Here is a 288,358-nt window from a genome sequence, read left to right on the forward strand (position 1 = left end):
AATCGAATTACCATACGGATAATATTGCCTGATATTTAAAGCAAATGTACATTTTAATTTGTTAAATTTTTTACGGCACATAGAAGCTTTGATTTTTCGTTTTTACGCTAGATAGGAAAACGTCATAAAAACCTGGTAACGTTCGCCTAGTTTATGGTATACGATTATATAGGTATTACACGCGGAGGGAAGCCCGGGACGCAGAAATATAATGATTTCGCGAGCAGCATGGAGAATCGTTGGTTTCGTGACTGCAGCTTTTCGTTCGTGACTCGTTCGTAACCGGGATTGGAACCTGACCTCGCCGAGTTAACCATTGCGTTAACGTTCGAACGGTAGCCTGCAGCAAGCGCGAGAAGAAAGCAAGGAGAGAACGTTCTCTTCGAAACGCAGTTTTGAAAAAACGCAATTTCCTCGATCATCGGTTGCTTCTATGTAGACTATCCAGACAATTACTCACTTTCCCAGAGTCTGTTCACGTTTCACGTTCTTCCGTTCTTTTCTTCCAAAAACTGTATCGTCGGAACTGTATCAAGAGCGGAGTTAAAACGCGATTGAACTTAGCGTCGGTTCGACCGTCCCAATTTAGTCGCTCGCGCTTATTGACAGCTTACCGAATTTTTTAGAGTACGTGTACGAACGGCAAATGCAGGCTCGAATTAAAGTAACTAGGAAGACACAGTGGCAAGAAATCGGAGAAATGTTTACGAACTTTGGTAACTTCGGCGAAAGTTCGCTCGTTGAACTTGGATAAATTTCCGACGATCGCTGGTTGAACGACGCGTTTTAAATAGCCGGTTACGAGTTAAAGTATCGCGATCGACGTTATTCGAAGATGGTTGACGAGTTAATTCACGGTTGATTCGATAGAATCCTTTCACCGTTGAGATATCGGGTCACGCGTATTCGTTATACGCTATTTCCTTATTACGATATACGTAGGCGTAATAACATAAAAAGTTCTACGATGCTTTATAAAAAATTGAATTTTCTGTGCGTCTTCCCAGGAACACCAAACACATTCCAATTCCTTCCACGTTCTCTCACGTTCTTCCCTTTCTTTTATCTTTCCTTCCGACTTTACGCTCGCGTACATCGCGTACTATCGATTCTTTCTCTCGACGTTTCGTTAGCTCGTAAAGACAAGAGAACGTAAAATTTGTTTAGCCTGATTTAAAGTGTCGCTTAACCCGCCCCTTATCCTTTCTAAACGGCCGTACGAAGATTTGTTGCTTAGCAGCCACTCTGTTAACTGCGAGCTCCTGCGACAACGACGAAGTCGCATAAGCAATAACGGGAACACGGGTATCGCGCAGTCAATTTGGCCTGTGTACTACGTTTAAGAAAGACTTTTATGCTGCCTGGGACGATATCGGGAAATTTATTCGCACCGAGAATTGCTTGCATCGTGCGTCGATCGATGTGCACGCGTTTCTGCCTCCTATTCGTCGCTCTTTTGCCTTCCAATTTTACGTCAGATCCCGCCGACCGCTCGTTAGATCATCGAACCACGAGGACTACGCGTACAAATTTTATTTAAAATACTTGTGACAAATGATTTTCTATCGAATTGATTTTCTATGAAATTCTAAAAGAAAAGAAATGGCCACATTGATAAAATTTAACTATCGATCGACAACGAATCTAATCGGCAACGCGATATCGACCACGACCACGTTGAACTTTAACGTGCAAGCTTTAAAAGACGTTTTGTACTTTGTACGAGACAAGCCTCGACTTTTTATGCTTATCAGGTTCTATTAGACGACCAGCGTAGTCGTGAAGGAGCACGATGAAGCTAATCCCTTGGGCTCTTGTCGAACTCTCAGACGTCGGGCAATCAAGTGCGTGCAAACTTCCGGCTAATCTCGGTTAGGTACTTACTTATCTACTTTAAACGCGTCCTGCGAACACACGAGAACGAGCCCTCTCTGCGATCCCGCGCGTGTCACCGTATAATTAAATATTTGTAAACAGAAGAAAGGGATTCCTCGACACGAGTTGGCCCAAGTTGCCGGTTAATTAGGGAGACAATGAACTTAATCGCATTGCACGAGGTTCGTCGCAACCTGTGTTCGACCAGGGTGTAAAGACTGAAGGGCCGACGGCAAATAGAGAGAGAGGGAGAGAGAGATAGAGAGAGATTCTTCGCTTTGGCATTTCCAAGTCGTGACGCCCTGATCTTTCGAGAAAAGTGCAGCATGTTTTTGACAACGTTTAATCGACGCTTCAAACGTTGCTTGATTTCGTCGTTTCGTTTACATCGAAACCGTTGATCAACAAAATTAGAAGAGATATAATTTTTAAAATTTCACTTGACAGATAATTTCAAGAAATACTTGTTCGAATAAAGTATATTTCGCTAAAATAAAATGTCTCGAACAAACAATGCACAGGTCCGATCTGTAGCGATACCTTTATTAGTAATGACCATGTATGGACGAAGTTAAACAACCGGGTAGAAAATTCGACCAACTTCGGAACCCTTTTCCCATCTCCTACTATCGAAAACGCGATAAAAGTGGCGCGAGCCGAAGGGGGTGTGATCGCAGCTAGAGACCGAACGATACGATCGGATTCAATGTGTTCGTTAATCCGTTCCGCTTAATGCAACGACGAGGGAATGCAGGATCCTGGTACACCGAACCAGAAGGGGGTTGAAGCCTCGCTTTCCCGTCGACGCTGACCGCTGGGGGTAATTACCGTGCCCGATGAAAAGCTCTCACGCTCAAACCCTTTCGAACGACCGGAATGCGATCGCCAGACGTCCATCTCCACCCTTAAGGTAACCCGTATGTATGAAGCCGAGTGTTCAGCGTCAATAACCGGTCATTTTTCTACAACGATTTCGACGCGTAGCTTCCAACTTCGTTTCCTTCCCTCTTCGTTTGGTCCAGCGGTGCTTCGTTGCAAGACGCACGACAGTAAACTGGGTTCCTTTAATAACGATCCGTAATACTGGTCTCGTTCGAATCATGGAACGAGGTCGAGCGAGGCAACCGCTACGAAACAATATACGGATGCATCAATTTTTTCGATAAACCGTTCTTTCCGTTTCTAATCTTTCTGACGAGTATCCTTATCCTACTTTGTCTTTCCTATACGCTAATTAATATTGCCCGGTTTATTGGAACAAAGTACTATTCGTTTACACGTTAAGGAATGCAACGAACATTTGATATACATTTAATACATTTATCGGTAGTGTTGTTGGATTATTTCGTTCGTTGGCGCTCCAGCTTTTTCGAAACAGGCCGATAAAAATTCTATGTAAGGATAAAAAAGATACCGCTGGAAACAGCTGTGACGTAGAGTGTAAAGATCTAAGACAGGGTCTAATTAGAGCGTGGAAGCCAGTGACGATGTTTAAAATTCATGAGCCCATTGACCCTAGAGTAGGTTCAAAGAGCGGAACCTACGTAGTACAGTGATTACTTGTGTCAAGAGCTGTCACGAAGACAATGTATAATATAAGGCGGGCATACGCAATAGCTAGAGGCGCATGGCTCGGCATAATCAAACCTAATCACGTCCACGCCTTAATAATTTTAATAAGTTTCGTTATAATTTGCTTTCGACTATTCATCTCGTTGTTCGACCAACCGAAACGTAATCGATCCCTCTGTAGCGATCCTGCTATAACAAGTGCACGCTACGTTAACCGTTACTCGTATATGCGAAGTTTGAAATAATTTAATAACGAAAGTATGTAGCAAATTAAATGTTCTTCGTATAAATTTCAAAGAGTTGCGAGAAAATATTTAACACGGTACACGCAGCTTCTAATCGCTAAGCATCCAGAATCTAGAATCTAGAAGCTATTATTAATAGCATTTAGTACTAACAACAATCGCTACTAATGTTGTAATCTTATTATTCTATAGCGAATCGGTAACGTTGGAAGCGATACTCCAATGGTAAGAAAGTTCGCTCTCCTAAGATACGTATTGGCATTAGCATTATATTAATTTCAATTCTAGCCACTAGTAATGCTAAGATCTTATTCAATGCTAAATCGGTAATATCGCAAATGACATGAAAATGATAAACGGGACTAGACCGGAAACAACGTACGACAATAAGAATTTCATCTTATATTTCGTTTAACGTTATGTCAATAAATTTTGTTTTTCTTTCTGTCTGCGATACGTTTTCTTGTTAGCCTAATAAATATTTCAGAAAATTATGACAACGCGATAAAAACTATGCAAATCAGAAATGAAACACGTTTCCAATAGTACGTCTAAGAAATTAATATAAAGAACATGTTCTACATACGCAAATTCTAATCAATCGTGGAAATTGAATTAAAAAACAACAAATAAAATACAACTGCGTAGAGTTCACATCTTTTTAAATTATTAACGATTAAAAATTTGTTGTAACATTATTGCAATATTATCGTAGGAACTTATTAAACCGTTAAACATTTAATTTCCAGACGAATCTTCGAACATCGATAAGTGATAAATTGCTGTTTGTATTCGTATAAATAAAACTTGGTATAATTAAATTATGCACATGTAAAAATACATAAAACAATTTATACAATATTTTCATAGTAAACACAAATACATACGGGCTATAATGTTGATATCGGCCGTATCGATCGTGTGACTTCCTAGCGTTTATTTATTACGATTTCGAATCTTGTTCATATTTGTCATGGTAGAAACTGTTTCATGTCCACTTTTTTATTATGATTATCTTTAGCTGGAAATATATAAAGATTACATATTAGATGATAACGTAATAGTTCGTAAAGAAAAAGAAAGTAAGGTCGAAGACGTTTCTTATTTCGTGTCGAGTTACTCGATCCACTTAAAACCTACTTACTTCCGTACATTGGACATAGGGCTGAGATGAATGAAAAAATATAGACGTGAAATCTGCGTTCGTCGCACAATTTTATTGCCGGAGCGAACTCGTCTTTATCCACTCGAGCGTACATAGTTCGTGTTTTCGTTTTATTTATCTATTTACTTCTTTTTTTTTCTTTTTCTTTTTTTTTTTTTGTTCGTTATTACAGGTTTTCTCGATCGACTACCGACAATGTACACAAACTGTATCGAGTTCTTCCTTCGTTTGTCTCTTGTTTCCTTCAACGCAATAAATAAACGAATTCGCGCGCGTGCGTTACCGTTTACGTAACGACAATATAAAATCGTCCTGCATTAGTAAATAAATTAAGTAAACGAGCGGTATAGAAGTATAATCGGGATTCAGGGTGTATTTCGTATTTGATATAACAATAATACACTACCGGTTGCATTTTCGTGTTCTTTATGTGTTCATGTGTACGTGTATGCGTGCATGTATGTCTCTCGTGTGGATTCTCTGCGTGAGCGCGCGCGCTCGCGTGGGTGTCGATGGGCATTGTTCAGTCGCTAGTTCCTATGCCACATTGCACATACAGCTAACGTACAAATATAACGACGCGACGATTCGTACGACACTACTTCCTATAGTCTCTATACAGCGCGACGCTACCCGCCGTTCAAGGGAAGGTTTTTTCTTTGGGGCTGTTTCGAGACTTAGATAGTACTGGTTTCGAGTTCCGAGCTCCGAGTTCCGGGTTCCGGGTTCCGGCTTTCGGGTTCCGGGTCGCCGGTTACATTGGAAGAATCGCATCCCAGTTACCCGGTCGATTCACTCGTTGCACATTCTTCTAGGTGTCTCGTCTCTCTGCGTTGATTATCAGTATAAAAAAAGTTGCTGCTGCTGGGGGGCAGTGGGACTGGAGTATGATGACGGCGTGCACGTTTTAGCAATGGGCTAGTTGCCGTTCGTCGAGCGCTGCATTGCCGGAATCACCGCGTCTCGTTCAGTCCCGTAAATCTTACCAGCTTTCTTTGCCATGCTACCCAGCATCTCCATCGAGCATTTGTGCGCGGATCTCAGTGACAATGCCCATTCTTTCAAACTGATTTCATCCTGAAAATGAAATTTCTTATTTACGGCGACGCAACTATTGTTTTTATACATCGTTGGCTAATATAACGGTACTCTAATAATAATCATTTTTTAGATACGCCATAAAAATATACTTACGGGATTCGTAAGTACTATTTTTGCGTCTCTCATACGGACGACGATACACTGTTCTCCTTTCACGTGCTGAAGATCCGCACTAACTTCCTCGACCTAACAGTTTATTAATAGATATTAACAGATCGCAGCTTTTACAAATACCAACTAATAAAAAGAAAAAAGAAGAAGTGGGATAGTTACTATTCTCAATTTTCTAAGATTTAAATCGTCGGTGATATTATACGACGATGATATACCTGTTGGTGCACTACGCGAAAGTAAACGCTATCTATAATGCATGTATATCTCAGATTTTATTAGCAAAATATTAAGACATTTAAAAGTCATAAGGATATTAACGAGTAAATTGCAAAAGTGTAGTTGAATAACAAGAAGGATATTAGAGGGGATTGTAACAAGATTATATTTACGTTTCAAACCCTTTTGCCTCTGATTAAAAAACCAACTTTCCAATACTACAGTATTTATATAAATAACGTTTTTAAAGGCTATATTTTCGAATCGTACAATAATTTCAGTTAACGAATCCAGTTTACTCGCAATCGTACTCTTAGCCTCGCCTCGCTTATTTCAATCTTATGTCACTCGTTTGGTCACGAGATTTAATTAGCATGTTCATCAAGCATCGCTATTAAATTTATTCATCCGTTTACCTGATCAAGAAAAACCAGTTCAGGCTTCGTCGTCGACTCAGGGTACAATTCTAATCTATTAGGATAAAGTTTTGCATAACGTGTTTGCCACGCACTGGCGAAAGGACCGCCTAATTTCTTGATATAACCGTGTAAAATGCAATCAGATCCTGTAACAAATACCTTTCGATATGATGATCATCCTTATTTGAAACATTATCGAACGAATAAACTACACCAATGTTTGTACCTTTCTCATCCGTGTCGAACCGTTGCTTCTGCTTAGCTTTCTTCTTATTTTCCAACTACGAGAAACGAACAGATGGTTTAGAAAAAGAAAGGCGAAGGAAAAAATTGAAGGATAAAAAGAAATTACCGAACGAGTGAACGATTCGTACCTTGTCTGCTTCGTTATTGATTGTCTCGAATACAGTCTCGGCTACTTCGGCCTGCCATCTCTCTGAGATGGTTAGAGGGAAATTTTTGTACAGCTCTTGATCCGCGTCCGTAAGTTTGATACCCTTGGTGTCCTCCTCGTCAAAGGAGCCGATATCAAAGGCGTCTGCGGCGTTTACCTCGCCGCGCGGTGGTATAAGTGGCGGCGTGTATTTCTGGAGATAAACTTGTTGCCAATCGATACCACTGAAAAACGCGTGTTCTTTTAACTCGTCCGCACCTTCGCCAAGGCAGCCGAGTCTGTTATTTACGTCTCGTTGTAGCAGACCTTCCAGCAACGAGCGCAAATCTCGCGAGAACGTTTCCGGCAGCTCGACGTTCTAAAATAATTTTTATCAGTTCTTTAACCTTTTCGTTAGAATGGTAGAATATGAACCGCGATGTGGCGATTAGAAATTGATCGATCAGCGATCAAAGTACGGATAGTCAGGTAAATGTAGGACGAGAGTAACAAACCTTAGTTAGCGTCATTTGATCTATCTCGTGTTTGTCTTTCATTTTATGTTGCCTGAATGGACTGTGCCCCTTTAACAATTTATGCAACACACAGCCAAGCGAAAACCAATCGGCACTGGAATCGTAGGTTACTCCCTTCGAGAGGACTTCCGGCGCCATATATCCGTGTGTTCCTCTGCAACGGAATATTTTTCATTATATGCGACGAGAATATTAGTCGTCTGAGATCGTAACGCAAATGTGCACAGTTACTTACACACTGGCGTGCGGTTTCTTTTTGGAAAAATCGCAAGCTAGCCCCAGATCCGATATTCTGACGTGACCGTGTTCGTCCAAGAGAATGTTCGCCGGCTTCAAGTCCCTGTAAACGATGTACCTACGATGCATGTGCTCTAATCCCAATATCACTTCCGCCGCGTAGAACTTCATCTCCCGTTCGTTAAACACCCCATGCTGGCTAAGGTGATAATGAAGATCGCCGCCGTTCATCAAATCCAGGATGAAACAAAGCTTGTCCGGCGTTTGGAAGGCGTACGTCATGCACACTATAAATGGACAATCCACCTGAAAAGTAATCGTTATCGTTTAGAGTATCTAGACTGTACGCGAGTAATTTATTTTATACGTCGTTTTTAGAAACGATTTAAAGATTTATGGATAAAATATGAGATATTGCTTTCAACGATAATCGACGATTTTCTCTATCCGAGTATTTCTTGCTTTTTCTTTTTTTTCTTTCTCTTTCTTTTTTTGTCTTCTAAAAATTGCGCTTTTCTCTTTCGTGAATTATATTTATACTGTTCGTACGTAGCTGATTTGTTAAAGCGCGTGGTACATTTGTACATTGTCTCTATGTATCGTGGATTTAAGGAAAAAGTGATAGAAGAGAAATCTTTTGGTATCGATCTCTGAAATTAGAACTATCGTTAATTTTACGACTTGTTTTACGCCTATGGCGGATGCAATAAACGATGCGAGTTTGACATCTCTGTGCGCTCTTGCGAATCTCTATATACGTGTCGTTCTTAACACGCTAGGTGATTAAAAACTTGGCAAGATGGAGCGAAGGGTTACCATACTACTACGCGCTACGGTTTACAGTCTACCATATTTTTAGGATATTACATCCTTGAGTAGAGCTTACTCCGGTACTGACTGCCGAAAGCATTATCCTTTCGTTGAGCGCTAAAGTTTCGCCTTGCTTCATTTTTATTCGCTTCTTGTCGAGGCACTTCATCGCGTACATTTTCCCTGTGTCTGCCTTCCGGCACCCGTAAACCTCCCCGAAACCGCCTCTTCCTATTATTCGATGCACGCTAAAGTCGTTCATTGTTAACTGAAACAATAGTTTGTTCAACGATATAAATATAAATTAAAATTCTACGATTAACCACTATTAAATTGCAATTTTAATTCCGTCGTAATTACAGCACGATCACGAGCTTCCTCGCTTACCTGCATGTTCAGTTCTAGATTTTTCCACTGACAGAAACGAGTATACTTCTCGCTGAAAATAAGAAAACAGAACTTCTTAAAAATTTTCCAACCAGTTGTTTCTCTTTCGCTAGTTGGCCGACATACCTCTCTAGAAACTGTTTGAACGGCTCTCCCCTTAAGTGATTAAAAATCTCTTCTATGTACGGCTGGAAGGATTCAATTTCTAATTTGAATAAAATTTCGATAATATACGTTACTAAATGCGGCGGGGGCTCACACGCGAAATGTCCGTTTTTTTTTGGTCAAAATAAACGTGCTGTTGTCGTCTATCGTAAGAATAAGATTACTCCTCTTTTTTTTTTTTTTATACAGAGATACGCACAGTATCCCTGATGCTGTTATCGAAAAATACGTTATCCGTGTATAACATAAATAAACTAGCATCTGTGAGAAATAATTACAGGAAAATTGAATGGCAAACGTACTACCCCACCGTAGTATTCTAAGATTAATTCTGTTTTTATTTAGTTATCATTACACCGTTGTATTGGTAGCAAATAATTATTTTCTCGTGAAATAGAAATAGAAATAGAAATAGTCTAATTACAATCTCAAATATTTACAATCGCAAGGCAATAAAACGTTAAAAGGAACCAACCTCGAATAAATTAACGGGAACCTCGTTTTTCATAAGGTATTTGTGAACGTGGGACACCGCTTCCGCGGAGTATTCCTGAAACCAAAATTACCGTACTATTAGAATGATAAACTGATTTTCTCCTTTATCTATAGTGCCTTTAAAAAGGATAGCCCGTTTACAGGCGAAATATTATGAACGTAGAAATATTTTTGTCGATTCTTTCGTAAGCGTTTTATCGTATTGCGCTTTTGCTTTTACGTACACAACGAGACTACTGTCCATTTCATCAGGAATACTTCGTATAACGAAACATTTGTGAAAAGATACGCCTGGTCTGGAAATATATACGAGTTTCAAGTAGAATTTTGCTTTCGTTTGATTCTAACAAGTAAAATTAAGAAAACGAAGCTACTTAAATCGATGTTTCTATGTCGGCAATAACAATTTTCCGCCGCATTAATTACCGTCAGACGAGAGATTCTGAGAAGTCGGTATACGTACTAGACATACCACCTCGCATCCTACACTACGGCCTATGTATAGATATTAAACATCTTACGCGACCAATTTGATAGTCATTTATAGAGGAAATTCTTGGAAGTATGTCAATAACGATAACTTTTGTAATATATTCACAGGTTTTTCACGCAGTTTATTCATCGATACGTCGAACGATTTCCTCCAAATGTTGTAACTCGAAGACATTTCAAGATTTACATAGAAATTTTCATTCGTAGAAATGTGATATCCTCTTACATAGACCTTTAGTTGTTACAATATGAAATTTAGTAAAATAAGTTATAACGCGTTTTTTTTTCTTTTCTATTTTTATTGATTTAATTTTGTCTTTCAAGACAGTACCACGATTTCCTTTACTTAATATGCAATGATGATAAATTTTAAACGACGTTTCGAAACCTCTTCTATTCCGTTAGTTGTTCTCATAGAAACATATCTAGTGGTAACTTACAAGTTATAATTTATAAATGCGGATCGTATAACTCGAGTTTCTATGACGAGACTACACTGATTCTTTCTATCACGCCTTATTAAAATATGGATAATAGGAACGGAACTCGTATCTAAGCGGATCCAATAAATAATTCGGTTTCAATAAATGCAGTTCTATCGCGTATTTTATTCGTCCCAATGACACGTAACGATAGTTCGGATAATCGAAAAACAAGCGTTTTGCATTTTACGCGATCGCTGTGCTTTTAACGACGAACAACTAAACGCCACGCTTGAAAATAACCACGTAGAAGCGATTGAACACGATTATTTCGATTATTTTTCAAAATAAATGTTTTACACAGAACTCTGTATATCGACCGTTACAAATTTCGTTCGCTTTAGCATGGACAGAAACTTGTGCCAGCGAAGAAGATTCCGTAATGTGTCGAAGGGGAAAATTGTGAGCACATAGCGATCAAAGTCGAGGCTAAAATTAGGGGCAAACTAACCGGGGGAAAAGTCGCGTGAAAAAGCCACGGAAATAGTTCCTCTTGCGAAGACATCGAGGGCCAGAGATTAGGAGCCCTCGTCCGCCGCGAAGAGACCTATTTCGGATCCTTCCGGATTCAAACATTCATGCAGGGCCTGAAGAATCAGAGGAGCGGTTCAATCTTTTACGCGGTTTTCTTTTTCATCGTTTCGAGAAAGCGATTTTCGCCCGCTTTCTCGCCAGTTCACGGATAAAAAGCGTATATTTCTCGTGTTTACCTTTCTCTTCTTTTTTCTTTTTAAATCAACATCTTAAACACACACGTTCGAGGTAATCGCGGGCGTTTCAAGGAGATATTCCGCTTAGGAAAGTAAAAGAAAATCGATCTTTGAGCTTCTGGATAAGTTAAGCAACGTTTAAGATTTTTAAATCAGGTTTCAAAAGTACTTTGGAGAAATGCGAAAACAGACTGGATTACGTTGTCTGTCAAAGTACTAAGATCATATTTATCGGTTTTCTGGATTACGTTTTTAAGAATCGAAGCGAACGCCGTCGAAGCTGTTCTTTCGGGAACCGACGCGCAGGTGGAAACGTTTTTCCGACTCCTCGAAGCAACGCTGAAAATGTTCATTTAGAGATGAAATCAATTTCGATACGAATACCTACGAACCGAAATCTTTTAATTTACCCTATTTTTCTTTAAGCCTACACTCATAGCGTAATCTCCATAGAAGCGGAAAATGAAAACGAATAAATAGAAGTAGAGAAAGAGAGAGAGAGGCTCTAGTGCAAATTGTAGCTTTATTCAAAGACTCGCGATTTCAATATGCATCAACGTCTGTTCGGTTTAAAAGTTTCGAGCTTCCAATCTTCGGATCTCGGGCGCTGGAACTCGCAACTCGCCAACATAAAAGAATATAATCATCGGGATGGTGGATAAACGCGCAACGTGGTAAACTTTCGGACACAATAGCGAACACAATGGAGTCGGGAGAGGAAGCTTTTAGAATATCGGCAAATTTTTTCGCCCGCCACTGTCCTTACGTCCTTACGTCCTTACGCGAGCAACGACAACTTTTATCAGGCAAAATGGTGACGACGCGTAGAACGAAATTGGAAAAGTTTGTCTAGATCTAGAGTCGAGATGATCGTACTTGCGAGATAAAAGAAATTAACGGATATACGACCGCGTAAATATGTGAAACCGTAGTAGCTAGGTGATCCAGGAAATTTCAACGAAAGACCCGTCCTCGTGGATCAGGGTTCGAACTGGAAATAAAATTATTCTCGGATATTAACGTACGATCTCAAGTAGGCACACGCGGCCCAACATCTACGATGCATTACGTTTGTGGACGATTTCGTTTACACCGTTGCTATCTATATCGTCGCTCCTGACTAACGTAAAAGCTACATTCGATGAATGAGATGTTACTCACGTGGGAGTGTGCCAGCAGCTCCTTCATGATGAAATTATCGTAGATCTCTTTGGCAAGTATCCTCCTTTCTTCCGGGCATTCCAGCTTCTCGTACACCTTGATCTACAATGCATAAATGAGAAATTCCTTATGGAGTTGGAGATGACGATGCGTGCCACCACGCTACTGCGACTTAAATAGTTTTGTGTGCGAGCTAAAACGAACCTCTTCGTAAAAGCTAAGTTGCGGAATCGGCTCCTCCGCCACATTCTCGCAGTAGTCTTTGAATAAGAGGTAACCTGCAATCACAAGGTAACGGGGGAAAAAACAATGCATGCTTCGATCGATCGATTCTTCGCGTCTTTCCAAAAAATTCACTTTCCATCGGTCCAATTAATTTTACCTGTCGGCTCTATCTACGAAAGTACGTTCTACGTGTTAATTTTCTTTGCGTTTAAGCAAGATTTGTACAAAAGCGTGAACGACAGCGTTGAAAAATCGCGAAACAAAATTACCTACGACGGAAGTTAATTAGCAGTGATAATATCGACGATCGGTCAGCCAATCGATTTCTTAGTTTATCCAGCTGTACTCTTTACCAAGTACGAAGCAGTTGTTTAAGGCGTCGAGTTCGATAAAAAAGTTAATTTCATTAACGGTACAGCTCACCGACAACGACTAAGCTAAACTAAGCTAGAACTATGTAAAATATGTAATTTAACTCGAATCTAAACTACCTTTAATATCTACCTTTGTCAAGTATAATTATACGTCAGTCGTATGTCAAGTCGTATATTATAGTCGAGTATAAGTAACGATTCGAAATTATTCGAGACGAATGGTCTCAGGGATCGATTGTGCGATAGAGCGGTTTTCGCGTATACACAGATTTGACATTAATCAACGGATGTATTTCATTAAGGGCTCGAAACGGCATTGTCCCGAACAAGCTTAATCGGCATGTATGTAATCATTGCCCTATTTTAATATACACGATATATAATATATAATATAGTATATAGAACGTGAAAGTCACGTTATTTTCTCAGTCGCTCTCTTTCAATTTTATTCTATTCTCATTTACAGGCACTCGTTCTATAAATCGACAAGAAAGGATTCTGCAAATTCACGTTTCAATTTGTTCGATATACCGTGCACGTATTTATACGCGATGCTTTAGATTAGCTCATTCAGCAAGACTCTCAGCAAGATAAATAATATACTACGCGTAATGCTTATACATAGGTTTAACTCAAACGTATTACGCAGCGTTTTATCGCTACTTGTTTATAATAGTGAAATTTTTACTACGATGTAGCTGTTCTCGAATGCGATTCGATGAAGCTTTGTACACGTGCGCGTCATCTTGGCATTTTTCAATGAGAGAATCGTACTTTTTAAAAGCTCGACAAAAATCAAAGAAAAAAAAAAAAAAAGGAAAAAAAATACAAAACATAATATCCGATTGATAATTTAATGAATTTTTTCTCTTAGCTCCCGATCACATCGCGTATCGATTTGGCATGTTGCGGTGAATGTAAAAGAAGCTACACGCTCTCTACTTCGCCTTAGCTGCTTTGACTAAAACGTATACATATACATGTGTAAATAATTAATTGATTTTTATTGACGCATTATTAACTTTTAAGGATGATCGTTTGCTACACTTGGTAAACTTATGACGTGCGCTTAACTTTGTTTTATTTTTGATACTGAAAAACACGTAGGGACTAGTTTTACGAATTAACTTGCCACTTGTGTGATCGTTTGGGAATTATTTCACACATACACACACACACACACACACACACTTCCTGTTGCGTGCATTGTGTACTTATCTGATTTTCTCGCGGCAAACACAGATTACGGAGAGAGATCATTATCGTTTGTAACATGTAAAAAGTACAGAATTTGTTTAAAAATAATTGGAAATTGGAATTACTTGTTAAAATTGTTGATTTTAGGAATCATTCGTCGAAGGAAATTTTAATTGGCTCTCGGGTAATTTATATAGACCATTAACGTTAAAACGAATACATAATCGTAAAAAGAAAAATAATACTTTAATTAGTTGTGCTTGTAAAATTAGAGTGGTTACGTTAACCCATGTATAAACTATTCACTTGTTATTCGGTTATTTGCTATCTGTTAGTTATCTAGCTATCTCGTTAGCGACTGTACCCTTTAACATATTATTGACCAGCTGCCTTGCGTAGCGATAAAATAAAAACTAACGCTTTAAAGCACGCCACCGGCTAGTTCCACGTTCGAATAAAACAAATTGGATAAATTTCAATATCTTAATCGAGTCGAAACGCGTAATACGTGTAATTTGAAACAGATATTATCCAACACAAGGAACAATATAACAATATCACAATATAACGACAATTTAAGCAATTTCATATTTTAATAGTCGCGCAAATCGATCTACGAGCAAACACGAGTACAGTGGTGACTGGCCAATAAAGCGTTATTTCATTAATCGTCCTCCTCGATATATTTCCTCGAAATATTTCAAATATTACCGTACCACATAGCGGTATGCCTAAAAATTTACATTTGAAAGACACCGATATTAGACACTGTTCGCGTGAGAAACTTTGTTTTCTAATTAGGACAGAAAACTGTGAAGAAGTCTAACAGTCATCCACAGGCACTTTAAGAAGAAAAACAAAATGTAATTAAGAAGCAAGACGTCATTCGATCTACATATGTATGCAGTTCTTTTTTTCTTTTTGACGCTTTCGCGACTCCAACATGCGTCCAACCTTTAAACGTAATACGTTTGGAACCTTGTAAACCTTCGTACGTGACACGAGCGAAGAAATTTACATTGAACGGTTATTTTTCAACATTTTGGTATTAAGTAAAGTTAATTCGCGTAAAGAAGCAATTACGTACAAGCTGACAAAGTTCAAACTGTTTTATCCATCTACGGTTTTGATATTTCGTACAATTTAGGTAATAATCTAATAGGCTACTAAAACAATTTTCGAATCGAGACATTCTATATCTTTCTTATTAACTAGCACAACCTTATTATATAAAATAATAACTTATCTTAGAAACTATTCCACTTTTAAAGTTGCATTTTGCAGGCAAATTGTCGATTTCTCCGAAGATTGCCAAAATGTGTCAATTTTGTGCGACAGAAATCCAATGATGCGTAGATACAAAATAAATAGAAGCAGCACGATGGTTCAACCAACGTGATCTTTGCGATCGTATTAGCAAATTTTTTTCATTAAACCTTTTTATTTCGAATTAAACCAAAAGCCTCGCAACGTAGGCTCAACGAGATTCTTAACTTTGCTGACGCAAAAAACTATTTTTATTCGTGCGTATTTAACATTATAGGAAAAAGAAAAAGAAAAAGTGTAAATAGAAATACGTAGACTTTTTCTTAAAATACGTATATTGATAGAAATTACATTTTTCTTTTTTTTTTATTAAATGTTATATTTAGGTGAATCTTATTTTAAACCACTGTCAGATCGATAACGTTGCAGCCTTTTGCAATGAAAATCGAAGCGTTTTAAATTGCAACGAAAGGAGTAATCCCAACGAAGACGCTAGACTGCACATTATACAAAACTACCGCTCTCTGATTTTGCCTCGTTTACACGCAACGTATCACTTCTGTTTTAGATGTCTTTTAAGAATTTCGACGAAGGATTATTTATTTAGTCGTCCACTTCGTAAATACGTATTTACGAGCTAACACGTATACATTTACATTCGCTGAATAATCCTTTCGTAAAATAATACTTTTTTTAATACGATCGTAGCTTAAATAATGTAGGGAGGTTTAAAGATATAAAGGTCTAAAATTTTAACGGCTTATAATAGTCATTAACGGATTAAGAACTGCTTCAAAATCAGCTCCATCCAACAATGTTGTTGGAGAAACAAACAAACGTTAAAAACAAACTATAATTTGGCAAGAAAGTGATTTTTCGAAAGCAACGGTTCTTGTAAGGTAAGAATTCTTATCGTCTCTACGTTTCAACGGAAACTTAATCGATAGCTCGATCACTGGAACTTACTATCTGAATAAATGGAAAGAAATACGTTTTGTCGGTCAATCAGCGTACAGTTCAATGAGCGTTGTAAAATTGATTTTCAATTCTCTTTGCGGGATGACTATCGTTGCGAGGCTATAATTACGCGTTAAAAGCGGAGATATTTGCAGACCAACTATACTTAGAGGAACAAGAAATGATCTGTACGATGAAAAGAAAAAAAAAAAGAAAAAAAAAACGAAAAATTCACCGCAAATATTGATTTTCCTCTCTTTTTCCGCCGATTCGAACGCAAATCCAGTACTCGTATCGTGTCGTCTCGTGTTGCAAATCGAATATTCCTATTCCTTCCACTGTGAAAACCCACGTAACTGACATTCTGATCGCACGAACTAGCGATTAATTCCATACAACGTACTTATATCAGAAAAATTTTATTAAACCGATGAATAGTAAACTTGAAGCTGCTCCAAATTTTCCAAGGAAATTTCGTAGCGATTGTAACGAAAGACGCGTCGTTTGCATATAGAACATAAAAATCTGATGGGAAATTTAACGCTCCTAACCTACAGCTCGAATGACTTTTCCTTCTAAGCACGGCGTAGTTAAAGCTTTAATTAGGAGAGTCTGACTGCTCTCTTATCTCGTCGTCCTTGTTAACTCTGGATCTGATAATTCCAACAAAGGTACTTTGGTAAAGGAAAAAAAAGAGAAGAAAAGAAAAAAAGAAACGAAACGCGAGTCGACCTAGATTAAAGGATCTCGCAAAGTTTTTACTATCTATTCTGTTATTAATTTGGATCTTCTGTACGAACACGTTTTACTGTTTCTATCGGTAGTTACATGGCATTCCATTAATTCCAAATACCATGTCCACTCTTGTGATTTGTTGGCTAGAGCCGTTTTTTTCTTTTTCTTTCTTTTTTTTTTTTTTTTTTTTTTTTTAAATAGCTGCGTTAATACACTTTCTACGTCAAGTTATCGACGATCGTTATTTCGACGTAAATTGACACTAAATGGAACCACACGATTACGTTAACACCACGATAACAACTTGAATGTACTTGATATACTTGAAAGTTGCTCACCAAACATTTGATTGAATATCTTATCGAAGTTAACTTCCCTCTTCTTTTCCAGATACTTGTGCATCACGCTTCTCACACTGCAACAGAAAAAAGTAGGCGGGTGTAACGATTAAATTCGGACAATTGTTATTTCCTAATTGTATATATTATAAACTAGACTAATTGTATAAATTATAAAAGAAGTATCTATAGGATGACGGTGAAATTCCTTTTGGTTAACATTTTTGATGTAAAGTTATCTCGCGCTTATAACCACAGACCGCCTCTTATCCGGCTCCGCTTTAAACGGTCTCCGTTTTAAGGTTGTCGATCGCTTAACGCGTTTCGCTCACATTCCAGATCGTGTATTAAAATCGTGTATTATTAAATAGAATATCGAAAAACGCGAACTGCCAGATACAAGAAATCGCAAACGGTTGAACAAAAGTTCGTTTCGTAACACGAGTCGTGTATTATGTAAAAGCTTTGTACAATTGCAACTGTAACGTACCTACGATTCAACGTAACATGTACGATTCGATGCAAGATTCAACTTTCCCTATTTCTCGATCGATCGATCGGTTTCTTCGTCTTTGCCCTCTCCTTTGCTTTCCAAAGATAAACGCTACTTTTTACCGTACTAAATTTCTTTGCGACTTTAGCGTCGAGAGCGTGAAACTTCGTTATTAGCTTGTAACGCAACAAATGGCCATTTATTGGATATCTATAACGACTGGATACTATATATCGTAGGTGTAATAGAGTTTCTCGTTCAGGCGTACTTAACATGTTTAGTCTACGTTTCTATTGGACTGAATGATCGATTACCACCGTGATGAAAGACGATACCTTTGCACTTTACCAAGTATGGATCGTTATTTGATAAAACCGCTTAATCATTACGATTCTTCGCTGTATCGATGTAAGCGCTTGAAAGGGATAAGCAGCGAGTATCTTGAAAAATATACGTTCCTTCCGATAAATTAAACGAGAAAACAAATGATAAAAGAAGAGATAAATCTTAAACGAATGAAAATTAATCGGATCGTTCCGACTCTAATCGCCGTGAGCAGAAATCGTTTAGCTGTTCCACTGGTATATGTTCACGCGCGGCCAACAATCAAAACAATTCTCTCGACTAGTCCAAACGTTGCCAAACGAAAACGAAAACCAGTATCGGTTCTACTCGCTGGAACCGCTTCTGACGTTCGCTAAATATTTAAATTTCCCCCTAAATAAGTGCGATTTCGTAAGCACGTGCCGACCCGAAGGTTCCGAATAAAAAAGAAACGCCATAAATTTAGATCGGGACTTGTAAATATTCCGAAACCTGCCGCTCTACTTCTCCGTAGCGATACTTGCCTCGATATTCTACGATTTAGTCTACGTTAATGCGCGAGCTGTATTCAGCCTGCTCGAGTTTACGCCGAATAACGTTTCCGACTCTTCGTTCTCCGTAAAATATACAGGATTTAATCCTGCTGCGTTTTTTTCCTTCTTTTTTTCATTGTCTGTATTTCTTCGATCAATACAGTTATACTATTTTATCGTTCAAAGTTAAATCGATAGAAACGCATCGATCGCATTTATCGCACATACACATCGAATGCTTTTGTTCGATCCGTTTGATCGAACGTTCAACAACGTGCTAGTTCTGCGCATCTGCCTCGCGCAGATACACATGCACACATACATACGTCATATATAGATAGACGACGATAGGGGAAGGGGTAGTGGTTGATTGGAGGGGAGCGTTGTCTTGCTTCGTCACATTGTTGCGAACCAGTCCGAGGTTTAACACAACCAGGTGGAATGTACGATTTATCAGAGATCCGAGCCATTCTTATTCGCCTGATTCTTTAATGGTACCAATCTCCATTTCTTAGAACAGCGGGCTTCCAATTTTCCAGTAACTACACGCGCTTTCCTCGTTTGTCGCGTAAAGCTCCAATCGTCGAACGACTTCAACGTACGTCGGTTCGATGTAGCGAAATTGTAACTAACTGTAAGCGAATTACGCGTAATAGCAGAGGCTGGAATTTTCGAACCACCGACTGTAAAGTTTAAGAACCTTATCGGTGGTGCTACTATACTTGGTCGCTATATCGTTATATATCGTTGCGCAGCTATACCAAGTAATTACGTTTATTGTTTCAAATTGTGATTTTTTACTTTTATTTCACATAGAATTTATCTGTTTCTGTGAATGTGCGTTATCCTCGAGATACTTCCAAACTATGGCTACGTTTGTCATTGGTTGAGAAAGTTGGGAAAGAAATACCGTTTAGGTTTAGTTACCGAAATAATCCTATTCAACTTGTACCGCGAGAAATACGGCTGACTTCTCCGAGTACAAACAACGTACGTAAAAATTTGGACCGCTTTACGAAAGCATGGCAAATTATTACCGCATTCGAATTTCGAGGAATTTGTTTCTCTCGCTTTATGAACTACGATACGACTCGATTTCCCGTTTTACTTTGACACAGTCGACCAGACCGAATATATTTAATTATAACCTATACAATGCTGTATTTTTAAACGAAACTCTCATCGTTTGAAAATTTTCAGTACGAAGGGTATGGCATAGTTTCTTCCTCTCTTCGTTCGATCGTTTGCAATTTGTAAAACACACCGGGATAGTAAGCGTGGATAAATATCGACAGTTTTCGATGTTTCATTCTTTGGTATTTTTATATTTGTACGACTTTCGGTAGTTTAGTTTATCTTATACGATAAAAATGAAAATAACTTCTGCGTACTCTGCGCGTTAGTCTTCGAGACGTACTTCGATAACGTGCCTCTACCTTTGTTCGCGACAATTCTATGAATTGAATTACTTTACGAAAAGTAAAGAGTAAGAAAACATATTCTATATCTTTAAAGAGCGAATGGATCTTCGATATTTGAACATACCTGCTTCGGATACGAATCTCAAACACGTTTTGAATGTGACAGGACGGCAACGTTTAAAAATTCGTAGCGAGTGAGAACAAGTGCCTAAGGTTTTGCAAATATCGTGCCTTTTTCTATCGAAATAAGATTAAAAAAGAAAAAAGAAAAAAAAAAGAAAGAAAAATGTAAACGTGTAAAAAATTCATAGACAGTGACTGGCTTGTCGATATAATATAAGTGCGATATAAATATGTATAAAATAGATGTAAAAGCTGTTAAAGGATTCTTGGTACGTTTCATAGGTCGATTTGCCTTATCCAGGCTCGTTCAGGCTCACGAGATCTTGGTATAGACGCTGGCAAACTGCCAGCAAAGAGGAAGCCTGCTATCGAATCGACTTATATTCACGGCGTACCTTCGTAACGTCCGTGTTTTACGGATCGAAAATAACATCGGCAGTGTAAACATTGGCACATTATAATCGATGTGGAGTATCGATCGAGGTTTGTACCGGAAGCCGTTACACTCCCTTTGACATTCGCGGAACGATAATACGATTAGCGCGAGACAATCGAATTCAACGCGTGTTATATCATCCTTGGATGGATCGCGTGGACATTTACCTATCGTTACCCTTTCCAAACGATGGATCTGATTTCCGAAGAATTCATTTTGTCGAAAGGTTTGGAAGATCGTGTATTCCCAAAGTAAGCCCCCATGAAGGGGAAAGCAAAGTTATTCTAATCCATGCAATGTCTATTTTCTTTCAGCTTAAAAGTATACCCATACGATATATTGGAATTTCTGTATGATTCTATTCGAAAGTTACATTTACTTTTTTACTTTTTGGAACTTGGAAATCTTGAACTTGGAATCCTTCCGTAAAGTAAATAAATTATATGTTTATTTTATACAATGCAGTTAAGCGTATACACAGAGATGAAGATGTACGTTTGATACATATGATCGAATTAGCGTGCTATCGATTTAACGAATTCGTATCTAGGATAAAATATAAACATCACATAAAATCACTGCTACGTTTACACGTTACATACGTAAAGTCAAATTGTTCTCATAGATTCCCTCTACCCGAACGAAAGTTTGTTCATTTGCAACGCGTAAGAACTTGCAACGCACTTGATCCAATAATCGACTTTGCCTCGCCAGCCAAAAAACGCAAGGTAACGTTTAAACGTTTCAACCCATGGAGAAAGAAACGCTTTATACCAGCAATAAATTTATCCGTGCACGTAAACATTGCAGTCACTTTATCCGTTACAACCCTGCAGAAACGCTTAAAATCGAAAAGGAAATAAAAAATTAACGACTCTCTCTCTCTCTCTCTCTCTCTCTCTCCTGTCTCTCGGGTTTTTAAATTCTCATAATCCACCAAGTAAAAATAAATGGAATAAAAAGGCGTACAAATAGGAATTTTTAACGAGTGATTTGCAAAAATTTGTATTCTTTTACGATGGTCGATCGTTCTTTGGATTAAATGTTGGCACGGATTCGCAAAGCGAACGAACACCATAAAGAAGCCATCAACTACGCCTTTCTAAGGTCCTTGGCCTTGCCGACATTCAAAGGCCTTCTTAATACTCACCTGGGAAAACCAAGCAACGAACATAAACGAACAGAGGCAAAAAATGGCATTCAATGAATCATAGTAGCGACGGGGATAACTTCTGAATATGTAAGTACACGAGTCTGAATTAATTCGACGTTAGGTTGAGCGACCAAGTTCCGCCGCTTTTGAGATTTTATTTACATCTGGTGGTTTCACAAATTCTGTTATTTTCTGTTATCGATTTCCAACGAAATTGGAATTATTCTCTCTAACTGTTAAAACCGCGATATTTCTTAGTTGTCCATTTTCTTAATTAATATTTTTTTTCTTTGAACAGATACAGATTTCGAGAACATCGAAAAAGCGACGAGAAAATATTAACCGAAGGATCGAATCAAGAGCATTAAGGACAATTTATGTAAATTACTTTAAAAATATCAAAGTTAGTCGTAAACGATATACCTATCGTTACCGCTCAAGGCAAAGAATTTAAAAATATCAGGCAACGTTATATTCGTCCATAATTTTAACGTTACTTCCATTTTAAAAACTATTTATCTCAATTATGATTTGTTCGTTGTAAGAAATATAATTTCTGAATATTTTTCGATTATTCAAATTGAACTGAAATACTGAAATACCGAAACATCGTAGCACGTATTTACGTTATTTGCAACGGTTTCCACTTCACTTTTAAATTAATGGTGAAATATTTTATCGAATGCACGTCACATTCATCGAATACGCAGAATTTGCAATAAAATCCAATTTTACGATAAAATTTGGTCTTTTTAACGCAGCTATAAATCAAGAAACAGCAGCTCTCCTCTCTTTCTCTGTAAAGTTGAGTTTGGACGAATATTAAAGTAACGTTATGAATTTAATTATGACGCGTTTTCGATATTTCCTCGTAATCAGCTGATTTTATATCGTATTTTCTTAGAAACACATCGATCGTCACCACACGTGTTCCATGAACTTATAAAGAACTGTTACTCAATCTTCTATCGTTTAAAATTACATATTGACTTGCACATTTTATATCTTCAAACAAACACTTTACTCCGTTAATCATATTTCTTACCTTTCTTCGTTCAATTTATATAATTTGATTCTCTTCCCCGACATTGCGATTACGAAAAGGAACTTCAAGGACCGACTTCGTATCCTTCTTCGTATGTTTCTTTCCAATAGAAGCTTTACAGCTTTATCGAAGTTTCAAATATTGAAATAATTATAGCATTATAATAACTAAACTGCTGTACATTCATCGCGTCGTTACGTTTAATATCGAAAGAAAAAAGGAAACGATACTTGTCTTCGAAACTTCGATCAACGCACAAGTATTACTACTAGGCGTTTAAAACATTCTATAAAAATTTTCCTTCGTGTGACAAACGGTGAATTGTTAAGGAATTACCGAGGAATTATAGAGGAAAGATTTTTTAAATATGTGCGTACTTTTAAATTTCGAAAGTATAGTATAAACGAAGATAAAAAAATGTCAGAGAAAAGTTACATGCAGCACCTTTTTATATCGATGATTTGTGCAATTACTTATTAATTAATAATCAATTGGTAAAACGATGTAGTAAAAAATTGTATTCCTTGTATAGAACACTCGACGATACTTGACGCAATCATAGATAAAAATAGGAACATCAAAGTCGGAATACGTCTTTACTATTAGACTGTAATATTGCCGAATCGTTGATATCTAACTGTTATTGGACGTAACCAAACCTTAAACATCGCGGATAATGCTAATAATACGAAATATCGAAGCTTAGTTGCTCGTTGCTTAGTACACGATTTAAAGCGATTTAAAGCGATTTAAAACGATTTAAAACGATTTAAAACGATTTAAAACGATTTAAAACGACTTAAAATCATTCATTTTGTAAATACATCGAGATCTAGAACTTTTGACTCGTTACTCGAAGTAAGTTATCCATAGATATTATCTAAAAGTCTGATTGACGATTAAGGCGAAAAAATGGGAATTCCGAGAGCTAGAATACCCTTTGGCCAACCTCTCATAAACGGTTTTCATTCGGTTAGACAGACACGTTTTTGACTACATCCTCAACCAATTTTACATCGCGCCAATGACTCAGATGATAAAAGGCCTTGTCAACTTCTCCTTGTCACACACGAGAAACTTCTTTCCTGTTTGAAATGCTTTATACCCTACTAAATCTTGCTTCGCAATAAATTACGCTATTACCGGACCGAGGGCTTGTACCAACGATTTCGGCGGACATACTACTCTTCCACCAACAAGAACAAAAGCAGCGACGATATTTTTTCTTTAGAGCTTCTTCAGAACGATAAGGTTCCCACCTGCAACTTTCTCCAATATAACTAGCCACTTCCACCGTTTTCCTTAGTTGGGAAAAAAACTGTTTATGCCCAATGGCGGTCTCAGAAGGACTGCCGTTATGTCGATTGACGATTTTGCGATATATTCGACGAAAAAAATACGATACGATACGATAATTCTTAATCAAAATCCTCAAATTTCCTTTCAAGACCTGCTCACAAGGCCAGATCGTAATTTCAAGAATTAGGATAGGTCGCACAAAATTAATCTCCTCGTATATTTCGAAGAAATACGATGCTCCATTCGTGACGTTCGACGTGGAATTCCTGGTAATATACAGTTCGAACGATATACGAGAAAGATTTTCTTATCTTTTGCTGAGACTAACCAAACAAGGCGCTAGGGTAAACCGCAACCCTCGAGAAACATCCCACGACTACCGAGCCAGACAATTTCTAGAATTGATCATCCTGTATCGAAATATTTTCTTCTTTTATCAAGCAAAATATCGTTCCTTCTAAGGAAATCAACCAGCAAAACGTCCATAAAATGGTTCTATGTATTTCTGTTGGTTGTCAATGTTCCGGGAAAAAATAACAAAACATCGTAGGAACATATATGTGTATATACATGGGAATTCTAATTACAATTATTAATCTCTAGCATCTCCAATTATCTTAGAAACCCAGTATCTGTGTAACAGTAGTGTGTAATATGTTTGCCTACAATGGCAATAAATGATTAGGCAATAATAAAAAGTACATGAACGTACACATATACGCCTAAATTAAAGTTCATGGAAATTAATGATATCATTGGTAGGTTATATCTAAATTTAGGAAATAGCCACGCGAACGAATTCATATCGAAATTACGAATCGGATAAAATATCGTCTAGCGTTTGGATTATTCGTTGCTCGCGTAGAATTTGCACGTTTCTGTTATTCGTTTTTGTCACTGTCTTTATAGTCTCATCGCTGTGCATACATTTACCGACTAAATTGACTTTTATCAAAATTTTAAGAGTAAATACGATAATAGGTCAAACACGTAGCTTCTTAAAGACCATATTCTAATTAATAGTACCAAGCGATGCGATTTTAAATTAAAATAGAAAGACGGAGCTGTGCTGTTAATCAATGAAATTCTCCGTCGTTCGATTAGAAAAACAATATTTCGATCATCTTTAGTCGTTACTTCCGTCACTTCCGATCGACACAGCCCACTGTTTGTAAACATATTTCTGGAATGGCGCGCCGCTGAAGCGAACGAAGCCAAAGAACCGAGGCATCGCGTCGCTACGTATGCGCAAAGAAACGAAGAGAAACCGAGACGTTGGGCTTGTACCAGACAAGGAAGTGCTCGAAGAAGAAGAAGGGAGGGACAGGAAACGTGGTGAGACGTAGCGATGGGTGTAACTCGATTATCATTTCTGAATGTGCATCAGCCTCTACACCGTTGACTATCATTTGCGAATCCATCGCAAACAGATTTTCCATTTGAAAGTATTTATCTAATGTATATAACGTATATATATCTATCGATATATCACACGAAATATCGGACCGATTACCAACAATGAATTGGAATATCAACGATTTAACAAATGAATGACGTAAAGGTACATACCCGTGAAATGATGGGGACGACGGAGGTCGGTTAACGAGGCTCTTTTTTCTTTTTTTTTTTTTTTTTTTTTTTTTTTTGTTTTGTTTATTTTATATACGCGATGCTAGAGGCTCGCTTCATCGGTTTCAAGAACTGATGATATGGAGGGAATAACACTGACCGGTTAAGGAAACAAAATTTCGGTCAGTTAACGCGGCACTACAGTAGAACTCTGTTTATTCATAGGAATTTTATGACTGTTTAACTGTGTGTTTTGGGTAAGTTGAATAATTTTTGTTTAAATACATACACAGCCTTTCACGATAGCTTACGTACACCTGTCGAACTTTGTGTATCCGGCTTACCGAACAAAACAAAAATGTACTTTGTTACAAAATTATTTACACTTGGATATCGATTATTAACGTAATTCTAAAAGGAATCACAAAAACTGAAACTTTTAACTCACAAAAATATTGGGATAAGATCACATCAGAAAATTTTAAAGCCCTTGATTCTTTAGAATAAGATAAGAATATATAAGATAATAATGGTAAAACGTTATTGTTATTCTATGAAAAATACTAATATAATATTAAGTTTATTATTTTTATAATTTCACGAATATACAACACGTGTATATAATTTTTCTAAGACCGTATTCTACATTTCTGTTCCTCTCTTAACAAAGGTGAATACGAATAAATCGTGTTACATTTATCAAAGGATTCGTACAGCTAACGTTCTTAATATAATCTTTTATATCTAAAAGGCGTGTAACGTGTATATAGACTTTTACGACCGATCGTAGATAAAAGCTTGTTTTTCTTATGTCATATAGAGTCGTTCGTCATAGATATATCATTCGCGTTTTATACATTAGTCGTCCGTAATCGAATGTTAACAAACTACACAGGCGTGCTCGATTTCGATTTTCTATGTATCATTCCTTATTATCTAAACTAAGAAGGAGGTAGCTAGTGAATTTGTATCGCGGAAACCTCTACCATATCTAAACTGTTCTATCTCCACGTTTGGATAAACGCGAGTCTACCGTATATACACGTAGTACTTGAAGCACCGCTCACGAGTAGGTCGTTCCCATCGCTACAATCGAGACTACGAGACGGTGGTCGTACGGGCAAAACGCGACGGTAGATCGACAACTATTGCGAGATATACCTAGGATCGGGCAAGATGATCTTTTTGCTCGCACGAGCAGCCGGTGTGCTCTTGCTCTTCTCCATAGCCATCAAGTAGCTGACGTCGGCCAGCACCGCCTCGAGGTCCGCCATTTTCCTCGGTGGTCTCTAAATCTCTCGATGTTGGACACGGTTCACCCTGGAGCTGTTTTCTCGACGACACTCGGTTCACTGTCGCGTACGTGTTCTTCTCACTGTCGCGACGCCGGGAACGCTACCGACGCCGACATTCTGATCGAACGACCGACGTGCAACGAACTTCGCGAGACTGACAGCTCCGTCGGGTATCTACGCGCGATTTCTACCGAGGGAACCACTAATTCGACGAGCTCTCTCCGCTCGAGGTTAACGACACTCCCTTCGAACACAACACAGTCACCCGCGCAACTTGTTTACCATTCACGCGGGCGAGACAGAGTCGATCTTCCAACTGCTCATTGTGAGTGCTTTTTAGTTGACGAAAATGATCGGGGAACGTGCAACCGAGACGCGGTTTTATACACGGTCATTCACAACGATGGGCATGGACAAAGTCGTAGGGAAGCTACTGCTTACCGACTGACAGCTAGAGAGCTACGAAGCCTCGAGCCCGCGCGCATTTGTCTGCTGATTGGTGGATCGCTCTGTGTTTCGTTCGTCTCTCTTTTTCACAAGCTTGCTAGCGACGCCTATCATAGGGATTACGAACTAATTTGATTTGGCTAACAGTTCCCTTATCATAGCTTTTCTTCGGCTTTTCTCTACTTTTATTAGACCATGTCCATTATTCTTTCGAAAGGATTATGCCAAGTTAATGTTATTATCTTAAACTCCGAATTTTTATAGATATTCATACTTTTACGACTATAATTAAATCGAAGAAGCGCGACTTGGAGATTCGTTTAACTCACTAAATATACATACATACTTGTCGAGTACGTTATTTTGAATATTTTATATATATGTATATTTATTTATTTATTTATTTATTTATTTATTTATTTATTTATTTATTTATGTACAGAATATGATATATATATATATATATATACACACCAATACTTTTAACACCAATGCAAAACCGTTATTCGTATTCGTTATATTCGATTTAAACTCAGTTAAACACCAACGATAGTTTGACCTATTCGATCGAACAAATATTTGCAAATGATCAAACGTGGTAAATATTTGTATTCCAAGGTAGTAAATTTATATGCGTGTGTTATGAATGAGTGAGTGTCAAATTCAATCTTCGGTCAGAGAAAAATGTAACGGAGATTATATTGTTACGAATGCATATTAAAATTTGAAATTTATTTTCGATGACGTGAAACGTTACGTGACGTTACCATCGTAACTAATCATAGGAAAAATTACTAGAAACGTTAGTCCTCTGACGAGAGTCGATTAGTCAATGAAATTACATACGTACCAGTGACTAATTAGTAATTGTAAGTCGGTGATATGTACCAACGTACGCACTGGGAAACTTTTTTATCCAATATCGATAAGAAAGGTGACTACTACCTATTGTTTTTAGATTAAGTACGTATACGATCGTTGTATATTTTCGAAAACCTTTTCTTTGAAGAATCCAAGAATTAGAATAATAACGGAATGACAAAAGGTTGTATGAAATAAGAAATGTGATATTTTATGAATAGCACGAATAGCTGCGTTTTATACGATTCGGAACGACTGTAAATATAACGTATCGGATTTATAGAATCGACGGATGAACAATTCTGAAACACGCGGTTGAAGTTTTCCAAAACTGATCGTCACTTTGAATATGGGGAAATTATAGCCTCAAATTCGTTAAATGGCAATAAAAGATGAGTGTAAAACTAATATACGTAATCGATGTAATAGCATGAATACCTTGCCACCGAATAGAATGGTACGTTTATTTCACTTTAACAACAGGATCCATCTCCATAAATCATATTCAACGGCATGTTGCATATTATTATACAGTACATCGTTTATTTAAAATTCTAAATATCGTTTTGTACATTTTATTATCCTGTTTCATTCATGTTCGCTATTTACTTACCTAAGCAATATATAATAGTGCAATTTATTATATTTTGTGGTAATTTGTTTCCTCTATGTTATTAATAATGTCGATGAAGTTGAGCCAGCCTTGCCGAAAGCAATAATAATCATAATGGATCAAGAACGAATATATATGGATGACAACGTAACTGTCATTAGACAAATGTATGCAAAATTTCCTTTAAACAAAAATAAAAGAGACGCAGTAAGTTGTTTGAAACTAATTGCGCTTATTTGCGATTTAAGAGAACATTTTTGGGATCGTACTATAATAAATGAAATTAATTAATTAAACGGAAATTCTTCAAAATTTAGTGGTTAAAGATTCATTTGTTTTCGTATAAACTATCGTCGATTATAGAATCATTTGTTGACAAGCATTTCGCCACTCTTAAGAAATTACAAGTAACGCGTTGAGTAATTAATGAATAATTGCCTTAATAACGATTAATAAAAATTGCCTTCTGCCAATGTTTTCAGGATTAACGAAAATTAAGCGATGCAAAGTTTATTTTGTCGATTTTCGAATTTCGATCGATAAAACTTTAGCCGATAAAAGGATATTGTTTTAGAGAGGTCGAGCAAGATATTCTTTGCATTTGTTACACGGAGACCTATGACTTTTTGGCGGCTGGCCTGATGGACGGTTCGGTAAAATTGTACAAAACCAGATCGGACGAAGTGTTGACGCTGCGTGACACTGAAACGATGCAGAAACCAAGTCCGACGACCGCGATTAAGCACAGACCTATCCACAAATCTCATCCAATCTCGCGTACCGTCCTTGCAACCTGTTAGTACTCATTGTCAGTTTATTCTTTATATTGCTGCGAAGCGACAAAGGATTAATTTTTCGCTCGATTCTTTCTTCTTTTACCATATTTCGTTGGTCCAGATGCTAGTGGCTGCGTCAAATGCTGGCATTATCCAACTTCACAGTGTCTTTACACGATACGGGAAAAGAGGCAGGTGCTGGGTTTAGCTTGCCATTTTCGTCTGCCAAAGTTCCTAACTTTAGGCGACGATGCGAAGCTTATTCTTTACGACGAAGAAACCAAGATGCAGGAAAGAGTATTTCACGCAAGGTTTCCTATCATTACTGAAATATATTTCATCATTATTGTCTTGGTTGCGATGGAAAATCAAAATGTAAAAACAGTATTTTAAGGTTTACGTTGTTTTTAATATATCTTTCAATCGTATAATTTAGATCTGACAACGAATCAAATCAAGCAGTTCTATATACGATCAATGGTGCTATAGAGCTGCGTATATTTGTTGACCATTGGTTACGACAATCTCTGTAGAGACGATTCAAATGTTTTAGATCAAAATCAATTTGTTTCAACGGATGTACGTCTTGTAACAACGTCCTAGAGAATGGAAGACTTCAAAGTCACCTTGATCTCGTTAAACGTGATTGTAGCTCGTTCCTGATCAAGACTAACTGCTCAGGGTCGCTTCGAATCAAATAAACTCGCACCAGGTGTCCACCGACAGTAGATTTCCTAGTTAAACAGATAGATTGATTGCTCTGCTACGACACATTTAACTTGATATAAAATTCATTTCTTCGTCGCTCGTATTGCGAGTGGTCCACGACTTCCAAAGACACTTAACGAAAAATACGAAACTACTTAACTAGTTAAAGTACAGTAGTACTAACAGAGTACTAAGAAACAGTACTAACAGAGGATCGGTAAAAAAGAACTAAAATCTTGCATATCGTTATTGATATTCTTATCGCGGTATAAAATAATCGTTATAAGGAAAAGTAAATACGTTTTCGCACGTACAACACACAACGCGCGTAAGATAATATACGTAGGTAATGTTTCTTACGACGCTTCTATTCGCCTTCTCTTCAGTTACGTTTCATTTACAAACGGAACGATTCAGCGACGATCTTAAACGCAATTACCCGCCACACGGACAATAGCCAACGTTCGTTCCTATTTACAAACCGTAGTTTCGCTAATAGCCATTTAGAATGATTCCAGTTTACAGTCGTTTCAATTTGTACAACTTTATCCAACGATAGAAAAATATCACTGACTACAAGTCGTACACACTTTTTTCGATCTGTGTAGAGAAAAACAAGCTTTTTAGCGGTCTTCGGCGTTCACAGTTGGCTAAAATTTGATTAGCTACAACTTGCTTCTCACCCTCTTTCTATTTACAGTATCTCTTCGAATCCCGATAAAAGTTCAACGTACGAATATTTCCTTCTTTGTACGTTCTCTTCTCTTATTTTTATTTATTTCCTGCTTCTTATTACATTCTAGCGAGTCATTGGAAGCCATGGACGGTCATAAATCTAGAGTGTTCAGCGCGTGTTTCAACCCCAGATCGGCGCATGAGCTGATAAGCGGTGGTTGGGACAATACTATTCAATTTTGGGACACTAGGCAACCATACGCACTGAGGAGAATATCGGGTGTGCATATGTGCGGCGATGGACTCGATATCAGTAGGAATGGAAGAGAGGTACACATATTTATATCCAGAATTCAAAGTCCAACTATATCCACCTTAACACCTTCTTATTCACACGACAAGTATATAAAAATTGTAAGAGTTCGTTTCTCGAAACCAAATTCTGGTCCTCGAACGACGCATCCGCTCTCTTGATACGCTTTTCGTCGCGTTGAATTTTTCAACAAATCGGAAATCATTCGCGATATCGGATAATTTATATTTTACAATTGTCAATTCTCGTACGGTAAACGGTGGGTCAGTTTGATTTAATATCACTTGACATAGAAAAGATGATTCTATAGTTCTTTTTCAGCCAAGATGAGAGTAGAAAAACATTAAAAGAGGGCAGTATATACATATTTGCAAAATTTCCATGTATTGTAAATATCGCATCTTTTCTTCGAACAGTAATATTGTACTTTTCTCGAATATAATCGAATATAGACGTTTCTCATTGTTTTGCATACAAAAATACGCGGTACTGTAATTTCTTGTTCGATTTATTCGTCAGCGATCACATTTTAACAATAGTTTTACGTACAGATCAACGAGAAAAATTGATTTATCGCACCAAAATCCACAGTGTTTTACATAACAAAGAGTGCAATTATGTTTGGCAGTAACATAGCATCGAAAAAGCAGCTATAGTCTTTCTCCGATTTACAAAATCATACATCGCAATTCTGTCAAAGTGCGGATACAAAAATTCGAAATTTTATCCATAAATTATTTGAATATTGCTCCAGCAACGCAAGAAATCAAAAATGCATTAATACTGTTTAGAGAGATAGCTAAATTAGAAATAGATAATTTGTATAAAAACATAAAAGGAACACATCTTTCAAATTAGCAAAAGAATCGCCAAATTTTTCAACGTGTAACGTTAAATTTCTATATACATACTGGAAAAAAAAAAAAAAAAAATGAGCCAAATTGACCAAATTGACTCACCCTACCGGGATTAAGCCATCATCATGCAACAATCTCTCGCTTGTAATTCTTAACCTCTTGGTTTACCACCTAAATGAAAGGTGTTCGAATGAAAACTAAAACGTAACGTGTAAGAAGAATCTTTACAAATTATTAAAAGAATACGCTACACATGCTAATCTTTCGCTTAGGAATCAGACGTTGCGGGTGTTCTCGTCAGTTTTTCTTTTTTATTAACAAACAACTATATTACGAACAGATTTTGTCGTGCGCGTGGCAAAGAGAGAATCCCATACAATTGTGGGACTACGGTAGCGGAAAGTTGCTTGCTTCCTTGGAACCCGACAGCTATCCTTCCCTGCTCTACTGTGGCAAATACGTGTCGAACATGTTCATCGCTTGCGGTGGCACGGATACCAATCTCTTCAGAGTGATCGACTTGCGATCTCACGCCGTAAATACAGATTTCTCATACGGATTTCGTTCGCTCGCAGTGCACAGTCGGTAGAAACGATATAGTCAAGTCGTAAATTAAAATATTAATCTGCGTCTAAATTCAGAACCACAGCGATGCATTCTGAATATACACATATGTATGTGTATGTACACGCGGCATAAAATCGGAACACTTCGAACATGCTTCGATTCTTAAGGCTGTTGAGTCTTCGAAGTTTAATCATAAGTTCCGAAAGAATCGGAAGTTTTCAAAGTATCGAAAGCCTCCTGTCGATATTCCATATTTTCTAGTATACAGCAATAAATAAGACGTAGCATACAATAGTATATATAAAACGTTAAACGTACATCAAGATTTCAGACTTTTGCAATCCGGCACTTTCATATATTACACGCTTCGTTCACACGTCTATGTAACATGTAACGAAAAAAAGATAACAGGTATAAATTTGAAAATAGTTTTGGTCGCATGAAATCTAAAATTATGTCTAAAAATTATCACTTTGCCAAAATTTAACTAAAATCAAAGTGCCAGCATTCTATACATCTGATATTTTAGAAATAGATTTTGATTAATCCTGACCTGAAATTCAAACCTATAGAATTACATAATAATTTGCAGAAAAAGGAAAAAGGTGACAATTAGTAAGTCAAACAGGATATGATCGACGCATCATGAAACCTTCGCATACTCGTACGGATAACAAGACGTCGTATTTTTAAATAACCTGACTATATCCTTTCCGTCGAGTATACTCGTTACGCAGATGATGACGACGACGACGATTATTTTTTCGACAGACGTTGGCGATGATCAGAAATTTAAGAGGTGGTACGTACAGCTTGGACATTGGCCCGATAAACCCAAAGCACGCGAAGAAAACGAGGACCATCTCCGTCGTACCACAACTTGCGTTCTGCGCTGGCAAGCGGATATTCGAGATAGACGCGCAACCAAGTTGATCTCGTCGATCTTTCTTCAGTCGCTCTTATACCTTGTCCGTGAAAATTAAACTCTGTCACGAAAGCCAATCGATGTTTTCTTTTTCTAGTTTGTAATTACAACACTAGACATTACAACGCCAGATATGCACTTAGGAAATAGTATAATTCGAATAGCGTAGATTTTCTTTATTTCTTTCATCGCGAAGATAATTTATGAAGAGAAATTTTTGGTTCGTTCCGTATCGGAATTGTATAAATTATATAAATTAATTTAGCACATTAACGCTAGCAATACCAGAGCTTCCTTTTCTTGACATTTCTCTGAAATATACTCGTTACTCTTATTTTGACGTCTTGAGGGATATCTGTCCCTGAAGACGTTCGACAGTTATCTTATTCTTTAGGAGTGAATAATTCGTGTTAGCGAAAATAATAATTTTTAAGTCGACTGGTACGTTCTAGCTGTATAACGTCACGCAGAACACCGATATTCGATAAAAATTTTCGAAAATGACGATACGAACCACCGATGGTACACGCAGCTCGAGAATAATATCACCGTGAAGCCACAAAGAAAAAGGAAACGATCTAACGAATAATCAGTTTCGTGCTCAATATCAGTCGTAAAGCACAGCATTAGCAATGTAACATTTTTATTCTAACTTAATGTGTTACAGTTTTTCAGTAGCATTCGGTCTCAGGATCGTTTCACACCCCGGATCTGTTTCGTCCGAGGAAAAACGAACAAAGGTTAGAACAAACGTATGAGAAAGTTATCCGCAAAATTATCTCAGTAATAAAATATATTTCTACGCACACAGTGGTCGCGGTGCATCTTATCAAAAAATGAGCCTCGCATTCATCATCATCACCACCACCACCACTGTCGTCATCATCATCATCATTATCATCATCATCACCATCATCATAACCACCATCATCATCACAACCACCATCATCATCATTATCACCATCATCATTATCGTCGTCATCATCATAATCATTATCATCATCATCATAATCATCATCATCATCATCATCATCATCAACCACCTTCATCTTCATCATCATGATCACCATCATCAATATTAGGACAGTAGTATAAAATTGGTCGACATGGCTTTGCGAATGGAAATAAGAATGAACGGTCCGATGATATGTCTAAGAACGACGAACGTTGATATCGAGCCGCGTTTCTCATTGTACTTTCTCAAGTTGCAATTACGGTAAAATCTTCGATAAACGATTATCGTCACTGGTCAATGAAGAAAAAAGGGAGAAGGAGCAAAGAGCACAAAGAGGGAAAGTGGGAACAGAAAGAGAAGAATAGAAGAAGAAACAAGACAGGACGATCGAACTGAAAAGCGAAAATGAAATATAAAAGAAAAAAATTGAATTGGCGCGACGATGCTTTATACACGATATACAAACTGACGTGAGTATAAAGAGAGTAGAAGAACCGATCGAATCGTTCAAACGATTCGAAACAGCTCCCCTCGGGATAAAGGGGAGTGGAGGGCGGAGGGAGGGGGCGTTGCTACTTTCGTCTCTCCTCGCATACTGTGCACCATTCTAATCACATCGTTCACTCTAAAATACTAAATAGTACAGCTTAAACGTTACACGTCGTCGTTCCGAGGTGTGTCTCTTTATATGTATAGAATCTGTATCTTGCATACGCCTCGGCGATCACAACGTAGACAACAGAAGGCGGAGTCAGAGCGATATTTTAGTACATAACGCGAGGCCCGGACCTTTCGTTCACAGCCTGACCGGAGCCGACGCTATCTTGTGTCACGATTCAAGAACACGCTGGCTCCAACTTCTGCGCAACATCCCCGCATACACAACACATCACGTTTGATTCCAAGCCCATATTAGGTCTATTAGGTGACGACACGTCGTAGGAATAACAGTGTTTTCCGCGTCCTCCGAGAATTGTTGCATTTCCAGCTTAAAAAATAATTGAACTAATTAAGAGCAGGCCAAGGACACGTCTGACGAAGAAGGAACATAAAACGTTGAAGGACCTTGAACGTGCCTTTTTACAATTATATGTATACAGTCGTTGACGGTAGGACAAGGCACTTGTATCTTTTCGATATCCCTTGAAATCTATACCAACGTAGAAACTGGTCGTTTCTCTTTTGTCTTTCTTCCTTTTTCATTTTCACTTCGCTTATCAACTATATGTATCTGCTTATCAAACTGCTTATTAAATATTCCACGCGAACATACTCTGCTGGACGAATACATAATATGTAGCGTTTAAATAGGATGGCGGTGATAAATACAATTAATTTCTAATTCACATTAATTTCTACCTAAAAATTTGGACAAAACGTAGTTTTTCAGAAGCTATTATTCGGGCTGTTCTTCGACATCGCAAATAATACTTGCTCGTACAGGAATTAAAGAATGCAAACCGTGTAAATTTTGCTCCAACAATAACACTAAAGCTAACGAACACAAAAACATCGCAAATGATTTTGCTCTCTCTCTCTCTCTCTCTCTCTATCTCTCTCTCTCTCTCTCTTTCTCTCTCTCTCTCTCTCTCTCTCTCTCTCTATCTCTTTCTCTCTCTCACACACACACACACATAAAAAGCATGGCTTTGCCAGGTAGATACGAGAAGCTTGTACACCGTGTCCGTTTGAAGAAGCATCGAAAAAATACGGGTGCTCTGTCGTATCGTCGCACAGCATAGTATAGGACGTTCTCGCAAAGATTAGAATTGTACATCGAAGAGATGGTGGGAAACGAATCTATAGAAAAATCCTGTGTCCCCGTCGATTTAGTCGTCGAGCTCGAAGAGAAACGATCCTCGACTCGTTGGCATCAAATAGAGATCACACAGTTTCACATCGTGGCCACGACAACGCAACATACCCATGCATTCAGGTACGAGCGCTTAGATTCGACTCAATGGGAGAGAGAAACAACCAAACGCGTAAACGTTTCCCCTTTTTTCCTTTCTTACATGGTGTTGTAAACCGGACTGCTGTGCCTAGGCCTGACCTGCAGCCTGGCAAGAGGATGCGTCCTGCCGTGCTGTTGCTGCTTCTTACTAGCTGCCACAACACCAGCCGATGGGACTGGTGGCCTGCCAGGTGCTTCCGGCGCTTCATTGAACAGAGGAGCAGATGAATGATTGTTAATCATGATCGGTGCAGACCTCCTACTATATTCTACGCCAATCTTCGACTTGTTGCTGTGTTGCGAGTCCATCGACTCCCAATCCTTGTCTTTGTGCACACGCAGCTGGATCTCCGAGGACTTCCTGGACTCGGGCTTCACCTCGTACTTACCAACCAAAACTCTCACCGACCTGTCTTCCAAGTTGTCCTGAGTAGCCGTCATCGAGTCGACGCTCGATTTCTCTTTCTCTTTGATCTCGGACGGGGCCTGAATCTTCGATTCGTTGTGGGGAATCACCGGCGAGGAGGGCAAACTTCTGATCTTCACGTCCCTTTTCGGTCGACAGACCGTAATCGGCGAGTCGTTCTCGAAGCTGTTCTCCGGACTCTTTTCCGACTTCGTCGACTTCGCCTCGAATTCCTTCTTGAGATTCTTTACGATACCGGAGGTACTTCGTGGACACTCGGTGTCTGGCGAGTCGTCTACCGACAGACAACGTTTGTTAAATATAGATTTGTTACTTAGGTTCTCCAAGACCATCTTGTGTTGCTTCACCGAAAGACACTGAGTAGTGTTGACCACGCACGGGCTTGACGTTTCGCTCTCTGACCTGCAGGATCTCAAGGATAGGGGTAAGTCCGAGTCCGTAGAGAGAGAAGATGGCGCCGGAGCGCTCGTCGATAGTCTTCCAACTTGACGAATCGACGCTGGTGAGATGTCTATTCCTCTGACAGGACTTGGAGAATTTCTAGCAGGATCTACCTTCAAACCGTGTTCCTGGCTAGGCGAGGAATCCCTCCTTCGTGGCGTCGGCGACGCGGTATGCTGAAGAAGTACCGGATTGTACGATTCTTCCTCAACTGGTAATCTGTCTTTCTCTTCCGTGTCGGAATTTTGCGTGCACACGCGTTTCACCGTCCCTGAGCTGGTGTTCTCCTCGAGCTTTTGCTTGGTACGTTTCACTGTGCCTGGGTGCCAAGGTATCTCCTCCTTGTCGTAAGGGAAGAGACCACTGGATCCGAGCAGATCCGAAGGCCGCATGTCGTACGAACCCCAAGAACTGTTCCTCGATGGTAACGTGGCCCAGGAGCTGTGCACCGAATTGTTGTCGAGGACTACGGCACTGTCGTAACTGCTCCAAGAGCTCTGCCGGCTCGGAGAGTCTCTCGTAACCGGCTCGCCTTGCCTCTCTTCACGATCGAACACTCGGTCAACGTGCGTACTAAACGGATCTCCGTCCTTCTTGGTCTTTCGCGTTAACGTACCAGGATACACTGTCGTCGTTGTCGTTGTCGTGGTCGTCGCGATACACTCACTCTCCGCACTCACTTCTCTGTTAGTCTTAGCGTTACTACACGAATTGGTACATGTTGCATCGGACGATGATGCAGTCCAGACTAGACATTCACTATTACTATCGACTTGCGTTCTCTTGCTTTGCTTCTCGCCGGGATCCCACACGCTTTGCTTCACTGCCACCGTAGACGAAGCTTCCGACGAAGGCTTCCGACCGAGTCCATTCTCGTTCAGTTCGGAGATCGGACTCTGTGGCAACGGTTTCCCGCCGTCTGAATCAGAACTCGGAGAAGATGGCTTGCTGCTGACTGCTTCGAATTGATTCGTCAGGTTCAGCACCAATCCTTTCCTCCTTTGGCCCTGCTGCGTTTCTAATTTGCTAATTCGGTTCTTCACGGTCGGAGTGTCCGGCGAGGGACCTGGTAGGTGGACGATTTTGTTTTGAGATACGCTGTAAGATTGTCCGTTGCCGCATGGCATCAAAACGTTTCGAGCTTCTTGCGACATACTGGTCTTCCGGTTGTTGGAACGTAACAGATCTTCTCTGGTCACTTCCGTGCTTCCTGTCTTATCGATGCTTTCGAGGGACTGCGAAAGAGGAACTAAAAGGGAACGAAAACGGGTCGAGTTCGAGATTACAATATAAACATAACTATAAAAATAACATGCCAAATTTAATAAAATGGTATTAAACGAATAGTAAACGTACCAGACGGCAACATGGTTTCGCTAATTTTCACATTCGGCGACCAACTTTTCGGCCTCTGGCTGGTCTTTTTTAATTCAAAGCCCGATACAGCTTGCAAATCATTGTCCACGTTGCCAGACTTTTCCTCTTTCTTCGACTGATCTTTCGTCGACGTAGGAGACTTTAAGTTCGTATCCGACTTGGACCTCTGAAGCTTCTCTTTGTTTTTCATCGCGTCCAGTATACCCTGATAGGTCTCCAGTTGCAGCAAAAAGCTGTTGTTAGGTTTGATGCAGTTCCGTTTCTCTTTTACGTGCTTCCAGGCTTGAGAGAAGTCCCAGTTATACGCTTTCATCGCGTACGCGATCACTACCGAGGCAGATCTTGACACACCCATTTTACAGTGCACCAGCACTTTCGAACCTTCTTTCTTTGCCTTCGTGATGTATTTGAACGTATCGTCCCAGTGCTTCAGCAGATCGGTCTTCTCGTCGTCATACACGCGTACGTTCAAATACGTGAACATCCCGGGGAAGAAGTTGTCGATCTCTCGAGTTACGTTCAGGATATGCCTGACACTGGATATTAAAGAATTTTTAGTACAGGAAAGATTATTCATAGATAATTGTGAATTATTATCAATCTGTACGTAACCAAACTTGTTATTGAAGGTTCGATAACAATGGAACGAATATTTGAACGAGATAAATCGTTATTACGATATATATTCGAATTTAACGTTACTCTACTATAATTGGGAAAATAAGATCGTTCTCGAGTAAACAGCTCAATCTTAAACGGACAGAATGGTCAACTGCGAATCGGATAAAGCTAAAAGGACGGAAGGATCTCGAGTAACAGGAAGAAAGGGACTCACCCATTCTTCTGGAGCTCCTCCAAGTTGCTTGCGTTCCACTCGCTTCCTAGATAAACGTGGTCAAATATTTCAGTCGGCGCGTCCATCTGACCCAGAATGGTGAGCATCTCCTGATCGATGAATGGCTTAAACTCCCCGAGATCCATGTCGAGGTCTTCCTCGAGACGACCTCGAATGTACTTCGAGGTTACCTCGTCGAGGTCCACGGACATCATGATCTCCTTCAACGTCGATCGGATCACGCGCTCAGTCTCGTCCCTTTCTCTGGGTCTGTCGCCAACGAATACATATTTAGAAACGAAAAAGGCCAGAATGTCCGGAATAAAATACACGTTACGATATTTCAGGGATGAAAGAAATCTTTACTCGGGGATATCGCTTTTTTAATCGAGTCGCGAAAAAAGTATGAGTTTACTTTAACATAAGCAGTATGGCGTAAATAAATAATCCTATAAAGTAACCAGAGATGGTAATTAACGGACTTACTTGGTGCGTACGCTGTCCGGCGACGGTGGTCTTCGAGATTCCAGGTTGTCCATAGTATGCCACTCGTTAAGACACGAGCGATCGCTCTCGATTCGTTGCTCATAGTAACTGACCCAGTCGTGTGACAGCCCACCCAGGAAGTAGTTTTGTTCGCGTGCCTTACTCGACACTTTGTGCAACGTCTGCAAGGCCGACCTGTACAAAAGTTGCATGAAAATTTCAAATTATCGTAATCGCTTGCTATCCTGCGAGTTTGAGCATTTTAAAGATGGCCTCCTTATTTAGGAAAACTTTGATCACCATCGTGAAACCATTTACCACGATACGCTGCAAGAAAGTCAGAAAACTCGATGGAACGTTTCACATCGCGGTAAGATCGAGGGATTCTCGCGTCTCGTATCGTTGACCGAAAATAACATTCCGGCACGGTAATCGAGAAAGGTTTATACACGCATTCCGTCAAAGAGGTGAGAGAGAAGTCATCGTAAAATTTTCGGTGACGAAGCAAAGCTTAGACCGAATGGTCAAAGAGAATTACTTATCTCGAACGCAAACCGCTTCCGCTTCCAGGCAACAGCAAATACATACTTGGTTATCTTTCCTTTCTCAGTGGTTCGGGATCGTTATATTCGGCATAAAAGAAATTAGTTCTTCGTATCGCGACTCGTATGATTTTACTTCGATCAGCGCCATTTACTTTCGCGCCAGCTTCGATCTATAACTGGATTCCATCTATGCACTTTTACACTTTCTACGCTCTAACTTTTAAATTACGATTTTTACATTTTTAAGCAATAGGCCATACAGAAGATCGTGTTTTAACGATTAAATATATCATTCAGAGCTCTGTACGTTTGTATCGGCGATTGCATTCCCGTTTCACGGACATCGCTGGAAAATATCGACGCTTTAAACGGATAGAACGTAATCGTTTCGCGATTAAGATAGTAACCGATAAAATTACAATAGTGTATTCCTATCAAGTCATTAATACGGAAACCGTATCAACCAGATGATATATAAAAGCTTCGTAGTATCTAAGATATGCGCTATAAAGTTACTCGGTGCACAAAGTTTCAGATGAAACAAAGGAACATTGTTCGATAAGAACAGCAATTATATCAGCTGTTTCGTAATATTTGTTATCGATGTTGATTTGGCCCCGGCAGAGTAAAGCTAACAGGTATCTTCCTTTTCCATCTCTTTTTATCTTTCCCTTCTCCTTCTTTCCCGCCTTTATTCTTTTTCTCCATCTTCGGCACAATTCCAGATTAATAGTCTCGTGCGACTGATCATCGATATTTTCTCGCAAATATCGCAAAAGATCCTTTCGTTTCTCCTTTGAACGATGAATCGGAGACGAAATTGGCGGTGTGTCGTTGGATGACGGTATCTAGTCAAAGAGAGATCTATCTGTGAACATTTCTACTCGAACAGCAGTCCGGTTTTTGCTTTGAAAACGTAACAACGCGCGAATGACAAATGTTCGCAACGATGTCTGGCTACCTTGATAAATGACAAAATTTTGTGATCACTCATCGCGATCGTTCGACCGTAGGACGAAGAGAGAACGTTTCTTCTTCTTGCCTCTTACACGATTCCAGTTGATCGTTTAATTTTCGCTTAAAGTTCGAAGGTTGTCGTTTGACTCGCGTTTTTTCCTATTGATCTTTTTCCGATGTAATCGCGTGTAAACTTTCGACGAGTTTCGATCAAGTCAGTAGCGATCAAAGTTGACATATTAATGACCGCTGATATTAGATGCATATTTTCTTTTTCTTTTTAATAATAGAAAGCTTATACTTTAAGGTTTGCGCAAAATGTCGAGAAATGCCAACGTTTGATGGATTTTTCAATAGTCGATCGCAGAATGAAATCCTTACGCATCTTACAAGATAAATAAATAAATATATACATAATTGAATCGCATCGTAAATTCACATCGCGAGTCCTAACTACATATCTATTTGTCTTCAAGAATCGCGACGATCCACATAACTTAACAAATCTCTCGACATAAGTTTTCATCGAGTCTTCTTAACCTAAGATACAAGGCAAATGTTAAATCTGTATTTGTGACACAGCCTGGAATAAATACGAATGTGGCGAGTTTAGCGAAAGCAATGTTTATTAAAAGAGAAGCAACGTATAAATATTCACGCGCTTAGGCAGTAAGAAAACTTCGATCTATCGAATCTACTAAACGCGAAAGACACTTCACTTTCAAGTAACAGTATTATGCATCGCGCAAGACCATCGTCATTGACCATCAAGCTCCAAATCTTTCGTTATAAAACTTCATCGCGAATAAAATTCTTTGAACCGATGCTAAGTCGATCCTTTACGACTGCGGCTGAACTTTACCAGAGCCAGAATGCGATTTGTTTCTCACGTCCATCAATGCAACGACGAAAGGAAAAACCGGCTGGTCGGAAATTCCCGTGAAAATCCAAGTCATAACGTTCCGAGGATCTAGGAAGAGCGCACGCACCGTACCCAAGAAGATCGTATTGTGACGCGATTGGTAGGAGAATTTACGAACCACGCTCCTTAGGAAACCTAGGGAACCGCTAACGACAGATTAGCCGCGATAAACGGCACAAGACGAACGGTCGCATCGTTTCTCTACGATAAAGATAACCAGTTGGCTGTGGTTAAGCGTCCAACGATTCGATTTGTTTGCACCTGACGGCCTATGCATGCGTATGTTTTCTCCTTCTATCTAATTTATTTCGAGCTAGAGTAACTGCTTCGTAACTGCTTTTGCGTCCTCGTTCGTTCGTTATCTACCAACTTCTATTTACTCGAACAATGTACGTAACATTCTCTGAGTTTCATATACGCGAACGAACAACATGCTTCTATAATTAATTGGAGAAAAAATCACCTTTATCCGATCACCTTACCTTTCGCCCAAAATTACTTTGTCTCGAAGCGCTCTCATCTTATTTTCGATCATTTCCAAAAGCGTAGTACGTATAGCGTTTATGTAATAATCAGAGGAAAGTCGGAGAAATGTATCAAAGCGAATCTGAGGTAATAAGGAAACCGAAGCTGAAGAAATCCTCTCACGATTCACAAGCCCGGAACGAATGTTGCAAGATATTTAAGAAACGTGACGTAACTTGGTGATCTGTTATTCGGTATAAACTAACTTCTTAGGCAACTGTGAGGTAACTTTTCGAACAATCAGCAGTTTTTTGACGAACGAAACGATCGCCTCAAGCGGCATGGTTTATGCCTAATCAACAGATCTTTCAACGATCGAAGCTTGCTTGTAAAATGTTGGAAATCCCGCGCTCCCTAAATATCCAACAGCGAGATTGCGTAAAATTATCGCTCTATGTTACAACGAGGAAATATCGTACGTAGATTTATAATATTTACCAATGCGATAGTTGGGTATAAAGGTAATAATAGCTCTTATTAACTTCTTTATTTGAAAAATACTTAATACTTTCTTGCGTCATTATGTTAAGTATCGTTCTAACGGTGAAAGCGATCGATAACGCAAAAAATCCGCGGTACCTACGTTCGGTAGACGTTTTCGCTTGTACAGCCCCAAGGGAACGTGGCCTTAAAAATCTTGGTATCGAGCGTTTCGTAACCGTTACGACGTTGAGTGCGAACCGAGATTGTAGGGTCTGCGAAGCAGATGAATCAACGGATCAACGGATCAACGGATCAACTTCAAGTTAGAATATCATCCAGAAAAACGCGAGTTTCGTGCCTCGTTATACGTAGAATTAAATTTAGACAGCGCGAGGTACGCTTAAGAGGCAGTTTATTTTTATCGGTATCTAGAGATAGCATACGATACACTTGGATCGTCGAGTAAGTGTAGACCTTTCCCTTCCACTTCTTGCACAGTGATTAGATAAAACCGTTTCCGGCTTTTTTATGCTTCCGACGCGAACCATGCCAAGACCGTCAGAGGTCTGGTCGATTTAACTCGTTCCTCGCCCTGTCGATCGAGAACAAGCCTTCGCGTGGTTTTGCGTAACTGACAACAGTGACAACGATCCTCAACGACGAGGACGGTAAACGTATTTATAATTAAACATTTTACGTAACGCGTTCACATTTAACCGGTACCGATTCTGTCGATAGCCTGGTTCAGCTTGGCCGATGCCAATTGCGGCTTTCGAGAACAGAATCTTTCTTCTGCATAGAAATTCTGCGCGCCTTACGCTTGTGTGCGAAGATAAAGATGGAACGTCGGACACTGATAGATCGTCGTATTAATGCGACAGAAATAGAGAAAAGCTATTTATACGGAGATATTTCTATCGCGAAGTAACACGAATTTAGGCTCGTGGCTTATGATCGAAACGATAAAGTATGACAAAACATATTTACGTTCACCGATAGTGCAATTAAGAATCCTCGAGTCATCGAATTTTCTATTCGCCGATACCGATCAAACTTACGAATGCTTTACACGTTGATATCGTTCGACGTCCACGTGTTCACGTTCAGGTAAACGTAGCGTAAAAAGCACGACGAATCACGGACGATCGATTAATTGCAAGTGGACGTTCTGTCGGTTTGCGCAACAAGCGAGGACGATAGCACGGTAGGGACTGAGACTCGAGGCGTAGCATCGTAATTATAATGTGTCGCGTCATCGGGTGATCCTAAATGGAACGGCCGATGAAGCAAGCAATGACGATTCGATTGCTCGACCACGAATCCAACTCGATGTCGTCGCCGTCCATCCGTTATGCGGTTAATTGATCGGGGACGGCGAGAATCGACAAGAGGCGACGAGAATTCAACTTACTACGAACCTGTTAACGCTGACTAAGGAAATGCGTTTGAACATATTTATAGAACCGTCTTTCAATCCCTTTTCACATTTCCACAGATAGCTTGATCAAATTCTTAGAGAATCGTTTTGGCGAACCTAGTGCTCTCGCACGGTTTGACAAGTTTATTCCAAGTACCGACAACTGAATGCTACTATTTGCATAATTATAAAGCTAGTTGTAACTAAGAACAGGTGAAAGCGTTTTAGAAGCAACGCTGTTTTATCGTAGAAGAATTGTTTCCACGGCAAAGCGGACCGTTAGATGGGCAATTAGTTGGAGCAGGATATCTTCGTTGCGGATAAGCGAGAGTGTTTTATCGTATCGGGTAGATGCATTCTGTTTTCACAATTAAAGCTTTAATCGCGCATAATTTCTTGGATATATCTAATGTTAAATAAGAATAATCTCTACACGATATATTCCGTGCACTTTTCCCAACGATCAATTTTTTCATACCACATCTGCAACGTAATCGTTACTGCTGTAATTTAAAAATTACTCGAACGTTGCTTTTACAGTTTCGTAATATTATTCCCTTGGTATCTATGATAATTTAATATTATTATTCTTCGTAATTTTATCTCGTTCGAAACCCACTGATACCTTTGTCTAATTTATCGTACGTTCGATACGTCTGCGTTTCACGTATCGACGTTATTTTATTAAAAAAAAAAAAAAAAAAAAAAAAAAAAAAAAAAAAAAATTCGAGACAGAAGGCGATAATCGCAAAAAGATCAGTGCACCGAGCCCGAGAAGAACGTCTTGTTACACGCGCATATTTTCCTGGGCGAATTCCCGGCTGGCCAGCTGCCAGAGCAACGGAGAGGAAAGAGAAAGAGCAGCCATAAAACGGATCGGTGTACGAAAGGACAAAGAATATCGGAGCAACGGCACATGCTGAATCGCGTTCACGCTGAAATACCTGAGACATAATAGTCCAGTGGAATAAAAATAATAAATCAGAGCGGGTCACGCGTTGCCTGAAATTTCTTATTTAGAAAGGCACTCGAGACTTATGCGATGCAATTGCGGTTACCCTTCCGAGCTTCCTACATTCGGATATTTACGGCATTCCGCTCGAATTAACGCTTTATAACACCGTGTGTTCGTATACGCAAAGGAAGAAAAAAACTATTCGACCGTTGCATGCTTGTGTGCACGCGGTATCGTTCCTTAGCAAATTACCAATTACGCGATAAATACGCTTATTTACGGTAAAGACTGGTTCGTGCCAATTTTCATTTCTACCGTTAATACCTAATAGAAGAAGTATTCGTTTCAAGGGTAAGAAGAATTCGACTCCGAAGAGATTAAAAATTAACCGATCTTATCTCGATACGCTTGTTATAATATAGCTACCTACGATCCACCGAAACCGGTACTATCGTGCTACTCGAGTTAAACAACACGTCGCATGCCACATTCGTTGCTATCGATCGTACACGTTGTACGTTCATTACAGAAACATCGTTCATCCGCCACATCTCGCTAACGCATCACCGATGCGTGTTCCCTGGCTACATTCCTTCGCGGAAATCCAACAATGACAGGAAACCCGACAGAGTTCCGCAAGAGCTCTTACCTAGCGGCTTCCAGGATGTCAGCGAGGATCTTGCTTCTTCTGTGGTTTCCAAAGACCCAAAGGATCAAAGGCAAAACAAAGAGAACCGCCGCGTAAACGGAACCACGCGTCACCATGTTTCCTCTCAGGCTGATGTCCGGCCTTGTGAGTTATTCTCGTCAAGGTCATCGGACCGCCCCGGTTAAAGAGTCCATTGCCCCTTTTCAGACTAGTTCCAACGGCTTTGTTCCAACGTTGATTAGCTCGATTCCAGGTAAATCCAAGCTACCCGTTCCGATGCTGAATTCGCATCAGTTTTCCACGTATCCTTTTTCGTAACGCGGATGACCAACTAACAGTCGGCATTAAGAACTAAAGAGCGATCCTCTCTCTTCTTATCGACCCGTCTCTTCCTCGAACTCGGTCGAATCAACCAACTTCCGGCTCCAGCGTCTTACTCGCTCTTCGAATCAACTATAATCTTGAGTCGAACTAATTCTAGATAAAAACTAGAAGCCTTCGCAGCCGGTTTTTACGCTTAGAACTATCCCAAGCTACCGATCATAAAATCGTGTCCAGCGCAAATTACGTCGCCTACTATGTCGTCTATCGTCGATCTCACGTGTATACGTAATACAAACTGATTTTCCGTCGCGCATAAATGAAGCTCGTAATATCTGTTCAAAGAGTATTCCATGGTTGAAAATAGAAGAAATGCTTGTCAAAACATAGCCGGGAAACTTCCGAATATCCGGTGTTTGTTGGGAAGACCACGAGCAGTCAGAGAAACCAGACGTCTATAGCTCGAGGATCAACAGACGCTGAGAGTCTAAATTTCGACGAGTTTTTCTTAGCACGGCCACGTTCCGTCGACTGGCGGAACAAGCTCCGATCGAATCGTAGGATCTGGCAAATCAGAATAGTATGCGTAGGACAGGCTTTGCCGAGTGGTGGGGTCGTGACAAACGACCGACTCCAGCCATATTTAGAGTGTAGATGTGTCGGCGGTTTTTTTCGCCTGTTCGAAAGAGACCAGTCTCATCAACAACGGGCAACAACGTCAGTACCGGAAACCGGAGAAAGGAGCATAATCTCTCGTCGCGGAAAAGAAAGTGGATCTTGACCTGGGCGAAGTTTTACAAGTCCACTGGTTGGAGACTTTAGACGCGTGGGTCGCAGTCTTTTACAATTGGAGGAATTGTCGCACAGATCGTCGTTCTTGTTGTCGACGTTTATTAAGAAATCGGCGTTTCTTGACAGTCTATACGTCACGGGGCTGTTAGATCCGTATCTTTGTTTTACCTGTTTCCCACGTTTATTTCTATCGCTCGAATAACCATTTTTCGAACGTTACGTTCGAACAGTGGCCAAGAATTCGCTTCATCTCCAACGTCTGCTATTTCATATCTATCGGATAATTCGATCGAGCAACAATAATCTCCGATAAATCATTCGCTATGGTCGAAGAAACAATGCAAGTCTGTTTGACGAGGCAGATGCACCTCACGATGCACCAGAGGACGCACCTGCGACTATGCTTTTCGTTTGTGCAATCTTCGAAGCGAAGGTGAGTCATTTTAGAAGCACGCATACGGTATATGGACTTATTCAACCTGTGACCACCAGTGCTGATACTAACAATGGCTGAATTATGAGAAACGCGCTGAATCTACCATCTTCTCTTCGATTTAATCTACGACGGACGTCTGAGAAGCATTCCAACATTTTATTATCGTTCGTAATTTAATTATCGTTCCTTGAAAAGGAAAGTTTTGCCCGTCGATGCATATCGCGTAAGTGTGTTAATTTTGATTTGTTCGTGGTTTGACCTTGCACTAGTTCTTTTTGGATGTGTTTTATCGGTCAGTGGATCTAGGAACAGCGATGTTGAACAACGAACAAAAATCTTGGTCGATTTGAATACTCGTGGTGAAAGAATTAATCCATCGCCTTTCATCTTCCTACGCGATCGTTTCTAGTTTGAGAGAGGCCCATGTAGCTCTACTCTTATTTAATTTAGTACTTTTAAGAACAGTAACTAATCGAAATTCCTAACTAAGGAGTTCATACCGTACAGGTTAGCCGTCTATAAGTTGTAGGTTCCAGGTTTTACGTTTACGATCTAAGACTGTTTTAGGTTTAAGGCAATCGATTGTATCCAAAAACTACAATCGGTGTAGGTATCAATGGAGACGTAAATAAATAAATAAATAAATAAATAAATGTAGAGAAAACAAAGAGTTAATAGGCGAGACTGGTGGGTTGTTAAATTTTTGCTCAGAGTCGTTTATGAAATTCATAATTTACGAGTAAGCTAGGTTGATAATTTTTTGTAATGCTTTTTAGAAATCTGTACATGCATAATGCCCGGACAACGAACAATCATCAGGTGCGATCATAAAATACGTGGAACGAGGAAAATCATAAAGCACGTTTCTTCGTGCTCCGATCGTCGAAGAAAATTCGTCGTAGCATCGTAAGGAAGCTATAGAGTAATTCGACCGAGTTTCAAAGCGTTGCCGGACTCGTTCTTCGTGTTTCGCAGCGCGAGAAGTTTACGGGCGCGTCGCAAAAGTGGAACAATCCCGACCAGAAATAATCGTGCCGGCCTGTTGCTAAAAGAATCGTGAAAGTCGCCAGCGATCGGCTTCTCCGCTGTTGCCGATCGTCACTTTACAATGGGTAACGGGTCGCTGAGCTTTCGCGTGTCGTGATAACGAGAGACGATCGAGCGTGGTTATCGAAAGTGAAGCCGCGCGTTCGGAATATGTACATATGCGTAATTACGTTGTTTCGAATCGTCTCGAATCGCTCACAATGGTGGAAAGCTTCGAAACCACTTAACTCGGAAGCGATGGAACTTTTTTCCAATATCGTCATACTTTTCCTTTGTTTCAGATCTAAACCGAATGTATCAGATTCTTAGTCACCGATAGCTATTTAAAAAAAAACCTCGACCATCTCAAATTAAGACCCAAAAGCTAAGTTAGGCGGCACGACCAGTGCACTACAGAAATCGTAAAATAAAATTAGATAACTTGTAACTATTCTCCTGAAAAAATAGACGTATTTAGTACGTCTATTATATTGCGTCTTAAATGAACATGCAACGTGTACTGGCGCAATTCTATACTTTTAGGACTGATAGTTGCTATCTTAATCGCATATACTTTATAGTTATAAAAGATCAAATAGCCGAGTAAAGCGTCCATCGAAGAAGGTCCATCGGCAGCGACGAAACACACCGTCCGATAGCCTCGGCATGGCACGGCTATTCTCCCGGATCATCCGATGTAATGATCCGCGAACGAATCTAGATCATGACAACGCGGCTTACGAGCGGTTATTCCGCGAAGCAGAACGAGCTGCGTGCACGATTCCTCGTGTTATAACCCTCCAACCTGTTCTATGTCGTAGTCACAACAGTGAAAGGAGTAGAAGCGATTATAGCGTGACATGCGCGTTATTGCACACGGGGACGCGGCGAGAACAGCCGGTGACATCAACAATGCCTGTAGTCGCTGCATTAACTACCGTCGATAACGATCTACCCCGAGTCTCTTTACTGTCGAGGCAAACGCTGTACACTTTTCTCACCAGTCGTAACAAACCTGAGGATCGTCCGCTAGTGATTTAAAATTTAATCACTCGGTTACTCCATTCACGCTTCTATAGCGATACCGATGACATCGAGATCATTGCCTGCGCCGATTTTATCGGGAACGAAGGAAGCCTACCGTACGAATAAATTTACCAACGTTTATTGCTTCTTTCTTCTCGAAACGAAACCCTCGATCGTTAAAAAGTATTTCCTGCGTCAACGAACCTGTGATAGATTTGCGTTTTTAACGAATAGAACACGAACATTTATCCGACAAGGATCTGTACAATAGGTTATTGTTAAACACAACGACACGATCAATCGTCCGCACAGCTAGACTATACAATCGATATTTCAATTGAAACGCGGCAAACAATGAAACGGAAGTAATCATAACAGGATGATACTTTAGCAACGCATCGGACGCGGCGGAAGAAAAACGTCACGATCGTTCGTCGTCATAGTTCAGTCACATACATGGCGATTGATACTCGTACAGGCAAAAGAATCCTCTCAATCGACAGAGTTCGCGTGGAAAAGCAAAATGCATACGGGCACGTATATCCTAAGATTTATAAGATATCGTATTGTACAGAGAGTATTTGATATATTAAATTCGCAAGATTAATCGATCGTTAAATATCCTACCGTACACGATATTTGGTATTTAATCCTAAATAACTAAGCTACTTGCGAGTAACGTTATTACTAATGTCGCGACCGTCATTTTTACGAAACGTTAGTTAGATATTATCCAGGGTTAAATATATAACGCTCGTATATACGAGCATGTGCATATTTTTCGCGTATATCTGCATAGATATTTTAAGTGTAGAAACATCGTGTGTTCCTTGCGTATTTAACTTGCATAAACATCCACAGTCTATTAATCAGAGCTGGTATACGCATATAGAGTAGGTACGACACGCGTATACCTATGTGCGTAGTAGACATAGACCACTATAGCGTTCACAGGAGGATGGATGAGCGCGAGTTGGCCGTGGTTGGCAGAGCCAGCCGATGGGCGTCGATCAACGACGATCCATTGTGCCGATCCGTTTTCATCAGCTGTCATTATCACTGGCTCGGTTCTGTATTATTCTGATAATACGACGTACAGCAACCTGTTGTTATCCATTGACGTCCGCCGCTTTGATAGGCGGAACCAGTTTCGAAAGCTGTTGCCGATTCACGCCCACCGAACGGTCTCCGATAAAAATCGTTCCTCTCGGTATCGCGCCTGATCGTGACACTGTCGTTTCACCGAGTCGACAAAAATGCTCGTTCGGCTTATTTTTTACTTCTGAATGGTTCTAACAGAGAATCCGGTTAACAGGCTGATCAAACTGCACTTGTACGATTCAAAGTTCGTTCGCGCAATTTCTAATTGTAGGAAAACATCTGTGCAGATCAACGCGACATCCGCAACAAACAAATTACGACAGCAGTATCCCGGATGAAATTAGTTTTCATATTTTTTCCATGAGCGGGAAAGTGGCGTGCCGCCCACAGGTATTCGGTACGTGGCGCGTACGGTGGCGCGTACGGTGGCGTACAGTGGCGTACAGTGGCGTACAGGGACAGCAGACACCGCGATTTCTCTGACAAAAAGTGAAAACGGCCAGCAGAGATCGGTGAACGCCACGCAGTACGAACGAGTCTCTCGCGATGACGTAAAAAGGAGACTCTGACGAAAGTTGCGTCTCGCGCGATATCACGCTGGTCGTCGAACCTATAATCGAGTCGGCAAAGAAGCAGCAACGATAGGCTCGGCCGAAGCTCAGGTCCGATCAGACCATCGAGAATATCTAGCGGATGGAATATCGGTGGATCTTATTAGCGATGGAATCAAGCATGCATACGTACATGCATTGCAAGTAGCCTCGTGTTTATCTAGAAAGTTTCGAATAACTTACGAATAGTTTGAAAAGAAGAAACAATGACTTCAAAGCAGACTCGAACCTGCTTCGGATAAGAGAATTCTTTCCGAGTATCGCGAAGGAAAATATTTGTATCGCAACTGACTCGCATTAATAACTATCCATCTATATCGAAGTTGATCCCATCACTGGCTCTTATCGTGCAACCAGGTGTCATTTCGTCGTAACGTCATCCGGCTGAAAACCGGTTCGAGACTCGCCAAGGTTCATTGATTCTTCGCTAATCCGAGAAGCTCTTCCTGCTCTGATTAAAAAGAGGATTCGGAAAGGGAAAGAAGAAAGTGGAGAAATAGTCGCGTTAATAAGTCGAGATACGGTATAAAGGAGTCGAAGGATAAGAGCCGTAATCGAAATCGACGCTTATGGTTAATGAGAATCGAAGGTGGAACGTTTTGCATGCCCGAGAAAGAGGAACACACTTATCTCTGGACAGTCACCACGCCCAAACCTGTTAGTGGCGACCTGGAAACCGGCAAACTCGACATCTTTTATGCGCTGGCAGAATAAAAACCGGACTAAGGGCAAGCCTTCTCGGAGAAGTGGCTACCTGGATGCTGAACGATGAATAACGTTGCAGGAAACGCGCGAGATTTTCACGGCAATTTATGTACTCGATTTGCCAACCGTCTGTTACACTGTTACACTGATATTTATTAATTGCCACATAGTTTGCCAGCCTGTTAATTCGAATTAGTCGAGAATGAGAAATACTGCGAGATTAAGAAGAAGATTAAGAAAGACTTGGATCTATAGCTCTATAGCTCTATAGTTCTATAGCTCTATAGCTCTATAGCTCTAGCTATAGAATATTTCACCGGGCTCTTGTCACTTGATCGCGTCATCTTAACTTCGTCGAATACATTACTCTGGTAATCGCGTGTAAAATATCGTAAACAGTATCGCGAGTTTAATACAATGAAACTACATTCCACAGCTACATCGTTATATTTATCTCAAAGGTTAAAATTAGCAGACGTTAGGCTATGCCTAAACAGATTCTTTTCTTTTACCGTTTCCTCTTCGATGCCAATAAAAACGAGGAAACTAACTTGTTCTAATTACCATGCTTATCCTGTATAATAAGCAACAGGATCATTAAAAGTATCTAATAAAATTTCATGCCATGTTTGCAGTTTGTTTAACGATCCAAGTAATTAGCCAACAATTTTCTACTCGTTTAGAACCATTGCTCTATTTGCAGCCGCCATCGATCGTCGATAGAATTAAACAAAATATTTGATAGGAAATTAGACATTATCGTAAAATCGTAAAATCGTAAAATTAAGCAAAAGCGAACTGGCTATCCTGCGGATAACTGTTAAAAGAAACCAGGCCGTCGTATTGGCGATCGTTTTGAAAGATACTCCACAGAATGTAAAATATATATTCATCGTAGTACGTAATAAAAGTAAGTAATCGATCCATGGTGAATATAATAAAACGATATTTATGAACTAGAGATTAAATTTATGAAATAACATACATTCGTTTACTGGATAAAGAATACTTAAGTTGATCGAATGCTTAAATAATGCTTAAATAAATTGATAAAAAAAACAACTAGCATTAATCCTCTGTATCTAAACTAAACCACAATTTCTATCACGAGGAATATTGCAAAATAGATAAAGCGCAGTTCTTACGATCTTTCTTTCTCCCTTTATTCTATAGTAAACGGTATTCCTTTCGCAGACGAATAATTATATTTAATAATCTAGAGATCCAGAAGATCTAAAGCGCCGATAAAGCTTGAATTACATTTAATGCAAACTGAAATTTAATTAACCGCGATAAAAATATAATTGAGGTCTACTTCGTGTTCGTTGAGAATTTTTACCAACGCTTGGGATTTGTGTATGAATTGAATCTCAAGTAGAGTTAATTCAAATTTGTTCTGTTGGTTCGATGAACTTGCTCGTGACAGAAACGACACAAATTAACGCGTTGTACATTGATTCGTTGAAATTTCAGAAATTTCTTGGAAAGAATCTTAAGAATTCGAATTATCTTGTAATTTCAAGCTATATTTCCTCTATTAAAACGTGCTTTCGAAAACTGTCGAGAAATATACCAAACAATGTCAGACTAGTGTATAACAACAATGACGATCCGAACAACTTTTCCCTTGTTCCTTCTTTACTTTCCTGCTCCGAACAATCTCTTTCTCCGTCGATAATCTCGCGTTTGATTCGCGATACATTCGAAGCTGGAAATTCCTCGACGAAGCAACACTTTCTTTCTGTGCTGTCGCTCCGTTTATTCATCGATTATCTAACGTACCGATACATACTATGCAGTATTGCGAATCAACGTGCAGCAGCGATAGTACAGTGAAAGTAGACGGGCTAAGAAAACCATAAGTCACCTGCCTTCGAGTTTGACAAGTCTCCTCCTTCACGATCCTTAATTACTTATGTAAATAACATCGCAAGGTGCGATAATTATTTATCCCTCGTTGATGTTGAACACGCCTCTCGATTCAACGTGTCTCCTTCTTACGAAACGATCTAACGATATAATTTATGAAAATTTTAGGCGTAAAGAACATCGAGTCTCGATTCTACCTTTTCCTCTTCACCGACAAGATTATGCAGTGTTATGCGCATTAATTAATATTCTTCGCCTATTATTGTCTATTATTGGACCGCTTAGCAGCTGGTTCGTGATTTCTGTGTCAAGCCGTAGCGCCATGCCAAAGAAAATCGATGAGAACGTCTTGGAAAGAGATCGATGCGTCCTATCGGGCGGCTGCCCGTTTTTATCTGTCAGACAAGCTAGCTTTTCAAACCAGCTTGATAAGTAATCGATCGCGGTATATCCTTGGTAAATCGCAAGATATCTCTTGCCGTTATTCGGATATGAATTTGAATAGAACTATGACGTTTCGACCATAAACCGTGCTCACCACGATAACTCGATAGAATACAGAATGGGAACGGAGGACGTATGCGACCGATATACGTGGACGGATAACCGGGTTATTAAATCTTCTTTCGACCGATCTATCCATCGATTCCTTGCGATTCCTTTCTTAAAAATAGCTCTAAACGTGGCAAATTATAGCGTATTCCACATATTTCGTTATATTCCATATATTTCAGTATGTTTACAAATCCGATAAAGATTTAATTTATAACAGCGGTATATACCGCGACTGATCAGTTAAAAATTGAAATGCGCGATATGTCAATGAAAACTCACTGCAAATAACCGAACAGAGATTAAGTGGTTTGCCAACTTTCGTTTATCTTGTTTATGCAGACGATGTAACGATCGTCAATTTGTTTGATCGCATGGTTTTTCGATTATCTGTTCGAGCAAGATTGACTTGTTGCTAGAACTCGTTAAATATATTGACTCTTTAAATCTGTGTGGCGAAGAACTTCTCGGAGAAGCATGACCCGTGGGAGAAAGTGTTAGAATTTGTCAGGCAAGTGTCTCATCGGCAGAGAACTTTCCTCATGAGTGAGTGGAAATTATTGTCCCAGGATGAAACTACTTTTACGATCCAATACGTATCTCCGATACGTACTTTTTTCGTTACAATTCAACAATTTTCTCATTCGTTTATTTCATTTTTTAATCCTAACAAAAACTGATAAATTTTCATTCGTTGTTAAAATTCTATCGAAAACGTTCGATCGAACGAGTTGCTACTGCTGATAATAACGTTACGCTCGATAAAACAGAGTCGAAAGTTAAAGCAGAGCGTAATGTCCGTAGTAATCGGGGTGACAAGAACGCGAGTAATCTCGGGGTTGCAAAGTAGAATTATACAAAGTGACCACGCGACGCAGCGCGCCCATAAATGGCGCGGCCGGTGGTCCATGGTCGCGAGCAACCCCACCACGATGATGGTCGGGTCCAACGAGGCTTCTCCAAAAATAGGACGACGACAACATCAACGACGATAGACCGACGGAGCTCCCGTTGCCGTGACGAACTTCGCACCGTCTATTTCCCGACGATAGATGCCACGAAGGTTGTTGCAACTTGTCAATGACACTTTATCGTGTCCACGCGAAGCCAACTGATTTTTCGAATCAACATGTTCTATAGCAGCGAAAACTAAAAGCCTTTACACTTAAAACGGTTCGTCGTTCTAAAGTTTGCGGTATCAACTTTAATATCGTTTACTTTGTCACACTGTCGCATAGCGATATAGCTTAAAACTCAAAGACTATCACTTGGAAACAAAGTAAAAGAAAAAGAATTCGTTCATCGGTAAATGATCGAATTATGGGTAATTTTCCGCCTCGAACTTTCATTTCCTGAAAATTTATTTTTCCCGGTCATTGTTTATAGCGAAACAATCGCAAGAAGAGAATTCACGTGGGCAGAGCAAGCGTGTTTTCACCCGCGCTGAAAAATCCGCGAACGGAAGAGGTTGGGCAGGTAAGAAAGTTCCTCTTCGTCCAGTCCTGCATAAAACAATTGCGATACCGACCAATTAAGCCACGGCCCACGCTTCATTTTTCTTTCCATTCAGTTTGATCCTCTTCCGCGACGATAGCATCTCGGTTGCGCTTCGATTCTTCTTTTCCAGCCTCCTGTCTCCGTTGACAAACGATTTTTCTTCGCCCAGATTCTGCGATCTATTCTAACAATAGGCATTTAACCGTTAGCGTAAGCTTCGCAAACATTTTACACTATTTTTTCTGCTTTCTTTTTTCAATGATGGATTGTACCATCAGAAATATCGTTGGAGTAATTTTATATAGAATTTTTATCAAACTGGCATTATCATTTCTGTTTAGTCGTAAAAGCATCCATAATCGAGTTGCCAAGTCTATAAGGTATTTCTTTTCCAGACCACTAAAGCAACTTGGATCGAATCTTAATTTCTTTACTAAATTCCTAGTAACCTATTGCCTGATATTAATTTAGGCGATATAATCTTCGTGGTAACTCTGGTAGTTTAACTTTGATCTTGAATCAAATCCACAAGGCTACAGTATAAAAGTATCAACAGTTCGGCACAATTATTATTCTGTATGTACGTATTATCATATAAATTCGAGGCTTCGTCGGAAAAATTTATCTTCGTACGACAGTGAATAGTGGGAGTACAGTAGGAATACAGTAGGAATACAGTAAGAATACAGTAGGAATACACCGGGAATACAAAAGAAATAGAACAGGAATACGGCAGGAATACGGCAAAAATACAGCAGGAACACAGTAGGAATATCGAAAAGTACTAAAAAAACAAAAGCGTACGTTCTATAGCTTGCCTGATAGTTATGGATCGCACAATCTTTGTTGTAGCCTGTAGCTGTACAACGATTGACTAAAATTACGATAAGATATAAAGCGCACAAAAAAAGATCTGGTTGACAAAAATAGAATATTCGTCGGAACGATCGAACAATTTTCTCAACGCTCGCAGCTTAATTTACAGTTCCGTGAAAACGTTTACTCTCTTCTTGAATGCGAATCGTGTCAATAGGAATGGGTTCGTTGGCGAGAAAAAAGCGAAAGAAACGCAGCACGTCTGCATGTGCGACAGAACTGCGCTTATTATTAGTTTCATTTAGAAAAGATCGATCGCAGCCCGTGCCTACGTGGGTCGAACCCTTTCATACGTTCTATCGACTGACCCTATATGTCTTCCGTGGGTGTCGTGTCGTGTCGTGTCGTGTCGTGTCGTGTCTCGGACCATCCCGTTGTAATTATACGAGGTTATTTATTAGTCACGGCTATTAGGTATACCGCGATGAGACCATTCCTCTTCATCCGAATCGTTTATTTTCGAAACGGCGCGTGCAACTTTTCGATCGAATTAAACATTCTTACGATTACAATGAGAAAATCTCGAAGCTATTCGTAACCACGACGAAACGGTCATTGCCAACGTGGTAAGATATAACTGCTAATAATAATAACGATCGTCCAACTCCAAGATGAAGGAATCGTTTCGTTATTTCGCTATTTTAAAAAAGCCACGTTTAAGGCCACGCTTTTCTAATCACGGGGTATGAGCTGTAAAATATCGAAAAACTCGACTCACCACATCGCCTGTACCGATACTGGCTTGAAGATGTGCTGGGAACCGCAGACGCTGACGCTGAAGCCTCTGTAACGGAAAAAGAGAAAAAGAATCAGAACGCGTGCCTTCGGGAAGCATCGAGGGTCACACCATTCACCTTATACAGGATGGTCAGCCGATCGTATCGACGAGCTATTTTATTGCCAGTCGAAGCGGGCCAACTTCTCCGTTCTACGAAACTCGCTGGTTATTTTCGAGCAAGCTCGCTTGGTTACAGGTAACCCTCGTGCTTTGGAAACACGGTTTTCGTAAAGTAAGAAACTTTGGGCAAAATTGATAAGAAAATCTTCCAAGTCCTATGTTTAATCCTGTTTAGTCCTGTAAAATTGTCGACGAAGATGTATTACTCTTCTTTATTAGGCGAAAAAAATCGGAACATTTTCTGCATTACGCGATACGCAATAGTTCATACGTTTCGTACCGAGACTTCCTTCGAACCTTTCAGAGACGTTCTACTTACTGAAGCAGGGATCGTTTTCATATGATTCAGGTATCGTCCAGAAACGTAAAAGCCAAAAGTTATCCCTCGCGTTGTGGTAAAGCCATTGAGAATAAAATGTATTCTATTCATAGTACGATAAGATGGAAATATTTCGCAACAGAACGAAAACTATTAAGACAAGAAAATTCGTAATATCAATAAAGAAAAAAAAAAAGAAAAAAAAAAAAGAAAAAAAAGAAAGAAAGAAGTGGAAAGGTTAGCATCTTAATAAATTCAGACGTCAATTATCTTTCTGCGCTAGAGGATTAAATATCGTTAGAATTTCAAATATAAAATTTGCAATTACACAATTATATATAATATCTTTCTTTCTACTAATAAATTTATTCGTTAAACCTGCGAAATGTAACTGTACGCAGCCTTGGTTTCAATTATTAGCTGTCTGCTATTAATTGCCACTAATTATTAGCTTTATAAAGTACAATTCATAACCAATTCGATTCATATACGATCGTTCATAAAATCGTACACTGCAAAAACGAGTTTTCCAGTTTGGTAAATCACAACATTCAGAGCGCGATAGAAGCCAAATCACACGTTCGAATACTTTCAAGGAGTGGTAACACAGACAAAGAACGTTTTTAGAGTGAAAGGGCTTCTAAAGTTAGCCGTAGGTTGCTGCATGAGTATCCTAAAGCGGCGTACAATTTGCTCGTTACGTAGCTCCCAATGATTATGAAAGATTAACAAAGAGTCAGATATAATTCCGAGGTCACGTATCGTAGATCGAAGCGAGCGTGGAGTATTAAAGAGCGCACAACGGAACGGATCTCTGTCGCGTAAAAATAACTTTCGCATTAAACTCGGTGCCATTTCCGGGGAATATCGCGTATCTATTTCTAAAAACGAACCAATGCAACCAACTAAGAATGCGTTGCTTTTCAGATATGCCCGTACTACGTACAAACTAGACCTTTATCTCGCAGAGAAACGGACGACATGCTACAAGATAGAGCGATAAATCAGTTAACTCGTTTTCGGATTAAAACCGAGCACGATACGTCGCACAAAGAGATCACCTCTCACTCTCCAAACATAACAACGCACGCTTTTTCACTCGCTTGTATCGTCTACTGCTTCCAATATTGTTTATCGCTACCTTAAAATGATTTCCGTCACGACAGCTCCGAGTCTCGATTTCCAAGTTGTAATCGTGGTCACGCGGTCGAGCAAATTCTCGACTCGAAATTACAACGGTAACGCAATTCCCCTCTTGCATCGCGTTACAACTCGCGTTACGACACGCGTTACACGCATCAAACATAACCGTTAATTACGCATTATGTAAAGAGCGGAGAGATCCGTGCAAAATCGGTGACCACGTGAACGTCACGCCGCCGCGTCGCTTTATTCCGACCAGAGGCACAAGTTCTCGACCGACGTTTCCGGGAAATCCATGTCGATTCCGCGATCAGCTTTCCCCGAGGAAACGGTACTGGTTCGTCGTTACGGCCACGCACGTCGTTAAAAACGATACACCGAATTAACTTTACGGCTCGACGGGACATTCGTTTTTGATTCGTTTTGACCGCTTTGACCACTTTCACCACTTGGTGAATGTCAATAGTAAAAAAATTATCGGCCGAAAATCTATCGATAGAAAGACATACCGTCTATGCAATATTAAAGGATATTTGACAACTAACGATAAGTGACATTTCAACCTAAGCGAATTTTCTTAATATTATAGCCAATATTACCAAATATCGCAGCCATCAACGCCGTATATCTTTACGAGACCTTTGCTTACCTTACTTTTGCCGTTTCTTAACTTGTACGATATCTGTTGCGATCGACGTTTTTAAAAAAATCTTTCACAATTACGTTTGAAACTTCGCGCACGATACAAGATAATTACTTAAATTCTTCGTCCTACGACTGTTGCCTCGACTAGAAATTAATGGAAAAGGGATTTATCGAATCACGTGCGATTAAAGGAAGAAAAAGACTGCCGCGACGGCGGAGCGTTTATAGAAAAGGGGGGGGGGGGAGAACGAACGGAGAAAAAGATGATACAAAAATGATCCACGACGCAGGAACGCGAGCTGACCAGTACTTGTGCTCATTTTCTTTTCGTTCTCGATCCTTTTCTGGCGAACGGCCGCCTCTTTATCGCTAATTTGCCGCGAATTGCTCGCGTGATTCACTGTCTCAAACCGTTTAGATTCGTTCTTGTGTAGGCGAACCGACTATATAGCATACTCGAGCAAAAGAAACAGGGAGCAAACGAGAAGAAATTTGTCATCGTTAGTGGCTTTTGTTTCACCGAATGAACATGCTACGACGATGGTAAATTCCAAACTCCGTACACTTTGATCGCGAACATTTACTTTTACTCGATTAGTTTTCCAGCGAGTTAATCATTCTGGCTATAATTACATACGTACATAACGATATATATGGCAATAGTAAAATTATATAATCGTAATCATTAATCGCGATGGGCATTCTTGCGATCGAAAATTAGTCACGTCCTTTCGGTTTGTTAGTTAGTAGTTAAGTAGAGTGAGAGTGAAAGATACAAAATCGGAACGATATAAAGATGATCTCGTGTAATTGAAATTCGTTCAAACGTAATTGCGTTTGATATGATTTTCGGCAAGAGCATCGTGGGCACTTTCAACATCACGAAACCAACGAACTCTGAAAAATGGCTTGGCGATCGTGGAGCACGACCTTCCATCGTGACCTTGGTGCTCACCTGTCAAGCACCTTGCTGCTCTAACACGGCTTACGGTAACGCGCTCCATTTCCCTACAGCCGACGTACCTACGTATGAGTCTCGTGCAAAAGAGAGCGGTGCTGACCTTCGCGTTCACCTTTCCGCTCCGCGGTAGCTCGAGCGGTGCGTTCGTTTCTCGATCCACGGCCCGATGTACCGTTTCGAGCCGCGGTTTATTCGCCTAATTACCGAGAGTTCGCATACGGCCGCATGCCACGCTAATGACTCACTGCCTGAGCTGAAAGGAACCGGACACTCGTACACGTATCTATACAGTGTACCACGCAAAAGTCTTCGATCGTTTAATAAAACGATACGTTTTGTATTTTTACGAGTAAATAAAAAAATATCTGTACGTCGGTATTATTGCGTTAACTTAATTGCCAAGTTGAAAGGGCAAACGATATCGTTACTACGTGACAGAGACGAAAATTAGTAATGGAAAGAACGCGGTTCCTGTAAGGTTTCCTAAAAGAATGATCGGTTTCCTCGCCAGATGGCTATCGCGCATGGCCTAAGACTTTTGTACTATACTGCATAAACGGGTACGCACACAAATGCATGAACACGCGTGAGACGAGCGGAGTACGACCGGTTAGAAAGTGGTCGGCTCACCGATCGGATACCTTATTGGCAGATTTTAGCGAGATCGAAAATCTCCGTTACGCATGGCAAGGCAAGCTTTTAATTGCGGGTTAAGCTGGCGCGGCGCGGCGCGGCGCGGCGACGAGTGATTTGTCCGCGCGCGGCTACGTCGCGTTTTTATTCGACGCGGAATAGGGGAATATCGAGCTGGAAGAGAAAGTACGGAACTATCTGCCGGCTGGAGCAAAAATCTGATAACCTGTAAAATCCGGCGTACTTTCGCCGTGCCTCCAACGAATCGGGAATGAGGGAAACCTACACAAAACCGTGTAAAACGGGCTATACACATACAAAACAGGATAAAATCATATACCGCATGTACTTACTTCTATAACTAATTGAAAACATTCAGTAGCAATTTCTTTCCGTCATATCGACGTGCCTGCCAATCAACTATCAGATTTATTTCATTCCCAAGAGTTTATTTTCTTCGTTTCCGATCGTCTAGTTGTCTTACGCATTTCTATCATGCAGATATGTAATGCGTTTTCAAACTTCGGTCTGTTAAATATCGATGCGATTAAAATATCGTCGAAAAAGCCCGGTCATTTTGAACTTTGATCGAATAAATTTATTTAAATTTCACCTTGTAATTTATCGTGTAACTTGTGTGTGTGTGTGTGTGTGTGTGTGTGTGTGTGTGTGTGTGTGTGTGTGTGTGTGTGTGTGTGTGTGTGTGTGTGTGTGTGTGTGTGTGTGTGTGTGTGTGTGTGTGTGATTCGTTTAAACGAAAGCTAGGTAGAAGGAACGTATCGCGATGATTGGACGATAAAGTAGCAAGCAATGGACAGGAAGATAGCAAGAGATACAGGGATCGGTTAAATTCGAAAATAGTCAACATACCCGTCGCCGTCGAGAGTAATGGCAGTGTCGGCCAGAACCCGAAGTACAAGACCAACGGTCGCCCTAGCGTGACAATCGATACCAAGAAGGCAGCTCTCCTCCGCATCCTGCCTCCCAGTGCAGGATACTACGACCAGGTATCTCGTCCTTCCTGGATGCACTGACTCCAGTTTCACCGCCTGAAATCAGAATGAACGGTTTCCCGTTACGAACGCCCGATTAAACTTCCGGTCAAACAAACTCCCAACTGAAAACAACGATTGAATTTTGTCTTTTTATCGTCGATTCTCAAAAATATTTGATAAAATTTTGTTTCGTATATAATTCTTTGATAGCGAAATTAAATCGGCAAAAAAAAAAAAGAAAAAAACAGCAGTAATTTCTATCACCGATAGATATGCGCGAGTAAGTGTTACGTCGACATTCGTTTTTAGTCAAGAAAGATATACTATTTAGATTCATAATTTAACTTGTTTTCCATCTGATAGAGCATGGTAGAGTATGGACATGAAACGACACAAACTATAGACAGTATTTTTGCAACATTTAGGCCCAACGAAGAGTAAAGGGGAAACAGAAATAAAAATGTCGAGGGATTCCGATCGGACCTCGTACACTTGACCGGAGATCGCAATCGCAAAGTGACGTTTCGCGAAACAAAAGTTTCCCGCAGGTTAATGACATCGCCAAGTGCGGTTGCACAACCGTAACGTTCCCAACCGTTTCCGCTTCGCCACTGTTTCCTGCTTCTATCGATATCGATATTAAACCCGACGTCTATTACCACTCTCTCTTTCTTTGTACGAGCTACGACTGATAGCGACTATAATTTCGTTGCAACAAGAGAAGAGAAACGGAAAAGTAATAACTGCGTGTCGAGATTTCTAAGAAATTCCTTGGGAACGTGGTATTAGTTACGACGGATCAAATATTATACAGAATATCACGCGTTTGGTGTCTCGATGTTTCTGTTGGGTTAATAAATTAATTTGTCATAAACTATACGTACTTGAGTCGATAAGTACAGACGGAATAAATTATAAATCGTAATAATCTTACATCGTATATTGCGATAAATATTACTCTAGGCGGAAGCTTAATTTGTATTTAAAATGGGTAGAAAAATTGAATTATAATATTTTAAATCGATAGCTTTGGATATTAAGTAAACTGTTACTTATTGAGATATTAAGCAAACGCTTACTTAATATCCGAATAAATTTACCGAGTTAAATCCAAAGACCGAACACAGGAAAACACATGGAATTAACGAATATTTTACTCGGCTCGTTGTTTGAATGGAAATCAAGATCCGAACGAAGAGGAGGCGTTGAAATCTTTTTTCGCTTAATAAAACGCATCAGTAAGTATTCATGAATGGTAAAGTGCATGCATCGCGAACATAATACTGATTTGTCGGTCGATGTTAGCTCTGCACATCCATTATAATCATTCCTATTTAAAAAATTATATCAAATTTACAAACGATATTTCAATTTTTTGAATTGCGTTCCCTACAGCTCTCCTTTTCTTTGTCTTTTTTTCAAATAACGCGCAATCTAGGTTACATAATGTGTAAGACCTTTTGGGTCAGTCCATTAATTCGTTCTAATTAAACTAAACGAAGCGACGAAACGTAAAGAATCTCCGGGTACGGTACAACAACCAACAGTCCGTAGCACTCTTTTTCTCATGAGCGTATAAATTTCTCGCTCTACGAGCGTTACAGTAATTTGTTTTTATTTCTCCTTCGAACAAGTTCAGCTTGCAATTCGCCAATACGACAGGTGTGTTTACAGTGATAAAATAAAATATTTCATTCCTATAGTTACTATAACCGTAACCAAATGTCTCGATCCTATCGCGAAGTTATTAAATTCAGAATTTAGTGGATAAGCGGGCTGATAAATATTGATTGTACGTCGACAGTTTCGCCCGATACTAGGCCCACAAACCTTTTTTACTTTATTCTATCATTTTTATTTTACCACGCTTCGACCAACGTTTCGATAATAATTAGACACACAAGATCAGAGATATACCACGCGTAGATAGCAATTTTTAGCAAAAAGAAAGGGAATTATAATCGCCAAATTTGTAATGCAGTTGATTCGACTTGCTATTTGAAAGAAAACAATACGAGATAGGATTTTGTCGTGTAACAATATAAAATGAACGGTATCGTTAAAAAAATTCGACGTTCCATTGCTGTGCAGGCTGCATCTAGAAGTATGGAAAAAGTTAAGTCACTTTCGAGCAAAGCCGAGACAGGTAAGAAACCAGTACAGCGTCAGGAAATTACGGTAAGAACATCCTGGTAGGATGTTTTGCTTTTTCGTTTTCCTTTTGTTATTCAAGTTACTACGAACCGTAACTGTTTCTGAGAAGCCACGAAACAGTCACTTTTCCTAGTCTTTAGGAAGTTTAATAGTCTACATTCCATTATATTATTTCGCAACTTCGACAAAAGTTATAATTACCATACACCATAAAACAAACTAGATAAAATAAATAGAAACAAAGTAAGTAAGGATTTACGATTCGGCGCAATTTACCCGTGTAAATTTGAGAAATGCCTTTTTTCACGAAATTGAGCTTAAAGTGCCGAGAACGTAGGTATACTCATATTCCTAGTGAAACTACAACAATTAACTGCTTGAAATCTCTAATATCTAATTATGCAGATATCCCGGTATATGTACTTTGTTGCATCGTTATATCGTTATATTGCACGAAACGCTATTCTACAAGCAACAGAAAATAATTAAAGTAAAACAACCCGACCGATGTTGCTTCTTTATAACAATGTCCAGCAAACTGTATCCGATAAGCATCTAACCAGATGATTTTGCACGAGAAAGCGAGTAAAGCATAAAAATAAACAAATTGCTCGTTATCGGTAAAATTTTCAAGGAAATATAACTCGCGATGCGAAGCTGACTTGACTGTACATTTCGTGTGGTGGCGCGTTCAATTGCTGGGACATTGCACTTCCGGGCCCAGTAATTATCCACACTTAACCTTGTTAAACGGTTAATTAGGCAGGCCGCGTCTCCTTATGGGACAACACCAGCAACCATGCCTATTTCCTTCCGCCATGCGTTTAGCTGCCAAAGTTTTGTAACGCTTGTTTAGCGAATAAAATCGCTCGATAAAGGTCTTTCGTTCCAGCCGCTACATCACGGCATCCGAAAATTAACATCGAACGACGATCATACGAGAGTTCGAGTCTAGAAACGTTATCTAGAATTAGATACTCCCGATTTCATCTGCTATATTTTTATCCAGTCGAACGAATTAATCCGTGTGGAAGTTTGTTTCCTTTTCTTCGAATCATGTATAGAAAAATATAAAAAAACGATAGAGACAAATCAGCTGTACAATTTTGTCAAGTTACAGATCCGAAACTATAAGTACACAGTTTTCCGTTATACAATTTCTCCGCCATGTATTCGACGGAGATCGTGTGGCAACAAGGTGGCATCCAAATCCAGGTAACGCATTCTCGGTGGAAAATATTTTACGGAAGGCGATGGAACGGTCCGTTGGCGCCGGAAGAGGTAATGGCCGAGTGTTTCGCAAACACGCGCGAGCCCTTTTGTCGCGCGTACCTGAGAGCAAGATATGGAAAAAGGCCAGAACGCGTTCGAGTGGCTGGTAAACGCGACCTTGGATAACTCGTCCCGCGTTCATCTCGACTCGCCCTCTTCAAGGACGTACGCGTGACGAAGAACCGAAGATATTCAGTAGGCAGGAGACGCGAGCAGTGGCCGGCACGCAGCGTGCTTTCGAGTGTCGTCTGAGAGCTCGGTAGAAACGTCTGGAGATGTTATCGTTCTCGTATAACTGCAACTCGTGCTCTGCCCGTATCAAACTCTCCCTCTCGATGTACGACTGCGCGTCTCTCGCTTTCGACGCTGACCAAGCTTTAACGCAACCATCGTCTCTTCCTACTCGCTGCTATACCTTTTCCTTCTTTACCTGTTCGGGGTCTCGCCAGTTATTACAATTAAATGACTGCAACTTGCTATGGTTCGGGTTTCTACTCGAATATTTTCCTCATTTTCTTACCGAAAGTGTGCTCAAGTTCGAAATTGACCGAAATTTATGCTTCCTTTAAATCTGCTATACTATACGTTACAGCCAGACGCGTTCTTAATAAAAATCAGCGAGATATCATCGTTGCAGCGTTTAAACTAAACAAAACGTCTAATTGTTGGGCAGCTTCGATCGTTTTATCGGCACATTGTTGGCCGATGAACCGTGACAGTCCGTACGAGCGGGTCTCTCGCAATCTCACATCTAGTATCGCAACGTAGACACGCGTCGTATCCGCTCGGTCTGAGAATTTGCGTTTCAGCTCGCACAGGATAGCAAACTGGCTCGTTCGTTGTACCTATGTCATACGATTATGCGCGTGACGAGAAGAAACGCAATCGCGTAGCTAGTTCGAGATATCGGTCGCGAAAAGAAACACGAGCCAATGCCCAAAGAGCACGCAAATCGCCATCGAAGCTGATTTCTGCAAAATCGATTCCGAGAATACATCGATCTTCGTTTGGCTAGATAACGGTAGTCGATAAATTACCGAATATACCGATTGATACCATTGGTTCGCAAATTTCCGTTGCGCTATATTTTCGTTACATACTTCGTTGTACGTACACACGTGTACGCTTGATCGTTTGAAATTTCTTCGCGCAATTTTATTTTTTAATTTAAACAAAGAATAATTGGTAAATATTATCCTAGATCGCAAAAATGCTGCGCTAAATACATAGTAGGAACAATTGTAGGAACACCCTGTATAAAAGAAACAGCGTCGTCTAGGATCTGTAATCGAAATATCGTACGCCTTGCTACTAAACACAATTTCACTTTCAATTTCAAGCGCGTCAAGGATTTTGTGCGTCAACTTGAGCAATCCCACCACGCCGTACCTGCCGCTATCTGTGTCTCGCGATCGAAAGAAGGATCTGTTCGAGCTCGACATGATTCGATTCGACGAAGCCACGAGGATCCCACGAGAAGGAATCGCGAAAGGCCACCGTGAAAGTGTTTCGCGATCGACGATGCCTGTGCTTCGTGAGCGTGCCGCGCCGCCGCGGCGCAGCTGCAGCGTCGTGAAACGAAAGCGAATCGTTGAGAGACATCGCGCGTCGTTTCGGATCATCGAACGGGACCCCGCAGCCACAAGTCAGGACTAAAAGGTTCCCGATCCACTGCTTCCCCTCACCGCAGTCGCTCCTTTTTCCCTTTCTATTCGCGATCCATGATAAATTCACACGGTCGCTTCGTTCCAATCTGCGAACGAGTCTTACCATCACCGAACGCTATACACAACCAACTCTCTTTCTCTTTCTCTCGTTGTGTGAGCGAAATAATACATCGAGAAATAGCCGTACGAGCGAACGAGCTGATACAGTACCGGCCAAAAGCTTGAAAACGATCCATGACTCCGATCTCGTTCGTACGATGATGAGCAATCTCGTACATATCCGGTATCTATTATTCTATTATTTTCATCTTCATCGTATAATAAATCATGGTCAATACCTTCGATGCTAGACACTCGCATATTCCTCTTTGAGAAATGTATACGCTATAGCGTCGATATCGTATCGCAAACAGCATTATTGGTTGATACGGTACAGGTGGACGTGGCTCGGTTCGGTAAACAGCTCGTGTTGTTAAGCGGCCGGTAGAAATAATTGGTCGAAAAAGCCACGATCGCGTTTCGATGTCGACGTCTTTGGTTAGCGACGTGGTTCTCGCGAAAGCTACCACCAGTTTCTGGGAAACGAAGATCGCGGTTGGACGGTGGGTGGCAACATGAGAAATCAGTTTTGTCATAAGTCACCATCGACCCCGATGATGCTCGTCCGTTGATCGTTTCGAGACTTGGCTCGCAGGTGTGCTAACGCCGTTGTATGTACCGAGAGCGATTCTTGTTGTAACATCGTCGCGGTGAAAGGGTTAGACGTGCCAAAAGCAGTGCGTTGTGCTAAAACGTACGACAAAATGCATATATTCTTCTATAGAAACGCAGTAATTTAGTTAGCGATACTAGCGATGCTACAAGCATAACGACGAATACATCGAGTAATATGGAGAATAATGTAACCACTAAAAATGGACGTATCGAATTAATACGTCGCTATAACGGGTAATGCACGTTAGATGGCTCGTCTACGATGACGCATACTTTACACATGACCTTAAGATAGTGCTACTTTTAATCATCATCCTACGGTTTGTTTTATCGAGAAACAAAATAAGCTGAAGCATATTCTATCCGTAAATCTCGCGCAGGCGGGATGAACACACGCCAAGAAATATCAAGAGTTTAAACTCATTCACGCGAAATAACTCAAGCCAAAATGCGTATCTACGTTCGATACGAGCAACGAAACGATTTCTTACCCTCTTAGTGGGTAGGAAAAGTATGCTGACTGGGTCAAAAGGCGGCTCCATTTGGTCGAAGCGAGAAACTGTGACCGATTCGAACACGAGCTCCGAAAGTCAGTGAACTTTCTCAGGACGATCCAATTACTTGCGACACGAGAACGAGGCATTCGCGAGTATTGGCTCACCGCAGACATCCGTCGGTTTTCGATCGGAGAACAAGAGTAATCGACGCACGCTTCGATCACAAATTTATGCATTCATAATATAGCGACGTTGACTTTATTTCGTTGGATCGTATCGTATTATTCAACGCGTCTATTACCTGTAACTAAATGTTAGTCACGTTACCGTTCGTAACAAGTGTCTGACAATTGTCAGATCAAGTTTAAATTACTTGCTAACAAATGTAGTAATAATATATTTAATTATCTACCATATATACTTGTAATTCTGTAATTGAAGTACAGCATTTTAAAAACCTTTGAAAATCCCTAGTCGTCAATAGAAAGAAGAAAAATGAGAACGGCCAAGAGCGATACATTCGAGATCTATTGTTATTCTTTTGTGTGTGTGTGTGTGCGCGCGCGTGTGTGCGTGCGTGCGTGCGCGTGCGTGTGCGTGCGTGCGTGTGTGTGTGTGTGTGTGTGTGTGTGTGTGTGTGTGTGTGTGTGTGTGTGTGTGTGTGTGTGTGTGTGTGTGTGTGTGTGTGTGTGTGAGCGAGCGCCCGCGCATAATAAAAGGTGTAGCGAGTTAACTCGTGCCGAACCAGTTTCACGGGTGCAAAACGTCGTGTCGGCCCTTTCGAAAGTGGAGCAAGTTTATCGGATGTCGTGATGGCAGGTTAACCGTAGTTGTTCTGCGTCACGTTGTCTTTTAACCCAATGTCGCCGTGCTTAATTACGGTTAATTCGTTTTCCACTGGACGACAGGAGGTCTATCCTAACGATGTCTTAATGTTCATTACTGTGGTTATTTTCTAAAAAGAAAACAAAAAAAAACACTCTCTCTAGCGATGAAAGTGACTTACTTTTTATTATTTGGCACACGCTTTCTACGACATAACCTTTGAAAACAAGTTAAATTATAATTTCAATTCCAGGTTCGATTGTACTTGAAACTATCGATATATATAACTATCGATATATTATCTTTTGAAATATTCACACTGATAAGACATTTACGAAGAGTTCGAACAAAACGTATCGATCTTCTTTCCAAAGTGCTCGTGAAGTATTCAAAGTTTTCTAGCCAGATCCGAAGCTACTTAAAATATACTTGGTCCAATGGGTAATTTCTTGGTCAGAAGAGGGCCGTGACAGACGAGGTGATTTCTTGCACACCACAACTTTGTCCACATCTTGTACGACCAAGAGACATCGAGGTCAACGGATCGGATGCGTCTTTCTCGTCCATAACGTCGCGTCGACTCGGTTACGACAATATCTCTGTACTGTCTGTTAACCTCGATAGAAAGTCGTCGGCCAGAAAATCGTACGTAAAAAGGACAAACTTTCTGGAAAAATCACTCCATTTACTCAATTACATGTTTTCTGGTATTATTTACGAGCTTGTCCCACTTTTCCACCGTATTTGCTAACACCGTTCTTCGTCAAGCTATTTACGTTCAACTCATGGCTATTAAACGTTTCTCATTTCTTTCTCCCCCATCCTTTTTCATTTAATTGCGTGCTTCAAATCAATAATAATATTTGGCGAAGGTATAGAGATAATAAGCATTTAACCAGAATATTTAGATTTCTTTCGTCCGTTTCTTTCATCGATTAATCTTAATTTTCTAGTATAAAATGAATTGTTTCAATGGTCTGATTGCCAATAGTATCCTATCTTTGAATCACTTTGTTTTTCCTAGCCTATTACGGATTTTTTCATTACGATATTCTCGAGAGGTACGATATTTGTTACTGTCAGAGATTTCACTTCTACGAGATCAATACCTTTTTCACGCTTTGTGTTGTGCAATAGGTATTTCATGTCGATGCTCGTCACGTAACGAAAATAGCGAATACATTACGTGAAAATGATGAAAAATGGTTCTGTCGTCAACCAAATTTCTTTCATTTAGCTTGCGGCATTTGTGAATGCTCCGTTTTAAAATTATATATTTTATATTTTAAAACTAAATTTGTAATGATACTAAGTTTAATTCTCCTCAAAATCCATTATAGATTTAATCATTTTATTGCAAATCACGGATGATTCTACTTGAACATTTATCGCAAAACTGCAATTCCTAATACATAACAATCGTAATAAATATTCGTACTACATATATAATATCTAAAACGTGTTAAGCTAAATTGCATGGTATTTGAAAACTCGGAGTAATATATTATCGCTCATAAAGTTCAAAGTAACGTAACTAATAAAATGCTAAACTTTCTTCTCCTATTGTATATAATGTGATGATTGCCATTCTTTTATATATCGATATTCATTGAAAATAATTCCTCGCTGAACTTAAAAAAAGAAAAAAAAAAAGAAAAAAACTAGGTTCCATTTTAACTGATATACGATGTTTCGTACATGACTCACAATTTTTTGCTCTGCTCTCTCATTGCGGAAGAAAAAGTTGTTTCGTTACTTACGTAATTACGATGCATTTTACTCGTGTCAGTGATATCGTTTCCTACTCTCTTCCTTGTTTGATTTTATAATGTCTGGTCGTATAACGCGAGTATAACAATTCGTTAAACATTAAATTTAATTTATTTATTTCTTTATAAGCGATATCCTGAAATCGAAGCATTTAACGATAGATAAAACTTTCTGCGTGTATAGGAAGATAACCTTGTCTGTAAATATACGTAACATATATTCATGAGCGTAGTGATCTGATATTCATAGTCAGTAAGTATGCGTGAAAATTAAGACTTGTCTGATGCTGGCTGATCGCAGTTTATTTCACAAACGCCTCGTGTCTACATCTTGCAAGCGAAGATGATTTAAACTATCACTTTTTCTGTTCGTTAGAGATTTTGTTATTAGGCTAGTGACACGATTAGCGCTAAATCCGTCAAAAATTAGGCGGTTTATCGCGAAGAAGTTTGTCGGAAATGTCCTGCAGAGAATTTGTCGAATCTAGCATCCATTAGAGATACGACTATGGGCATATAGATAAAAGCATTTTAGAAAAAGACAGAAGAATGCTCTTGTTATCATTATTATTACTGACCGTTATGTTATACTTTAGTGTACAATTTGGTTACAAGTCGATCGTTGCTGACAATGTTCTTTAATATCTGTAATATCTGAAGGAGGATCGTGAAGAGAAAAAGTCTATACATAAAAGAGTGGAGCACGGTGGCGATCTGGTGCATCAGGAAGTTACAGTGAAGCGAACCATTTTCTTGAAGCTATATAAGCAAAGCTGTTGCCGTGTTTCATTGACCTCCGATTACGCGTATGATTTTCTTGATTATGAGAAAAATCGGGTTCATTGTATCGTAGCTATGAAAGCGTATTTGACGATAAATAGCGTTTCCCAGGCTGCTCGTCAAACAAGTAACGGTATTGTGTAACGACTTGCACGTGAGTCGACTGGCAAACGCAAATCATGGTCCGACATGACGGATTAGTTATTCTAAAATTCGTGCACAGTCCGAAAAATACCAAACCATTAGCGTAACAAAAAGCGACAACGAGAATCGGAAGATACACTTAATAGCTGGAACTATTGAAATTGAATAATCGAAAGAGAATGTTCGGAATTTCGATAGAACCTATCGTTCGAGTTAAGATTTGCGATTAAGCTTCATCCAAGAATTGACCAGATTTCCAACAGCAGATTAATTTTGAAAATCATCGTTACCTTCGGTATATTTAATTTTCATCCTAACAAAATGTTACGAAAAACCATCGCAAATATTACCACGCTGAAACAATATTACAAATTTTATCGTGCTAGTATATATTATTTTAAAGAAAATAAAACAACGACCGAACCAAACGCGATACATATCCGGTGAAAAGGAAACAAACAGACACGGATAAGTGTTATTTCACCGCTAACTGAACGCGCAACCCGTTCTAAAGTAGACTTCTATCCCGAGCTTTACGTACACACGCGTAAACTCGACGGGCTACGACTCGACTAACGAGTTTTTATCAAGCTAATAAGCAGATCGGTGAAACGAACGCCAGTTCTGTGAGATGCGGTCCAGACTGTCCGAGAATGTACGTTCCAGTTGCACAGGTGTCCTCCGAGATTCTGCGCTGCGTAAAAACCCGAGTAATTATAAGTCGACGAGATACGAGCAGTGTCGCTCGACGACAACGAATGCTTCTACTGGTGGTACGTGGCTTCCATCGGTCAGAGTTTTAACATTTCATCTTAGTTGCGTCGCAACTTTTCGATCCAACTCGTTCTTTCAATTTTTGACTTTGCGCCGTTGAACGCTTCCTGGATGCCTAGAGGAAAGTGAATCGTTGAAACTGAATCACGATTGAAAGAACGAGAGTAGATAGAGAATTTTAGCGAAATTTTAAAAGAGACGTTCCACCCATTAGTCAGATACGGTGGAATATTATTTACAACTTTGAATAAATTATTTAACCTCCTGTATTATCTTCGTTCAATCAGAAATACGATAAAATAATATATAAATAATAGAATTAATCAACGATAAGGTTTTCATTTGAAATTAATTTTCAATTAGCTATACGTTAACAGATACGTTGATACTTTATAAATCAACATATTTATCATCGACACCTTATCTCGCATCTGCTCATCAATTATTTTCTACGATTTACCAATTTATCTCTATAGCCATAAAACCGTTATCAACCCCGAAAGCTCTGTACTCTCTCTTTCACGATTACCGAAGAAACATAAGGCTTTCGTCGAAATTGCTGCGTGGATCACCGATTACGCAACGAGACCGTATTTTTTCTCACGTTAGGCAAGCGCGATTATATCAAGAGCACCGCGTGCACATTTTGACACGGCTCTGTTGCAAAACCGTGGCTTTTGTCAGCGAATGGAATCGCTCAAGTCCGCGGACCAGTTGCTTCGTCGCGAACCGTGACGAACGGGTATCTGCGATACCATCGTTTATTTATGTAATCTCGCCGTTTGCGAATTTTCTTCCCTGCTTCGAACCTTTGTCATCGTCGCTAACCAACGACATTCCGCTTTCGTGCAACAATTTCGTGTCGCAGAAATCCTTCTAAATCGGTATCCATACGGTGAAATATATCGAATGTGTTGTTCAACGCATTTAGAGATTTTAAATGACATTCGCCAATCGCTCCACGTTTCATCTTTGTTCTGCCTTTGAATGTTTCTCAAGAAAGTGTACAAATCTCGTTAACGATACCTAAGCTCGTATCTGCCAAAGTACCATAATTTAAAACCTAGCATAGAATCGATTTCACGCGTTTCGCGCTCGTATACATTCTTCTCTGGAAACTTATCTTCTCTGGAAACAATGCGAAAACGAGAAACCACCACCAAAGAGTACCGTAAATCTTGGAAGTGGTCGGAAACATGGGTCTTATCATCGCGTCCAAGTGGGTACTCGCAGGATCGCCCCGACAGGCCAATTACACCTGCGTTTTCAAATTCACGGCATCCTGTTGGAGCGAAGGTAAACAGGTACCAAAGACACTGAGACCAACAGCTTGTGTGTATATCGTGGCCCGAATGCGTGCGTTCACTTCACGGGACATACCCGGACGTAAAGATCAGAAAAACTACTTAAAAGTTACGGTATCGCGTAATAGGCGGACTGGGCTTAATGGCCATTGGCTGGTGTCCAGGCGAAAAGATTCGAAGAAATTCGTTTCGCGGGATTTATGTCGGAATAAAACGGCCAACGGTATTGAGACAGGCTGCCGTATTTTACCGACATTTTACGTCACTGATTTCCTGGGCAAGCTATTCATTCGGTAGCTACTTTTCGTAGGAACGCGAAAAGAAAAATCGCGTATAAATCTAGAAAATAAAAAAGATTTAAGCTTTTCATCGGACTGATCAAAGGCGCTCTCCAAACGTTATCCTATCGTCGATGATCAATCGCATTAAAGAAGAAAGAAATTAAAGAAGAGATTTGCTACGAGTCAGGTATATTCTATATTAAGAAACTGTATAATAAGTATATCGCGAATCGTCAGAATATTCGTACGACAATCTTACGTAAATTTAAATTTGCCAAAAGTGACAGGGAAGTAGATCCTTTTTTTTTTTTAACGATCCTTTATCCCATCTATGAGATATTTTTGATGCGTGCGATTGAGCGGACTGCGTTATGCGTTAGGCAATCTCGACGCATCTGACGGTGAAAGAAGGGCGAGAAAAGAGAATTTTCACGAGGCCAGTGCCTTGAAATTGAACAGGGCGCGGCAAGAAGAATCGAACGAGAAGCAAAAAGAAGCAAGAAAGGTGGTGGCCAGAAGCCGGTCGTAAAACCCGTTTTAGCAGAGCTCGAGTGGCGAGATAGCCCAGTTTTGTTCAGAGAGTGTTCGAACATTGAAATTAGACTTGTTGACTTCCGACGAGATGCTTCATCGTGAATAGAAATCCTGTTTGACGAACGAATATAAAATCCGTTTAAAAGAAATACGTTTCCAATCGGTCAAATAAATAAAAGTATCGTGAATCACGTTTTTATAGCTGATTAGCTATATGGTGATTTTCATCGTAACGTAAATATAAATTATACGATTTGTTCTGATTCTCCGATAACGTTCGATAGGTGTTCCTTTATGGTTCGAAGTAGAATTTTATCGATATTTACTCGTGTCGTTTAATTTTATTTTGTACATTTTATGCCACGTCTACCATTCAAGAGAATTCCATCTATAGCTCTCCTATGAAAGACTGTCGTAATTTCGAATTAAATATTACATTTTCAAAAACATAGATGATTACGGATACAAAATTTTCCACTGATGAACAAAAATCCGGAAAATTGGCTTCCTTTCTAACTGCCGCATTATATTATAATCTTCCTCGGTTCCTATCAACTCCTATGGTAACTTGGCGTTTGAGACACGATTCGCGAAACGTGAAACGACGCGATACGACGCGGCGTCCAATTTCGTTCAACTCTGTCGCGGTACATGGCTGATACAGTAGCAAAGAACAAGTTCAGCCGGATCTAAAACACGCTTCTGCGGCTATAAATCGCTCTCCCGTTCGGTGGACGGAACTATCGCGATAAATTATCGTCGCCCACGCGACACTGTGCTTTTCCGCGGTTTCGTAAGGTCAGCGTTACCGATAAAACCACGTTGACGTCGATATTCCGGACGATCATCTCAGCTCCAGACGAACGCTCCAACGTTGCGTAGGTTCGATCAATTTATCCTGCCACTACGTCCACTAATGTTACGCGATAAGTATTACGCGAGTACTGTTTGGTCCGTGACTGCCACGTGGTTTATCACCGCAACTATCAAACTCGACGAAACGACTCGTTTCAGTCTATTTTTCCTACCCCCCTCTCCTCCTTTTTTTAAATTACCATCGACAGTTACAAAATTTTGGTAAAATTAACGTTAACTTTCGATCGATGTTGGCTTATCAAGATTGAAATATGATTACACGTATATACCTGTATCGTTCTTATCGTACAACTTTAACGTCTGTCTATTGTTACGTCCGGTGACTCACTAGCTAGCTGTGCAAATATAATTAATCGGACCGCAATAATCCTAAGGAACTGTCGTAAAACTAAGCACATATATTCTATCGTTAGGGTCCTTAATTGTCATAAAATACATTCAAGTCGAGACATTCTTTATGGTTATTGTTCAATCAGATAAGAAATGGAAAGCTTTTCCCATGCTCAACGGTCATTTCCACCCGCAAGCGACCGGTGGTGGGGCGACCAACCCCCTGCAACAGTTTTCCTCTGCGACAGCATCGTCACCGAACTTGACTGGTTTGTCGGCCTTAGAGTCAACATCTCTCGACTGGTTTCTCATCCGTTGACCAGTCAATGTCTTGACTGGTTTTTCGTTCATTGATCAGTCATCGGTATTAACTTACTATTTATACGTCTCTGAGAATAGGTCTGTACGCAAGTCGTCTAACTATTTATACCTACAAAGCTGTTGGAATAAAGTATATATTATAACCCGTTACTTCAGTGTTATAATCGGTCAACCACCTCTATTATCCTAAACGAAATAGAGGATCGACCAATTCGTGGCGTGGATTGTCGAATCGTAACGAAAATTTACGACTCTCGTTGACGCGATCTACCGCGAACGCGTCTCTCCGCAAACGGTCCAACATCTACCTGTATCCCGTATGAATGCATAATTTATAATTCTCTCTTTATGTCATTACCTTGCAAAAACAAGTATACTATAAATGATATCAAATCGATCGATCACGACATAGGGAACATTATCGCCTTATCGGGAAGAAATTCGTTGTCAAAAGTCAAACGCAACATTCATGAAACGAGCATTGTTTATCGCGAATCCCTGTGACACGTTGAAATCATTGCTGACGATATTCACCATTAACTAGACAACCTAAAGCAATCTCATCGCCATTCATCCGCGTTTAATTAATTATAGGCAACTCATTCTGCTCGATCTACGTACTACATAATTACGTTACTGCGCGGCTAACGTATATCGATCGAATATGGATAGTTTACATCATCGTGTATATTCACCTGATGTAACCGCGTTGTATTACCATTCAATTACACTAATATAGACCAATAAAAGCATTTCATTTCTCGAAATATACAAGAGAAAATTTATATATATACAGCATATATGTATGTATGTACCGTTTTCCTCAGATATCGATACCTATCTTAGTTAGTTGATCCAATGTCACTCAACTAGTACGCTATTTCCCCTGTAAAAGCGGAGAACTACCTCCGATATTTAGAAGTTTCCTTCGCTAACAAAACGAAACACGATCGATCGAAGCGCGCGTCACGGAGAAAAATCCCGATTCCAGCGAATAAACGAAAACCAAAAGCGTAGCACAATGCACCGGAAGTGGACAAGCGAATAGGTTAATGGTCGGCCAGGTCACTGACACTTTCCGCATAAAAGGTTCGACTCGAGGGCAAGTTGCATGCGTGCGTTTAACCGCGAGCGTAAAAAGTAACGGGCCCTGCTGAAAAGCAGTGGACGAAACGACCTGTGGCGAATCATACGTTCCCCTTACCTCGTTGTCCTTGTAGGGACCAGTTTCTCGTCCCGCAACCGCTCACAGAGGAATCCCGACAGCTTTAACAAGCGTGAATGCGTGTTCTGTCCAGAATTCTAATACCATATTTCGCTCGTACCCAACGCGTACATTCTGTTCCTATTGCTTGTTTCGTGGCTCGTACGTCGATAACTTGGCCAGCTATAGAGAATATCAAGATCAAATGGTCCTGAATTCTATGCAGTTGAATGGCTACGACCGATCAGCTGATTGTCACGTGGATGTGCTTCTCCGATAGCGGTCGATCTTTTCTTCGATTAGTACTTAGCCAGATAAATAACAACTCGAAATAACGTATTATTTCAACTAATTTGTCACATTTTCGTTTCTTATTTTTCTTTCTTTCTTTTTTTTTCTAATAACATGGAACACAACCTATACAAGAGAAATTCAAAATCCTAGTTGAAACTCTGATCTATTTAGGTTAGAACTTCGTTGATCATTACACTAGTCGTACGAGTAAATAATCTAATTTGCGATTGAGTACGACGATGTAAGACGATAGTATACTTCTTTAAATGTTTGTAAATCAAAAATTTGAAGCAAACAGCGAAGAGACGTTTACTGACTTTCTTGAAAAAGTAGCCGAATATATTATATTCCAATTCGTTGGATCAAAAGGTTAAGCTTGAACGTAAATTACTCAATTTGTATAATTCCAAAAAGTGAAGAATTGTGCATACCTATGGAGCGCATCGATATTCGATATTTCAGATTTCGTAAAATATTTGAATTTCAACATCATCTAGCGGCTAACACCATCTAGTCAGTAACGACCGAACCGTTTCTTATTTCAATTTCATTCCGTAGAAGCATCGTGGACCATCGTTATGCAGATCGGAGGTTATTATCGAAACACAACAGACGATCCGCAGAAGTCGCTATTCCGCTCCTCGTCGGCGATGTAACAAGTTTGAACTGGGTCGAGGTTCGTCGAAGCTTATTTTTCTAGAGGCCAGTTTGCATCCCTGCCGAAGTAGACCCGTGTCAAGGACGACGTGAAATTCGTGTTTCTGCATTCGATACAAGCCTTTTCGTTTCTTTTTTTTTTTTTTTTTAGTCGCATAGTGCTATTGTATTAAAAATACGTAATCTCGTCTGAACAAAGGGAACCGATGATCGCTCAATGCACCATGCTCGATCATTTCTTTTAGCTTTTATTTAGAATTCAAGACAGTTTAAACGGTGAAATCGAATTTTTCTTAAAGTGATTACAAAAATACAAAAAATAGGAGGCGGAGGGGGGAGTTAAGAGAATCGAACGAAATAGAATCTCGAATCTAATTCGACATATGATCAGACATAGGGTCAACGGCATTGAGAGTTGTCGCTCTAATTCAAAAAGTACTGTCACCGTCGCATCCAACACGCGACACACGCGTGACGACCTGGAATCTTCCACGTGGGATCGGTACGAGTCGCTGGTGTCGTTGGAACTATCGCAAAGTGGGCTAAAGGCGACCCACATGCGCGGGTCGTCGGCGAACGCGACACATTGAGGTCGCGGCCGATGAGAAACGACCGCTTCCGCTCGGCAAACGACTCGAGACGTGTTCGTCGTTTCAAAAGACTTACGCGACCAGTTTCTTATCATCGAGCCAGACTTCCTCGTGCGCGCGCTTCACGAACTGATATCGACGTTAAAGTCTGTTAAAGTTTCATCGATCTTTAGTGGCGAATGCTTATGTACGTTCAATACGAAAAATGTCACCTTTCTCGTTCTACGTTCCTTGCTTTAATTCATATAATTAAGGACGAAAGAAAAAGATATCGATACTTGGTTGCCGTAAAAGCGAAAATTTGCACATTCGTGGTTTTCGCGTAAAAGGCGCGAAATGGTTACTTATATCGTTTACATCGCTTCCAATTCCGATGAACGTACGTTTATTCGTATTCCAAAACTAACATAAACCGAAATCGTGTAACGGTCGACATCGGTCGGTCTTTAACTTTCCAATCGCACCGAGGCAGCTACGTTTTTCCGAAACAACAGTGACCACTTTTCATTCCGAACGTAGAAAGCTACGCGTTGGTCAGAGATTTCGCAATCACCGATCGTTGGTTTGCTCTCGTTAGGATTGGCTGACGTCACGGTGCTATTACCTGTCGGTTGTTCACATAGGTTCTGGACTTTCTGCAGTGGCAACGTAAACGACATAGTGAAACATGATAATTTTAGACGAGACTCAACTATTAGCTCATCTTTGACGAGAAAAACGCTTTTCGTATATTATAAGCAAAAATAGATAAATAATTCGAAAGAAAGCAAGGTGAAGAGAAATTTCGGAAAAATAATATCGAAATTACCGCAAGATGACGTTAACGTGTATGCACGCGGTTCGTAATAGACGGTGGAATTTTATGCATTTTTTGCTACATCTAATGAAAAGAAAATTTTGCAAATATGCCTATATAAAATACTCAAAATAGAGTGTATTCGTTACAATAATATTTGGTAGATGAAACAAATTTCTATGTAAATTCCCTTTCTTCAGCTATATCCATAAAGATGTAGGAATGCGTACAAATGCGCAGTCTAGTCATTAAATTGGAGATAAATGTCAATCGTGAAAATATCTTGCGTCTGTTGACAAGAAACATGGTTGAAACCGCGCGCCAGAACATCTAAACAAACCTCTGCCGTTAATTTCAAGATCCCGGAATTGGCAGACAATTCGCGGTCTCGAGATATCGATTGCAACGCACGTTTCAAATAAAATAGATTCTATCCTTGAGCTTTTGTCCGCGGGAAATGTCATGGCCGGTGCTCGATCGATCGTATGCACATAATCGATGCACGCAAGCCCGTTTTTATCTTTGTTTTTACGTTGTAGCGATTTTTTCATCGTACCGTTGCAAGGAGAACGCCAAAGAATTTCCAATAACGTTTCGAGCAAAAGATACGCGAAACAACTTTCAACGTTACATAAACCGCTGCAGACAAACTATATACATACGTATACGTTTATTCGCGTAATCTACAATCTACATTACGAATCGTAAGTGTTCGAACGAACGTTACAACCAGATATATATGCTTTGTTCTTAGTAAATTAAAAAACCATCTCTCGCTGTAAAGAAAACTTTCTTCGCAACTAAACACGATTGTATCTCGTAACTCACCATTTTGAGGGTTTCCTCCGGTCTGAGCAGATAAAACATAGATTGCAGGTGTTGTTGAATGTCGCATCCTGCTGCGGAAACCTTTCTCGAGGGTCTGGCCCTTTCGTTCGGAGGTAAAACCAAGGCCGCGCCCTTGCCAGCGAAGTAACATTCGCTCAGGCTGCAACAGAAACAAGAAAAAGTCTATTAACATAGAGTGGAAAGTTATGGGCGATGCCTGTGCCACGTAAATGTTTAAGATTTAAAGGACAACTCACGTATTTTAACGTGTTTCGATGCCAATTATTCAAGATATACCGCTTCAATTTGTCTTGGCACTGCAGTTAATTAAAAAGAATTACGCTAAGAATTTACGCTCTTTTTACGCCTAAAAGCTTTCACCTTTCTTCTTTTACTTCTTTCTATAATCACAATATCGTTTAAAAGGAACAGAATCCCAATGTTTACTTTTTACGATACATACATATATATATATGTATTAGCTACGTATAAAATGATAAATAGAAAAATCAATTTTAATAGTAAAATGCGAGATTTGCCGAATTATTTGCCGAAATAATGCTTGATAACGGAACTAGGTTGAAAAATATTTCTGGTAAAAAAAGATAGTATCACCGTTAGTCGTAAGCAGTACGAAATTTCTATAGCAGGGAAAGCGTTAAAGTTAGCTGGTGCTCGAACATCTGCCAAATCTGTCGCGGGGAACTACACTCTCGTTGTAAGGAGCATCGTGCGCTCGTCGGACGCACATGGTGTTTCACGCATCGAACTATAATACGTAGTAGATAGTAGGTAGTAAGTAGTAAGTAGTAAGTAGTAAGTAGTAAGTAGTAAGTAGTAAGTAGGAAGTAGTAAGTACACGCGTAAGCTTCCGGTAGCGCACGCGCGTTTACGCTCGTGCCATACAATGGGAAGAGTTTCTCTTTCACGAGGGGTAGCGATTACACGCGTGTAAGTAACCGTAGAAAAGAGAAACCTGAGAATCTATCTTCGGCAATGCGCTCTTCCACGATCTTCGTTATCGAGAGCTGTGACGATTACTTTCACACGATAAGGGACCAGCTGCCGTGACGGAAAGCAATTAGCGACGGCGGCCTTATTAGCAAAACTGGAGCGACTTGATTTCTCTGTAGTGATTTTCGCGCCCCTGATCCTCCCACTCCTGCTGCCACCGCACCGCGCCGCGAATTCCCACTTTTCCCCACTTTTCCCCACTCTACACCACTTCTCGATTATTAACCCTCCGCGAGATTTTCACGGAACTGAGATTTATCTCGGTGTGAACGCCGAGATCGTGCACCACGCTGGATTTCTAGGTGGAACGTGATAGATGAGAATTTCATGGAAACGACACAGAACGAAACGGACGACGAGAAACCATAATTTACTTCGCGAACGTTAGATTTTTTGAACAGTCATTAACGAACATGGTCTTTTTGGTTCAAGTGTGAGCAACGTTGGCAACCAGCCTGTCAGGGGAAGATTTATCGCGCGGAATGCGCAACTAATTTTGAAATCAATTATTTTTATGAATCGTCCAACCTCGTCTCTCGAACGGACTGATCGATGCCCCAGGAGGAAAAAGTTACAAGTCGCTTTAACGTTTTAGACTTTCACGGTCATCGCTTTTCTTATACTTTACATTTTCAGAAACGAGAGAAGAAAATACCCACAAGTCGTAGTCGATCGTGAAAAGCAATAGCAGTGTTTACTTGATAATCCGATATTATAGTCGATACAGATCAGCTACAAAGCGAACGCAAAGAAATGCATTTTCGTACCCGTTTACGTAAATGCTCGTTGGTAGCCCTGCCTTTTCTTTCGCAGGGGTGTCCTTTCCCGACTTCTCCGTATTGGTGCGCTCTCGAGCAACTTTCACGAACGATAGTCAATAGCACAATAACCGCCTCGACAAACTATAGAAACATCACCATCGATCGAAATTCACCAGTTCCAAGGGGAACGAATATACCTCAACTTTTCGCAAACGACGAACTGTACATTGAAAAAATCTATTAAAAATGTTAATATCATCGAACGATTTCTATTCATAAATATAACAATAATTCCTTTTTAACAAATCGAAAAATAAGAAAGATAGATGATCAATTTGATCGTCGACCACGCCAACTGCGAAACGCTTTTCCAGTGTGAAAACGCGAACGGAATGGAACTCGGACGCGCGATTAGGGCGAAGAACGATGAGATACTAAAATCATCTCGAGATTCGAACTAGAAACTGCGACGCGTGGGCGCGTCTTCGCCAAGCAGACTTTTGCAGCTCGTATTATTAGCCTCCGAGGAGATTGCACGCTGCCTGTCGCGCGTTTTCGCGCTCGCAAAACCAAAGAATTCATGGAAAAGAGCTTGTACAAGCAGAATCTTTTCTCGTTGTCCCTCGACCAATCTCATCTTCTATATAGGTTCTTTATAAAACGCTATCAAATCGAACGCATCTTATCCCTCTCGTATGATCGATAACACGTTCCTTGGTAACGTTACATTACCTTTGAAAGCTTGTAAGAAGCATGTAGCCGGGAGGCAACCGAATTGAAATTGGCTAAACAGAGTGTTCGACTTGTAACAGACATCGCCTATTATCGAATCGAATTATTCGAAGCTCGTTAAAACAAGCATTCCAACAAAATTTACGCGTGAATTACGTGTATAACGTGTTCCTACGTTAGAAAAATCTACAAGTTCGTAGCACGCGTACAGTTTATTTCCGTTGCATAGTACGATATTTTTGCACCTTTGCTGACGCTCAAAATAACAAGTGAAACGGTACGTACACACACACACACACACACACACACACACACACACACACACACACACACACACACACACACACACACACACACACACACACACACACACACACACACACACACACACACACACACACACAAAACTACCACCGTGACTGGATATCGCTGAAGCTCGATAACTTTGCGTGAACTCGCGACACCCTGTTGAAGTCTAATTATTAGTGCGAATTGAAAGCTCTCTACTTTTGCACAGAACTTGAGGAATATCGAGAAATATCGCAAAACATAGCATAACGATTATGTATCAAGCATTTCATGTTCGAAATTTACCGACATGGAAAAAATGATATCAAGCTCCGTTGAAGCATTGGTACGATATCTGCGTTAAAACTTTCTCTCCATTTGTCTGGCCTTTGTTTCATTTGCATGCAACATTGTTGGCAGAAATAAATGTTCCAGAGAAAGTACCACTTCGTGTATATATCAACGATATGTATTGATCCGTGAGACGTTGAATTAGAAGTTTCAACAAGATTTCAAAACGGACAAATAAAAAACAGATGCATGCGGAATACTTATTAATTAATACTTTTAACCGTTAAACGCGTTACAATGGCATTCGACGATATAACACGAGTATAACGACGATTTTCATGACAAATAATACATTCTTCGACTTTATCCAGTCTATCCTACGCCTTAACAGATATGTAGATACAAATGGAGGCAACAGCGATGATGTCATTTGACACGAGTAGCACGACTTTAGGTCGAGCGAAACGTCTCGACAACGCGCCGGTGAATGTGCATCAGAGATCGCATCTGCAATTGTCATCGGTGTGCGACGGGGACCTTTCGAGCAAAATGCAATTCGCATAACCCCGTTAAAGTGTGTCACGTACCGGTACACGTCGCTCAAACATCGGCAAGCCTGATTTTACGCTTGGTTACCGCCACATATGAGAACCTTCCGATGACTCTCCGTTCTCAAAGATTCGTCCAATTGATCTTTTCCCGCGTGTTACATCGATTAAACGAATTACAATTTCCAGACCCTGATCTAGCTTCTTTTCCATTGGATCGAACGACAAGTTCAACAGCCGATATTTCTACATCGTTTCGTTGTTTTATTCTTATTCTTACCGATTGTTAATCAAATATCGTTCACCACGATATACGAGCGTCGGCTCGTTAACCTGACAAGCTATATATCGTTTCTCACCTGTTAAAGCGCAAACAACACTTTAATCGCAAAAGAATTTCAAACGCAAGCACGACACTTTTCCTTTGATCGTTATAGGTATTATTATTTTCTTGTTTTCCTTTCTATGCGAGAGTAACTCGTTCTAAACGAGTAAAATCATGTGTAAGAAAAGAATCGACCACGGAAACAGTTCTGTTTTCTTATCAATATACCACAGCTTTTGACGAGCCACATCCACCGTGATGCGTGTGTAATCGACGCCAACTTCCGGTAAATCGGTTAACGTGCAGGCCGGAAACGACGGGCCGCACCGTCGCGTCGCGTCGCTATTAGAACAAGGTCATTAATGACGTTCGTCACACGTTTTTAAAACATTTGCTAACAAAGAATAGAATTTCCAGGATGAAATATCTTAATGTAAAATTTGTACAGCTCGATAGGTATACCCAAGTAGAATCTATTTCTGACAGAAATACGTACATAGATGCTACCGCGTTACAAAATGGCAAATCCATAAATAAAGAAATTGCACCATCCAAGAAATAGGAAATCTGAACCAAGACTCGTTCGTCCCGATTAACTGGTTAAATCGCTTATTTCTTCCTATCCTTTTACTTAGTCCACTTTGAACATCAAAAGAGACTAAAGAAATCTTTTCAAAACCGGTCTTGCAACAAAGTTCAATGGTTCGAGCACCTTGGATTCGCTGCATTCAACGACGCAATTATAACGAGAAAGATACAAATCGGCAACGTAATTCCGTTGGATTGCACGCGGTTTCCCGATGAACCTGACCATACTTTCCGGCCATTGAAGCAATCAGTTCCAGTGACTCGATACGCATGCAGATGCAATTGCGTCCACGCGTCTTGCTTCCCGGTAGAGATTAGAAAAATTGCCGCGGAAACACCATGTATGCTGGCACAGATTACAGAATATGGAAAGTTGCTTTGATAGTTCCGACGAAAATTAGTTATCTATCCCTATCTTCGACGATTCCTTATTAAATAAAGAAAATTCCTTCTTCCTTACGCGGCTCCGAACCAACAATTTCCTATTAAATATATCGTTGCGATCGTTGTATTTCTGCGAGTCAAGGCAAACCGAGTCACTTATTTATGGATACTTATATGCATTAAAGAAATTAAGAAACAAATTTTAACAAAAAGTAGAGTCGATCAATTTGTCTTCAGAGAGATTCACGGTTTAAAATTATGAACTCTGGTCGAGATCGAACAACGATCTCTGCTGGAAGTTCGAATCGGTCCGCGCGAGCATCGGTGCACTTCCACGCGCATCAAGAGTCAATCGAACGATCGCTTTCACCGCGGCCGTGATCCCCGGTGACGCAACTCGGCGAGCGATGAACGGAAAAAGCGACGTTTAACATGGAGAAAATTGCGTCCCGCGTCGAGAAGAAAGAATACGTCCAACGAACCACTGGAACTCGGCCAACTAGAGCGGAAACGATGAACACGACGACCACCGGCGAACGGACGATCGCGGCAACCTTTCAAAGCCTTTCGATTCTCCGCATCGAAATGGAGAAAAGCGCGCAGCTACCGGGAGGCTGGGGGGGGGGCGATGCGCCAGATAATAAGGGATAATACAAACATTGGCCTGGCTGGCGATCCTGGGCCAGTTTATTCTTGAGAACACGTGTTCGATCCAACTTTAATCTCGCGCGAAACGACTGAACAACGAAACGATTCCTTCTTTCAATCGTATAGTTGCTGCGAGAGATACAGCGGAATTGTTAAAAATCGATCGTCATCGATGAACTGAAATTTATAAGTTCCGAGAATTGAAACAAATAATTTGACATACGTACGAGTAATTGTTTCTTTCTTCGTAGAATATTTTCAGAAAATGTGTATATTATACATTCTAGAGATGCGCAATTTGCTGTCGTTTACGTAATGCACAAACGTCATAAAGAAATCTGACATAATTATTAAATAATAAAAAATAACAATTCACGATAAATTCCATATAGTTCTAAACACGGTTACATTCATCAGTGTGATTGAGATTAAATCAGATTAAATTAATGTTTGCTATACTCGTTACTATACGATCTCGCTCTATGTCTGTTTCATCGACTATATACGCCTATACGTATATATACTATACGTACGTATATATACTATATACGTTTCTTCTCTTCGCGCACCAATCAAAAACAGTACGACAGATGTCTCAGCATATCTCTACCTGTGATCCCTTACCGATGATCCCAAGTTTAACCGAAAGAAGAAGACTTTGAAAAAGGTAAAAGAGCCGAGTCGGCAGGATCTGAACAAAAGGCTAAAGTGGCGTTGAATAAGCTTTCGTTTGGAAACCTTGGAAAATTGTTACTGGATTATTCATGTTTGTTATTGCATGTATCATTAGTGCACATAATGGATATAATAATGGACAATAATGCGTAGAGAAGTTAGGAAATGAGAAAATAACGAACTACGCTATTATTGTTTCCTTATAGAAAACGATAATTATGTTAATATTGCTTATTTGCATCCTTCGAAACAAATTATGTTTCCAAACAAAAAAATGTTTCCAAACAGATAATTATGAAATATATTTTCGATTAATAATCTTGACTTGCGATATCGATGAATATGACACAACTAATATCGATAGACACTGTAAATGTTAATGAAAATATTTTTTCTCGATTATCATAGGTAACGCGAGTTTGCTTGCATATTTAAACCGTTTCACAAAGGGAGGTATATTAATGGCATTCAAAATAAGTTCCAGTCCGATGACATATCGACCCAGTCTGGCGCCAGCTTGTCTAACGCGAAACCAGGAAGCAATGCCATCGATGTTACAACACGTCTTACATGATATTATCCACTTTCTTTCCTTAATTACCCTCCATTTATAAACGTTATACCGTCTGTCTGTCATAATATATACCCTCTGCCGGCTAACTAAAAAAATGGTTATCGAAATTTGAATAACGATTATTATCACATCGACTGCGAAGCTTCGTGTTGTGTTCCCCGTCTCTAAGCAACACCGCATTGCTGTACGATTCGCCAGAAACGATGATCGACTGAGCGTCGAGACGATGTCGAAATTAGTGAAACTTACAAATGAATACACCTAGGATTAACTTTCGAACGCAACAAATAAACACCAGTAAGTATGACAACATTATTGCGCAAGTATCGTATTTCGACCGATGAACCAACTCTCCGCTCTCATTTGCGAATTTCAAATATATAATTGCTGCGAATATATAACTGCTTGCGCAATTTTTACGATCCATAGCATTTTCATTTTCAAGATCCAATTTATATATCTACAATTCTAAGCTCGATACGACATGTTTGTAGTTTTTTTTAACTTGTCAACTTTGATAATTGGAATTTAATCTCATTCCATTAACATTTATCATAGATGAATAATTTGCGTATTTTAATATTTATAAATATACAAACCTACCTATACACGATGTGAAATTTCAACAAATTATTATTGCCAAAAAGATCAATTGTATGGCCTTGAAAGCAAAACGCGTCGGCGACGAATCGATCAAAGATTTAAACCAACCACCGTGAGAAATTCAAAAGTTGTACAAAAGCTAGGCAGCTTCCCGACAACTCTCCTCTGAAAAATAATTGCTTTCGAGGGTCCCCTTTCATCCGCGATGGTACAAAGCGTGCAGCTGTTGCTCCGAGTCAGCTGACACGAAATGTAACCACCTTACTGGTAAACAGGGATATTGGTATTATCAAATACCATCTACGCATCAAGTAATTTTTACATTTACCTTCGCACGATATAAGAAAATTAGTTACGGAAGATTGACAGACAGACAGACAGACAGAGATTATTATCGTAAATATATTTTTGCGCATTATATACATTCTCTAATATACAAATACTCATAATATATAAATACTAAACTTATTTAAATTAAGAAAATCTGCAACGGAAGATATGTAAAAGCACTGAAGAGTAATATTTCAACGAAGAATTACCTTTTGCTCTAAAATCGACTAAATGCTAATTCTGTATTAAGGTGATTTTGGGAAATAAAATTACTATATACGCGGCGTATATTCCTAACATATTTCACTGGAACACAACACAAAAATAGAATTTATGCGCACGTGAGTCAAATTGAGGATCGTGGCGGAATGAGACTCACAGAATTACTCGAGCCAGCCTCTCCGATTTGCATGCTATTTCCGAAAATAAGATGTCCAATAAGAGGAAAATGAACGACATGTGGATTTCGACCCCTGAGCACCTCGCCTTTGCGAACACAGTACGATCATTTCTGCTAACGCTAGAATCCCGGATGCGCTCGTTTTCATTTCGATAAACACTATTTCTAACCATTTAAAACTACTAGCTTTTTGTAGCTTAATATTAGTTCGCTATATGTTGAATTTTAAATAAAATATGTTAATTTTATAATCTTCGACAATCATGTATAGAATTATTGGTTAATCTTTATATTTAGCAAATAGAATAGAAAGATGATTAAATACGATTCGACGAAACAGTAACGCGTAACAAGTGAAAATAAAACTTAAAAGTAAGAACATATAGGCACTTTTTTTACATGAATTAGATAGTAATAAACATGTACACATATATGCACGAAATGGCTAAACGGTAAATACACTAGTAGAGTGAAATTTTTGGGATTCCAGTGTTAAATTGTTTCGATCGTTCCTAGCTTCGAAAACCAACTTTACGTAATATCCGCAAGGTCTTTGCGCAATTTCAAATATTAGCGATCCTTTGCACAGAAATTCACAGAAATCCACAGAACGTAAAACAGATAGAATTTACTGAATTTATAACGAATTCTATTAAAAGAGAGAGAGAGAGAGAGGGGGGGGGAGGGAGAGAGACAGACAGACAGACAGAGAAAGGAAGAGTCGAGTCTCTACGTACGTACATTACACATACAAAGTCCTAGGCAATATTTTGATTTGAGAAACAAACAAAACGAAATTTGTTGAATTTCAGTTATCTCACTGTTCACGTCGACTATCCTAGCACAAAGTTCATTCACGGTAAAAATTCACTATCAAAGTGCATTTATAAGAAAAGACTGAAACGCACAAATGCCGTGAATCGATCATATATGGAAGAAAATGTTTATTCAAAAGCTATTGATCGACATTTACTTCCTAGTAAAGCGTACATTTCTTTTATCGTGGATTGTAAGTAAACTGATTGTGAGATCTACTCTGTATACCTGAAAGCTCGAATACATTATCTCCATATTCTCGTTTTCTGTAATTGAGTATTAGCATCAAGGTCAAACGAGAGAATAAGACCGAAATATTTTAAACACGTAAATACAAATTAATAATAATTTGTTTATTATAACCCTTTTAGGATAATTTCAAACGCCTATTTCGTATTTTTTCCCATCCAAAAATCCGAGCAAATTTTTCTTGTCAAATAAATAATCCCGAAACATTCGGAGGTTAGTGTGAGTTTCGATAAACCGATAACTAAATCGAAGACCGCGGCGTTCGGAAACAGCGAACTGGCTCAGACGTGATCGATACTCGCTGAAATATCGATCTTTCCTCGAACAGTCATCTCTACCACGAACAATACACAGTCAATGTCTGGTTTATGGACACATTATTCTATTCACATCGCTGCAGGACGCATAACGCATTGTGAGAATGCACGCGTTTACAAAGAAACCACTTTTCCTTTCCCATGATTCCCAGTGGACGAAGAAAGACGAGAAAAAGAAATAAAAATAGAGAAGCATCGCAAGAACTGTACCTGATATACTGGATATATCCATGTCTGGCGTCTTCGAGGAGGAACCCCGGGTTCCGCATCTCGACGCTCTCGAAGACCATCGAATCAACACATGCCACGAGCCAGCGAGCATAAACCTCTTTCCACGAGTCACGAGATTCGATCATTCGACGAATCTAGACACTGCACACCGATTCACTTCATGGCTCACGGATCCGTTCACAAACGATGCTTCGAGGAGAAGCATCTTACACTATTATCGGAAATCTCGACCATCGCGTGCGAGAAAACTGATCACCAAAAATCCTTCGTTCCGAGTCCATCGGTCGGTAAAGAAGGGACTTGAACGGAGACACTTGGAAATTCGGTGGCGCGAACTACGCGTTAGTCAGAATCCGATAAGGGCACGCGATAAAATGAGATACAACAACGTGTTCAAACAACTGAGAAAGAACAAAACGGAATAGATGTTCACGATTCAACGTACGCGAGGCAACTGAAGTACGGAGCGAATCGTGGAACAGTGGGAGTCCGGTTATACCTCTCGTTCCCTCGCCCCTCCATCTCGCCACTATTCGCACCGCAACCGACCCTAACCTAACCTATCGGACCGAAATGCGAGTCGGTCGATCGAGGAAAGCGTGCAAGTGTGGAAGCATGGAAAACGGAGGGAAGGACGTGTTCCATGGCACCATAACACATTTCCGCCCTCTGTTTACGATTCTCTGTGTATCTATATACAATTTCTTTGCGCATGCGTTCCGCTTCTACCTTTGTCCCTTGTCCGTTGGTCTCTTATCGTAGTTTAGAACGAATCGAGATGTTGCTTGGAAAATAGGGGATACGCTTGCAAAATGTAGATAAAAGGAAATGACACTCGAAGGCAAACAGGAAGGAATTACAGCGTCGATCTGTTACAGAATATAAAAATACATATATTTATTCCCCTATTTCAGGACCCGCCTCGTTCTCCTCGGGATGTCAAAGAACGGCAGATATAGTGAAAATTAGGGAGAATCTAATATGAAATATGTTCCAATCTCAAAGAGGTATCGATCTGTAGAGAGCTGACAAAACGAAGAACAATTTTCCAAGTATCGTTACAAATTATAAATTACAGTTTCAATAAAAATATACTTTCGACCCTTTTCGGCCCTTTATTATTTTTATATGTTGTTACTTTTATGTTATACGACGGTATTCAATTAAATATTACACAATACGTAATAGACAGCAAAATGTATGTATATCACGAATCCACAGTATTTTCATCTTGGGTAGATACAAAGGAAGACCTTGAGAATTTTCTGTCATGCGTTTCACCCTCGACGGAGCACCGAGATTTCAGATATACGCAACCATAGTTCTTTTTTTCTCTCTGCTTGTACGTGTGCATATCCATTCACAATCACAAAAGCTCGTATCTACGAAGGCGTAAACCATCAGCTATATTTTTCTTTTCTCTCGTTTTAAATCTGATCGCCAGACGGTGAGCCGCCAAAAATTTTTACCATCCGATGAACGTAGACAAAGGAGAACTCGTCTGATCGTTAACTCGATCGCTAATCCACTCACCCGCACGGCGTCGTCTGCTGCGTTTCCCTCTTTTCTCTCCCCTTGCGCAACCCTTTGCTCTTTCCACGCACAAACCCATGTAATCGATGACTGCTTATTTTTTCACAGTTTGGTGGTTGATCATGGACTTTAATCGCCTTGAAAGAGTAGCGAGCCGACGCCAATAGAAAAACGAATAGAAACGAATAGAAACGAAGCGTGTAACTATCGATCGCTTTGATATTGAATGATAGTTATTAACGTTGCTTTTGATTTATTTATAATCATTAAACTGTTTTTTTTTTTTTTTTTTTTTTTTTTAATGAAGAAGCTCGTTGCCGTATAGAAGATATTAAGAAGAAAACAATGCGGGATTATTTTATGTTATCAAAACTTGAAAATCTTACTCGCAATGAATTGGTGAATCATTGTTTGAAACGAAGAGACCACAACCTTCCAGTGCGGTGTTCCTTACGATCGTATAGACTATAGATGGATTATACAGATTGTCGCGCAATGGATACTGAAATCCTTGGAAAGTGATATCAATTGTCCAGAAATCTAGCGATGCCTACTCCGATTGTGTCAACAAAGAATATATCACGTCTATTGAATTTTTCCTTCTGAAACGCGATACGACGTGACGCTCGTATTTGCATAACTCTAACGAGAGTACTTGATTTGCAAATCCATGAGGAAATCGGTACAATTGTACAGCACAAAAATGTATTAAAGCACAAAATATTAAAAATCTACTAAATATTTATTGAACAAAAATATCTAGTTATAAAGCTATAATTCAACGTTTCAATTTTAAGCTAACCAAGCATCACAATTGTTGAATATCGATACCGCCTCTGGAACATCGTCGACAGGAAATACGCGCGACCTTTCGAACCAGTCAACGAGAAAAATTCGCGTCTGCGATAGAAACATAAATAGCGAGTGTTTTGTGCGTCTCATTACCAAGCCCATTGACAAGTGGGCGATAAACAGAGAGTACAGTGAAGAATCTAACAGCAGCTGCGGCTGCACGAGTCGAAGGTGAATGACCTCTAAAGAGAACTACAAACTAAAAAAATCAATGTATATCCAGCCACGGATGTACTTATCGACGGTTATAGGAAAAATCAAAAACGATAGATACATTGGAAGAATTCTATGCTTTAACTTTTACGATTCGAATGGCGTTCGAATAAATTTCCACCTAGCTTACAATTTAAATACAATTTTGTGCTTCATTCGTATCGTAGGTATCGCAAAAACTATTTCGTTAACGTTAAAAGAAATTTAATCGAATTGTCACATGCATCGAATACAATCGTTTATTGGATTTTCAAATAAGACGTCACATTTTATTAAAGGTTTCACGAATATTTGCGAAATTCGATTGAAATGAAACACCCTGTACGGCTGTCGCTTTCCTCGGTAAGTGTATCTAAATGGCGTAACGGCCGTGTAGACACGCTCCGCATTTTACCGTGCGCATCTTCTGTGCGTTCAGCATCGAGCAAAAACCAGGGAAGAAATGCAGAAAGTGCCATGCATTACGTAAATACTCGGGCACAATAAGATACGCAAGGTGTTATTCTCTCTCGGACACGGTTGTGTTTAGTCTGTTTCACGCAAGTTCGCACGAATCCGCTTTCAGCGGTCGTTGCGATGCCCGACGTGTTTTCTGCACGCACAAACCATTACCTCGTTCCTGGCAACGATGCCATTTACGACCAGGGGGCAATTAATGCCGAGAAATCGTCCCGACCGGAGTCACTTCTTTCCCTTCTTCTCCTGTTCTTTTCTTCTTCTTCTCTTCTTTCTTCTTTCTTCTTCTTCTTCTTCTTCTTCTTCTTCTGCTTCTGTTTCTTGTGAATGAGGAGTATCAAACACGCAAGATTCATTAGTAACAATGGCTTAGGAAAAGAAAGTCAAACTTAAAGAGGAACCGTATTTTGAAATGTTGCCGCTTTCCAAATGACTTTTTAAATTTGTAAATTTTGAATTCGAAAAGAATCGTCGATTCCTATAGCGTTCCGATAAGCTAAAATAAAAAGTCGAATGAAATTCACAACTTAATTTTATAAAAAAAAAAAGGAATCCATTGTTTGTATTTGTTTAAGAACTTAGTCCGTTATAACGTCAATTTTCATCATTGTTCAGATGACTGATTGGATTAGAATGATATGCTAGTTTAACAACAGCTTCTACGTGCCATGATTAATAACAGCATACCGTGCTTTTTTGTTTCTTCCGTGCAGCTAATGCAATATTCAATGCAGTCTGCAGGATTATTCTACGTATTAATTATCGGTGTGTAGATATAGGCTTAGGCGTTTACTCAACGGTACCCGAAGTGTAAACCTTGATAACATCTCGCATAAAAATCTTGTAATTGACGAGACTTTCGTCAGTTTAATAGATATACTAACAATTGGGCTTAATAATCGCGTAGCATCTACATTTGTTTTATCTTATAAATATTTTATTCTATTACACCATAACGTGACACATGTATGTATATGTATATCTTTAGAAATCATCGACAATTTTCAAACGTAATTTACATTATACACGTTTTCCCACGTACAATTAATAGCTGCACGCCATCTTCAACTTACTTATCCATTTTTTAAAAATAGAAACGTTTCGTTCGCTGATACCATGGTTTTCAGTTACTCGGCTGCCACTGTATCATGAAACAAACTCATTCCGACACGCAACAGCGATTCTATATTTAATATGTTTTTGCCCCATGGAGAGCATCAAAGAGCGGAGATACCGCGTAGTACGTACATATTTTGAATCTATGCTGTTTACTCGTGCAAAGTGCCATCGGTATTGTCCAAGCGGGCATCGTTAACGAAGGAAAAGATATGCAACGTCCGGCCATTATTCTCAACGAGAGTGGCGGGTCTTTGTTAGTGAAATTTACGAACGACCGAGAATTCCGTTCAAGGTAGACTACCTTGGTCGGCTTCGATATCCAGACGGGTCGTCAGAACTATTCGCAACCTGTGTTTCTCCTTTTCACCTGATGCGAGCGGCACAATGGACGTTACAAGTGAAAACTCGATATTTAAGCGCGATTGTTCCTTAAATACGAACGCACATGCCTGATTACTCGATCGCTCGATCGCTCGATCGCTCGAATTTTCCGATCCTTCGAAAATTTGTACAGGTTTCACCTAATAAAGATCATTAATCAAGAAATTATATAGGAAAGCTAAGAAAATGTAACATGTTCCACGGAAAGAAATACAATTTCACCAGAATCGAGTACGATGCTCAGCGATGCTCCGACAACAGGGATTGTGGTGCACTTTCACGTTCCGTATGACATACCGTCAATTCAATACCCGACCGCAAACTTATTAGCGTCTGCGACGGGAAATAAACCGAACGGAGCTTCGTGCGGAGGTTTGCCGTCTTCAAAAGGAAAACTTCCTTCCATTGTTGACGACGTTTCTTCCGGACGATGGAACTTAATACAGGATTCAATATTTGAAAGATAATTATGCTTTCTTTAATGTATCAAAGAGTTTCTATATTTAGAGACATACAACAACATATATTTTATCGTTCGGTTGATATCGAACTTGAAGTTTAATCATAAAGATGCAAGTTTGCTTGATCTATACACGAAGAGTAGTTGTCCCGATCATCTTTCTTCGACGATTCCTAGAAACTTTCTAACTTTTCCGAATTTTACCGAATTTATACTTATATATCGAATTTTATCACAGGCCTACATTCTAACTATTCCAAAAGAACTGTAGTCAGATCCCGTAAGCAGGAGGAGCGGATTTCACGATAATAAACAACGCACAAATAATCAGCGTTTTGTTCATTCGCGCCCAAGCCAAATCGAATTACTCCAAAGACACGTTCAATTATACGTAAAATACTGCCGACGGGACGATCATTCGTTTTCGCGCGTCCATAAATCTGCCTCGTTTGTATGTGAGAACACTCTCTTATATAGAGCTTCTCGTTTCATCTACAATCTACGACGATCTACACGCATCGACCACCTTTGTCGAACCGTTTACGGGGTGTACATTTTCAGTCTATTAGATCGATCGAAAAATCCGACTCTTTTCTATCTTTGGAAAGGAAGAAATCCAAAGACTATCGTAGACAAAAAGTGAAATTTTCAGCATTTGAAAAATAAACTTTGCGAAACATGGATTTCTCGATCCTTCCAAGAACGAATTGAATGTTCCAACTCGCCAAAGATCTAATAAGTAATTTTTTAGTATCCAAATGATCGATAGATTTCGATTAAATGCTTATGTTCATAAAAGTAATATCATTTCTCGATCAGTTGCTATTTATCAGTTGCTAGCTATCGAAAATAGGACACCCTATATGTGTACGACAATCATAATTCTCATGTCGTACAAAGTTTTTTCGTTTGACTCGCATGACACGAGCCTATCTCGAAGAGAATAAGCACGCGAAAGCACCCAATATCAGCGACGATTCTCTTTCCACCATGAAGAGGAAACCATTCCTTTGACTGGGTCGGACTATTTCGCGTCGTGACCTTTAACTTCAGCTAGGCTAAAGGTCACGTATCTGTTTATAAAACGGTTTTCTAAATGGCTTGGCCAAAAATAGTGTACAAAGCATCGAAGCTGCTAGAAACTATCATCGATACACGTTTTCGAAATGTAATTTACGTGATTTAAAAATTATTTTTGGAAAGAAAGGAAAGAAAGCTATCGCAGCAAAAAGATCTATTGTACGAACATTTACAATCTTCTTCTACTCGAAAGATAGACACCGCTGATGTTAGACTTGCTGGTCATATCGTATCGTAAAAGTTTTCGGACTTTTTAGCGAAGCATCGTCCCATCCCTGTGCTATCTCAAATTCAAAAAACGTTTTGTTTCTCGTCGCGAAAGATGTGAAAAACGTCGTCTGGGACAATTGGCCTGATCTCCCAAACTGTGAAAGTGCGTCGCCGTTCACGAAACGAGGAACCTTCTTTTCCGGCACCTTTCCTGACTCTCAGAGAGGGTGATGATATTACACGGTCGCGACTTACACAGATTACGCAACCCGCAGCGTAGAAAGTCGAACGATTAAGGCAAGAAAAGAGACGAGCTCGCTTCGACTTCCTGCAAATTAACGAATGTTTACATCGCAAAGACTCGAGGAAGTTCGCACGAGACTTTCCTTAGGCCGTGGATCTGGCTTAATTGAATTATTGCCAGAAGAAGGAAGCCGCGGGGACGAGAAGTCTTTTTCCCAAGAAAGGAACTCGTCTGCCTGATTAAGTAACAGTTCCTTGTCCTGAAATTATTTCCTGAGAACCGAGTTCGCGAACGCTTGCTTTCGATTAATTTGATCCGGCGCGTCGCACCGAGGAAATCGAACGGTGCTTACTTAACCTAAGTACGCTTATCGTTAGACTCCGGATGTTCATGCAAATGGATAGTTTCATAGAATGCAAATAGGGAAATTAAAACTATATAGACATTTTCTGTGTGGATCGGAAGATTTCCATTTATTAGAAAGATTAAAACGAGTCATAAAAGACTTGTGACAAATACAGGATAATTGGATATGAAATAGCAAACTAAGGGAAGGTTAAAATTGGTATACAAATGGTCTATACGAATGGTCATATACGAATATTACAGTAAAATTTGAATAGCAATTTCTCATCACGTACCTAACGGTCACATATTCTGATTCACACAGAATCTATGAGAGTCACATAATACACGTTACACCTATACATGGTCGTTGTCAATTATACTTTCTTTTGTTCGCCACTGTGGAACACTTATGCCAAATTTCGATCAAGCTGATCCGTCAGAGGTAAAAGAGGAAAAAAGAAAAAGCACGACTGAATATAAATATCTATCGAAAACTCATTGAAAATGTCGCGTCATACAGATTATCCCGTTTGCACGACAACATTCGCTTCTCGATAGTCAAAAGATGGTTTAGATGGCTTATACTTGGCAACGAAACGTGCGACCACAAGCCTCGAAGACAGGTTTTAATAAGAAAAAAATGTTGGCGAACGACTAGCCTCTCGGTGCAGCCACTCTGCGTGAATTTCAGCGATGAACAGTACGAGGTAAATTACAGACATTTTGCCAAGCTAACTCTTTTCGAATTAATTAGTTGATCGAATGAAAAATCGAATCGTTTACCGCATCGTGCGATAAAAATCGACAGGCTGCCGTATTAAACGTAGTATATCCGTTTACTTATTCGAAGGACAAAAACCGTTTTGGACGCAACAGAGGATTCATCCGAAGCTCGATGTTTTGAAAACCGAAAAAGAAGGGATACCGATATAGAAATTTCTCGATATCCAAAGTTTTTTTGGCACGTATGAGGTACAAGAGGAAGAATACCAGAGAAGACCAGTTGACAACTTTAGTGTACCCGTAGCTGTACCAGCCTTAATAGCACGAACCACGCGATTCCATCTTATCGGAGTTGTAGGCCAGAGTATGTAAACGCGTATTTACACGCACGCACAGACGATCGCGTTCGTATATATCTTATAATACATTTAAGATGGAAGCTTCTGGACCCTTGGAAGGAAACTGGACCCCTTCGAGGGACTGACCGACTGACAAACGCGTTTCGATTCTAACATGTAATCATGGTGCCGGTAGCCAATGACGTTTCGTATCAACTAGAAACAGGTTTAAATCGCTGTACATTTCCACCATCAAATAGAATCTCGAGCAGAAACCGACCAAGGTCTTATTCTTTATCGTTATAATTTGCCTTGCGATATAGCGCAGTCACACGATCAATCAGAAGTGAAATTAACAGGTTTCTGGTGTCGGAGCAAGCGAATTGACAGAAATACGAGGAGATAAGGTGCTGAGATTCTGGTCACGGTTGTATCAAAGGATTTTTAATCCGAGTGTTTTTCCGACCAGTCGCGGAGAGACGAGATCGCGAGGAAGCGCGTCAACGGGAGTCGTAAATTCCCGTTTCGATTTGACAATCGACGCCACGAACTGATCGATCCCCTATTTCGGTTAGGATAACAGAGATGGTTTAATTAGTATAACACTCGATTAACAGTTCGAAGATATTATGTATCCCCAATAACTTTGTAGAAAAGATAATTACGCTGGTGCGTAATGTATAAGTCAAGTAGGTGAATGACTGAAGGGTGAAAACCCGGTAAAAAAAATGTTGACTGTTCTAAAGATAACGAACCAGTGAAGTACGGTGACGATGCTGTTGCAAAGGAAAACTCTTATTCATGTTTCACCAATTTTTACCTGATTGAACAATAACCATAAGGAACGTCTCGACTTGTTTAGTTCGTAAATTAGAGTCGTAAATTCCTGTTACGATAATCGACGCCACGAACCTAACGATCCCCTGATTTCAGTTACGAGAATAGGGGTGGTTCAAATTGAGCTTACACTGAATTAACAGGTATAAATTAATGTTTATTCCAACAACTTTGTAAAGAAGATAACATTGGTTAGGAAAGTGAGGGCAATAGACATTGCTTCTGATTGGACAAAAGAAAGTTGCTAGTTAAACAATAAGCTTTAAAAACGATTCAGCGAATACATGTTTGTTCGGTCTGAAGGACCTTAGTTAAAAGACTCCTTGAGATTTATGATAGGTTCTTAAGACTACCGAGGATATGTAGTAAGGATGTGTAGTAAGGATATCTGGTTGCCACTTTGTCCGGGGTGTGTGACTTGGTCTAGGTAGAGTGTCGCCCGATTTAAATGTATTTTATAACAATTAAGGGCCCCAAACGGTAAAATACAAATGCCTAGTTTTATGACAGTTCCTTAGGATTATTACAATTATTCTGATGGCCGCCTCGAATGTAAAGAGCCAACGGACGTAACAACGAGAAAGAAACGATAACAATTAAAAGGGAACATTATCGCATGGAAATATAATATCCTTATTTTGGGAAACGACACAAAAAGATCCAAACCATATCCAGATTACCGTTCTCCAATTGAAAATATATTTGTCTGACAACATAATAATTTTAGACATACTAATTTACGTATAAAACTCACCTTTTACAACTCCTCGCCGCTTCGTCGTCATCTGCTGGCGCACCAGCACCAGAATCCTGAAAAAAGAAACGAAAAATCAAACCTGATTAGTGACAAAGTGCCGCCAGTCTAATAATTTGAAAATTGTTCATCTGGCAAAGCAACTTTAGCAATCGCTGCTTTTAGAATCTAGAATCTAGAATCTTTAATTTGATCTGTGTACATAATGGAATACAGCACTTCCTGAATAAAGAGAATATACGCTTCTTGGATCCCTGGCAAAGATAATCGAAAGCCCGATGAACGTAGCTTTCGAGCTAAAGGCAATTTCATTCAGGATGTATATCCACCTGTTAAAATAGTTAAAATAGGACAAATTCCTCCTATATATAGATTCATAGATGCGCGTACATAGTTTTCACCGAATAAAGTTTGCATATTTTGAAAGAAATTATATTCGTGGGTACCATTAATCTCAGAGCGACATTTATTATGCAGCGACCTAATAGAATTAAGCTAACGTAATTGTTGCTAACGTAAATATCACAAGCCAATGAATTGGAAAACCTCCTGATTTACATATTCAGCGCTTTAATCAGCAATCACGCGTCATGAAAAAATCCAAGTAAGTATGTACGTCTATTTCAAACGTATATACGTGTCTGCGTTACAGCTGTTTGAATGGCAATAAAAATTCGGCAATAACGGTCGCGTATGTTAATTACAAAAATACGCGTTGATTATTTTATCAACAAAGGTAAATCTCGACGTCGGTGAATGAAACCACACGTGCACTTACACGTGTCCGATGCACACTCGAGTATGCGTGGTGAAAAAAAAAAGGCAGAACGCCACGCCACCAGCTAAGTACCTGTTAAGGCTGCCTTTGTTAAACGATTTTACGCGTTGTGCCTCAAAGTGCCAACCACTTGCCTTCCGCGAGTCGTTATGCTACAAAGGCTACCGTCACCGATACCAAAGACATCGAGCAAAATTTATTCGAACAAAGTTTACGTAAAACGAGCAGAGAGCAAATTATCTTCGGCTAAAACCAGCCACCGCTCGCTGGAGATTCCGTATAGAATTTCAGAGATTCATTTCGAGATTTCAAAGGTTCGAAAGACATATCGAGCGAAATCGTTTCAAATCTTTTATCCCGAGTCATTTAATTCCATCAATCTTGAAATTTTCTTGTCTCGTGAGATCTAAGAAATATTAAACAAAGTATTAAGTCTTGATCTGAGAGAAAAATTTCAATTCGAATGGGTTAATTAGATATAACGTATCAAACGTGTTAATAAAATATTACAGGGGTACCAAGATACTGTCGCTGTCGAGCATACCACGCAGAAAACGAGCCTTTAAAATCAATAGGCCTGTGTCCCCTGTCGAATCCACCCCCTCTGGACACGTTAGAAAAATGCAACTACCCTTTCGGACGGTGAGTGCACTTCGTAGGCCGCGAAGCATTCAGCGCATGCAAAGTGCATGATGGGAAACGAGAACCCTCTTTCGGCTCCCTTGCTCCAAGCACCCTGCGAGTTAGTCACCCCCCTGAATCTCTCATTGCATCGCGGAACATTTTCTTCGGTATCGCATAACGTCGCCCACGAGATTCCGAGGTTCGACGCGTACCAAATCTAAGTTATTCGTTCCAAGATAAACGTCGCAATCATATGTATTATCTGTATCAACGTCAAATTCCACTATCCCCCATTCTCTGTTTATTCCTCGAATTTGAAATATTCCAAAACTTAGATATAATTGCTTGAAGACAACTATAACGATAGCAATTTGTAATTACGGTTTTCGCCGTGCGATGTGACTCTAGTTTTCCTTAAAATAACGGTTAAAACCGTTTATGAAAGATAAAACAGAAGTAACGTAAACTTTATAAAAAGAAGAAAAATTAGTAATAGTAGATAAGTAGATAACAAAGATATACAATCAATAATGCAATACACGTTCGTTCGAGAACAATCGTAAAACGAGATTTGATCAGAGTGTTTGAAAGGGGACTAAGCTGGAAAGGGAAGTCCTTCGCATCGATGAATTGCAAATAGTGCAAAAGCGATAACTAAAATCATATAAGGCAGACGCTCGCAACCCTTTGCGTACAACAGCTGTACCGTTGTACTACTTTATGCAAATACCAAATCGTTAAAGCTACACACCTAAAACTCTAAATACACCGAGATATTGAGTTATTCGCCTTTATCAACAACTATTTTTACAGCTAATAACACGATATCTTGCCACTTTGACGATGATGACACGTTACAAAAATATGTTGTAATAAACTTCTGTCGTTCTGTCTACCAAAATAATTTGTAATAAAAACAAAAAACAAAAAAAAGAAATATTATAGTAGAAAGAGCCGGCGAAGTAACGATCAGCGATCAGAATTAGCGTTCACGAAAATGAAGATAAACATCTGGGTTTATGTTTATACGTATCTTCGAATTTCTCGAGGGAATTCATCCTGCGCGGCCATACAGCAACGATTGCTATTAGCACCGCAGCGCAATTTTCCATCCCCGGCACCACGTTCGCCCTTAGAATAGAATCTAAAAAGAAAATTACGCCACAGTCTTCCGATCGTAATTTTCAAGTCGAATTGTACGCTGATACGAATGCGATAATATTTACAAGGATATATTCAAGTACACCCAACTTTTGAAACATGACCAGGTAAGAAGATCAAAGGAAATATGGTACGAGCGACGCAGTTTTTTGAAAATTCACTACAAAAGTAATAAAAAACTCTTTAAAATTTCCCTTCGTCGCGCAATCACAATTTTAAGAGATAGAATTCAACAACGTAAACGATGGCTTTCAACGAGTTAATTTAACACCATTTTCTATACTTTGGCAAAGTATATTTACGATGAATTATTATTATGTACTACATACTACCGTGATACGTTGAGTCGACCAAAGATTTCATATACTTGCGGCGATCGTCTATTTCGTTCTGTCCTGTTTACTTTACGAATCTCTGGGATTAACCGCTTCTTTACGCTCATAGAAACTTTTGTCGGTTTGAAATTCGCAGAAATTCCGAGTACTTTCGAACTGGTAAAAACTTTGAGTACTGTACTTTACAACTGGCAGAAACAAGAGCGCTATTTTCCGCTCCATTTATCGTAACTTTCGTTTCACATTGCCATTATCATCTCGCGCAGCTTTTCTCCGTATCAAGTTCGAGTTTATTTCCTAACGAAATAGCAAATGGTGCAAAGTTGAAAGGAAAGAATCGCAAGTATCAAGGCATCTTCGCACAGCTTAACGCAGCTTTTATCTTTCCCGCCCATCCTTGAATCGTATCGATCCTCGAGATCTCTCCGCACCAGGCAAGAGCCCATAAGAGCGGAAGAAAAACCGATAATTTCCATAGTTACAGCTCGTTTCAGTTGATCAAGTTTATAAGCAAAGAAGGCTCGGCACGTTGCTTCTTCTGCCATGTCGAGAATACCGGACCATAGAACTCTCCATATCTGGATAAGTAAACTGGCTTTGGTGGACAAGAAACGCCACTTGCCATCTCTTTATCAGAGAAATAAAGTACCACAGGCCAGATCTGAACGTTTATCACGTGCTGCTGGAATTTAAATAAGCTTAGTCCTGTAATGTCCTGTAATATCTTTAGCACGCGCCTCGAAATACATTTAACGTTAATAGTAAAACATGATCGAGATATATCTATATGTTTGTAATAAACGGAAGTTTATCGAGTTAATTATAGAAAAAGAATGCTTTCGAGAGAAACGATTCCTTCGAAAACTATTTCTTATCTCGCTTGGAATTTTTTTAATTAAACTTACGATATAACAAAAAATATAATTAAACCTTTAAAATGAAACAGCAGGGAAAATGATATAAGACAAGAGGCTAAAGACAGCGTCCAGACATTAGCTCTTGAGACGGTCATCTCAGTAACACTGAACAACAATAGGTCCACTTCGAAAGACATACTCCCACACATTTTTTACACTCGTGTTTACTTTCTTCGCAATGTGCGATAATCAATAATGCATTACACGTGAAATTTTGATCCAAACTATCTATAGAAATACAAATATTTCCTTGTGACGAACAGAGATAATAATTGAGGAGTTTACATGGTAAACGATGTAAATAGTTTTAGTGGAATAGAATGTAATGTCACATTGAATGTGGTGTTAAAAGTATTACCGTAAAGAAAAGTTAAAATCGTAAATTTCTCGGAATTAGTAGGAACCCAATCAACTCCAAATTCACTTCGCAGGAACCCAACAATCATTATGAATCGAAGCAAACGCGAAATGTGGAAAGAACGTTCGATCGTAGCAACAAGACGTTGGTGAAACATATTATTGTTGATATAGATGACACATGCAGATTTTCACTCGAATTACAAGAAAATCCTATAACAATCTGTTTGCAATAATCATAAAGTGCCTCGTAGGAAAATTTATCTCGTTCGTTATTCAATACGTTGCAATTACTTAATTACTTAATATCTAACGCGATATACCAGTTACAGCATAACGATTAAATAGAATAGGATCCGAAATACTTCTCCGTTATTTTTCGCAACAACGTAAAAGATTTTTAAAGAAAGTATAGACACCTAATGTGTGGTAGGAAAAAGCAATCGGCTGTTCGATGTCGCAGAAAAGCTCGCTTTGTCTTCCGATTGCATCGTGGAAAAAACTAATCGTCGAAAGGATCGCCCCGTTTTCAAACCAAATCAGAATGAACGAACAAACCAGCGGGAGGCTCGTGATTGGTCATCGTTGAAGCTAACAAAATGTAGATTTTGCGAAATGCAGACTCTACTCGTTTCAGCAAAATCATTCTACCGGTGGAAGGAAACGCGCTCGTCACGGCACTCGTTTTCGAATAAGAGATACGTATACGCTGGAACCACGTGTTCCTTTCGCTCTCTTTTTCAACTTTCTTTCGTCGCACCGGTGTCGTAGCGAGTTCTAAATCGACTAAGACAGTCACCATCATCGCGACGCCACCACTGTTGACTCCGGTGCACAACGAGTGTCACAGTCACAAGTCACAAACAATCGGTGGCATCGCGACGAGACGCGACAAACCCTGACGATACGCGGGTACATTCCTCGAAAAGCGAAACAGAAACTAAGAAGAAGCTCTTTTTGCTCATGGAAAGCATATTTTGAAATTTTGATTATTAACCCTTAAAGACTATCATAACTGAAATTTCATTTACGAGAGGAGAATTTTATTTTGATATTATCGTCCCTCGATACCATCGCAATGTTATTCGTAACTCCTACGAGCAATAACTTTTCTGCTTTTCATCTAATAATATGCGGTCGATCGAAAGTAAAAATTTAGACACCCCAAGATATTTAAAAATAACTGGCCTATAAAAAACACGTTTTTTTTTTAAATGCGATGTTTATGTTTGATTTATATATACATAGAAAGATTAGTAGTTGTAAAAGATGTAAAAGTTTATCCCTCGTATCTGAATTGGTATACCCATGTGGTTCGTATTATGCGTTTTGTATAGCCCGTGTTATACAAATTCGTTCGCTATATTTCTATTCTTATTTTTATTAAAAATCTATCTATTTTTTCTCATGAAACGAAACGCAAAGATCTTAATGCAACTAGATTTGCAAGCGCGTTTAAAGAATCATGTAATCGCACGCAATTGAAAAAGATACAAAGATACCAGATACGATAATAAGTCACGCATGAAACGAGTCATTTTGTACAATTAATTGATATAGATTTCCAGGAACCATAGTCTATGATACAAACATGTGTGACTCTGGCGAATTAGATAAGTGACGATTAACCACGTACTCGTGCGGTGTTGCGTTGTAGTCTTTGGTCGCGGGAGGGAAACGTCAAAACAACTCTTTGTTTACCGCAGACATAGTTTATCTATGGCCATAAGCTTCCCTCGCTTACCGTCACTACGTATATCGGGCAGAGAACATGGAATTTTCACAATTCCCTTTTTCAATTGGCTATCAATACGCCAAATAAGGAAAGGCTGTTCGAACAGAACCGAACGATCTCTAATGTATTTGCGACACGGTATTTCCAACAGCGATAATGGTAAATTTCAAAACAATGCATTCCCAGTAAAAATTGACAGCAGCTATCGACAAAGACGCACAGAAGCAAGAAAACTTACCGAACTCTGCGGGGAATTGGATATGCTTGGAGACCGTTGCACGGTGACCAACGCCATGATAAGGACCTGCCACGTTGTTGAGATGTTGGAGACAACACTCACTGTCACTATGCACACACGTAAAAACGGTCGGATCGTTTGAACCACGGAAAAACGATCATTTTTCACGCACTTCTAACGGCATCGCGCTCGCGGCAGCCATATTCGATACGGTCTAACGTAGCGGCCAGTCTACGCATGCGTCTAGCCACGGCGTGCGCACACCCGCGATTTTCCTTATCATACAATGACGTCATAGTCATGGACTACACATTTTCATTTCTTTAACTATAAAGTATAATAAACTTACCTCGAAATTATAAAATTAATATTATAAATAAACCTAAACCTGTACCTTCGTAAGAATCTGATCGCATTGAATGATGTTACTTATTTTTAACGTATACAGTATAGGCATGTAAAATCTTATTTCAAATCTTTCTTGTAATCATATAATTCTGAATTAATTTATACTTCGTTTGAATATTATTCTCTTAAAAGTTATAAAACAAAGTATATTTATACAATTCTTTATTTTCCATACTTTCTATAACATTTCTTGTAACTACCGACAAATTTATATTTACCACGTTTACCTTTATTTATGGCTATAATTATATTTGAGAAAAGATATTTCTATACATATAATATATATAATATATAATCGACATATTTTTGTAAGATATCGAAGATTTCGTATTAAATTTTACAAAAAATTGTTATCGTCGCGCTCGCGCGTTCTGTTATTTTGATAAAATTAATTATGAACTGATTTGCGTATGTGTAGCGTAAATTCATGCGTTTAAGATGTTTCAAAAGTTTATCGATATTAGAAAGGGATATGAATATTGGATATGTCAGTGATTCGATTATAAATCGAGAGATCGAAACCGCATTGGAAACGTTTATACGATATATGTACAATAATACATAAAGATCGCATTACACGTAAAATAAAAATTGCGTATCTTATATTTCTTAAAACAAAAGACAGTATTATATTTATATTTGTTCAAAAATGTCGAAAATATTTACGCCAACAAATCAAATAAGATTAACTAACGTTGCCGTGGTTCGTATGAAAAAAGCAGGAAAGCGATTTGAAATTGCTTGTTATAGGAACAAGGTTATCTCATGGAGAAATAAACTGTAAGTCTTTATCAGATGATCGAATCTGAAATGTACGTTACATTATTCGTATTGCACGTTCTTGTCATCTAACCTATACGTATTTTGTCCTTATAACATATTTCACTCTCTTTTTATGTACACAATACATATTAAATTTTCTATTAATCATAATAACAGAATTACATTTCAGAGAAAAAGACATCGATGAAGTTTTACAAACACATACAGTATTTATAAACGTTTCAAAAGGTCAAGTAGCAAAGAAGGAAGATCTTGTAAAAGCTTTTGGTACGGATGATCAGACAGAAATTTGTAAAGAGATTCTCACAAAAGGAGAACTTCAGGTTTCTGACAAAGAACGGCATTTGGCTTTAGATTCTATGTTTAAAGACATTGCTACGACTGTCGCTAACAAATGTATAAATCCAGAAACTAAACGTCCATATACAGTAACTATGATAGAAAAAGCCATGAAGGATACACATTTTTCAGTAAAGCCAAACCGAAATGCGAAACAGCAAGCTTTGGATGTAATTCCTCAATTACAGACTATAATGCCATTAGAACGAGCTCAAATGAGACTCAGAGTTTTAGCCTCAGGTAAGGAGGCTAAAAAGATAAGAGATAAAATAGTGAAGTCAATAACAAAATTAGAGACAGAAGAATGGGATAACGGAACGTTAAATTTGATTTGTTTAATTGATCCTGGACATTATAGAGAGATAAATGAATTAGTAACATCTGAAACTAAAGGTTCTGGATTATTGGAATTACTTAATTTAAAAGAAATTGTTGAGGGGGATGAAGTTTTGGAATAAATAATTAATTTTATCGAATGTTGTTATCGTCTTTAACCTTTATATATATATATATATATATATATATATTGTATATATATATAATTTATTGTCATATTTAAATTTGAAACTATACATTTATTTACAATATTTTTTCTATAAATATTTTTCTACCATATATATATAGCAATATATGGTAGAAAAAAAAAATATATATATATATATATATATAGCAACAAAAATTTGTTGCAAAATAATACATTTCTATTTAGCAATCTATTGTAGCAATCTAATGTATATATAATATAATTTTAAAGATCTATTTTATTTTTGTTACTTAAATAGATGTATTTTAATGAAGTCGTATATAATTATTTAGAATTAACAAAACTGCCACTTTATGTGACTACGTCAAAAAATCTTTGTATAATATTTTAAGACTATACTGTACTTTTAACTTTTTTTTCTTTTTAAATCTTTATATATCGACCACTTTAATATATTAATCAATTACTATGTACATTTAATAATATAGTAATATAGTAATACAATATAATCAGTAACTGACATTTATAATTTCTCATTATAGAATATTTACAACGTGTCTACTTTAAAAACATATTTAAAAATAATATTATTGCAAAATATTTGTGTAAAGTATTCGGTTATTTATATTACTTTTACAATAAAAGCAGTAGGAAATAGTCTACAGATTTTTGTTTGATGAAGTCTATGATTCAGTTATCCTCATTTTTTTCAACCTCTACTCTAGGAATATATATATTTTCTGTACGTTGATCACATTTTGCTGCAATTCGTGAGGTTGTTAATAGAAAGTTTTGTAATTTGTTTAAATATATTTGTGCTTCCTTATTTAATAAGCCATGTTGAACTAAAGATGCAACATTTCGTTCTACACGTTTGCATATCGCTTTTGCTGAATGTAGCATAGAACAAGCTTTACCACCACCCTATTAGAATATAAAATGAAATGTAAGATATTTAGCAGAAAGTGTATAATGGAAATGTTCTTTTTACCGGAATAATATATGTTTCCTGGGGAGGTAGTTGATTGGCATATTCTGCTATCCATTCGTCCAAATCATTAATATGTTTACTTTCAAATGCTTTAGCTTTTCCGGGTATTGGTTTTGATATAGCATGACTCAAATCAAACAGAATCATTTGCACCCTCTTTAATTTATCAACATAAGGATGTTCAACTTTACTATCTGTCGCAAATTCCCTTGCCAACCCTATTTGTGCTAATAACTCTTCTGTTGAAACAAGAGCATTAAATGTTACATCATTTTGCGCAATTATATCTGTGTCTATACTTGATAATTGTAAATCGTTGTCTTGCATAGAAACATTTTCCTTTTTTGTTACTTTTGATGCTGAACTGCTACTGCAATGAAATAATTTTATGTTGATATTACCTTCACTAATTATTTATACATACCTTCTGCAATTTATTAAGAATTACATTTATGTGAACATGCTAAAAAATCATTATTTAATTCATTATTACAGAATATTTTTTACATTTTTTCTTATCCATGACAAAGTAAGAAGATTTATTAAAATATATACTTCATTATATATAACAAACAAAAGAAACATATAACGAGTCTTGACAGTTTTTATAGTTTCCCAGCGTATAATCCAAAAAGAATATATTAACATATCTTCAAAAGCAGTAGATTATATAAAGACAAATAATTTTTATATAAAAGTTGCAAATATACCAAATCTGTTAATGCAGCAATTAATAAAAATAAAGTTATAAAACATTTATAGACTAATGTCTATGATATTTAGATGCAACATCAAATTAAGATTTTATACTTATATTATGATAAAGGCTATTAAAGTATAATAAGAAAAAGAATATCACAATAAAATATATATTTTATGGCCTGATATTGATACATGTTATATCATAAAGTATAAAATAAGATTCAGGTTATACTAAACATTTGTCATGTACATAAATACCTATTTCTAAATGATGCCCGTAAGACGGTTTTATACAACAAAACAGGATTTTTCCATACACTTCTAACTACTTCCATATCTATAATGAATATCTATAACATAAACGTAATTACGTCAATATAATATGTATTTCTAAGCGTAACAGTTTTAGTTAAAGTAAGAGAATAACCGTAACGACATATCAATCGCTAGACGTTAAGTTACTTCTCGACTTGTGATCATGCTGCTGGTTAAACCTGCGCGTTACAGATGATTTTTAAAAGTTTTGATTAAATATACTACATAAAGGGATTATATATATTTACAAAAAAATTTGTATGAATCGAATTTAAAGAATTATTCCAAGAAAATACACATATCTAAATATATATTAAAATATGTAACTAAGAAAAATGTATTTAGTATGTAAGAAGAAAACAACCAGATTTCATCTTTTGAGATGCTTTTTATTATTTCTATGATTTAATTTGTTTGATTTGCATGTATACAAAATTTTATCAACTATGTGGTAATTAAAAGATATGTAAAAATTTTCATGCATTGTTTTAACGACAAACGGTAAATTCGTGAGTGATTAATAGCAGAACTTTTCACTAAATATTTAAATTTTTATTACGGGCTCTTTGTCTCTATCACATTTTCTAGCTTTGGAAAACTCCTAAGTAAATAATTGGAGTCATCTATAGTTATAACAGTACTTACAAACATACGTACATATGTACGTAACTGGTGAAACAAGAGTTGATTTAAAAATTTTACAGAATGAAATATTCTATTTCATAGTTACATTCCATATTTATACAAAAATTGCAAACATTTAATGTACAAAGTGGTAACTTGATTAAATCAGAATTTAAAGAAGAAAAAGGGAAATCCGATACAAAATAAGGCTATGAAATAATAAATAAAATTTAATAAAGGAAAGCAACAGAATTGTCTCTTAATAACTGGTTTATTAAGATTACTTAATTGGGAGTTATAGTAAAAATTAATTATAGTAAATTACTTAATTATAGTAAAATGAATTATGTTTGTGTATTTAAATTCTAAGGTAAAATTATAAAATACATATGTAATTTATAATATGGAATTAAATGTATTTGCTATTTTTAAAGATACAATTTTGTTCATTTGATACAGATACTTATAAACTATCCATAGTAGGCATAAAACATTTAAAATGCATATTCAATTTATAACATAAAATTCTAATCATCATCATCGTTATATTACTATTTTTATGGCATGTATAGGTTTACGATATTGCACAAAATATCACAATGTTGTTGTTATTATGAAATATATAACGCAGGTATATCATTTGACATTAATTTTTCAATTAATGCCTTTTAAATACAGTTCATTACATCAATAATATAACAGAATAAAGAAAAATTATTACATTATAATATTACTAAATGATACTTATGGCAGTTAGATGAATTAAAGAATTATATCATATTGGTATTGATATTATTTGTAGAAATACCAAAAAATCATTTTGTATAGCATAGTATTCTTTATATATTTCTAAGTTTGCTTTGAACAATCTCATACAATAGTAATGAATAAATGCTTATTAAAATTGAACTTAAAATGCAGTGTTATTTAAAATTATAACAAAATGTTCAAGTATATGGCTGCTTCTATAAACTTTTACTGTACATTTACCTTCTTGGAAACGAGAAAATTAACATAAATAAAGCTTCAAATTCGTTCTAAATGTATATACACTGTACATTAATACTTTTCTAGAACATGATATATAATTTTACTACTTACATTATTACGACCTGACAATCTATCTGTTTCATACATATTGTAGTTTCTATTTTCATTAATTATAATAAATAAGTTTAATCACTTTTAATAGTCATAATGCACAAAATTCATTTTACGATGTCTAACATTTTATTAAATTATATTATTTCAACTAAATGTTAGATTTTGAGGTACCTTTTTATCGAGTTGAGTGCATATATTTTATTTATTTGTTATATTAACAATGTATTATAATAAGTTATCATTGAAACTTGCTTTATATTTCATAATTCTATTTATTTGTGAAAATTATTATGTCATGTTCAGTCACCCACATTAATTTTTTCTTGTAATATTTGGTAGTAGCAGGCCTAAAAGATATATATTTATATATATATATATATATATATATATATGTATGTATATATATATATATTATTTAAGCTCTAAAATCTTATATAGAGTTTCTCGCGAATGTAATATTTTACCTTAAGGGTAGTGAACATAATTCCAAGTTCTCCATTTTGTAAATAAGGCTCCATAAAATCTTCTATAAAATGTATTTCACTGCCCAATTGTAATACGCTGGCACGGACAACAACAAAACAAAACACAGGAAATAATTCATCCATTGTCCATAAATATGTAGTCCCCAATTGCTTTTGAACTGCCTATTATAAAAATCATGTGAGATTTAACAAACAAATAAAAATATACAGCAAAGAAGCTAGCTTACTTGTGTCATTTGTTCAAATGTATTCCTAACGACTAATAACTTTTCTAACGGTGAAAACGTGGTTTTCAATTGTTGTAATGTTTCTATTGCCTCGCTAAAGTACGGTTCACTTTGATACGGTAACCCGTTTTCGTTTAAATTCATTACGTTTGTATTCTTCCAAAATTTTCTAAAATTATTATTTAAAATTTAATAAAGTCACTGTCATTTTTGTATTTTCAACGATATTACTCACTGATCGATATCCAAAAAAGCCATTAGCGTTATATCAGGTTGCTTGTTCCATTTCATTAATCTTTCCCAATAGGCATCATCTTCTTTCTTATTATGTAAAGCATACAGTACAAAAAGTGCAGAATGCACACGAGGTAACAATATTGGATGAAGTATTGCTGCAGCACTTATAACTTGACTAACAACAAAGTGCAAAGTTAAAATAATGGAACATGATATTGTATAATTATGATAAATAAATAATAAATTATATAGAAAATTAATTAAAACATACTCTTCTTCTTCATTTTCTGTTTCTAATACGTATTCTTTACCACCTCGGGGTAACGCCGGAAATAACAGAGTAGCTATTTCATATATTCTTGATGTGATACTACGAAGTTCAGACACAGCATGACTGAGTAATAAAGGATGAACTCTTACACCACCATACGTAGCTGTATATACAGCGGCAACTTCTGTTAAAAGCGCTCCTAATGGGTGAAGTGAGCTATCAAACGCTTTAATCAAGTACTTATGAATTTCTCTATAGCTTTGTATTGTAAGTTTATCTCTCCCAAAACACGGAATTTTATCCAACTCATCAATTACTTCGTTATTTTTCTCTTTACTGGTACTAGTAATTGTCAGAAGTTTTTTTCGTTGTAAAGCTTTTTGATGTGATTTAGTTATTATACTAGCAATATTTTGCCAAACACGTTGTGTCTCTGCAGACTTATCAGTTATGCCTATAGCTTTCGAACCTGGTTCAGGTACACCAAGTTGCTGATAACATTGCCTAAATATAGCTTTCCATTTTTGATCTGGTGATACACATAATTTGCCAAAAGATCTGTATTAAATAAAAGCAAATAAAATTAAAATTACGCTCGAATAAATATTGCTCACAATAAACTACTTACGTCGGTTTCGAATTAGTTTGTATATTTCCGCTAGCTTTATTCATATGTAATGTCGCAATAACTTTTACTCCTTCGTTCCATGCACCATTCATATTACCTTCTAGTCTGTCACCACTAGTGAAAGTTAAAGTACCTTTACCATAAAAAATACCAGCTGATTTAAATTCACCTTCGTAATGAGTACCATCTTCAAACACCATGACTCCATGACCCTTTTAACATAAGCAATTTATTTCAACATTTTTGGGCTTATATTTACCAAATTTTGAATTATTTTTAATTATTTACCGTTAAAACGTCTTGCATGAAAACTCCTTCATAGTAAATACCATCTAAAGTTACTATTAAACCACAACCATGTTTCATACCATTACTCCATGATCCTAAGTATTTCTCGCCTGAAATAATATACATACTGTTCAATAAAACAATACTTTATAAAGATTTAATTTTACTGAAACAACGATTTCTTTTCCTATTTGTAATTACGTTATAATTACCTGTCATAATGTCGTCCATAATTCCATATCCCTGTTTAACACCTGCAGCCCATTCCCCAATATAAACAGATGCTACAGATGCCATAAAATGACCTTCCTTTTTAACACCATGACCATGTGGTAATCCGTCTTTGAAATATCCTTCATAAAAGTCTCCATTATTGTATCTAGAATATTTTACATTGCCTTCTTATATATTGTATATTTTATTTATTTACGCTTAGAATTTAAATTGTTATTTAAAAACTGACTTCATCGTCCCATATCCATTCTGTTGACCATCTTTCCACTGTCCTTCGTATACACCTTGTGATGGAATTTCCATTTTACCAGTACCATGAATAATACCTTTATGAAATTGTCCTGCATATTTTCGTCCATCAGACCATTCTAATTTTCCAGAACCGTGCGGCTTACCACTTAACCAGCGTCCTATGTACCAAAATAAAAGATAGTATTTTTCGTATACATATATGTATATTTATGTACCTACATAATATTCATCATTTGTATTATAATTTCAAAATATGAAATATGATATAAAACGCGTGAGATACAATACTGTTGTTAATGACATACGAACCAGTATATTTTGCATCTTTGAAAACACTGTGCTTAGTGAATGAGAATGAGCTAGAACGTACTATTGGAGGCGCATGTCCAATAACTCTTTGTAGACTACATTTTATGCCATTTTGTAAAGCATACAGCCATTCATTTCGTTCAGAAGGTGTTGGAGTATATAATACAAATGTGTCCTCTGGAGCTACTACTGATATAGCATTCTAAAACATAGAGATACAAATACAAAAATTGCACATTTGTAAATGTACATTTATATTTGAATTCCAAAGAGGTTTACTTAACATACTTGTACTATTTCAGAGTCTGGTAAAGGTTCTACCCATAGAGTTTTAAGTGGATATACCACATGAGATGTACCAGTAACATGGATAAATATATCAGTTAATAAAACAAACCAATGTGTAGAAAATCTTCCAGAATTAAGTATCGATAAAGGATGTGCTCGTGACTCTCTAATAAGTCTTCTATCAGGAAATCTTAATAATTCTCCAAGTTTTCCAGAACTTTCCCAAAATAATTTAGTTGCTTCAGCTTCTTTTTGTTGTTTCTCCTGATCATCACATATTTGTTCCCACTTTATTAAAGCTTCTTGTAATCGTTCTACTCCCATTCTTGCACCATTACATTTCATCAAATTTAATACCATATTCTTATATCTGTACAAAGATGATGTCTGTTATCATAAATAAGAAAATAGTAGATCACTAGTATATTTAAGATATTTATAGCAATATTAATTCTTTAAATATGTTTGACATAATGTAAGAATATAATTCCTTAAACGATCCTTTATGACATAAGGAATAATTTTTATTTTTGAGGCAGCAAATTCATTGCCTCTTGTAAACTAATAATCTCTTCTTATAATTATTTTGCCAATTTTTAATAGTTAAAAAATAATGAAGGCTACTACACTTACATGTCTAAATATAACTGGGAGGAAAGAAAAGAAGAAATAAGGAGGAGATTAGAGGTTGCGGGTAAAAAGATGAAATGCATAAGAGCGGAAGTGAAAGAAAAGGAGCAGAATCTGATCTGATAGTGACTCAGATAATCGCACTCAATGTAACCAACGAGAGAAATACTCTCGAGAGCAACTCACGATAATTTTACTCTTAAGTGGATATGTACATTAAGACAATTAGGTTGTAAGGCTGCTAGATAAAATGTAAAATATAAATGCGAATATAAATGAAAATGTAACTGTAAGTTATTCAAAGCATAGATAAAAAATAACTAATAATATATATTTAGATATATTTACCTATCCAGTTTATGTAGTGGATGTTGTAATGCCATAGTAATTGTAATTTCATCAGCAACTTTTTTAGTTTCATTAGTTTTTAATTTATCCATAAATAAATTTGTTATTACTTGTGGTATTTCAATTATTTTCGCAATATATGTAAATCCACTCAAAGAAATTATGTCACACACTGCATTTAAGTAATATTTATATACAGTAATATATTCTTCAACGTTAGCTACAATTGTCACTTCATATGCTTCACCAATATGATTAAAATAATCCCATAAACTAATAACATTTAATACACTGAAACTTAATAACTCAGTATAACATCGACATAATGTTTCGTAAACATTTGATTCTTGCATAGCACCTCCTCTTTTCTGGAACGGCCTAATTAAATTTTGGTAAACAATTAATATTTCTTCCAAGAAGATTTGTTCATTTATCAAATCCTCAGAGATATTTATCTTAGGTTCGTTTATCACAGAACAACAACTGTAGTTACCAGAGCTAAAAATTTGTTGGGGACTGCACTTATTGCTTGTCTCAATATCAAGTTGGAACATTTCACCAGTTTTACTGAAACCACATGACAACTTTCGTGAGTAAATAGAACTCTCATTTCTTATTGATACTTTTCATAATTAAATTATTTACCTTGATTGTCCAATAAAGTATAAACCATGATGCATCATAACTAAACTATGAAAACTACCAGCTGCCATGTCTTTAGCTCTTTCGTTTGGAAATAATTTGGTAGTAAATAAACGAGGTGCACTCTGATACACATTCGATTCCAATGTCACTTGTTTATGGTTATTCCTGCCCCAAGCAAAAACTCTTCCATCTAGAGTTAGAGCAAGAATATGAAATGCACCACATGAAATTTTTCTAAGTCCAGTATTACTGAGTTTTGCCACCAAAATAGGTCGCGACCGTTTAACAATATCTCCTGTTCCTAATTGTCCATATTGAATATCACCCCATGTCCAAAGTTCAGTAGATAGAATACTATTGCCAGTACGAGTTAATGTACTGATTCTTTCATTTAATCCTTGTTGAGACAATTCATGCTCCGAGGAACCAGTACTTGATGACCAAGGAAATTCTTCACAGCGTAAACTGAGTGCCAAACTGGTAGCAGCAGGTTTTGGATATTCATCTCCTAGTTCCAAATGTTCACTACTGTCATCTTTAAACTCATTTATATCTGAACTTCCACTCATATGCCTGGATAATGTAACAACTTTACCTCCCACGTTTTTCACTCCTTCATATACTAAATTAGCTACATTAGATACATTTTGTTTTATTAATCTAGTCGGTTTTTCAATGTTATCTAAAGGTATATCTTCTTTAACACTTCCATAAGATGAAACCCATGATAATTGTCTAGTTAAGAATTGCCTTGCAGCTTCTGTATTTATAAAAATAACATTCCTTTTTTCTTCTTTTTCAGAATCTATAGGATTATTGGCACACAGTTCACCATTTTCTACCACTTCAGAGATTTGTTCCTTTTTACTGTTTTCGGCAAATGAAATCTGTTGTTCTTTACTAGCAACAGATAAAGCGCTAATAGAATTGGTTGAGTGATCTTCGCTAGATTGCTGTACATGAAGTCCAGTAGGGCAAGTATCTGATGATGTTAGACTTGTAGGACTTAACAGCACGGTGTTGAGACACTGAGGGCATGAATTAACGAAAACTTCTTCTTCTAATTCATTCTCGCTGTCAGTATCATCTTTTAAAGCTTTTGGTGTTTTTCTCACTGCAACTACATTAAAGTTTGAACCACATGCAACAGCAGACACAGTTCTACCCTCAAAAAACTTCACCTTTTTAGGCTCTGTACTGTTAATATCTATTTGAGATTGATTTCCACTAGCCCAAAGTTGTCCGTTTTCTGTTACAAATAACGCTGCTTGATCACTAACAGCTATTGATTTCACTTTGATAATTTCGCTTTCTTGTTTATATCTGTAATGGTATAAATTATTTGAGTATAATGTAAAAATACATAAAGATTTTATGGAACCTACCCATGACTACAACATTTAACTTCTTCTTTTAGAATTATCGTATCTTCTACATTCATATCCTGAGGATTTACTTTCAAAACATGTCCATTATTATCTACAATAAATAAATAATCCGAATTGGATGCTATATCGATCACATCAAATTGAGCCCTTTTGAAAACCAATGACGGAGGACTGTTCTCCAAAAATGATACCTCTCCATAGTATAGACTGTTAGTAGTTGTTGCTACAAAAATGTGATCTTTAATGGTAACCAGTCTACAAATTATGCCATTTGGTTGGTCACCGAAAATGTATGATAACTTATCAACACCTCTCCATAAATGCATGTGTTTCTCCATTTTGTAGGATGTTTGACAGATAAACTATGCATAACCTAGAGATATCTTATTTTAGAGGATAGTGTTTTTAGTCAATAATGCTTTCGTCATGTGATTCTTGACTGAATCCCTTTCACTGAATTTTCGTGCAAGAGTACTCGAGACAATTTACATATTGACATGATTAAACTAATGATTTCCTTATTACAATACCGAGAGTTGGTTTAACAACACGTACCACAAACCTGTATAGTACACTTTACTTTTGCTTCACTGTTACTGACACTTTGATACCCAATATGATCTGTCACATGATCATTTTACTATATTGTAGGAGAGGGAGTAGATTTTTATTGTTAAGTGTGGTTTTCAGTGGAACTATGACGAAGAATAATAAAATTTTAACTTTATTAAAATAAGATCGAGGTACGATAAATATTAGAAATCTTCGTACTGCCAGCCGTAGTAAAGCAAAATAATTTTAAAACAATTTTACATAACATTTCACCTGTTGCATGCTAATACTTATTATAATCGTCTAAGAAGTAGGAATCGAAGATTTATCTACAATAATAAAATATATAATTATGTGTCAAAGGATCAAATTTATTGGAATTTGTTTAATATTTTTAGAAACAGTACTGAAGTATAAAAAAAATCTTATATCTGTGTCAAATTCAACCAATCATTTTTTTTTACTGCTAAACGTTAAATCTAAGTATTTTCGTTGAATATGTACGCGCCTAAAAACTCATTTATCGTCGATCAAAATCGGATAAATTGAACTCGGAGCACCCACCAATCAGGAGCACCCACGATCCTGAGCTCCGATGTTTGTTGTAACGTCTGCTAGAATGGCAGCGATAAAATTGATGTGGTCTTTATTAATAAATTTAATAATATGTGTAATTCTAACTGTGGCAGGGTAAGTGGAGAACCTTGTCTATGCTTATAAAATTTAATTATTTCGAATATCGAAGATATTTGCTTTATGATAATTTTATAACCTTTTACTTTGTAAACCATCTACGGAAGCTATTAATATGAAAAGGATTAGATAATGTTTAAAGTACGTTTGTAGATCGACTTCATTATTTATGTTTTCCGTTAAGAATTCTACTAAAAAGACATTACAATCTTGCATAGTAATACATTCATATAATTGATGTTGAATGATCTAACAATTTAGGCTGCTAATTTGAAGTGTTTACAGTATATGATACATTAGAAATAGGAATTAAAGTATGTATATATCTTTGCAGGAGAGATTTTTATGCCATTTTAGGCATACCGTCGACAGCAAGCCAACACGCGATAAAAAAGGCATACAGAAAATTGGCAAAAGAATTACATCCTGACAAAAATAAAGACGATCCGAATGCCTCTCAGAAATTTCAAGATCTGGGTGCAGCCTACGAGGTTCTGTCAGATAATGAAAAGAGAGAAATGTATGACAGATGCGGAGAGGAATGTTTGAAAAAGGACGGTATGATGAATAATGCCGATCCATTTGCAAGTTTCTTTGGTGATTTTGGCTTCCATTTTGGCGGAGAATCTCATCACCAGCAAGAAACACCTAAAGGATCTAATATTGTAATGGACTTGGTAGTTACTTTAGAAGAATTATATAGTGGAAATTTTATAGAGGTAAGATTTTATAGTTAATATAGAGAAGATGCGTAAATGGGAGGTATAAAATTGTTTATCTTTCAGATAACAAGAAATAAGCCAGTTACGAAGGCAGCAAAAGGAACAAGAAAGTGTAATTGTAGACAAGAATTGGTTACTCGGAATTTAGGAAATGGAAGATTTCAAATGATGCAACAATCAGTTTGTTCAGAATGTCCAAATGTTAAATTTGTTACAGAAGAACGTGTATTGGAGGTTGAAGTAGAACCTGGCATGGTAGATGGACAAGAAACTAAATTCATAGCAGAAGGTGAACCACATTTGGATGGGGAACCTGGAGATTTAATCTTAAAAATACGAACACAACCACATCCAGTTTTTGAAAGAATTGGCGACGATCTATATACAAACGTTACTATATCTATGCAGGACGCATTAATAGGTTTTAAAATGGATATAGAACACTTAGATGGTCACAAGGTAGCTATTCAGAGGGATAAAGTAACCAAACCGGGAGCCCGTATTAGGAAAAAAGGAGAAGGCATGCCTAATTATGAGAATAATAATCTTCATGGCACCTTATATATTACATTTGACGTTGCTTTTCCCGAGACAGAATTCACGGATACTCAAAAAGAAGGTAAGTTATTTTAACATATAACGCTCGTGAGATATAACACGATCGTTTGCGCTTGTTCGATCTTTCTTTACCCTGTTCGCAGAAATAAAAACTCTACTACAACAAGATTCTGTAAGTCGAATTTATAATGGAATAAGGGGAAATTAAGAACTTTAAGTGTAACGTATGTACAAAGTGACAGTATAAAATGTGCATACAACTGAGGTGCGCGTGTTGACTCAGTGTGTTTCTATACCAAGTGGTGCTTTCGCTTCCTTGAAATGTGGATACCAACAGGTTTGGTAGCCAACCATGAGGTCAGTCGAAATGGATACATGTAGCAAACATAATAACCATTGCAAGTACACGTACTTCCTCTTTGATTATAAGAAACTGGTCATATATGTTATTGCCAATTACTTATGCGGATGTCAGGAATGATTGTGCAGTTTATTTAACAAAATAAGTTATTTTTCCTTTAACACGCGCGGGTGATGTATGAATGTTTTACACGAACAGAAATTTTGCATTTAAATAGTGAGAAATACTTGATGAAAATGTTTTTAAATATCGGACCTAGTATCCAATAATAATAATAAAGTATTGTATTACGATTTTTCTATTGAAATTATTCGCAATAAAATGTACAACACCATCCGTCATCGATAACTCTAAAGGATTGTGCAATCATTTAACTTGCGTTTCAAATATTTATTAAAAATGTTTCGCATTAAATTGTACATTAGTTTATATTTTACAAAGGTTTTATTTCAGTACCTTTGAGTACACTTCATTTACAAAAATTAAAGTATAATTCTTTCGTCAGATACAACACAGTATGTTGTAACGTTTTGTTGCTTTGTACACAGCAACCTTAAAATCTCTCATAAAAAGGAGGCCATAAATAAATTATAATTTTTGTATCTTTATACGTAATTCTAACGTACTTACCTATGTAATTACCTGTAGTTTTTGTTAATTTATAGTTGAGTTTCTATAATTATCTCAAGTATGTCATCGATTCGTATTACAATCGTATTAAAAATTAGCGCGCAAACATTTTATTACGAACCGATGGTTTTGATTCTATGCAACTCTGTATTCGACCATTGAACGATCGAGCTTGCTTTCATCTCGTTTTAGCACAGGTAAAAGAAGTTATTTGCATCGAACCAAAATCATTGAACGATAATCATGGTCCTATCGAAAAATATACGCATACGCGTGTGATGGTAAATATTTTCTCTTTAAGCGAATGATTAACCAGTTTGACAAAATCTTAAGACAGGTATCGTTAGATCGATAACGTGACTTTTCTGTTTCTCTGGTCTCAAAATAATAAATAAATTATTTTATATCTTTTTTATAGCACAGATATATAAATCTGTAGCATAAACGTGAAACGCAAATAATAAGTAAGTATCCGAGTTACGTTGTTCTATCTGAATTTAGGAAAATCATATACAATATACAAATGTTACTAATAAAGGTTTGAGAAAGTACAATGATAAGAAGATCGTTGTTCGAGTCGAAGGCTAGTCAAATCTTTAGGTAATTGCAGGACAATAGGACCGTTTCAAAGCCGTAATTTTACGTAATCAGTGTTTTTCGTCGAATGCGTGTTATCGTAAAAAGACGAACGAAGTATTTTAATAGCAGGAAGTCTGCGAGTCGCGTCTAATAATTAAAATATCAGCACATGTTAGGTCTTTCTTTGAATTTAGTTGAAAATTATTCACAGTATGCTTAAGTATGCTTAACAAATCAAACGTCGTATTTAAAAGTTGCTGTCATTTACTTCTATATAGGAAGAAAATGTATTTTTGTAACATGAAAGAATCGTGTATCTCTCTGCAATTGCATTTTTATACATACGTCTGTACACGTACATTTGTATCCCATAGTAGACTAAACGCATGTATATATGGTCATGCTTAAATTCAATAATATCGCTGCAATCACGCCAATTACGTTTACTTATTACTTATTCGTGTATCAACATATTACACTGTGCGTATTTATTATTATCGTACACAATAAAAACGATACCACTATCAGTTGACGCTTAATTTGTTAAGTACGAAATTACCGCGAATCACAACTTTAAAGCAAGTATCTTATCACAGTGTGACTTTTTCTTTTTCTTTTTTTTTTTTTTTTTTTTTTTTTGTACCAGTATACTGGCTATCGTACTCTAATTTCATTGGAGAGTCATTCAAGAGTATGTTCGTCAAAGTGAGTCTCTTAAAGTTTTGGAAAAACGAATAGATAAAAAAAGAAGAAAAGAAGAAAAAAAGATGATAAAAAGAATCAGATCAAGCTACAAACAATAGCAGTATAGCCTCATATTGAATTCATCGACACAGGCGCTTTGTTTTCCGTACGCGTTCAATCTGCTAACCGATCCTACCAACTTGTTAGTCTTACTCTCGTTTCTGTAGCGTATCGTACCCTCGAATATCGCGTCACCAGGTTCCGTTTGAATGGTGATGGTGTAATCGATCAGTTGGTTCTTCTCATCCTCGGCCTTCCACGCTTTCGCGGCTTTAATTTCTTTCAATTTCAATACCGCGCATTGTACGAACTTGTTGAGCATGTTATTCAATTCCGAGACCAAAAAGACTGCCTTGTCCCGAAGACTTTCGTCATCCGAAGAAACATCGTAGCTGTTATGACACATGCACCAATGACTAGCTATACCCGCCATGGAGCATGTCCTGTAGTCAGGAATCGGCAAAAACCAGCTGATTCCACGGGGCAAATTCTCATCTTTCGGCATGGCTCGAAGTCGGGCCTTAAGACGCGATTCCTGCAGATTTTCCGAATGCAGTATGTCCATCAAGGTCTCGTGCAAGTCGAAAGCTGTTGTTAGACTGCGCGTGTTTCTTCGGAAATTCGCCCAAGCTACTTGATACTTTTCCTTCCACCATCGAGGCATCACCACGAACACAAACGGAAGGCTGTCCTCCATTCTTCCTTGATAAGTCTGCCGAAAGCTTCCCCATCTCATCCCATGGTCGCTCATCACTATCAACGCTGTTCGATTTAGCAACCGTTTCGTGAACAAATGGGTGACGAGGTTGTAGTAGGAATTGTCGCCTAATTGCGGATAGTTGAAGAAATCGTGGGTGAGGCTGGCTTGCCAGATCATCGCGAAATATGGGTCCCTGTAAAATCGCGAGGCGAATTTCTTAGCGTAGTCGAGTAAGTTTTCAAAGGTTTTTCTGGTTCCCACGCAGAGATTCGCGTTTAATTTGTGCGTATTACCGATATCCTTCTCGGATGCGATACAGAATGGTCTGAGATAATAGTCAGTGGGTTGAACTCGGAAGCCTCGTTTCAGATAATTGAAGGTCGTCATGCCACATGCATCCTCGCCGAAACCCGTTCGATAACCGGATGCGCTGAAATTTTTCCAAATGAATGGGCAGTCGTCGAACGTTTTATCCTTAGTTTGCCAACATAGATCGTGCAGCTCTTTCTCGGATAAGCCGCTTAAGACAGGCACTAAATTCGGATACGTGTTATCAGCCACTTTAGTGTAACCCAAGAATTCAACCGCTCCGAGTTCTTTCAACGCGTGGACAGTATTCGGCATCATACGATGAAAATTTAGTCGTGAAATCGAGTCAAGGCCGATTATTAACACGCTGAGCTGTTCAGTTTTCGTATTGGTCGCTCTGGCTCGTTTGTATTTCCTCTCGACCGATTGGAAACGAGGTACAAACGCGTGATAATCCTTGTATATCACCTCGTTGTTGCGCGAACATTCCACTTTCACGAACTCGGTGTTTACGGCTGTCGCGTTTTCGAATTTGAAACACTCGTTACCGTACCTATAAATACGAATTACGAATTACGAATTACGAATTACGAATATCAAATAAATATATTACGCTTGAAATTAAGAAAGAGACTAAAGCGATAAAGAGAGAAATACGTATGACAGATTTAACGCTGCTACGGTTTTCGGCAAACTTTGGTATAAAATTGCATCTGGTTCGAACGCGGTACACTAAAATCAGATTAGAAATCGTAGACGATCGATAAAAGTAAGAACGATCAGTCTTACTGACGTAACAACGTTATCTTCGTCCTTCGTTCGCCAGAACGGGCGCCAGCAGCAATCGATTTCCCCTGAATCGTTGTAAAAATGGCCGATCGCATTTGGATTTATGTAGAGCGCCGTGTCGTTTGAATCGACCAGCGGTAAATGACTTCCGTGCTCGCAAATAAGCGGTTTTTCCTTCTCGATAAATCGCGTAATCGCTGAATCGAAAGGATCCATCGCTGGAATTCGACAACCTTTGTTGCGGACTACGAAACCGGAGTTCGCTATGGACGCGAACAAAGATTTCAATTCTACGTAATTGTCTGAAAATAAAGTAATACGTTCGATCGATCGATCAATCGACAACGACAAAGAGACGTTCGAACGAGATTCGCTTAAACGTCCTCCTGGGCCTATGCCTTTAGTAAAAATAGCTATAGGTATACCTTGCGAGGTATCGTTGACAATAGCTCCGTACCGTGCCGCTCGAAACTGATCCGTGTTGAACGTGTTTATTACGATTAACGATACAAATAGGAAGACCAGCAGCCCTATTAACCATTTTTGTAGCCGCGATCGACTTTTGTATATTTTGTTATGCAGCTCGAAATTAAAATTGTTGGGTCCATCATCTAGCGCATTTTTATCGCCACGAAACAGTACCTAAAAATGAAAATTATCAGATAAAATAACGTGAATATCTTGTTAAACGTTCGATGCAATATCTCTATTCACTTTGATAAAAATTAACATTTATCCGTTTTACAGCTTAAATGATTTTGCTGATATTTTATTTCGCTTGCATCTCGTTACGTTGTCTTTACACATTTTTCTTTGGTTCGTTTCTTTAAGAAAGAACACGATTCGGTATATTAGCAAGAATATCAGTTATACGATATATAGAATATAATATATCGAAAACTAAAAGTTCTGCGTCCAGTAACTAATTCGATAAATAAAACAAGAAAATTGACATTTATAGATTAACACATTCGTTCGAATACTCTGTATGTATGTACGTATGTTTAAACATTGGTACTTTTAGTAATCGAAGCTTTCGTGATTCAAGTTTCTCGTTTCTCGTTTCTCGTTTGTCGGCGTATGTTCGCAAAATATGTTTACATCGTATATTTATATCTTTTTATATCATCCGAATATGCATGCGGTATATGTAACGACAAGAATAAATAAGAAAGAAGAAGCAATTAAATGATTTAAGTTTAGCGTGACAGTTGGTGATTTGTTATTAATTTTCATCTGAATACACAATTTAATCTAAAGTACATGAAAAACAGGCAAAATAACAACCAAACTGGAAATGTACACACACGATAAGTACAATTTACTTGCCAACGATGAAAAGGAAATGTTCTTTAATTTCTTCGAATTTAACTTAATCAACTATAAACGATAACTTTCGGATGAGAAAGATTTTACAGGAAAAGCAATAGATAGGATGGAATATTATATATTCGATTTAAAACATTTTCGTTAAACATTCGAATTTTAAGGTAACGAACCTTTTGAAAATATAAGAGAAGATTTGAAACTTTCACCGGGCTGAGAGCGCGGTGCGAAGATAACAGAAAAGATTAGTATTCTTCTGTTATAAATTCAAGTTGAAGAGCGCGATATTCGCGATATTCGGAAAGATAAAAATTTGTCGTTGACAAATTCTCGTAAAAGTGAAAATTTTGTTAAAAATGTTGCTGCGATCGGTTGGTTGTATCGTATATTATAAAAGTATATTGGAAGAGCTGGCCGATTACCCGAGTCGCGAGAGAGGACAAACGAATCGTTCGACTGTTAAAAGTAACATCTCGTTTGCTTTATTCCCTTCGGTTTTCACGTTCTTTTTCAAATATTTAAAAAATACCTCTTCACCGTTATAAAGCCATTATTATATTCGAACTTTACGTTTATCGTTGGATTCGCGAGATTTGATAGAGTTCGGATCGAACGGAAACGACATAAAAGCGATAAAATATCGCAATTTAATAATATTCGTAATCTTATTATCTTACCTTATTTCGAGATTGATCGCACATGCCAGGGCAACCTTCCTTGCTAATCACCTTTGAACGTTTGAAAGATACCGGAAACAGGTACATGCATCATCCGATATCCAGATCTTATCGTAAAGAGGACTATTCGAGGTCGCTATCGTTGTCTTTGGTATAGATTCGGATGTCTGTAATTTACGACTAGACCGTCCCGTCCAACTGTAACGTTCGCAATCACGCAAGAAATCATACCGACTGACAAAATATAAAATCACGTTATCGTATAATAACGCCGATGTTTTGTACATCGCGCTATCTCGATTACACGTTAAACAAAGATAGGAAATTAAAAAAGAAAAAAATTACAGGACAGATAAGAAGAAAGAATCGAGACGGGAAAGAGAAATGCTAATTACGCTGCACTTTACGCGTATTATCGATTTCGATTCCAATTTGAACCGTTAGCTTTTAATTTTCCGTTAAAGCGAAATTATCGGACTTACCGATGGATTCTTTCGATCCTGCTTTTTCCGCCGCTTTTTTCACCGTCAGCCTCTATCGAAACGATCCCAAGTGCAGGCATCGTTGAGTAAATCTCACTAAGCTTTTCAACAGCTTTTTTCTTCCACCATTTCATCGCATCTCCACGATTTCCACGATGAAACTTTGCCCGGTTCGACCACGATTTTTCGCCAGTAACAAAAATGGAGAAACGTTTGCCAATCGATTCGATGATTGCTCGGAAGCTGCTGTGTGAAAATACGTCTGCACGATGATTGCACAGCTGAAAAACTCGTCCTCTTTGGACGCAAAAGGGCGTTTGTTCGTTGGCTATTTCGAACAAGTACCAGGCCGTTAACAAGGCCGTTTCTTGCGAGAATTTGAAAAATCTGTAAATTCAGCTTACTCGTTTTCTCCTTTAAAAATACTTTGGGTCCAAAAATTAAACCATACAAGCACGGTTATATGATAATATACGCGATGTTTGTAGGAGATTGGCGATGATCTGCGAGGAAAATTCGTCGTTCCTGCAATTTGACAGAGTCGAACGGCTCGCTGAACGCGTCGATTCCACGTCGTCCAACGTCAGGAAGGTTCGATTCAGCGCACTTTAATGCAACCAAGTTTTCGTCTCGATGCATTTTAACAACGAGAGAGTGGTGGTTTCGGGAGCCGAGTTTCTCGCCGCTCTGCTTACTTGCAGCATCTCCTTGCTTTCGACAACGGGTCAGAGATTTCACGCGTTTCCATCGGGTTTCCCTTTCACGGCCGGAACACCCTTTTCCGTTCGATTGTCCGCGGCAGTGGTTGCCGATTGGAATGCCCGCCGATCGAATTTACCGGACCGCATAAACGGAACTGTCGGATGCCAAAATCGCCGTAAACCATCACCATCACCATCGCCGCGTGTTACGTCATTGCGGCTGTTCACTTTGCGACTGCTCGACGAATACCTCCGTGATCGCTCGCGGATCTTGCAACGGCGTGATCGGAACGGTAATATACGATTAGGAGGCACGATGCGGTACGACGGCGCGAACGATTTTACGATTGGATGACCGGACTCGACGTTGACATGACGAGACGCTGGGTGAAATGCGGCGAGCAGCGTTTGGACCAGTTCGAAGATGGAAAATGAGCGTAAAACGTAATCCGGGAACGGGAACAGAGTCATCGAAGAACGAACAGTCTTCTTTTCCTCGTGTTCTCCACGTGGCCACGTGGGAACCGTCGGTCAGTCCCCAATTCCCGGAACACGTTGGAGACAGCGACGAGGCGTTGCCGTGGCCGTGGCTGGGATCCTAGCGGAATACATACAGGGGCCATAGGCAGCGAGGTAACGAGAGGAGGAGAGACGAGAGAATCTGGTCGATAGACGCGGTAGCGCGCGCGCGCGCCCACGGCCTCTTCTGCACTTTGGCGATACGTCGCGTCGCGCGTCGCGCGTCGCCACGGACCAGTTAACAGCCGCTTCCTCTTACTCTGGTCCAGCGCAGCGGCTTAATAGCCGGTCAACGCACACGACCGTTATCTACTCGCCAATCTTTTATTTATCGTTACTTTTATGCCGATTTTACTTTTTATTATTATTATTATTATTATTATTATTATTATTATTATTATTATTATGGTTGGTATTATCAGTTGACCGCAATGGGACTATTTGCGTTCCATATCGTATTTCACATACACGTTGGCCATGGTGGCTTTGTTCGTAATTTTTCGTTTCTTCTTCTTTGTTTCGTCGATAACTTCGTCGATGATCGATAACAAGAACAAGATAAATTTATCATTGCCAATAGCCTGTAAATGAAAATCCTTGTACAATTGAAAATACAATCGCGCGGCCCGTAATAGCAAGGAATAACAGTTACTTACGAAACTATGTTTAAAAAGTCGTCTAACTGAAAGAAATTAAAGCGCGACATTTGACAATGAGATCGCCTTTCCACAACTTTTCGTTCGTTCTTCGATATTCCATTTCTCCTTGTCCCTTTGCTTCGTTCGGTTTACAGAATTGTTCGAATTAAAACTGGCGCTGGTTCTTGGAAATGACTTTTCGAGCAAGGTCTTTGGAAATTTTCTAATAACTACGCCGATCTCGTTAAACGATATAGCAATATCCAAAAGCTAGTGAACTAGTGGTCGGTGCACTAGAGATATCGATCGTAACGGAGGAAATTATAGATAAACACAGGACGCGATATAGGGAAAAGACAAAGTCACCCTAGCCGATTCGTAGGAATATCGTACGTGCGCTATAGACATTCCAAGCAGACTTTAAATACAGAAAACTCACGCGCACCTAATAAACGATAATTACATGGCAGTACACGCGGTTATTTTCGCAGAAATGTCACTCGTTTCGACGACACAAGCAGAAATAAAAGTTTAAACGTTTACGCGTAAATCCAAAGTCAAGCTATGTGGCGAACGTTCTTCTGGCAAATTCTGGTTAATGAAAAAGAAAAAGAAAAATAAAGAGAAGAAAAAGAAAAAAAAGAAGAGAAAGAATAATATTTTCCATCGAGTTTAAGATCTTTTACAATTAACGCATCATCTACCCGTTTGTCGGTAACGCGAAAATAGGATGTTTAGATGGTAAGGCATTTTATGAAAAGCGCGTTCGGTTTCACAGTCTATGAAATTATTGACTACGTACCTCGTCGGTGACATACTCAACGCGTATCGGTGGCGATTATCGCGTCTAGTCGGTTTCCATTGAAATTGCAGACGGGCGTCTATTCATTCCTACTCTACGATATGGTAGTTATCGCTGCAACTGCTACAATATCGACAGTCGGTACGATAGGGACGGATACGTTGGTATACAAGCTAGTCGGGAAAGTAGAGCGCGAACAAACGTAAATTTGAAATTGCGCAACTTTTCACTTTGCGAATACGAATCGTCGCGAGCATGAAAAGTACTTTTGCAGGTCGCGATGCGAATTGGCGTTTAACGATTTTCACGTAGAAAAACGAAAATGAAAACACCGGATGCAACTCGTTCTCATAATAATTGTTTATTGTTGAAGTGATATAGATATAATGATCCGTAACGTAATTCAACTACAATGAGACAAGTTGCGTAACTAGCAAGATTCGTGTTTATACATGGATTATACAATATGTACAGAAAACCTAAGATCGTACAAGCAATACTTTGTTTTGGACAACTTCACAGGACTTGCAATCGGGGAATAGCTGCCAGCCTTTCCGTGCCCCCTTTCCCATCTTTTCTTTTCTTTTCCTTTTACTTTTTTCATTTTTCTTTTTTCTCGTCCGTTCCTTAATTTAAAAACGACCATTGTGCAAGCACGCGAAACATCTGCACTCGTGAAACTAGTAAACGTTCCACTTAACTTACGAAACATTTCTAATAGCATACTAACGACTTACATCCACTTCTCTAACCCGACATTTTCGCCTTTTATACTTATCGTGTGTTTGTTATTTACAACGGTATCTATATACACGTATATATGTATACGATAGTCACTGTGAAAGGAGACTTTTTGATTGTTTCCCTAAACACTACCTTTTACACTCTCGAGCGCTCTCTTCTAGTATTAATCCTAGTATCGTTTTCTTCTTTTCCTTTCTAACTCGAATATACATGTAATTTCGGTTTCTTCTTCTTCTTCTTCTTCTTCTTCTTCTTCTTCTTCTTGCTTCGTTTTGTCTTCTCATTGTTCCGGGATGAATCGACAATCATTATCGGACCGTGTTTCTTTATAAAAGGAGCGATAAATTATCGCAGTTAACTTCTTTTATCGTGGATTCGCGCGACCAACGATTACTATCGTAAAATAAACGCATAACCGCCGTACGGATGGACACGTATGTTTATCGAGATGGTTTTTAATGAATTTCACAACGAACGTAAGAAACGAAATACTGCTAAAGGCAGGTGGATTCGACCGTCTGCCAGTGACGGTCGACCGTGCGTGAATCGATTCCATTTCGTGAGCCATATTTTCAGAAACACATTTACGCGAGAACGTTAAACGAACATTCGTACCCTTTGTTCTTTCGGTTGCTCGTTCCACGCACTCCTCGTACAAATCTGTCCGCTTTGTTCCCGATGATCGAAGCCGTTAGTTTCCTTTTACACGCGGATGGAACGAGATTTCATCGAATTACCGAATCGTTATCGAGAAATACGAAAACAGAGAGAAATTATATCTTTCGAATATACTTTCTCCTTTCAATTCGTTGAAAAGGTTAATTCTGTTAAAATATATATTTTATTTCCACCGTTACACAGTATCTGCGTACGTTCGTAGGAAACTTTCGTCCGAAATTCGCCAAGCATTTCTATCTAACGTCCTCGATCGTAATAATTAGTCGTTTTCCGCAATTCTTGATCAACGTATAGCCACCGTGGAGACCCGGAGACCGCGACACCGCGATACACCGTCGCTCCTGTTATTATCCTCTCGTTTTGCAACCAGAGTTGTCGAATCGACGGAGTTCTTAAAAAGTTACGTCTAAGCTAGTTAAAAATCAGATAAATTACGTAAAGTGCTTAATGGACACACGTATGCAGCATTGCTATCGTTACTTTTTACACGTTTCTTTACATGCGTATCGTATCTCATCTATTATTAGTATTTTTATTTATTTATCTATCCTTTGCTCGCATTTAACGATTAAACGCGAGAACATACAGGAAAGCCATTATACGCGAGAGTATTAACTTTTCGAGTACGAAGGAACGCGATCGATCGCGCACGGTCCACGACGTATGCTTGTTCGATCGCCTCGCATCGTATTCGCATCGTATTCGCATCGTATTCGCATCGTATTCGATACATCTCTTCCCAACGTACGATTACCGATAACAAATAATTTCTTCAAATTCCCGTTCATTTTCGTCACGCGGCCTTTCTAAACGAGGTTACCGCGTCTCTTCGTTACCACTGAGCTCGCGTAATATCCATTTCCAACCCTTGCTCGCTTTCCTAACAAACACACGTTCGGACCAAGCGACATTATCGTTCGCGCCCTTCCGGATAACTCTTCGAGAATCCCAGCGTACAAAATAATATCGCTTGTCCCGGTTTAGCTTTTTCCATCCAGCGATCCACCACATTGCTTTCTTCTCTAAATACTTACGATCTTTCACGTTCGATGACAAATCAGGTAAAAAGCGTAAACAAATTTTTATATAAACTTTACCAAGGTTACTCGGTAACTTTATCAAACCGTTTAAATCTGTCTGTTTATCTTAATTCGATCGTCGATAGATCATCGTCGGAAGTTATGCAACGTAGTAACGATACTTATCTTCGATATGAAGAAATTAGAAGAAAGAGGAAGACCAGTCTCGTGAATTCCGTATAAACGCGCGTGCAATCATAGGCGTCCGATAACACAGCATCGATTCTACGCGTAACGATGCATCGTTGACCGAGAAAGAATCGCAGCTCGACCGAAAGGGCGGTTGAACGAGGTGTTGGACCTAGGAAAACACTCGAGATCGATGGGTATCGGGGGAACGCGAAACGACGTCGGCTGTCTTTCCGTATAAAATAACGACGGGACACGTTGGCGGTGCGCGCTGTACATCCAGTGTAAATAATAATACTATGATACAAAGTATAAGTACATTGGTTTAAATGATTGCAGGCTGCTCCTCTCGTATCACAGCGAGGGTGCTGCCGGGCCCGCTTCGAAACTCCTAAAAACGCCGTTCTCTCGGAGGAAAAAAAAAGAAAGAAGAAAAAAGAAAAGAAATGAAAAAAAGAAGAAGAAACGAGAAAGAAAGCGACGCATGTACTCGCACGTGTATACAACTCATACCTCTTCGCGTCGATACAATATTTATATATCTATATATATATATATATATATAATCATCTTCTTTCTTTATGTATATATTTATATCTTCCTGTACGGGATATCTCGTATAACCGGTGGTTGTACCTCGAACATTCTTATTTTCGTCTACGAAATAAAGTCAAATGCTGAAAAGAGATCGGCTCGAGATTCTAATCGACACCGAAATTTTGAAATGGACGACGACGCGCGTTTTAACCTCCGCGTTGCATCGCGTACGAGAAGCACAACGTTCGGAGGTGGTATCGATCAGACAATATACCCCGTATAGGCGCATTTTATAATAGTAACGTACGATAACTCTAAGTGAGGTGACCACCACTGTCGCGTATGGACGGTCAGAGTGTGGAGGGCCAGGACGTCGCGGCGCCACGTGTCTTGCGGCCCTCGTGGACTCAGTCTAGGCACCGCGTCCGTCGTCCCTCGTGCGAAAGCACGTGACGCGGGGAAGAGTTCTCAAGAGGGACCCGGTTATCGAAGTTCATGCTCCTTCCAAGGTCCTCTCGATCGCGTTTAAGACTAGTGTGACAATAGGAACATGGTATCTGCTCTGGCTCTGGGGATCAAGAAAGATATGTCGCCGGACGTTCCGTACGTCCGAGTTTTTCGGCTCGCGAAATGCACTGAAACACTACTTCCGGCTCCATATAAACGTCTCGTTGCTCTCTCTCTCTCTCTCTCTCTCTCGTTCTCTCTTTCTCTCTCTCTCTCTCTCTCTCTCGTTCTCTCCCGCTCTCGTTCTCTCCCGCTCTCTCTCTCTCCCTCCCTCTCTCTGTCTCTCTCTCTCTCTCTCTCTCTCTCTCGTTCTTTCTCGCTCTCTCTGTCTCTATGTCTGTATGACAGCCAGGACGGAGTTCAGTCACCGAAAACGTGAAGCCTCGAGGAAGAAGGATATGTGTCGTTGACGGAGGTTCACGTGGCCAGTCCTTCACCCCTGGCCGCCGCGGGCGGCGGAAGTCGAGCCGAAGGTGGAGTCGAGTTGCCGTCCGACCTGGTCGGCGGCTCCCTGTCGAAATGATGCTGAAGAGCGTCCCCTGTCCACGAGGACACGTTCGCGCTGCTCTGATTGCTTCCGTTGGAACTTGGCGTGCCTGGCGAGTGGGAGGGCGACGGCGTTTGAAATAGCATGGATCCAGACGGTATCGAGGACTTGCCGTCGAGCAGCGGTCCGTTACTGTTCGCTGCCACCATCGGTTGCTTGTCCAGGGGGAAGCCAGCTCCAGCCGCGTACACCGAGCCGAATAATCCAGCGTACTTTCCAGCGGCCACCGAGTGACTCGGTAGACCGTTGTTGCTTTGAATCACCGAGATCTCGTTCAGCTGTAAGCAACGCGCGCCCCACCGGTTAGTTTTGTTCGGCGGCGATCGAACGGAATTACGAAACTACGAAGGAGGCGAAAGAAAGAACGATCGCAGACTCTAGATAACTTTTTTAGATCGCGCGTATTTTCGTATCGTTGAAGAAAAAGTACAATCACGGTTTTTTCTGTCGCGGTATCCGGTCGTTTAGTGGCACTTTGTCCGGCGTTATTCTTCAGGTAGTTAGCTTTTAGTTGGTAATGCACGGGCAGGTTAAGACGCGCGACTATCCCGTTTATCGAAATCTGATCGATCCCGTCTTCGTGCTTTTCTCCGCGCGTTTCCAAGCACTGGCGATTCAAAGAGCCAACGAGTAGTCGATGCAGCCGTACCGTTCGATTCCTCCAATCCTCCTCGATATTATCGAAATGCTAACGATCAAGGCGAACGAACGAGATGGAAATCCGTCTTCGCGATAGGAAATTTTCAAATGATCGCTCACCTTCTGCTGCACGCCGTTAAGGAATGGCGCGGGTAGATACGGATAGAAAAGATCCGGCCGACGCTGCAGAAACTCCGAGTCCTTGGGAGTGATGGGTAGGGGAGGCAGATCCAGGGACATTCGACGACCTCGTCGAGAAGCTCCGTTGGTCCACATATGAGTACCCATGTGTACCTACGATCAGAAGAAGCGAAACCTCCAGTCAACGCGACTGTTAACGATCTTCTTCGGTGTCGCTGATCTTTCATCGAGCTTTCCAGTATCTTTCTGTTTCGTTCCTGTACGTTACGCGTCAGCGTTAGTACAAGCGGTAGCAGCTAGCTGATGTTAGTGAATAAACTCGAAGAATCCAGAGACACGGGGATAACGGGATAGCGGACAGAGAAGAGAGACAGGAAAACTGACGGACAACAGAGAGAGTAACGGAAAGAGACAGAAATAGAAAGAAAGAGAGAGAGAGAGAGAGAGAGACATATATATATATATATATATATATATATAGAGAGAGAGAGAGAGAGAGAGAGAGAGACAGAGACAGAGACAGAGAGTGAGAGTGAGAATGAGAGTGATAGTGTGAGTGAGAGAGACAGACAGACGGAGAGAAACAGGAAAAATGATGCGTATACCTTGAGATTGCCCTTGGTGGTGAAGGCCTTCTGGCAGACGGTGCATCGGAACGGTTTGTCGCCTGTATGAGTTCTCATATGGATCTGCAGCGCCGAAGATGAGGAGAAATTCTTATTGCAAATCTGGCACAAGTGTTTGCTCGGCACGCCTGCAAATACACACACAGAGTTTCGCTGAACAGACCCTGACGCAAGTTTAACGAAGATTCTCAAGCTTGTCTCTTTTCTTCGAGAGAGAGAGAGAGAGAGAGAGAGAGAGAGAGAGTGAGAGAGAGAGGAGAGAGAGAGAGAGGAGGGAGATAGATAAATAGAGATAGATAGATAGATAGATAGATGAGAGAGAGAGAGAGAGAGAGTTTTATCTCGGAAAAATTATCCGTTCGCGGGCGAGATTCAGGACGGAAGACGAAAGAAAGGAGAAACGAAAGAGAAAGCGAAGCAACTTGTCGGCAGGGAAGAGAGCGCGTGATGCGGACGGAAGCGCAAGCGAGTGCACGAGTAAGCGAAGCTGGTGTATATATGTGAAACAGCGGTGGCGGCTACTTTCGCGTTTCGATCGAAGCTCGACGGCGATCTCTGGTAGCGAGAAACAGTCGAACCTGGCAAGCGAAGCCTCTTGGATCGTTCGAACTGTGCTCGATGAAGAAGCAGACCGATCACACGCTTTTCAACCGGTTTCCAAGCTACTTACTGGCTGGTCTCTTTGGTGCTGGCAGCTCCCCCTCTGGCGGCGATCTCTTCACAGCGATGCTTTGTTCCATCGAAGTCGGAGGCATCGGTGGAGGAGGCGGTGGGGGCGGTGGCGGCGGCGGCGGTAAGCTCGAATCCTCCGTGCACATCGGACTTCTCGAGGTTTCGTGCTCCTGAGATTGCTGTTGGTGTTGTTGCTTCGAGTCACTGAACAAATGCGGCGGCATGTCGCGGATCTTGTGAGTCAGCATGTGCTGCTTCATGTTCCCCTGTGTGAGAGAAAACATTGTTCGGTTACATCGTCACGAACCAGACAGCTTCGAGTTCAATCACTTCATCGATCACACCACTCTGCATAATTTCTCGCGATTCGACGTCGTATCGCTTTTCAACATTTCCTTACTTAGACAAATATTTTCTATAGGTTATTCGGACAAAAGGAACAATCACAAATTCGAAGGCTTTTTCAATTAGTCGACTGGCCCAAATTGAGTCGACGTTCCATACGCTCGTCTTGCCAGGAAAAAACAAGAAAGAAGAAAGAGGAAAGAAGAAAGAAGAAAGAAGAAAGAAGAAAGAAGAAAAAAGAGAGAAGAAAGAAGAAAAAAGAGAAAAGAGAGAAGGGAGAAGAGAGAAGAAAGGAGGAAAGAGAAAATGAATGGCGTAAGGTCGAACGAAGAATACATAGTGGTGTTATCATAATTGTTGTTTCATTGTCAAAATGCAGCAGGCTCTTACCAGGAGGCCGTGCGCCGAGGGTAGAAGTCCGAGGGCGGGCGACATCAGCGGGGGTAGGCGGATGGCAGGATAGACAGGCGTCAGCCCCCGCCCCCCTCCGGCTCCTTTCCGCCCCCGGTTCTTCCGATCCTCAGGTCGCCGCCGCCGCCTGCGTTTCGCTTTTTCTCGACTACTGGCGCACGCTGATCCAAATTGAGGATCGGGTGAAGTGATCGAACTGTTAGCGGGCAACGGTTGAGACGCACAGATGCATGCTTGCTGCCCGGAACCATCGTTCTGAAAGTATCGTAGAAAAAACAAAGATACAGAGCTGGCCAAACCTGAACCGACTGGCGCGATTTGCATCGTGATTTTCTATTTTTTTTACGATTATCGATTCGTCGTTCGAGTTTCCGTTAATACGTTAATTCGGATATATCGCATTAGTCATCCATTTCCCTCTCTAAAAGCAACAAAGCGTAAGCGTTCGCCGCGAAGGAATCGCGCAACTGAATCGCCGACACGCGTGTATCTTTTTTAAATGTGCTATTAGTCGTAGCGTTGATCGATATGATATAGCGTTACTTTTACATCGATTCGTACATATCGGCAGACAGAGAGCAATCCGATGCACTCGAAACGCGTCTAACGGATTGCCACGAGACGCGTTCACTTACAACTACGAAAATCCACCCTTCGTGTACAAATGTTTCTTCGCGTTCTTCCTTTCGTTCAATTCTTTTCCCCCATATTCCCATATTCGTTTATAAAGGCCGATCGCGTAATTAAAATAACGAAATGAATCAAGCGTTTAAAGTTGTTCTCGTATCGTGAAGCGTTCGAGTCGTTAAAAGAGAGTCAAACTGGAAATTTCGATAACGTCTTACGTCTTTTTCTAGCGAATAAGTGCAAATGGTTGCTGCAACGTGGCAAAAAATCCGTCATAACCTTTAAATCTCAACGATTTAAATCTCAAGCGAAGAAAAACGATTAGGAAAGAATACCGGAAGAGAAGAATAGATTTACAGGTTATTAGGAACGAGGCGATCGTATTCGATCGATTCGATTCGTTGCACGATTCCTCTCGACGCTCGTTTGGCGAGCAGCAAACAATTCTCGGAATGAGCGCGTTCAATTCCATCGTCCCGATCCCATCGAACGTAAGAAAGTTACGTTACCTTTGTGGAAAAGCCTCTGTCGCATATGCTGCATTTGAAAGGTCGTTCCTTCGTGTGGCTCCGGTAATGAATCTCCAGCGCGGAGTTGCACGCAAATGTCTTGTAGCAGATATTACACGTGGTGTTTCCACGCACTGTAACAGATCGTACTTCTTTACAATTGCTTCCCGACACCTTCACACGCTTCTACCGTCCGTGAAAGCAATTTGTAACCGCGATTCGACTCTCGTAAACTATCCGTCACGAACGCGAAAGACAGAAGAGAGAGACAGAGAGAGATAGGGGGGGGGAGAAAGAGAGAGGGGGTGAGAGAGAGAGAGAGAGAGAGAGAGAGTGACAGAGCGACAGAGAGAGAGAGAGAGAGAGAGAGAGAACAGGCTCTAATCTAATCGTCAAAACGCGCGAGCGAACGCCAGCCGAGAACGGCCGCTGGCGAACGCGAGCCTCCGGAACTCGAAGCCGATCGTTATCCCCGTGCCGTAGCTGCTCCGAGAACAACGTTAGACTCGCTTGGTCTTCTTCGACGGAAGGAGTGAAATGAATCGTACAGGCAACAATCCGTTCTTTGCAAAGAAATTTATTTATTTACTTATCAAATGTCCATAGTTTCGATCCTTTCTTACGCAAAAAAGGAATACATCAACTGATATTTGTGTACGCAAGTTTTGTATCTAGTCTATCCGTACTTTTCCTTCTTCTTTTTTTCTTATTTTTACGTCGAAGAGTGTGATTCAAATTAAGAGAGAGCGCGCGAGAGAGAGAGAGAGAGAGAGATGGAGAGAGAGAGAGAGAGAGAGAGATGGAGAGAGAGAGAGAAAGAGAAAGAGAGAAAGAGAGAGAGAGAGAGAGAGAAATCATAGGTGTTCAAAGAGATAATAAAAAGAGTGTCAAGCGGGAGGGTAGGAGTGCTAGGTCCGGCTACACCACAAGTAGGATACGTCGATATACAGCTTGGATAAAGGTGGACGAATCAGTCAGACTGGCGGTGAGGATCGGTGAATCGTGTCAGATCGATCGGGAGGTGTAGCAGGAACTGCAGCTCGCCCTGATGCTAGCAGCGCCTACCTGCTGGCCCTCCGACAGCCAGGCCGAGCGGGTTGTAGGTGGACGTAGCAGCCAACACGGCTGACGTGGTCAGGGAAGCCAAGGGCCCGGCGGCGCCGCTTCCAGGAGTCACGGCGTTTATCGAGCTGACGCTGTTTATGCTCGACGAACCGATGCTGCTGGTAGACGGCGACGATGAGACCGCTTGCAGCAGGCCTGCGAACATGCCGAACGGATGCGGATGGTGGGTGGTGGTTTGCGGAGGTGGCGTTGGCACCGACGCCACCGAGGTCGGAGTGGACGATGCCCGAGGCGTCAAATCCAACGGCGCGCCAGCATTCGGCGGACTGTTGCTCTTCTCGCTGCCGTTGTAACGGTGAAACGGCGGCGACCTGGCGGCGTTTCCTATCGTCGACGCGGCTGTCGTCGTGATCGTTCGCACCTGATTCTCGAGAGCGGCCAACGAGGTCGAGAAGCTGGGCAAAGACACGTCCTTGTGATCGTTTTCTTCGCTTTCGCGGTCCTGCTCGTCTTCTAGGTCGCCGCGACTCGCGTCGCGATTGCATCTCTCGTCCTCCTCTCTGCGATCGTCCTCCTCGTCCTCCTGGTCGTCCGCTTCCTCGCTGTGCTCCTCCGCGTACCTTGCCTGATGCTGTTGCTGCTGCTGCTGCTGTTGCTGTTGCTGCTGATGTTGTTGTTGATGTTGTTGCTGTTGCTGCTGATGCTGTTGTTGCTGATGATGCTGCTGTTGGGGCTCGTCCTTCGCGTCGATGTCGTTTTCCTGAGCCTGTCTCTCCAGCTGTTGGCGAGTTGGAGGAAAGCTTAACGGGAATCCAGGTCCCGCGGGGTGAATCGGTGGAAAGCCTTGAGGAAGGAACGACGCCAACGGATGGTGCGGATAACCCGGCGGAAACTCGTTCACCTCGCCGGCTTGAATTTGCTCCGGACTGAGCTCCGTCGGCTCGCCGGTGTGCAATCGTATGTGCTGCTGAAGCACCAACGCGTTGGTAAATTTCTTGTGACAAACGGGGCACTGATGCAACATTCTGAGCGGCGGTTTCGCCCTGTGCACGCCCATGTGAGTCTTTAGGTTACCCTTGGTGGTAAACGCCCGGCCGCAGATCTTGCACTTGAACGGACGTTCGCCCGTGTGAGTCCTGTAATGCATCTGCAGCGCGCTCTTGCAGGACAGCACACGGTGGCAGATAACGCACTGGTTAGGATCGGTCAGCTTGTGCTCGATGTTGTCGACCAACTGCTGCAACTTGGACGTTTCCGAGGTCTTGGTTATCTCGATCAAACTTTCCCAGGAGTTGTCGTTGCTGCCCGGCCGTGGCAACAGACTGGAATAGATAGCCGGATCCTTGGCCGGATCGATCATCTCGTTGGTAGAGACGGCGGTGGACGCGTTTACGGCTGGTGGTGCGGCGTGATGGGATATTTGATGGTGCGCCGGTGGCCCTGGGAACAGAATTCCCGCGAACGATGTTTGAAGGCTTCCACTGCTCGCGCTACTACTCGCAGGGGAGGCGCCGGGGTACGCGACAACGTGTTGCGGCAAACGATTGATGGTTCCACGACCGGACAAATTTTCCGGCTGCTCCTCGATCTCTTCGTCTACTTCCATGTCGCCGTCTCCCTCAAGTCGACCGCTCATCTTACTGTCCATGCTACAGTCTTCGTAAGTCTGCGGTTGAGAGGGTGGATTGACGGAGGATTGGGGTGAATTTAAATACCGTCTGGTCGTCTCCTCGAAATCCTCGCTCTCCTCCTCCGTGGGCTCCTCGGCCTCCTCCGGCTCTTTCTTCGGCGTTATCCTCTCGGTCGGTTCCTGGCTCATAGACCGTTGCTGTCGCTGGTATTGTTCCTGCATAGGCGATCGTTGCTCCAGCTTCATCTCGTCCCTCTGCTCGAGCTGCTGCTTTTGATGATGATGTTGTTGTTGTTGTTGTTGTTGTTGTTGTTGGTTGTGGTGGTGATGGTGGTGATGGTGATTGTCGTGAAAGGAATGACGAGAATTGGACACGACCGCGGGGGAATGTGGCGAGGTGGTCGGGGCAGTGGTAACGGGCTTGCTCAGGTTCTCCGGCACGTCCTGATCGTCCCGATGAGCGACAACCGGCGATCTGTACAAGGGTGGCATACCGGGAAGGGCTAAACTGAGCGGCAAGGGCGGCTGAGGAGGTAAGAAACCGTGCGCTGCCGCCGGGTGAAAAGAGGGATGGTGAGAAGGTGGTGGCGGCGGCGGTGACGGCATCGGTCTCTGACCGGAGGCGATTTGTTGTAGCAAGGGTGGGTGGTACTTGTCCAGGTGTTCCGGAACGGGATTCGGGTTCATCTTAACATGTGGAAACTTGGCCGTATGCCTCTGGAAGTGGACCTTCAGGTTCCCTTTCGTGGTGAAGCGGCTGCCGCAGACGTTGCATTTAAAGGGTCGCTCACCTGTGTGCGATCGTATGTGGATCTGAAGCGCCGAGTCGCTGCCGAACACCTTGCCGCAATACCGACATCGGTGCTTGAAGAATGGCTCGCCGCGACCGCTACCGGACTTTGAATCGTACGGGGAGAGACGGGAGCCTTTTCCACCCCTGAACGCCAGCTCGTCGGCCAGGTTATTCGCCAAAAGTCCCTGGCTCGCGTTGTCCAGCACCTCCTGCGCTCTCTTCTGCAGCATCTCCAGGGTGTTTGGCTCGTGCAACGGTGGCGGATCGGTGTTGGTTATGATGGACGAAGCTAGGGAAGAACTGATCGAACAGAGAGGCGGTATCTGATGAGACATCGGCATCTGGCTACTGGTACTGGTAGTCGAGGTCGTGCCGGTCGCGTTCGACGAGACCAACGGGATATTCAACGGGGACGCGCTGCTGGTCGGCGTGGGTCTTTCCTGAGCCAGGTTCGGCGTCACGGGAGCCGGCGAGGTTTGCCGATGACTCGGTGGACGCGACGACGGAGGCGACGTTAGGCTCGACAAAGGTTTAGGCTGGATGATCGGCGACGGAGATATCTCCTTGGTATCCGACGGCTCACCCGGGCCTTGCTGTTGCACCGACTGATTGTGCGTGATGGACAGTTGCTGCTGCAGTTGGCTGATCAGCTGCAGTTGAAACACTTGCTGATGTTGCAAGGTGTACAGGGTGCTTTGAAGCAACGCCAAGTCCTGCAGAGCGGCCTCGCTGTCCGCGCCTCCGGCCAACGCCGTCGCCGCGAACTGTGCCACCGCCACTTTCGTGTTCTGCAGAGCTTCCAGGGTGACGTGACTAGTTCCAGCGGGCGGGAACAGGCTGCCAGCGGCGCCACCTTCTACGAAATTGTTGTTGTTCTCCGCATCCTGCCTGTGATGCATCTGCTTGCGCGATCCTTCCTCGTCGTCCTCTTGCTCGTCCTGCTCGTCCACGCCTTCCTCTTCATCCTCCTCCAAAGCGTCTTCCTGATCCTTGTCGTCCTCCACGCCCTGATGGCACCTGGATGCCGTGAGGTCCACCGCTTCGTCTCCGCCGACTCCTCCACCGCCACTCTCCTCGCCATCCGACGTAAACTCATTTTCTTCACCTGCAATACACACGTGACACCGCGATTAGCTTTTAGCCGTTAGTTTCTTTCCAACGTTAAATATCCTACGAATATTCTATATTATTTCGTTGCTACTGGAACTGCGCGTAGAAACTTGTATCTTTTTCTATGTACGGCGACGAGGAAGAGACATAGAAGCCAGATCGAGCTACTTTCCGTGTAGCGAGGACGACATCAACGCGAAGAAATCGTGCCAAAGAATCATCTGTATTCAACGTTCGAATCGTTTGTGCGTATCGCACTAATGACGAAAAAAAAGATATATATAAAATACATATAAGTACGTATATACAATATATACAAAGCATCGGTCGTTCGAGATACGGTGTGTCGTGTGAATTTCAAGTAGACAGTTGAGCGCGTTACCGATGCAGCGAGGAGCATTCGACGAACCAACTTTACATACGTATTAAGTAAGACGAGTAGGGGTATATGGTACGCGTGGAAGCGCTGCACGATGCATCTTCCTTATTCCAAGTCTAATCATCGATCCGGAAGGTTCAAACATGTACATGCTTCTCGCGGGAGAAACTTGGTTGGTCGTACAATTTTCACAGCGTATGAGAAACGAGAATATGCGCGACGAGTTTCGTCGTTAAAGACGCGAATGTCCAAGACCTGGATTTTCATGCTCGACAACTGGAACGGATTGGTAAGAAGGTGTTGGGGACCGAGCAAAACGTTTTATCGTTCGTACGTGACGAGTATGACGAATAGCTTATCGATCGATCGGGCTGAATCGATTACAAATCTCGATTGACAACGCCATTTTGCTACGAACGATAGAGGAAAATTGAGTTTAAAAAAAAAAAAAGGAAAGAAATTTTCTAGATAGCCTACAACGATAGTTTGAATATTTTACAAGCGTTTTACGTACTCTAGGTCGGTCGAGCTTGCAGCTTGCAACATAGACACGTGAGAAGGTAAACGTTCGTGTAAACGTATCGAGTCCGATTCGAATCGTTCGATCGATCCAAGGATTTCGCAATACCGAGAATTTGTACGTTTCAATTCGATAAGAAGAGAGAATAGGAAAGTAACGAACGCCGGCAGCTGAAACCAGTTTAACGGTCGAAGATGAAAGCTCATAAGGTTTCGCTTCACGATTAAAGCGAACGCTCGCCAAGGCTGGAACGGGCCGAACGCTTGGCAGGTCGGCGCGTCATATTTAAAATGTACGGTGTCGCGGTGAAACCGAGGCAGAATGATTAATCGGATTCGTTCCGATTTTATTTACCACCCAGGCTTATCGACACCGGATAGAAGATGGCGTTCGTAGGATCGGCGCGCACGATTTTTCGTTCTCGAAAACGACAACGACACGACACGAAAAATATAACGGGTACAAACGAAAGGAAAACAGCGGCAGAGGAGCCCGTGACGATAAACTCGGTGGAGAGAGAGAGAGAGAGAGAGAGAGAGAGAGAGAGAGAGAGACAGAGACAGAGAGAGAGAGGATCATGCACGTTCGCGTCGATGATAAGAAACGACGCCGCGGCGATCAGTATTCCGGAGCGCGGCGCGCGAACCCCACACCGCTGGAAACTTTTAATACGCGCACCGGGTCCAATGAAAAATGGAAATCGCTCGATTACTATTCCCGACGGACCAGTCGGACCCGTTCGAATCGCACCAGTTACAACGTTTCATTCGCCACCCGATGTAACCATCCACTAGAAAACTCTGCAACCTGCAACTCGAACAACTTTCCATCACTCGTAGTACGCGAGACGAACTTTTCTCGAACGGGGAAAACGTAGAATGAAACGTGCAACGTGATCTTCTCTGTGACGGGAAAGAGAGGGAGAGGGAGAGGGAGAGGGAGAGGGAGAGGGAGGAAGACGGAGAGGAGAGTGGGGGAATCGGGGAGGGAGCATAGGGACCAGAGGGACCGGAGGGGCCGGAGAGGCCGGAGAGGTCAGCGGGGCCAGAGGGGCCAGAGTGGCCAGAGGGGCCAGAGAGGCGGACAGAGAGAGGGCGAATTTGCGGGAAGTCGTCGGCGCGGCGTGGAGATGCGTTCAAGGTCAACGGTTGCGTACCGGAAAATCGCGCGCACGAGAGTCTGGAGGATCGGCAGATGCCCTGCTTGACGCCGCGGCATTCGAGGCGGCGCGTGATGCTCCATCTCATGAGCTGCATGATTCCACGGGTTCGCGGAGCAGGAAGCTCGTGCGTGGCGCCGACTCGCGGAGGCGCGTGAAAGTTGCGCTGCGTTTCGGCCGGACGTCCGCGTGTCGAACGATGTCATCCGGCAAGGACGAGAGAGAACCGACTGATCGCTTGGTAAAGAGCCGGCCTGGGCGTAGGTAGCGTCGCGTCGCGCAACGTCACGCGTCACCCTTTCCCCCACCCTGTCCTCCCGCGCTCACCCCCACTAGCTGGCCCTCCCTCCACCGCGCGCAAGCCTCTATACATACGCACGGTTATGACAAGGAAGGCGGCGCGGTTCATAAATCAGGGGGTAAGAGGCGGGGCCTCGCCGAACCACTCAGCGCCCGGTTATTAATTATCATACAGAGGGAACCCCTTCCTCGCCGGTTCCACCTACGCCGAACCGACTTCCGGATCTACGGTTTCGTTGCGTGCGAACCGGCCACCGGAGTCATACGTTGCACGCGTCCGCTTTTCATTTCGCTAGCCGCGAGCCCAGTCTCTCGGTTGCCTCGGGCAGGCAGGCGGGGGCGGCGGCGGCAGCGCAGTGCGAGACGATGCCGCTCGTCGAATAGACTCCCTTTGGTCCTCTGGAATGCGTCTAGAGTCTAGACGTCTCTCCTTTCTTCTTTTCTTTCTCTTTTCTTTCTCTTTTCCTTCTCATTTCTTTCTCTCTCTCTCACTCTCTCTCTCTCTCTCTCTCTCTCTCTCTCTGCTCTTCCACTTTTATTTCTCTTTTATTTCTCTTTTCTTCCACAGGCGATTCTCGATTCGAACACGGCACTAAAGATTCAAGAATCTGGCGGTGAAAAAGGAGCCACGTATACTTTGCTTGGAGAAATGCTTCTGAGACGGAGGTGCTTAAAATAACGGGAAGACAGATTGCTACTTATCGACGCCTTCTTCGTACCTCTGACGTTTCTCCATCGTTTCGTTATCTTCCGGTTAGTCTCGAGATTCTCGGAATAGTCAATGGATACGACCTTTTACAAATTATTCCAGTCTCGTTTTGTTTTGTTTCTTTTGGTTTTTTTTTTTTTTTTTTTAACCAGAAATTGCGTAGCATTTTCTAGTTTGCTAGTCGCGATCAACGCAAATATCCACTTTCCATTTTCATCGACGACCAATCGATTCAAATTATTTTCATCTTCGATTGTCCTCGAAGCGGCAACAAGATAACCGTACCATTAGGCCTGCGGCGTGCTGCTTTCGCTTTAAACCAGCACCACGTCCTTCGAAAAAGCTGTCCGATAAATTTATCTCGATATTTGCCGATAGCGTCGAACAGCGTCGAAGGAACAACGATGCTCGAATTTAAAGGAAACCGACTTCTCACCGTTGGATACCGTTTTACTCGAGAAACGGAAAGCTCGTTTTATCGTTTGTCTCTTCGATTCTTTGCAAACGTATTTAGTTTCGTGTAATTTCATAAGTAGCGACGAACGACGGTCGACGATTTGGGCACGAGACAACGCGTGACAAATCGAAGATCGACGACCAGACACGAGAGTCTGAATTTCCTATGAATTAATCGGCAGGTAACAGGCTTCGCACGGGCGACGAACGAAAGCAGACTGGCTAGAGCGTAGTAGCTTTTCGAACAAAGAAACAGCTGGGCGCGTGGAACGCAACGACTCGATAGAACCTTACTGGATTATCTATACCGGCCATAAAATAGCTTTAATTCGATTACTCGTTATCGGGCGCGAACGCCGGTATTTCGTACGGCTTCGTCAGCAGCTTTCGACCTCTCGAACACCATCTACCAGCTCGCTTTACCGTTCAAACGTTACACGCTTCACCATCTTGAGAACAGTTTCGCTTCTACGTTCGATTCATCTCTTTCCAAATGCCTAAAATTAACCCTCGTCGTATACGATACGCTCGATTACCGATAATCATCGAACAATTCTTACTGTTTGGCAAACATAAATTACGCCACATCGTATCTTAAGAGTACGCAAGAAATTTAGAGAAACGTATATTACAAATTACGCGCACTTTTTGCGCAATTTGCACAATTATCAATTTCTCGAGTAAAAGATTGCCTGGTGCAAATTGTCCGCGACTACGACGTCCTCGGTTTCCATTCTATATCCAGAGAAATCCGAAACTGTCGGTGAAATCAACTTGCATCGTTATCATTCCCGAAATAACGAAAATCAACTCGATGAAACGCCATTGAGAAAAACGATTGCAGGAATAAATCGGGGGGAACGTATGGCAACGAGGAGAGCGCAGGTGGTTGCAGCAGGGGTTCGAACGTGATTCTTTGCTTGGACGGGCAACTTTCCGCAGGTCAAAAGTACGTGCAGGCCTTCGGCCAGTGGTTACGCAACCTTCTGTTCAACTGTCTCGGCCCGTGCCGCGAACGACCGAGCGACTTTTGTCCAACGAACCAACAACCTTGGGCCTCGGCCGGATGATTTACGCTCGGCAGTAAATCATAAACCGGAGGAAAGCCGCGCTCCAGCGGAGGCTAACGAGTCCCCGGGCTCCGCGACAATGCGAAAATGGGTCGGAAGTCATAATTCACGTCGGAGGAGTAGCAGGAGCAGCAGCAGCAGCAGCAGCAGCAGCAATAGGAGCAGTAGCAACAGCAGCAACGGTAGCGTTAGTAGTTATTCCGCTTCCTTTAACCGAACAGTATAAACATTTCGCATGGAACAAACTACGAATTTGCTTGGAGGAACACACTGATAAACGGTTCCTCTCCGACAGTCGCTCACTACGGGCCAGAGCGGATAGCTAACGCCTTGCAACCTGGAAGACACTTCCTGTCCGGGGAAATCTTCGATCTCTCCGCTGACGAGGTTCCTTGAAATTTACGGCCACTGCTACACGGCTTGCTGCACAGGCTAATTTTCCGTCTGTTGTGGTTAATTTCGCGGATGCATCGAACGATGCGTCTTACGTTTTACGAGATGGATATCGATCGACATAGATCCTATAGAGACGGAGATTCGTGATCGGTTTCAGCTGTAACTCTATTCCTAGACCGGATATAGAAACGCGGACCGTAGGATAGAGGCAGCAAGAAGACGAGAAAGCAAAGAAGCGGTTTTTCCAGGAAGCAAAGGGGTTGGTGCATCCTGTGGAGTACAAGGTCGCGGGACAAAGGAGGCCGATCGATAAAAGCAGCGAGCGAAGAATCGTTGCGGGGGTCGTTGCTCGCCCTCTCTCTCTCTCCTCTCTCTCCCTCTGCCCCGTCCTCGCTCCCTCTCTCTCCCTTCCTCCGCCTGTGGAGCGTAGAGTCACGGCGCATCGGTGCCGAATACGAAAGGGATTCGTACTCGTAGTGACGGGGTCGAGTCTCGTTTAAATAAGTTAGCAGCGCGGTTCGGCGCGGCGCCGCGGCACGGCACGACGGTGTGACGGCGTGGCGACGACGAGAGGCGGCGGAGGCGGCGGAAGACAAGAGGGAGGCAGGGAAGAGATAGAGGAGGAATGAGAAATGAACGGGGAAAGAGAGACGCCGAGGGAAATTGCACGTGGCGGGCCGCGATTGGCTCGCACCTGTCTCCTCGGACCGCCCTCCTTTACCCGGGATCGCATGCCTGCGTACCTAATACGCTTTCTTACTCGTTGCATACGCGGCTGCTTGCACCGCGTGCATGTGAATACACACTTTCTCACCGGGGCCAAGGTATTCGTGCCGTGTAATGAACCACCACCGCCCGGTTTGCCTCCTCCGCCTCCCACTCCGCCACTCCGCCACTCTGCCACTCTGCCACTCCGCCGCGCCGAGCCGAGCCGAGCCGATCCGTCGCAGTCGCAATCGCCGTCCCCGGGAGTGGGGTACCGGAACAAGGTGGAGGGGTATGGGAAGGTTTTCCTCGGCTAGCAAAGGACAGACGATAGTACATATTATACTTTTGTGCGGGCCGCGCCGGGGACGGTGGGGGCGGCAGCCAGGCATAGCCGCGGTTGCACACGGTTAATCTATCTCCGGGTAGACACTAAAGCGCAAGATGGAAGTCTCCTTCCATTACGATTGCCATATTTGCAACTCCGAGCCCCCCGTCCAACACCCCGCTCGCGATCTTCGCGACCGGGTTCCCTTTGTTCGCGAGTGACTGCTGTCGGCTCGATGAGTTACGGCCGGATCGTTTTTCTTCTTCGCTGGGGGCTCGATCTTCGCAATGGGATACGTCGCCACAAGGCAGAAGGGGTATTTTACCGCGACCACCGAGTGCCGATTCCTTCGATTCCTTCGATTCCTTCGATTCCTTCGATTCCTTCCACCGTTAAATGGCAATCGTTTGCTCGTGCAACGGTGGTAGCGCAACGATATCGCTACGTGTTTTTCAAAGCACCCGGCGTATAGCCTATACTAACTACGTACGTAGTTAGTTCGTAAGGCCAAGTCCTATAACGTGACAAGAAAATCGGTATATACTTTTTCAATAATGTATAACACGTATTTCGCTAGTAATATTTCATCTCTTGGTCGGCGAATTATGCTTTTTAAACTGGATCGGTAGTAGCTGAAACTGTAGTAGCGAAGTAGCTTTGAAGTTTCACAAGGTAGTTGTTCGATGGGTTGCAGAGAATTTCGCACGGTCCATAAAGAAATCCGAAGAAATCTGCCGACCGCTGGCCTCAAAAGACCAAGCCCATTCGCACAGCTCTTGAATTATCGTAAATCATGCGACACGTGGTTCCTAAGAACGGCATGGCAGAAAGCAACGTAGCCCAGGAGGAGTCCAACGTCTCCTAGCTGTTCTATAATATTTATCGTTTAAAAGAGATGGGATCGCTGACAAACGAGTTGCGAGTTGACTGTAAAATCGAGCGAACGATATTCTCGTAAGTTGAAAAACACAGCGCGGTGAACGCCTAAAAATATAATGCCTATATATGTATACGTAGTTACGTGTTCGACATTACGGACGAAGGATAGGTTTATCCCCCCGTTTCTCAACGAACTTTTCGTTTCCCAACAAGCCGATCCACCACCGCCAGGACAAAGTTGCAACAAACTGTACACGCGTATCTTCTCGCGATACTTTCCGCAGGGTTACGCTCTCGTTCCTTCGGTTGCCTGCTCGTATGAAAAGCCCGATTGCCGGTTCTCTCGGTTAGACACGTTCTCGTCCCTCCTCGTCTCAAATCTCCGACGTTTTCATCGCGCGAGTCTGTAGCTGGAGTTATTGCGATCCGCGTGTTTGTTAGGCGATCAGTAACGCGTTAACCGTGTCGAGGCTTTGTTATCTTCGAACGAAGGCAGCTCAGAAAGAAAAACACCGTCTGCCCGGCATGAAGTAATAAAGAACCTCGCGAGCCGGCGCAGCGCGACGACCTGGCGAAAGAGGCAGGGAGGGAGGTAAGGGGAGGTGGGGCAAGAAGGCGAAGGAGGTGGAGGTGGCCGCGAAAAAGGGGGGTCGAGAGGCAGAGCGAAGATCGTTCGGCGACCTGTTAAGTAACTAGCAGATTTACAGGACTCTATCTTATCGACCAGCCGCGTACACCGTGCCTCGGTCTGTACGCTTATTTATTCGTTTGCAAATGAATAAAGAAGGCCGATCGATGCTCGCGGACCGGAGCTCAGAACGCTACAAGTCGCTGCTATGGATTCCAATCTAGAAGTAGAAGTTGGTCGGGTCTTCGAGCAGAGAGGGCGGGGGGGGGGGGGTCGCGAGTCCAGGTCCGGGCATGTCATACGCGAAACCCTTATCTCGTTCGGGCGAAATCACGATCGTTCCTCGCGCCAACTTCCCCGTGGGACAGCCAGCTACACCAATTCACGGCCGCAACACCGAGTGTGAGAGGGTTTTAATGTTACCGCTGCTCGGACCGGGGAATTTATCGTTATTTGTAATCGCGGCCGGTCGAGTTTCTCGGCGGTTCGCCTTTCGGCGGCCCTCCGGGGCGTACACCCTTTGTGTTGCCCGAGCGATCGCAACTCTCTCCTTCCCTGTCGAACTGCGATCGCGCGGTCCGTGTGCACGCGGATCCGCGCGAACCCGTGAACCGCGTGAAAAATCCATCGATATCGACGTACACACCGTACAGACTCGCGTTTAACGCGTTTATCTGCCCAGACGAGGAATCAATTTCGATCTAATCCCGACCAACGGTACTTTGCTCGTCGTGCACTTACACCGCCTCCAACAGACTGGCGTATACCCGTGTACCTCGAGAGCCAACCAAGACTCGTTTGCAATCGATGCTTTCCGTGTTTCTCTGATTTTCGGTACCCTCGGACGTGCTCCCCCAGACTCTACGCGATCATCAACTTCCGCATCTATTATCTACGTCTGGCAATGTTTATTCGACGATATTTTGATCCATCCAGCTTGTTCGTTCGAAGCAACAAGACATCGGTATCTTCGTCCCCTTTCACTCCCACGGAACTCGTTCCTCCACTTTTCCCGTATACGCCACGACATCGACATGCTTTCATTTGAAATAGTATTTTCGCTACTTGCGCATCCATCGCTATATATTCCCTGCCTATCTTTAGAATTTTTCTACCAAAGCGTTATTTCCGCCAACCTGTTCCTCGCATGTTCCTCGGACAGAGTTACAAATCTTATTTCCTTCCAATGCTACTACGTTTATATCGAGCGACATCTACGTTTGCCAAAGTTACGCGAACGTACCGATTGTTGAACGTGCTTTATACGCTGCACCGAAAATTTGTACGCATATTTAAGAAACTACGAGCCGGATACTTATTTCTGTGTTTACATTTTTGCACCTTGAAATTTTAACATAAACGCACGTATGTCCGCATTCCACCTATAAAGATCAAGCACAGAAGGAAATTTAAAACGATATCCGCCTGTTAATCTGAAACTTTCGGGGGCAACGACATTTCTTACCGGCACCGGTCTAATAAAGTACCTCGCTGTCATCGTATTTGACTTGGAAGCCTTTGCCGACGGCAACCGCAAACGAAGTCGTAATAATCGTAATAATCATCGTGGCAATAACGAGCGAAAGGCGTGGCACGCGAGGGAGCACAGAGAAAGGGGGCGTGCGTGTTAAACTGGTGGCGTGCGTGTTCGTGTTAGGATCAAGACGGGACCCTTTTACCACGGATTATTATTTAAATGGTCTCAGGGGCTCGGTCAAATTGCAACAACAGAGACGGTCAATCTTTTCTGGACACCTGCAACGTCGTCGCTATTTCTCGAAGACGATTTTCTTCCGATACGATCGTAACGTTGATTCGCAACGAGTAATCGACGACGTATCTGTGCACGTTTCGGAGATATCGCGAAACTGACGACGATTTTCGATTCATTTCCAAGAGACGTCGACAAGAGGTCATCGGAGTTTTCGTTTATTGGAACAAAATGAGCCGTTCGTTTCGTTTGACGACACGGGCGTCTCGTCCGACGATCGAACGGAACACACGAATCCGCGTGAAATTGCAATTGAAAATCGCCGATTAATAAGAATCCGCGAGAGAAATGAAATGGAAGAGACGAGAAGGACCGAGTCGTGACAGCGCTTTAAACGTCCAACAGAGACGCCGAACAGAGAGAGTTAAGAAGATTTGCGACGTACCGATCGGTCACGCGACTTACAAACCTATAACCGAACCATTTCGTTAACCTAATCTGCAGACCGATGGTAGTACCCTCTCGGAAGGAGTCGGCGCGGCAGGTCCAAGCGAATGAACGAGGACGCGCCTGAGTGGATCGTTGCGTGGCAATGCACGTGAACATTGTTCTGGATGCGATGCAATTTAAACGGCGGCGTTCGACCAACGGGTCAATCTGCCGTCACTAATGCACTCGTATCTCTAGCTGTAACAAACCGGCCAAAGTTACAGCGGATCTCGGCCATCGCATATTATTATATCGCATTTCCTTTTTCCATCGGCCGTTATTTACCAGGTCTATCTACTCGACGTCTCTTTTACGCGTCTTTTGAGAAAGATGCTCGTACGCCTTACGTTTCGAGGAACGAATCAAGCGTTTAATGGAAATCCGCTGAAATTCGAAAATTCTTATCCTCGCTTTCTTCTTACGTGGTTTCGAAATTAGTAGCGGTGTCGTTTGAAAAAATTCGATTTCATTTCTGTACATCGTACACGATTCTTCGCCGATACCTGCTATCGCGCTATTGAATAATATAGGTAAATAAACTGGCGATAAGATCGCGAGAGTCGCGTATCCATGCGAGTAATCCTCACGGCCTCGCGCTTAATTCTTACAGCCTCAGACCCGGCTTTGACTACGACTCCTCCGGCTTCGCTAAACGATTTTACAACGATACATGGTAATTAAGCGTCCCCACCGTCCGTCCACCGACCGTCCTGCCAAACGACGCGAGAGGCGAGAAAACGGAGCAGCCGATGCGCTGTCCTCTTGGAAAACCGGTCTAAACGCTTTCGTTGAAAAATCAGGCCACTTGTTCGAACGAGCGGATCGGCAGGTTATTCGACATTTCGAGAATCGTTCGGATAGTATTAATTGGATGTTCAATGAGCAGCTCATGTACGTAGGTATACGTATACACCGAATACAGCTATATTCCGTCGCGTTTCCGCGCGAGAGTGAAAACAGAGTGTAACGAGCGTTTTCTTTCCTTCGTTTTTCAATGCTTTTTCTTTTAAGCAATAATGATCAACTGGTCCCTGGAAATAAGCAGATGCATAGAGATAATCGCGTGGAACTCCATGAACTTGTCGAACTTACGAACTCCAATGCAAAAGTTCCAATTATACGCGCGTGTTTCGCCAATTCTCTTGCTACGTTATTACCGATTAACTATGTTCGAACGATTCTTTAGTTGGATTTACCTTTTTTCTCTCATATATACGGCATTGCGAAGTGTTTACCTTGCTGCGAATCTAATATGCTAATTATACGAATCCTGTCCTGGCACATCTCGCGGGTTTCCACAATTTTCGATCACGTTCGATCGATCTAACCCCAAACCAACCACCGCTTTCGCAATATTCGCAAAATTAGTTTCGATATTTTTTACTCTATTATCTTTCGCTAGATTTGATAATTATAATCCTCGAAACACGGAGCACGAGGTAAAAGTTACTACGTTAATAGATACATAAAGCTTAAAATACACAAGTATGGTAGGAGTAAGTCGATCGTTCTATCATTAAGTACGCGTTTAGAAACGAGTTTAGCGCGTAATGCATAGTTAATGCTTGTTTCTTGTTTCAAATTCAAGTTTTTAGATTCGTTCGATTTAGGTAACTCGGTATCTTTGAATCCATTTGCACTGTGAAAACTCCGCGTTCGGCCACGAGCTCGGCTACAGTTAGTTAAAGTTAAGATAAATTAACGTTGTGATACCAAACGAAGTTGACTGTTATTATCAATCGTCTATACGTTATAGGGAGGGAAAACTACGCTTCTCCAAATTACGATCTTTACGATTCTTTCTAAGTAAATATCCAAGTCGGTAGTTTGATAAATAAAGAAGGAATTAACGGCAGGTTTCCCGAAGACGTTTCATAGAGGCGCGTGCAACCACGCCATTAGTAAGATTTACGCTTTGACCAGGCCAAGTTTTACCCGCTCGATTGGCAATGTCCAATGAGGAACGATTAATGCCGCTCGTTTAGCCGGTTCGCGATAATTGCCATTGGCTTTAACTCGCCCTTTGAAAACTAAATTACGCGCGTGAACGAAATTCTCGAACGTCATCGAGATCGGCTGTCTCGACGATTCGTAGCCAGCTGTTCGCGAAATGATCTCGATTCGCGGAAATTGTTCGATCGTGTCGCATCAAACAATCGTAAGACGGAGAATCGTTGGCTGATAATTTGGTCTAGGAAAATTAAGAAAGGATATACGTCTCAGAACCAGCTGCGCTAACGGATTTACTGTTATCGGTGTAAGTAGGTACTGCTATAGGGACAGAAAGCCATTACTTCACGTGCTACGATATACGTACATGGTGATTCTAAAATGTCCCACCCACGTTGAGAGAAAAGCGTCGCGAGCAAACGAGCAGAGTGCTATTTTTACGATCGTCGTACGAGAAGCGTTTCCTTTTCAGTCGTTAAATCACCTTCCTTTGTTACAGGTTTTTCCAAAGTCTTGTTACAATTTTGCAGAAATTGTTTTATAATAAATAATTTATCGGCGATATAACGTACACGAAGAAAACTCGAAGCATCAGAGTTGCCTATGAGAATATAGATACACGATTTTACGTACCACGTAGATCAGCGCATAAAACGAAAAGCACGTTAAAGAAGGTGATATACCGATGTTCGCTCGATGCCGCGTACCTATGCAAATGCTACGAGTATAAGGCTCAACGAGCGAGTTAAATTTGGATCAGACAAGTTCGCACACGATTAACGCTATGATAGATAACTGTTCGATGAAAATCGTTCGCATTAAGATTTGGCCGGGCACGAAACGTGTTCGAAACTGTTAAATTCGCTAATAACTCGTCTACGAACAGGTAACAGGTTTTTTTTTTCATCGTCGAAGAACGCGTTGGAAAAGTTGACGATCGCCTGTTTTTTTAATCAGCTGGTAGTATACAAGTTGTATTCGGAGCTGTGGCGATCTTTTACGATGGTCGAAGAACGGCAATTAAGCCGTTTCCGCAGGCTAAAATGACGGTTAATGATTCGACACCATTATTTCCGTCAGAGTTGTTCACCTCTCGTTTTTAATTACCGAAATATTTCATCTTTCGAACAGCATTGCTGTTACTCCGGCTGGATCGCTGTATAATCTTGTTCGTTTCAACGAACGACATTAAGCTTGATCGTTACAGACAAAAATAGAGTAAAATATCGCGTCTCTAGCATTATAAATTTTACGCTGTGCTTGTATGCTTTCAAATTATACTCAAATGCAATCGTATCTAATTAAACCGAGGCGAGGTGTTAATTTAATAGCGTAGCTTTATACGTCGTTAAAACGAAGCTGGAAGTTGACTGAAATTCTAACGTTCGTTTATCGCTCTTGTATCTATTCCCCGTTACTGCGCATATTTCTTTTCGCTTTCTCTATTTTTCTTCTTTTTCTTCTTACACTGTGCGCATTATACACGCTACACGAGTGCAAATATATAGGCGAATCGCATTTTCTAGCACGCGAAACCAAAGGAAGATTCTAAAAAATAACTAAGAACCAGCCGATATTCGAGTCAGTTTATTATGCAAACGGTTGATGCGGTCTAAGAGAAATTCCCGGGCTATCCGTCTCCGTACAACTCGCCCGTGCCCGTGTCCGTGTCCGTGCCCCTCGATGACCAACCCTTCCTCCAGGGTGTGATTAATTCTCCGACTGCACGGACTGACTACGCTTGAAAAGCTGTTAGACACGAGAGAATCGTGATGCTTGAAATATTCGATTGAGTCGTTGGCGTTAAACTTTTGATCCCACGGCTGCCGGCTAAAGAGCAAATATGTACAATTTACCGTCGCTCTTATATATATTAAACGTCGTTAACTCTAACGAACAATTTCGTCGAACGAGTAGCAAATTTCGAACATTGCCTCGATCAATATATCGTTACGTGCTTCGTTTGGAAAGTAATTAATGGAAAAATGATCTCGTTAGTCCTTATCCTCGTCCTTAAATAATAAGTTTCCACTCGGTTACCCAAATCTCGTTCCACTATTGTAGCGTATATATCGCGCGTTCGTTTGCACGTTTCGATTCTCTCTTCGCTCGATGCTTTCGTTCATTTCCGAAAAACGTTCTATTTTCCCACCCCAACGATACTTTCCAACCACGTGGCGCTTCCATACAATCGTTTCACGGGACAAAATTTTCTTAACCCCGGGCGCGGCCCGTATTGGCCCTGGCTAATGGTTCGAGAGCAATAATTGTCGCGAGAAATAGCTAACGCAGAGGAAAGGTAGAAGCCGGTCAGGCTCCGAAAATCGTCGAACAAACGGAACAGCTGCGGGGGTGTTCGCAGCTGACCATCGACAGGACGAGAGAAACAAAAAGTGGGGGCGACACGAGGCAAACGTTGACCATCCGCCCTGGCGGACCATTGTCCACGCTCGTGCCCATTAGAACCACGCCAATTCCCATTGATAAAGTCCTCCGGTCCTTTCACCATTATCCTCCATTATTCCTGACTAGCTGCTGGTCTCTACCTGCGGAATATTTTATAATCGGCCGAGAGAAACGACTCTGCCCCTTTTGCGGAGCTAATCAACGCCCACGCAAGCTGCACCTCTGGATCGAACCATTGCATTGTGACGAACTCGCGGCTGCGTCCTACCGATCCTGCGTCCTCCAACCACATACGCCGCAGTATTTCAATTACAACAGAATCGTCTTTATATACCAGAAAAAAAGAATCATACCTTTTTATGCCAACTTCTTTATCTTAATTTTAATCTTTGGAAGCGTTCGTTTCGCTTTACAGATATTAATCGAGGTCCGATGATCATTTGCGTTTTCCATATTTCGTACGTCTTTCTTTCTTACCTAAGTTTCGTGTATTTTCGCGTTCCGTATATATTTACTTTCCGTGGATCAAAAAAAAAAAAAAAAAAAAAAAAAAACAACAAAAATCCGCCATCTAATAATATTCACGTTAGATCGATAAAGTATCGTGACATGTTACAACAAATTTCCAGCATTCTCCGTGCTTACATCGATCTCGAAATGGTAGGAGAATGAAAATTTTGCAAGGGCGTCGCGACGACCGAGTTGCGTTGTCCGACACGACAAAGATATACGTAGACGGATGAAAATTTGTCAACGGTTAGGAGATTTCCGTTTGTGACAATGTGCTATTCGTTCGCAACGTGTTTGAAGGTTTGGCCTGAACGATCGCCATTTGCCATTTGTAAATATTTCCGTTGCGAACGAGGAGCAGACATGCGTTCGACAAAGCTTTAATAAAACTTTAACAATGTACACGTTTGGTAACCTTCGAGTTTTGTTGCAGCTTCAATTAGATTCGTTAATGCATCCACTCTTATGGACATGTGTGCTCTGACGAGATGTTTGTGATCTGACGCCATTGTCGCAACGTGTAGATAGCGCTTTCATAAAAAAAACATGTTCGTATAAATTTGCAACGCGCGTACTTAAAATTGCATTTCCCTTTCAAAGATATTTAAAGATTCGGAGAAGGACTTTGAAAGTGAAATTTCTTATATACTCTGTTTCATAAAATTCTACCAAACTTCCTATAGCTGTAATATATACATATACATATACATATACATATACATATACATATATACATATATACATATATATAATGTTAATACACATATAACGATGATATAAATATAGATAATATAAATTTTAAACAATTCCTTTTCCCGTTATATGCCTGTACTTGTATCAGATGTCAAGGGGGATTTGCCTCGCTCCAAATTTCTATTTCTCGTGTTCTTGCAGTTAGAGAATCGACACGATACGCCACGTCGGGGAACAAGCACGTCTAATAGACAGGCCACGCAGGATTTCTCGTCATTTCCGCGCGTTTATCCCCGAAAGCTAGCGAAGAGGGTGAGAAAGCTAACAGCTGCCTTCTCGTTTCTGTTTTCCCTGTTCCCAAAATTTAGCCACGCGACTTCCTTCTACCACCCAAGCCGGGCTATCCCCTTAGCCACCAGTTTTGCTTTCGATTACGCTCGATTATTTTTAAATGTTTTCACGGGGAAGAGGTTATTTATAAGCGCGCTTGACGCGAGTGACCCATTACGGGTCTGCGTTCCTTGGATTTTTTCCTATTTATGTTACCAAACGAAGGATAAAAACAATTATCTTCACTCGCCATCATCAGACTTACATCTCTGAAACTGATATTGTATTAAGATTTTCTAATAGTATCTCTTCGCGGCTGTTATATCAAGCGACTACGTACATCTTAAACCTTGAATAGCGAACGATTTATTTCGTTTCGAAGAATCTCCAATCGGAGTTTCCCTTTACTCGTAAATCTTTACTCCTAAACCTACTCGTAAACGGCGAATGCTTGGAAAGTACGTAATCCTTTTTGCTCTAAACTATACGTATAATGTTAAGTGTCGTCATTTCTCGCGATACAAATTTTCTAGTCTTTAGTCGCCGATAATCGCGACGTTAACGGTATCTATCCTGCAACGAGACTACCGGCAACAAAGACGAAATCCGTTCGGTCAATCGACCCAAGGTGAAGCCAGTTGGAAGGCAAAAGTCCCATCGCGGGATCAAATTGGTCGATGCGAGAGCCCTTTCGTGGCGGAGCTGTCGGTGCTCCATAAACTGTTCCATGAAGCTGAGATCACGAAAAAGAAAAGAGGGACGGATATCGGGGGTGGCGCGTGGCTGGTTCGGTTTCAGGGGTGTAACAAGATCATAAATAAAATCGTGGATCTCACGTTTTTGGTTGTGGCGCGCGTCTATTTCTGGACGGTCGATGGTGCGTGGAACTTTTACATGTTTCAGGAAAAACCAGCCGCGCCCGTTGTCTATGGTGTTCTATCAATAGCGAGACAGATTCGTCGTCGCCCGTTCGAACTGCTTTCACGGGCTGACGAGCTCTCGAGAAACGTTAGCCGTCTCTCTTTTTCCCGCCTCTTTTCCCCTCTTTCCTCCATTTATTTCACCAGTGTCTCCGTTACGATTTTACCACCGCCTTACGAACGACCCGCGACGCTTAATGCAGCTTTAATTGACGGGTTTTTCAGTAACGCGCTCTCTTCTCTCATTTACACCGGCATTCCTTCCCTTTCTTCCTTCTTCTTTCGCAGCATATCGACGGACGAAGAAATATTCTCTACGTCGTTCTCCGATATTTCTAGCAAGTTCCAGCTAGAAATATGGCGTAACGTAAATATGGTTGCCCTTCTAATTAAAATTATGACAACGGTGTTTCAAACGTTTTAATTTTATTTCCCGGAATGTTTACCTTTCCCAGCTATACTTTTGCCAGTCATTCCTCCAACAAATCGACGATATACCGCGACATTTTAACTCATTTTATCTTAACGTGACCTCGTTCATATCATTTTCCGTTATATCAAATTGTTGCGTTTTGTATATGTAAGTACCTGTCATATAGAAGAATACTGTTTTAGAACGATAATAATATGGTTCATATAGATACTGTTGAATTCTCGTTTTTTAACGTAGTAAAAATGGTAATTACTTCACATTTCCGATGTAAATAAGCAAGGAAGCCTGTTGCTTAAGTAGAAGGGAAACTCAAAATTTCGAATGCATGGATTCGAAACACGATCACGAGAGAAAATTCAAAGTATTAATTTTCTATTTATTTATATATTTGTACGTAACATTTTCATGTTTCTTTATATCGTTGTGTTTGTAATTTCGTCGCAAGTAAATTCCGCTTGCTTCTTTCTTTAGTAACATCGACGGTTTTTCAACGCTCTATACAATATTCCATGCAAAACCTATTACGCGTTATTTTTCCATACGTACAATAGCTTTTAAGGAACGAACTTTGTCGATAAATCGATTCGAGAAAACTACGCTCAATTTACATAGACTTTCGAACTTACCTGGCGATTAGTCACATACGACTACATAATTTCAACTCATAGTCTATTTGTAATTTAAAGAGGAAAAGCAAAAGGAGAAATCGCTTAAGAAAACAAAACAGGCGCCCGCTTTTGGAATATAGAAAAACAGCGAACGCTTAATTTGTATTTAGCAGTCGAACAACAGATATCAAGGATCACACATTGCATTCGTATAAGGACAGGAACTTTTTATAAGGACCGTTCAACTGGTTCAAGATTGGAAATTGTCCAACCGCTTTGAAAAACCCGATTTCCATTGCTCGATTTACATTTAATGTGCAATTTATATACAACCCGAAGGCGAAGTAACGAAAGATAATGCAACGGATCCGTCGAGTCGCAAGAAAAATCATTTCATATTTCGCATAACGACATTACAGAGTTTTATGACAGAGTTACGTGGTTGGAAAAAATTGCTTCCTCTGGTTTTCTTTCTCGATAGTCTATGATCGGTTACAGTTCTTTAAAATATACGCCTAAAAGTTGCAATTTCGTTAGCGCCCGTTCTACCGTGTTAAATCGTTCGTTTAAATCGTTCAATTTACCGTTTCGAAACTGTAGTCTTATCATAGTCTCTTCGCTCGGTGTAAAATACCATTTCCTAACAGGCCGTATAACATACTTTTATTTAAAAGGCAAGGTAAACAACGCGGAAACTTGAAACACTATAAAACATCGCCACAAACGAACGAATGTTTGATAAGGCTCGATCTAACTCGCGAGATTGGCAGATGTGACATTGTATATTGCATAAAAATGGATAATGTAGTAGAAATTTTGGATACATAGTCACTACCATAGTTGCAAACCACTTGCCACTCCTGTTCAACGTAGCGAGTCTAAAATTAGTGGAAACGTAGACAGACAGAGAAAAAGAGAGAGAGAGAGAGAGAGAGAGAGCGGCACGGCAGCGCGCTTTTCCCGAGATAAATCTGTCCGCGATTTTCATTGAATGGGAAGATGGTGTAAAGATTCGGCTTGCAGAAAAATTAGCCTGCAACCGTGGTATAATTGCGTTATCGGTGTCCGGCGGAAGTCTCGCGGAAGCAGCTAATCTCATCGACGATGTCGTAAGACACGATCGAGAATGGAGAATCGAGGAAACAAAGGTTCTTCGTTTGGCTATGCACAAAGTGGTCCATTCAAAAGATATCTCGTCTTAACGCTTCGATAACGATCCAACTTTAAACCCCTTAAATCGCGCTACTCGAAATCGTGGGGCGATGGGCCATGGGATTGACAATCGGGATTCTACGGAAAATGCTCTTTTAATTTCAAAATACACGCATTTTAGTTAAAATAACATATTTTACTTTTACTTTTCGCAAATATACCCACCACTTGAAAGTCATGAAAATAAAACAAATAATTTTTCAACGGACGAATAAAATCTCTCAAGTTGCCTGATGGATACCGCGCGGGAAGGGTTTCGTTGTTATTTCCCCTCGATCGAAAGTAAGAAAAGCAGTATGTGCTTCTTCTTTCCTTTTTTTCTTTTATTTTCTTTTTTATTATTTCATCGCAGATGCATTCTGATGATTCTTATGGGTTTATGATCGCCTCTAATGACGCTTTCTGGTTGGGCCGATGGCAATACGTAACACGATGCGGATGTACGTGACGCGATTTCCCATGATATAAAACGGTGAGCCGAGGCTGATAATTGCGGGCATACGTATGCCGGTCACGGACAGGTGTTGTACGTCGCGCACTGCACTGGAATTATGCTTATTCGTTTGAGACAGTTATTCCTTCTAAGTATTATATTAATATCCTTATACTTTGAACCGGCTTCTTAGAAAAAAGTGACTAGAATTTCACGATAATTTCAACCGATTTGTACAAAATGATCCTGCTCGAGTCGAACAATTCGAAAGCGTTAAATAAAATCTTTTGGTCGAGATATTTGCAAAGGAAAGAACACGTTTGTATCGCGATGAAGTTAAAGTATAAAATTATTTAATTTAGGCCAATGGCCACGATGCCAATTGGATCTTTGGAATCGACGGGGAATCGCGAGAAATCAGTCCCGTTGTCAGCGTGGCTGTTTTTACGGGCGTGCACGTTTTTCCTTGCGACAAAAGCGTGGCGATAGCGAACATAAACTGTTATGAACGTGGGCGTCGGACTAAATATACCGATGTAAATATTCCAGACTGGTGAGCTCGAAGGGGGTTGACCGCGAAGAAAAAATGCTTCGAGTCGGCCGGCTTTTTCCACTTTTTTTTACCAACTCGTAAAGAGCGTGGCGTTAATTGCGACAAGAATTGACGGTCCCATTTGTTCGAATAAAAAACATTCGTTTAGCAAAAGTTAGAACGCTGTTTTCACGATTATTCCCTATACGCGAAATACGTACAGTCGATGACTTTCTAATTTAACGGCCGTTTGGATCTGCCATCTCCTTTTCTCAATTTTCTTCGCGTATAACGTTTTACTTGATTCGAGTCGTTATTTTAATTTACATCCTTTTAACCGTAAAATTCACTGAAATCACTCGTATTTAGATGGAAAAGCTTGAAGTTTCCGAAATTTTCAAAATTGACAATGATCAATGCGTAAAAAGACGTTATACTCGTAACGTAGTAGAAAATGTCTACATTAGGGTATATCGGTTTTCAGTTAAACGTCCATTTCATTCGTCTTTTTTTTTTGTAAGATTATCTATTCGCTGATAAGTTGCAAACAAAAGTATCTCTTTGAGCAATACTCGAGAATTAAATGTGTTTCATAGCGAGCAATATCCTCGAAATCAGAGTATATAACCGTAATTCACGATTGTCAAGGGATAAGCAAACTGAAAATGGCAGTACCTGCGATTACGGTTCTGTTGTGACACGCGTCGCAGGATTTTACGATCGAACGGATTACCAGGCGAAAGTTTTGACGAAAATCGACCGTAAAGATCGGACAATACGTCGGAAATCGCGACCACAGCGTTCATTTTACCTTGGAAAAACGTCGTTCGGCATCGACGAAACTTTGCATTTCTATCTATCGCGAGTCGTTCTTTTTTCTTTCTCTTTTATTTTTCGAAAATTACACATCTTTAGGCAACGGCTTTCCTTCGATTCTTAAACGAGACGAAGAAAGAAAGGGAAACGCGGTGGAAAGAATCTGTTGAATTTCCTACGTAACGACGATAGATTTGAATATCCCAAAAGCATTTTCGTTCAATTTAAATTCGATCGTCAAAGAAAATTTTAATTGAGAAAAAAGCACATGGTACGCGTTATTGAGACAGTTATTGATTAATAAATGAAGCAAAGCGGAGCGAAACGCAGGTTAATTTCTTATTGCGAGAAAAGAGAATCGAAGGAATGGAAATGATAGGAATAGGCGTTAGGTGAAAAAAGTGGAGGTAGAAACGAATGGTAGGGGTATAGGAATGGCAGGGATATAGAAAGACGCGCAACGAGGATCGAGTCCGGGCTAGACTTGTCGAAAAAGAGGAAACTCGTCACGCAATGAATTTCTCGTGGGCCGATTCTCCCCGGTTGGACTTGGAACAAGTTCATCGACACGGTCCCGCGACACGGCCGCTCAAAAATAGCCGATGTATAAATTATGCGTTCCCGGGGAAATGAGAACAATGTTACGGCCGGGTGTAGTTAATGCAAATTGTGGCCGGGTAGAATTAGACTCTACTTCGGGATGCTTAAATAGTTCGCGAAGCACCGACCGGGGATTATCATTATTCATCGCGGCACGTCTTTGAATTGCAGAAAACGATTATGCGCGAAATTCCACTTACATTTTTTTCTTCCCTCTATTCTCTCTATTCTCTCTGTTCTCTCTGTTCTCTCTATTCTCTCTGTTCTCTCTGTTCTCTCTGTTCTCTCTGTTCTCTCTGTTCTCTCTATCAGGAATTCGACTTAATCCTCGTCGAGGACGGATTTCCCTTCCGAATGTTTAAACGAAGATTCGAACCGTCGAATCGAGCGAATTGGAAATTTGATTCCGTTCGAATTAGCCGATCGATCCGATTGTAATTTTCGCGTCACAGTATCTCAGATTTCTTCGTTGCGTGACTTAACATTGTTATTGTTATTAGATTTCTGCGCGAGGAAACGCTTTCGTTCGTGCGTCTAATTGCCTTATTCCTTCTTGTTAAACTGAATAAACGTTAGAAGAAAATTCAGTGTGGATATTGCGATGAATCAGAAGCCGTCGATCGAGCGTAACACCAATGGTGGCAAAAACGAAAAAAGGGGGAAAAAAGAAAAGGGGAAGAAAGAAAAGGAGAGAAAGGGAGAAAGGAAGAAAGGAAGAAAGGAAGAAAGGAAGAAAAAATCGGTCCGGCGCAGAATTCAAGTTCTCGCGATGTCGACGATAAAGATACCGTGGCAGCGGCTCGGCGCGGCGCAGCAAGAAACCGGCCATTCTTGTGGAAAAAGGCCCCGGCATGGCAGCCCGTTGCCAGATGACGAAATTCCATAGCACGTGCGGTTAAAACCAAGTCACAAAACAAATCCAGAAGTCGTCTGGAGGCGGCCAGACCTCGACGTTTATCGGGCCGCTACTCGACGACGGAAGGACGTCCGCGTTTCGAGTAAATATTTGAAGATCTCCAGTCGTAACGCCGGAGATCCTCTCCTCATAAAAACCGCGGGATCGACGTGTGCGTTCCCTGGCCTCCTACGAAATCCCCTTCGCGTATATCTGCTCTCTTCCTCCACCTCCTCCTTCCCCGTTTCCTCCCGGATCCGCACACGGGATCTTTCCACGTCTCGTGATTATATTTCGCGGAGCGACTTTCAGCGCGCACGATCCACCATTGTCGCGACCGGATAATTGGTCCAGCAGGATCTTTTTTCTTCTTCCTTTTTTCAATGATCCCACGGCTAATGGAATCGCGAGAAAGCACTTTGTCTCGGCTGATTCGTTCAAGTTTTTGGTTTGCGATCGAGAAATTGAAACGGCGTATGATTCGAACGTCGAATAAACGAGTAAACCTGTGTCTGTTAATTTTGGCGCATTCGAATATAAACGATGAAAAATATAGCGAACTAGTTGGATTAAACTGGATCTGTTGGCACTTTCGTATTTCTCTCGATCGTTCGACAATACCATATTCAACGCGCAGTCTTTATTCCTTTTCACTGCAGAGACAAGAGATTTTATTCCCTCGAAACGTCCTTTACTACTAAAATTCTACGATTGTCGGATGAACGACGATGTTTTATTTTTAAAGCTTCCGTCTATTCCCGGAGGAAATGAAGTTCCTCGGATGGAGCTTTGTTTACGTTTGCATACCTGAAGTAGCGATAATACGGATTTTAAAAGTTAGCTATGAAGTGGCTAGAGTTATTCACGGATGCGCGTTTGTTTTTACACGGTGTATACGCGCGGTCCGCGTAAACGGTCGTTCTCCTCTCTTGACACGCGTGTACGCGATTCGTGTAATAAAGATGCTCTGCGAAGAATTCCATTTTTTCTTTTTTTCTTTTTTTTTTCTTTTTTTTCTTTTTTTTCTTTCTTTTTCTTTTTCTTTCGTTATAGAAATATAACAAACGAAGAAAATTTAATTACATGTACGGGACGAGTTCAAACAACTATCGGTAATACGCCTAACTATCGGCATCGTAATAATCGAAACGCGCAACAACATAAGTATGTACGCAGGCATCCCGCTTGTTATCGCATCTAACGCGATAAACAAGCAAACAAATGTGAAATTCGATTCTGGTTCCGTGAGAGAGGAAGGATTAGGAATTTAGGAAGCTCGCGAATGATATTCGACGGTAGCTCGCGGCTCGATTCTAAGTTATGACCGATGCGGAAAATGAGGTCCCGATCCCGGGGGAACCGCGAGCGGTAACGTATCGCCGACTTGCCGGAATCTCGCGTGGCATTATGTTATATGGGTATAAATAACCGAACAGGAGCAATAATACGTAATAATATATCAGTCGGGATTTTAGTGGTGCAGCTAGCTCGCCGGCCCAGCGGTCGTAATTCATCGCGCAACCCGGCTCACCCTGTCTGTACTCGGCACACACGCGCTCTATACACACCGACGCGACGCGACGCGACGCGGCGCGGCCTACACAGAAATATACGCGCGTAACCAGAAATCGCGCGAGTTTCACGACAGCCGCATTTTCGATCGCGTTGCCCTGCATCGACGTCTCCTGCCACTTTGCCAGATTTCTCGCGACGATTGCGTTTTACCGGGCATCGTTCCACATCAGCGAACCACGATTACAACCGGCAGACGAATTTTCAGTCATTCGGAGTAGTCCTAGTTGTATCTGCGTCGCAGATACAAAGAAACCGCTATAATCGTGAGAAATAATATCTGTTGTAACGCGTTTCGTAACACGTAAGCATCGCATCGAGTTTTCTCGCTGCTTCGACATTTGATATATCGCGGTTGAGAATCGCTACGTAGCAGGAAATCGTGGTTTTCTTAGCAGGGGAACTCTGTCAACGTGAAAATGTATTCTGTTCGGAGAGATAGATGCGACTTTTACGCGACGCTTTCGCGACAGTGATATACGACGATAATTGACTTTGTTAAGATCAGATTTACTCGTGTGCCATTTTCGATTAAACGTCGATCAGACGTCCTCCTACTCAAAATTAGCATCTCCACTTTCTTTGATTTCTTCGAAGAAGTAGGAAAATTATCAACGGCTGATATCATTTCCTTTCAATTATTTATTTTATCATCCTCGCCTTTTCGTCATGAAATTGTGCAACGGTCACGTACACGTTTTAACAAGAAGCGAAGAAACAGCGGAGAAAGTGGCAAATTAATTCTGAAATGAAAATCCGAGCGTAAAAGCGGCAGAAAGAAAATCACGCGATCCTTTCGTGCGTAAACTGGAAAAGAAGCAACAACTTCCTCAATTTCCAACGTGGTAGCGTTACGATGCCAGTAAAAACGACATAATTTCGTTGCACCCTTGGTTCGGGGAGAAGCTCAACACGCGTCCTAAGAAATTGCGTAAGAGTCGAAGCCGTCCGATCGCGAACAACCCCTTTGGTACGTCGACGGAGGTTGGGGGTTAACTCCTCGGCTCGGTTACACGAGAGGGTTGGGCCAGCTGAGATTTCATCGTAATAATTTTCCACTCCATTAAGTCATACGGGGTGAACGCGATCCGCCTTTGCATAAGAAACTTGACGATCTTTGCCGATAGGGGCGGCGCGCTCTCTATTCAATTTCCACCAGGCAAAACGAAATCGAACGGCGGACAACTTTTTCCATAAACAAGAACGTCCGATCCGCTTGCTTTTGCATTTGTCGCATGCTACTACGTTTTCTCTTCTAACGGCCATTTTTATATAACATCAGACGACATTTCATATTCTTTCATCTCTTTTACTTTTTACCTTTTCTATCTTATTTTACCTTGCGTTATTTAATAACCTTTTTATAATTCGTCTTGTGGTATTTCTGTACTTTCTTTCGCGTCGGTCCTATAATTTTTCGCGTTGAAGGACGCGTTGAAACTTTCATCGCCAGATTTCATCCGAATAGCCGTAAAATTTTATGCATTGTTCGCTCGGCGAGCACGTAGACAAGTTTATTCGCGTATGACGATACGTCATTGAGAAAACGAGCCAAAGGATTTTCCAGGTAAACTTATATCGTGTATTTGGAATGTAACAGATGTTAGGAAAGTAACAGCCAAACGATTCTCGTGTACGTTATCGGTAGCGTACGAGAAATCAGTGGACAACCTAATCTTAGACAACGAATAACAGAATACCAGAAAGATACTTTCAAACCAAAACTATGTATGTCTGCGTTTAATTCGAAAACGTTGCGTCGAGTTGTTTTCTCAACAGCGCGAGATACAATTTTTCCGACTGGTGGGCGAATATTTTCCTTGCCGTGGATACTCTCCAATATTTATCGAGAGCAAGCGTGCCGGGACTAGCGTTTGCAGCATTAATATTACATTATATCAATAAGGGTTTGAAAAATCAGGGGTGCCGCGGCAAACGGATGGCCGTCGTTTGAGGTCTCGCGTTACTCGGCAAACACTCCGCCGCCCCCAAACCTTTCAATCTTCCCTCTTCGCCCTGTTTTTCACCTTCAGGCGAAGGGATATTAGGCAGTTCTGTGGATAGAAACTAATATTGGCGTCACTGTTGGCAACACGTACCACGACCACGATATTCCAGCTTAATTGTGCCGTTTGCTTTGAGAAAGGTCGGCTTTTTTCTTGCGATCTGCGCGCGAATCTTCGATAGTTTGTTCTTTTAAAACTCAGAGACGCGATACTTTTTCTTTCTGACATTCCTTTGGTTCGTTCGCGGTCGTTATACACTTTTACGCTTATTCGTGACTAATCGTGAATTTACGCGTTCCAGTAGTTTTCTCCTTTTTATATATGTCTTATCTTCTATATCTGTCGTATCGCCGCCAAAATCGTTGACAACCAAAGTACACTGGTACTCGAGACCTTCGTTCTGGCGACTGTTTGTTTTCTAAAAAAGTTAGATTTAGCCTTTCTACCGTCGACTAAAACGACGATAACATAGTAAGCAAAAATCTATAATTTCGAAACTAACGATCGACAGAAGGAGAGAAAATTCGTCGGTTTGCGCGAGAATGTGGGCTGTGGGAATCATAGTTTTAATAAAATCGGTCAGAACGGCAAGGATGTGGCAGCGATTCGGAGGCGAATGCTCGTGAAGGGTGCCCGGGGCAAGAATTCGGGGGAACGGGCCTCGTATCTCGCGCTATTTTCGTTTTCAACACGCGAAATGAAAATAAAAGAGCGAGCTTCGTGATGTACGCGCGCCGCGCCGCTCTGATTTATCGGCCGCTCGCCCCGTCGCGTCGCATCGAACGCGTCACTATTGTGTGCACCCGTCCGAAATGCACTTTTATAAATAGATACCGACGCTGAGTCTCCTTAGTCTCGCGGAGCACCCTTCCTTCTGGCCAAGGGTGCATCGCCAACGGGTCAATCGTGCCTGCACAGTTGAACACGTTTCCAAGTTTTACACGTTTCTCGACAGCCCCCATTCACAAAATCCTACTTATACAAGCATGATTTCGTCGTTTCGCTGTGAGATAATTCAAGGATAATTCTCATCCGTTGACTCTTGTTTATCGATTTACCTTCGATCCAGCGAATTACTCGCCTTGTAAAGCGAAGCAACGATTACTCGTTGACAGGTAAATCCGACGCGGTGTTAGAAAATTGGCCACCGATCAACGCCAGACCAATAAGTTCAATTTTTCCTTTCGCCTTTCTTACGATCGCGATCTTACGATAAAATCGATCGATCAAACGTTCTCCAACGAGTTTAACGTATCGAATATTATTCGTATTCGATAATTTCTGCTACGATATATAATACAACTAGCATCGATTTTCTTCCTTTGGATCTGTAGAAAAAGCGAGATTCCATCGAGTTTTTTATTTCGTTCCTCTAAACGAAGAAGAGCTGTCCTCGTTCTTTGCCGGATCGGCTTATCATCTTTCTATTTCTCTTTCTTCTTTCACCGACGTTCGTGCACTCTGTCGTATATACGCGAGACTCTCTCGCGGCGATATATGCTTCCCATGGGGAATGATCGTGTAGCATCGAGACGCCATAACGCGTCACAGGCACTCGGATGTCCCATCGAAGGAATCGTAGATAGCGACGCGTGTACGCAACAGCGGGCTAGAAACGGTCGCATAGGGCGTTACGATGTTCGAGAAACGGGAAACTCGACAGCAACGATTTCGTGTTCGTGAGAATTTCTCCGAGAGACCGTTCTCTAGGTATTCTTAAACGTCCGGTGTCTTCTTTCGATATTTCTATCTGCCGTTCGTTTTTAAGTAGGTATTTTAAACTGCCCACACTTTAAATAGCTACATACGTACATACTTGCCGCTTACTTCTTTCCCCCTTTACGATATTCACTATATTTTTTGCTATTACGTACTATTTTTTGCCTCGTCTTATTTCTTCAATTTCCAATTTTCTTCTCCGTTATTACCCACCAGATTCATAGTTTCCAAACGTTCTTTCTATCCTCGCTCTCTTCGCGTTCTTTTCTTCTTTCTTACTAACTAACCTTTCCATTTTTCCACGCAATTACGAAACTTTCGTTCACCTCGTTCTTCGACTTTCCTCTCTTTGTCTCTTTTTCCTTCTGGCACTCGCGATCAAGCATTTCGTCTCGCTTTATTCCCTTTCTCGCCTCCTTCTCTCTTCTTGTCACTTCCCGCCACTTTGTTCGTTTCGTTTATTCCGCGCTTCGTTTACACGCGCGCACAATATTCGATCTAAAAGACAATTTCGAGGCGCCTCGTGTCCGCGACTGAAACTACCGCGTAACGACAGGCAAATTAAGCTTATGGGTATCGCGTTAGTTAACCTCGTTAAAGTAACACGATTCCCGGTAACCACCCACGAAACTTCTCCGTAGAAGGTCAGTTTCGTCCATTCCGCTATGACAAATCGATCGAAGCGTCCGCCCAGCGAGTAAGGAAGAGAAAGAGCTAAGGGGACGGGAGAAACGAAGAATAAAAATAGGGGATAGAAATAATATATGGAGGGATGACGATGATACAATGTCTTATAAATAAGATAAGAAAGTACTTTGGACGTTGAAAGAATTGAAAGTACGGAGGAAGAAGGAAACATGGTCGGAAAAAGTCTAATTAATAGGAAAACGTCGAGTTGGTCAAATCGAAAAGGGATTAAAGAAAAATGGAACATCGTTAAGAATAGAAATAAAATTCTAACTCTAAATAAAGCTGGCAAAGGCTTTACTTCGTTTAAATTTTATTGGTTTGGTAACTATATAAGTTAAAAGAAGCTCGATACGTAATTTATTTAAATTTTATGGAATATTTCGAACCTCTCAGAAGCCAATGCTAACCAAGCGCATAAATTAAAAATGTCGAGAAACATAACGATTACAAATATCATTTGCAAAGATTTCGATTTTTTAATACCATATATTTCCGCCGGAAAAAATTCACGAGAGCAAGTTATCTTTGAACGTTGTCCTCGAATGCAATCGGATAGAAATCGGACGAGTCGGAGGAAAGGAAAAGTTTTAATTTTAAAGTTTTAAAGGAAAATATGGGAAAGAGGAAAATTGTAAAAGATGATCGATGGAAGAAGAACGAGCGAGATGGCACGAAGACCTCGTCGCGTCGTGTCGCGTCGCGTCGCGTCGCATCGCGTCGTATCGCGTCGTATCGGACAGATGCTACTCGCGTGCGTGCCGATGAAAATACGCGAGCGTGACGGTGACGCACGCGTGTGCCGAGCCGAGGAAGAGCGAGCGAGCTTTTTGTTGCACGCGGCAATTAGCCACGGCTCGTCGTGCTTTGGCTTTAGCTGCGGGCTGCAACTGTCGCGTCCGCGTCGCCGTGATCGACGCCACTCCTCCTCTTCCTTCTCTCTCTCTCTCTCTCTCTCTCTTTCTCTTTCCTTTTCGTCTTCCTACTCTCGCGTTCTGCCCGTCGAAAAAACAACCAACGCTCCGGAGTTTAAAGGTCGACGTTTAAGCTGTCCGGGAAGTTATTGGTCACGGCAATATTCCTCGAACGAGGTGTCGCGTTCGATTGGAAACTGGTGTTGCAATCGTTCCGACTTACCGTTCTACGTTTCACGAGTTCCCTTTTGTTCCGTCGCGTCGCACTCCTATTATAGGCGGAACCTGCTTCGTTCTACTCTCTTGCCACTTTGCTTTTGCTCTGTCGATGCAGCAACAAGTACTTACAATTAGTCACTGAATCAAGTTTCTTCATCCTTAATTTTTCTTCGTTCTTCGTTCTTCGTTGGATTATTTTCTCTGTTCGGCTCATCCTTTCTCCTGTACTGCAAATACTTGCCTCGTTTAAATATATACGGTATTCGCACAGTATCCCGTACAATTTTTAACATTTATTGGCTTTATATTTATTCGAATCGCGTAAATTCGAAGCTGCCGACACTTTTATCATTTTCGATTATAGCGCTTGCAGTCAAAGATGAAAACAAAGCGTTCTATCGTTTATAATCTGTAACATCGATTACTGCATTCAACGTGCAATTTGCAATTCCCCCGTTAAAAAGTTAAATAATATCTCGTATTTATCATACAATTCCGTAGAATTAGTTTCGATTGCGTGGCTTCGATTGTTAACCAATACGATCCTTAACGGAAAATGTGCTGGGTTTCGTTCGGTATTCGAAGGCCAGGAGGCTAGGCGTCCGACGCGACACAGGCCCGTTCCAACGCTATCGTTGACAGCGGAATCAGATTTGCACGCGCTTAAATGCGACACCTGCGTGCGCGTACGTGGTTCGCGTGCCTATACCGCGCTATGCCGGAAATACACGGGTCGCTTGTAGGTACACGCGTAGGTACGCGTGCAGCCGCGACAATTTCGCGGATGCCGGTTTGCCCGACATCAATTTTCACCATTTTAATCATTTTCGCCATCATCGTTTACGAAAATTCCTCCTCGCCGTGCCTTTTTATTTTATTCTTCGCCCGCTGCGCCGCGTTCCCTGTCACGCCAACGGACAAGCGGTCTCGCGGCGATTAAAGCAATCGAATCAAGGATCGTTTCGCTTCTATAGGGCCAGAATTTCCCAGAAATTTCACGAACGTGTACTGCGTTTTTCCGAATGCGGCGTACGCAATTTACGTTTAAGCGTGATTACTTAGAAATTTCATCTTCGACGAACTCGACGATATCGCGTAATTCGAACATTACTCGTTTCAGGTAGATCCAAAAATGACACAGAGCCGATAGAGTCCAACCGTTCGGTATTAACAAGTAGGAGAATCTTTGGCGAAACGGAATGCCCGTTTTAGCCAAACCGACTCATCTCACGTGGTACTGGCTGCAATCCATCGTACGGTAGTGTACAGTAGTGCCTCTGGTACGCGAAAAGGTAAGCGGAACCGTATAGAAAAGAACTGGAAATTTGTCTTGTTCTAAGAAAAGGAAAATGTAATTCTTCTTATTGCGGTTAACAGAGGGAAGCATAATCCGAGCTACGGCAATTGAAATATAGGAGATAAACGTGCTAGTATGTTCGCATAAGAAACGGTTCATCACGATCAAAGACGCTATTCCCGATTACCCGATCAAGCATCCCAATCGTGTAGCTGTTCGGAACGTAAATTGCTTCTTCCCTCGTTCACGAACCCATTAACGAGTCAATTTTGCGTTACACGAAAACCACGTTCCGCCATACGACGATTAGAACAGGCATTTGAAATCGGCGCGTTTCCATCGAATCCACGTTCGCACATTTGTATCGCGTTCGGCGTGCCTCGCAAGAGAGAAAAAGAAAAGAACAGGAAAGAAGAATACGATTCTCTGCGAGTTACGTCTGAAAGATCCGTTTATTGCGCAAAAGTATCGGTATCCGACATGGATCAGCTCGCGGCGGTCAATTATAGATTATGGAGGCGATCGGTCGCGAGAGACATGTAAATCACGGCGACCAGGTTTCGCGTCGGCTTCGCAGCCCCGGCAACTCAATTAAACGAGATGACGCACCGGTAAATAATCGCGAAGATTATAAATTGAAAAGGAACGGCGAGTTAACGAACGCGACCAGCTCGATTTTTCTCATTATCCCGATGGAAACGATTCGGCCGCGCGACGTGAAATAGTGCGTTCTGTCCGGGACACGTTTTCGCGTTCTGCTAATGACACACAGCCTCTGACTGACTTTCTTGTTAAACGATCGACCGATCTTTACACCGGCTCGGACGCTTTATGGCGTCTCGTGTAAGCCGAGATAATGTCGCAGGATTTCTGAAAGTTGTACGGTGGGGCATTTTTTTCCAGGCAAAGAAAAAAAGAAAAGGAAAAAAAAAGAAAAGTGAAATACCTATATGCGACGTGTATGGAAATGTCACGCGACCTTGGTGTCTTGTCTTTTCGAAAATGTAGAGTTAACGTAAGATCGAGGTTTGATACGTCGAATATCGTTGCAATCGGACGCAAAGTACGGTGAAATTTTTTTTCAAGAAAAAAGCGAAATACGCGTAAGTAATGTACCAACGATAGGGATATGGAGATTTCACGAAACCTTGATGCCTCGTTTTTTCGAAAATGTAGCGGTAATAAGATCGAGATTCGCTTCGTCGAAACGAAAAGATATCGAAGAATTTTTTAATGTTTCGGTCGATCGGCCGTGTCAACGAACGAATAAAATTTTAAGAAGGAAAAGAACTTGTCGTACCTAGTGCGACATAAACGTCTCGGATAAACTTGTTCTATGTTAATAGAAATGGAAACGAAAACTTCTTGTATCGCAGTCCGAGCTACGGCAAGCAGAGAATAGGAAATCTTTGATAGCTCGAAGCGACAGATTCTTTCTCTAGAAACGCATATACAATAACGTGTGCTCTTATATTCTTACAATGACGCTGAGCCTTCCGAAAACGCATATATCCGTCCTTCGTAAATAAACATCTCCACCCTCGGCACGCACACGAGCGCATCCTGCGATCCTCGACGAAAAGGAATAAAGACAAAGCCCGAAACCCGCCCCTCCCGGAATCATCCCAAAACCTAAATCACCATTTTCAACCCCTGTCCTTTCATTCCTTCCCTCCCCCCCCCCTTTCTCTCTCTCTATCTGCTACCACGAAATCGAGCAAAGTTCTTCCTTAGAGGAAGGACCGTGTCCCTCGTACACACAGAACGAAGAGAAAATTCGATATACCTCCGCGGTATGACAGGCAAAAACGTCCGGTACGGTGGATGACAATTTTAGTTGGATCCACCTCTCTCTCTCTCTCTCTCTCTCTCTCTCCCTCCTTCCCTCTTCTAGATAGACCGCGTGCAGCGGCTCCATTCAAGTTCTATCCGAGGCTCATTGTCCTCGTCGTTGTTTGCCAAGGTAATCCTGTACGCGTAGAGAGAATACGCGTGCCCGGTCGCGAGAGAGGGAGAGAGAGAGAGAGAGAGAGAACCTGTCCTACGGAACCGTGGAGAGACGAGACGAGACGAGGTGAGACGAGGCGACCGACACGGCAGCGGGGGCCGGGACCGGGACCGGGACCGAACGACAAATTTTCCGGCACAGAAACCTCGAATGGGAAAAAGCGATCGCGACACGCTGACTGGCCTCCGGGCCCAGTAACGTATTACATTTTAAAACGACAAAAAAGGAAGGCTCGGCTAATAATGGGGGATAATACGGGGTGCCCTCGAACGTGAAACGCGCCCAATATCGGTGCATTCTGGCGAAAACCGGTGTGTAAACACAGAGTTACCGCGACATCCTGTCAATCCTGAGCCAGACCCCCCTCAAAACCTTCGTCGCGATAGGTTCACCCTCTTTTCGAAACCGGGAGAGGGGCGGAGGGGGGGGCGAGGCAGCGATCGGACGCGTTATCTGATCGCGCCCTTTCTTCGGGGACCGTCGATACAAAGATTCCAGCGGGGCTTCGGCCCCGCTGTTTAATTCGGCACTCGTTACAGAACAGACATTCGAAAACTCGTTATGCCTCTCGTTTCTGCAGCCAGTTATGTCGTATATGAGTGGATTAAGAAGCGGCGAGGGGTTATTGTTCTGTCCGTCTTGGTCAGCGCATCGCTGATCGAATCGGTGGTGCGTTCGCTCGATCGAGCAAGGCTCGATGGAATATTTTATGCTCGAAGGGAATGTGTTGCAAATGGGCCGGAAATTTTAGTTATTCGGTCGTAACGGAAAGTTGTGATCGATCGTAAATACCAATTAGACTATAAACGTTTACTTATGTTAAAATAACGCGAATAAAATATTGCGTGAAATATTTAAGATATAGGTAATACGCGAGAACATACATACGACAAGTTGTATAATAATGAAACTGCTGTTTAAACCTTATCTATTTACGTTTTATTCTATTTAGGTGTGATTTTACGATAAAGCGGCAGCACTTTGTTCTATATCGCTGGTAATTGATCGATCGTCGTATATCAAAATTTTCTACGAGAATTTCTAATCTGAAATCATTTGACGCAAGCGACGTATAAATATGCCAGTTCGTATATATTTATAGAGAAGAGATGTATGTATTTCTTGGTATCGTGGTACAAAGTTTCTCAACTATCGCGACGTACAATTTCACGCCGTGGAAACTTACTCGCTACGTCTGTAGCCGCTTTTATTGCGACGGAAACACAAAGACGTTACGTTACATTTAAAAAATTGGATGTCTCGGCCGCTTAGAGATAAGGAACCGCCACCGCGCGACGTCTCCACGATGCGACGCCCGTGAAACTTTCGCTGGAAACCGCTAGCGGCTATCTGTAGAAATGCGGCGGCGATTCAGCTGGTCCGTGTTAAGTGACTCAGTGCCGTTGTAAAGTCACGGCGTTAAACTCGACGACGCCGCCGCTCACGCTCGCCAATCAAGATTTTACGCCGCTGCCGGACAATTATGATATTTTACAGGTGATTTGGGGGGCATAAGCTTATCGTATATCGCGCTCACCGTACTGATAAGCGGGGAACGGCCGACTGGAAATATCTGAATCCGTTTGACCTTGGATCCGAGCCAAATCGCATTCGACGATCTCTTCGAGGTGCAAGCACTGTTTCGAGTTGATTTCAAGCCTCGTTTCGTGCTTCGTTTCGTCTCGCGTTACACGCGTTCAACGCTCACTCTCCTCCTAGAATTTGACGATCGCTGCTTCGAATATTCTAACTCGCATTTACGCACGTTATTCGATGACAATTCGTTTCGATCTGTTCGATCGAGAGAGGAAGTTCGATCGTACGGATATGGTTTTCTCGAAAACGTGCAAATGCTCTCTTTCACGGAAATATTCGCGCAAAGTAGACGCGTCTGCGAAGGAGCAAAGTAATGCCTATCTTCCATATCTAATTGACCGTTCTACGGACATCTCGTATAATTTTAAAATTGATTCACGATTATTCGTAGATTTTGCCTCCACACCGAAGCAAACAAAATCCCGATAGCACGAGGTTAAAGCCATGAGGTAAAAGCTTCGAATCTATTTAAAGGTATTGTTTTCCTTTTTCAAAGTACTCGTGAGACGTTCGAACTTATAGATATATTTGATCTCGTCGACGCGATGCGATGCGACGCGATACGATGGTAAGAAGAAACGGAAGCAGCCGTACTAGACTCGACTCCGAAACCCAACTCTAGTTCGACGAATGATCGGAATCGTAACTGCGGAGCTGGAAGAGACTCGGTAGCGGTACGGCTTCCTCCGTGTTGGTAGATGCGCCAAGGGATTGGATTTTCGGCCGCTCTTCCAACCCCTTCGTGCAAAGGGTTTCATCCCCCGGAACGTTCACGCGCTCGTTAGCATATGATACGAGTGGCGGGGCCCGAGGGTTGAATCCTCGGCCAATAACAATCCATTTTGGCCTGTCGACCGGCTCCTCTCGTCCTCCGCACCCCTCCCAGCATCCTGTATTACAATTCGCATTCGGGCTTCCTCCGCATGGCCCGTTTATTTGTCTGTCCATTGGTCGGACAGCTCAAAGCGTTCCGCCGCATGGGACGCCATTTTTTCTTCCCCTTCCTCCTCTCGCTTGTACTCAGGCTGACCCGTTACTTCTCCGATTACGGAAATCTCGCGATCCGTGGGACCGACCAGACGGTCCTTTCCACCACCGACGATCTTTCGTTTTCTTCCTTTGGGGTGGACGCGGTTGCGAAACAAATTTCTCCGTTTCTCGGCATCTTCTGCATCTTTTGACGTTGAGAAAATTCATTATTTCGCGTAACGCGTAAATTATCTAAAAAAAAAGTTGGCAAGTCCGGTTCGAATATTTTTAAATTCTAGAATCGATCGATTTCGAACATTTTATCGACGAGGCGCACGGAATCGCGTGAAAATTACTTGGATCAAATGTATCGTGGAAAGTGATTCGCAATACTATCTTCGATCATTACCAGCTGCATGCTGGTAGATTTTTCGCTTTGTTGCCATTTATTCGGTTTATACAGCAGGTAAGTAGGTTTCGTAGCAAGTATCGGTTAAGTCGAGTTAGTGAAGAATTTGTGCGATAGACTCGTATATAGTATAAGGAGAACACTATAGCGATCATGGGTCTCTTCCGTAGATAAAGATAATTAAGAAAAACGAAGCTTAATTCGGTATCTTTTAGATAACTTGGTTGGCTCGCGTAATTCCTTATTACAACGTCGGCTTAATAAATTGATCAATAACGTCTCGTTTAACGTTCCACGTTTTCCTTCCTTTCGCCACTTCCAATGAAAATGTTACGAACCATTCGTTCAACTATCTCTCGTTACAGTTACTTATATAGTTACTTATAAATACACTTAAAGAAACAATTATCGTACAATTTCAAATTTACGTAGGACGAGGTTATCGAAGAACGGCCACTACGTGACGCAGTCCGGCTATCGATGCAGATCCGTTCAACGAAGATCGCAGGAATTGCCTCCTCTCGATCGGAACTTTTGCTTCCAGTGGTTTCGTACGGTTTCTTTAAGTGGTAACGCATGATTCGATAATTAGAATTATACTTGTATCCTTAAGACGGACGTTTGAGAGTAACTATTGTAGTAACAAGGTTCAAGCATTCGTCGGAATGCAGTACTTTTCTACCTCTACGATATCACGATTTTCTTCTTCTTCTTCTTCTTGCGACTTTTATGTCGTAATATTAGGCTGTGCCGAAAGATTCTTTCGTTTTATAAGGAAATAATAGACGAGCAACGTTTTTTCTTTTATATTATTTTATCGAATCGTGCGCGATCCATTTTGTTCTATCAAGTTAAAGACCACAACGTTTGACGGATCAAGTTGCATGTTTGTGTAGAGACGCGTTGTTGCGAAATACGTGTCTGTAAAAGCAAGACGCTTTTCGAAAGCATTTCTCGTTAGAGCACGATAATCGTAAAAATATGTTGATATTCCTCGACGAATGTCCTCTTTAAACGTCCGAAACTTGGAGTATAAAGCAAATATCCGAAGATAATGTAAAAGCATTCGATGAAAAGCAGCGGAAATGCAATCGCGATTCGATGAACGATCCGCTAAGAGATCCCAGGAGAATCGGCATATTCGCGAGTGGCTCGTAAGCACCTGGTACCAGGCTGCTTCCAGGGGTGATTTTGGATCACGGGGACAGAGCGGGGGCAACGGAGAGGAGGAGAAAAAAAGCGGAGATGCTAATCTCTCGCATCGCGTCGAAGGGTGGAAACTGTGTGCTAATGCGATCCCGTTTAGCCAAGTCAGCTGGAAAACGGTGCAAGGAGCGCGCCCCAACCCACGAGTGCACGACTGGCGAAACACGGGACAGGGGATGCTCCCCATTAGTCGGCCGGAGGCCGTTTTCGATGTTGCGGCTCGAGGATCGTCATTATTTCGCGATATCCGCTCGGTTGGAAACATTTGGACATATTGTACCGCTCTCGATTCTCTCTGTCATTTCTACTCTCTGTTCACGAACGATCATTCTCACAGGCTAGGTGGTGCGATTATGAAGTCCACCCTGGGCTGGGACATGTATTTTTTTTATTTCGTACAGGGATTTTGGCTGCTAAGAGGCTTTTTCTATTCCCTTCTGCGTACAAAGTGATTTTTCAGGGGACAGTGACGACTGGTACGATTATTCGAGTAATTTTTTCTATTCTTCCGTGTACCAGCGGTTATGACGGGATAGTTTGGGTCTGTCGACGCAAAAAAAAAAGAAAAAAAAAAAGAAGAGAAAACAAAGAACGTGTTCGGTGGGATCTGAGCACCATCGACATAACGAACCTTTAATTAACACGTGTGTCGCGCGATTCGCTCGATAGACATATTTCTGTTTCTTAATAATCGCTGCGTTTCGTCCTCGGTTAATCGGTGGAATAGATATAACGTATTCCTCGCGTCGATAAATAAAAGAACTCGCAGAGATTGAAAGATTTAAAGCGATTAACTATGCTATATAGAAATTCTTAAAGCACTGAAATTCTGAAATCGAAGAAGTCTACCTATTTCGTTAATTTCACCAGGCCACGCGATCATCGCCTCTTGTCGTTTGTATCGCGTCGAGTCTTTGTACGATAAATCTATACAAAATATACATTTCGTTCAGGATATCGTATAGGAAAATATGAAAATCATTGATGACTTCAGGGTCGATGATCGTAAAAAGTATTATAATAGATTCAACTTTGTTGAATATTTAAAGAAATCCAAGTATAAATTAGCTTTAATTAACTTATTCAAATTAGGTAGTACAAAGAGTTCAAACTTATCTCTCGTTTAGATTCAAATCTATTTAAAAGTATTGTGTTTTCTTGCTCAAGTATTCGTGAGACACGTACGAACCTTTGCAATCGGATTCAAACCCATTTGCGATATACTCGATCCCATCGATCGATCATCGTATTCCAAGATTCTCTCTTCTATCCTGTCTTTCCATCGCTTTATGGACAAAGTCGCGTTGCCGATGGAGAAAGAAACACGTCGCGGTAGGTGTAAAGTCGAGGATGGAGGGAGAAAATGGCGCATGGAGGTGTGAAACGCGACGTAAAGCGCAAATGGAAAGGAGCGAAGCCCCGGGGCCCGCTCGAATTCCGCCTCGCCGCTGGTTATTAGGCAAATACGACCTCGTCGATGATAACCCTTTCGCTCGGGGCTGAATAATATGGCACCCCTAAACGGGCGGCGTTTGATGTGACGCCGGTTCGCCGCGCCTCCCAGCCAATTTCGTTAAGCTTCCCCCGCGTCACCGTTCCCGCGTGTCATAATCGCACCCTCGTCAGTCCTCTAATCTTCCGGCCCGCGAATCGCGTCGCTTTTTCACCCACGATATTGTGAAACTGTTTGCTGTAATCGGTTAATGGGTTCCAGCTGCTACTTACCAATAACGCTTCGTAGTATTTATATCGTTCGTCTTTCCTTTTATCCATCGATTTACACGAACAAACGCCTTTTTGAAGCGTTATGCCTTACAGAGCTAAGTTCTTGTAGTTTCCTCGGTTATTCCTCTATTTCAAACCGATTGTCCAACCGAATTTCGAAGAAGCTGACAGTTTACTCCGGCATTTCATACGCACCAATCAAATATTTTCAATTGGTGAAAATAAACGGAAAGCGAAAGAATCCGCAAGCTGTCGCAACAATTTGCCACAATTTTCTAGTCATAATGTTAAGTAACCGTAAGGAATAAAAAGAAAGAGATAGAGGCAATGATCTCGCGCGAGGATAGTCGACTGGATAACTTAAGCGAATCTAGTCTGAGTCATCCTGTCGTCGCGTCGGCAACGATCAGTAATAGTTATTTACGGCAATCGCAACTGCACCGATATTATGACGTCCCCTCTGATCATTGAAAGCAGGCTTGAAACAAGTTGTCCCGGCGCTGTTCGCGCGTTCAAACGCTCGCTTGGCGTCGAGCCAATTGGGCTGCTGCCCTTCACCTATGCCAGTGAACGATGTACGAAATTGGTTTCCCTGTCTGCCTGTGAAAAGTTTCACGCGCGAGATCCAGCCGGAGAACCGACCGGCCAGAATCGCCTAACGTTCCCAGAAATTAAAACCGACGCGACGCGATTATTCCATCGAACCTCGAGAACGTTGCGCTTTAACCCGTAAATTCGTTGGTCGTCGAAATGCAAATGCAATTGGTAGGTTACGAACGAGTTGACGAATGCTCGAAACATAGCCAAGTAATTGTCAAGGATCCGATACTTTTTCTTCCATCGTTCTTATTACAGAAAGAAATACGTATGTAAGTGATCCTTGTCGCTGACGTCTTACTTCGCTCGATAAGATGATCCAGCTCTTTTATAATTTCTTCGTTAGATTTGCCTATTTTATCGAAATAGGTTTGAATAAAATGGACCAAGTAAATACCTGACTCGAGATACCACGCGTCCTTTTTTTCTTTTTTGCAGTTTTCGCTCGCGGTAATCGTTCATTCGTTGGAGATGTCACAGTTTCTTCGATAAGTTCGATATGATTTGAAAGCAACTTCCATTAGCGATTGTCAATAGTTAACTGCTACCACCGGATGAGTTCGGTAAAGATTCGGTGATCGTTCGGTGAACGATAAGAAACGCGTCGGGAACAAAAGTTGGAACAAAGTCACCGACAGGCAGCTCTCCGAGCTGGCAGATTTCCGAGCTACGAGCTATAAGAGAAGAGGTGGCTGGTTTAGAGAAGGAGTTGCCTGGCTGCAATTCCTTCGGCCGAGCTCTGAATGAAAGTTATGAGGATGAATCTGGCCGAGCAAGGCGGGGGTGGGCAGCGTTCAACGAAAAAGAATGGAGGATGAAGAGGCGAGAGTCTGAACTCCCATCGTCCCAGGCGTATCCACTTACAAGCGACACTATGGCCGTGCCGCGGCACGGCTAGATTTAGGCCAGATAATATACTGTTCTTCGTACGCATGCACGGAATTGCCCGGGAAAGATGATCGATGACCACCCGTTTACCGGTGGCCAGAAAATTTCTACGAACGACGATTGTTCCAAGATCGTTTTATCCTCTCTCTGTAATAATGAATTTTATTCTTAGTAAACGGCGATTTTAATCCTAAAATAATTTTCTCTACTTTTATACTTTGATGAAATGATTTTAAGCGAGTGACAGAAATAGCGTCGATAGTATTTCATTTTCACAGAGTTGCGATTTAGAAACCTAGCAGAATAGAAACGATCGTTATAACTTTATATTTGCGTGGATAATCAAAGTGATTACAATCGATCTAATCTATCGTATTTCGTAAACTAGCATCTAAGAGTAACGGTTAAGAACTAATCGCTGTTACAACAAAGCAAAGAAACAGTTAGTAACAGAGATATTACTTGTAACGCTAAAGCGGTGGTCCACTTGTACTTAGAATAAACGAAACAACACAGTTTCATACGCGTGCAGAGGAATGCTCGAGAAAGACGATTAATAGCATACCTAATGACTATTCGAGAGAGGAAAATTCGTAGCTTCGCTTCCCTCGTTCTATGATTGGCTTACTAGCTAATCGGCCATCTTGCAACGATTTTGCCACCTCCTGGGTTTGCTTGTATTTTGCATAATTATTTTACAACAGTCACTACGTAATTGTTCTACGTTTCTCTTCCAACGACCATTCTATAATTATTCCGCGGCGGTTGTGCGTGTTCCTCCTACCGTGGTTGCTACGTAATAAATATAGCGTATAATTGTTCCTCGATCGAACATTGTTCTCTAAAAGCTGGCTAGTTTCGTTGTTCGAGGAAAGAGCACATCCTATTGTCCATCCTAAGCGCTATCGTTACGTGGATTTTTAATCGACTTTCTTTCAAGCTGCATTCCAATTATATTCGACTTGTAAACTAAGTTAGCGCTACAAAGTAAATGTTCATTTTAGGTAGGTTCGACAGAGCTATACGTCGCTTGAACGGCATTTAGCAAGAATTTTTCACGGCAAAGTAGCTACTACGTTGGATAGGCCGGTAATAAAATAAAATCGCGAGTAAAAGAGTATCAATGAAAAATCGAGAATTTAAAAGCTGTTCAAAGAGGACCGTTGGTCGGTGCACGTTTCAGTTTGCTTTTATATTGTGAAAAGCTTCGTTTGTATCAAACTTTTCATATCTCGTTCAGCGTCGTATCGTCCAATAATCGTTGTACTTTTTCCCTAAATACGCTATTTGTTCCGGAAAAAGGCGGATATAACGTCATACGTTTCGTTTCAACGATGACTGTTTATATTATTCTACCCATTGATACAACGTTACATAATACATTACTTAGCAATACCTACTGATGTAATAGACGTTTGTATCCGTTTAGATAGGTACATAATTTGCGTATCGGTTGTAGATATTTGAATGAAAAGTAATTTTAGGATGCAAAGGTCTTTAATAAACGGTCTTTCGAAAATATCACCATCGCTGATTTCTAATATCGTTTAACAATTAATCATTGCTAGGCGTAAATATTTTCGAACGTCGTATGCGCGCAACGACCGTTATCGTTCCTCCTGCTATTCGTTGCTTGCTTTGACTCAGAACCGAACAATAAATAGAATGATAAACGATAAATATATTTTCATACGCGCATCGCTCAATGGGACAACGATCGATTCTCACTTAGTCGAACGCTAAAATCAATTAGGAAACATAGTCGCTATGCTAACAACAGCAAGTATCGGAATATAACGGAAGATAGAAATAAACAGTAGCGAAGCGGATGATCGATGGGAAGAATGGAAAACTGTCGGTACATGTCGAGTATATAAAAGATTGTTTAGAAAATCTTCGTTCTTTGTTTTCTTCGCGGCTCTCTGTTAATCGGAAAGTCGTAAAAAGAAAAAAGAAAAAGGAAAAAAGAAAAAAGAAAAAAGAAAATAAAAAAGAAACAAAAAGAAGACAAGAGATCCCGTTAAAATTCAACGATGGATCGTCAATCTTGCTCCGCAAGGTTAATCGATTTCGCGAATCGATAATTACCAGCTCGTTACCATAAATTGTATATAATCGCGTATCGCGTCGGGAACACGATTGTCGGAACATCGTTTACCACGATCGCACGGAGATTATTATATCGAACGTTGGTGAAATTATTCGCCAGTTCGATACAAGGCCAGCCCTATTTAAATCGACGATATCTGAGAAATAATGCGCGCGATCGAACGAAGTACGTATAACTCTCGGCAGTCTATCGATCGAAAATCTCGTACCTTGATCTACTCGATCGTTCGATTTAAGAAAGTAGGATATTTTGCGATGCTCGTACATTCCGACAATGTTAGAAATATTCGCGATTGAGAAAATCATTGATTTTGAAAACGATATCTCGTTCTTCGTTTGCATTCTCGATTTTCTTTTGAAAAGAAATATTTACGCGTCGGCCAATCCTATCTCGAGCGATAGATATTCACCATTTCGCTGGAACAATCGCGCATAGGAACATCGCGATTACGATGGAAAATAAAACGAAAAATATTAATTTCGTCGTCGTTCGCGATCAGTTCTTCCTTAATACCGAGCTAACGAGTACACACAAAGTACATAATTCGAATAAATTAATCGAACCAATCGGATAAATTTTGTCTATTTAAGTATCTTTGTTCCTGAAGCGCAGGGCGTCTATTCGAACGACAGACCACATTGGTATCAGAAAAACGAGAAAGATCAGGAGAAACGTATTTTTTATTTCTTATTTCTATTCGAGATCTTCGCTTCTGCCACTTATACGTCTTTCACCACTTTGAATCTTGAAATACTTGGAATACTTTGACTCACGATCGATCGAAAAACAAAACCGCCCTCCAGAAATTCCATTGGCTGGCAGGACAGCACCTTCGACGTGGCGAACGTCCAGTAATTACCCCTTAATATTATTTATATCCGACCGCGGTTATATCACGATCCGGTAGAAAGAGGATTGGCAAAGGAGGCTATCGCCGCTTTGGCGGTTTCACGCAAAACCTCGCGCGGCATTCCTTCGCGGAAGAGGCGAAGGTCGCCAATTATCGAAGGCGGCTTAATGCGAGCCACTATGACGGGTCATATTCAGCCCCCTTTTTGCTGGCGCGACGATTCCACGCGCGGCGTCAAAGTGTACCGGCCGCTTCGTAAATCCTCCGGAGAGCGGCTTTCAACCCCCCTTCCTCCGCCCCCTTCCGCCTCGCTTTCTTTCCTTCAACCTCCTTTCATTCTATACGGTGTTTCACAAATAACCAACGATGCTCTAGCCATATAATACGCTGCATTTTATTTTCAATCTCTCGGATCCTGGTTTAACGACGATAGCGCGTCATCGAAGAAAAAATTCAATCGTACAAACGATAGTATCGTTATAAAGAACGCCGAAATATCTGGATTTGAATTTTCTTACGCGTCAGCTTCTATCGTGGTAGAGCCGAACTTCTTATTATACGATCGTTAAAAAACCATCTGTCCGTTTGTCGATAGTAGTTTTGATAAAACGTCGATAAAACGTAGCAAGGATATAATAGGTACATATACCTATCGTCATACGTGGTTTCGATCATTCTCCAGCGACTTTTATCGCGACTAAACTTTAGGGCTAAGAGAGCGGCTGCATCGAATTTCATCGAATTTTATTCGATCGCTGTCTCGCGATATTAAAAAAAAAAAAAAAAAAAAAAAACTGAAACTATCTATCGATGTTAGAATTCGATGCAAATCGTTGTTCTAGACGCTAATAAGTGTAAATAAGCAAATGTTTATGGAAATTCGTTGATTTTACCAAGGCGACGAAAGACCTAACGGACTTAAACAGAGGTTCGCGTTGTATCCTGCGGATATTATCCGTCGATGGATACGATTCAACGTATACAATAACGTACGGTACAGGCTGCAAGCTTTTATCGCTCCTATTTGGGTCAATTTCCGGTCCATTTGCTCTGGAATAAAATGAGAAAGACTCACTCGCAAAGTGGTTAGTTCGCACCGAGTCCATAATTTGCAAACAGACTGGATATCTTAATCAGGCACGGAGGACATGTTTACGACAAACTCGTCGTCGCGTATCGACGAAACGAGCCAGCTTCTTCGTAACTCGTCGAATCATAAATTGATTTTGTACGGAGCGATGCAAATAACAGGATAGTTATGTCGAACGATTATGAGTTGATTCGGCGATCGGCGTTATAATTTCGTGCCGTAGCTTACCGTAAAATATTCTTACCGCGTTTGATCGTACCCGATAAATCCGCGATCTTGGATAAAGACATCGGAAGTTACGAGGCTCTTGCTAGCAATTAGCGGAATCACGTTCCGAAAAGCGTCCTTTACGATGATATTAGGCGGAATTTATGATGGAATCGTCGGTAGCCGAGAGAGCTGGCATCGATTTGCCCTTGTTAAATCGCCGACTACGATGAATTCGACGATCGTTCGTTCGACGGGTTAGGTTAATAATACGATAACCTAACGCGGATGAACTGTAACCAGAACGTACTTGTTCTTTCGCTTTTATCTTCCTTTTCGGAAATTATACACCTTTTTAAGGTATTTGAATGTTTCGGTAAAGATAAACGCTATCTTTAGGATATAATTGTAAGAAATAGCTAATTGAGTCGCTAAACGTTAAATGACATATCTGTCAGACTTAATTGAAATTCCTTTATCTTTACTAATTTTAACTTGTGTAATTATAGAGATATTTTAGACAAGGCGATCGGTCAAAGAATGTGTAAGAGAAAATTGAAAATTTTCTGCGATAGATATCGTTCGTTTCCCAACGTCGATTTACGATCGACTCGGATGATCAATGGCGAAGCGACGCGGCGCGACCTGAGAAAGTTTTCCAGTCTCGGAATCGTTCGTAGAATAGTCGAACAAGTCTGATACTGTCCGTGTCGAATCACGATCAATTTGTTCACGAAAATCTGCCTGTCGATCTTGGTCGTTCGTGACGCACGAAGAAGCAGCAATCACGATAACCAAACGAAAGCAGGATTATCCGGCTCCTAATGCGTCTTCCTATCTCTTATTTTCACAGTGCCTTGTTTCTACCGCGCTTCTACTGCACTTTTCTGACAAAATATACGTACCTAAGTACTCGTTTAATACCGGGATCAGGTCGATACGTCCTTTATCGATTCTACTTTTGCACGTTCGTTATTTATTTCTTGTCTAATATCCGGTCTATGTATTTGAACTTTTATACCGCATAACTCTATTTCTAGTTGTACGAAAGAACGTCTTAAACTTTCTCCTCTCTCTCTCTCTCTCTCTCTCTCTCTCTTAGTCACCCTTCTGTCCTCGCCTTTTTCATCCTGTTTCTCCACAATAGCGCGTTCGCTACAGAATGACGCGATAATGACACCGAAAATATTCGCGCGCGACGGAGGTCAAGAAACCGGTAAGTCGACTTTGTCGACTATAAAAAAAAAGCGAGTGTGCATTTCCCAGATTCCTGCCGCTCTGTCATTCATCCTCTTCTTTCTTCCTCTTTTTATTGCCCTCCATGACGATCTCTTCCTCCTCCTCGTTCGCTCCTTTTTTCCTTTTCTTTCTCAACGGCTGCGTACTTTTACAATTTTTCACAATCGATCGATATCGATCTATCGATTCTATCTACGATCTTCTTCTTTTCTATTTCGTTTCATCTATCTTCTCTCGTCGATGCAACCGCGTATCTCTCCGTTTTCCTCTTTTTCGTCTTCGTTCGCTCTTTTCCTACCGTCGTTATCGCGATTATACATCTGCCCGTATTTCCAAGCCAATCGATATCGATCGAACATTATTACACGTTATTATTCTCCCAGCGACGAGTTTTCTCCGACCTTTACGTTTCTTCTTCTATCGCCGAACGCATGGAACACTGTTTAATTCGATGATTAGATCGTTTCGGGAGCGCCTTCTTCCACTCGGTTTACCAATCGTTGAATTTTTCCGTAGAATCAGCTTCGATATAACAAAATCTTAAAGGGCCTTCGTCCGACATTCGCGTCGTTGGTTACTAGTAATGGTTACGCGCGTCTCGATCGTTGTTTGTTTTATCGCGCGTATGGTGGATCTACTTGTCATGCTCCGATTGTTTTAGGATCGCGTACAAGTAGAATTCTTATCGCGATGATATTTTACGTCTTTCGATAGTTATTTCAGTGGAAATAACATAACCTTGGTTTACCTCGGGTTACAAACGCTATTTGATCGAACGACTAAATAAAGTAAAAACTCGAGCAACTCGAATTAGATAGCCGTATCGATTAGTCGTAGATTAGGCGAAAGAAAATTTTACGATTGAAAACCGAATTAGCTATTTAAAAATATTTAGGTCTATTTGACGTGTCGCGTTTAAGCTAAAAGGGTTAGTTTTAGCCATGGCAAGTACTTGCGTAATTTCAAAATTTCCTTCGTGTTTCGATCAGCAGCGAATTCTTATTTCGAAGCAAATATCATAGAAACTAAACACACGTATATTTGCTATATTTTGGTATTCCGATAACATGCTAAATTTGTATACATATGATAAAAAATATTTCATTTTCTTAGATAACTATGCTAATGCTAAAAGTGATATACATTCGACGCAAGATAAACACGTGGCTAAAGTTCTTTCCGGAGGAACGGAATCTTCCTTTGGCAAATATAATCAATTAAATTCAAGATTTATTTACCTTTCATTTAAATAAAATCCCTGATACATGCATAAATTCGCAAATGGATATATAAATTTGAATATATCGATGATATAAGAAGGAAGGGAAAAAATACATTTTCTTAGTTATTAATTTATTCGAATGTCACACGCACCTATCCTCTGGTCGTTCTTCGTGTTTTTTTCGTTTATCGTAATTCACTTGAAACGAATTCGGTTAAAATCACAATTTCGTTACTATAAATTGCATGCAACGTCTTTTTTTAAATTGCATTCTTCGTCTTTGATCGATCGTTTCGACATCGTCCATCCATTGCAAAACTAAACTATTATAATTTCAATAAAGTCAGATAGATAGGTCGGCTCAGAGTATATAATCAGCTACCGTTTGCGAAATCACGATACAAAAGCAAACTGTTACTTTCGATCCGAGTCTAGCCTAGCGTATAGCGAGCGTACGCGTTCGCGACACGATAAATCGATCTATCAATAACTACCTGGGATCATCGACCGACATGACAGCGCGATGCTGATCCCGTGGGCCGGTCGTTGATGCGTGAGAAACCGCCGGTTTCTCTGTATTTGCATATTTCTCGCGAATGTCTATCGCGGCTCCGAAATAGCAGCACGCGCCAACCGAGAACCATCGACCCATGATGCGTCCTAGCCACAATACGAAAATATCGAAGCGGGCGCAACGTATTCGCGAATGGATGAAAAACGCGCGGAATCCGCGCGATTAATTTACGATCTTGAAACTGGTTTGTCGGCTCGATAGTTTGCTCGTTCGCGTATTATTTCTCCCAGGGGTGGCGCTTTCCGGCCGCGGTTTTTGCCCGATCGCAGTCTCCCTTCCATCTTCTGGGTTCGTCTTTACAATATCCGAATGTTCCGAATTTTCTACATTTTCTACATTTTCTACATTTTCCACGCGTTCCAGATTTTCTAGATTTTCAGAATTTCTCCGAGACACGCTCCACGTAAATAGTCGCGGGCGCTTATTTCGACAAACGCATCTTTGAAGATTTCCAAGCTTTCGATGATTTAACTCGGCCGATAGATCGTTAAAAGGTTTATTCTGTACGAGAGACGATGACAAGAAACAACACTGATTTTACGGCGAGACTCGACGATTCCGTACGTTGTTAAACCGTGGCTACAGAAACTATTTATCGTAGTACTTTATTTAGAGCACGCATCGCATCTAAAAACTCACACTCGTCCTTACTCCCGTCCCAATCGCACATACCTCGTCCTAGTATTTATTATAGCCTGCTATCTATTATAGCCTGTCAGTAGCACTCGCGGTATGTGACTAGAAAAATATGAAAATAGATGGTAGAACTTTAATAACAAGACGCTTCGTTGGAAAGTAAGCAAATATTTCTTATAGCGGTTATCGAAGGTGCCTATGATCTCGAAATCTCCGTTACGCGAGTTTTTACGTTACGATAAGACTCAAATAGCGCCGCTGTTATCGGTCACCGGGTAAATTAGATTATTAGTAGGAGTCGATTAAAAAACCAGGCTGCTGTTACGCGCCGACACACAAAGTAGACCTTTACCCTAAACCGATTCACCAGATAGAATACCACTATGCGTTTATATATTAGATACATGTATTAGCTATCGGCCTGCTAATACCGGCCGAATTGCAAATTCAATCACAGACGCTAGCACGATTCGTGTATGACCGTCGATATCGAATACTATTATCGTATCGGCATTTTTCTAACTACGATATACACGCCATTCATAGACACTTTAGAACACTTTTTCAAGTTAAGATGGTTGGAATTAACGGTAAGAAGCAGTACTATCTTTTTATAGAATCGGCACGCTATAAATCGAAACGATTTGAGTATTAAATATCTTTGTATCTTTGTATCGATATCGTATCCACATCGATCGAAAGAAATCCTTCGTGGCGATCGCGAACGCACCGTATTCACCCTGCCATAATTAACGTATTTCACTTTTTTCCACATTCCATTTCTCACGCTCACCTCGCAACGAAAGAAGAAAAGAACGAGCAGAAACAAAAGGACAGGTGGATGTTGGCGAGCGAACGAGACGCGTTCGAATGGCAACTCGCGGAGCTCGCGGAACGAACAGGCCGGACGTAACGATGCCGAGCGACACTTATATCGAGATCTATTAATATGCAGTCGAGCTGAACGTTAGACGGTGCTTAGTCTCTTGTCACGCGTATTACACACCCAATACACCCCCTTAATGCGTTGTCAACAACACGCTACTCGACACCAGTGTTCCTCCGTTCCTCCGTCTGTCCGTGGCCTGTCGTTTAAATGGCCAAACTGTTTAACAAAACTGTCGCCAACTAATGATTCTCGAGCACACGATACCGTGTAACCGACAGGCTCGATCGTTTTTCACGCGATTCATCTTTCTCTTTGTTTTCTTTCGTTTTACGATTCCGGATCGATTACAATTTCCCATAATTCATAGACGAACCGACCGAAATGACCAACGTAAATTCTTTCAAATTCCTTAAATTCTTCATTTATTTAAAAAAAGAACGTTATACACTAACATATGCTTTTAAGCGTTTACGTATATCTCGATCTTAGTAAAATATAAAAATAAAATATTTCTTCTTTACATATGTAGTTACATATGTATATCCCGTTATCTTATTTTATTCTCTTTCTTTCTCTTCTCTTAATTATCTCACGTATCGTAAGCATAATAATCGAAGGAAAATTAATAATCGCCGCCACTAACGATAATAAGACAACGAACGCTGTCGCATAGTGGCACTTCCGGTTCTTAAAAATCGCGTTTTCGTATTATCGTATCGACATAGCGTTTAATCGCCACCTATCTTTCCTTCGCGTAGCCCGCTTTCTTTATTACAGCTTTATTTCGTCTTAACGTTCCGTCGATTCACGGCGCATATCGTTTCTATCTTGGAAACTAAAATTCTATCTCGTATCTAAAGGGGGCTTGCTTCTTTCGCTTTTGTCTCTCGCACGCTTCCGAAGATTTTGCCTTTCGATCGAGTATTTAAGAAATTGACTTCCACCGTTTTCTATAGTGATTTATGGCTTTAGTTCGGACGCGATGTTTCTCGTTTCCCCACGCCTGTTAGGCCTATTAATGCGTAATTTGTTTTAATGTAAACGCGATAGAGAATCAAAGACTCGCCACGAAAGGATAGTTGAAACAGGAGGGATGGTTCGGCTATCTCGAGATAGAAACGTAATAATTAAGACGTATGTATATATATATATAGGAATTACGGCGAATCTAAATTTCCTTTCGACGTTTAATCGGTTTAATCAGCAAGTTTCCTATCTTTCAATTTTTAAGTCGATCGTCTTTCGACAAATTGGAAAATTCAACGTAAACGTATAATCGGTGATGCTGCGATCCTGACAAAAATGTTAACGCTTGGCGTATCGGTGGAGCGACGCTCGGCGTGCCTGGAATAAAAATTTTATAACTTCTTTAATTTATAGCATAATAAAACGAAACTTGGAAATAAAAGTTGTCTTGTCTCTTTCGAGAATTTTTAGTAGTCTGGCTTTGATGTATACGTAAATTCCATATCGTGTCTTGAACCCTGAGTAACACAGAACCGTGGTTTAACGTATCGCTCTTGTAATAAATATCTAGGTTCGTGTACGTACGCGTATCTCGATTATTATTCCACGTATTTCGCGGTCCAAGGATATGTCAATATTGACTTACGGACCAACCTATCGATAACTATCGGTAATTCGCGAATCAAACTAATCCTGTACTCTTATTATTTTCACAATGTAAAGATTTATAAACTAAATGACGAGGGTCGATGGATTTGCAAATCGGATCGTCATTATCAGTCGTATCGTCATTGACGTGGACCGCCGATTTCTAACATAAGCCGCGTAAGGCTATACCTTGTTGCTTTCTAGATTGAACAAACTATCGCTGGTAAACACGGAAAAAGCTGTTATTTTAGAAAAAGTCTGACGATCGAACAACAATTTCTTCAAATATTTTTGATGGAGATTTCGTTCCAAAAAAAAAAAAATATATATATATATATATATTAGGGAAAAATATACCGATAAAGTATAAATTAAACAACGATTCACGACATTTGGTTAAAGAGAAACATTCGACGTTACGACAAACGCAGCCAAACAGGAACAACGACGCCAAAGAAACATAAATTTGTTTACGCGATTAATAATTTCCACCGAGTATCGCATCCCGTTCGATTCGATATAAATTTGAAAAACTCGAGTATCTTCTATCTTCGACGGAGAAATGACATTTCTTTTCTTTTTCCCTTTTACGAAAGCGTACATGTTGAAAATTTCCTATTTTCGCGCGATACGTATGTACGCATAATCCATATTCGCCGTTGACGCCTCTAACGTAACGAGAGAATCTTCTCTTAAATCGTACGCGAAAATCGTCGCGAAAGAAAGTTGCCAATCCTTTGGCATTTACGAGTTTCTTTCCTATCGAAGACGCGATTTCGACTGCTCGTCGTTTTAATCGCGATCAACCCGTTACACGCTGTATTCTCCGCGATTTGAATTCAATCGAGACAGTAAGTTGGATTCGCGGCGGCAAACACGCGAACGCATAACGACGTAACAATTATCGCAAAATATGATGCGATACGTAGATACAAGGTTACCGAGTTTTATTAGAAATACCGTGCTAAGCGTGCAATTATTCGAATCGAATTAAAAATACGAATAACGAATTAGAGTATTAAATGTCAAACGACGATCATCGATTAAATATCAAATGCAACGCAATTAATAACATTGGAGCAAGTTTGAACGCAGAATTCTATATTTTCGTGGCGCAAAAGCACTGGAAAACACATTTGTCTTCGAAAGTAAAGACACTAAGTCGTAGTAACTGTGCGTTCGAACGATGATGTATATAGCGATAAATATTCTTAATATTTATATAATTGACCATCGATAAGAAAATCGAATAAGCATATTTTAAGGTATCGATCAATCGTATATAGACTTGAACTTCTCAGCTGAAACGAAGCATGAGAACAACTTTAGCATCGTGGAAGAGCGAACCTGTTTGAACGTATACTATCGTATAATATTTAATAAGATTCAGCAATTTACACGTTCCACATCTTTTACACTTGAAACTAAAATACACAAGTCGGAACAGTGTCGACGAGCGTAAACGTATCCAAAGTCTTAATTATAGTATGTAAATTGGTTATTTTTGTACGAATAAAGGGTATTCGCTGTGAAACCTAATATAAATAAAATAATAGGAAATATAAGTAGAAAAAATGACGCTTTTCTCCTTGAATATAAAATAGAATCTCCACTCTTTATGAGAAACTGTGAATACAAATTGCTAGACTTTTACGCGATAAATCTCCTTCGATCTTAGTAACAACTGAAATAAATGTACGTATAGGTATATTCGGATTTCCGTAGAAGAAAATTGCGTTCGAGGAGGCAGCTAAGCGATCAGGGACAAAAGTAAATGAACGATAAATACGCTTATTCGGTAGCCGGACATGTTTACAAACATAAAGCGTTACAAACATAATCGCGTCTTACGCATGCAGTAGCTTCGAACAAATGTAGCTACCGATCGACGTTTAACACCTTACCTTGTAATCGTGGAATTACTTTTCTCGAACGGTATTAGTGTGGCTATTTAAACAGCGGAGCGGAATGACCGGTTAACTCGTTCGGTTAACAAACAGTCACAGGTATATAAATATTCGTGATCTAAAAATAGCCGATAAGAAGCACATATCGGACTACCTTGAAATTCTATCCATCGTTTGGAAAATATGATTGAATCGTCGTATGCAACGATTCCGAGACAATTTGCCATTACGAAGAAACGGCAAGGATGCTTGCCGCGGACCGAAGATTAATCGAGAAACACGGACTTTTGCACGTTCGACGATTCGTATCCCGGGGCACCGACGATATCTCTGTTTATCGTTTAATCGAAGAACGCATAAGCCGGCCGGTTAACGCGAAATAAATGGCCGACAGCGTTGCTTAACTCGAAAACTGGACCTGTCGATCGGCTAGGTTCGAACGATTCCTATCCATCGACATCTTCGCAACGCTCCACCGACTTTCGACTACATATTCGAAGAATCTGCGAATAAAGCTCGCGCGTCCAACCGTTTCGAACCAAACGAATCTAATCGTTTAAAAGATGTTATTTTAAAGCGGCGAGAATCTCGTATTCCTGGCCATTCGACGAAGAATAACTGCCATTGCAAAGAATATTAGACGTACAATACATAAAACGGCGAAAGAAATAGCTAATCTTAGTCGTATCAGCGACATCTCCATATCTGTACTTAATGTCAAACAACTTCATTTCCCGGATAAACGCGCAAACGTAAGATTTCTTTTTCTATCTTTCATTTTCATCGTTTTTATCGTAATAATCGTTTCGCTAAATCGTATTTTAATATTAATTGGAAACACCAGGGTTTCCGAGATTCGTGAAACGAACGAATCTTATCTCTAAAAAAATGTGAACCGTGTCGTTAAAATAAAACTGGTAACGCCAACAACCTGCGAGTCGGTTCAGTAACCAGTCCGAGTAATTGTGATTTTGGAAACTTCGATCGATAGGAAGTAGACTATTTTTCTGAGAACTGTTCGCAAGATAGATTGGTAACGATAGATTACCGATACATTTGTAAGCAGGTTTTTATCGCGATATGCGATGGGATTTGAAAAGTTTGGTCGGAATACAGGTAAATCGCAAGTAACGTAGCTACTTGTGAAATGTAACGCGCCATCATAGTACCGTATACGGGCATGTAATAACGTAAAAGTAGCGGAGATTGATATTTTCATTTGGAATTGAAAGGAATATATCGCGACAAGCGTGATATATATATATATATGATATATATGATATAGCGTATATCGTGAAAAGCGTAATCGAAAACGATGCAACGTATAGGCCATTTTTCGACATCTTAAAAACAGATAAGAATATTTCTTGGGAAATCGACGATGCACCGTGCACTATGATCGATGATATGGCTTATCATACGGATAACTAATAATTGACAAATGTTTGCGGAAACTTTGTTCGAACTAAAAGGCACGCTTATCATCGAAAACTTTTTTCTCCGTGACTCACCGACGCGCGTCCTTTTCCTACGCGTACGATCTATTTTTTGATCGTATTTCTAGAAAATTACCGAATCGCTCTTTCGAAAGGAAACTTTTTCGAAAAGAAACGAGCATATCGTTTAGAATAGAATTTTCGGGAATCTTTGGCATAAAAAACGATTTTTGGAGAATTTTCAAGATTCTCGAGTTCCGATCGGCAAAATCGTGAGGTTTGTTCAAGCTTGTTTTGTTAAACTTTTCGAGAATTTATTATCGAATGTAAATTTCCCGTTCTAACGATGATCGTAAAGTTTATCATGGCCGAGACAGACGCGAAATTTTTAGCGTGCGCAACATCACTGGAAATGTCACTTTTCCTCGTGTATAAACAATCGATCGATACAGTGGCAAGTAGTCGGCTTATAGGCTGCATTTAACGTTACGATTTGATTAATCAACGATACGATTATTCTCCATAGAATTATTCTTTGAAATATTTTCGAGCTTGGTTTATTTACTTTTCTAGGAAAGCAAGTAGCCCTTTCTGTCAAGTTACTTTTGATTTGTCATCAAAATTATCTTTACAAAATCGGTTGACTGTCGCAAGACTATAATATCGTTAATTTATCAGACAATTTATCAAATATTTGTCGACAATTTTTGAAAACTGTTGCGGGCTCTTCCCATTTTTATCGTATTGTTCGAAGAACGTAATATCCTAGATTTGCTACAGCGTTCCTTACTTGCGGTTCAACGGGATAAACCATTTTAAATCATTAAAAGATAAATCATTTTAGTACTTTGGCATTTTCTTATCACTTACAGTCGCACACGTCTCGCAAGTTCTAATATTAAATTATTACCGTTTCTCTAATGCCATTACGTTTGCGTTTAAACAGATCCGAATCGTTGCAACGAATTTCGAATCCTTCTCATCGAATTCTATTTATTCTTTCTCCATCTTTCTTTTTCGACGAGTTCGAACGTTTGAAATTGTAACGCGTATAGATAGTTTCTGATTAATTTTTTGCAGAATGTCGGAGAAATCCGGTTTCGCGTGGTCGTTCCGTCAAATTCCTGGCGATATCCACCCACAGTTTAGCATTACAAATACCGGAACCTGGCGAAAGACAAAAAATACGAGGATCCAGCAAACCCTATCATCGCGCCATTCACCGGTGCACTTCTTATCTGCGTTTCTTTTCGGACTGCGTGCCGCGAGAGATTCACGAGGGTTCCGTGAAATTTCACGCGAACAATTCCTTTTTTCTTCCCCTTTTCTCCTTCTCTCTCCCCTCTCTCTCTCTTTTTCTTCGGCCGTGCAGGATTCGATCTCAAAGGAATTTCACCACTTCGGATACGTCCGAGCTAATCAATTAACCGGTCGACTTTATCGAAAAAATTGCCGCGGAGACTCTATCCGCCGGCTGGCGAGTAAAGTTTTTCACCAAATTGTAACTCTTTTAGTTATATGTTAATCGCAACGGTTTGACGAATATTTTATGCCGATGCGACGAACGTGTTTGACAGATTGTGGAAATTCACGATTGAACGTCAAACGATTCTGGAGACGATGGATCAAGCTTATTGCTTGTATTTATACTTGTATATACAGCACCGCTGATTCTAATTAAAAAGAAAAAAGAAAAAAGAAAAAAGAAAAAAGAAAAAAGGAAAAAGAGAAAAAAGAGAATAGAAACTTGGAATAAAATAATATCTTTGATCAATGGTATAACGTATTATTTGCGACAAGTGAAGGCGACTCGCAACAATTACGAACGTTCTTGTTGCAGGATTAGAAAAGTGGAAACACAAACATAAATAACACTGGAAATAGATATTCCAGGCAAGTGTGTATTATATACGTATATGTATATGTAGATGTATATGAAGATGTAGATGTTTATAATCGAAATGGTATCTATGGTAGGTATATGTAATTATGTATAGTATCTGAATAAACGTCAACGTTAATTTTTCATAAGCATTCGCGCGTTTCTAGTATAATTGGAAAGGAAGGAAATGTAAATATGTCATGATAGACTTGATCGTTTTAGCGATAAAGAAATTACCATGTTGGGCAGATTGCCAATTAAAATTAATCGTTTTCTTTCTTTGGTTAGTAGGTTAGAAATTTGTTAAAAAAGAGTATTACAAAAAAAAAAAAGAAAAAAAAAAAAAAAAGAAGAGTATCTGGTACAGTTGGTTGTACAGTTTGATAGAATATCGTACGCTCGTATCATAGACTCACGATATGGCAAAGTATATCATCCTTCGAAGGCGAAAATAGTAGCGGTTGAAGGAAATCGCGTACGTTAAAACATCGTAGAATGGTTAAATGATGGTTTCGAAGAGTCTGACGCCGTCGCAGCTAAACAGTTAATTTCACGCTAAAAATCCTCGTCGCCTTCTAATTCTATTAAACCCGATCGAAACCTTTAAAAAGCCGCGCAGTTCACGTTATCGCGTTACAGGACCGTATTGCTTTCCTCGCTTGCAGCAAAAACTGTTTACTATTTCGAAGAAAAGTAATTCGGTTTATCGCGGTAAGCGATAGAGTAGTAGGTTTGAGAAACGAAGCGATCGAAACGTTAATAACGAACATGTCGAATCGATCACCGTTTAACGCTCGAGGAAACCTCGATACGAGAAATATAAACAATCGGTTTGAAGAAATCGTGGACAAAGTATTACCTAGAAAGCATAAACGAAGTATTGTTTACGGCATTAGCGGATTCGCTGATATATACAACGTGTACAGCGTATGTTAAAAGATTTTCCGCTATTTCAAGCGTTTGTTAAGATATTTCGTTCAGTTATAAGATATAGCTACGTTGAAAAAGATTTAGCAACGGATTATGCTCTGTACATTTTATTTGTTAATCTATGCCCACGATTTAGTTCCACTATTATGTATCTAGGTTGGTTTTGCTTTCTTTTTCTCTTACATTATTACATCCGCTGATAAATATTATCGCCATAATTCAGCGGAATCTTTATTTATACCCGAACAGTATACATGCAATTTCATTCGATTTGACCGAATACAAACGGAGTATTTGTTGGAAAGAGTAGAAAATTATTTGTAATTTTAGAGATTACCGCTGCTAGATATCTGTCGAGTTTTAAAACGAACGTTCGTCCAACAAAGTCAAAGTCTCTGCCACGACCTGTTACCGAAACTTTCCCTCGAGCTACGATTCGCGTTTCGTTTACCGGTGTCTGTCGTTCGCTTACTCGCTATTTATATTTCCATGTTGCGAAGAAAAAAAGGACGGTAGATGAAAAAATTGGCGTAATTACGCTTCGTACAGAGGAGAAACGGCTATGAGAAATCCGTGAAATCATCGACTTACGTAGTTGTTCCGTATAATACAAGCGAAAAGTATTCAGCTCGAGCGGAAAGAATGAAAAGTTTACTTGCAAAAAGTAAATAACGACCACTTGGCAATTACTTTTAAGAGTACGATCAAATTGAAGACACTAATTTCGATGAAATTCCGTGTAACTTGTGACAAATAACTTTCTATTAACCGACAGAAGAAAAACTACTTGAAAACTCGTCCAAAACAATCGGAGAAACTTTACTGCGACGCGTTTCTTTTAATTAAAACGAATTTAATAGTCAACGTTGAATCGATAAAACTTTATCTTGCAAAAATTATTTTACTATCTTACTTGGGAAATTTATTATTTCACGTAGAAGGCGGTCGCAAGTCGAATCGATTAATTCCACTTTCTTTAATTTTCTAAATTTCATTAAATAGATAAAACGAAGATCAAACGAATGTTCAGCTGCGAAGAAAAAAATATCGCGTTTCCAGCAGTCCAATTGGTGCAACTTGGGAAATTGTTCGCTATGGTTGCTGAACGGATCGTATAAATACATGCTACCTATCAAGACCGATCGAGAAATTACGAGTTACCGCGATTTTCAAATTCCTACTTTTATCGAGTAGTCATTCTTCTTTCGTTTCTTCTCGCCGATATCTTTCGCCGATATAAAGGACGTTACGCGCGAATTACAATTGCTCGTGATTCGACGTTATCTTGAAATTTCGCCAAATTCAAAGAGAACGCGAAACAACGTAATAATCTCACCGAGTTGATTAAGAATCTTGCGGATTCCGAGAATCACGACGAACTTGGTGGTTCGATGCCTCGTTTCTAATTAGAAAATACAAGACACAGCTAACTACTTTCGTATTTGATATCGTTTTCTTGGAAAAACGTACAATTCTGTCGACAAATAGATATCTACGTGGAGCATCGAATAACGAGACAAGGGAGGTGAAAAAACGAAGAAGTTGAACCGGCGAACAAAGAAATGGCATCGACGATGTTTTCGAAGATCGGAGTCGACTTACTCGATCGTTAGAGGGATACGTTTAACCTCCGCTGTTTGACACGACCGTTAAGAAGTACGCGTCAATGTTATTTTTGCTGCCTACGTTACGAAGCACGTTTCTTTTACGACGAACGTTACTTTAACTCTATGATAGCGTTTATATTTTCAACAATGACGATTCTTTTACGTCTGTCCGAAACGTAAGAAACTATTTATCGATGGTATTGGTCGGTTGGATGGAACGAGCATTCGTCCTAGCGGCACCGTACTTTCGTTCAAGAAATTACGCTCGGATAAGTAGGAATTTAGCGGAAAAATGAGAATCGCAGGCACGAAACGTTGCTAAAACGTTTGAAACGAGTTCAACGTCGACCTACGGCAGGCGCGAACACAAGTGACAAGTGGCCTTAGCGCTCGTCGCATTTTCGTGCGGGTCATCGCACTCGAGAAACGAGAAACCTGTCCTCGATGTTCGCGTTTCCCAGTTGAAAAGGAACGCGATCGACGAACTCCTGCTTCTAGTCGAGCACTTGAGTTTCGGGGAAACGCGAAACGCGAACCTGCCAGTTTGCCACTTTGCCCCTTTCCATCTTCGCCTGAAATCTTCGTAACGATCTTCTATTCGTTCGCTACGGAAGTGTCATTATACCGATGCTACGAGGAACCAGATCGGCAGGATATTTTTCGCGCACTTTCAGCACAAACGGAGACGATAGGATTCGAAGCGGTTGGTTGACGGGTCGCGCCGCTACGAGTCCGACGGAGAGCTTCTGTGAATCGAGTTTCGATGACACTCGCGGCTGATCTCTCCACGCGACGCGCCACCACGCCGACGGCCACCATTGCATCACCTTCCTTTCCAACCAGTTTTAATCGCTTATTTCCTGTAAAAGTGGCTCGAATGCACCAAAATGTATCGTTACGAGCCAAGTACGACGTTCGTACGACGTCGGCGAAGCTCGTTCGTTATACGAAGCTAAGAGCACGAAAGAATAATCAACGATAGCGCATCGAGCGACAACTAAGAACAAATAACCAACAACCGACTACCAACATCTAATATCTAATAACTAATATGGTAAGATAATTGTTACGAATTCTCGCGTTCCAGTCATCCAATCGCGATAAATCGTGCTTCAGGGCCTAAACGTCCGACTCCTCTCTACTATCTCTCTATCGTCTTTACTATCGTTTGTTATTATTTGCCTACCTCGACGTTTAACGTAACTTGTACGTATTACACTTTTTCTTCGAGTTGACAGATATTAGATAACCGGGCTTCTCGTTACAAGATCATCGATATTTCGTCGTAGTTAAATCGGCAGCCGTGTAGAATTCAATGCGGCTCGAAGGAGAATTCACCGAAGCTCCGCCAACAACTTTTGTGACGTGAAATGGACGACATGTCCCAAGCCCGATGTAAAATTCAATACCTGATGGTGAGCGTTTTGCTTATCTTGGTAGAAGATCTTTTAGAAAGTTGTGGATATCGAACTAGTCGTCTTAGATCAGGACAGACGATAGAAGAACGACGAAAAGATGCTCGAAAGTCGTCACGACGAAATAACGATCTGCGCAACGTCGTCGTAGGTGCATCCATTGTGCGGAAGGGTTCACTCTCGCGAAGATACAATTATTTGTATTGCGTACGTTTGTACGCGTTTGGAGGAGAAGCAAAGAGAATCACTCACGGTGGCGTAAACCACGAGCCGCGTATCGAGGGAAACGGAACGTCGATGCGATCCAACCATCGAATTCTTTGATACGTAGCTAGGTCGCAGTATCGACGCGTTACATGGAATTTCCTCGATCGACGTACAACTCTGACAGGGAACACCAGACACCGCCTTTCGATCGTTAACGTTTCAACCAGATGAATTTTAATCGCATCACGTGGCATCCAAACTGTCGCCGCTTCTCCGCAGACACGATCCCTTATCCAACGTCCTTCGTCGTTCTCGTTGCTCCGTAACACGTTTGCCTAACCGTTTCCGACCGTTCGAAAACATTTTCACAATGGGTCGATACGTTCGTAGAATTCGATTCACTGTTTCGCGACGGCTATCGACGTACGGTGAAATAATAGAAAAACGACTCGACGCAAGTTACTCGACAGCAGCAAAGTAACAACGGCTAACGACCCTTTCTCGCCTAATCTAAGAGCACAAGAGCACTGGAGTGAGGGGGGGGGGGAAAGAGCGTACGTGTGTGTCGCGCGCGCGTGTTGCGTGTATGTGTACGTGCGTGAGTGATCGAGTGCGTGCGTGCGTGCGTGCGCGCGGGCGCGCGAACGCGCTATTTTCCTAGATCCGGATTCGTACGTATCGCGCTCGATAATATTCACTTACGGGTCTGGTTCACGTTTCGTACGGCATTGATCAGCAGAGGGCCCTGGACAAGATCCTCCTCGAGGTGGGCACGGCTTGGTCGAGCTTGCTTTCTCCGTGACATTCCTTCTAGCCTGTTGATCGCTTTTGGATTGTTGGCGATCGCCGGTGATCCAGTTCGTCGGGCAACGAATCGGGACTAATATCTCGCTGAGACGGGCCGACACGCGATCGGTCCACGCCGCGGCGAGGACCGCGTCGATTCCGCACTCGACGATTCCGGTCGCAGGTTAATCGAATCACTGCTGTACTTCACCATGGACACTGTCAGGGAGCCACACCTCCCCTCGCGCGCTAATCCACTTCCTGAACGATCCCATGCGGAAAGAACCGGCGACGTTTCAACTCGGCCAGTAATAACACACTCGAGCCATCCCGGAAAGCTCTCGCGGCACTCGTCGAGTTTCTCGAGACGGCACGTGGCGCCCGCGACCAACTCCCTTTTTCTCTTCCACTGACGATACAACGATCGTGTACCGTGTTTCCTATTTTCTCACACACTCGACTCTTTTTTCTACCCGTGGATCAGCTACGACACAGACCGGTGTGCGCACGTGTACCACCGAGAGAGCGAGAGACTCTGTCCGTCTGTCCACGCGGGACACCGCGTGCGTGCTTACACGTTCGTTCGTGCTTGGCTACGTAGTTGCTTGGCTGCGTGCGTGCGTGCGTCCGTGAGTCCGTGAGTCCGTGAGTCCGCGAGTCCGTGAGTCCGTGAGTCCGTGCGTCCGTGCGTGCGTGCGTGCGTGCGTGAGTGCGTGCGTGCGTGAGTGCGTGCGTGGCTACGTACGTGCGCGAACCTGTGTATATGTGTGTTTATGGTTGTATATCTCGCGCGAAATCCGCAGCTCTGGTGCCTCGAGTCGGCCGGACGACGGACGGACCAGCTCTGGGCCTGACGTCGCGGCGCCCCTCTCCTGCGCTGCCCGTCGCGTCTTGGTGGGGACGGAGGGGAGAGGCCTGCGCGCGCTTTCCTCCCCGCCGTTCGACTCGCCGGTGCTCCCACCATCGGCCGCGCGCTCCCTCCAACGCGACCCACGCTCGCCAGGGGTGGGATCAAGTTCAATGTGTACTCGTGAATCTGAATCAATTCGATAAGTACAGCGGTCGAAAAAAAGTATTCGTATACCGTGAAGCGTTCGACTTCCGTTGCTATTCAACTTACGTATGTGATGGTAAATTAATCGCTTCTTGCCGAGCCAACGTGGGAACTTGATGCAGCCTACGGCCTACGGGGACATAGCGTTTAACTATGAAATACTAATTCCGAAAGTTCCTCGCGCGACTATCCGCGCCGAGGATCGCGGACTCCTTCGCGGAATCCGCTTAATTTTATGCCGTGCATGCGCGTATTCGTTTCAACGATTTCGTTTGCATCTGTTCCTCGCTGCCGCCATTTGTTCCTCCGGATTAACCGTTATTACGGCATAACGAGCATTTGGCGCGGAAAAGAAACGGCTCGTTTGGACGTCTCAAAGGGAAGGGAAATCACGGTGAGAAATCTACGAGGTTATCGAGAGCACCGCGTACACGGTGTTAGCCGCCGCCGCCGCCGCCGCTGTTTAACCTATCGTAAGCAACAATGAAACGCATACCTGTGTAAAACCGCGTAAGAAAAGCATTCGCGTTCGTTGGCATACGAATAATTTGTAAAACCAGCGTGAAATACGTTTTCGTCGAATTCTTCCGGCTCTGAAATCCAGTCTCGTCGACGACGCTCCGAACCATTTTCCCTTCTAATTTGATCATCGCCGGTTGCACCCAACAAACACCATATCTATCCTACGTTTTACCCTCGCCATTCGTCTTCTTTCGCTCTCTTCTCGCACTCTTGTCCGCCATCCGACTAACTTTTATCCATCCATACGTACCGTATCTCGTTCGATTCTCGTCGCGGTCGCTTCGCCTCTTCGTTTCCTTCTTACAAAAGAATTTTCCACCGTATTACACGAACGAATCGCTTTAGGGCGAAAATTCGTTTACTCTGTTCGTCTATTATATTCTCGGATCGGTTACCAACGGCAATTTACAAGCTCGTTGTACGACCTATTCGATCCCGTTCGATCACGTACGACCAAAAAATAGAATCGTTCGTGTACGATCATCGCTCGTCCATGGTTTTGGCTAAGCGCGGCAGCAGGTCGAAGGAAAAGCGAAAATTTCCGCGTGACGGGTCCGGATGATTTTCTGCTCGAGCTTCGGTCGTGTTTCTGTGACTCCCCACTCGAGCCAGGTCTCGACAGGTTCCCCTTCCGGCGCGTCTTCGCCCCACCATGAGGCAGGTTGCGCGAGGCGTGGCCTGCGTCACACGCTGCTCCGCCCCCTTATGCATTATTATAGCGAGCCACTCGTGTCTCTATGATTTTATATGCCGCGTGAATATTCCACTCTACGGTTTCCCCACCGCGCGTGCCGTGCTCGCCGTGCTCGCCGATTGTATTCTCGTCGCGCTGACGCGGTTTTTATAGCAACGCCGGCCAAACGCAACACGATCGTACCGGCGTCCTCGGCGTCGTCGGTCTTTCCGCGATCCGCTCTCGTTTCGCGTTATCGGACGCGCGCGTAGCTTATCGATGTTTCGCCCTAGCTTTCCTACACCTTCGGCGCCGGCAAACTTTAGCCTTGGAAATCGACTGTTTCAACCGCGATCCGTTTTTCCGCAGATACATCCGACGTTCCCTAACGCGAGAATCGTTTCAACGCATGGATTACGCGCGCATATTCGATCTGATTTCATTACTTATCCTACCGATATAGATTTACCATGGTAATTTAAAAGCGGTGATTAAACGCGAAAAACAAAAGAAAAAATGGTACCTTTCTTCTCTTTTCTTTCCATTTCTTTTTACAAACTCTTTTATATAAAAAAAAATTAACATGGATAAAATCTGGAGCTCGTTCGTCAGCTTTCGAAAATGCTGCTTTACTCGGAAACGTTTGAAACGAGAGGATACGGCAAACTAAAAAGACGCACCGCCGTACTTTCGCCCACTTTTCTACTTTTCGTTCAGCTAATATGGCAAAACGTTTAATCGCACCGGTCCGATCGTAAGCCAGCTCTAAAAGAAGAAGAAATTCCAGCCAAGTAAAGTTTCATCCGTGACATTCGTAACGTTCGTGCGGTTTCTCCGCGCGGTAACTTGCCTACCTAAACATCGAATAAAAAGCCAGATAGCCAGCAAAGTACGTTCAGTTTCGTCTAAAATTTAAGAAGACCGTTTCATAGATTTTTCCGGCATACACACATATCCGACGCGGCAGACAAATTTATTCCATTTGCTTAATTACGGCAACTTCTGCCTTCCGGAAGAAACAGAGCGCGCGTGCCTTGCGGAGAATCGACGAACGTTTCCTTCGAATCTGTATTTTCGACAATAGGATCCGGGGGTACGTTCAACCCTTAACGTTCGATCCCGAAAAGGCTGCCCGCTGGCTGACTCGCCCCTTGCAGCGACGCGGCAGAGCCCATTCTGGCCTCGTCTTTAAGGTGTCAGCGCGCTTTAATCTTCGAGAGGTTCGGCCCGGCTCCCTTTTACCCGGCTGTTCCGCTTTGAAGCGGCCGGTTATACTCTATCATGCGATGCCGGAGGGAGAGAACAGGTGGATCGTAGGAGTATCGACGATTCGACGGAGAGGGACGGTATGGGGTAAGGCGAGAAGGTCCAAGGTTCAGGTGCTGCCAAAGATCCGCCGTCGTTGCGTGCACTTTTATCGCAGAAAGGATTACCTTCTCTCTCTCTCACTCTCTCACTTTCTTCCCTCCTATTTCTTTCTCGATTTCTCTTTTCTTCCGAGTTGCGCTTTAAAGCTAGAGCGTGGTGGCGATGGCAGGCTCTTGGTTCACGATCGAACAACCGGCGTTTCTTTGGCGGTTTGCGCTTTTGTACCATGCAGCTTCCTTGCGGTGACGATTGCTTCGAGATTTTACCGACATTCTGGCATTCTAGATTTTACCATTTTTAGATACCAACCGATTCATCGCGTCGTTGAAATTTTCATTTTTGTTATTAAGATATTCTCTCGTTAAATCTCGTGTCTCTACCGTACTCGACTCTCAACAATGAATATCATTTTTTCGTCGAAAAGTTTGAAAGACCGACTTTATGATCGACTTTACGATACCCGATAATATCCTACTATAAATCGTGTTTAAATTTTCATATACTCGTTCTTAGATTCTCCGTGTATCGTAACGTAGATACCTGTATTCGTGGAAATAGCAGAACGTAACAAGTTAGATTTTCCTTAAACCGTTCAACCCTTTCTTTTTATCTAAGTTTCTTTACGATCTAAAACGGGATACGACTTTTAGCCTAATTGCGTGACTCGACCTTTCAGGCGTAGTAACAAGGCTTAGCTAGTAGGTAGATAATTTCACGCTATAGCGTCTAGTACCGTAGCATTTGTCTGTCTTGTACTTTGCTATATCACGTATTCTATATATTATCGCGTAGCTTCAACGCGTATCGTGCTTCGGCGTGATGTACCATAATTTAGCACGTTATGCCACATTCTATATGTCGTGCTACTACGTTGGATTTCATATTGCATCGTGTTACGATAGCCGATAAAATTAATATATTTCTATTATTAGAAACCAGGCATTACGTACGATACTATTTTAACATCCATATACAGAATGCTACGTTACGACACGTGGTTTCTCTTACCACGTCGTTTTATATCTTTTCCTTGCGTAGACACTGCCTTCTCTGTTCGTTGACCGAGTACTTCCTTTCATCGATAGTCAGTCGTTTTACTCGCGAATCGGCTTCCTTCTTTTTCTAACGTTACAAGTTTACTATTAACAACCTGTTACAGATCGCTTTGTTTTCTGAAACTTTTCGCAAAGCTTTTGTCGCTCTTCGCGGCGTTCTTGATTCTTAATGTTAATTCTTCGGAAAATACCGTCAATTTCCATAACATCTCGCAAGAGTATACTTAGCATACCAAAGAACGATCGTTTTACCTTTTCACGGAAAAGTCGAGCGCGACTCTTACTCGGAGCCGAAAAGAAGAGCAGCGTGGATCGCTGGCGAGAACCATCGGGCCGGTTCGCGAAATACGCACTTTTCCCGGCATACAAATGCCGCCAGCGTATTTGCATGCGCATTGTGAGACGTAAAATTCAGGTGTGGACGCGCGCGCGCGCGCGCTAAACGAACAACAAACACAGTCCGGTGAAACACAGTTAAAGCATTAACACTGCAGGGGCAAGCCCCTTCTTTTGTCTCGAATTATTTTACGACCCGTAATTTTTGCGCAACCATCGGCTAACCCGTAGCTCACAGGTAAAATAGAGAAAAGGGTGGGTGGCTGGTCAGGCGCCGGCGCCAAGTTTTGACACCTGCGGTGGTGAATTTTTACCCTCGTCTACCTGTTCCATTCGTCTCTCCCAAACACCGTCCCAAATCTTTCAACGGTCCCCTTAACGCGTCCCCCTTACCCGTCGCGATAAATAATTTTTATACGCCATTGGAATCTTTCTTGCCTTTTGGGTGGCATCCTATGCAGGGATAAAGCTCGCTTCGCTCAGGTTCCACACGTATCTCGATAATAGCTAGCTCGCGTCGTCTTTGTCTTCCGACAGATTTAGTCGCTGGTTTCTTCGTCGTTCCGTGTATTTCCCGTTCAACGGAAACTGGCGAAACTCGTAGTTACTTGGAATCGATAACGCGTCTATCTCGACTGTCGCGTTGCTTTTAGGCACGCGATTTCTCGTTATTTGGACGACTAAAAATTGTACGATACCTAGACCGAGGATAAAACGAACGAATGAAAATTCCTGTAAATGAACGATCCTAGGAACATCGGTGGATATTAAACACCTTGTCACGCGTATGAAATATTTCTAGTTACACGCGTTCGTTTTCTACGAGCGGTCGTTCCTTTCGCAAACACGCGCATTTCGCCCTTTCGTGTTACACAAACGAGCCGAATAGAACGCGTTCCCGCTCCATCTACTCCTTTTTCCAGCCAAGCAGACGAAATTTGTAATACAACGGCGTACGAGTTTTTGTTTTACCTTTTCCGAACGTTTCAGCAAGTTGTCGAAGGGTTAAAGGACCGCGGAAAATTCTCTGCAGCAGGTGGCAGAGGTCTCTGCCTACGGTGTTAACAACCCTGCGAATCGACGTCGTTTAGATCGCGCTGCGTTCAATTAGGCTGCCGGATAAAGAGTCGTGCTTTCACCGACAACCTCCTCTTCTCTCCTCCCTTCTTTCTCCGTTTTCGGTCGTTGGTTCGCATCCGCGCCACATTTTCTTTTACAAAAGAAAACTGCGGTTCGTCTGGTTCCAAGAACGACATCAGCGTCGATATCTTTACTCTTAGTTCATCGGCTATCTGTATATATAAAACTTGCTTCTACCATGGAGATTCGAAAGTATTTTTTCCTTTTTTCTTTTTCTTTTTTGACGGATAACGTACCAATATCAGATACGGTGTTGCGACGAACGACAAATATAGTTACACACGCAACGGAGCGATTCAAGTTGCGATTTCGTTCCTAAAACGATAACCTTGTAAAATATCAGTCTGTCGGAGGTGGAGCGTAATCGATCGTACGCGTTCGCCATCGATTAGAATCACGCTCCGTACGAGGAACGAAAGACCGATCGAACGTTCCTTAAGGAGAAGAAAAGACGAATCAACTTATAGTTCTTCCTTTATTTTCGTCGAAGTAAGTATAGAAAATTCAGGATAAAAGCGTTACATTCTTTAAATAAATATAAATCTGCCTGGAACTTTCCGATTTAATCTAGATTTGATAAATTGCTCCATCTGACTTTCCATTTAAACTCTATACCGCGCAAACTGTGGACCGGAGTCCGGCTCTCGGGCACCTATAAAAGTTCCATCATTTAACCGAATGAAATTGGCACGAATAACTCGGCTGTCGCGAAAACAACCAGCCAGCGACAACTAATTTCGAGCGTCAGTCAATCGTAGAAACAAACAAGCCCGTGGAAGGAAGAGAGCAGGAAGGAGGAGGCGAGTAGCAAGCAGGAACGCGCAACGGCGTGGCAGTAGCCCCGGTGGAGGAGCATCGAACGACGAACAAAAGACAAAACGCCGCTTCACAGTGGTCCGAGAGGCGAATAAATTAGCCTGGTTTGTGCCAGGCCGCAGCCTCGCTGTTGCGTTGGCCGGCACGGCGTACGGTCGAGGGTCCGGTAGCCAGGGGACCCGTTGGGATCGCGACGCCACGCCACGCCGCGCCGCGCCTATGGCGTTACAGCAGGTCCGAGTCTCACGGCCGAGTCCCTTGAATTCCGAATTGGTCGAAACTGGCGAACTGGAAGAACCGGGAGCGCGAGAGGACCACGCTGGGTTTATGGTGGCCGTTCGTTCTCCCTTTGCTAAAAGAATAGATATGACATGACGTATTCATGAGGATGGCGCGGGTTTGTCAGGCAGATGGCGCAGCGATAGCGGCGGCTGCGGCACGGCATCGGAACCTCCGAGACGAAAAACACGAAATAGTTGTGGCTCGCTCGAGGCGAGACCGGACCTGTTTTCTATCACCTTTCTTCGCGTCTTCGGGGCCTCGCCCCCTCCGCCTTCCAATAAAATCCGATTTGACGTCAATTTATCTACGGATATTTCAGCGACCGCGGCGGCCCCCTTTTCTTCTTCTTCCTCCTGTTCCTCCTCCTCCGCCTCCACCTCCTCACCGCGTTGCACAACTCTCGGCAGCGTCGCGCATGAATTTCGCCTCGCAACCGGCTTCTTCCACCGGCATCCGCTCTTTTTGCCAGCGACTTACGTCGCTAATAAGATCGTGCAGTTACCGATCTGGATCGTTAGGGACCGAGATATTGAGAATCGGATTTATCGGTGGTGTTTCTTATTCGCCACCGGCAAATCGTTGCCTGTCGGCCGAACAACGTTACAGTTGCTCTTCGCTAGTAATTTTCCATTCTACAAATTGCTCGTCCGATGCTGTCTGTTCCAGCTTACAACCACGAAGGGTTATCGCTGTAATTAATAATGCTGTGATTTCATTTTCAAATATCGGTCTACAAGTCGATACGTAAGATCCAGTTAAATTGAAAATTAACGTCGACTAAACCGGTTTGGTTGTGCAAATTTTTGTTAAAAATGGTTGCTGCAAAATGAGATGGTAGATGGTTGGCCGGCCGTGTCTTCCGAGTCTTCCGAGTATTCCGAGTACCGGGCTACGTCAGATCGCTTTCTTACGCGGCTTCCAGCTCTGCCGCTCTTCTTCTTTGCCTCCTTCTTCGTTCTTTCTCGCGCACTTTGACTTTTTTGTCCACGAAGGTCGCTGCGAGAATACCTGCCGCTTCTTTTGCCTCGTTCCGTCGGCCGAGTACCGCGACGTCGTGCGATTCCTGGTTTCGCGGTGAACTTTCTAACGATCGAAGGGACGAACTGCGTGAAACGTTACCTTGATTTTTGACAACGATCGCCCAGTATTCTTTATATTCGTATTTCCCTCCAATACGATCTGGATGACTTTTGCAGCAAGTACCGGATACGATCGAACGACCGCACTTTTCTCATGGAATTTCTAGTACTCTGTTTATCCGTCGCGTATCGTTAGGATACGCGACATATTAATTTATACATTGTATCAACGTTCAAGTATTTCCTACAGCACGAATCGCGTACATCTAAAATGTATCGCCGCTACTTCGCAATCCTATATCGTATAACACGAGCTACACGCAAACTAATTCACCGTACGAAGATTCGATTTATATAGAATAACGAAACGTTGATCGTGTATCGAGAATGCAGGAAATCCAACCTAACCTTCGTTCGATTCTTCTCATCCCTCGTTGGGTTTCGATATTTCCCGAACGCTGGTCCGCCAATATCCCACCCTGTTTCTCTGCCAATAACAATAATAATGCCCGACGGGGTTCGCGATGGCGCGGCGGCGACGCGACAGGAGGCAGGGACGCGGCCAAGGCCGGCAGAAAGGGGCTCGGGTCGGCCGATCGCGGATCTCGGTCGCATAAATTTGTTTTAATTGCCAGCGACGTTACATTTTGCTTTAATTATGCCGTATTATCTGGGAGGTAAATTAGGTAGGCCCGGCTCTCGGTCCATCTCCTCCTACCCTCTCTTTTCCCCGTCCCTTGCCAGGGCCCTTGTCCTCTGTCTCGGGGACAGCTCGCTTCTAGCGATGGGCATTCGATTCTTCCTGTTGCCGCTTCGTCTCGTGCAATCCCGTTCTATTTCATTTTCTCCTATATCTCGAAAAAATCCACCCAACCTTAACCATAACGATAGTATGTGTATAACATAGATATACATAGTAGAATACTATAACGATAAAGATCTATATTCCAATCTCTTCGTAGTCGTTAACGATTCTCGCGTTTGAAATATGACGCGCTGTTCCTAACGTAAACATTCATAAAGCGGCCAAGGCGACACACCTTTGCCATCCGTCGTAATTAAAGCGAATTGAGAAACGATCTTTTTCCTCGTAGAATTCATTTGCCTCCGTATTAATAAACGCTTGTAAATATCGTCGGTCGTTTGGATCGATAGAGGGGGCAAGAAAAAAGAAAAGAAAAAACAAAAATGGAAAAATAGAAGAGAAGAAAAAGGAAAAAAATTCGATCGTAACGTCGATTACCGTCACCGAGAGCCATTTATAAAGCAACGTTACAGCGTTATCGCGAGTCAGAGGTGCGAGAGAGAGAGAGAGAGAGAGAGAGAGAGAGAGAGAGAGAGAGAAAGGTGGTCCGGATCTAGTTCCAGACGACTGGAAGCGTCTTGAGCTCATCACTAGCCTTTTCTGCGCAGTCCACCTCGGGATAGGATCTTTCTCCACCCGCTGCTCTTTCTTCCCGGCCGATCAGGGGCCTCCGGGCCCACCACCCCAATTCCCTGTTCCCTCAGAACGGAGAGAGCGTGTGACAATTTACTCGGCCGATCTCTGCTGGGCCCTCGTCCGGCCCTCCCCCCGCCCCCCCCTCCTTTCACCCTTTCTTCTCTCGTTCTTATAGCCGCGTTATTTATGCGGGGTCCGGCTAATAAACATATGAACGCCCGTGGCCTCACTCGTGAGACCAGGCCAAGCACACACGCACACATTCGCCGTCCCCGGCATTGTCTCGTCTTATTAACAGCCGGCCGGACGATATATCTCGCTTGTCCCCGCTGGCCGGCCTCCGGGAACATCTACCGACACCTTCGGCAAAGGACAGGGTGTCATAGAGGACTCGAACAACGCGCGCGCACGCCCACGGACGCTTTCGGATACATTTTTCCTACGACTGAAACGCGATGCCAGAATCAACTTTTAAATGGCCAATGAGTTGGACTTTAGCTCCGGAGAATTCCAGTCGAGAGCCGTCTTTTTCGAGCGATATTAAACTAGTACGGATTAGCAGAGATACGTGACAGCCGAGACGATACGTACATCGATTACGTATTATCGTATTATCGAAATCGAACTTGCGCAAAACCGATCGGGAGATCGTTTCTTTCTTTTTTTTTTTTTTTTTTCTTTCCACGCATCCTTTCCCTCGCAACGATAAATTAATCGATAAATCTTTACAGCCTAAGACCGATCGATCCACCTTATGGATATCGGTTATTCGCTTACCAAAGTATCAACTGCCCAGATATCGAAATACCAAAATTTCCATAAAGTCGATCTATTTGGCTTTCGAGCGATCCTTTGATCGATTTTGCGATTGTAATTTCTCAAGAAATATTTCAAACAAACATTTCGAAAGAAAGGCCGTTAGACGAACGCTCGAATCGTTGGAACAGGGTGCAGAGAGGCAGGAGAGGATCGGTTGCTTTCGGACGAGCGCAGAGGGGCCAGTTTGTAGAAGCGACGCGGCCGTGATGTCAACGAATATTTATTTAATTGGCTCCGCGGCGGCGCGGCGCGACGTCGAACGTTGCCGCTGTGTTATGCGGGGGCGATCTCCGTCCTTTCCCTTCGCGTCCCAAGGGAGACGATACTCCCAATATTATCTTCGAACGTGCCCCAGCGTCGTGGGCAAAGCGATCGGCTATAATCGGCTGTCTCCTCCCTCTGTTTCCATCGGCCTGACTTTTTTTCAACCGGATAAAGTGAGCGAATGTTTTATTAGGCGGCACCGGACAGGCAGACCGATCCTTTGCGTTCTTCCGATTTAGCGTCACCGCGACCAAAGCAATACCCTATAGAGGATACTTTTACATCGTTTGCCTGCTACAGGTTTATACGTTACCGTAAGTTTCAACGGAAACCTCCCATTCTTAAAGGCAACGTTTTTCATCTCGATCCCTCGAAGATGATACGCAGTGTATATCGCAAAAGTACTCTTACATTTACCATGGAAAGCTTTTACGCGAATCTTATCGAATATCGCGTATAATCCTTAGTACCGCGATGAAAGGGGATTGTCCGCACAGTTTATCGAGCAAATTTCGATCCAATCTGCAAATTCCGAATCTCTATCCGCGTGGAAATTACAGGATACTTACCTGTATTTAGTAAAAAAAATTGGCTTAAACCGTTAATATTACAGATGATACTTTTGCGATCCTTGCCAAATCTATCTATATTTGTACCAACTATTTGTATAACTAAATATCCCGCAAGTTCTGTATGCGATTCGTATACGTCGTTATATATAATATTAAATTTCCAAACGTTTCGTAAAACATGAAATACGTTTGTAAGATGCGCGTCGACAAGCGAAATACCTTTAATCTGTCGTAGCGAAAGTAATAGCACGAAATGTTCTACCAAATATAGCTGCTGTTGACAAAATTTTTCGTTATGTGGTTTAGACACGGCATCGGTTAAATGCTAAAATGCGAAAAGTTATTCTCTTGCTATAACGAGTCCGTCGCAAATCGCTCGACTTTATCGAACTTTATCGAAACTCTTGAAACTCGAGGATACAACGAATTATATTAAGAACTTAAAAAGTGCAGATGTACATGATTCTTGGTAATCACGACGAAGACGAGTAATAGAATTCTGCGATATAAATTCGAGTTTGTTTGGTAAGTGGAAAACGATGGATAGGAAAACCAGAGGCAACGCGGTTATGGTCGCGGCGCAACGTCCGGGGGACGCGTCAAACTCGAAAACTCTGACGTTCTCTCGGCGCGTTTCTGCCCCCCATCAATTCGCGGCCCACGCATTCCTCGGCGGCGCGGTTAAGTGTCCTCCGATAAGCGAAACGAGGCTACCGGACGTAACTTATTGGCAAGTTGCGCAGGAGTACACCGCAAATGGAATAGCTCGCGACATCGAGCGAGTACAGGGGGCCTAGAAGGAGAAAAAGAAACGGAAAGAGAGGGAGAGGGAGAGGCAGAGGCAGAGGCAGAGGGAGGGAGGGAGAAAGAGAGAGAGAGAGAGAGAGAAGAAAAGGGGGCAAAGCAGAAGCAGAGAGGAATATCTGTCGTAGGGGGCGGAGGAAGGAGCGGAAGGAGCGGAAGGAGCGCTCTGCTCTCCTCGAGCGGTCGAGTGATTTGTGAAGACGCTCCCGTGGTCGTAATCACGTGGGATCTCCCGGCTCCCGAAGGAGCGAGAGGGCCGCATGGGCCCAGCCACTGCCGGGAACGGGACCGACAGATTCTTATTGTTATTATGGCGAGTGACGTCCCACGATCCTGGCATGTTTATGCGTCCAGATTCGAGGCGGCCTTGGCGACGAACCGCGGCTGAGAAGCCGAATCAAAGAGCCTCCAGTCAGTCTTCGTGGCTACCGGGCCCCTCCTCATCGAACAGACCTTTTTTTCCGATCGATCCCTCGGGAGAAAACGGAGAATTACATCGGTGACGAAGACGTTTCTGATGGCCGTGCGTACCGCGTTCGATCGCTAGACACGAGAAGGATTTCCCTGCCGAGGGACCTCGAGAGGTGTTCGACCGAATGATCGTCCTTTGACGCATTCTGTCAGCGAAAGAATACCACGAAAACCACGGGTTAGACGAGTCGTCGCTCGCTTCTTTCTTTTCTTTCTTTCACTCTTTTTCTCCTTTTTTCTTTTTTTTTTTTTTTTATTTTATCGTACGATAAAAGCGGTGGGGGGGGGGGCGGCGGAGGGTGCTTACGCGTTTGACACAATATTCGATATCCACGTCAAACTTACGTCGTCTATACGGCGAAGGCGGTCCAATCGGCGGACGTTGGCCACGCTTTCTCCCCATTTCTTGACAAAATCTGTCGGAACAAGGGGGTGTGTTTATGACGCGCTCGTTTCAGGCCCCCGGCGTCATAAAGAAGCAGCGGCACGAGCCGATGGAGCTGCAGAACGTGCTTCTGGGCGTGGCGGGGCCCCAGGGCGCCTCCGACGGGAATAAATTATCTCGCGGGCACGAGCCGCCGCACCCCGGTTATTATTGCCTAATAGGGGGTCAAACAAACGATTTCCGCCTACCCTCGATGACGGCGTGATTAAATTGTTGTTAAGGTCGGCGCCGAGGCTCCCTGGAACCGGCTGAAAGGAACCGACTGGACGTCGAACGCGAACCAAACCGTCGAAAACTCGAAATTTCCCTTCGCGTCTCATTTTTTCGCATAGATTTAGCACGAAACGCTATTAAACGATTGCTCGGCGTCTGGTGTTCAATTCCATGGCAAACGTTCCTTCGCTCTTCTTCGCAGTCAAATTGAATCGTTCGTATCTACGTTTAATTCTTCGATCGACCGCTACAAGCGTCTAACGTCTTTCTTTTTGTATTTTGAATGCGATCGAATGAGATACGCGTGGATAATTGACAAAATAGAAGAGACTCGATGGACGATATCGTTCGATCAAATTCAAAGAAACGTCGTACTCGGCAGATCGACTCGACGTTTAAAAGACGTATTTGAGACTGCGCGAAGAAGAAACAACGAAATGTTGAAGAGTACGGCGGGGCTTACCCCTGAATAACCTTGAACGGATAAAACTAGCAGCCTTTACTCCACTTTGGTCGATTCAGGATGCAAGGACGTTGTTGGAAACTTGAGTGCCCTGACTGAGCACCTCTACCGGTGTTTCACCTTCTTTCGTCTCCATCTGTCCTCAACCAGCGCCCTTCCTCTCTCTCTCTCTCACCCTCCCATCTTCGTTCTTCGTTCTTCCTTCTTCGTCCGGCTTTCTCTTTCTCCTTCCCTCTGGCCACTCTCTTTCTCTGTTTCACCGGCCCTTCTCTGTCGTCACGGGCATCAAAGCACTGTCTCGTTTACACGGCTGTCGCGCGATACTTTATGCTTTAATGTCGACACACGTTGTCGCCTGTATGCCTGCCTGGCCAAGCGGGACACGTGAATTTTATCCAACATGTCTGGTGGCCGATCGTACGAGCAAACCCGTTCGAAACATATCCGGTTGGAAGCGTGGCTTTCGCCCGCCTAAGGAAATTCGATGGTACGAATTTATCGATTTACGATATATCGCGCCCCTTTACTATTCACGATTGCGAATCGAAGCTTTTCTTTATACCGTCACTCTGAATTTTTATTTCTTCTATGGTGTCTCTTTTTTCCTTTTTCTTTTTTTTCTTTTTTTTTTTAAATAGCCGTTTGATCGTTTTTGTCAAGTTTGACTAGAAAATTTACACGACCACGCCTGTATCAGTGGCAATTAATTATAACGATCGATCAACGGTAACGTATTTTTATTTAGATCTGTTTGCTCGCTAGCGAGTAATGCATCGAGTTGGGTCACTCAGTGCGATGAAAGAGAGGCGATAAAATAAAAATCGTAAACGATTGAATCACGACGCTGGAAATAAAGGATAAAACATGGAAGATATCAAGACTAGCGAAAAATATGTAAACGTAGTTGGACTATAAAAACGTATGCCAAAGGAATGTGCAAAAATTCGTGCAAAACGCAGTGTACGGTCCTCCCTCGGCAATGCTGCGGTCACGGAACGCGATAAATCTCTTCCATCGACACTGGCCTGGCAATCGGCATGAACAGTGGGCATTTGTATATCGAGAAGATAGGAAGAATTAATTAGAGGTATCGCTGGTATCTCCGGGCGTCATTAGCGGGCGTCGCTGTCGTTGCTGGCGGGGTACACGTGTGTAACCTCGCATGACCGGGACCCCTTAGCGAATCTCACCACCCCGTCCTCCCTGCTGGCCCCACCGTCCAAGGGCATGATTCATTTTTTCACGTGGCTGCTCGTTGCGTGCTGGTGACGCCCAATTTACGCGGGCCAGTTGCTTGTCGCGCTCGACGAGCCGGTTTAAATCAACAAGATGTAATTTAAAGAAACAAAGCCGAATTCAAATTTCCATGTCCCGCTGGACTTATGGTCCCGCTGGAGAAAAATTATCTCACCAGCGGAAATATGGCGTGGCGTTGTTACGGGTCGACCCGTTTAACATCGACTGAATCCATTTTTTCTTTCTTTCTCTTATTTCGATCTATCGTAGAACGACAGTGTTTTCTTCTGGATCGATGAATCTTTTTCGGCGATCGTTATAGGCTTCGTACGTACCATAGGTTTCGTTTTCCTTAAACTGAACCGTCAGTCGGATAAAGGTTGGATAAACCAATATCCAACAACGCGTTACATCGGTATCCGATATAGCCAGATAAAGCTGGCCACTCTTAGGTTTCGCTTTCACACGATTACATTCGAATTATTTCTAGTCCTTCGATTGCAACCTGTACCGGGCTATTTAAAAGATGCAACGACCTTTAGGAGTAAGGATTAATATTTACAATACTTGGAAACCATCTATTATACTCTGATAACGTTCGTTTCGAGCGCTGTGGATTCGAGGAGAACAGCAGGATAAAAAAAAAAAAAAAAGAGTCTCGGCTTGTGAAAAAAAGTCAATTATAGGAACGGGAACAGGGAACAGAGCGTCATGAGTTTTTCGTGCGGATGGCAAGGGGCAAGGGGCGAGCCGTAAATCTCGAATAGGCGGGTACCGATTACCATAGACACGCCGCGCGTTGATTATAAACATAATTAAAAAGAACAACGGCCGGACGAGATTCTTTTTAAACGTATGCAACCAGCTCGATGCCGGTGGTCCTGCCGCGGGACGCGCCGACCCAGGAAGCTTCGATCGTGTCTCGACCGCGTCGCTATCGATCCTCATCGATCCCGAGCGTCGATACGGCTACCGTTCGCCCTCCTCCTCCTCCTCCTCCTCCTCCTCCTCCTCTTCCTCCTCTCTTCCATGCCCCTTGTCGCGCCGGCTCGACCCGCCGAGGCGAACACACGCGGCAAGAAAATGGAAAAATTCAAGCGAGGACACTGGTCCGCGGCGGACGACTTTTTCGCGGAAGCGGCCAGCAGAAACGCACAAGGAGAGACGACGCCTTCCATGTAAAACTGCACGATCATTTTTATCGAATTCCGCAAATCGTCGATCGAGCTTCCAATCCCTCTTCGAATAACGAGCTTTTCCATGAATTCGTGCATTCTTTCGGAGACGCTCCCCAATTTTTATTTTCATTTTGATCTTCATTTTGATTTTGATTTTGTCGCTTGGCTTGTCTACACGATGGTTCGAAAATTAACCAAAGTGAACGCTGCGACGAAGTGACGCAAGTAACGACGCGTTGGTTCTTTTAGTTATCGCGAGCGATGTGTTTACCATCGACGTATCTTTACGATGTATTTTTCTAGCGACTAGCCAGTTGTGCCGTTTTAGAGTTCCGAGAATTGTCGATTTTGAAATTTCAAAATGAAAAGTCGTCAATTCGCTCGATTATTCGCTGCATTATGTTTCTCGCGTTTCCATCGCGCGATCAAATCGCTCTTCTCGCAGCGAACGAAAACGATCTTCGATAGATGGAAAAATTCCGCGAGCGACAGTTCGCGACTTTAAATCGAAGTCGTCGTGGCATTTTGAAACCGAAACGGCATCTGGCTGGTACAAATGCCGAAAAAACAAGCAAACAGCGCGGCCACTGTTATAATAAGCTCGCATGATCGAGCGAGGGCAAAGTTATCTCGCCTTAGAATCAATTCGGTAAAATCGGCCGCGAATAAAATCGCGTATTTATGGCATCGCGGTGGCGCGCGGATGGCCAAATGTAAATTCATTTCATCAAACGCCGACTAAAATTATAAATGTCCGTCGCTACTCGATTCAGCCTCTCTAACGACCCGCTGCTACTCCAGCCCTCCGTTCTGCATAAAGATCTTTATCCGCGCGGCTGTTCGTTTTTCAACGTGCTCCAACTTCCACGCGAAACGAACTTTCTTTCTCTTTCGATCGATCAACGTTCGATTTTTCGATTTTCCTCTTTGTTTAACGAATTTTACGAAAAATTACCGAGTGACCTATCGAAAGGAATTCTCTGTTGCTTAACGAAATGTTCGATGAGAGGGTTAGTAAAATTTATATATATGTATAGAATTTCTTATCTACTAGGTGAGAAAAAAGGTTTATCGCGATACAAGACAGAGCATCGATACAAGACAGATACAGACATGAGCATCGCGTGATAAATACATATTCCGCGCGAAATGTCGTACGATCGTCCTTTTCCCAAATCTCGCGGCTAAACTTTAGGAAGAGCCGGTATCAATTAACCCCTTGTGGCAATTTCAGCGGTTCTGGGTAACAATTGCGAGGTAGAAATACCGGCGAACGTGTTCGAAAGAAGCAGCATCCTGCGGGGGACTCACGACACAGGGGGACGAAGGCCGAGAGCGCAGCGACGATTCCAACAAATTTGCACCTCTAATCGCACCTCGCGATACGAGTATAATGAGAGCATGACGCCAGTCGAGGCTAAGGATGAAGGAGCTTAGCGAGGAACCTGATTGGATCTGCGAAGCCCGGCCAGTGTGAGAGGCCGGGCCTCACCTTTGACCCCCGTTCCACGTTTTCCTTTTATTCTTCCTTCCCTCTGCCAACTCGTTTCTTTCGTTCGATCTCTCGGTAGCCTCGGGTCCTGTTCTTCGCTCTCATATTCATCTCATTCTTATTCTATCGATTTCACGCTGTTTCTGGGGCCGTTGCCTTCTTCGCCGGCCCACCGACGCGTCCCGTCGCCTCAGGGCTTAGGCAATACCTAGGGAATTTCTGCCGAGCAAATTAATTTCTACCTTATTCTCTCATTTTCTTCTATTTTTGGTGGTAGGTAAGTTGGTAAGCTGGTCAACCGATAGAACCTATACACTTAGGTGTTTTATTTATTTTTAGAATCGACGAAAACTGATCAATTTTCCGGAATTTTTTGAAAATTGGCGAGAACGAAGGCCGAAGATTCGACCGTTTAGAGAAGAGATATTTTAATGCCGTATAAACGACGAGCGTAAAAATCCTGCGATACGTGTAAATTGCGTTAACACGTGATGCAGCAAGATACAGTCGCGTTCAAACGTTAAATAGTATTATAAATGCAGCTATGCAGTGGCTATCTAGTGGATAGTAGATACGTGTATAAAGTTAATTTAATCTTTTAATTGCTCGTTTAAATTTATAGTCTACCGATTTCACGTAAACGTAACGATCGTTATTTATTAATTCACGATTAATTGCACGCTTTATCCCCCCCCTCCCCCCTCCATACAAATGTCGTGATTCTCACAAATTGTACAAAGCAACCGGATACTTAACGTATCTACCGTGTGATATATTAGGATTTGACTTGGCGGTACGAGCATCGACAAAATCTGTTACCCCGCTAACAAAGCTTACTCGCGTCATTAACCCATAGAACACCTCGGGCGCTACCGTCAGACTGGTCGAGTCTTTAAAAAGTCCGGGGTTCATTGGCGTGCTATAATATAATTGATAGAGCGGTAAAGGTTCGCGTCCTACGAGTCCCGAACGATCAGCAGAAATGAATCACCGCGTGCTCGGCCTGCTCACGCACCACGCGGGCAGAAGGTCTGCGCGCGTTCCGGCCTTAATACGGCCATAAAGGCAAGCCGCAGTAATAATAAAGTGATAATAAAACGAAAAGCAATGCCCAATCGTCTCGCGGATACGCTACAGCAAGTTTATTACATGCTGCCATATTATATGCAAGCAACGGGCCAGCAACGAGATGCCGCTGATTTTATGGGGCCCAGGCAATGAGACCTTTATTCCCGCAACCTCTACTACGTCCGACATTTTCCCTGGCTTTATAGTTTATAGTCGATAAAGGAACAACCGATTCGAAGCATAGATAGATAGAGTCCAGTTTATCGGCGTCCCTTCATCGTGATTCACAATTTTTCAAAATTCCGCTGCGATCCAGACGGGGACGATGCTCGCGGAATCGTGGCTTGCGATTCTGAAATTTCTTTCCACCTATCGCTCCCATTAACGATCGTCGCATTAAATCGTTACATCAAGCGATAATAGAAATAAGCGATCTTTCCGAGTTGTTGTTGTTGCGCGTGCCAGTAGAGAAACGAGCTCGAAGCGCAGGATTCCGCAGCTTTCCTGTTTTCCAGCTTGCCGGTCGACCGATCGAAAGATCTATCGATAATCGAAAATTGCACGCTTCGAAAGAAAATAAATGACGATGATTTACCTATTAGAACGTACGTGTACCTATGTTTTGTAACAAATGTCTGTAAAAGACGCTTGTCCAGCCAGATGCGCGTGTTCGCAGATAGATAGCGTACCATTAAGCGTTCGTAAATGCACACGCGGAGAAATGCAAGTCGAGCGCAGTGAAAAAGCTGTATCGTCAGAGGTGACGAAGCAAGTAATGCAGGGGTGGTCCTCGTAAGGTATACCATCGTCGTAATTCATCGGTGGACAACGTCTTACGGCAGATTTTAATTTTAACGGGCAACTTTCGGGCCCGTTTATGGGCCTCGATGTATAATTTTATCGTGTCTGCCGATCTGACCGCGGCCCTCCAGGCTAAATATTGTCCTCTGCCGTTGGAGCGGATGTGACAACAGGGCAAGGGATCCCAATTCCATGGCGATCGGTTAAAGATACTTTTACTTTCGACAGCGACGGAAGCTGTGCCAGTTTTCAACAAATCGAACGAAAATTTCGACATTTTTCTTATTATCGTAGCATTTTACGCTGCTTCTTTCCTTCTTCTACCTTCCAACTTGCCACGTTGTTAATTAAACGTATTCGTAGAAATCGTTTCTTTCTTTTTTCTTCTCAACTTTGAAAAGTTGGCCAAGCTCGAATAAAATCGCAAAATACTACGGAAGGAAAATTTCAATGCTCGAAAGTTATCGAGAAGCAGCTTCACAGGGCAACGCATTAAGCTCGGTCGTTCTCTCGTCGGATTCGGGCACACGCATACGCGATACATATAGAGACGGGCCCGGTAAGACAGCCAGAAATCCTGCAAGCGAGTACGATGAAACGAAAGAAATCTATACCCTGGAAGAGGTAAGGGCTCCTTTATAGATTTGTAGAAAGTTGTAAATCAAACGTTAATGGGAGCCCGCTGTCGGACATAAAGAGCTTGAAACAACGACGCATAACGATAAAGATAAAGGTCCGGGAGAGCGTAAAGGGTGTTCCGGCTCTCTCGGTCCCCCTCCCCACTCCATATTGGCTTTTATGGTCCTTACACCGGTGAACCAGTTTGTAAGCATGAACATTTAAAAAGCTTCGAATAGCCGTCATCAAAGTTTGAGGGATTTCCGCGTATCTGATGGAAGACGGCCGTAAATTTGCGCGCCGATCCTATCTGCCGCAAGCTGCCCAGACAATATACCCTCGCGCTCCAACCACCGTCTTAGGTAGGCTGCACTGTAAAATTCTCGATTTACCGCACGAAATTTTCATATATCTCCCTACCGACTCTGTTCTTTTATTCTCCGTTATTTTATTTCATTGTCGTTTCTTTTTAGCAAAAATACAGCGCTTTTCTAAATCATCCTTTCTATGTCTGTAGCAAAAGCGGACTATGAATATTAGCACGCGATTTCATGCAAACCGTGTACTCTTAGTACTCTAAAGCTGATAGGAGTATAAAAATTGATCAAAGCAGTGACCGCGGGACGATGTAACGAAACGACGCGAGCATATAATTGTTATTAAAAAAAAAAAAAAAAAAACCAAGTAGTTATATCTGTAGAGAAGGTTAGATCGCAACTCAACAAGTGACTGATGTTACGTGCCATAATTGGTATATACCATTTATAACATTTCGCGAAGGCTAGTCAAAACAATGGCGAATTTATGAGCGAAATTGTTTCCGGAGGCACGTCGGGTGGCAGCCTTCGGCCGATCGTTAATGTTACCAGTGATATTAAAAGATTAATGGTTCCGTTTCGAGAATCCTAAACCGCAGATTATTCATTAACTTCCACGGTAAACGATCTTTCATCATCGTTCGTTGATTTGTTCTCGCGTAAGATAATAAACGGTGTATGCCAGATCACGGTTCGTTGATATTCTTTCGAGGAAATCCGTGGAATGAAATCGACTCGTGGCTCGGTTTTCGTGTGAATCGATTCGATTTGCAATTATAATTACAGCCATCTTTTCCCTTCGCCGCTCCCTTATGCTTCTTTCTATCAGAGCCTCGATAAATTATGCGAAACATTGGTAGGAGGAAACGCGAAATTTTTACGAGACTTTTATCGAAACTGTTCTTTTTTTAATGGCGATGATCGTGCGACGATCGGAGAGAGGGGACAGAGAGAATTCATTTTCATTTTATTAATAACCGGCTTTCAGCTCGATGCAATTGAAACAACCTCTAACGTCCAATTATGGACATTGATAATCGCGTGGAACAATCATTATTTTCGCAATTATTTATCGTATCTACAACGTTTATATCTGTGTTACTTTCACGTTCCCTCCCTTGGTAAATTTGAATCAAGAAACTAGCCACTGATATCGTATCGTTGTAATAAAAGTTGTGATAAAATATGCTAAATGTAGGAAATAAAGAATACCTAACAACGGTAATTAATATCGTCTGACTCGCAAGACGAAACAAATATGTATGCGGGTCGCGCTCTATAACTAATTTTTACGAAGGTATGCATTTGCATAAATACCTACGGTCTATTAATAAGCAGCACCGCGATGTCCGACGGATGCGAAGCGTCGCGAATCGACGTCGAGACGCATTTGCATCCACAACGGGCGATTGTGAGGCGTGAAACCGACCCCGTTCACCAGACCTCGGACAATTCCAAATATTATGACGCGAGAAACACACCAGCAAGACGTCGCGACGCATTTTGCAGTCACACGACGCCTTCCGCGCCCGTTTGTCTATTTGAACAGGCCGTGAAACGCGAACTTTCTCGATTGTTAGCCTCGGCTGAACTTGGATAATTGCTACGCTACCATTTCGCCAGACCGTTTTTCTATATCCTTTTTATTCTATCTAATTTTATTATTCATTTTATCGTTTAATCGACGTGGAACTTTTGTTGCAAACACGACTAATTATTACGTTACGTACGACACGATTCTACACTACGATTAGAGTAGTTATTCGATCAATTGTTGTCGTGAAAATTGAAGCTTTCAACGATCAAACATACGACGTATTACGTCGAAGGAGATCGTTTCCAGGCATAAATATTCATGTATCGTAATGTCACTTGCTTCTATAGACGCTGGTACCATCATTATAAGTTATGTAAATGATAGCAGGGTGTTCTAATATACGAGAAGAAAATAGTTTCGAGGGACGCACCTTGTTACTTTTCACAGGATACATCCTATATACGCTCGTTTCGAAGATATAAAGGGCATTTACGCGCACTTGCTATGAACTTGCTATGCTCCGAACGAACGAATTAAACCAAGTTCTTCGAATTTACCTCGCTGAAAGCAACGTCGCTTGTACGGTTTGCGTATACGCGTGTATTAATATAACGAGCACTTTTATGTAGCGATAGAAAGAAAAGAAAGTACAACGGTACAAGGTACGAGTATTTCCTCGAAGCGTCGTCAAATAATTCGCGTATGTTCGTATGTTCTCGATAATTGCGTAATCTCAGATTCTGCGTCGAATCGCAGATTAACAAGAATCGATCGTGATCGTGGAAAACTGGACGTGGAAAACTTCGCGGAAGCACGAAGCAGAAAAGCACATGGAAAAAGCGAAATTGACAAACTTTCTTTCCTTCTGCTTCGATTGTTATTCGTAGGTAGCTATATCGCATAAAGAAACCAACTAAACCAGTTACCAACGGACCAGCGAGATATCGTCGAACGCGTAATTCACCGATGCCAAACGAATAATGTGTCCGGTGTTCGAAAAAGGAATGTACGGAATACCGGCCGGTGATTTCCACACGCTTCGATAATGCAACGTTCGAAAATCGTTGGCTAACTGGGACTCGCGGAGTCATCGGCGGTCCAGCGGCGAGCAACTGCGCAACGTCGCGAAACAGAAATCGTCGGTTGGGCGATTAGCGCGAAAACGTTTGGAAAACGCAGGCTCATTAGTCGAGGAATAAAACAGGATGGTCGGGCGAGGGTTAATGAAGACCAACCATGACGATGTTCGAGGAACTCATGCGGCGATTTATTCTTCCAGGAATGGTCTCGCGCACGTGTCTCCGACCGGCGAGTTAGTATCCTTGCCTAGGCAGAAAAATCCTTTCGATGGAAACGCGACGGAAGAAACCGATGTTTCTGCCCTATGGGGTCCGTATACCCTTTTGCACCGAGGCTTCTGCCCCCTCGCCCCCTTGCTTCGCTTCTTTTTCCATCGAACAAGGTGAGACCAGGCAAAAAAGCCCGACGTCGCGTCGTTGTCGCTTATGCGAAACGGTGTGTTCTCCGTCTTTGTCCTGGCAACGTTGTTTTTCCTTCCGTGGTAGGTTCTCTCTCTTTGTTCGTCCCATTCAGCGGCGATTTTTCAGAGGCCGCACGAACGAACGCCGTTTAGGGAATCTTGGAGGAACGAGTCGGGATGCCGGCGCGGCGCGGCGCGGCGCGGCGGGACGAGGCTTCCACTGTGCGTGCAGGGTTGTATAATTAGAGTGCAACGCAATTTGTCCGCCTGCGAGGTCCGCCAGACAGGAAACTTGTCCCCCGATTGGCTGCCTTCTGACGCTCAATTGCTCGATTTTTCAGTCGTCTTTCCGTCTCCAGCGAAATTACCCGCTCGCATCGTCGCTGTTTCTATCGATTATCACGTATCATCCGTACGAAATCGTATATTTCGGATTCTGCATCTGTAATATCGTTGATTGACAGGAAAATCGCGTAACCAAAATTATACTTGTCAACCATCTTCACAGTCGATATACTTCATTTAAGTACATATGTATGTATATTTTTCTTTTTCTTTTTCTTTTTTTTTTTTTTTTTTCTTTTTTCATTCAGGATTATTCAGCGATCGCCGTGAAGCCACGACGGAACGCAGCAACAGGGTCGTTTTTAAATATTCTATATTCCCCATTTGAATTGTTAATGGGGATTCTAACGAGGAGCGGGCCGTGGTTCACAGTTTCCAAGAAGTCGTTGAAAACGTGACCGACATAAATAATTCATTCACAATTTCGTTGTTTAGTAATCGTGTGGCCCTACGATGACGGTTGATGCGCTCGCGATAAACCATTCCTACGCAACGGAAAGACCAGAGGCTCGAGGCAAAATGTTGCTCGCGTAAACGCCGTAAGTATTTCCACCTTCCGTCTTCGATTCGATGCGGTTAACGAGCGCAGTTGGAAGCAACGCTTTTCAAGAAGGAAAAATTATTACAACGCGTGATAATTCAACTTTTACTCCCCGCTTGCATCCATATTCGAACTTTGAAATTTTTCAAGCTCCATCGAGTTTACATCAAGCGGGGTATCGTATATTTCCATTTATTTTTTCTCCTTTATGGCTCATTGGTTTCCACCAAGCCAATCATTTAAGCAATTTAAACCAATTATCACAATGGCTGTAATTAACACTATCGTTATTGTTACAAATTGCATCGTAATCGCGATGTATTGCACCGATAAATACGAGTATTAGGTGCCAAGTATCGGAAAATACTATTACCTACGGGATAACGCGATATACAAAATGAAAATTATAACAACCATGTACCATATCTTTTTCTTTTCGTTATTATATATTTATAACAAGGCCACGATGTTTGCCAGTGATTTTACTTGGTTGAAATTTTGACAGGTGGAAATTTAATCTTAATTTACGTGGTCGATCGACGTGGTTTCAAAATTCGATGGAAAGTTTGTCGGGAAAGGTGTTTGTATTCGTACAGGATAGTAGTGACAGGTAGGTGTTGGCACAACAAAGAAGCTATCCATTTTTACGGATAATTCGATTCCAGTTAGCAGGTACTTTTTGCCGACCATATATGTAAGGTGCACGTAATTCTTAATTGCCAGCTGTACCAAACAGTCAGAATTCTTTATTTAATTTATGTACATACATTTTATAGCTATACCGGCAACTAAGTTAAACTGGTTGCTTTTTTTTAGAAATTCACATGTAAGGCTCGTTACGCTTTCCACGAAATTGTCGAGGCTAACTCAGGGTTAAATTGCCGTTCCATTAAGATAAAATTCCTTGAAATTATTTCAAGTGTCAGCTGATTTTGTCAGACGATATATGATCGAGGGAAACTTTTCATCAAGAGATTTAGCGATCGGTAGCGTGCACCGCACCGTTTTCCTGCACCGTTCAATTTTACCCTCTCCGCGTGGATTCTCCCGCATTCGTGAGATCGCGATCAGTACTAAACCATTATAAATCGAAATCAACATTCCCGCATGCTCCAGGTAAATCGCCCCGTTACTCATTAAACGCGTTGCTATTCTAATAACATAGACAAACGTCGGCTAAACCTGTTTGCTCCGCATAAGGGGGTTGAACCATAACGTGGGGGGGGGGAATAGGAGGGGGGAATTGACCTACGCGAGAACGCCACCGTGTTCGGTGCACCAGGTGCAACAACGACTCGTTTCCCGTAAATAGATGTGCCCGGAGGGCTGCACGCGTTCCCCGCAATGAGAAACGATTTTTAAGCAAGCGGCACGTGTCGATACTTCGAACCAACGAAACGGACCCTTTCGTTTTTAAATAGGACGATTTTAATATTCTTAGAGTCTACGATAAGAATCGATACAACGATAAATTCGCTCTCGTTTATGCCCCGAACGAACGTTTAACTCGATAAAATTCTAAATTATAGCCGTGGAAGTACTTACAGCGTAAAGTAGCCGATAAACATTCACGATTGATCATTTTCATGCTAACGGCGGTCATGGCGGAGAAGAATCGACAGCTTTGCTGAAAAATGTCGCCGGTCGCGTCGGCGTAGTAGCGGTGAGCCAGGCATATTAGAAAATTAAAAAGAGATTTGTCCCCTCGATGAACACGAGCTTGTTACTCGTTGTACGACCGTGTCTCTCTTTCACGAACAGATCAAACCGAGAAATGCCTGTAGCACGTCGCCTGCTACCTCGACAGAGAACGACGAATCGGAGAGAAAGGTAGAGAAGGAGAGGAAGCGACACAGAGACTAATCCAAAAACTGTCCCCCAACAAGCTCGTCCCCGGAAGATGATCCGGTGTACGCGGCAACCGGATTTTCCGTGCGCTTTCGTCGTCGGACAAAGGTCTGACAAGCGCGACAAATATTTTGAGCGATTCGCCGATCCGTGAGTAAACGGTTTACCCGGCTGAAATTCTTGTGGGAGTGGAACGCGCGGCCCCGTAAGACGTCACGCGGCGTGGTCTGTCATTGTGAGCCAACTTGTTGCACGACAAAAATTCATGCTTCGCGGCGCTCCACGTACCCGCGTAATTGTCGTTGCCGCAGCTGCACGCCAACAGGAAGCGTTCCAACGATATTTCGCTAAATAATCTGTCGCGCGGGGATGATCAGGGTGGCCCTTGTGCTTCTCGACGACGTTCTCGTTCTCGCGCCGCTGGGCAAATCCGACGGCGGTTGCGTTTTAACTGAAATTGCTTCCTTTCACGGGATTTGGCTCGTCAAACGTTTCTTCGAGATTCTTCTTTTTCCTCGCTGTTGATATATTTTGCCAGTTACATCTGAGCGGACGATCGGTTCTCGAGATCGATGAAAACGATCGATTCGAGGGTTGAACGGTCGATTAAAACGCAACGGACGCGATCCGAGTGCAGTGTAAACGAGTTTCTTTTCCCTATTAGCAGAATCATCCGTAGTATTTAGATATTATAGTCTTGAGATATTTTTGAAGCGTTCGTCTTTCCATTGAATTTATTCTTCTAAATGGCATACGGTTTATTCGAATTGGAGGAAATTACTGTTATTTCAGAAGGATCGATAGCGAATAGTTGCACGTTAAATTTAGCATTTAGTGCCTCGGAAGTTGCTTGTGATCTCTACAAAAGGGATAAAGATATCGTATATAAATAAGTATGGAAAGGCCGGGAATAAACGCTAGCTATTTCAAATATTAAGCACATGCTAGTAACGTTCTTCCACCGTGGCAACGCCGAAGAGCAGAATTCGATGTCGTAGATCGTTGTTGAGAAAAGAAAGTTGACAAATTTACTGGTAAATTTACCGTTGATAGATAGACGTCGGTACTCGAGGCTTTGTTCGCTCTATACGTGCGTAGATATTACTAGAATGCTAGAAATCGTCGATCGTCCAGTCTCGATTCTCGTCGAAATCCTGGGAAAATCGAAGATTCCGTGCCGCTGGTTCGACCGATTGCTCGAAGGCGAGCGAAGAAAGAAAACAGGAGGGAATAAAAATAGAAAATGGAATAAAAAGGTAAAGGAAAGGCGCAGAAAGAATAGAGGCGATCGTTTCTTTCGGTGATCCGTAACGAAAACGCAAACAGAGACGCAAAAAGAAAAGGAGATTGGTTCTGATGGATCGCGTATGAAGCGTCATCGTGTTGGCCAGCGAGCGTCGTCGCGTCGTAGCGAGCGGCGGCCATTGTATTTCCTCGAGGCAGGTCCGATCGGGGATTTTGAAGTCGATAAATCACAATTAATTAGCGGGGCGTAATGATGCGGCATGTCGTTGCAATTGGTATGAGCTGACGGCGTGTCCGTGTGTACGGTGGTGTGAGTGTCTGCGGGTGCAGTGGCCGGGCTTAAATGCACCGAGGCCGTCGCTGTTCGCAGATTCGACGAGGAAAGAATTATGGGTACAAATTTGCGCGGCGCATCGTCCGCCGATTTTACGCATAATCGCGGCCGGCGATCGGCCCGCCTATGTAAATTACTACACAAACGTTTCGCGATTTTAAACGCAATAACGAGCCCGGTCTCGGTGTTTATAATTGTTTACAGCGATACCGGTTACGGCTACTGATGTACCCGGCAGTTTTGCTTTTATTAACGTCTCTCCGCTTCCGGCCCTTTTCTGCCATCCTTTCTGCCGTCCTTCCTTTCTGTCGTCCTTTCAGCCCTCGTTTCTCTTCACCTTTCCGTCATGTACGCATGCGACGATTCGCACAAGCGCTCCTGATTCCTCACAGACTCTGCCTAGTACCAAGTAAATTACAGACGTTCGTGCGCGTTAAATAGACAAAACAGGTGAGCGATATATTATCAGTAGATATAGATGATACGCGATAGTTGGCAGTACGACTACCAAATTATAAGCTGTTGGTCCAAGTTCCCGGTTTATATAGCTTTTGCTCGGCTTTTCCAATACGTTTATCTGGCTGCGAAGCAAGGCAATTTTCCCCTAGGAACGTAACACGTCTATCCCCGAAGGAACACTTTTCCTGTGAACGGAAATCGTTCCGCGGAACCGGTCACGAGTCGCAGAAAACACGAGCGGCCGGCCTTTCTCCTTTTGTCCGGCTGTCCGGCCGAAAATAATGGTTTAACTATTCGACGGCCGGAGAACAGGCGACCGGCGAACGAAGGGTGGAGGGGTGTCGCGGTGTCGGCAGAGGAGAAGAGGGTTGGAGGAGAAGGGTGGAGGACAGCGTCGGAGGTGTTAATACAGAGGTCGATCTGCCGACTCCCGGTACCAGTTTCATGCAATATGCGCATGTTTAACCGACCAAAGAGCTCTGTATCGTGGCCCTGTAGAATAGAGTGTGCAGAACGCTCGGTGCAGCAAAGGGACCGGTTAGAAAAGGCAGCTCGGAACTCCCGCTTTATTTATACACCGCACTCCAATCCGGCGACTGGCCAGGCTGGCCAACCGGCTGCGAAATGCTACCGTGTAAACACGCCGATTCGCTAAACTTCGGACTCCTTTCGACCCGTTCCTGTCTTTGAGTTTCTAGTTCTGAATGATTTTCACCCTGGCTCAGGGGATAGTTCCTGCCTGAGTATGTTGCCAATCGGCAGATTAGTTACTCTATCGTCGACGATTTTTCAACGCTCGGCCGGATCTGCACGTTGCGGATGCAGCAAAGGAATTCGAAAGTCGTGGCTTTGAATTCGAGCCAAGTTCTTGGTACTCGGTATTTCCTTTAGATAAACGCTAGACACTTGGATAACGCGCATCGGAGTTCGATGTAACGAATTCAACGTTGCGAAATCTTTTACGACAGATTTTGAACAGGCAGTAGGCAAGAATTTCACTTTCATTTTTCTCTCGTTTATCGCGACTTGCTCGACTACGATTTCGCCTTATCTCCGATCTTTTCAAACGTAATCCTCTCTCTCCTTCCGCCCTTCCAAATATAAGAAACATTTTCTTACGTCTTAGCGATTCTTCTTTCTGGTCGATCTATAGTTACACGTAATACGTAATACGATAGGACGCGATCGAATTTTTGCGATCGAGCGACAATTACGCCGGTTCCTAGGGCAGGAGGCAGGAGGCAGGAGGCAGGAGGCAGGAGGCAGGAGGAGTTGCGTCAAAGATGGCTATTTGTATACCTTAGTCGTGTGTACCTTGGTCCTACAGAGCCGGAGAGCTGGAGAGCTGGAGAGCTGGAGAGCCGAAGAGCCGGAGAGCTGGAGAGCCGGGGGTAGAATGGACGGGAGAGAGCGCGCGCGGGGGTTGTAGCCAGGGAGCGGACAGCCGGGTCAACTTTGTTTGCATTGGCCGTGCATGTCCTGTCGGCCATGGGGCGGCCGCTTCTTGATGCAAACTGCCCATTTGCAACTACAATCATCTCGACGTCGAATCGCACGGCTCCTGGCCTCGATTGCCGTGGAACGCGCGCGGTGTATAAACCGACCGCACTCCGGTGCAACGGTGCTTCAGTCGCTGCATAACAGAGTGAAAACAACGGCCTGCAAGCCGGGGAACCAAAGGCCGTGCCAACAGAGAGACCGGACACGATCCTGTTCACCCCGGCGCGGCTCCCGGTGAATTCGACGCCGCGACGCCACGCCACGCTTTGACCGCCCCGGGGATCTCGATTCGACAGGATTCGCCTCTTTTTCCAAACTGTAATGTCTGTCAATTGCGGTTTGAACCGTACTGACAACCGTTTGTGAACCGCCCCTACAATTACGCTCTACTTATATGTATCATAGTTTGTTTCTATCTCTAGTTCTGTTTCCTCGATTTTCCATACTCGATCGCTTCGCCGGGAAATTTATTACCACGCATTCGTGACATTCTGAATTCTGCTTTCGTCGGTGTTAAATATCGCAGGCATCAAAGTGTCGTTTTTCGAAAATAAACTTGTCAATTTGTATTCTGTTCTTGAATCTCCGAGCAAGGTGCAACCTTTGAATTCTCCGACTTCCACGGCTCAGATTGCCATGGAATATGGGACATTTCGTCACTCTCTATTTCTATCTAAATTGCTCCATTAGGTTTTTGGTTTCAGGTTTCAGGCTTTAGCAGTGAAATTATCAACAGTGTCGGAATATTTTGTTCTTTTCAGATTCGTTACAAATTGCGAATTTGCACGATCGATGAAACTCGTAAATATTCTACTCGAGTTTCGGCCTACATTTCTATCGACAGGAAACGCTAGTTTATGTATACCTATAACTGGTACGTTGTACGCATGATAATTAAACAATTTCCCGAACATACGGGTTCCATCTCTGTATGTTCTTTATACGTTGTCGACGCTGTTTTCAAAGAACGCAGAAATTACAAAGAAGTTATAGAAACGTAGTAATGTGCACATAATAGAACTTTTAAGTGGGAGAACGTCAGTCCTTGATATTAGCCAGCCATTCTCTGGGTCACGTTCACTTCCAGCTAGTTTTCTAGCTGCTAGTTTGCAGCGAAACGCGCATAAGTCAAATCTATAGATCTAACATCTATACTTGTACTTCTCGTACGTCTATCAAATTTATCGAGACGACATTTATGGCGCGATGATCTTACTTACTCAACGTTTGGCTCAAAGCAGTTCTCGTTACGACGGAACTCCATTTACCCAAACTTTGTTTATTACAACGAAATTTCGATCAACGTCTTTATCCAATCGTGGACACCTATTACGTAAGCGGAAAATTATGGACAGCGATGACAACTGCTGAACTTTTATTCATATTCTATTCTATCGTATAAACTACGATTACCTACATATATCGTTTGTCCGCTAGATTCAGATTCTATTCTACCATAGCATGCGTATTCGAATCCGCATAAAAGTCAAGAAAAAAGTCTAATCAGGATATTTTCCGACATACGTACATCCTCCGCCGTAAGATTCCCACAATATATTACTTCTTTCCGCATAATTCAAAGTCCTCACCTACCGATTACTCCACCAATGGTGTAACCTCTAGAAAAAGAATCTGACGATTCGTAGATCCAAAGTTCACCTGTTGCAGCAGCAGCAGCAGCAGCAGCAGCAGCAGTAGCAACAGCAGAGAGAGTGAGAGAGAGAGAGAGAGAGAGAGGAAGAGTAGAGTCGCTGGTGCGCCGGCAAGGCAACCCCCGGCTGCTCATTAGGGTGTATGACAGATGCAGAGTGTGTCGGGGTCCCGGGGCGGCTATCTCTCGCGTCGACATTTCCATAATATTCAAATGCGCGGCGAGGGTGAAACAGAGGCGAGAAACGGTGGGTACGGGGAACAGAGATATTCCGCGGGGTGGTGGGAAGGAGGGCTCGGGGAACCGGACGGAGATCGAGGGTGCGAGAGCGGCGTGGTATGCCGCGGCATGGTGTTGCCGGCTGACATATTTATCGGCGGCCACGCCACCTGCAACCGGGCCCGCGGCATCCGCACAGAGCGCTGTTTTGCCCATTTGTATCCCCGATCCGGCGACAGCCCAGTTCGCCGCCCGTTCCCCGTTCGATCCACGCTCGCTCTTCGCGAGCCTTTCTTCTACTCGCTTTCGGCCCGCGCCAACCGAGCACAGAGTTACCCCGACATCGAGCCACGGGGATGACATATTGGTCGATTCGCGTTTTTCGGGTGCTCTCTCCTGTTCCCCGTCGCCGATCCACCAACGATGCTCCAAAATTTTCCAAAATTTTCAACAGGTCCATCGAACCAACGAACGCTCGTCGTTATTATTCTTCCTGCAAACAGCCGGTGTGCTCGAAAACTTGAAGATCCATCCCCTTCGTATTCCGATATCGCAAAATTATCGAAAGCGGTGCTTCCAGATGTATAAGGGCAGCCGATGTTGAACGTCGAAAAGAACGCATGATTTAACGTCTACTTTCGATAATAAAAAAAGCAAAAAGGTTAGTAAAAAAATTGTAGTATCTTAGTGTAGTATGATACGGTGGCATGAAGCGTGGTTGCTACGGTAAATCAGATACGATATGACACACCAGCGTGTTATATGAGGTCGTGGCCAATGTGCTGCGTGGCCATTTCAAACTCCGTATTCCTAACTTTGTATTACTCGTACATTAAAAAAATCAACTTGACAGTAATAGCTAAGACGTTTCACAATTACGAAAAGTATCTTTTATTCCGATACTTTGTCTCGATCGTTTGGCATCGTCTCTCAAACACGAGTAGTACATAATTAAGGTGTAACATAAGGTGCATACACGCACGCACGTACGCATACACACACGCACGCACGCAAGCCAAAGTTCTTCGATAGAGTCTGTTTTAAGAATCTTAAGCAGGTTTGGTGCTTGTCGGCAGTATTTCGAGGTCTCGTAATAGAAAGGGCTGTTTATAAGAGAAACCTCGTAATGTCGCGGCGCGGCGGTTCAGGTATCTTTTCATCGAGGCTCGTGCGTCGGCCAGGCGAGAGGCACAGAAGCCGGCAGCAACTATTAAATGGCCACTTGGTCGAAGGTTAATCCTCTCACCTGGTAAAGATGATGTATAGCGGTAGGAAAAAAAACGACTGGTTGCACGCGATCACCGTAAATCCAGTCGCGGTTAGACTTCTTCTCTTCTCTCCTTCTACGAACGTTTCTCCTTCTCTCTGGCTGGTCCCTGGTTCGACCGACGAATCGCCGCACGATGATATATCTCCGCGCCGTTAAACGGTCCATTGTTTGCGACGACCACTGACGAATTTGTATATGTTTATAATAGCAACGCCTGTGGCTAGCTATGAGGCATAATGGTGACAAGGGGAGAAATTGTTTCGTGAGCGGAAATTGCTAGAGCCCTAAGGGATACTCGGTGCTCCACCTAAAACCCCTGTCGATTTTTGTCGAATTTTTTTTTAGTGCAACCGTTCCACGACAATTTCAACCAGTCGAGGCCCGTATAAAGCTGTTCCGAAGTCATCCGATTAGTTCCACTAATCGATAATGTCGGAAAATTGGTGTTTGCAACTACGTCGAACAACGCATGTTCAAATATGCGAACATTTAGCGTTCAAAAGTATCCTCATAGTTGCCAACTTCTGACAAGATTTATTTTCATTAGAAAATTACAGATGGACCAAACTACGACGATTATATACTTGGCAGTTACTCCAGCTACTCGTAATAAAATATTATGACACGATTAAATTGATCTTTAACAGTCAATACGCGATAATAGAACCAGCGTTTGTAATTGCCAAATCTAGTAAACGAGATCCAACGGAATCGTTTCTTTAGTTCTTTATTTTGAAATTCTTTCATCGAGTTATAAGTTGAAGCGAAAACGGGTTTTTTTTAGGCTGATAGAAAGATTTTACTAAGAAAAAAGAAAAAATAAATAAAACACATTTTCTGCGAGTCTATTCGTGAACGGTGTTTCTTCCAGTAGGTATAGTTGGAAAGTTACGTTAATAGGAGTCATGAAAAAGCTGTCGGCTTTTGAGAAAAGTTTGCGCTTAATTCGGTACTACTGCTCGCCGGAAAATTTCATCGTCCAAGCTGCAAACAACGTCGGAACCTAACGGATGTGCCAGACACGGCGCTAGAATTTCACATTGTGTTCGTGTACGTTATCACCCACTATGGCTTTCTGCCAAGTGGCCACGTGGGCTGACCTACAGGAACACAAGCTACGCTATTTCGGACTTTGAGTACCTGGTATGTAATACCAATAATATTAACTACGCGTTGCACATCGACGTATGTTTGCGACCGATAGAACGTCGCGATACTTGCCAATGGAGATAGACCGGATGCGCGTAAAAGTGTAACGTGGCATAAGTTTAGTACATCCTGTTATTTCTCCAACTATCGCAAATACCTATTTGAGACCAAATCCAGGTTTTTGGAAATAGCGATATGACTTTGCGTCGATCGTCGATTCTATAAAATTGCCCAAGGATCTATAATTTCATTTCTCTTAAATTTGTCAATTTCGTGAGCCAAGAGGCTGTACACGATAAAATTCTACGAACATTTCTTTCTATTTTCGTAATATGAATTATATCAAGCGATACGAGTATATACTCGTTTGACCTGATTAATTACCACGTAAATGCTACAGTAAGTACAGCGATGTTCAAGATACTTTTTGTGGCCACTGTAAGTTTACCCGTTGCGAGCAGATGGCAAGAACGATAGTAAATTCCAATGAACGTTGCAAAATATTTGTATCGCAGAAAAGATCAGATCGCATAAAGCGGAAAATCGTTGCGTCGTCCAATCGTCATCTTTGTGTTTGATAGCGGATGCGAAGACTTCGGAGACTTGGCCCCCTGTCGCAGCGTGCAAAATTCGGGCCAGCGACATTCCTGCGGAGTAGAGGCTCCGCGGAATCCCTGCTCGAGGCCCAGCTATTATTTTTAATGCCCCGACGTATCCCGCGTCGCCGCGAGGACGAAATAAAACGGAGGGAATGTCGGGTGTCGAAGCTGGTGCGGATTTACGGGGCGCTTTGTAACACCGCCTTCCTCAATTCAGCAATATACCCGGGGCCCTTCCCCCTCCTCACCTACCGCGGGACCACATGACTCTCCCACGGGGGACAGACGCTGGGAGCTGTGGCCTGAGGACCGGGGCCCGGGAGTCTCTCCGCTAGCTTTGTGCTCATTAACCCTCTGTGCCTACGGATTAAATACTTCTCGTAGCTCGTAGCCTCGTGTTTTCGTGAAAAATTGCTTTTACTTGAGTGGAAGATTTGACGAGACTTACGGGTTTACTCGCTATTATCCAGACAATTCGGTAGAACCACGACATTTAAAGCACGATTTAAAGACTTATACGGAAAACAACATTTTTGAAGCAGCGAGTATATCGATGAAACAGTCTCGATATATACGAGTACGTGGTCGACACGCATTGGTCAAGTAAATGATTTATCGATGCGTTGATGTTGCAAACTGCTTCTCCGAAATCGCGATTACACCTTCCGTAGATAGTCTGAGCAAATTTTGAATATAAATTTCTTTTCTTTTCCTTTTTTTTTTTTTTTTTTTTTTTCGGAGGAATGTTTCAACTTTTGCCTCGAGGAAGACTCGTGGATAAAGCGTAGTACAGGCTCCAAAATTTGTCCACGTTTTTTGAAAGCCTTAGAACGAATATAATGAAAATGAAGAGTTAGATCTAGCCGTAACGCGTGGGAAAGTACGTCTTACTACGGATAAGTGATAAATCTTGTTAATTCGATGTATCGTGAAACTGTTAATTGAAAAATTCGAGATTTATCGAGATGTATCACCGTTTGAAAGTACGTAGGAAGGAAGGCACGGCGAAGGAGCGATGGAGCGGACTGACGGTTAGCGGTGCCCTTACGAATTGCCGACTTTTCTGCGAATGTGCCGCGCCATGGATGCTTCTATAAGGTAATCGGTCGCGTAGATATGATAGAAACCCGGAGAAACATGGCTGTCGCAACGGTTGGCTCGCGAAGGCATCAGCAACAAGGGCAGCCGCGGTTTTTCGCCATACATGGAACTGGAGCACGCGCCATATGAGCGACGTTTATGGATTACAAAATTGCAGGCCGAGCCTAACCAGATTTGAAACCGCTTCTACATAAGCGCGGTGTGCCCGGGAGCCCTGAAAAAGAAAAAGTAAAACGAATGGAGCCCAGGTCGCGCAGCGGCGGCGACTCTTACTGCGATCGGAGCGAACGTGTTGAGCTGTTGCTCGCTTACTCGGTTGGTTGTTCGGTGGAGAGCGCGCGCGCGCTCGCTCCAGGAATCCAGAAGTGTAATGACACGAGTAATTGGGCCTTAGAAATGGAATCCCCCGTCTACGGTTTTTGCCAGTACGCGGTCCTTTTGCTAACAATAAACGCGCATTCCGTTGACTCCAGCCGGTGGATCCGGGAAAAATTCAACGTCATATTTCTCCGTTCGCGCACCTGCGTTACCGCGAGGAAAAATTTCGTTCGACGGCCGGCCCGCGAAACTTTGTTCCCTATCAAGGTTGCTTTTGCTCATTGACGGCGTTGCCTTTACCATCGCAAAAAGCTAACCGCAGTTTCGTAAAACGTAACGGAGTCGCGTCGTTTTTTGCCGCATTCGGTACGACCGCGACCGTTTGTTTGGAAGGCGCGATGCCTTGCTTTTCAAGCAACTTTCATCGTTGGCCTGGTAAGAGTTAAAACGGCGCGAGACGCGTTCGTTTTTCGTCGCAGAGTTGAATCGCCCGTGGAATTCTTAGATATAGATCGAGTTTAACGAGTCGAAGGTAATCCCTGCTATCGTGTAAGAATAATATTACAAATTACAAAGTAATACGTACAACGCTGACCACTTTTCTTACCAAAGCACGAAAGCTGATTCTCTCGAGAATATCATATATCGTATTTTTGTATCATATTTAGAGCGTTACTCTTGAAAGCGAGCACAGTGCGATATGAATGGAGAGAGAAAGCCGAAGCAACGAAATATCCAGTACGTAAAAGCTACGAGGTCAACTAATACAGCCGCGTATATACCAGGTATCGCAATAAATTATAAAAGTTAATGTTTGACAACGATAAGCGTGGAGAGAAAAAGAGGGGGAATCACGTTCGCGTAGTCGGATTCAATAGAAAGATCTATCACGTCCGATAAGTTACTATACTAAATCATGCGTGGTAAATTCTAATCACCTATTCATATGCAAACTTTCAATGTTACTATTGCCAACGAGCAGTTCCTTCGCCGTGTATAATGTCATTATGCACGCTGCGCAAAGTGAAAACGCTATCAAACATTATTCGAACGTTAAATTACCGTCGCACGTTATTTTACGTACAAACGGAAGTATATTTGCTAATTGTCGTGAATATCGAGGAAAATGAAAATATGAAGCGATACTTTTGTGTCTTTCATTCTCCTAATTCTCTCTTTTTTTTTCTTTTTTTTTTTTTTTTTTTTTTTTAACCATTTTCTACCTATTCGACATTACAAAATTAACTATAAGATGATCCGAACAGTAGCCGATAGCAGGTACTGCGAAAGAACCTCAACAAGCAATGACATTAAGATAAAAATATGATAAAAATGAATATAGTTTGAGAGTCATGATAGTGGGACACGTGGAAAGACGTCGACAACTTTTTCTTCGTAAAATAAAATCTATCGCGAGGATCGTTAAAAATAATTAACCGACTAACAAGGTCCGAAGGTCCGTTCTCCATATCCATACTCGCGTTCTCGATGAAATACAGCCATAGTTATGCGCGTGTATTTATCAGAGGCGCGCTCATCGAAATCCATAAATCCGTCGTATTTTCCCATAAATAATGGAAATGCCAACGGCGGTCAGATAAATCAACGCGACCAGTCGCATTAAAAAACACAATACGCGGGAACGAGGCGCGTTACACCTGTAAATCAAACGCGCGTCTATGTCTATTTATGCAATCGATCCCGCCGCACAATCGAATCGATCGCGGTCTTTAAGGTCACGCTCGTCCATGTTATGAGTTTCATAAGATCGACGAGATTCTAAATGCGGCCTGAGCTCGGCCTCCGCGGTCCTTCGATCAAGGAAAAATCGCAATTCTCGATAAATATTCATCCTACCGACAATCAGCCAAGTAAAAAGGGGACGTTGCGACAGTGATACGACGCCACATCTTTTTTGCCCACCAAAGCGAACGTGGGTGTACCGTCGTCAGTTCCGCTTTCGATCGTTCTTTTAGGACACCGGTTGATTCTTTACCTCTGGATAACGCATAATTTGTCGAACGTTATCGAGGATTTATTATACCTACTCGGTACCGATGGTCGTAAGTTTGTTAATTAGAAATTAGATATACCGTTTCACACTGTAGGCTGGTGAAAATAATCGTGTCTGATATACAGCGGTAGCCAAGCAAGGTAGAAGCTAAATTTTCAGTAGTGGTTCGCTCGCTTTCTTTCTTTGCACGATGCAGTCTCTCTCGTCTAATTGGTTTTAGTTTGTCCCATGTTTCATGCGAATATAGCGAGTTTAGGACTAGCTCGATAATATTACACGTAGTAACCTGCAAGTATATGTTTAGCGACGTAGAACGTAAAAATCGCAAATTTTATTTTACATAATATATTATCACGTCGAACACGGTGAAGTTCTTTTACCAAGAAACGAATGTGCGTACGTAAACGTACGTACGTAGCTGCGAGACCGAAAACAAGCATCGTCCGAAGCCTAAAGGAGGATTAAAAAAGGTCGCATCGACGTATTGCCACGAGATTCAACGGTATTAAACGGGACTGGAAAGTCGGAAGGGTCGATACCGAATTAGTTTGCAGAATCAATCGGTGCGCGCAATGGCTTTTAATCACCGCAGAAGCTCTCGTGCCGTTTCGTCATATCCGGCGACGGGGACGGCGAGATGCTTAAAAATGCACTCAAGACCGCGTCTGGATGCAGCCTGACGTGCAGTCTGGACGAGGGCGTCGTAAGAGGGAAGTTAGTCCTTAATTTATTCGTCCACTCCGACTGGCCGGTGGGCTGATGCAACGGCAATGCAATTATTATTAGCTTATTATTATATAATTGGCGGACTACGGTTAATGAGGCCTCTTGAGACAGCTGACCGCGAACCAACTCCAACCGAAGAATCATCCGTTTATTTGCCGATGCGTTAATTGACCGATGCCGTTCGTGATCGCAAACGTTTCTCTCTGCCTGATGCGAGTCGCGTCCGTGCCAATGATACGCTTGCTTCGGCCAATTACGGCAGATCCTCTACGGATGATTCTCCAGAATTAAAACCAATATCCAACATCAATCGAATATTGTACAGTTGATTGCAGTCCCATGTTGCACAACCTATCTCGTTGCATCTCGAACGTTGCATATTAGATTCGTGTATACGAGATGATACGCGTGAATTTTCCTTCGCTTTGAATTTCACTAGCCTCGAATACCAGTATATATACACATGATACAATAACATACCAAAATGTCAAAACTTAAGTTTTCTTTGAGTCTACATTTGTAGACATCGTTTCACTTTTTCTAACCATTTTCTCGCTTCTGTTTTATTATTATTATCGTTTACGAAGTCTTTCAAATAATCGTGATACGTACATTTAGAGCGTACATATAGAAATATCTGGCATACGTCTTTTCTCCAATAGCCTGTAATTTATCTATCCGAGAACTTCTGTGACACTGGCAAATACGCATCAGCCTTTTTACTCGGTATTTTGAATTTACAGTGCATACTCTAATTCAGGAAACGTACATAGGTACATGGCGCGTCAAATAATAAGAGATTATACGTTTGTAATATTTCAACGAAACAAATCAACTTTTTACGAAAAAATACTTGTATCGAACGCTTCAATCCTCGACTCTTTAATCGGTATTTCAAATCTTAAGATATGGGATAAGCCTTGTTGTATGCACAAATTATTCCACAATCGTTCGATTACGTTCGGAACAATTTATACTTCACCTGTATCTTATCTACCTGAACGATCGTTTATAAAACATAAAACACCGCAAACAAACGATTTCAAGCGATCTGATCACCGTTTCATTAAACTGAAATGAACTAAACAATCGGCCGATGATATTATTTACGCAGGCCGTTTAATTATCTTTCGAAGCACTCGATAACGGTTGCCGTTTCGCGGCTGCTGCTTTTTCGAGCTTTCTTTATCGGTCGCGATGCGTATCGCGTGCAAAACACTGCAACGCGTCTGATGCCCTGACCGATATTCGTGAGACACGCAGCGCCGGTCGCGGTCGTGCGCGCAAAACCGTGGAATATAAACGACGCGATTAACAGTCGGCGCGCAAGCTGAAATTATTATGTCGTCGCCGGAATGGGGCGCAGCCAGGGAAATATGCAATTATCGCGTGTCTAATAGAGTGTTATCGAATTACGTTGTACCATGGTACGCAGGAATGCCGTAGGTGTTGCACGGGTTCAATTCGCAGAAAAATCTCGCTTCTTGAGATTTTCGATTCGCGATCGTCTCTATCGTCTCGATCATCCGATCCAGTTGCGATTCTCATTGGCGGCGCTACCCTTTTCCACAAATTCAGACGCATAGAAAGACATACGATAATTCTTTATTTGTTCGACTAACTCTCTCTCTCTCTCTCTCTCTCTCTCTTTCTCTCTGACGTTTCGATTCAGCGAGACAACAACACCCATCGAATTTTCATCTATCGTCGTATCAAAGAAGAAAACATTTGCTTCGAATCGCGAATATTTGATAGTTTCAGAATTCATAATAAATTTTCGCCAAAGCTACGGTTTGCTCTGCAAAGCAACTGTAACTAATCGAATTATCCGTAAAGCGTCAATGAAATAATAAGTGACTCATTGTGAGAAGTGGCGTAAGTCAGAGTCGATTGGTTCGCGTGACAAAGATTTCCATGGAGTCCGCGAGTGAAACATCAACGATTATTGCTTGAACCGTCCCGCCGCGTCGTGCCGTTCCGTGCCGCGCTGCCGCCTCCGCGTCGACGAACCTCCGGAATGAACCTTCTCGACGAAACTTTCAACCGTGGTCGCAGCCCACGTCGCAAATTCCACTCGACCTGGTGATTTACAGAGCCGCGTTTGTCAATAGCATTTTCCATTAGCAATTCATGCGGCATCGGACGCGTTTATCTGCTTCATAAACTATGATGGAAAACACATATATCATCGCATCGTTGCTTTCGTAATGGTCGACCGAGCGTCGTCCACACGAACGTCTTTTCAGTAGTTTTCAGTATTTAACCATTCACGGTCCTGCATCCTGATACGTACCTACTTCCAACGTCGCTTTCTCTATCAACCACCATATTTCTGTATTTCTTTACTTTTATTCGTCTCTGACAATGTTACATAATCTGTGGTATTAAGTATCAACGTAAGTATCACATTCGTGACTCGACGTAAAGGCTCTTCAAATATCACTTTCCCAACAAATGTCTACAATTTTGAGGAATTATTTATTTTCTACACTCGTAACGGAATCAGGTACAAGCAACTATAATTTCACGCAGATAAATACAATCGATTGGCAAACATTCGGCTGCAAGATATGGCATGCATGCGATTATATGAACAATTATACAGAAATCGTAGTGCGATTGGTAAATACAATTAATGAATTGCTCAACGGTGATGATCGGTATTCCAAGTATGTGGTGACTACTACGCGGTAAAAAAAGAAAAAATAGTTTGTAATATTATTGTGATAATATTACGGTCGATGTTGTTGTGCAAGATGTTCTTAGAAGAATTAGACTAACAAAGTTTATAAGTGGTATGCGAATTAATAAAAATGTTGTTACGTATATAGAATCGATTAGTCACGTTGGAGGAAGCGTTTGATGTAATAGTACAAAGAAGCGTACTCTTTAAATGAAGGAAAATTCCTGACGCATTATAAATTGCAAAGCAACCGTGTATAATCGATATATCGCGACAACTTGTCACCGGATAGCTTGTTAATAGTAAATATAAAGAAAATGACGAACGATCGACCAACGTTTCGTGCATATTGACAATCTGTCGCACGTTGTCACTCGATCGAGCGACACGTTATTATTTCCTATTAACAGATCCGCATCATACGCAGCTACGCGTATATAACACGCGTTATCGCGATTAAAATTTTAATCAGAAAAAAAATCATTTGTTTTCAGAAAGAAGAATCACTACGTTCGTTTCGATCCAGAGAGGAAATGTAATTGCATTCTTTGAAAGGACAATGTAATGGAAAGACAAACTACCGTATTGTCCATCCTGTTTGCCTATTTATCTCCTCCTTTCATCTTCAGCTAAAAACAGTACACACGCACACACCCTAATTGCGCGACTTAACGCATGGAATAAGAAATGAAATTAGGCGTGGAATACCTAAATATCGAAGATCTTACGCTTGACGTACGAATGAGTTTTAAATATCTACCCGTTTGTTTCTTTTTGTAGTTGTGCGTTTGTTATATCTATTTTATCGTAATATATTTATATAATCGAGAAATTAATCGCAACTAATTTAAGATTCGTGTGATCGCGAGTTAAAAAGTGTAACCATGCAAGATTAGCCGCAGATATTATAACGGGATTAATTTTGCATATTTAATTATCTAATTTTCTCTTCGTATAATTTTGAAAAAAAGAAAAGAAAAAAAATAAAGAAGAAAAACGAAAAGACCGACGGCGAAAGATTTTCAATGACCGAAGTGAAACTTTGTCCGTTTTAATTTTCACCCGACAAATCGAAAGTTGCCGCTGCTCAGCCTATTAAGGAATCTTGCGCGTTTTAATGGAGCCCAGGCCCCAGCAGTCAATACTTTATTATAAGCCCCGTTTATTATAACCGTAAGCCGTAAGCTACTTTGTTGAGCCGCGGTGCAGTTAAACTGCAGGAAATAAAGTCTGCTACAAGATGATATATTCGGTAATAAATGGACCTCGTGAAAATTACGCTTGCAGAGAATAGTTTTTCATCTCGAGGACGCCGAGTGGATTTTTATTTGCCGCTTACGAGTTAGTAAAAGTATCCGATTGGCCGGCAATGCATCGTCGAATTGCCATAATAATAGTTTTTTGTTTCGTGTGGATGATTTTACAGCCGGATTCAGAACGCGGTGTTTATGCATCGATCCGGACCACGCGAGATTTTCGCACTGTGAATCGAACTTTAAAGCCGGCTACCGATATCGCAGGTGGAAACGATCGATCTGCGAACCCGTACATGGTCGTGAAGTCATACGAGCAATAAAGTCGACGTAAGAAAATCATATAAACGATCTGACGATTGGCTTCCGGTTAAACGTCTCTTCGATCAGTCGCCGGCGCATGATTATGCTAATTTCTACGTATCAATGTTAATATCGGCTATTTATGATCGTCCGATGTATGACTTACGTTCATTGCTTTCACTTTGCTGATACAGCAAACGATAGCCAACGAGCGCCGACTCGTCAAACAGGAGAATTAAATCCGCCGTTTAAAGAAATTCCTATTTCGTTTCCGATAATCTCACGCGGCTATCGTACAATAAATACGACAAGCTCGAAAGTTATAACGGATAAATTATTAGTTCAATGAAATTGACTTGACTTGACTTGACTTGCTCCGAGTAGAGAGAGATACCTGTCTAGATGTTTGCAATTTGCAAAATGTCTCGTAATTTCTAAGCAAATTCTTCGATTTGTATCAAACTTTGCAACTTCCAATACGACCGTGAACATCATTAACGGCATGGAAGAAATTTTCAAATGTCTCTTCTAATGTTTGCGATATACGTATGTATGTGTATATTTATCATACATTCGGTATCATAGTTTAAAAACTTGTCCAAGTCATTGTTCATCAAAAATAAACCTAAATTTGCCAAATTTCTTATCGAGCACGCCCAATCTACACCCCATTTTCCCCAAGAATCTTCAAAACTAAAAGGAAGAGTCCAAAAGCAATTCACCCGAACAAACAGCGGAAGAAGCTTTCGAAGAGCAACGACGAGCAACGCGAGACATCGTTTCGCAGCGGATTCAACCCCTAGCTTGGTTCTCGGCAAGTTTCGCGAAAGTTAATTAATAGCTGGAAGGGGAAGGGGGCAGGGGAGAGAGAGAGGTGGAAACGAGAATCGGGGGGTTTACCTGTTGACAGTAACGACGCCCGGCGAAAAGGGCTTCGAAAGAAAAACGCCGATAGGACGTGTGTTTACGAAAGCTGAAATTCCAACGGAGGCGCACGGGGGTTTGGTCGAAAAAGGGGGAGGTTAGTCATTGGCGCAACCACCCCCGCGTACTCGTCGAGTAGCCGCAGCGAGGGCAACGTTGTCGAGCGCAATAAAGACACCCCTCCCCCCTCCCCCGACCAGGGAGTAGTTGCAACGCGAAAGTCGGCCCCGAAGGAAACTTTAAATTGGAAAAGTTTCGGCCAGGCCGTCTCGGGCAAAGCTGCAGAATGCTAAAAAATAAGCGCGCGAACCCTGCTCGGCCATTATCCCCGGCGCAACCGGCTCGATTCGTTTGAAATTTCTCCTGCATCCTAGTGCTGCATTATTTTTCACCATTATTATCCTTCGTTGCGTTACGTCGTACGCATCCTTTCACGACGCGTCGTTACACAATGAGCATTACCTGGTTCGTTGATATTTCGATCCCGTCGATATTAATCGGAAGGTTTGAGAAACCGATGGACACCGCGTATACCCTAATAGGAAGAAAGATTAGAAGGTTTGTTTCCTTGTTTCTAAAAAAAAAAAAAAAAACGCCGTACATTTCGCTTTATTCGTCATGATTATCGTTCTTGTGGCCTCTTCATACGTTTGACGGACTCTTAGTACCGACATATCGGCTGTTCTAATATTAATATCAACGTTTCAACGTAACGGTCATTTTAAGAAAGAAGAAATGGGAAAAAAGTTTAAGAGTTCTCAAAGACAAGCAAGAAAAGACTGTCGAGCCATTGCTCATACCGCAGTTTCATAATTCTCTGCAGGTATTTCTGTCCCTTCCTTACTATTTAAGAAGAGAAACGAGGCTAACGTTGAAAGCGTAATTTTCATCGAGCCTCGTAAGGTAGCTGCGACAAGCCTACATTCTTATTTTCCATGGGACATGTCTCTTCCTTACTTTTGTTACGTTTCAACCATGACCTTATTTTCCGTTATGGTTCATTCCTGCCTGAACCATGCTTCTCGTTTTGGTATGTGTGCAACCGTTTTCATTCCTCGAATGCTATGCGTAATCAGAATGCGTAATACTCTCAGAACGCATAGCGTGAATATAGAGTGCAATTTACAAATACGTCCGTTTAGCTTCTTAACAGCTTAGCTTCTTTTACCTTTAGGCAGAATTGAAATATTCTCTATCGAAAAGATTCATATTTACAATGAACCAATATCGTTCGATGCTATCGTTTATCGAACGCCGTTAAACGTCAAGTAAAATTACAAATATTTGTCTCTTAACTAAATATCTACTAATTTCAAGTATTCTACAACTAAAACAAACTTTAGACAAACTTTGGACAAATACTTTAGACAAACGGTTAACAACGAACTTTCTAAATTCTTCTACGATCATACAATTTCTTGTATAAATGGTCAAATCCAGGAATCAGTCGTTCGTCTCTCGGCGCAACTTTCTCGAAGGTCGGAGCCCGTATGTTTCCATTGTGAATGCGGCTTAACAGACGGGTGGTTAAGCTTTTCTGGTAATTAAGTGCGGCTTATGTCGGCTTGCGAGGGTGGCTGCGGTAACCTTAGAGGTTAATAACTCAGGGGAGGGTCGAATATGATATTGTTATGGGGTGGGCTGTATAAGAGGGGGTGCGATGTACCAGGCACCCGTGAACCCTACACCGGCTGATTAGGCTCGTGCCAGGCGTTATTAATCCGCTAACTCAACCCCCCTCCCCTCCCACCTGACCTCGCTAACGAGCACTGCCACGGTTACACTTGCACGTGCCACCGGCTCTCACGTGACTCGAAAGCCTCCACCTTGCGTGGCGAGGGGCTGACTATCCGCCACTTTCTTCGCGGGAATCGAGCACGAGGTGAAAGTTTTATTCAAGCAACGACCCTCGAATTGCGATATTTCTAGGAATACGAATTATTTCGTGGCGAAACTATGGACTAGCAAAGTACGAAATTCGAGAGGTACCGATAAAATAAAACTTGACAGATGTTAATGGAGGCAATGGAATTGTACGGAAGAAACTGTTTTTCCAATTTCTTCAACTACCTATATCTTCCATTATTTTTGTATATTTGAATTTCGACCGCGGACAGTAATCAACTTACTCGAGGTAGCTGTTCCATTAGCCTGGTCAGAAACGGAAAATTTAGTTACCGAAATTCCCTGAACAGAGAGTCACTGGTGTGGAATGTGTTGGGTTAATCTGACGTAGTATCATCAAGAAGAGCATAATAAAGCGAGACGTTAACGCAGCTATTATAATTAGAGACTCGTAGCTTCAGTATTTACTATATACAAATACATATAGTACATATATATATGTAACTTTGACAATATATTCATGACGTTAAATATTCGTTCTAGTTGAATGATTAACAATTTCCTATTTCGAACGGATTTTCCGAAAAATTCTCAGTTTTGCTCACTTGCGTTAAATCCGTTTGAAGAAAGGATAACGTATCAGGCATTAGATATGTACGTGTTGACGTAGGATCGCGTTACTTCAAATTATTTGAAAGATGAGCAGCATCTCGATCATGATCGAACGTTGATAGCAGGGTTGGAAGATGGCGAGAAGAGCTCGAAAGTCTCGAGATTGTCGAGGGTCGGAGCCATGACCTCTTTGTACGTCCTCATTGTTACTTCTCTTGCCCCTGGTGCCAATCCGACCTGACCCCATGCACCGCGGTCCAATCCGAACGGCTGCTCGTCCAGCAGAGATTGACAGTTTAAAATATGTATAATAGATGGAGGGTGTTTCAGAGGGTGACGGAAGGTCTGGATTAAATTGGACGCCGTGAATTAATCGGCTTCTGTTTGAGTGAAATTGGGCAAGCGCTGTTAGGAAACGTGAGCATCGAACGCGGTCCATTGTGCCGTCGCGCATCCCCTGCCCTTTAAATCATATACAAGCTACCCCTGGCAACCTGCTGGCCCTATTAATCGGTCGGTAATCGTGCATTCACGTGAATGGATACGGGGATGACTGGAACGAACGAAGGAGGTATTGTATCTTTGTTTTGCCCGTCTCTTTTGTGCCTGACGATTTGGGAGGAGTTGCACGAGTTCGGCTCAAGGGCCAACATCTCGCAAGGGTGGCTTTTGAGTTTCGAGCAATCCGTTCGCTGCATATCGTATCTTTTCTTTTTCCTTTTGCCGGCCGATTTACGCAACGTTGCCGTATATGGTATGGGTTTCCTGCAACGTTAAATCTGACGGATATCGATGCTTTCGATTAAATTATCTTTCATTATCTCGTTGTTAAAACAAGAAGGATCAAAGAAAAACATATTTACCATAAATCGTATACCATATACTCGATTCTAAGATTTACGATAAAAATACCGAAACTTTGACTGTCATTAGTAATAATCTTCGCTAATATAATGATGATGATGATGATGATGATAACGAAATAATTCTTTTGAAAAGAGAAAGACATAAATCGATCATTTAACAAAGATGAAAGATAATTGAAAGATAAAGTTCGTTGCCTAAACCAGTGTTATAGCAGTCATTTATTTCGGTTTACGTGATCTGTTGCTTTAAGTATTATTGTATTCGTCGTATTCGTTATCGCACAAGTCCATCGATATACTAAGTCCAGGACGTAAATCAATTTCTGTCATTTTATTTTTGCTTAATTTAGCTACGGGTTTAGCCTTGGCAGAAAGGGACGTGTGGCATCGCGCGAAAGTTTCGCATTCCGAGTCGGGGATCCACGACTGCGGCAAGATCCGATCTGTCGGAGTTATGCGTTATTGGGCAGCGTACGTCGTCACACACGCGATTTCGTATCGCGCGGCAATTCCCCGTGAAAAATTCCGCTCGGCAGCACCGGCATTGCATAAACATTAGGGATGTATCTTCGATCTACGGCTGGTCGTAAGACGGTGGCACACACCCACGTTCCTGAAATTGAAAAAAACTGAATGGGTGCTTCGGAGCGGTGTTCCACCGAGGGGCTCAACGTCCTTTCGGGGGACGGCAGTGGAATTATAGGCATAACGAGCCGGCGAGCGCGTAAACCTCGCGTTTTTACGGGTCATGCTTGTTTATGCCGCTCACGATACTAGCGATAATGGAGTTTAAATGGCTCGAGAACGGAAATCTATCGGGATGCAAGGAATAGAGAGCATCGAAACCTTCTGACTTTGGAATTTCTCCAACGAAAGCGATCCTATCTATTCGATTAATGATCGAGGAGACAAACGACGATTAACTAAATCGACCGTTTCACCGTTGTTAACGCAACAGCATAGAAAAATATCCTGACTGGGAGCTGACTGAATCGATATAAAAACGTTTCTACGCGTTACTATTGCCAATAAGATCTCATTGGTTTTCATCTCTTATCGAACGAACAGCAGCAGCTATATGACAGCAGACGTAGGTATACGTGGCATTGATCGGCAGAGATAGTTATAAAATTATGGATTTTAATTTGTATGGATTTGATATGGAAATGATTTTATATGGATTATAAATTTTATGGATTTTAATGATTATCACAGAGGAGCTGAGTTGGATGCCGGAGAAGGAGCAATCTTAGATTACGCAGTGATCCGAACAATGAACGTTGACGTTAGACTGGCAGTCGAATGGGTCATGAAAAACATATGAGATCAAATGAAACGACGGTGTAGGATATTACGGTATCTCGTCTCTTTCAGGATGATGAAATATCCAATATTGGAATTTTCTTCGACGTATTATACAAGCCCTCTGTATGTATAGGATATTCCATAACTTGCAACGTAATCCGAAAGGGAAAGCAAGTTCTTTTCCCAATATACAAGAGTAAAAAGTTAAAGATCCAACATGAATGTCGCGACGACGTCTTTCAACGATAATCTTCCTTACCTCGATGATTGAAAAAAAAAAAAAAAATGGCGATACGGTTAGAAGAACCAAGAACGTAGTCTGAGTTATAATAGTTCAGAAATCAGGTAACTCGAATTAACAGATCGCTAAGATGAAGAGTCGTAATTCCTTTCGTCTGTAATTTTCCGATCCAATTACATAGTACTGCTGAAAATAAGCGGATGTTGGGATACTTTTGAACGGTAGTGTACATTTCTAGAACGAACCAGAAGGCGGAAAGAAAAAAAGAAAAGAAATTCTCGTAAGAGACTCGGAACGTCCCCGAGTCCCGAAACCGTACGTATAGCTAAGGAATATTCACGAACGAGGGGGTGGTTACCCCTGTCGTGGCATCGCGGCCAATCTTATGGAAACTGCTGACAGCACGTCTACTTTGCACAACAGTTTACAACCCTCGCGACCCTGCCGTAAATATCAAGAATAGCCGCGTGCATATGTTGCGTCGCGCCAGTCAAATTCTGGCTAACGTCCCTCCAATCGTCGAGCGTGGAAATTTCGGATGGAGATTCATCCTAGTAACCCCCGTTTCTTCTTTTTTTTCTCCGTGTCCCGCGTTGCCGCGTGTTTTTACGTTTCCTCTGGGCTTTGCCAGACTCCATACGGTGTCATTACACACCCCATAAAGCAGCACGCGATCGACCATAGTGGCACTGCCACTAGAAACTCGGAATCATAGACTATCGAATTCGTTGCGCCCTTTCGCTGCCATCGATTTCAACGCACGCTTTCCTTTCCAGAAGAACGTCTAATTTTCTCGTTCTTTTTATTTCACCATTCAATGACGTATATCCAGCTACTTTTATGACTAGCTGTACGTGATTCGAAAACGTGCTGTCACTCAACAAGAAAAAGTTATCTTTGGAACGAAGCAACCATGTAAAACATGGTATTTCCTATTTACATGTACTTTCTTTTTTCATCGAAAATATCGTATAATCGGTTTCTTTCGTTCAAAACACCAGATTGATAAATCCGTCGTTATAAATATTTGCGTTGAATCGACTAGTACGTTATGTATGAGTCTGGTATTACATCCAGCGACTTTGCCAAGAAAAATATGTCAAGACCTGCATAAATATATTCGTACATCGTACATGGTTACGACGTTTTAAAGTACTAAAAATTATTTTCACTCATCTTTCCTTAGACATTTCTTACTACAAGATAGAAAATTTACAGGCCCGTGCCATCGGTAAACTGCAGATATCTATTCATGCATGTATATTCCTATAAAATGAAACTAAAAAAACTTTGGTGGAAATTTCTTATACGATACAACGTATGTGGTTGGAAGATTGTAAGAATGCATCATATACTTTACATGTTTCGTCTTTATGCGAGAAACTGATCTATAATAATTTATCGTCATCTACTTAGTCGTTCGATTGCATTTCATTATCCCGAATCGCACGGTTTATATTATTAAAAGATTATCGTTGATCGCTTAAAATTTTCCTAAGTTTCAATTTAAACTGGTATATCGGAAAATGACACGAGTATTGCAACTATTCGTGTCGTTACTCGCGTCTAAAGTTATCGACCAACTTGTCGGTAGCTATATCGACTTTTTCATATTTTCTTTTTCCTTCTTTCCTTGAAATCCTCTTAACGTTCAAACTTTGGAGAATCCCGATACAGATACATATAGATTCGAGAGAGAACGCATAGAGAATCGAACAGAGAACGCAATTCGTACGGGTAGCGCGAGTTCTTTCTCTTTCTTTTATTTCTCGGAAAAGTCATCGTTCCTCGTGGAAAGGGTTAGCGAGGCGTTTCACGAAGCTTGTTCGAACGAAGGAACGTGTCGGTCGAACAGGACATCTAGATTAGATAGTCGCCTGGCGGCTCTCGGTTTCCTACTTTTGCTAATGCTTCTTTATAGAGTCTCGGGTTCGTTCTCTTTGCCGTTTCGTAGTCATCGCATCGACCTGCACTCGGGGCCAAAGCGATTCCAAACTCCTTTTCTATTCCTCATCGTGGCTGACACGTGCGACAGATCGCGACTCGGATTGCCTTTCGCGCGTAGTACGTACGCTAATGACTACCCACGACGCGACGCAACGCGACGCGACGCGACGCCTCCTTTCCTCCACATTTTTTCACGATTCCGACTACGACTTTGATACGCGTGATTTATTCGCTACTCTCGGAATTTCATCGTTCATCGTGCCAGCTATGTGTGTTTACTTTGTTTTTCAATAGTCGAAATATCAAATAATCACTGGATAGCAAAGGTGAGCGTTTTTTCTATCGAAGAATTTCCTTGTTCGAACGATCGTCGCTCTTTATTAATTCCGATACTAAAGGTTATTTCGTATCTTCAAACCACGCACATACATATATATATATATATATATATATATATATATATATATCCATATTACATTGATATACGTATAGAATCAGTAATTGAATAAATATATTACTACGTATATATATTATATTACTACTTAGCAATTCCAAGTTTAATGCATCCACGTAGAAGAAAATGATTGACGTCAATTAGCTTTAGAAAAAACGTAATTATTCCGTCGCCTTGATGTACAGTAGAAAATATGATGTTGATGCGAAGAATTATTAAATAGTTTCGTATAAATTTATATGTAAGTTGATTTACGATTCAATCAAAGCTAACGTTTCTCGCAATATCTTGATACGTGGTATACGTAAGAACAACGTCTATCTAGTGATCGGTACGGATTAAAAAATCCTGACGCTGTATAATACGTTCATAAACTATCGATTTTCAACGATTTTAGAAAGTTACGCAAGGAATCAATTTAGACGCATGAAATATTATATTTATATGTTAATCTTTAACGTTCCATCTATATGTTAATTAAATAACGATAAATAATTCAAGATGTTATGCACTCGTTATAACGCGAGTAAAAAGCATACGCTGTGAAAGTAAAATAAGAATTAATTTTGATAAAAAAAAAAAAAAAAAAAAAAAAAAAAAAAAAAAATCAAGCAAAGTTGTGCTGCAAATGGTCTAGTATCGTAGATGGTACGTACAAGTTCAAACTTTAATAATTTATCAAAGTTTCGTTGTATCTTTGTGTGATCTTTACTCGCGATAACGGGGGAAACCGGATCCAGTTTTCTCGATGAAGCTATATCAAAACGGCACGATCGGATCACGATCAGATATTTATATAACAGGTTACTTTATAGACATTCGTAAGTTCGTATTTAAGTTGTCGATTAGTTATATCAAATATAGATATCCAAAGCGTAGGTTATCGACGATTGATAAAGAATAGCAACGAGGGCAGGGAAAATGGATAGAGCCGGACGTAGGAATTCCCGATGGACGTGTCCGCTTCCTGATACCGAAGCGATTAACGCAAGCACGACGCTAGGCGTCGTCGAGCATTCGCCTCGACTCATTGATGGATCTCCCGGAGGCTCCCAGCGGTCATTAATAATTCATCCGTCATCGGTCGCAGCGGTAATGGCAGCGGCAGCCAGGTAACGTCGAGAGAAGCATTCATATCTGCGAATCGATCCCTAAACTCCGCGGCTGCGGCCAGCCTTCGGCAGCCTTCTGATTTGCATATAAAGGCATTCCTTCGGTTGTCCGCGGCCGCGGCCGCGTAACTGTAAGTCCTCGTTGACAGGATCTGCCAACAATCTGGTCTGCATGATTTGCTAGACGGCGGACTGGCCGCCTCGATTCTTCGCCTGGCGTATCGCTACTCTTTCTATTTTCCAGCCTCGCGACGTTTCCTCTCTTCCAGTTTCTTTCATCACACCGTGTCTTTTCCGAGGAAATGCGATCGTACGCTGGTCAACGGAAGCAAGCGAGCAACGTGCGTTCCGAAGGCGGGATCTATCGTTGCGTCTGGTACGTACAAGTATGAAAACAGAACAGCTGTTGCTGCACGCTGGTAAACTGAATTTAATTTGTAAAAGTTTCCATAGCCAATCTAATCCTCGTTGAAACGTGTTAACCCCTTGTATTATACGAATTATCGATGATATCCCGATCGTACGTGGTTTTGCATGAAATTTTTGCTTCGTTTAATGCCACGAAATAAAATCGATCTTCGTTTTACGTAACGCGATTCGTTCGACAATTCACGTCGATAATAGGATGAATCGCGTCTTTGGACTTTCTAGGCTATCGCGATTTCCTTCTACATTTTTCTTCGTTTCTTCATTTCAACTATCTTATCCGTATAAAATTGTTCTAACGAAGATACGTACGTAGGTACTAGCCCCGTGTACCTAGGTAGCCTAGCTTTCCTTATGAAAGCTACATCAACGTCTTCGATATTCTATATCTCTCGATAACCCGACCACCTGACTCTCCGTAACATGAATATGAATTGCATTCTTTGTTCCTGTATTAATGCTAGCAAAGACAGCTAGGCTCGTCAGTGTGGCAGCTCTGTAATCATTGATCTTTATCTCGTTATTCGTACGTCACCTGAGCACGCTATAATGCTTGTAATATTCAATTTAATTCACCGTGTGATTTAAGTGCCGCATTTACGAGACTAGTTATTCTTATCTCGATGAACGAATATTTCATCGCTGCGTAGGAATATTTTACGTAATCAAAGCCACGAATAAGATATTATGATATCATAATACGAACGTTAACAACTATATATGAATAAATAATATCCTTATTAGTTGCACCTTATGCTGTATCGATAATCTTAATTCCATGAATTCATTAGGTATACGCACCTATATAAATTAAATTAATAATGCATTAGGGACATGCATGCATGCATGCATGCATGCATACATACATACATATAGTAGTAACTTTGTACAAGATATACGTATGCAGACATCTTGTCGCTTATGTAACATATTTTTAAGTGTATTTTAAATCTACTTGACAATTCACTGAAAATGATAATCGAGTTTTATCAAGCAACGTAAAAAATATCAGAATTACAGAAAATTAGCATCTTCCACGAATATCTACAGTGAGTGGGTGAAGCGTATTTGCGCGTACTCTCATTCGCCAATGAAACGCTCTTGTATCAGTCGTTTTACTGTTTGTAGATGCGTAAAATCCCACTGCTCTACTCTATACGGCACCACGATATGCCACAATTAAAGTCAACGTCTACGGGCAATTCTTGGATTTTCAAACAAGTTCCTAGCGATGTGTCAGCCAGACACGACCCGAGACACCTGCCACCAGCGCAACGATAACGCCGTGTCATTACCACCCCCGTTTCCATTAACCCTCTCGATTCAGCGAAAGCACAGGCTCGATACACCGTGTGCTGGCTCATCCGGCCATTGTGATGTCACGTGAGCTCGTAAACTCGGTTTACGTAATTACGAGGGGTAGGACGAGTGGGTTCGGGCCCCCGCCCTGGCCCCGCACGGGCCTCGTCAATAAGTCGGATGCCATTAACATTCCCGGACCGGTTGGGTTAAGTCAGGTTAGTTACCGGGTTAACCTTACAAAACTGTCGGGTCAGTTCTGGACGAGGCTGTAGGTCCGTGGTCCCTAGAAGCCCTGGACCAAAGGGGGCCCAAGGCGTAGAAGCCGCCCATGAATTTCGGCTAATGAGAACATTTCGAGATACGTCAGTTCCAGTATGCTAATGGCCATACAGATGCCGATACAATTTCGAGATGAACCTCTCTCTCTCTCTCTCTCTCTCTCTCCCTCTCTTTCCCTCTTTTACTCGCTACAGCCCCACCCTCCTCTCGCCCCGATGCGACCTCTTTCTCTTCGTCCCCCCCTGTTCGTCGTATATTACGGCTGTCCGCCATATCTCCGACTTAACTATGCGCTTCGTAGAGACCGGTGCGTGCGTCTTATGCAAATACCCTGCATTTTGTTTAATTAAAACGGATACTTGGCAAGGAATACCTCCGGGAACTTGGACGATTCGCGCGATCAGCTTCCGGTTATTGGAACCCTCGATCAAACAGGCGAGTGGTTCTTTTGTGACTGTATTGTTCGTGGTGGCACTTGGCCATTTATAGGGATTCGTAGGGACTTAAGAGACCTTCGTCTTGTCAGGATACGAGATTTATCGCTTTGCGGCACCGATGCGTCGCCATTTCCTATAGAATTTTAATATCAAAAATTGTGGTAGAGATGAGAAATTCGTAATTTTTCGTAGAAATTTCGATCTATAATATACAATCCGATCTGATCTGTCGATCCAAACCTGTTCCACACAGATCTTATGTCTAATCGTCGGTAGTTTCGGCGTCGAGCAATCATCTATGAATATTATGAATTGCACAATACGGTATAATAGACGTTGGATATCAATTTATTTAAAATGTCACCACAGCTAATTTAAGTTATTCAAACTTGTTAGGTTGTATAAAACTTTTGCACTGCGCTACATGTATCCACCTGTAACGAAGATGAGAAAGCTAGCCAGCGGGATTCCATTGGAATCACATTTGGCTAGGTGGATAGTGCAGGATCCTTTTGGGAAAAGTGTACCGGAGGAAAAGAACGAGGCGGAACGGGCCAGACGCTGACCTTGAAAGTCGGCGGACTCGGTCAGATTTAAGGTTCACGAAGGTGAAACGTTATGAAAAACTCGAGTAAAAAAAATATATCTTAGCTGCGGAGACTGCAGTGCCGCGCGAACGTTGTATCCCGATCCTAAAACCGGATGTCATGCTGACTGCCATCTCCGACAACACCGCTTAAGACTGTAATAAATTTTGACTTGTATAAGTTTAACTAACGACGTTTTGGCTACGATTTTACGGCGCTTTGTTCGATCGATTTCTTGAGAGAAAGAACGAGAAAAAAAGAAAAGAAAAGAAGAAAGAGGAAGCGTGGTTAATCGGAAGTGAAATTTTTGTCCTTTGAAATGAAACACGTCCCGGCAAAATATACCGTAAGAATCGTAAAATGTTATTCGTAGTCGTTATAGTGAAAGTAGGTAAAATATTCTTTCTCGCGTCAACCGTCATTTGAACCGTCTCGACAAACGAGATTTCGATGAAATATCGATTTTCGTTATGCTATGCCTCGCTCAGCGTGTCATCGTGAACATCGCGTAGCGTAGATTTTTGGCACTCTGATCAACACGGTCCATCGTCTTACTCCGATACGTCCTTCTCGATACGTCCAACGATTGCTGTTTCAGTGAGTGGCGAAGCCTCGAAAATCATAAATTTATTCTTTAACGCGTTGCGAAGAGGGGGAGACAGAGAAGAAGAGGGAAGATCCGAAGACAGGAAACGGTTGGCAGGCGTTGTTTGTCCTTGAACTGGTTCGCTTGTCCAGCGTCACTCGTAATATCTTCATATCGCCGGTTTGTTCGTTACTCGGTTGAATTCCGCGAGCTCGTAAAGCATCGGCGGCCCCGTAAAACCGATGCGATCGTCAGAACGACGAGGCGTAACGTCCGCCTTTATCACGATTTGTAAAGGCAAAGTGTTACGAGCCGCGTACAGAGAAGAATCTGCCAATAAGAGCAGAGCGTCGACGCTCGTAAACTTATGCCGAAGCTGAACCAAGTCCGTGCACGCCGCGCCATGGCATTGACTCGGTCCAACCTAACCTCCATTGGTTCGCTCGGAAGTGACGTAACCGAGGCCCGACCGCTAATCCACGGCCTCGTAAAAAGGCTTCTTCATTTCCCGATTGAAAAATTAATTATACTGAATAAGAGCGAGCGGAACGGGCTATAAACCCGATGAAATTTAAATTGAATCGCATGGGATCGGTACCGCGCCGCGCTCCATCCAATTGGCTCACCCCTTCCGCTCTTTCGACATGGTTTCTTTTGTTCCCAGAGACACGATGCCTGTTCCCCTGAAAACTGAAAATATTCACAGAGTTCACGGCCATTCGACCGCTTATTCTTCTCCTAGCAAAATTTGTCGCTTCGAGCGTTCGCCCTTTCTTTCCAAATCTTTTCTTCTGATTTATCGTACCGTTTCGAACGGTGGTGGGTTTCTTCTCATCTTCGACTTTTTCGTTTGCAAGCAATTGTCTCTGTTCGAAGTGACGTAACCAAGGTCAGATCGCAATACCTTCGTACTGGATACGGTTTGCCCATAGACAAGGTAGACAACGTAAACGATGCATTCGTCCGCGAAAGATTAATAATGCCAAACGATATTTATAAAAGATATCACGCCGTCGAAATTCCTAGTCATGCAGCGTAAACGCCAATTAGATTATCCATCGAATTGTTCGGTTAGAAAGTACGAGCTGCGAGAAAGCAGTTTATCATTGACAGATCGAGGAGAACGGAAAAAACTAGCGAAACAACCATTATAACCAGCAGACGCGTTAACCTGACGAACCATAAACTGCTGACTGATTGCCTTTGGCTTCCCTAATTTTTCCAGCTTGACACGTGGCCGACGTGGAAATAAACCCAGGTTCGGTTCTCATCGTGGTTACTAGTCTCTGAACGAAAGGGTTACAAGCCACGGTTACCTATCAGTTATACAAGGAATTAGACGTGTCAACACATCGGGCTAATTGATTATTGCGACACGACAGGAGCAAGGCGCCGTTGGCCGCACGATCATCAGTCATCTCGACAAAAAGGCCACGAGAAACGTTCGACGCTCGAGACGTCTCCACGACGCGAGATAACGTTGCCAAGCACGTGTCTGCAGATTATACCCGTCGGAAGACGTTCGTCATTTATCTTGTTGCTTTCCGGAAGACGCGATGCGTGTAACACCCGGCACATATAACTTTATGACTGTTAACAACCAACACCTTCGACCGTCGCACGTGGACAGGATGAAACGTATTTTCGAGCTCCTAGCCACTGAACAGCCTTGCAACTTTATCGTTTTCTTGCCCTGGCAAGCATATCATTTACTCGATCTGTCAGTTTTTATACTTTTTAGTCGCTCTAACGTATGCTTTTATTTAAAGATGGTGGTACACAGAAAACGGGTTACGTAAAATCAATATCAATATCAATCCACATCCATATATACTTTCGCATAGTTTTATCCGAATATTCACTAATGCCCGAATATACGCGGCCTATTAATCTAATCGAATCAAACTCGTATAGTTCTGGTAGAAGTAGCTAATTGTATCGATCGTTTTTCTGTATACAAGAAACTTTGCCGAACGATCGAAAGCAGCTTCTTTCGCCGTGGACGACGTAGCTCGCGAAAGAAAATCCCCATAACAGGAGGGTGAAAGAGCGTGCGGTGTACGAAAGCGAGTTAGGCGAACGAGTAACATGCTCCCGAGTGAAATGTATCTACGGCTGCCTCGGGAGGATATAAATGAGCAGCAGGAGTCGACAAATCAAGAAACTATCGACATAAATAAATTGTGGCTCGCTAGGGGTTTCGCGGTTGTAACTATATGAGGAAAATGGCAGGCCCTAAGTCAGCAATTACCCACATTTCCAGCTCCCTGTGGCTATTATATCTACCTGCTCTCCTCTATTTCTCCTTCGATCCGGAACAATCTGCTACACTGCTTTCCAAACGCTAAGCGACAGACCTACGGTTTATAGTATCGTGGTTTACATTATTTACAGCATCGTTTATATTATTATTTACTATGGCGTCGGTCGATCGTTATTGCCGACGTAGTCACTTTACTCGCATACGTTCTCTATCCAAAAGGAATACGTTTAACTATACAAATGTAAAAAAAGTTAGAATCGTATGTCGATCGTCAGTTTTCAGAGGTACATGCGAAACGTTATACAACTCTGCAACGATCAAACAAATGGATAATATTGCACCTGTGAGAGATTAAAATTTCCTATGTCTACTTTTCGTATCAAGACTTTTGTTTGTTGCTCGTACAGCACCAATTTCGTAACTTTACATTCTTTTCTTTTTTACAATTTAAAAGAAGCTACGCGCGATATTAGGATCAGGATCGCTATCGAGCGAGAGACGATAGATAGTTAAAACGTGGCGAAAAAGCGGTTGGCCACGTTCTCTTTCGGCACCCCAGTAATTACTTACCGTCCATTATGAATTTTCAAAGAGGAACCGGTTGCTCGGCCGTCGTTCCATCTAAATCTCAATTTTGAACGGTCCTATATATAGTACATATAGCAAGGTTCAGCGTTTCCACCCCCGCGTGCTCCTCGCGCTCCTTTCACCCCACTCCACCCTTCGCGTTCATCCAGTGAATTACTTCGTTAGTGGCTACCTTCAGAGGGCTGTTAATTCCTGCAGGGCAGATTATACAGATAGGTTTATTGCACTCGTGTCCCAATCTAACGTCCGTAATGCTCCTCCGGCCACTACACACGCTCGCCCCGTCGCTTTTCAGGCCTCCCTGAGTTTCCCCGATTCACCCTCTGCCCTTGGTCAGCTTTCGTTCGGATTTAGGCTTCGTTCGATGGCTTCGGTTTCTCTAGCGGCGACGCTTGTCGATGGCGTATACTCCGCGACTTTTATCGATTTATAACAACGAAACACAAATGACACGCATATCGCGTGAAAACGCATACAGCGTAGAATCAATGAGAAATTAACGACTGAACACAACGCTTATTATCGATTGAACTTTTCGCCTACCTCTATCTACCAAATTCATATATACGTTCCTATATCTACCGTTCTTCGCGCAAAAGACCGAAACGGTATAAATTCGTTGACATTCGCTCAACTTGTTGGACGTCACGCGCCGACATTTGGCTGCTTGGAAATCGTAAGTCAAACGCGAGTCAAGATTTTGACAATTTCGATCTTTGTTCGACAATTTTACTTTCATAATCATAAACATATATATAATTAAGTTAAAACGGTATTCTCTGTCACGATACGTCTTACCGCGATAAACGCGAAACGGAATAATGCTCGTAATTCTCAGTTTCTCGGTTTACGTCCGCTTGGCCTGCTGCCCCCTTGGTTGGCTCTTCTTCACGGCCAGCCGAGCACATCAGCTCTGAAAATTTTGGTAACGAGTTTAGCATTACTACCGCCGTCCAGCGGTCCGAGGGTGTCTGATTTTAATGGTGCGGACTGCGAGCTAATGGGCCACCGATTGTCCAAGCCCATTTAAGTCCGGGCCAGACACGTCTGTCGGCCTCGAAATAATGGCGTTCACCGGACTCACGCGACCAGACCTCCGATCAGACCGGTGGTTGGACACCGCGCGATAATTTTCCAGAATAATCGGATCGTCTGCTTGCGGACACGCGCCAAGAATATTAATAACACGCGGTTCGTTAAATCAGCGCGATTTTCCGTTTTACTCTCAGCAGTTGCTCATCGATTCGATCTGTCGTTGTTTGCGGTTTAACAGAATGTTTTTACCAAGATGTCGGTTCTTATCGTTAGCCTCTATACGGTATGAAATGAAACGCCTGTGAGCCGCGAGCTCACACCTGTCCCAACGAAAGCTATTTTATCGATCTCTTACCAAATTTCCTATAAAACGGACACCACACTTTAAACCTTTAAATTTCCCATAAACGCATAAACACTCGCAACCTAATTTATAACAGTGGATTTCCAATACGTTCCCACGATTATCCTTACAGGATGATCCATCCCAATCAGAAATCAATTGAAAGGGCAAGGAATTAATAGGATCGTCAGAAAGTCGGACGAAAGTTTGGAAAATGACGTCTTTCATGAACAAAGACATCGCTCGTTCGCGTCCGCCCCTCGTCAGCAATCTCGGGGATGTTCCAGAGCGGTGCGGACGGCGTTCCTCCACTCATCCAGCGAAATAAATGTTTAAATTCACGCGAAGTTAATTAAAACTAAGCGTAATTATAGCGGTGCTGGTGTATAAACCGAGGAGATGGAAGAAGAGGAGGGTGCACGGAAAATTACCTTTCCTCAGAGATGAGAAGCTATTTTGCCGTGTGCCTGGATATCGTGTCCTTGTGGAAGGCTGTATTGTAATAACGGTTCGGAGAAAGAGGACTGAGAGAGAGAGAGAGAGAGAGAGAGAGAGAGAGAGAGAGCGATGGTAGGGGAAAGAGAGGGGAAAAAAGGATTCCGAAAGGAAAGGCTGTTCGTTCTTGAAAAATTCAACGTCATTTCGTGCCCCTCCACGGAGGATTGTTTTATGGAGTCGGCGTGGATGTCGATGGAGAAGGGGAGTTTGTAAATTTAGATTAACCTGCGGTTTTCCCTGCAATGTTTCTGCTGTTTCCAGTCTTTTTTCTTTTTCCCTTTTTGCTTTTTTCTTGGCTTTGATCGCGGCTCCTTGAGTCGAATACATATCAAATCTCGCGGAAAACAGTGGGTCGATCGATTAGATTCGAATTATCGTTTGTTGCGTCGTTTGAAACGAGTAGAAAGTCATATGTAACTTTTAAACGCTAATGTATAGTAGTAGATATGGCACGTTCTCATTCTGTCTTATTTTTACGTATTTTATTTTAGGAAATTCATTAGTAGAGACGCTCGTCGGTCAATATTTATGTTCAGCTTTTATTACGTATACTTTCTTTAATCGACGGACGATCGACTATACAAGCAATCCGTTGGTCTCTTTTGTACGATATTTGTCTATCTCTATACGACGCATCTGAGTGGAAATTTAATACAGTCGGCAATTTTAATAGCGCATCGAACCTGTTGCGAACCACTGATTTTCGATAGAAAAACAAAGACAAAATCTGGTTTCCGGCAGATTATCGAAGCGAAAAAACCGTGTAAATAATTTGTGGACTGTAATGAAAGAAGTGCACAATAGGCAGCCGATTCCTAACCTTCGTTATGACAGCATCGAAGCATAACGCGGCTAAATGACATGGCATATCTCGTGAGAGGAACTTTCATTATCGGCGTAAATTTATAATTAATTTTTGTAACGGTACAATAGTTTCAGGGTCACCGAAGGAATCGGCTCTTAAAACCGTTCCGCTTCGTTGAGGCTGCCTTTTCTTTATGGATATGGAGGATGTTGATTTCCACGGTCGAAAATTTCTTTGTCGTGGCCGAGATGTATCCTACGATCGTACGAATTATTTGAATATTTCTAACCCAATGTAATCGACATAATAGACAGTGCAGTAAAAGGATAAACGAATATTCGCGTAAATGAATCGCGTTAATCAAAACTGTAGCATGGATATTTCTACTTGGGTAGAAAATGGTACAATACGAATGAGGAGATTACGAGGATAAGAGTAAGAAAAAGTAAAACAAGACTAGAAATACTCTAAACGATTCGCAGGTTTAATATCGGAATTACATGAAAATATAATATCTCGAGTTTTATATCCGAGTCGGTACTATTTATATTTATAGGAGATTCACATACAACGCGTCCGAAACTAAAGTAAAATTAAAAAATAACCAAAACCTTCGACAAGCAGGAGAAGAGGCAGTTACCGCATAGGATATCTTTAAAGAGAGATACAGACAAGAGGCGGCAGAAAAGTTGTTTACACAAATATATAGTCGTTAACTGTAATAATTTCGATTTTGGACGTGATTGCATTCAAGACAGGAAGAAAAGCAACTAGCAGCTGATTTATTAAACGTTTAATCAACACGTTGATTGAAAGTTTCCTTCTCGTGGCTGAGAGATTGGTGTCTCGGGTAGACGATATCGAAACCCAGAAATTACAGAAACGATTCTACGATACCTAATTTCAACGAATTCTTTTCGTATCAATGAATCATTTCAATGTAACTCCACTTTCTTCTTAGTTTGCTTTTTTAACCGCTACCTTTTAATCTCAATTAAATCGACTACCGACAACGTGTTCTCGATTTTTCAGCAAAATTTCATCCTCTTCTATCCGTACGAACGCGAACGAACGCGTTTACTTCCCTAATAAAGCCAGCCACCCCATGCTTCTCGAGTCCGTGGTAGCCAAGGAATCGCCAAAGAACATTTTTTTCCCCCTTAGAGGTACGATCAGACCGGCGAAAGAATTATGCGAACAGGGGCGTGGTCTAAGGAAATCATACAATCGCCTTAATGGCAACTGCGAGGGGAGACCGATGGCCAGAGGCGCATCGTGGTGTTGATTACTAATTACAATTATTGGCCAGCGAGGGTACGTTCGAATCTCCCTCTATCCAGCTTCGAATGCCTTCCCCTCGCTATCAGAAACGTGTACGAGATCGCGGCTAGCTAATTGCATTATACGTGTCAATATCCTGGAGTAGATCTCCTACACAGATTTGAAACTTCAAGGGAGGATGGAGAAGCAGTCATCGATCAATCTTTTAAGTAGGTCTTTTTGTGAAAAATGTCCTTTCATTGCATAGGATTTATTGTAGCAATAGCGCATGTATACAATCGTTAGACGATCGTTAAACAATGGTTAAACGATTGCAACAATTTTTTGATACAATCTTTCTTTTCTTTCACTTTGAATGAAAAATATTGAAAGCGCAAGGAAAGCAGACACTTTGCGATAAACAAGAAAAATCGTTTCGTCCAACCGTGCAAGTGTCTGCAACCAAAACACACTGCGACTTGCTGAGTTTGCCGCCTGCAAGGATGTATCCCTGTTTTTAGGGTGAGAGTCGGCTTTTCACCGGGGATTGCCAGATTTATGACGGGCTGCCCTCCGCGCCGGCTTATTTTTAACCTTTCGCCCACTAACGAACCTTATCTCTCGGGCTGCATTTCTCCGCGCAACACGATAGACAAAAGAAAAACGTCTGGTACCGTGGGCCCCATAACTTAACGATTCTGCCCGATTCCCGCACTCGGCCGACCATTATGTCCGCTCGAAATTTTTACATTTTCTGCCGTAGCCACGGGTCCAGCCAAAAAGGTCCAATAAACACGGCTCGCGATAAAATTGTTATGCAGCCCGATTAATTTTCGGGACATTTTTGCCCGATTCTCCGATTCCCTTCCTTCGAGAACGATTACTCGGAATAATCTTGGCTGCTTTTTTCTTTTTTTCTTTTTTTATAAACATTTAATCAAAGTCGATCAGGCTTTCGCATGTGGGATCGTTGCCAGAGTGACGTCTAAATTTTGTTCGTTGCACTTGTTCACAAGGAGATTGCGATGAGTTAGCGATAAACTTACTCGGTTTAAGGCTCGGTTCGTCGATTCATTTTTCTGACCTAACCTTGGTAGGCATGTACTCCTTAAAAGGGGGATGTGTATATCCAAGGTTCGTTTCTTTCAAATAGTCGATAAACATTTTCTAAAAAGTGTAAACATACCTTCCTACGTTCGATTTGCGTGTATTGATTAAATTTCTTTTCAATTTCTTTCCAATTTCTTTTCAACATTTTCACTGCGAAAGTACGTCAAAGTCGTTGACATTGTAGAAATATTCAAAGTGAAAAGGATCGAGTTTTCAAATTCGACATTCTTCGAACAGCAACGATCCATCGTGTAAAAATAATACGTAGCAAGTAGGCAATTGCTCTTTTGTTCTTTTACCGTTGAACAAGTTTCTGCAGACGATACGACGGTGTTTCTGGCAAATAGGAAGGAACGCCGTATTCCTTTCCCGTTAAAGCGGTAATTTCAAAAAATCGAGAGATTCTGGAAGCACCGAGAAGCGACAGACCGTGTATGCGTATAGCGAATAGACGGAACGTCCGGGGCAAATCGACGAAGAGAAACCGAGCAAACGAATGAAAAAGTGGAGCAGAAATATGTGTGTGAAGCGGACGGTAATGGAGAGGAATAACTGGAATGGAGCGAAAGGGGGCGGTAATTGTGAGAGAGGGAAACGCAGAAGCAGCAGAAGGTAGCAGGATGCAGATGCATTGAAAAACGTAACGTGAGAAGCGAACGATGATGCGGAGGAAACGATAGAAATATAAGGATCAAAAGGTGGAGAAATAGAAATAAAAAGCGAACGCGGAGTACCGAAGGGCGGAACACCGACGATGAAACAAACGAGAGAAACGGCCAGATGCATATAAAATGTATTTCCGATGTAAAGCCAGCTTTTGAAAATTCCTCACTGGCCGCTTAAAGTGTACCTTCGTTTAAAAATTATTCGATGTTAGACATACCTGGCTGGAATACGGTGTCCGCTTCGATACAAAACCTACAGTCTGTCTTACAGAGGGAAATATAGGTAACTGCGAAACAGCTAATACCACGTACGTAGGAAATAAAGTTGAATAAAACTTGCGAATAGAACGCGAATAGAATTTCAAATTGTTTACATGGCCGAGTTCCTTTCTTCGCCTCGGCATCGCGAGTTTCATAAAATTTCGAAAATTTGTAAGCCACGATAGACACTACGAACGAACGACGCCATACGATTCGCTTCTGCGTGAAAATATTTCCTAAAAATATGATTCGTAGGTGGCGTACGTTTTTTTTGCAGAGTACCGTTTTTTACAGTGTACGAGGAAACGGCACGCAATCGTTCGGTGGTCGAATCGAGGTCGAATCGCTTTGAAACGCAGAAACAGGCACAGAGTGGATTCGCGTAGCGCCAAAAGCGGCGCGCGCCGCTCCAAAAGCGAAACTTTAAACCGGGCGCCTATCTTTCCTCCTTCCTAGCAGAATTCTCCGATTTCGAGGGGATGTTAGGCCTGTACACCTGCAACAGCCGCGCGACACTCTTTCTGCCCCCACCGCGCCCCACCCCCCCCTTTGCCCCTGTCTACTCCGCCACCACCCAATCAGTTGGTTCTCCAGGTTTCTCTGGCGGTCCCGCAGCCGCGGATGTCCGTGTAGGTGTTAACGTCGATCGCGCGCGTGTGAACAGGGCCTCGTATAATATCCGAGTTGGTCCGAGGAGTGTCGGTGTCGGCATGTCGGTTGCGTGGGCGTGCGTTTTATATTCATCGCGGAGGTATCATTTTCACGGGAACTTTTAAAAGAAACGTGCGCGCGCGCGCCAACTCGAATAAATAATGCCGCGGTGTTAAACTCTTATCCGAGGTCGCCGGCCGGTGCGCATAAATAAGGCCTGCGTGTAAACCGCCGCCATCCTTTTCGCACCTTCCGTCTCCCGATTCTTCGGCCATCGCCGCGTTGTCTCTGTCGATCTGTGCCCCGTCACCACCATTCCCCCCTACTCTTCGCTCTCGTTAAAAACCTACCAGCCCGCGTTCCCGCGTTCCCGCGTTACCGCCTTTCTCTATCGGGACACGTTCGCATTTTCATAGACTAAATCTAAAAGATCTTCCAATGACCTGTTTCCATCGATGTTCGCGTCTTTGTTTTCATAACGTAATTTCATAACGTAAAGTTCGCACGTATTGGTGGATTCGATTGTGTTCTTGGAACCACACCACGGTGGAAAGCCACTGGAGCAAAGCTGCGTTATATTTGAGATTGAGAAATGCTCGAGTTTCCGGTCTACGGGATCTTCGCCTTGTCCTATGTTGCATTGCAGGGAAATCGTGCGAACGTAGAAGGGTATTTGCGCATGGAAAATCGAAGAAAGAAAAAAAGAAAACAAAACTCGTCTTTTATCTGTTGTAGTCTAAAAACTGTTGCAGGACAGTGAGAGAAATTTCGTGGAACCGTGGTTCGTGTTAACGTCCGACGCTTCGTACCTTATAGAAAGAACCTGATCCGAGATTCTCGCCGAACTTTTAACAATTTTTTCTTTTTTTTCCTTTTCAAGGAAAATAAAACGTTTGAGTAGTCACGTCAAACTGCTGTTCGATTGGACACGTCGAACGGATCAGAGCAGCTGCAGTTGCTTAATTGCCGATAGATATTAAACGTGAAATTGCCTGCAAGAGAATAGGATCGTAATGTTCACCTGTAATTGATGGCGTTTTACCACTCGCGGCAATGGTCCGCTAGCCGCTAGACGTTAAAGTATGAGTCAATCAACAGCGAGATCGTCGTTCCATAAACGATGAAAGAACATGCGTGGGTGTATAATCGAACAATGAAAAATCAATGGACAGTCCATTGTAAGATATCGTGATATTTAATAACTTTATGGGACACGAGTGCTGATAAATGTAGAAGCTTGTTTATCGCGCTTGTCTATCTCGTGCGCTCGACTTTTCCTATTCTTAAATCTCGTTTAAACAATTTTTTAATCGCTCGATGAAAGATGTTAATCATCCTATATACATATAATTTGATTCTGACCCCAACGCGACAAGAAAACGCTGGCTTTTCACTGTATTTTAATAATATTTGAGACTTCACCAGAGAAACGAAGATTATAGCTCTTAAATTACCGTTTGTTTAAATCTAATTAAACAAACGGAGGATTAAACAAGGGACGTGGATATTCGAGAGAAATATCTCCAAAGATATTCATTTTTTAATTTGTAAGCTTATACACGCGTATGTACGTAGCTATATCGTGGCGCACGTTGCATCGTTGGTACACCTAGACCCTCGAGAATTCTCCATGTCAACGACTAGTACATGATCTCGGAATGAATGCCTGATAAATGAGAAAAGATAGCGAGAAAATGTACTTAAGTTTGTATCGAAATAAACAGTTGGACACCTTTATAAATAACAACCGAGTTTACAGCATACCTACTACTTTCTTATCTGAAAAACTTTTCATATCTGTGGAATGGTTAATCGTAAGATGTACGTTCATTAAGATGTTTTTAGCCGTTCCTAAAAATTCGACTGCCGTAATTGCTACCTTCCAGTTTATTTAGAGGGATCTCTCTGCCTCTCCTTCGCGAGAATGAGATACGGAAGAAATTGAATCAGCGATAATTTCAATTCACAAACTTTTGTCGATATCGTTTCATCATTTATTATATAATGCATTATTGCTTCGTGAAATTATTTAAAACTAATTTTTCTCCGGAATATCTGTTTAATCATTATTATTAAGACAATTTAAAACGTTCGTTAATTATAGAATTTTGTAATCTTACGATTGAAACGTTCTTTATAAATAATTTCGCTTACAAATAAGACTTTTTGTCACTTAATAACGATGGCTATAAATATTCCGTAATTAATGACTGCCTGGATATCCGAAGGAGCAGATACTTTCGCTAATTGGTATCCCGAGAATATATCTTACGTATAAATATTTTTATCTACGATATTTAAAATTTTAATTCGTGACTCATAGTAGCTTTCATTCTCGATTCGTAAGAGAAATTGAATCTAACAGGATATATTCGCAACTTGGATACGAAACATTCGCTTATAGTTAATTGTAATCTTGAATTTTTATACACAAAGTGGGCAAGCAGGGTATTCGCATTTTATTCCAAATTTCTACAAGTTAATCAACAACAATTTATTCGAAATATTTACTACCGTTGTTACAACAGTTTTATCTACTTTCTATACAATATGAATGCAGTTACATACATTTCAATCGATTAGATGAAAACATCTATCTAAATGGTTAATTATCACGAGCTTTTAATTTGCTGCAAGCAAAAGAAGTAATTATTTTCGACCGTTGTGGATATCCAGTTAGTTACGTACACTACGGTCCAAAAGTTTCCAAACATACATTACGTAAGTTTTTTACAAGCAGGCTTTACAAGCAGGCTTTACAAGCAGGTACGTGCTAAAAGTACATAATTTACAAGCAAGAAAAATAGACAGATGCCAATTCTTTCCAACTTATTCACATAGGAATACCGACGCTTTCAAGTCTTTCGATCTAATAATGTATATTAGATCTAAAATTATTAAGCACGCTTTATCGTTCCAAATAATCCGATAAAGTTCTAAAACGATAAGAACGACAAACTTACAGGTTGATTCATCTATTCGACTAAAACTTTTAATCTCATTCTGTTTCAGTTTGCGTTGCTTTTGCTCGGCTCGTTCACCAGGCGAAATACACACCGACTATCCTCTATTTTCTGGATATTTCCGTTTAGTTCCGGTTATGGTGGCTCGTCGCAGGGCAGATCGAGTGATTACGCGCGCCGCTGTAGCCAATAAACTGCGTAAAATTGCGGTGGAACGTTCGAACGCCGTGTCGGCAATAATAACGCCCGGGAGATACGAGCACCGCCAAGTATTTATTCCGAGAAACGTTTGACAATTAAAGAGGCACGCTTCTGTTTTCCCTTTCCTAACGACGTTGTAAACAGCTAGACGATCTTCCGAAACACGGTCATGTTAATCATAAATATATACGCGTGTTTAAGGAGTTAACTTTTTTTTTTTTTCTTTTTTTCGTTTTTCTATTTGGGCAACTTGTTCGTGCTCCGCTTAATACGCGATACCCGTTCCGATCCTCCATTCGATTCATCTACGTATTTCTCTTGTTTTAAGTTGGAAAGTAAGTATGCGCGTGATCGACGGCGGTACACCTTCGCAGGTGCGAACCTTTTCAGAATTTATTAAGAACTTATTATGAACAAAAATATTTATTATTCGACATGTTATCGATTAATTACGATTTTACTACGAACAACGATAGGTTATTAAGAGGATTTTCCTAAAATATTTTACGACCACCGCAACCAACGATCCTTGCGTTTGAAATTGTTATGTTTCGCGAACAATGTTCACAATCTTGAGAAAGAGTATCGACGTAGTTTTCGTAGGTCGTTGGTTAAATGTAAAGAAAAGGTTGAACGTCGCTAGATTTGAAGAAAATAGAATCATTTATACGTGACAGTTTTTCGAACTTTGTTTGGCGGTGTTTGCGCTGTCGGAACTGAGAATCAGGTTGAAAAGTAGAGATACACACGTGTACCTATGCATGTGGATGCACGTGTTAAGCGTGGCTTCACCGCAAGTTTGGATAGGGCACGGAATATCGTTCAACGGCACGCAACCAAGAGTCTGTGCACGTTAAATAGTCCACCCTAATTCCGGGCAACGTCTCTATCAAGAAGGACTGCTTGGAATTAATAGATAACTCAGAACTGCCTGGCTTCTCACAACTTTGTCAAATAGTTCGACTATCGTATTGTCCGAAAGTTCGAAATACCTGCATTCTTTAATCGACTCTGTAAAATTGTGATTTATTTAAGTTTGACGACCGCATTGCAGCGTTCCTCTTTTCTTAACAGCTACAAAAGAGACATATTTCATATCGTGTACAGAAAAACGAAATCAGTAATTACGTTAAGCGTGTGACGGCATTTAACACGCGACAATTATAAGTGTATAGTTTCTCTTCAACTACACCGTAAATAAGTTGAAATCGAGCAACTTATCGTTCAGATTTCTTCCAATTTGAACAAAATTTGATTTCTACAAAATTGTGTTGCAAAGTCGAATTCTTATTTTCCATTACTATGGTCGTCTACCTTACCCTGAAAGCGTCATAGCGCCCATAAAATACCGAAACCGGTTACTGTATGGAAATAGAGGCTGCTGACAGCCGGTACACGCCCGGTACACGCCCGGTACACGGCATATACGGAGCAAATTCGATGTTTACCCAGTCGACCAGACTAAGGGTGGAGGGTCGGTGCTACGATGAAGATGTAGACTCGCATTAGTCCCGATATGCGTTCGGTTCGCGTGAGCGTCGACGATATTCCGTGTCCGATGCGCGCACGAGCTACCGCCTAATACTTGCTAATAATTTCTGGCACCGTCTGATTTTCTAATTACACGGGGATTCGCCAAAGTGTACTCGGTACACTGATCATCGAATGTTAGGTAAATACACTGCGGTTTGCTTTCCTAATCTTCGTATCGATTTACTTATTCCGATTGGTTCGAACAAATTCGATTTGTTCATTCGCTGATCGGTTTTCGAATAGATATAACGTTTAAGCCGAGACTTTCTTTTTATACCTCTAATACGTGTAGGTACAAATCACTGATTTTCAAAATTTACTCCGACTCTAATGTTTTCCACGTGTCTGTATCAATGGGCGATAGGTACTTGATTTAATTATTATCCAGCAGCCAATTTATCAGCCTAAACCGTGATTTTCAATTGCCAGCTTAATTCGATGTCAACGGTGTTTATAAGAAATTCAAGAGGTTGGTCGAGCATTTTTCAAACGGCTGAAAAAGATCGCGGGAAAATCATTTGGCTGGCGGTAATTTAAACTTGGCTCGTGGAACAGAGATGGAAATAAAAAAGGCGAGGAAAGAGGCGAGCAACATCCCTCGTCGCCCTTGTCGTCGACATCTCTGGCACCGCATTTAGCGTTCATTAAATAAGCCGCCCCTTCCGTATCCACCCTCTCCCGTTTGTCTCAGGGCACGTCACTCACACGGTACAAAGTTTAATTGATCAATGATAAAGTTTATCGATCATTTCGAATTCATTTAACTTCGGTATTAGTTTATGGCGCGGGCAAGACGTGGCTTGGATGGGTATATGTGCATAGCTTGGCACTGCAGCGCCTCCCTATATCCATTGTATCGTTCGTTTATGTTTACGCGAACATCGGCCGTATGCCCGAGAATTTTCATCGATTCTCCTGATATCGAAGTTTCTACGAATTTTTAAATAACAATTTTTAAATACTCAACGAAAGAAGAGTCTTATCGACGCGTTACCTATTCCGTTACCTAGGGACCTTCATCCTCCGCATACAGGCCGCGAGTCCTTTTCTCCTGGTGGATAATTTTCTTCGTTTCGTTCGCGTCCACCACAAACATCGCAGTATCGTGCAGTTTATACGCAGTTTATACGCAGTTTATACGTGTTTTTCGCTGAGACGCGTTGCCGTTTTAATCGATGAAATATTCTTTCACGAAACGCTCTACTTTCTATTTACATTTACGATTTATTACCATTTATATTATTTACATTACGATATCGCGAGTTACGAATTCTTTCATTCAGAATTCCTCGCATGATACCATAATCTCCGTTTCGACGTCGAAGAAAAGAAGAGGAAGAGAAAAAAGAGTAGATGCTGGAATCTGTCGCGTTCGTCGAAACTCTGGCAAACAGTCGACCGTCCCATTTACTTCTAATCAGCCCGATCCTGTCCGGGAAGCCGTAGAAAAAACGACTGCCCCAAAATCGATTAATTCGCGAAGATAACCATGGCCGGACTGCAGCGGACCAGTCTCTCCTCCCGTAGCTCGATAACATCCCTCATTCAGCGGCTCTTTCAGCCGGGCAAACCGCTCCCTCGCGTCCATAGCCTGGTCCCCCTTTCTCGCTCGATCCTCCGCTAGCGGCTTGGTCTCTTTCAACGAATGCCAAAAACTTGGTTTCAATGCCGCCGCTGGCTCCTCATATTAGTTATACTTAATTCAAGACTCGCGGAGATCCCGCGCGCCGCCTCAAAGCTCCGACGTCGGCCGCTTTTATTTCAAATCTATCGCGCGCGCAACTTATATTTTCATTAGCCTTTCAGCGCAGAGGCCAGGGCCTCGAAAAGCGTTTCACCTGTGCCTCGGGCGTACCATCCCAGCTTTGCGCCTCCCCCCCCCTCTCTCTCACTCTCTCTCTCTCTCTCTCTCTCTCTCTCTCTCTCTCTCTCTCTCTTTATATATATGTATATATTCGAAAGACTGGCTCCTACGCGCTTGCAGCTGCACGTGCCCCCAGACCGTCTTTTATTTCAGCTGTGCGTTTATGAAAGGAGATCGCTCGCAACCTGAATGGTCCGAGCCGAAAGGTCAAGCGCGCTAATTCGGATGATCGGTTTTAAACTGATTCCGTAGAGATTCGAGGATAATAGAGTTTCTTCGGTGTATTAGACGGTGTTATCGAATCGCTCGGGCCATCTATCACGCGTCCTATAACATGTTATAACAAGTACTTTTATCAAATTTGTTATGCGATTTTCATTATAATACGTATTTTCTCATTTTTTCGCAACTTCATATTTGTATCATCGTAATAAAAGAAACGAAACCTATTTTATTTTATACATTTTTCCACATGTAAATATCAGCAGAAGCGAATAAAAACACACGCCCATGTACGTATAGGCGTATTTATCTGGTAAAATCGACTTAGTTTATACGATAACTGCGACGAATTACTCGTTGGCAATAATACTAATCGCATGGAATCGTAGATTTAGAATTTTGAAATATCAAAGTCGGCGGATAGTATCGTTTTGTATCTCGTTCGTCGAAGACGACGATTCAATAAACGTAGTTTATTCGATTTTATGATTTCCTAGATCAACGAACGATTATCCTTTCATGGTTTTCAATTTCCTTTAGATTTAACGACAACCGCGACAATTTTAATGAAAAACTAGGTCGCTCTAATTTTTATACCGTTTTAATTTTTAATATACCGTTTGGTGTACCTCTAATTCTGCAAAAATTCTAGAAAATTCTGTCAACGTTAAACGCTTCTCCGCTATGCAGCTATTATTATGTGCGAAGGAATAAAGAAACCTTAGTATTTTCCACGAAATTCCGTCACCTCGGCAAAACGCATGCAGCGATTTTAGCATACAAAGAGGTCGCTCTTTTCTTCCAGTTAAAACCTTCGCTAGAATCGCTCAGCTAGCAGCGTAATTCCAGGTAAACGATATTCAAGTACAGCACGACATTGTGGGACAAATTAGCGAAGCTAGATGCCCCTTTTGACGTACCTATTCAGCCTGGTTTTGTCATTCGAACGAGTTTCCACCGAAGACCTATTTGCTCGACGAGACCTCCAAAATACTTTGTCCATCGCATTTAGAATTCAGACTGCGTGGCAGCCGTAAAATAGACTCGGTTTTCTTCCCTGCTGGCCGGTTGTTCTGCTCGTTCGAAACATTATTTACGATCATCACGGTGAATGGCTACCGGCGATTCATAAACGTCTAATTTATATGGACCGTTTGCTAGTCCTATTCGTTCCCTTCCACCCTCGCCTCCCGTATTCGCCTTTCCGTTTTCACGGCGCGATTCCTGATCGGAGGCTGCGGCGTCACCACCGCTCGTAATCCACTACTTGGAAATAGGTAACCAGGAATGCTTTTTATTTTGTAGCATAAGAGTTTCTATTTTTATAAACGCGACAGAAAACATTTGTTTCGCGCTCCACGTAATTTTTAGCTCGGATATCGCTGCTTACGTTTACGTATTATACGCGATACGTACATTCGTACGCATAAATTTCAATTTCCAAGTCTGCCTACGAGTTTCGTAGGATTAATTGGGCAAAATCGTAGCGGTATTCGAATATTACGTATGGAGCGCGTATCTTAATTACGAAAACGCGTTAGTCGGTGGCCGACCAAGACGTTAGTTTATGAGCGATGCACAGCTGTGCTAGCGGGATGCCAGGAGCAGGAGAGAACGACGAAGAAAAGCAACGGTACCGTAGCGGAAGGTGTTCATAATCGTGACGTCGCGAACGTTCATAATGCCATACGAGGAAGAGGGAACTTGAATGGGAACTAATTCTCGAAGTTGTTGCCTTCTGTTATGGTCCAAGCGTTCTTTACGGCGAACGGTATGGCGTGGAACTGTTTTCTTGGGAGAAACTGCCGGTTGCGGGTTAGAGGTAAAACTAGTAGAACTCGCGGTTCGATGAATGAAGAAGACTGCCGGTTGGAAAATCGATGGCAAAAAGATACGGCAGATCGCGCAGCTTCCTTTCATGCTTTCTTAGGATCTGGTAGTGGCAGGTGCACTATGCAGGCCTGTTTTTCTCGGTTAACGACGCTGATTTGATGGTGACAATTTAATAGATTGCGACGGTACCGTTGCGCCATGATACTTGTAAGGAGCTATCGCTTTTTGAGTTTCGATCACACTTTTATAAGGTTATAACGTTTGCCTTATCTAGTACAGCGGTATTCTATACCATACCAGTATCGCAAACAGTTCCACGTACTGCTACAACCTAGTATCACATTGTCACGTAATAAACGCGACTTTGCAAACGACAGATTTTACTTATTAAGTAAGTCTCTATACAGTTGTCGTAAATACACGTACTATGTGGAAAAATCGTGCTACCTTTTAAATTCAACTCTCTCGAATCCACCAGCTAACGATTACAAATAACGAACGTAGCAGTTCAAATAAATTTCCGACAAAGTACTTCGTCACCGGGTAGTAACAAAGTTTATCGATAACATACCCCCCCGCCGTTTAATAATCCAACAAAGTTCCAAAGAAACATTCCTGCTTGCTCTTTAAACGCCAACGGAAAAGAAATTCTTAGGCAACCGTACCCGCTTGCTTGCTACCCCGCACTATCCCCGAAAAAGAGATAATAGCGTCGAAGATGGAAGGTGGTCGGGTTAATGTTAACCCACATCCGGCGTTCCAGGTGGGTCAGCCGGTTGAATTATGGCAGCTCGCATCGAGACGTCAAATCACGCCTTTCCTCGGCACGTTTCGGCTTCCAAAAGGGCCACCCCCCAGAGATTGGCACCTACCTGGGCGTGAAGGATCGTCCTGAGATCTCATTCCTGGTCCCCCTTAAGGATTCCCACGAACTGGCGTCACTTTCACGGGCCACGCATTTACCATGTTAATGGGGGACATCCCTAACTCGTTATGGAATTATCATCAGCCAGAGGCTGTACCCAAAAACCGATGGCTTCGTCGCCGTCTATCCGCCGGACCGGCTTATCTCGCGCCGCGCCGTGACCAAGTATGAGCACCAATTATAATAAATACCAATTAACAGGGCGAAGACGCCATTACTGTGCCGTGAAAACCTGTTCCAGAGCTGCACCCTGTTGACAAACGGCCGGTTCCCTACACGCGGCACGTCGTTTCTGCTTTGACGCGATCCGACCTTCGTGCTGCCTTCTCGAGATCGAATTAGAGTTCTGCTGTATACGTCATACGCGAACGATCCTTTCGTACCTATATGTACACACGATCCACTCGTTCTTTCGACGGCCTCATACCTAACTATATATATTATTATTATAGTAATATATAATAATAATAATAATAGTAATAATAATAGTATAGTAATAAAATTTACACAAATTCACACAAATGCTCTCATCTTCCAGCTTTTGCCGCTTTTAACATTACACTTTTGTCTTTAAATTCTACCAAATTCTTGGCAAATACGTTACAACCAAACGCGAAATATACACGAAATATCGAACGAAATAGAAAATTTCACAGTTCGTTTCACGCTTAAACGATAAACTCGTTTCTCATTTAAACGTCTCGCTTATTTAAACGAACCAACCAGCATAACCGCGTTAGAGTAACACGTACATATATCTAACCGAATAAGATATCCGAATCGTTCGAATATTTTATTTAGAGGGCAATATTTTGCCCTCGCGAACAAAGAGGAAAGGCGATAATAAGCAAAAGTATCGGAAGAAATCCAAAGAAACCGTGAATAATGTCAAGGCTAATGAACCTCTAATGGGAATAAGGGAGATATGGTGTGGCGATATTCGTTATTCGATATAGATATCGATATAGATGAGGGGCGCAATGCTCGTGTCGCAATCGGACGGCGATAATTGAGAGGGAAGGGATCGAACGGATGGAAAAATTCTGGCGACCGCTAACGATCCAAGGATCGTTGAATGATCCGCGTACAGGTTGGAACACGCGAGCATCGGTGTGTGCCCGAGAGGGACGGGGCAAGGATATGGCTGGAGGCAGGACACCCATCACGGTTTACCGCGTGGGATTTCACCGTGGCGTGGAATCAAGCATCGGAGAGCCAGGGAATAGGCTCGCGCAGAGAGGCAGACAGCCAGAGTGACTTCTCGTTGTCGCAGCATCGGGGATCGGCCTTCGAACCAAACGAAACATGCGTCACATAAATTGTCTGCCTGTCTGGCCCGGGTGAAAGCTGGATTTGTTACACTTTGCACTCGAGCAGGACGTCTAGGCCCCTGGCTGATGCTGCCGATGCTCGGGTTAGGAATCCATCCTCGCGATCGTGTTCCCTTTTCTCATCCCGGCCCGATCCCCTCTTCCCTGTCAGCCTCATTATCTATCTGCAGCCCTCCAGACTGTCATCCGTCCTCCCGATATGCGTCTTTCTCCTGCACGGCTCTCGGTTAGAGCTACGCGACTGTCTTCCACGGGCTTGCCACCTGTCCTTTATACCCGGATCCAGATATTTCTCGACCACGGAATCCGGCCGAGCGGCCTGTTATCGACGATCCGACCGACAATGAACCGAATCGCTTCAACCCTTTCGGGACCACTTACAAAAGAGCAACACGAGGAGCTCTTCGGAGCACCGGGCAAACTGAAAACAGAGTGTCGGAGAAATCGACGATGCGACGAATAGCGTTCAAGATTGATGACGAGTTGGTTCGTCGGTAATGCAGATTTGGAAAGCTCGTAACATTTTCGAGATGGCATTTTCCAGGACGAAAACGAACGAGCGACGAGCAAAATATAATATCAAACGCGTCCTTTATTTTCTAACCATCCAAATATCCGACGGCTTCTACTTATTTTCTAGAAGCGACTAAAAACGACAGAAATGCGTAGAAAGACGGACGATCTTGATAGTTGAAAAGCATACTCGATCTTGATAAAACCGCTGTCAAAAGCTCGCTGTACGCTCTATAAATATAGGTTCGCAAAGCCTAAAAGCCTACGATACGACGATACATGCGAAACAGCCCTCAGCAGCGGATAAACAGAGCTGGCAGATTTCGATCGATTTCCACGAACGGCGACAGCAGAATTTGGCCAGTTGGTTCTTTGATTGGCGAAGGCGAGCAAAGGGGGTACGTAAAAGTCGTCCCCGGTGTGAGAGCTGGTTATGGCGTTGCGCGACGCGGGGTGCTGGGGTTGGCACGAGGAACAACATGCCATATCGGAGACACCTGTTAGTGGCAGCAACCGATGCGGCCAGCCCAACCGGCGCAAACCAGACTATAAACGTATCGCGGCCGTATGAATAGGACGGGAAGAGGCATGCCGGGAATTAAAAGCGCGTTGTCATATTATAATCGTATTATGGCGAGTCTCGGACCCGACCCCGCAAAAACGGCCATGCCAGCGACGTCACGCCACGAAGGTCGGCCACTGATGCAGCGCGAACACCTACACTGCCGCTACCTCGAACCTCTCCGAACTCTTAGGTACGCCATATTGATTGCCTGTAGCGAGCTGGTGAATCGTTCCTCGCCAACCAGATTAATCGGCAAAATTGGATTTTATTCGATAACAATTTCGTCCAATTTAGCATCGATAGAAATAATGCTTCAGAGATACGCCGGCTATGCACTGGGCAGGATAAAAGTTTCGAATCGTTTTCTTCGTCTCCTATCTCTATCGAAATCCATTATTAAGTTTTCTCCATTAACGCAAATTAATCCTATCGATATTAGTATATAGATTGTTTTCGTCGTAAAGATAGAATCGATTTAACGAAACTGTAAAGTACCTGACTGTAAAGTACCTACATCGGAATTATATCGTTCGGTAGAGGCAGAAACGCTGCCACATCGAAAAAAAATCGCCACATCATGCCTCTGTCGATACCTCTCACCCCAGCAATTTCCTTTTACTACGATCTTCCTCTGCGTTCTGAACAAACTGCAACCCATCACCGGCAGCAGCAATTCGTTCGGTAAACATTTCCAAATCCGATCAGAGTACAACGGATCGACGAGACACAAGAAAAAGGTTGGAACCAGTCCGCGACACCGTGCCACCACCGACACCACGAACGAGAAAACACTCTGGCAACAACAGTAATATCCTTTGTCGCGAGCGAGATCCTGCGCGTTATTCCACAGAGCGTTTCGATTTAACGCACAAATGGCTCTCTGTACGGCCACGGTGTGCCTGCAGCGAGAGAGCTGGTTGGACCCGGTATCCCGGTATCCCGGTTCTTTGATATCCATCGATGAAACGATTTATCTCTGTCCGCGTGCACTTTCAATCCGACCGGGACACCTCTGCATCGGGACACCCAGGACGCGGTACGAAGGCGGTTCTTCCAGCATCCGATGTTTCTGCATCCAGTATGGTAAAGTAAAATCGTTTTGCCAATTGCCCCGAGCATACGTCGGTCCGACTTGATTATCTTTTCATCGATACGACTTTTGCCAACAGCGAGAACCACCATCTTTACCGTAACTGCGTACGCAAGTACGTGATTCGGCGTATAAATTGAAATTTCCCTCGGAAAGTTGTCGCTCAGAAAGCAGAATCGTCGATAGAGGACGGATGTAGCGGAGACACGGGTCCTTTGTCGGTCCCCCGCAGTTATGTCTTGGCAGGAGCATAACGATATGACGGGCGCATATTTTATGCGCGAAGGATCGCCGGTTGCGGGCAAGGATTCCTAGTAGTCGTGCGATGTAAATCAGCGCAGGGTCCCAGTGATGACATCCGGTGACGCAAGCACCGAAGCGAAGGGGCCTGGGCTCGGCTGTTGGCCCTCGCGGTCGCATTATTATATACGAGGGGGTGGAGGGGGACGCCGCATACCGTCCTAATATGCCGGCCTACCGTGTGCCGTGTGCCGTGTGCCGTGTGCCGTGTGCACCTTTGTCAGTCGTCCCTGTGAGCCTTTGTCGTTCGGGAAAGCCGACGGACTGTATATTACGTCGCGATGTAACGCGGCAGGAATGTGTACTTGTCTTCGCTGCCGCGTTCGGTATCGCGGCGGCGCGGCCGTTCCATCCCGGTTCCAACCGTTAGCCGGACCAAACTATCTTTTTACTTTTAGCGCATTCAAATTCGTGATTTAAAAAATTGAAATCTTTTCGATACTTTGCCTCGAACTTGGCTTTAACCAATTAAGGAGCGAGCATTACGCGAACGCGACATTATCGCGATTACGGTTAAACAGTGCACGAACAATTTCTTTAGCCCGCACCATCGATCCATTATTGGTGCGTTCTTTCTTAAAATTCCTGTTTGAAAACAATTTTCCTGCCTTGTCGATACCTTAGTTCGTTGCCACGTTTAACCATTATTATTGACCGTTATTCAGGAATTTTATGGACAGACAGACATTTTTGCTGTCCAAATAACGATATAGAAATTCTAAATAAAGATACCGTGCATAATGCTATAAAACATTTGGCCCATGTGACGCAGAATAATCTTCTCCGCTCTTTGAAGTGTCCCTCTTCCTACTCTTTTTTCCCATTCGTTTAACTATTCGCTTTTAAGCGTGTCACGTTTTTCAGCTGTGTTAATTTCGTTTAAACAAGAGTACAAAAAATTTGCTGATGAAAAACGATAGCACAGAGTACCCGCGGAACCTTTATTTTTTTAATGAATTTATTTAGTTTTTCCAATTGTTTTTACAAAAACTCGCTGACACTTAACACGCGCGTTTTACATTTTACATCACCCTTTGCACGTGCTCCAACTGAAACAAGATAAAGATTTGTTTAATTAAAACTAAGCAAAAACGAGTCAAAGTTAAAAACAGCGATAAAAATATATGGTAAATGTAAATATAATCGATTTTGATTGGTAAAAGTTCCGAGCGAAACACGGGAAAACTAAAAATCGATGCGAACGATGAAGCACCTGGTTGACAGAAACTGTATTTTAATCGAAGGAAAGCAGCAGGCAAAATAGAATAATCACGGAAATAGAAAAGCGTTTGAATTAATTATCGCCAAATTTGGGGAATGAAAGGTGAAGAATTTTTAAAAATAACTTTACCAAATTAGAAAGAATTAGCGAGAATGAAATAATAATACGTACTTGAACCAGACGAATAATATCATTTTGTCGTTTAACGTTACTAATAATATCTTTTGTACAAAAATAAAAAAAAAAGAAAATAAAAAAAAGAAAAGAAAAACTCGCGATGCTACTACCTGTACACACGAGCCACAGATATCTGATTATGAAACCTTAATATCGAATCACGCATTCCGCATCCTTCTCGAACGTACAAGTGAAAATACAGGAATCTTGTCACGAGAAACAAAGAATATCGAAAGTAAGTGGTTACCTGAAAATAACGGAGAAAATAGGAAAAAAAGACGAAGCAGAGACGAAAGGAAAATAAAGGCATCGAGATATTGAATTCTAGAAAATTCTTTGGGTCTCGGTCAACGTTCCGATGAACGGAACTTGGCCCATTAATAGTCTTTTAATTGACACGAATTAATTTACGATGCGCTAACCACCCGACCTACGCGCTACGGTTCTGAAATGCCGGCGTAGCTTTCATCGGCCGCCGCGCCGGCAAACGATTGATTTATCGCTTGTAAAAAGGATTCTTATCGCGTTAATAGCATTAAGCCGTAATGCAAGGAAAAATGTGTATGAGACTAATTATTCCGTCGATGCAGGAATTGTTTCTCCATGCCCTTTCACGCCACGATTTAATCAATAACGTTCTCCCGTGTTTTATACTTTTCGCTTGGCGAATATTCTTGAATTTTAGAACTTTAACGTTTCGAATCTTTACACCCACCGGTGATCAATTATCGGCAGTATTCTTTCTCTATAGCTACTTTAAGTACGACGAACTTATTAACACCAATTAACTTTCTATTTTATCTTATAATTCATAATTTAATCGTATATCTGATTCATCGGAAAATCTCATGTATATATAAACCATATTATCTATTGTATATAATCTACGAGCGTTTCTACCACCCTATCGATCCTTATCTACCAGATTCGTGTCTTTTAAAATGTACCATTTTAACGTGATCGTAAAATGATTCCTCAAGATGCAATATTTCGTTGCACAAGATCATCCAACACGAGAATGTACTGGCAAGTGTTTATTTACCAACGAGATTAAAATCCCTAGCGAGGCAAAAACGACTAGAACGAGGAAAGAACACGAGTCGATCGACGACTTTCCTTCGTCCATTTGAACGTGACGTGACGAGAGGAGAGGAGAGGAGAGGAGAGGAGAGGAGAGGAGAGGAGAGGAGAGCTTGGGAACAAATTGGCTGCGTGGTTCGACCGTGGCGCAGATTGTACGATTTTATTTGGAACGTGAGTCGAAACGTTTCGGAATCGTACGCGGCACAAGCGACAGCGGACGAGGAACGAAGAAGAGTAGTCAGTTCGTCTTGCGGCCGTCGAGTCGAGCTGGCACGAGTGGCTCGTTTTGCAATAGAATTGTCGCCGCATCGTCGGGGCTTTAACGAGTTAAAAAGGCGAATCTCGTTACGACTCGTATAAATGACGCTGACAAAAATGGCGGAGCCGCAATAAATTTATAGACCGCGGCCGCTTCGTCTACCTCATACGGCCGCTGGTCGTTAACGACCGCCTCCTTATGGGGGAGCCCGTTCTCATTACGGATGCAAACCGACTGCCGGTAATTTTCAATTGTTTCCTTGCTCAGGCCTCGCAAAAACCGTCTCACCTTCGGGACGAGGAAAGCGAGACGCGATCGAAAACCATCGCTAAAACACGCGGCCGATACGCTGTTGCTTGTTCCCACTAAATTCGTCTCCCTGGAAAATCACGATCCCGTGGTTTCTTTTTGATACAGCTTTAGGTTTCTATTTAGCGAAAAAGCAGAACAATATTATACACCGATTATTATACAGGATAGACTAGATCATGGATGGGCAAGACAGAATGTTGCAGCTGAAACTTAAACGAAGCGTATACCGAAATTTGTTTTATGCACTTTTTCGTATCTATACGCCTGAAAGGTGTAACCGCGTCACTTTCTTAACTTCAATTCTCTGCTTGATCGATCCGTTTCTTCATCCTTGGTTGAAAATGCACGTCCAAATACTTACGCGGCTTAAATATTTACCATTATATCGCACGTGCAGTGACCAAGCCACTATATTATATTATTATTATTAACGTGTAGCAGTTACGTATGTATCGCGTGTAATATAAACTTGAGGTTATTTCCTTTACGTTTATTTTATAAATGTATACGCGTGTTTAAGGATTGTTTTATTTAAACGAAAGACCATGGTATTCGGTGGTATGGACGTTTCTTTTTTCTTGGGTAAAACCTGCGGTAAAATTACAGTTGCTCGTTCTGCAGCTGTGCGTTAACTGCTTGTTCAGTGATCAACTCATGATGCATAATAAACACCTATGCAATACCATCGAACGCACTGCATAATTTGACGTGAAGGAAGAACCAACTTGCAAGTAAATATCGAAGACTCGTCTTGCATACGAAGCAACGTTTTTCTACGTTTCATTATATTTCCATGCGTGTATATACCTATTTCAAGTATCTTTTTATCCATCTATGAGTTAATTTCTCTGGTCTTATACTTCCTTATCTAAAACTAAGATCGCTTCAACGCTTATAACCTTTACATCCATTTAAATATCGGTATATTTAAGAGCGTTTCAATCGTACAAAGCAGCGAACCTATCTGTCGAGGAGAGTTCATTTTCTACTCCTCTTACCCACCTACCAGAATCCTTATCCAATGCGTAGAAAGCTTTCCAAATTAAGAAACAAAAAAGAAACCTTTTGCAAACGTTTATTTTCTTCTTACATTCCGAAAAAAAAAAAGAAGAAAAAACTGGTAGTTTCTAAAGAAAACGAAATCTTACGAAACAAAGACAAAACTATAATCGTATACACGGTCATAGCGAACGCGTCATACGTCTGTGGACTCTGGTCGTACCTTCGCATTCGTTCGGCTCGCGAGAGGCTGGATAAACGTACCGGAAGAAGGTGGACGAGAAGAAGCAGACGGAGCAAGCAGCTAGAATAGCTGCAATTGGAAATAAAAGGCAGAAACGATTGGAAGTACGTAACGCCTGGGCCGCGGAACATGGTCGATTTTTTCAGAGTCGAAGGTGAGAGAGGCGTCGCGATGCGACGGCGGTTGAAAACCGGGGCCGGGGGCTGGTTGTCGTGTCGACGCGTGCGAGAGGTTGCCGCGGCTAGCAAGCGGAGTGAAAGTGCGAGGGAAAAACAGAGAGGAAAAGAGAAAAGGCGGGAGAAAGGGAGGGGAGTCGGAGTTGATAGGGAAAGGGTGGAGGGGGCGGCGCGGCACGGCAGGGGACGGTTTTTTCCAATCAAGCAACCTGCTGAATTTGTTTTTTCCCCGAAACGTCGCTGCCGTTTCAAAGTTATTGATTGCCATCCGGGAGGGCACGGGCTTCGCGGGGGTGGGCTTTCCAGGGGGAATGCGAGCCAGGACGTTTCGGTATATGGGGGAAGGAGGGGAGGGGAGGGCGGATAGGTACGAGCTGTGCTGTCGCTCGTTTCGTTCCGTTTCGTTTCGCCTCGTCCCCGTTTCGGTACGTTACGTTACGTTTGCTCGGCCGTGCATCTCCTCGCGCAATATAGGGGCGGAATAATAATTACGGCAGGCGAGCGGCACGCCGCGCCGCCGGGGGCAGAGAGAAGGGCTGGCTCGCAATCCGGTTTCAATGATTACGATTGACTGGAATC

General features: G+C 41.8%; 9 protein-coding genes and 1 long non-coding RNA gene across 26 annotated transcripts; 4 read left to right on the forward strand and 6 right to left on the reverse strand.

The window, feature by feature from the left end:
* Nucleotides 1-4,524: 4,524 nt before the first annotated feature.
* Nucleotides 4,525-27,813, reverse strand: LOC100651375 (G protein-coupled receptor kinase 1). The gene is made up of 15 exons (XM_003397942.4): nt 27,205-27,813; nt 17,648-17,724; nt 12,760-12,833; nt 12,556-12,657; nt 9,691-9,765; nt 9,177-9,238; nt 9,051-9,102; nt 8,740-8,931; nt 7,852-8,159; nt 7,596-7,770; nt 7,082-7,459; nt 6,934-6,988; nt 6,705-6,853; nt 6,052-6,144; nt 4,525-5,934 (listed from the first exon to the last, which is right to left on the reverse strand). Exons 1-15 carry the CDS (start codon nt 27,315-27,317, stop codon nt 5,776-5,778), a joined length of 2,064 nt encoding a protein of 687 aa, XP_003397990.1. The 5' UTR covers nt 27,318-27,813; the 3' UTR covers nt 4,525-5,775.
* LOC125385665 lies at nt 19,446-22,710 on the forward strand. The gene is made up of 2 exons (XR_007225186.1): nt 19,446-22,217; nt 22,429-22,710. It is a non-coding gene; the product is annotated as an uncharacterized LOC125385665 (long non-coding RNA).
* LOC100644024 (pre-mRNA-processing factor 17) lies at nt 26,153-34,157 on the forward strand. 5 transcript variants are annotated; one of them, XM_048408850.1, is made up of 5 exons: nt 30,851-30,960; nt 31,444-31,473; nt 31,547-31,748; nt 32,929-33,123; nt 33,927-34,157. In XM_048408850.1, the coding sequence occupies exons 3-5, from the start codon at nt 31,563-31,565 to the stop codon at nt 34,086-34,088; spliced, it is 543 nt and encodes a 180-aa protein (XP_048264807.1). In that variant the 5' UTR covers nt 30,851-30,960; nt 31,444-31,473; nt 31,547-31,562; the 3' UTR covers nt 34,089-34,157. The 5 variants fall into 5 exon arrangements, with proteins under 5 accessions (XP_048264806.1, XP_048264807.1, XP_048264808.1 ...); XM_048408848.1 differs by having other exon boundaries at nt 30,866-31,089; XM_048408849.1 differs by lacking the exons at nt 30,851-30,960; nt 31,444-31,473 and adding an exon at nt 26,153-26,300.
* On the reverse strand, nt 32,222-107,652 carry LOC100651687 (protein phosphatase Slingshot). Of its 7 annotated transcripts, XM_003397945.4 has the most exons (9): nt 107,433-107,652; nt 101,288-101,343; nt 81,966-82,125; nt 63,230-63,408; nt 58,479-58,544; nt 40,556-40,750; nt 40,070-40,339; nt 39,214-39,770; nt 32,222-39,106 (listed from the first exon to the last, which is right to left on the reverse strand). In XM_003397945.4, exons 1-9 carry the CDS (start codon nt 107,487-107,489, stop codon nt 37,047-37,049), a joined length of 3,600 nt encoding a protein of 1,199 aa, XP_003397993.1. In that variant the 5' UTR covers nt 107,490-107,652; the 3' UTR covers nt 32,222-37,046. The 7 variants fall into 7 exon arrangements, with proteins under 7 accessions (XP_003397993.1, XP_012167726.1, XP_048264802.1 ...); XM_012312336.3 differs by lacking the exons at nt 101,288-101,343; nt 107,433-107,652 and adding an exon at nt 91,719-92,205; XM_048408845.1 differs by lacking the exons at nt 101,288-101,343; nt 107,433-107,652 and adding an exon at nt 83,747-84,142.
* Nucleotides 107,653-108,239: 587 nt separating this feature from the next.
* Nucleotides 108,240-109,438, forward strand: LOC100651808 (ribosome maturation protein SBDS). Its single transcript, XM_003397946.4, has 2 exons — nt 108,240-108,620; nt 108,793-109,438. The coding sequence occupies exons 1-2, from the start codon at nt 108,490-108,492 to the stop codon at nt 109,418-109,420; spliced, it is 759 nt and encodes a 252-aa protein (XP_003397994.2). The 5' UTR covers nt 108,240-108,489; the 3' UTR covers nt 109,421-109,438.
* Nucleotides 109,439-109,952: 514 nt separating this feature from the next.
* Nucleotides 109,953-111,678, reverse strand: LOC100651926 (corrinoid adenosyltransferase). Of its 2 annotated transcripts, XM_020864433.2 has the most exons (4): nt 111,567-111,678; nt 111,398-111,489; nt 110,438-110,807; nt 109,953-110,370 (listed from the first exon to the last, which is right to left on the reverse strand). In XM_020864433.2, exons 2-4 carry the CDS (start codon nt 111,472-111,474, stop codon nt 110,137-110,139), a joined length of 681 nt encoding a protein of 226 aa, XP_020720092.1. In that variant the 5' UTR covers nt 111,475-111,489; nt 111,567-111,678; the 3' UTR covers nt 109,953-110,136. The 2 variants fall into 2 exon arrangements, with proteins under 2 accessions (XP_020720092.1, XP_048264843.1); XM_048408886.1 differs by having other exon boundaries at nt 111,398-111,622.
* A 792-nt stretch (nt 111,679-112,470) lies between these two features.
* LOC100652045 (alsin) lies at nt 112,471-120,117 on the reverse strand. Its single transcript, XM_003397948.4, has 14 exons — nt 119,410-120,117; nt 118,025-119,347; nt 117,380-117,946; nt 116,402-116,771; nt 116,114-116,315; nt 115,782-115,962; nt 115,531-115,697; nt 115,319-115,428; nt 115,031-115,242; nt 114,403-114,960; nt 114,130-114,306; nt 113,895-114,063; nt 113,647-113,829; nt 112,471-113,529 (listed from the first exon to the last, which is right to left on the reverse strand). The coding sequence occupies exons 1-14, from the start codon at nt 119,748-119,750 to the stop codon at nt 113,482-113,484; spliced, it is 4,608 nt and encodes a 1,535-aa protein (XP_003397996.3). The 5' UTR covers nt 119,751-120,117; the 3' UTR covers nt 112,471-113,481.
* A 298-nt stretch (nt 120,118-120,415) lies between these two features.
* LOC100652165 (dnaJ homolog shv) lies at nt 120,416-122,906 on the forward strand. The gene is made up of 4 exons (XM_003397949.4): nt 120,416-120,654; nt 120,992-121,376; nt 121,443-121,998; nt 122,081-122,906. The coding sequence occupies exons 1-4, from the start codon at nt 120,560-120,562 to the stop codon at nt 122,143-122,145; spliced, it is 1,101 nt and encodes a 366-aa protein (XP_003397997.1). The 5' UTR covers nt 120,416-120,559; the 3' UTR covers nt 122,146-122,906.
* Nucleotides 122,724-129,853, reverse strand: LOC100652285. The gene is made up of 6 exons (XM_012312337.3): nt 128,939-129,853; nt 128,535-128,831; nt 128,053-128,250; nt 126,475-126,691; nt 126,054-126,351; nt 122,724-125,813 (listed from the first exon to the last, which is right to left on the reverse strand). The coding sequence occupies exons 3-6, from the start codon at nt 128,137-128,139 to the stop codon at nt 124,298-124,300; spliced, it is 2,118 nt and encodes a 705-aa protein (XP_012167727.1). The 5' UTR covers nt 128,140-128,250; nt 128,535-128,831; nt 128,939-129,853; the 3' UTR covers nt 122,724-124,297.
* A 1,683-nt stretch (nt 129,854-131,536) lies between these two features.
* On the reverse strand, nt 131,537-205,339 carry LOC100642338 (homeotic protein spalt-major). 6 transcript variants are annotated; one of them, XM_048408878.1, is made up of 8 exons: nt 204,380-205,339; nt 140,451-143,978; nt 139,386-139,519; nt 138,229-138,504; nt 137,492-137,759; nt 136,801-136,949; nt 136,175-136,348; nt 131,537-135,693 (listed from the first exon to the last, which is right to left on the reverse strand). In XM_048408878.1, exons 1-8 carry the CDS (start codon nt 204,480-204,482, stop codon nt 135,286-135,288), a joined length of 5,040 nt encoding a protein of 1,679 aa, XP_048264835.1. In that variant the 5' UTR covers nt 204,483-205,339; the 3' UTR covers nt 131,537-135,285. The 6 variants fall into 6 exon arrangements, with proteins under 6 accessions (XP_048264835.1, XP_048264839.1, XP_048264836.1 ...); XM_048408882.1 differs by lacking the exon at nt 204,380-205,339 and adding an exon at nt 147,061-147,164; XM_048408879.1 differs by lacking the exon at nt 204,380-205,339 and adding an exon at nt 146,039-146,272.
* Nucleotides 205,340-288,358: the final 83,019 nt, after the last annotated feature.

The sequence above is a fragment of the Bombus terrestris genome, chromosome 9 (assembly GCF_910591885.1).
Source record: "Bombus terrestris chromosome 9, iyBomTerr1.2, whole genome shotgun sequence".
Classification (NCBI taxonomy): domain Eukaryota; kingdom Metazoa; phylum Arthropoda; class Insecta; order Hymenoptera; family Apidae; genus Bombus; species Bombus terrestris.

Excerpts from the sequence above, each read along its gene's own strand:
- LOC100651926 (XM_020864433.2), bottom strand. The coding sequence starts at position 111,474 with ATGGAAGTAGTTAGAAGTGTATGGAAAAATCCTGTTTTGTTGTATAAA. Across the intron at positions 110,808-111,397 it reads CGGGCATCATTTAGAAATAG|TAGCAGTTCAGCATCAAAAG; the intron begins GTATTTATGTAC and ends ATTTCATTGCAG. Across the intron at positions 110,371-110,437 it reads AGGAAACATATATTATTCCG|GGTGGTGGTAAAGCTTGTTC; the intron begins GTAAAAAGAACA and ends ATATTCTAATAG.
- LOC100651375 (XM_003397942.4), bottom strand. The coding sequence starts at position 27,317 with ATGGCGGACCTCGAGGCGGTGCTGGCCGACGTCAGCTACTTGATGGCT. Across the intron at positions 9,766-12,555 it reads AGCTGCTGGCACACTCCCAC|GAATACTCCGCGGAAGCGGT; the intron begins GTGAGTAACATC and ends TTTTGGTTTCAG. Across the intron at positions 6,854-6,933 it reads GTTCGACACGGATGAGAAAG|GATCTGATTGCATTTTACAC; the intron begins GTACAAACATTG and ends TATTTGTTACAG.
- LOC100651808 (XM_003397946.4), top strand. The coding sequence starts at position 108,490 with ATGTCGAAAATATTTACGCCAACAAATCAAATAAGATTAACTAACGTT. Across the intron at positions 108,621-108,792 it reads ATCTCATGGAGAAATAAACT|AGAAAAAGACATCGATGAAG; the intron begins GTAAGTCTTTAT and ends ATTACATTTCAG.
- LOC100642338 (XM_048408878.1), bottom strand. The coding sequence starts at position 204,482 with ATGTCACGGAGAAAGCAAGCTCGACCAAGCCGTGCCCACCTCGAGGAG. Across the intron at positions 138,505-139,385 it reads ACAGAGGCTTTTCCACAAAG|AACGATGGTTCCGGGCAGCA; the intron begins GTAACGTAACTT and ends CGATACTTTCAG. Across the intron at positions 135,694-136,174 it reads TTAACGGCGTGCAGCAGAAG|CTGAACGAGATCTCGGTGAT; the intron begins GTGAGCGATCAT and ends CGTTGCTTACAG.
- LOC100644024 (XM_048408849.1), top strand. The coding sequence starts at position 31,563 with ATGGACGGTCATAAATCTAGAGTGTTCAGCGCGTGTTTCAACCCCAGA. Across the intron at positions 31,749-32,928 it reads TCAGTAGGAATGGAAGAGAG|ATTTTGTCGTGCGCGTGGCA; the intron begins GTACACATATTT and ends TATTACGAACAG. Across the intron at positions 33,124-33,926 it reads TCGACTTGCGATCTCACGCC|ACGTTGGCGATGATCAGAAA; the intron begins GTAAATACAGAT and ends TTTTTTCGACAG.
- LOC100652285 (XM_012312337.3), bottom strand. The coding sequence starts at position 128,139 with ATGTACCTGTTTCCGGTATCTTTCAAACGTTCAAAGGTGATTAGCAAG. Across the intron at positions 126,692-128,052 it reads GCGATCAATCTCGAAATAAG|GTACTGTTTCGTGGCGATAA; the intron begins GTAAGATAATAA and ends TTTCATTTTTAG. Across the intron at positions 126,352-126,474 it reads TGTCAACGATACCTCGCAAG|ACAATTACGTAGAATTGAAA; the intron begins GTATACCTATAG and ends CTTTATTTTCAG.
- LOC100652165 (XM_003397949.4), top strand. The coding sequence starts at position 120,560 with ATGTTTGTTGTAACGTCTGCTAGAATGGCAGCGATAAAATTGATGTGG. Across the intron at positions 120,655-120,991 it reads GTAATTCTAACTGTGGCAGG|GAGAGATTTTTATGCCATTT; the intron begins GTAAGTGGAGAA and ends ATATCTTTGCAG. Across the intron at positions 121,377-121,442 it reads ATAGTGGAAATTTTATAGAG|ATAACAAGAAATAAGCCAGT; the intron begins GTAAGATTTTAT and ends TTTATCTTTCAG.
- LOC100652045 (XM_003397948.4), bottom strand. The coding sequence starts at position 119,750 with ATGGAGAAACACATGCATTTATGGAGAGGTGTTGATAAGTTATCATAC. Across the intron at positions 114,064-114,129 it reads GCTTTTTTGGATATCGATCA|AAAATTTTGGAAGAATACAA; the intron begins GTGAGTAATATC and ends TAATAATTTTAG. Across the intron at positions 113,830-113,894 it reads CATTTGAACAAATGACACAA|GCAGTTCAAAAGCAATTGGG; the intron begins GTAAGCTAGCTT and ends TTTTTATAATAG.
- LOC100651687 (XM_012312336.3), bottom strand. The coding sequence starts at position 91,864 with ATGATCGAATCTCGTGACTCGTGGAAAGAGGTTTATGCTCGCTGGCTC. Across the intron at positions 82,126-91,718 it reads GGATATATCCAGTATATCAG|CCTGAGCGAATGTTACTTCG; the intron begins GTACAGTTCTTG and ends TTTCTGTTGCAG. Across the intron at positions 39,771-40,069 it reads GAGGAGCTCCAGAAGAATGG|TGTCAGGCATATCCTGAACG; the intron begins GTGAGTCCCTTT and ends TTTAATATCCAG.